Source organism: Grampus griseus (assembly GCF_964374135.1).
Source record: "Grampus griseus genome assembly, chromosome: 4".
NCBI classification, from domain to species: Eukaryota; Metazoa; Chordata; class Mammalia; order Artiodactyla; family Delphinidae; genus Grampus; species Grampus griseus.
The window spans coordinates 75061819-75297199 of NC_138997.1; the positions used below are offsets into that span (position 1 = coordinate 75061819).

Below are 235381 nucleotides of genomic sequence, written 5' to 3' on the forward strand. Positions count from 1 at the left end.
TTAAATAGGACCAAGGGTAGTGCTTTACATTCTACAAATTGTATATTAAAATATCTTTCAATTCTTTCAGAAAAAAATATAACTATTTGATTCACCAAGGTATTTTTTGATACTAATTGAACATATTCCCATAGGAGCTAGAAAGGTGCCTCCCAAATAGAAATTGTTTAAGGAAGGGATGTAAGAACCATCCTGTTATATGGCCCAATTTTTCTAAATTGCTGCTCAGATCCTATGTGCAACTCTGACTTAATTCAGAGGTTGGAAAACTTTTTGTCTTAAAGGGTCAGATAGAAATGTTTTAAGTTTTGCAGACCACATAGACTCTGTTGAACTACTCCATCTGCCACTGAAGCACAAAAGCAGCTCTTAGACAATACCTAAACAAATGGGCATGGCTATGACCCAGTAAACTTTTATATATGAAAACAGGTGGCAGGGCAGATTTGTGCAGCAGCTGATTAATTTACTGACCCCTGAGTCTTAATTGATTAGTTCAGATTGTGCTATAAATATATATATATATGTGCAAATATTAATTTCATTTTATATTTATAATATGTAAAATACATTTCTCTGAGCATACACTTGGATTTATAGGGATATGGGACAGATAAACAGTTCATTTGACTTAAGAGTTAGGAATAACTGATACAAAAAGAAAATTCCCATTTGTAATAAAATTCCTAGGGAAATTATTCTGTTAGTAGATAAGCAGAGTTTTCAAGATATAAGAATATATAAGAAATAAAAGGTATCTTATATTCCATCCACTACAACTCCTATATGGCAAAAATCCTTTTAGAATACTTATAGATCCCACATCCAGATAGTTCATATGGGGCTGCTAATTAGTCCTGCATTCAAACTAAATAAGGATAAATCACCCCATTCCAGGCAGAATATACTAAGGCCAGATAAGCTGGGATGATGAATTCTTGAAGACTGGAACCTAGGTATTCCACATTCTTTGATGTCTTATTCTTTGACGTAAGGAATCCACTGGCTTCCACCATTACCAAATGCTACTGGATGAGGAGAAACAGCTTTCCTCATTGTGAACCAATACACCATTATCTTTCTTATCGTTTCCTCTTGCTGGCCTGCCTTGGTTGAATTAATTCTCCCAGCCACTCCGCTTCCCCTCTCAGTCCCAACACTGTGTCCCTTCTCATTTTTCATAAATGCAGAGAGGCTGTGACCTGAAGTTCAGCTATTAGTTCTCCATAGACTCTTTATGAATGTGGCAACAATCCAAGTTACTGAACTGCAGATTTATGTATAAGGATATGAGATGCTAGTTTTGAAAGCAACATTTATACATCTAAACCTGTGTTTGTTACACATCTGTTTATCCCTTTATTTGTTTCAACAACTATCTCTGTCAGGCAGTGTACTAATTGCAGGGGGTACAACGTTAAGTAAAAATAAGCATGGCTCCTGAGCTCATGGAATATACAGCATGATTGCTTAATAGATTTTAACCAAATAGTGACACACAATCATATATCAATAAAAAAACTGAGACAAGTTCTCTAAGAGAAAGCACATATAACAAAGGAACCTAACAGAGACAAGTGGGGAGGCTATGTCAGAGAAGGCTTCTTGAGGAAAAGCTTCCTATTTTTTTTATATGAATATGAATTGGTGCAAATCAGGTGAGTGGAAGGGGTAAGAACTTTCCAGCAGAGGAGATAGGTACTACAGTGACCTATGGCAGGAGGAGAAATAGCAGTAGGAAGCCTGGTACATTCCAAGAACTGAAGAAGGCTGTGGTTGATGAAGCAAAGGAAACAATGGTTCAAGGCCAGGCAGGCGTCAAGGCATCTGGGACTAACTTTGGCCATGATAAGGATTTTGGTCCTGACCTTATGAGAAATAGGAAATATGTGAAGGAATTTAAGTTAGGCAGTGACATGAACAGATCTGTATTTTGGACAGACAACTCAGACTACTGCATGGAGACCAGGCTAGTGAGGGTCAAAATGGATCAGGGGAGAACAGATGAGCTACAGTGAACAACATATATGAACTCCTTGACACAGCCTTACATTCTTCTATTAACACTTACAGAGCATCTACAATATGAGAACTACAGTGAGTGATAAGAAGAGAGATAAATCGTAGTTTCTGGGTCTTTCAAGAGCTTATTCAAGACAAGTATATTTTTCTTCTCATGTTACATTGTTGCAATGGTTTGTACTTGAATGAAGTTGATTGGCTAAAAGAAATTTGAATCTAGAAATGTTTGCTCCTGTGAATTGTATAATGACAACAATAGAATTAAAGATCGTGACTAACTTGCCTTTTCTACCTGGTTGGAAATCTCTGCAAATGGCTTTAAAATTTTCTCACTATATTTAGGTCAGAGTCAATTTCTTTTGTTGATTCTTTATGTAGCAGACACAGAGACATATTCCTAACATGAATTCCTCATCAGGACCAGTTTTCCTATCCACCTCTCATTCACTTTAACATCTAACAGTTGTTGTCCCAGTCATCCTCTTTTTCTTATCCCTTCTCTTTTTGTCATTTTTCCATCCCATTTCTGGAACCTGACAGATGTTTCGGTTATCAGAGCTCCTGCTGGCACTCATTGAATACCATGCTCTGTCCTCATCAGCACCACATCCAGTGTCTGTATGCACCACATCCAGTGTCTGTGCTGCTGTGGGGCAGGACGAAGCAGAGGTTCAGAGAAACTGTTTGTCAGGAACCACCTTAGACTCTGTCTCAACCCCTCTGAGTGTTTAGGTGGAGAAAGAAAGCGAAGAACCGTTAAGAGATGGAAATAAAGAACAAGTGTTACCCCAAATCGAAGAAATCCATTGGTTCAGACTTCGGTAAGCAACTATTTATATGCTGTGATTTCAGGATGTTTAAGAAAGTCTCCCTGCCAGAAAATATTTTGTATGCCACTCCATCATTCAATATTTCATATTAAAAAGAAAACACAACAAACCCTCACACTGTTGATAGGAATGTAAATCGATACAGCCACTATGGAGAACAGTATGGAGGTTCCTTAAAAACTACCATATGACCCAGCAATCCGACTCCTGGACATATATCTGGAGGAAACCATGATTTGAAAAGATACATGCACCCCAATGTTCATTGCAGCACTATTTACAGTAGCCAGGACATGGAAGCAACCTAAATGTCCATAAACAGAGGAATGGATAAAGAAGATGTGGTACATATATACAATGGAATATTACTCAGCCATAACAAAGAACAAAATAATGCCATTTGCAGCAACATGGATGGACCTAGAGATTGTCATACTGAGTGAAGGAAGTCAGACACAGAAAGACAAATGTCACATGATATCGCTTATATGTGAAATTTAAAAAAAAAGGTACAAATGAACTTATTTACAAAATGGAAGTAGTCACAGATGTAAAAAACAAACTTATGGTTACCAGGGGATAAGGTGGGGGCGGGATAGATTGGGAGATTGGAATTGACATATACACACTACTGTATATAAAATAGATAACTAATAAGAACCTGCTGTATGGCACAAGGAACTCTACTCAATACTCTGTAACGGCCTATATGGGAAAAGGATCTAAAAAAAAGAGTGGATATATGTCTATGTACAACTGATTCACTTTGCTGTACACCTGAAACTAACACAACATTGTAAATCAACTATACTCCAATAAAAATTAAAAGAAAAAGAAAACACAACAAAACTTCCTTTTCTCTTCATCCTTCAGTGGTCAGGAGAGGCCAAGTTAAACACCATCCTAAATTTTAGAGGCTTAAAACAACAAATATTTATTTCTATTTCATTCTGTATGTCCATCTCAGGTCAGCTAGGAGCTCTGATCTTAGCTCAGAGGATGCCCTCCTCAAGGAACCACTAAGGTACCATTTGGAGCATCTCTGGCTACGACCAGATGACGGAGGAGACAGCAGGGTGAATGAACACAGGCTCACCCAGCCTCCATCTGGAAATGGCCTGTGTCCCTTCTGCTCAACTTTCATTGGTCAGAGAAAGTTCCATTGTCACCTCTAATTTCAAGGAAAGTAATGAAATTCTGTCTATTCATACATCTAGGCTGGAAACTGGCCCTATTTGCCAGACAGCATTAATGTCTGTCATAAGCCACTTTTACAATAGCTTCCCCAAAAAAATATTCTTTAAAGATAATTTGTTAACGCCTAACTCCTAACACAAAAATGTCTCTTACTTTTTTCTCTTCCAGCTGAGTAGCATGGGAATATTAGAGACCTGGAAGTCACAAAAAAGGAATAGCAACTTCTAATCATATTTTAATCTAGGGCATGGCTGGCAGAGTGGCTGAAAACTTCTACATTGATTAGTGTCTTTGGCTCTCTGGATGTTACAGATATGGGCCTCTTTTAAACAAATGATCCAACATGTGGCAATCTCTTTATTGCAGGAAAACCAGTAGCCAGTTCAAAAGAGAAAGTCACTTGACTTTTCTATTCAGTTCCTATAATGAATCACACAATGCACTTGAATAATTTAATAACATGGTTTATAGAGAGACCGACAGACAGAAACACAGACAGGGTTGCCCGTACCTTTGTAGCAGAGACACTCGCATTCCCACTGGACAAAATAGACACTTCCCTGCCTGTATGCACTCTTATAAACACACCTTCATCCATATGTTAGACAAGTGTGTGCACAAAAGCAGACTTATGCTATATATAAATATCAAGAAAGAGGGAGGAAAAGGGGACATTAGGGAACTAACAAAAGATGGAAATGCAGGCCGAGCTGGAATAAAAAGGAGGGCATGGTGTACTAAAAGGAGGACAGGGAAAAAAGAGCAGAAAAAAAAGAAAGAGAATGAGGGAAACCATGTATTCATAAGAACAAAAATAAGGCAACATAAGAGAATGTAGGTATATGAGGAGGGCTCTGCCTGATTATTCTGTGAAGGTGGGAACCTGAATGTTAGTGAGAAAAAGTGGATGGGAACATACAGTGGAAAGATAAGACTAAAAAATGCAATAAATTCAAAGGTGAGGAGTGTAACTTCATCTCACCTACTAAATGCCGAGGCAGTGAACTAAGGGCTTTCAAACATGTCAGTGATACCAGCAAACGCTGCAGTGTTGTCTGTGATCCAGTTGCTATTCTGTGCACGTGTGTCAACTCAGAGCACTCACACAAGACCTGTGAAGTTGGTTTTACAATTCTCCTTATTCTATAGGTAAGAAAACTAAAGCACAGTGAGGCTAAGGGATTTGTTCATGGTTGCATAGTGATTACGCCGTAGAACTAGGATTTGAACCGAAAGGCTTAGCACCAGAGTCTGAGCGCTTAACCACTACTCTCTTGCATCTCATTTCCTCTGAAGAAATATTGTCTTTCATATACATATGAAGGCACAGACGCTCATGTGTTCTTTTATTTATTCACCAGGTTGTTCATTCATTCACTGATTCATTCTTTCATAAATTCCTCAAGAATTTCCTGAAAGATTAGATATGCCTGGTTTTATGCTAGGCACCAGGAAGGTAAAGATGATTACGATGAGGCTCACAGGTGTGAGATAGAAAAGTTAATAAATAAGTTAAATGGGATATTCCAGGTTTCGTGTTAAATGCCTGTGCTAAGTTCAGCAGGCACACAAAAGGACAATATGAACAATTGTATCTAGACGGGTAAGAAATAGTTTATAGGGCTGAAGCGTGACGTGCTCACCAGGGAGATGATGTGAAGATGGCATTCCAGTTGAAGGGGCAATGATAACCAAAAGCATAGCGACATGAAACTACTGGCTGTTGAGAGAAACAGAAATGTAAACACTTTCCTTTGTAGGGAGTGTAGAGAACGGGATGATGTTGAGAAATTAATGCTAATTATGGATATGTGTGTGTGTGTGTGTGTGTGTGTGTGTGTGTGTGCGTGCCGGCATGTGCATGTGTGTGACAAGGTGTCTGTGGAAAGATCACAGTTGAGGCTGGAGATATAAACAGGGATCATACGTGATGTGTAAAAGTTTGCACCTTATACTTTTATCAACAAAAGATTTTAAATGATTGACAGACACTATCGAATTGGTTTTGGAAGACTCTTTTCTTGGTCCTGTAGAAAACAAACTGAAAAAAACTGAGATTGGAGGTAAAGAAACCAGTTGGCTACTATGTATTGGCATTGCAGTAGTCCAAATGAGGACAGAGCTCAGGAGATGGGACTGGTAATGGGTAGAATGGGTCAGATGATGGGGATAGATAGGAGGTATGTTCTCAGCAACAGTAAATGTGTGTGTGTTCGGGGAATCCATTTTTCAGAATTTTGGTGGGAGGATGGTGGTAAGATAGAGGACACCAGAGAAGAGACCTTTTGAGGAAAGAAGGTGACTTCCAGTGATGTATAGGGAGTGGTGAGAGATGGTGAGAGCTTCAAGATTTACCATATATCACAGCTGTGACTGCCAAAGGTCATGACATTTTAAACTCTGGAACCAAGGCTCCCACTTTGTGTTCCAAAGTGCTTAACTCTACAAAGAAATCAGCAGTTATTTACTGGGCATCTATGAGCAGGTCACTCTGGCAAATAAAAGAGGTCTCTAGAAAGTAGAAATGGTCTACATATTATTATTTAAAATTATTTGGTATCCATATTTAATTTGCCATGGTATTATTCATATTTTTCTTTGAAATAATTGGTTTCTATTTTCTCTTTCATGTCTCTCTGACTGACCATGAAATAATCATAGCCTGATTGTATTTCACTTATTTCTTCACAATATGTATATTCTCTCTTCCTCTCACGATGGAAGAGCTTTGATGCTAAAAATAATGATATTGGAATAATCCTTCGTTGAGACCAATATTATCCTACCTGAGATGTATGTACATAGGCTCAAATTAGGTCCTGGACTTCCTCTGTCCTCTGATTTTGTTGTTGTTATTGTTAGTGGTTTCTTCTGCATGATTTTTCCTGATGAGGTGCTATTATTCAGAAAATATCCCCATAAAATAGATTATTTTTTATTCTGGATATAAAATTTTCCTGGGCCTAGGGGCTTTTTTTTTTGTTTCATAGAAGGTACTTAATCATGTTCTTAATAATAAGAATCCATTTATTAATTGTTACATGGTAACATCTAGATTTGTAAATTATTAAAGGAAACACTCCCTATGTCGCATTCTTTTTCTTATGCTGTATGTTACCCTTAGTAAAAGTAGTATTGTTTTACAAACAAAGTTTTTAGAGTACATGTATAGGCTTCAGTCGTTAATTTGTTTATAATTAACAGCATACATTATTTTATGCCTTTTCAATTTGATATAAGCTCCCATGAGGGTAGGGACCATGCCTTAGTCATAATTATATCCTGAGTAGTGGTATCTAATGGGGTCTTGTACATACACAGCAGACACTAAATAAGACTTGTTAAATGAATATACGGCTGTTATTAACAGACTTACACTACTCAGACGACACCAAGACTTCAACAGTTAAATGTTTTGTCCAAAGTTTCAATGGTGAGACTACACATGAGAAGCTAAAATTTTGGCTGTCAAGGAATAATGTAGAGGTAATACAGAATAATAATTAAACGTGGAGACTGTGGAACCATATCGCTTGGGCTCTACTCCTGGCTTCCCAACTGGAATACCTGAGCTAGCTTAACCTTTCTGTGCCTCAAGTTTTGCATCAGCGAAATAGGAATAATAATAACCTCTTGCTTGTGAAGATTAATTAAATAAATTTGTGCAAAGTATTTAGAATGGGGTCTAAGCTTTTATACTAATGAAGACATTATAGGTCTACAGTTATTATTTTCATTACAATGATTATTATTTAGGGAACGTGCCTCACAGGCAAAAGCTGCCAATCATGTAGCAGCTTATCCTTCAATGAAATGCACAGTGTATTTTGCAATGAGGGAGTTTTTGGTTTGCATTACTGAAATGTTCTCTTTGTTTTAGGAAGCAACTGAATAACGTGAAAATATTCTGCCTATAATTTCACGAAGTAGGATAGCAAAAGGATTTCCTTTCAAATTACTTTGTATCTGTGTTTGATGTAAGTAGTTTTTAAAATCTTAGAAATCACTAGGATTTTAGTTTTTAAGCTTTTAATATCTTAGAAATGCACTAGAATGCATGATATATTTGATTTGCAAGTTGGATAAGGGTTTGTAAAATTATTTTATAAACAGAGAGTTATTCTGTTTGAAGAAGGTAATGTGCATTAGTGTATCCAAGTTAGTGTATGTGATATATTTAGCTGTAATGAAATGTGACCTAGATACATTAATGTAACAGAGTAGTTTTGGAATTATTTGTTTATAAGGCTAGTTACTCCCACTTTCCAGCTGTCTCTTCTTGCAAAATCTTGGAGTCTAGTGGACATATTAGAACTATCTATCTAAATTCAACTTACAGGGAAAAATGGAGCTTCACCAAGCCATGGTTTCCACTTGAGAATTAACAAATGGGTATTTGCTCCAGTTTTTTTCTTTTTTTGAATGATAATGTGGTGAATATGTGAGAACAGACTTGCACTCCAAGCATACTTTGAAATTAGTAAAGTATTCTGGGGAAAAGTACAGAATAATATTTAATTCTGTGAAAACAGGATAATCTATGCTTTAGTTTCTATTTTTTCACAAATATATATTCTCATTTGAATGAATGACTCATAAGAATGTAAAGTGTATATAAATTTATTATATGAAATATATGCCGATATTTAAAAATTTGTAAATATGGTGAGATGCTATTCTTGTTGAAGTAATTCTGGTACTTCTCTTCAAGGTATATAAACATCACTAAGACCAGTGATGACTGGACTCACTAAGACAGTGAGACTGAAAGCATTTTGTAGAAATGTATTATATAAATGCTATTCTCATTAAAATCCTTATGCCTATTTTATTAGTTCAGGTATCTGTCTTTCTACAGATAAATATCTGTATATCTGTATGCATGTATGTATGTATATAATATATATGTACATATATTATATATATCTATATACACATCTTATAGAACCTAAAGATTCATTAGGTCCCCTATATATAGATTATGGAGTAGTAGTTCCCTGGAGCAGTAGTGCCAAGTCTCAATATAACTGAGCCCTAAAAAAGGAAGCTCTACAAAATATCTGCTAAAAAACACGAACAGTTTTGTGAATTTTAAATTTTAAATGAATTTTAAAACTATACAATATTGTGAGATATCAGGAGACAAAATCATGATCTCCCAATTCTTCATTTTCTTTTTTTCTTCGTCCTCATGTGGAAATCTCCTTAGGGACTTGGTTGTTAGGGATGGGAACTATATAAGAAGTGACGCCCCCCTAAATCCAATTTGTGGGAGAGTAATTCAAACATGTTCAAACAGAAGGTTTTGCACTGCTTTAGCCTGGGCGGGATTGGATTTACTGGTAACCGACTAGTTGTCACTTCTTCTACAGGATTGGTTGCCTTAGGACCTGCTCCACAAGGAGTGGGTAGGAAGAGCTTAGTCATGACCTACGCAGGCTGGCTCTCAAATCACAGGCAGTTCGCTGCACTCCATCACAGAGAGGAAAGAAGGATATCAGGCTGGATTTTTCAGATATTTGTGGAAGCTGGACAATCCTAGAAGAAATTTGACTGGACTAGTAACACAGTGAAATATCAGTGAAGATATAGCAATAAAAGTAGAGGTCCGGTGCTTGCAATCGGCTTTTCTGATTTCCATTTCCTTTAATGTACTTTGAAGTTTAAATCACAGCTATCCGGCTTCAATAAAATTGCAAAGCATTTTGTGGGGAAGAACTAAAAATCATGGTTTTATAATGAATTTTTTGAATCTAGCTTTTACTGAGTCTCTCTCAAGTAAGTGTATATCCAAATCTATAGATTGTTCTAACATAGTTTTTTAAAAAGCAAACGGTGAAAATCATCCAAAACAGCTTGAACTTTGTGAACTTCCACATAAATGGGTCATATGGCAGTGAGATTACAAATTTATTAAGGGTGCTAATGGTAGAGGTTTTTTTTTGAGAACAAATTCCAATAAATACAAATTTTGAGATAAAACAATTAAAGCTACAATCCATAATTCGTCATTAGCACCCAAGGAAAAGACTATAGTGGTAAGAAAATAATCTATGAAGATATTTACAAAAATTGTACATCCATGAAGGAGAAATTTTGTAGCATAGCAATTAAGGTTGGGAAGAAACCATGGGCTGTTCAACTTTCATTATCAAAATATAAACAACTTAGTAGTAATATAAATGGTGAAGTGATAGAGATCTTAATAAAGATTGACTCATCGAAATGGAAAATAGGAAAATACAGTAGGAAGTGAAGTGTTCACACTAAGTAGAAGATGGTTAGATTCCCTAGTTGCAAGGTTTTAAATGGCATGCCTTTATCTTTGTGAATTTCAATTAGACTCTGCAGTGGGCAAGTCAGGAAGGGAATATTAATGATGGAGGAGAAAGCTGGGTGGTGTTCCATTCTTCACAGAGGCAGCTAAGTAGAGCAAATGTTTGTTTAGGTTGTAGCTTATTAAATGCTCATTTAGAAAGTGGTGATTAATAGGTTAAAAAGAACAGCTTGAAAAATTTGCAATGTAAAGGTTTTACTGTCCTCACATAATCTTCAAAGCAATGCTAAAATTTACCGGCGATTAGAAGTGCCTGTTGTTATGAAAACTGTACCATCTAGGAAAAATATCTGAATTTTGGGTTCATATCTAACAAAATTGAAGTGTTTGGCATATATTGACATATACCTGAAGGCAAAGGGACAGAAACATATCAGCATACTTTTTGTTTTTTCGTTTAAAATGTCTACCATTTATTACAACTTCTTGAAGAGACAAACACCCGTTCTGCTTTGCTTTAGAAGGATGTGCATAACGTTCTGTCTTACCTGCAGTACGAAGAGGAAAATGTCTCTCTTTTTGTTGTTGTTCAAGTTGCACGTTTGGATTTTATCGCCTCAGATAAAGTAGAAGAGAAATGAGACAAATTAAGCACAAGGCTGAAAGTGTACGATGGGACTGAAATTACAACAGGTCTCTACACCAGCAAAAACCCCTAAAGGGGAAAAACCTCAAAACATGTTACATACCCCGCCCCGCTGCGGAAAGAATTTGCAGAGGTAGTAGAAGCACAGCAGGTTCCTTTCTGCTGGGGGTGGAGGTGGGTAGGGTGGGGAGTACGTAAACTTTTTTGGAGCGGTTGATTGAGTTTGTCCTCCAGGTAGGGAGGACGTTTGTGAAAAGATATTGGGGAAAAGAATTGCTGAGAGTGAGCGGGTTTCCCAATAATTTGCAGATGACTTGACTGACCAGCTCCAGGGAAGTCTCCAGCCCTCAGAGCTTTGAAGAGAAATTGGTCCTGATTGCAGGAGTGTGAAGGAATGAGTGGTACAGCAGAAGGGCTCAGGAAATCTGAGAAACTTCCTGCTGTCTGATTCCACGCAACATGCCTCGAACTTGGTCCTGCGTGGATGCGCTGATGACCAAGTACAGGCGTGATGAGTCCCCTCGCCTTCCAGCGGGAGCTGTACCTCTCCTCGGCAGCCACGTCGCTCCGGAGCCAGGGCACGCTGGGGGGCGGGCGGCAGGGCGAGGTCCCGGGGATCTAGGGCCGCACAAACACACCGCGTCCCCGAAGCCGCACCAGCACCCACCAGCAGCCCCCTGGAACCTCGGGGCCTCCAGGGAGTCCCTGAGGGCGGCCGCGGGGCGCAGTCCCGGGCGGCGAGTGGGCTCCGCTCCTCCGGCGCGGCGTGGGCGCCGGGAGAGGCGCTCGCCGCCGCTTGGGGATGTGCCCTGGCAGGTGCCCGGCGGGCGGCGGGTGGTGGGCGGTTACCCGGTATCTGGGCGGGGGTAGGGGGGCGTCCCTGCGTTGCCGAGAACCTCGTTAGCCCTCCTTTCGGGCCTGGCTCCTCCTCCTCCAGGCGTGGGGCTCGTGCCCGCCGCTGCCTGCGCGCACCGCGCCTCTGCTCGCGTCCCCCCCGCACCCAGCCAGCTCCTGCCAACGCTTCCCCCTCCTCCTCTTCCTCCTCCTCCGCCCATCACCGCCACTACGGACGCCTTCGCCTCCTTCTACTCCTCGCGCCGCCGCCACTCCTCGCGCTCTCCTTCGGCTGCTACCAGCCCATCGCTCCCCGCTCGCCGGGCTGCTGCAGTCTGTCTGTCTGTCTGTCTCTCTCTCTCAAGTTTCCTATCTCCTCTAGATCAGGGCAAAGGGAGGAAAACACCCAATTCTGCTTGCCGTTTCAGGTAAGGTCGCACACGTTGGTCCCAACAGGGACCCTTGCTTTCCCATTTACCTTTGCCTCCCGTGCATGGCTCATCTCCCCCCATTCACTCTCCTATGGTCCCTGGAAACCGAAGCGGCTCAGGTCGCCCCCTCCTCCCCAGCATGTTTAAAAAATAATTTCGATACTCCTCACCAGAAGCCTATTTGCAACTACAATTAGATCCGAGACGCCCGCCCGGCAGCACGTTAGCCTGGCTCTTTTATAGTCTTTTAACTTTGCACGCTGTGATCGCCGCTGCCTGCCTGCCTCCGCTGGATCCCGGAGCCTTACGCTCCGGCTCGGATTGCGGTCCTCGGCTCCGGAACAGCTGTCAAACGCGTTGTTTCGCAGCAGTTAATCCGAACCCGGCTGCCTCCAAGACGTGGTCTTGGGCAACTGTGGTTGGGCAGGGAGGGACGTGATTTTATTTTATTTTAAAAGGACTGAAGTAGTGAAGACGTGAGGACTGCAGTTCATTGTAATGAAAGAAGAATAATCGAAAAAAGTGGGCTGGCAGCCCCTTGCTTTTCCCGCTGTGGTCGCGGAGGCGGTCTTGGTTGAGGGGATGTGGCACGAAATACCCGTTTCTCCTCCCCTTTTTCACTCTCCCCTCCAACCCATTCTTTTCTCTAGCTCAAATGTCAGTGCAGGGTCCCGTGTGTTCTTAATACGTGTGTGTGTCCACAAAACAGTGTTTGCTGACGATGTGGCTGAGGGAAGTTCCTGGCAGAGCAAAGTCTGATTATTTGGTCATCATTCTGTTAAGAGAAAAAAAAAAAAGAAGAAAAGAAAAGAAAAGACCCTCCTCCAGTCATCACACCCTACACACACTCCACTGGAATAATCTCTATATCTTTAACTCCAATTCCCAGTTGAAATGACATTCTTTTGGGCTATTTGGATGGTGGGACTGAATGTAATTTTAAGTGTATTTTGTTTTTCTTCCATGACTTTACAAAGAGTGGTGATGAAGATGAAACTGCACATCTGCAACATGCAGTTGCTGCTGCTTGTTTTCTTGGTGTGGGACCCAGCCAGGTGAGACAATTATTTACTGTATTTGCCATTTTAAATTCAGGGTGAAGGTGTGTTTCTTGAATGTTATCAATGCAGAGGTGGCTTTTCAGAAGCTGAAGTATTTTGAAGGATCATTTCTAATGAAAACATATTGTACCAAGAAACAGAACTATTAAATGACAGAGACTATTAAAAGTTCGCTGCTTCTTGTTTTTAGCGATAAAATATAAAAGTGAATACAAACATTTTCTAAAAAAATAAATCACAGAAGAAAAGAGTGCCCTTTAGATGGCATATTTTTGCAAAGAATTGAAGTGGTTGTTATATGCGATTATAATAACACCAAAGTTCAGTAAAGAAACCATTAGTTTTCCTTTAAGCCCAACAGAAAAGCATAAGCTAAAATGATTTGAGTGTTAATTTTTTTCTTTTCTTTTTCTTTCTGTCTTTCTTTCCTTTTGGTCTTGGCTCTTTCAGTCAACATAGAAAACCTAAATGATGTGTGGATCTGAAACCTCTAGGTGGAGGTACTATACAACTTCACAATCACAAACAAATAAAACAAAAGCTTGATTTATTAATCAACTTTTCATATTATTGATTTAGAAATTTTTACTTCTAAAATGGTACTGTCATAAAAAGTACTTACTTTGAAAATGTAACAAATTCTGTTTTGCCTGTATTCTACAAATATCAAATTTAATTTCTGTTGTTTTCAATAGCATCATCTTAATTGTAGTCTTTTCTGATTTTTTTTATCATCAATGGGCAGCTTTTATTAATTGCCTAAATTTAGGATATGGTTTTCAAAATGCCAGAGAACTTAAAATATGATTCATAATAATGTCCATGTAATTATTCCTTTAAAAAAATTACTGTTTTTGATTTTATGATACCTTTATTTCCCTCTAAAATTTTCATTTTCCTGTCTCAGTAATTGTCAAAGTTTGAAAATACTTTCTAGAACTGAGAAGAAATCTCTTTATGAAGTCTTATTTTTAATTGGAAAATAGCTCCTCATTTAATATCTTAATATTGAGTTTAGAAAGAAAATGTGACATGTGATTAAAAAACGCTTTCCAGTGAAAATCTCTAAGTGGAACTTCATGACGATCTTAGTGATTGGTTTTAAAGTTAGCTTAAGGCAACATAAAAACTTTTGAGGCTTGAGGTATGAACTAATTTGCTTACATAATTTTTTAAATGTTTATCTTTATATCAATATTTTAATATTTTCTCTTCTCCCAAGAGGATATTTGCTTGAAGTTGGTTACTGATTTTTCGATGTATTATGACTATTTTTAGCTACTAGCTGTGTAATCATTTAAATGCAAATGAATTCTGTCAATGATATTTCACACAGTACACCTTGATCAGAATGCAATTACATATAATCTTTGATTTTAGAGGAGTGAACAAACTGTGGTCCATTAATAATCATCAAAAATCCTCAGTACTTAACCATATTTTCTTCTACTAGTTTTCTGTTCTATATTTGACCAGTAATGCTCATGTCAGTATTTTATTCTATTATATAAATGATTCTTTTTCTGGACCAGTAATTTAAATCTCTGAATCATTCCGGGGAAAAAAATGGCAGCGAAAAGGGACATTCTGTTTTATACATCCAGTTGCTTCTGCACCAAATTGCTGGATGTCACAAAACCAGGTGTCTGGCTTTCTGATGGAGAAATAATGGAGAAAATCAGTGTTTCTAACCCTCTTCTGGTGATATTTTAAGACCACTTATTCTTTCCGCAAATTTATCACACACACACACACACACACACACACACACACACACACACACACACACAAAGTAGCTGGGCATTTTAATCTTTGGATGACCTCTATTGCTCTCCTCAGAGACCAATCAGGAGGGGTACTCCTCCAAGGCTCTCTGCAGCTGTGTCTGTGCTGCTGATGCTTTCAGAGCCCACCTCCACCTCCTGACTTCATTGGAGTCTGGAAAACAGCCAACGGAGTTTCCCTGTTGTCTATATTGCACTTGGCCATTGGGTGGAGGTATACCCAAAGTTAGAAAATCATCTTGGCTTAAAAGAGAAAAAGACATAAAAAGAAAAGACATTTCTGAGAAAGATGGAAAAATTCTGTGCCTCCAAGGAGGCAATTTATTTTCCAATTAATATTCAAATCACTGAAGAATTCTTTCAGTAGTCCCTTTGGTTTTTGTACCTTTCCAAATGCAGAACAACATTACTAATAGTATCTGCATGTGATAATCTACCATCATAATATATTCTAGGGAGTGCATTTTAGAAAAATTGAATAGGTCACACAAAATGCGAAGTGATAGAAATCTGAAATAATTTTGGGATCAAACTTTCTGATAAGCTAGTATTTATTATCTATTTCCAACAGCATGTTTACCTTCCCTATAGACATACTGGCATTTAAAGGAGTGGAAAAAAAAAAAAAAAGGAGGAAAATGGGTGACACTAATAGCTCAGGGAGCCTTAAAATTCAAATCAAGGAGGAAGAGCATGTTGGCACTTGCAAAACACACGTATGTATATATATCAGCTTGTAAAATTATCTGTTTAGGTTGGTGCTGGCTAACATCCAAGAAGATGAGGCTAAAAATAACATTACCATCTTTACAAGAATTCTAGACAGACTTCTGGATGGTTACGATAATCGGCTTAGACCAGGACTGGGAGGTAAAAATAGTTTTCCTTTTCTTAAATGCTCACAAAATAATGCCTTTAAAAGTTAAGGGTAATATTTATATTTTAATACATTTTACACATGAATGCATTGTCACATATTAAAAACCATAGGTAATAGAAAAAAAGGTATATGAAATAAACATTATCTCTGATTCCTTTTATACAGATATAATGTATTTACCATACCTTTTATAGACTACCTGAAGTCATATAGAGCCCAGACTTTGTGCATGAATAGTTTTTAAATTAGTTTATTTATAATGACTAAGTTTTTCAAACTTAGACTATGTGAAAGCGTGACATTATTGGGCAGATATGCTTGTATAGTATCTTTCGTTTCCTTCATTGAATTTTGCAGATGCCTACTTTCACACTAGTACAGATATATAGAAACGGGAAACATAAAAATATAAAAGAGTATCTGGGTTGAATTTTAGCAACCAGATAAATTTTAGCAATCATCACAGGATTCCGTGATGATATATCTTTACATGTGCATGTGACGTTTCTAAAATACAGCACCGGTTTGGCATTCTTGAAACTTTCAAAGACATTTTGGGTATACTTCAGCTGTAGGCCTAATTTATTGACCTGTGGCACAGTTTGATTTCAAATTTAAACATTCATTCTCAACTCAGAAAAACAGATCTATTTTTATCCATAAAGGTAAAAGAAACTAGGCTTGGCTAATGTGTTAAATTTTAATTATCCTTTAGCATAGATGGGTGATACTAAGGAGATTATGTACAAGTAAGGTAAGTGTGTAATTCCTGAAAGGATTCTGAGTCAAAATATTGTTACTCATTAATTCTAACATGAGATGTGTATATATATATATATATATATATATATATATATATATATATGTATATATCTGCATGCACACATTTATCAAATGTATGTTATACTAATTAGGATGTTCAGTTTAATAACTAATTCAAAGTTAAGATGAATTAGTTGAATGCTTGGTACTGACTGAAGGTTTATATAGTTAGCCTGATTATTACCAGGTTGGCAATATTAAATTGCTTGAAAAGATGTGTAGTGACTAAATGCCTGGATGTTTATGTCAATACTGTCTTTGAAAAATGTAGGTGGTTGTTAATTCTATACATATTTGGCAATTGTATGGTTTGCATTGCCCAGGAGTCAGAAAAGGTTGGAAAAGACCCAACTTGTTTTTAAATAATATGCCATTTAATTGATAGTGGTTTTGGACTTGAATCCTGAGTGGTACCTTGCATTTCAAGAGAGAAGTGATGGGGAAGAATAATGTTCAGAAGTATGATACATTGTATCTCTCAGAGATAATTCAATTGTTTAATATACACTTAGTCTACTAAAAGAAAAACTCTCAAGTTTATGAGTCTGTTTCCATTTTGTAAATAAGTTCTTTACTCCAATATAAAATAAAAAGTTAAAAGAAAAGTTAAAATAAGGAAAAACTAAAGGAAAAGAATATTTTCTTAGTAATTAACATTTCTAATGACCATGAATAGAAGGCATTACTGTCCATGTTAGCATATATAGCAAGGAGCTAATGTCAAACTCATACAACAGAAGTATGCCTAGCATGAGGCTGTCATAATTCATGATGGTGATTTGAGAGGTAGATTGCACTAAAGCAGATATTTTCCCAAGGCTTAGATTTTATTATTTTTTAATAAATCATGTGCTGTCAAAAAGACTTAAGGTATTTAAGCTAGATCTTGGATTTTGTCTATGAGATTTTAACAGAAATGTTTACACTGTGGGTGTATAGTTGGGAAGTAAAAACTACCTGTTAAAGGACATGGATATTACCATTTATCTCTTCATATTTCTTTAAAAATATCTCTTCCATTCTTTTTACTTTGGTCATCAGCATTCGAATATAGATCCTTGTCACTCATTCTGTAGGTTAATGCAATAGACAAAGTGGCTCTTCTTGCCTAGTGTCTTCCTTCCCCAATCCTTCTCTGATAGTGGACATGTGCTAATATTTCACAGTCAGATTGGTCTTCTTGTAGTCAATACTTTTCATATATTACTCTCTTGTCTTGATCAAATACCTTTGATAGCTCCCCATTGCTTTCTGTAGATGGTGATGAGGGGGTAGGGGGGAAAGGAATATAGGCCTTGCATGCAGATCGATCTAGATTAGAATTTCTTCTCCATCTACACACCCAAAACTGTGTCTTGGCCAGGTAATCGCTGTTTCATTTCATTTAAAATGGTCATGAAGGGGATTCCCTTGTGTGTTATTTGTTGCTTTTCCCTTGCTGCTTTTAATATTTTTTCTTTGTATTTAATTTTTGTTAGTTCAGTTAATATGTGTCTCAGCATGTTTCTCCTTGGGTTTATCCTGTATGGGACTCTTGTGCTTCCTGGACTTGGGTGACTATTTCCTTTCCCATGTAGGAGGGTACAAATGAACTTATCTACAAAACAGAAATAGAGTTACAGATATAGAAAATAAACTTACGGTTACCAGGGGGTAAATGGGGGATAAATTGGAATTGACATATACACACTACCATATATAAAATAGATAACTAACAAGGACCTACTGTATAGCACAGGGAACTCTACTCAGTACTCTCTAATAGTCTATATGGGAAAAGAATCTAAAAAAGAGTGGATATACCTATATGTACAACAGATTCACTTTGCTGTACACCTGAAACTAACACAACATTGTAAATCAACTATACCTTCCCAAAATTAAAAAAATAAATAAATTAAATGGCCATGATGTATTTCTACTTTATAGTGTTGTTGAGAGGATTACATAAACTACAGTGTACACGCAACATACTAGCAGTTAAACACAATCAATTCCTTCCCTCCTCCCATAGGTTCCGAACATGACAATCAAGGTTTTTACAATTTACTTCTCTGGCTTAATTTTTACTTTGCCACCCATCTATCCTGTACTTCAAACACATCTATTCATTTTCTCTTGATAATCCATTCACATCTTCTCCCTTGGCCTTTGAGGGGAAAATATTCCCCTCTCACTGGAATTATTCTTCCTCATTCTCTCTTTTCCTGTGAAGACCACCTCAATGTGGATCCTTTTCAGTAATAACCTTTCTTAACTGAATTGAAGCACCCAGATTCAATTTTCCCTCTGTTGAATTTCTTTGGCTGTTGTTGGCTTTGTATCTCATTTGGTACGTATTATGTGCTATCTTGGATTATTTATTACCCTTTTATGTGTCTCTTGTTACCTTAACAAGATCGTAAACTTATTGAGGCAAGGTATTGTATCTTAAATGCTCTGTACTGTCACTAACTAAATATTGATTTGCATATGGTGACTCTAAAAAAATATATTAATTACTTGATTAACTTTTCTATGACCAGTTAATCAGCTGGAAAATGGAGCTACTCACATCTGGCTGACCTTTCAGTTGGAAATGTTGAGGTGATACTTTGTGCATCCTGCTGCAGGAAGGTGGTGTGGCTGAGTGAAGAGAACCTAACTTTAGACTGTGGTGATTTAGGTAAAATTCTCGATGGAGTACTGAGCAGTCTTGTGGCCTTTCAGTACTTTACCTCTCTGGGGCTACATCTGTCATGGATTACTATTACTGTTCTTAGGGTTTTTGATGAATATTAAATACAGTGATATATGCAAAGGATTTAGCACAGTGACTGGCATATAGTAGAGAGTTAATACATAACAATGACTAGAAGACTTTGAAAACCTTTGTAAATACACTGTTGTAAGTTTCAGTTATTATTACGGTTTCTTCTCTGTCCAAAATTCTCAGCCTGAATGTTCATATGTCATTTCAAATAGAAAGTTCAGGGAAATTATTTGTATCATTATGTCCCAGAAATTAATAATAAGGGGAAAAATGAGTTTGATTCAATTTAATATATCAAACTGAACATCTCTATTGATGGATAATCTGAATAATTAATCTCAATTATTATTATTTCTCCTTTGTAACGTTAGTATAAATGAGTACATAGGAAAGAGCAATCAGTTTTGTATTAAGAGTTAGAAAAATTATTCTTTTCACCTGGCTCTTCAACTTACTAGCTCTTATCCCAGACAAGTTACTTAGACATTCTAAGCCTTGATATCTTCTTAGGGAAAATGGGAATATTAGCATTTTATTCTGAGAGGAGGAGGATAAATTGGGACTTCTATACATGAAAAGGATTGTACAATAGGTCGAATGATAAAATTTTAAGGTATTTAATAATTAATTATGGGTTTTCTTTTTTTCTTCCAGTTTTATTAAGGCATAATTGACCTATAGCACTGTAAACATTTAAGGTGTACAGAACTATGGGTCCTCTTTAAACTGAGGGCCTGATCACATTACTCAACTGCTCAAAATCCTGCAATGGTTTCTACTTCAGTCAGAATAAAACACAGATTTCTTTCAATGGTCTCCAAAGTCCTGCATAATCTGTTTTCCTATTCTTCTTTGGCCTCACTTCACACAACTCTCCTTCTTGCTAAGACTGCTGCAGTCACATTGGCTTCTTTTCTGTTCCATGAAGACATCACAATACACACACACTCCTTGGAGCTTTTCCCCAACTGTTCCCTCTTCCCTGGATACCCATTGAGCTCACCTTCTCAACGAGGCCTACCCTGACCAATGTGATAAATGCTATGTGTTCATCCTTTAGCAATACTGCTCCTTCTTATGCCTTATTTTCTGTTTTTACTTAGCACTTACTATTTTTTAATATACAAGATAATTTTTAAATCATTAGGTCAATTGCTTACTTTTGTCTCTTTTGCTAGAATGAAGGCTAATTGAGGTTAGGGATTTTTGTCTGTTTTGTTGTCTGATTCTCAAGCATCTGGAACAGTGCCTGGCACATAGTAAGCATGGAATTAAATATTTCTTGAATGAATTTTAGTTTATTCATTTATTTTATTTTATGTTATTTAGTATGCTCCCATGAAAAGAATCGACTATAGAACTTACCTTATCCTTAAAATCATCAGAGCAATTATCATTTAATTACTGTACTGGCCTTTCACTGTTAGCACCAGCGTATTAGGCTGACTTCTTGGTGAATGGAAACAATCACTACAATTATTCCAACTCCTGGCTTATGTTAGATGTGATTCTGCCTTGAACTAACTGTGATTTGGGGGATTTGGGGCGATTCATTTATCCCATCTGTGACGTCATTTACTTACCTGTGAAATTGGAGGGGAGGTTCTACTTACCCTGTCTGTCTCACAATAATATGGTATGGTTCAAATAAGAAAGCATAATGTGGCATGCATTGATAGGTATTAGGACCGTTAGGAATAGCAGAGGAGAGTACTTCAAGGAGAACATCATAAGGTAGTATCCTTGAAAACATGCCAAGAAAATACTGGTAGGTCTTGTGCATTTGGTTGGCTTAGTCCCTTGTAAGTCTGGAAATGTATCTACCAAGACCATATGTTCAGCTTAGCTAGAACTTATAACTGAATCAATTTTTCCTTTAGTCTTCCTTTTAGTCATTGGAGCTAACAACTCGGGTACCACCTATGGATTTTGACGTTCCATAAGAGGCTTTCAAATTGTTAACTGAATAAAAGGAGCCACATTTGCATTGCGGACTGTGTTTAGAAGGTCGTTGAAGAAAAGGAAAGTGTAGACAGGCCTCGTATATTTATAACAGCTAACATTCACAGTGCTCAACAATGACAACTATTAGACATGACAAGGCTTGGTATCTAAATTATAGATTCAGTCTGGAAAATCTAGATAGAGTACTGTGCTTAACTGCATTTTGAAAAGCTGTTTCAAGGAGCTTGTCTAGATAGAATTGGTACATAGTGCTCTTGTTTTGTCCTCTAAAACTTGAAGCAGCTGTATGCTTAAAGCCATGAAAAACATGATGCCAGGTTATAGACTTAGGGTCTGAGGGTCAGTTTCCAACTTCACTCTTGGATATTTCTCCTCAGGCTGTAGAGAGATGGATGATAACATGTTTCTATGAATTTTACTACTCTCAATTTTATAAAAATAAAGTATAGGATATTCGGTGGGCAAAAATTAGTACAAAAAATCTGGTCTCTCCCAGAACCTAAGAGGGAGCCTGATCTCAAAATAGCATCGTATTATTTTATAAAGAAGTGGTTAAGATCAGTGCCTCTGAATACCAGCATCTTTGAATTTGAATTCTGTTGCCATACTATATGAAGTACAAACTTTTCACTCAACCTCTCCTTGCTTTGGTTTCTTTATTTGTAAAACGGGGGGCTAAAAGTATGTGACTTATTGGTTTGTTAAGTATTTAATTTAAAAAAAAATTTTTGGAGCGTCCGGCAAACAGAGTAGGAACTCAATACTTGTAGACATTATTGCTGTTATTGTCGATTCTACTACTACTTCTACTATGAATGCAATAGAGTCCATCACTCAATGTTTTCTTTAATTTGTAAAAGCTGTGACTTCTAAAACAGGATAAATGTGTGGCACAGAGAAAAGATATATTTGTATGTTTCTCATGCTATTAGTTTCATTTTGTAGTACACTTTTGTATATGTACAGAATCTCTGGAAACAAAGCCAATCACAAAAGAAATATGTCAGATTATTGTAACATATAACAATTGGGCATCATCAGTTCATGATACTGAATTCGCCTATAAGAACAAAATCATATTTACAGAATGAAAACCTCACTATGAGATGCAGATGATGATTTTAGGGACATGAAACTGAGCGTGTCCACCATCCTAGCCTGGGATGTGCCAGGAACTTGAATGGCACGAGCTCTGGGTCTTGCAGCTACCGGGTGTGTGCCTGATGCTTGACAGCATCTTATGAGGTGAGGGGTGGTATAGGCATCAGGAAGGAGATAACACACTGAGAATGATCTGAAATCTCTATACGGAACTGAAAGGGGCAGGGGACAAGTGGGTTGCGCGCTGAGCAGAAAGGAAGCGGCTGAGCCCTTAAGAAGTTCTTGTCTCATGTGGAGGCGGGGTAAACTTCAGGTACTGGTCCTCCGCTTAACAGCTCTGATGTTCGGCATTCTCCTCATTCAGCAGCTGTGATTGGGGCTGATGCTCCTGAAGAGGCAGGAGGCAGCAGAGAATCTACTTTCCCTTCCCTCCTGACTAGGTCTTCTGAGGTCCCCCAGTGTGCCTGGAGTGGGATAACCTTCTTAGGCATAAGAAAATTTCAGAGCCTTTTTCACTCTCTGCCACCAGATCTTCTCCACCCACTTGCATTTGCGAAAAGGTCACAGGAAACACCGAGTTTGATTATTTCATGAGCGAGAAAATAAAAATAAATTGGGATGACTTCACAGAAGTGTGTAATTAGCTTTGGGTAAATATGTAAATAATGGATATCAAGTTTTTTTCATTTCCTCTTTATTGAAAATTATTTTGTGGGAGGCATGAAACAGAACACGGAAAGGTACTAGGTGCCTGAAGTGGGTTGCTGTTTGGGAGGCTGGAAACTCTGGACATGGGCTTCCTTCATAGTACGGGCTTCCTCACAGTGCATGCTAGCTAAAACGAGAAACACAGTCATGTTATGTGCAGACTTTTGGATTCTTTTTAGTATTACAAGCCGACTAAGAAACATCTTAGCGTTTCTGTACACCCTCACTCTAAAGCTGTGTGTTGCTTGCCTACCCTCTTAGGGAATGGTGCTAAGACCGGCTTCTTCAGAAATGGTTAGAGTGAGGTTTTGCAGAACTCTTTCTCAGTTTGATGTTTTAACTGTATATATAGCTTGTGATTATTTTATAGGAAAGGCAGACTGAGTGCGTACACGGCAGCAATGGGTTGCGTTAGACTGGATGGCGACATTTTCTCCCCAAACAGCATCTCCTGCAAAATTCAAGGGAGCATCACTGAAGTGAGTGACCCAGAGAATACTACCCATGTTTCAATGAACTAACGCTAAGGCTTTTTTTTTTCACCTTAAAACAGTTTTGGTAAATAGCAGCTTCTTCTCTCAACTATTGCTGCTAGAGAGGTATTGCCCTTAGTCATACTTTTGAGGGATTGTTATTTTTGCTCTTTTCGGGCACAAGCACACCCCACTCACTCTGTTGTTTTCCTGCCAGTTTTTAAGCTCAGGTGCAATGAACATTTTTCTTTTTTTCACTCCTTAATACACAGTGGATAAATTGGACCATAGGCATGACGGATCCATTTGTGTTAGTGTTATTTTTTGATTGATACATCTCCAATCATATTGTAGAAATCTATATTGGTAGTGGAGATGGCCAAGTGAACAGCTTGGCCAGCCAGCAATTCATTACTTTTTGATGTGTTAACCTGAAAAGAGTCAAATGAAGTTATTCTAGTAGTTTGTTCCCTAACACATGTGTATTGAAGACTTATGACATGCCAGACACTCTGCAGGATATAAAGATGTACAAGGTGTAGTGTTGGTCTCCAGGGGATGAGGCCCCTTGGAGGGCAGATAAGGTAGGTACACTGTGATTCTCAAAATGACTCGAAACAGTACAACACGTGTTCCATTATAAGAACATGCTATTGAAATAAAGAAAAGAAATCACTTTTACTTGCATCATACAACTGGAGTTAGCCAATTTCTGTCTCTATAAGCCTAGTTCATTCATTCCATTGTTTCTTTCTAAGGGCCAAGGATTTGCTGGGTCCTGCTGTAAATGCTGCAAATACTATGCCGAACAGGACTGAGTCTTTGCAGAGATTTATATCATATCATATTTTGGCTCTTTCTGCCTTTCAACTATAATTATTGTATGTTTTTCTTTATTGAAGTGTAAGTCTTTTCTCATAAAAAGAAGAGAGATTTCTGATATATTTACTGTCAGGCTGAGAACTGTGATATCTACAGAAGAGTATAACATCCAGAGGGCATGTCTTTCTGTGTCTGTAGCAGGGGTGTTGAAAGTATTTATGGTAAGAGTGGCATTCCTAGAGGTAGAAAGGGAAGTGTTTATTCCAGTCGAAACTTCTGGATACTCCTCAGTTCTCTTTCTAAGGAAAACTTATTTTCTGCCTCATCTTAATTTGTTTTGAGCTACAGATGAGTTAGATAATAACTAGACATGAACTGTGGAATAAAAAAATTAATGATATGAGTTGTAATATCATGAGGATTTAGTGTATTTCCTTTGACTTTTAATGTTTCTGACCCAACACAGAATTCTGAAAACTTGTTTCTAATTTGAAATACCCTCATTCCTCAAGGTTTAGATCTTCTCATTTAGGAGTAAGTTACCATAAGAATAAAATTAATGTTTAAATCTAAAGGGATTTCATATAGAAACTCATCAAATTAAGGATATCAACTTATAAGGTACATATAATCCCTTCAAATTCTCCATTGGGTTTTTGCATTTTAAGTAACTTACATTAAGGTAGATTTGATGTCTCTGTATGTTATTATTATACCTTTTAACAAATGAAAAAACTAGCATATGGAAAAGTATGACTCCATCTCCATCTTAATTTAATATGAATTAAGTTATGTCAATTTTTATTTTTTTTAATTTTTGTTTGTTTTAATATTTAAAACATGCACATTAAGAACATAAAAAATGGTTTTGCACAAAATTCAAAAATACAGTACTCTGTTATAAGAGCATTCTTTTTATAAATATCTTTGTTAAGATTCAGGATGGTAGCTCCTTTTTAGGGGAATAAATGCAAAATGTAGCACAAAGATTGTCCCAGTAGTATGTGTGGCATTATTCTTTCTGTATTAAAGTATTGCAGGATTCTTAAGAGGACATGTTCAGTCGCAATATTACTAAGTTGATTTAAAACATAATAAAAGAAAAGGTAAGGTTTTCTTCTTCTGACATAGTATCCAGAGGAAAAATATGTCAAAAAGAAGATACTGCTATCTTCAGCTATTTTGTGGAGATGGTTAATAATTCATAAATTCTGTGAATATTTGAGGAATATCATATATTGAGTAGTACAATTGGATCTTGTCTATTGAGCAGAGGAATAGAGTTATGCCACAAAGTTAAGGAAGGTTGAAGAGAGGATAAAAATTATAAATGCCTCCTAAGAGCATTCCCAAACCCATTGTTTAGGTTATGTTTTGTAGTGGTACATAAATATTTTAGTAAGTACTGGGAAGGCATTTGACTTCCATTAAGAACGTAAAAGGATCAGCTGCTTTTAGAATGGTGTATGTGTGTGTGTGTGTGCGTGCGTGCATGCGTGCGTGTGTGTGTGTGTGCGTGTGCGTGTGCGTGTGTGTGTGTGTGTTAAAAACTTCCCTGGACGAAGAGAGCTCCAGACTTAAACTGGAGGAGTGGTTTGGAGGAGGAAGACAAACGTCATGGAATGTTTTAGAAAAAGATGAGAGGCTTCCGTTTTACTCCTATTTACTGGTGAGAAGATTTTAGATTTTGAAGCTTTAAAAATGATGAGTTACTACTCATATATATAGGTTGGAGGGTCCACAGTTTTTCAATTATATGAATTTTTTGAAGCCTTTACAAGAGAAATAAGCAAATCAGCCATAGGCAGAGAATTAGGGTAAATGGAACAAATTCATTTTTGCTGCATGATTGCATAAACTCTGCAATTTCTCAAGAAAGGAAATAGTGAGCTAAAATGCTAGCCAGGTTTACAAGGAAGATTAAAGTTTTGGATACCAAGAGAGAGGAAGTCTTAATTAAAAGAAAATGGAATTGCGTGGCTGGTGTTCAGGTCAGGTAGAGGGGAATATGGGAGGGTAGATTTAATTAGTTATCTAGGGCATGTGAGAGGATAATCATCGAAGCAAAAAATGTGAAGCTGATGACTGTGCTTTGGAGAATAGCAAAGGAATCATCCAACAGCTATTAGAGGAAGAGAAACTCTAGAGTCTTAAGAGAGTGAATGGGTGGGTTTAGGTGGTGAAAATGTTATAATGGAATGGGGGTGAGTGTCCAGCGATTTTAAAGGGAGTTGCCATTAGAGCATTACTAAGAGAACAAAGTCCCTTGATAACTAAAAACTAAAACTGAGTATCCGTTTATCATTCTGAGTAGCTTTTGCTTTAGCAATGATTACAAAATTACAGGATCAAAGAGAACTAACAGGAAAGCTATACACTGAGCTCTATGATCAGTAGTGCTTATATTACAGTATATAGCCATTTAAAATAGATTAAATATCAAAAATTGACTTGTTAAGGGCTTCCCTGGTGGCGCAGTTGTTGAAAGTCCGCCTGCCGATGCAGGGGACACGGGTTCATGCCCCGGTCCGGGAAGATCCCATATGCCGTGGAGCGGCTGGGCCCGTGAGCCATGGCCGCTGAGCCTGCGCATCCAGAGCCTGTGCTCCACAACGGGAGAGGCCACAACACTGAGAGGCCCCCGTACCGCAAAAAAAAAAAAAAAAAAAAAATTGACTTGTTAAAACATATAAATCTGAATAATAGTGTCTGAATTCTTAAAGGAGAACACCAGGCAGATGAAGTAGTGAGGAGAATATCTCTGTAGCAGAATTCCTTTCCACTCTCATTCTTTCAAGATCCCCAGATAATCTGCAGAACTCCTGGAGGTGTTTTTGGCTGCCACCAAACTGATGATCTGACTCATAGCATTAGCAGGGAGGGTCGTTGAGCATTTCCATTATTATCTGTGAAATACGGGGCTGATGAGAAGTCACGTGGGGCCCAGTTGCTGATTCAGGATGGAGCTATTTATGTGTAGATGGAGGTCTGCTTGTTACACGGATGTTGCCTGCCTTTGTCACTCTCCTTTAGCTGCTGCCACACCCAATTTAGTCTTTGTCATTTCTGGTGACAGCTTCTAATACAAGCATTTCACTCTCAGGTATCTGACTGCGACCATTTGTAGGGGCAGCTGCAATCTTTGCCACTGTTGCCGCCGCTTTGGAACAGCTGGGAGGTTAAGCAAAATCTATCAGCAGATAAGGAAAAGTACTCAGGTTCATGTTTAAGTGAGTGGATATGAAGGTTAGTGGGGCGGAAAGTGACTCTTCATCAAATCCTTTCCCTTTAGGGAACAGTTTTGCAGCCTGTCATTTCTGTAATTTCCCCCACCCGCTCAGAGAGGGTGATGTGACACTTTACATACTTCTGTCTGAAGAAGACATTAGCAGAGGATATCATAATCCCCAGTGGCTTTTTATAGTGCAAATTTAATGCCAGTTGGAACAACATAACATTGGAATAAAATAATAAAATATAGATGAAAGAAGAACATCATGGTAGCTTTTTAAAAAATTTTTTTTAAATTAATTAATTTATTTATGGTTGTGTTGGGTCTTCGTTTCTGTGCGAGGGCTTTCTCTAATTGTGGCAAGCGGGGCCCACTCTTCATCGCAGTGCGCGGGCCTCTCACTATCGCGGCCTCTCTTGTTGCGGAGCACAGGCTCCAGACGCGCAGGCTCAGTAATTGTGGCTCATGGGCCCAGTTGCTCCGCGGCATGTGGGATCTTTCCAGACCAGGGCTCGAACCCGTGTCTCCTGCATTGGCAGGCAGATTCTCAACCACTGAGCCACCAGGGAAGCCCCCCCATGGTAGCTTTTATCAGTTAAGGATGCGTTTGTCTGAAAGCAACAGAAAAATCTATCTGCAGTGACTTCAGTGGGGAATCAGTTTTTCTCACAAGAAGTCTAGAGGTAGGTGGCTCCTAGTACTGAGTTCTTAAGTGATGGCATCAAGAACATCAAGAACTGAGACTTTTTTTATTTTTCCACTTCCTCTTCCTTAGTGTGACTTCAGTCCTTTATGTTGTTACCTTCTGATCCCAAGATGGCTGCTGCAGCTCCAGCTATCATATCCATGGTTAAGGCTGGAATGAAACGAAGGGATGGTGCCAGTTCCATTAGTTCCCTTTATCAGAAAAATAATCCTTTCCAGCACTTGCAGCCGATTTCTATATTTATCTCATAGTTATTTCAAGCTAGGAGAGTATCTGGGAAAATGAGTGCCCTACCTGGGGTTGGGCACATTTCTGCCCTTATAAAACTGAGGATTTATTAGAAAGAAGGAAGATGTGTTGGCTATTCAGTAGGCTACTGGCAATGCCTGCCACATTTACTAATGCTAATAAAAGTTACTTAATCGTTTTGTGCCTCAATTTTCTATTCTGTAAAATAGAAAATATTAATTCCAATGATGGGTCAATATACCTAAAGTACTTAAAACTTTAATTTGCATATGAATAACCTGGATGGTGACTGTTAAAATGCAGATTTTGATTCAATATATCTCTGTGGATCTCAAGATGTTGGGTTTCTAACAGGCCCTCAAGTGATGCCAATGCTGCTGGTCTTTGGGTCACATTTTCAGTAGCAAGAAAGTACTCAGCTAGGGCTGCCATGCTGTACAACCTCAGGGAGCATTCATACAGAATATAATGCAATGACAAGAAGGGCTAAGTGTTCACTTATTATTACTATCATTACTGCCTCTGGTTTACTCTGATAATTAGGAATTCATAATTTATGTTTCTAAAGGTTGCAGTGATAAATCTTATTTTTATCAGAGTATAATCATAGATAAATTTATTCCTTATGATACACTTTTACAAAATTGCCAGTAAATACTAGATTGACCATTAAAGTCTATGGTGTATGTTAAATACAATTTCTCTATCCAGCTATCAGTACACTCTAATTCTGTCACATTCTATATAAATAAGAACATATCCCTATCTCTATATATATTTAAAAAATTAAAGCTATGTTGTGATAACGCCATGATGATATTTGAACTCTGCTTCAAAAGATTTGTTGGATATTACAGTTAGCTAGTTGTGGGAAAGAAAATATTGACATGGAGCTTGTGAATTAATCCAGTATAAATAATTGATTATACAATTTGATTAATTGATTATAAAATAATTGATTATAAAACTGATTTAATTCTGAATATTGTATTGTGGTAAATAAAATTTTACCACATATGTAATCTTCAGGGCAGAAAAATAATAGAGCTCTCTCTTTAAATTATTTTATGTTCTATTTAAGTTGCTCCAAAATTTTCTTTTTGGACAGATGAAAATTGTAATTTCCTTTTAAAAATATTATACATGGTTTGTATGAGAGTGCCTGACAGAGACCAGATTATAAACCCGGAGGATCCAAGTTCTTAAATAACTGATTAAATTTTTATTTTAAAGACACGAAGAGGGGAAAGGGCCTTTGCTTTGATCAGAAGAGGCTGTGAGGGCAAAGCAGTGTACGAGAGCATTAAAAAAAACACTAGTTTATCTATGAAAAACCCCTTTCTTTTTATAAAAGGCCAATTATTATCTCTGTGCCTCAGTTTCCAAAACATGAAGGTAAGGAGGCTGTAGCAATGACTTGCAATGCCCTTTCCATCCAAAATTTCTCCCATCCTTTTGTGACTTGTTTCAAGGCAAATAGAGTAGAAAATAAGGTTCTTGGAACAGAAATCTGAAGCCAACTTTTTCTTCATTGTAGAAAAATAGAGTATGGGCCTGAATACAAGCTAGCAGAGTAAGGCTGCTAGGCCTCTATAAAGTATGGCCAGCTAAGAGAATAAAGGCTGTTTGGTCTTCCAACTCCTAGCAATTAGGAGTTTGTACAAAAGTAGGTACTCCTAGTGCACAAAAATGCCAATTAAGAGCTTCTCTTAAAGCCGAGCAAGGTTGATTAGGAAGTGGTTGGTACCAGTGAGGTAGTGATAAATGTGCCAAATTATAATTGCCCGTGTTCTAGACATTGCTGGACACTCTCTCTCTCTCTCTCTCTCTCTCTCTCTCTCTCTCTCTGTGATGTAAATGGCTACATCTCTTCGAAGCTCACCCTCTTTAGCTTCTCTGCTCTGTTTGGTAACATAGATCTACCACCTCTTTCCTGACTCTTGGTCTCTCCACATTTCTTCATCTGTTTCAGTCCTTGGTCCCTCTTTATTTTCTCTCTTCTTGAATATGGGTGCTCTCCAAGATCCTGTCCTTTTAATTCTTATTGCTTTTCACTTTCATGATTTTCCCAGAAGAATTTCATTCAATTCCATAGCCTCAAATGTTAACCTATATGTAGATTCTCTCTCATCCTGCCGCTGTTTTCTGATGTAAATTTGCTCGTTATTGCCCAGATGAACTCTCTTTATGACCACGCACTACTTTTAGGATCAAGTCCAGAGCATTTAACGTAGCAGACTTTACAGTCTCTGGCCTCTGTTCACTTTTCTGGCCTTATTGCTCACTATTTATCGCTATCTTGCATGAAGTGGCTTAGATTCACTGACCTTGTTTCAGTTTTTAAGGCATTTGGCTTTCTCTAGCCTCAGGGCCTTTATACAGGCTGTTGAGTCTACTGGGAACACATTCGCCTTTCTTTAGGTTCCAGCTTAGACGTCATACTTTCTAGTAACCTTACATGACTATCATCCCCTCACACACACACATCTCTGTTGAACAAATCACCCATTACTATACTTGGAATAAAATTAACATACTTTCTTGTAACTCCCATTTTACCTATTGGCATCTAAGGTCTCCTAAAGTCAGAGATTTATGACTCCTTGTCTGTTGTTCTAGCCCCTGTTCTATGTGTAATGCTTCTAGAAGGTAGATAGTAATCATAATATTTGTTGAATAGATGAATGGACTACTGATGAGTTATGCCTTTTCATATATACATTTCTCAAACTTCTAGAAACTGAATTCATAATTTTCTACCTGAAACTTCTTTTCTTCGTGTGGTTCTCTTTCACGGCTAATGGTAATCTACATTTGTCAAGCTACAAGAGCTAAAAATCCATCTGAGAATGAGTTTTCAAATTCTCTTTACTCTTTTCCAGTCTCCTGACTCCAATTCTGCGATCCTCAAATATACAGATATTAACCTGATTGTTTAACTTATTTTTGTTTTTAAATAAATAATTAGCTTAAAATATTTAAAAATTAGGAAATTTCCAATAAAAGCGTGGATTTCTTTCTGTTTCAAAAATGGCATATTTGGTGATCCTAGGCCAAAATTCTTGATGCCAGAAATTGAAATTGGGTTGATGACAGCAATTGAAACTAAGTAATGGCTTTCCCTGTTACAGGAGGTGTGTCCTCCACCTTTAGCCAGAGATCTCATTCAGCTCATGTCACTCAGTTAAGTTACCTACCTTGCAAGTAAATAATGTGCTGTCCCCCAAAACACTTGTGTATATAAATCTAGCCCTACCCTGTTCTCTATATTGATTTTTACTTTTTAACTAGATTTGGTTGTGTAATTCTTTTGCTCAATACTCTCCAATGGCTTTCTTTTTTCCCCACTTTCCAGAGCATAACCTCCAGTCTGTATAACATAGCTTCCAGAAACCAGAATAAGGGGACCCAAACCCTAATGCTTTTCTTGGGCAGGTCAGGTAAAAAATGGGTTGACATTATGACAACTGAAGAACTGGAGCAGGTACATTCCTTGTTTAAAGAGGGTTAAGTTTTATCTGATTATTGCTGTATAAGTGTTTGAGATTAGAGTTGCTAGATACTCCAATTATTTTTCACAAGTTGTTGGAAATATCAGTTTTCATGGGAAGTTTCTTAATTTTAAAGACCAACCAATTCTAATGCTAATCAAAACAAAATCTTGTGTAACGCAAACAACACACACCTGAGTATTATTAGTTTGCAGGCCCTAGTCCTAAACCAAGATTTCTCATGAAGGGTGTGAAGGAATCAGTTGGAGAATTTGTTAAATGCAAATTTAACACATTCTCAAAAATTCAGTCAGTTTTGGTTTGAGCCCAGAAATCTGCATTTCATCAAATGTTCTTGATTCTGATGCAGGAGGTCCCAGTGCTGGACTGAATTATTTATCTTTAAGTTTCTGGTTAAAAATGATGGTGTTTTCCTCTTTTCTCTCATAGGACTTTATTTGTAACCTTTTAATTAAAAAGGAAAAATAAATGTGTATAGTAAGATCAGTCTGTCACCAGATGAGTCTGGCTAGCATTTTCCTCAATAACTTCAAAGAGGAGCTTTTGTGCACCACTGTTCTGAGATGGCTGTCAATTTTATAGGGTCAGAGACCTACGTTTCCTTACTAAGGTATTAGTCTGAATTAACTGGCTTATGCTGCAGTAACAACTCTCAGTTTAAAATATGTTTTATTTCTCCCTTATTTATCTTGTTCATGACATAACACTGTCCACTGAGGTGCGACGGGTATGTAAGTGTTGGGCTCGCCTACCCATCATCATCCCTTAGGGTCTCAGGCTGATGGACCTCCACCCTCTAAAATATTGCTGGTCACCGGGTCAGGGAAAAGACATGTGATCAGGAGCAATTGTCACTTAAAGTTCTGCCCACATGTGACACAATGTCACTGCTCAGATTCTTTGCTCAAAGGAAGGCATATAGACATGCTTAACTTCAAGGGGGCAGAGAAGTACAACTCTACCATTAACTCAGGAGTAGAAGAATTGGAGATATTTGGCAGCGTAATGACTACCATTCCTAGCAGGAAGTACCCATTTCTCAGGGTGTAACTCATCTTCAGTAGTGACAAATAATATGCACTGCTTGGTGATACAGTCATATCTTATTTCAAGATATAATTCAGGAACTATGTTTTGTGGGTAACATGCTTAGTGTGTTTACAAGTTCATTGTTATGCTTTTTTGACAAATTGATATGATACACCATCAAAACCTTCTTCCCCAACTCCGAGGCATAAAGAGCTTTGCCGTTTGGGCTGGGAAGCCAGAGCTCAAATTGCAGGGATTTAAGAGGAGATAGTCTGAAGTGCTAGCCTGCAATCTCAAACCTCTGTGACAGTAATTGCCAGGAACAGTGGAATTAAATGCATGAGGAGCAGAGGCCATGTCTTTCTAGTTTGCTACTGTGTCCTCAGTGCCTGGCAGAATAAATAGAATTCATTATCTGTCAATTGACTATGTATGTGAATCCAATGCCCATATACATAAAAATACATAGACTTGTTGGTACTTTGGGTAGCTCCTTATTTGGGCTTCTCATATACATTTGAGGCATTTAACAATGAGTTTTACCTTTATTTTTTTATCAATGATTTAAAGATTTCAAATAATTGATAATTAGCCTTAATATTAAATAGTGTGATTGGAGGTAGTTTTTTTTTAATTTTTTAATTTTATTTTTTATTTTTTTATACAGCAGGTTCTTATTAGTCATCAATTTTATATACATCAGTGTATACATGTCAATCCCAATCTCTCAATTCATCGCACCATCACCTCCACCCCCCGCCGCTTTCCACCCTTGTGGTCCATATGTTTGTTCTCTACTTGTGTCTCAATTGCTGCCCTGCAAACCGGTTCATCTGTACCATTTTTCTAGGTTCCATATATATGTGTTAATATACGATATTTATTCTTCTGTTTCTGACTTACTTCACTCTGTATGACAGTCTCTAGATCCATCCACGTCTCAACAAATTACCCAATTTCATTCCTTTTTATGGCTGAGTAATATTCCATTGTATAGATGTACTACATCTTCTTTATCCACTCATCTGTCGATGGACATTTAGGTTGCTTCCATGACTTAGCTATTGTAAATAGTGCTGCAATGAACTCTGGGGTGCATGTGGCTTTTTGAATTGTGGTTATCTCTCTGGGTATATGCCCAGTAGTGGGATTGCTGGGTCATATGGTAAATCTATTTTTAGCTTTTAAGGAACCTCCATGCTGTTCTCCACAGTGGCTGTATCAATTTACATTCCCAGCAACAGTGCAAGAGGGTTCCCTTTTCTCCACACCCTCTCCAGCATTTACTGTTTGTAGATTTTATGATGGTTCCCATGCTAACTGGTGTGAGGTGATACCTCATTGTAGTTTTGATTTGCATTTCTCTAATGATTAGTGATGTTGAGCAGCTTTTCATGTGCTTCTTGGCCATCTGTATGTCTTCTTTGGAGAAATGTCTATTTAGGTCTTCTGCCGATTTTTGGATTCGGTTGTTTGTTTTTTTAATATTGAGCTGCATGAGCTGTTTATATATTTTGGAGATTAATCCTTTGTCTGTTGATTCATTTGCAAATATTTTCTCCCATTCTGAGGGTTGTCTTTTCATCTTGTTTATGGTTTCCTTTGCTGTGCAAAAGCTTTTAAGTTTCATTAGGTCCCATTTGTTTATTTTTGTTTTTATTTCCATTACTCTAGGAAGTGGATCAAATAAGATCTTGCTGTGATTTATGTCAAAGAGTGTTCTTCCTATGTTATCCTCTAAGAGTTTCATAGTGTCCAGTCTTACATTTAGGTCTCTAATCCATTTTGAGTTTATTTTTGTGTATGGTGTTAGCGAGTGTTCCAATTTCAGTCTTTTACATGTACCTGTCCAGTTTTCCCAGCACCACTTATTGAAAGAGACTGTCTTTTCTCCATTGTATATTCTTGCCTCCTTTGTCATAGATTACTTGACCATAGGTGCGTGGGTTTACCTCTGGGCTTTCTATCTTGTTCCATTGATCTATATTTCTGTTTTTGTGCCAGTACCATATTGTCTTGATTACTGTAGCTTTGTAGTATAGTCTGAAGTCAGGGAGTCTTATTCCTCCAGCTCCGTTTTTTCCCCCTCAAGGCTGCTTTGGCTTTTCGGGGTCTTTTGTGTCTCCGTACAAATTTTAAAATTTTTTGTTCTAGTTCTGTAAAAATGCCATTGGTAATTTGATAGGGATTGCATTGAATCTGTAGATTGCTTTGGGTAGTAGAGTCATTTTCACAATATTGATTCTTCCAATCCAAGAACATGGTATATCTCTCCATCTGTTGGTATCATCTTTAATTCCTTTCATCAGTATCTTATGGTTTTCTGCATACAGGTCTTTTGTCTCCTTAGGTAGGTTTATTCCTAGGTATTTTATTCTTTTTGTTGCAGTGGTAAATGGGAGTGTTTCCTTAATTTCTTTTTCAGATTTTTCATCATTAGTGTACAGGAATGCAAGAGATTTCTGTGCATTAATTTTGTATCCTGCAACTTTACCAAATTCATTGATTAGCTCTAGTAGTTTTCTGGTGGCATCTTTAGGGTTCTCTATGTATAGTATCATGTCATCTGCAAACAGTGACAGTTTTACTTCTTCTTTTGCAGTTTGTATTCCTTTTATTTCTTTTTCTTCTCTGATTGCCATGGCTAGGACTTCCAAAACTGTGTTGAGTAATAGTGGTGAGAGTGGACGTCCTTGTCTTGTTCCTGGTCTTAGAGGAAAGGCTTTCAATTTTTCACCATTGAGAATGATGTTTGCTGTGGGTTTGTCATATATGGCCTTTATTAGGTTGAGGTAGGTTCCCTCTATTCCCACTTTCTGGAGAGTTTTTATCATAAATCGGTGTTGAATTTTGTCAAAATCTTTTTCTGCATCTATTGAGATGTCATATGGTTTTTATTCTTCAATTTGTTAATATGGTGTATCACATTGATTGATTTGCGTATACTGAAGAATCCTTGCATCCCTGGGATAAATCCCACTTGATCATGGTGTATGATCCTTTTAATGTGCTGTTGGATTCTGTTTGCTAGTGTTTTGTTGAGGGTTTTTGCATCTATATTCAACAGTGATATTGGTCTGTAATTTTCTTTTTTTCTAGTATCTTTGTCTGGTTTTGGTATCAGGGTGATGGTGGCCTCATAGAATGAGTTTGGGAATGTTCCTTCCTCCGCAATTTTTTGGAAGAGTTTGAGAAGGATGGGTGTTAGCTCGTCTCCAAGTGTTTGATAGAATTCACCTATGAAGCCATCTGGTCCTGGACTTTTGTTTGTTGGAAGATTTTTAATCACAGTTTCAATTTCATTCCTTGTGATTGGTCTGTTCATATTTTCTATTTCTTCCTGGTTCAGTCTTGGAAGGTTATACCTTTCTAAGAATTTGTCCATTTCTTCCAGGTTGTCCATTTTATTGGCATAGAGTTGCTTGTAGTAGTCTCTTAGGATGCTTTGTATTTCTGCGGTGTCTGTTGTGACTTCTCCTTTTTCATTTCTAATTTTATTGATTTGAGTCCTCTCCCTCTTTTTCTTGATGAGTCTGGCTAATGGTTTATCAATTTTGTTTATCTTCTCAAATAACCAGCTTTTAGTTTTATTGATCTTTGCTATTGTTTTCTTTGTTTCTATTTCATTTATTTCTGCTCTGATCTTCATGATTTCTTTCCTTCTGCTAACTTTGGGGGGTTTTTTGTTCTTCTTTCTCTTATTCCTTTAGGTGTAAGATTAGATTGTTTATTTGAGATTTTTCTTATTTCTTGAGGTAGGTTTTTATAGTTATAAACTTCCCTCTTAGAACTGCTTTTGCTGCATCCCATAGGTTTTGGATTGTCGTATTTTCATTGTCATTTGTCTTTAGGTAATTTTTGATATCCTCTTTGATTTATTCAAATAAATATCTGGTTATTTAGTAACGTACTGTTTAGCCTCCATGTGTTTGTGTTTTTTACATTTTTTTCTCTGTAATTCATTTCTAATCTCGTAGCATTGTGGTCAGAAAAGATGCTTGATATGATTTCAATTTTCTAAAATTTACTGAGGCTTGATTTGTGACCCAAGATGTGATCTATCCTGGAGAATGTTCCGTGTGCACTTGAGAAGAAAGTGTAATCTGCTGTTTTTGGATGGAATATCCTATAAATATCAATTAAATCTATCTGGTCTATTGTGTCATTTAAAGCTTCTGTTTCCTTATTTATTTTCATATTGGATGATCTGTCCATTGGTGTAAGTGAGGTGTAAAGTCCCCCACTATTATTGTATTACTGTCTATTTCCTCTTTTATAGCTGTTACCAGTTGCCTTATGTATTGGGGTGCTCCTATGTTGGGTGCATATATATTTATAATTGTTATATCTTCTCTTGGTTTGATCCCTTGATTATTATATAGTGTCCTTCCTTGTCTCTTGTAACATTCTTTATTTTAAAGTCGATTTTATCTGATATGAGTATTGCTACTCCAGCTTTCTTTTGATTTCCATTTGCATGGAATATGTTTTTCCATCCCCTCACTTTCAGTCTGTATGTGGCCCTAGGTTTGCAGTGGGTCTCTTGTAGACAGAATATATATGGGTCTTGTTTTTGTATCCATTCAGCAAGCCTGTGTCTTTTGGTTGGAATGTTTAATCCATTCATGTTTAAGGTAATTATCAATATGTTTGTTCTTATTACCATTTTCTTAACTGTAATGGGTTTGTTTTTGTAGGTCCTTTTCTTCTCTGTGTTTCCCACTTAGAGAAGTTCCTTTAGCGTTTGTTGTAGAGCTGGTTTGGTGGTGCTGATTTCTCTTAGCTTTTGCTTGTCTGTAATACTTTTGATTTCTCTGTTGAATCTGAATGAGATCCTTGCTGGGTAGAGTAGTCTTCATTGTAGGTTCTTCCCTTTCATCACTTTAAGTATATCATGCCACTCCTTTCTGCCTTGTAGAGTTTCTGCTGAGAAATCAGCTGTTAACCTTATGGGAGTTCCTTTGTATGTTATTTGTCGTTTTTCCCTTGCTGCTTTCAATAATTTTTCTTTGTCTTTGATTTTTGCCAATTTGATTACACGTCTTGACATGTTTCTCCTTGGGTTTATCCTGTATGGGACTCACTGCACTTCCTGGACTTGGGTGGCTATTTCCTTTCCATGTTAGGGAAGTTTTCGACTCCAATCTCTTCAGACATTTTCTCTGGTCCTTTGTCTCTCTCTTCTCCTTTTGGGACCTCTATAATGTGAATGTTGTTATGTTTAATGTTGTCCCAGAGGTCTCTTAGGCTGTCTTTGTTTCTTTTCATTCTTTTTTCTTTATTCTGTTCCACAGCAGTGAATTCCACCATTCTGTCTTCCAGGTCACTTATCCGTTCTTCTGCCTCAGTTATCTGCTATTGATTCCTTCTAGTGTAGTTTTCATTTCAGTTATTGTATTGTTTATCTCTGTTTGTTTGTTCTTTAATTCTTCTAGGTCTTTGTTAAACATTTCTTGCATCTTCTCGATCTCTGCCTCCATTCTTTTTCCGAGGTCCTGGATCATCTTCACTATCATTATTCTGAATTCTTTTTCTGGAAGGTTGCCTATCTCCACTTCATTTAGTTGTTTTTCTGTGGTTTTATCTTTTTCCTTCATCTGGTACATAGCCCTCTGCCTTTTCATCTTGTCTATCTTTCTGTTAATGTGGTTTTTGTTCCACAGGCTGAAGGATTGTAGTTCTTCTTGCTTCTGCTGTCTACCCTCTGGTGGATAAGGCTATCTCGAGTTTTATCTTTAAATATTAGTGATTTTGACCTCCAGCATTTCTTCCAATGGGTCACTCTTCTTAGAAACACTGTTGATTGACATATAGGTTCAGTTGCTGTGCTGGACCTTAAATTCAATAGCACGTAGAATTAGAACTATTAGGATGAGCTTGGATTTAATATAGTAAAAGAACTAATTCTGTGGCCTTCACTGTTGCTGCATTGGGCGAACCATATGAGTGATGATTGTGAACCAAAGGCCCCATGGGTTCTGTTGTCTGTAGGGCACTCAGCACCGCATTCTAACTCCAAAATAGAAGCACTGGAAGAGCCACTAGTTTCATGTGATAGGAACAAAAACAAAACTACAAAAATATATTTCAAAAAACCGAGTAGCATAAGTCTAAATGTTTTTCCATGTTGAAATTATGCAGAACAATTATTAGTTTCATATGGATGATTGAAAATTTTCAGTTGTCTTGCAGAGGCTCTCTTATAAATCTACAGAGGCCTTGCAGTCATCCTGCAGAGGCTACATTATAAAATGATGCTGATCATAATAAATTAATAATAATAATATCCAACATGTTTTGAGTGTCAGGTAATATGCTAAGCAGTTCACCTATGATTTAATACTCATTATCAGTCCCACAAGGTAGTAATTTGATGATCTCCACTTTTTTCTCTCTTTAAGAATATGAGAGCAAGAGACCACTTATTTGCCCTTTATCACATAATTATGTTGTGATAGAATGTGCATTCTGACCCATGCATGTTTCTCCAGAGCTTTTGTCTGATAAATCAGGAATTAAGAACCCCCAAATGCAACAGAGATAGTGGATAGCAATGATTATATCCCTACTCTAGGGGCCTCTGGGTAAGTACCTCTGGAAGGTGAAGGATTGTTTGCAATCCCACTCATTTATCTGATTAGGGGGTCTCCTTATCACATTTCTTGGTCAGCCTTGACTTTGACATATACCCTGGACTTGGATCTGGGTTCAGATATGAAGGGACAGAAAGGACATTGATTAGTAGTACAATCTCTTAGGGTATTGCTGAATTAAAGCCAGAATCTTTGCCTCTCAGTCTGCTGGTTTTACTCCTTACTTGATGTGAATCACAGCTTTTGCTGTTATTATGCTCAAGAATAGCTAATGAGAAAGACACAAGAAGACCATGTCATTTAGGTAGATCATTTCAGCATTGCTCTATTAGTACTTAGATTATTTGTGGAATTAATAATGCAATGATGCAATCAGTCTTATAAATTTCAGCTTTGGTTGGCTTGTTGTAAATCACATTTGAAGAACATGGTACATGAAAGAAGGATAAGTCAATAAAAACCAAAGAAATGAAGGAATATTAAATGCAAGAACCCTGTCTCCTAGATGCATTTTCCTTTGTGCCCATTTGACCCATGTTAATCTTACCAGGTAGTATAGTGTACCCAGGAAAGAGATTAGGCTTTGGAGTCTGTTAAACCTAGGTTTGTATTCTGGCGTTAACACGTTCTAGTTATATGGCTTTTGCACATATTAGTTACCTTCCCTGAGCCTCAGGTTCTTCATAGGTAAAATAGGTATAAAATAACCAACATTCTTAAGAACGTTAAAAAGATTAAATGAAATTATGTGTGTAATGTAACCATAAAAGTACCTGGCATATGGTAGATGTTTATTAGTAGCCAGCTTCCCAATTGCCCTTTGATTCTTGCTAATATGTCATAATGTGGAGATTTGTTCACAGTTTAGGAAATAATGAGTTTAAATGAGAGTTCCTTTAAAAACAGGACATGAATAGTTATTTTTTTCTAAGAGAATTCATGGAATTGGATGATCTTTAACTACTTACCCTAGGGTTAACTATGATTAAAGTTTTCCTTTTGTGGGTGCCTTTCCAGTAGAAGCTTGTTGCAGAATCAAACTTCAGAAGTTTGTCAGAATCTGTGAATTGCATGGTGTTTTTCTGTCACACATTGGAATCAAATGAAAGTGAATTTCTGGTTTTCAACGTTACATTTATTGAAGTACAGAACAAAACAGGGGAATAAGGTGTCTCTGAGAAAGCATGAGTAGGCAAGTAAATGATAATCTACTTTCCTCTAGATTTTTTTTAACAATTCAAACTCCCATAAATATGTTGTATCTCCTGTGTGTAAATATAGCTAAACATTAATGATATAACAACTTTAGGGATTATATGAGGTTTCTAATCATAATTACTTATGATTTCTTCAAACTTTAAAAAAGATAAGTTTTTAAAATGATTGAAAGTGTTATACAGTAGACAATTATTAAGACTGTTGCCACATGCTGTGGTAGATAGAATTCTAAGATATCTCCCACGATTCCTGCTGTGTAATCCCTGGGACTGTGAATGCATCAATCCCACGATTAGGTTTTTGTTATATGGCACTTTGCCTTAAGGAAAGGAAGTTATCCAGGAGGGACTGACATAATTATATGAGTCCTTTAAATCTGGTTCTGGAGGTCGGAGATGGTCAGAAATAGAGAATTCAGGGAGATTTGAAACAGGAAAGGGATTTGACCTGGAGATTCTCCACTGCTGGAGAGGGCCATGTAGCAAGGAATGTTGACAGCCTCAAGGAGATGAGACAGGGCAGCCAGCAGGAAATGGGGACCTTAGTTTTACAGCTGCAAGGTCAACAGTTTGAACACGCTTGGAAGCTGATCCTTCCCCAGAGTCTCCAGAAGGGAACACAGCCCAGCTGACACCGTGATTTCTGCCTCAGATCCTGAGCAGAGAACCCACATATGCCAAACTGGACTTCCTAAATGGATGCTGTTTCAAGCTGTTAAGTTTGTAATAATTTGTTAAACAATATAAAACTAATAAAATTTCTATTACCAACTTAAAATATACCCTTTTTTTTTTTTTTACTATTTAGCCTGTGCCAAGCACAGTGCACTTTACAGACATCATTTCATTTCATTTTACAAGAACGTCGTCAGATGAGCATTCTGAGCCCCATCTGTAAGAAAACTGCAGCACAATTTAAGATGTGTGCACAGGGCTACAAGATTATTGGTATATAACTCAGATTTGAATTTAGATTTCTCTAATTCCAAGTTTTGGCATCTTACATGCCCCTTAATTGTGTAGGAATGAACATTTCACGGAGGTGATGACAAGCCATCTACAGGATGATATGACATTGATGTGACGCTTGGTCTACAGAATATCTTATGAACCCTTAGCAAGGGATAAAGAAATTTCATTTTAGTTTTTATGTGACAGATTACCAGCTGTGGGTGTTGTAGTTTTAAACCATTGTATGTGAACGCATTTTTTCCCTTACAGTTGTCCTGGAAAAGTTGAATTATATCCAACAATGCATTTTAGATGTCAGTTATGGCTCAAAATTGCCATTAATATAAATAAAATTATACATTCTAAAATGACTGACTTTTAAAGTGCATTATTAATACTTTCATAACATTTAATTTTATTTTTATCACCCTTGCCTATATTGAATAGATGTCTTTTAAAACCATTTTAGGGTTGTTAATGTTCTTGATATCTTTATTAAATGTCTTATGAAGTATTCTCAGAATACTAACTTTATAGCTGAAAGGCTAAACTATTACACATTAGAAATTCTATATAATAAAGTTAATTTTTTCTTTAAGCCTTTCATTGCTAAATTGTTCTTTAAATTAGTTTTATGTCATTATATATTCTCAAATAGGCCATTATCTTGTCATATTTTTTAGTTAGTATTTGTGTGTTTCTGCCTCTTTTCTCTCTGATGACCTCTTTTCTTTCTCCTTTAATACATGGAAATATTTCTTGCTTACATTTTCATTCCTGATGGCAGTCTCATCTTTCCCCAGGAGTTCAGCTGCCCTTGTGTGCATTTTTCTAAAGTCTTTTCTTAGATTAGAGACCTCATGCCCGCTCTACCTCTGTAGGTGTAAACATCTCCTAGCTCTGTCCATTAATGCTTACTGATTAGTTGTCTCCACTAATTCTTCTTTTTTAAGTGAAATATAGTTAATTTACAATGTTGTATTAGTTTCAAGTGTACGACAAAGTTATACATAAGTATATATATATATATATATTCTTTTTCAGATTCTTTTCAATTATAGGTTATTGTAAGATATTGAGTATAGTTCCCTGTGCTATACAGTAGATCCTTGTTGTTTATCTATTTTATATATAATAGTGTGTATCCACTACTTCTTTTTTTTTTTTTTTTTTTTTTTTTTTTTTAACATCTTTATTGGGGTATAATTGCTTTACAATGGTGTGTTAGTTTCTGCTTTATAACAAAGTGAATCAGTCATACATAAACATATGTTCCCATATGTCTTCCCTGTTGCGTCTCCCTCCCTCCCACCCTCCCCATCCCACCCCTCCAGGCTGTCACAAAGCACCGAGCCAATATCCCTGTGCCATGCGGCTGCTTCCCACTAGCTATCTACCTTACTGCGTTTGTTAGTGTGTATATGCCCATGACTCTCTCTCGCCCTGTCACAGCTCACCCTTCCCCCTCCCCATAACCTCAAGTCCGTTCTCTAGGAGGTCTGCATCTTTATTCCTGCTTTACCCCTAGGTTCTTCATGACATTTTTTTCTTAAATTCCATATATATGTGTTAGCATACGGTATTTGTCTTTTTCTTTCTGACTTACTTCACTCTGTATGACAGACTCTAGGTCTATCCACCTCATTACAAATAGCTCAATTTCGTTTCTTTTTATGGCTGAGTAATATTCCATTGTATATATGTGCCACATCTTCTTTATCCATTCATCCGATGACGGGCACTTAGGTTGTTTCCATCTCCGGGCTATTGTAAATAGAGCTGCAATGAACATTTTGGTACATGACTCTTTTTGAATTTTGGTTTTCTCAGGGTATATGCCCAGTAGTGGGATTGCTGGGTCATATGGTAGTTCTATTTGTAGTTTTTTAAGGAACCTCCATACTGTTCTCCATAGTGGCTGAACCAATTCACATTCCCACCAGCAGTGCAAGAGTGTTCCCTTTTCTCCACACCCTCTCCAGCATTTATTGTTTCTAGATTTTTTGATGATGGCCATTCTGACTGGTGTGAGATGATATCTCATTGTAGTTTTGATTTGCATTTCTCTAATGATTAGTGATGTTGAGCATTCTTTCATGTGTTTGTTGGCAGTCTGTATATCTTCTTTGGAGAAATGTCTATTTAGGTCTTCTGCCCATTTTTGGATTGGGTTGTTTGTTTTCTTGTTATTGAGCTGCATGAGCTGCTTGTAAATTTTGGAGATTAATCCTTTGTCGGTTGCTTCATTTGCAAATATTTTCTCCCATTCTGAGGGTTGTCTTTTGGTCTTGTTTATGGTTTCCTTTGCTGTGCAAAAGCTTTGAAGTTTCATTAGGTCCCATTTGTTTATTTTTGTTTTTATTTCCATTACTCTAGGAGGTGGGTCAGAAAGGATCTTGCTTTGATTTATGTCATAGAGTGTTCTGCCTATGTTTTCCTCTAAGAGTTTGATAGTTTCTGGCCTTACATTTAGGTCTTTAATCCATTTTGAGCTTATTTTTGTGTATGGTGTTAGGGAGTGATCTAATCTCATACTTTTACATGTACCTGTCCAGTTTTCCCAGCACCACTTATTGAAGAGGGTGTCCTTTCTCCATTGTACATTACTGCCACCTTTATCAAAGATAAGGTGTCCATATGTGCATGGGTTTATCTCTGGGCTTTCTATCCTGTTCCATTGATCTATCTTTCTGTTTTTGTGCCAGTACCATACTGTCTTGATGACTGTAGCTTTGTAGTATAGTCTGAAGTCAGGGAGCCTGATTCCTCCAGTTCCTTCTTTCGTTCTCAAGATTGCTTTGGCTATTCGGGGTCTTTTGTGTTTCCATACAAATTGTGAAAGTTTTTGTTCTAGTTCTGTGAAAAATGCCAGTGGTAGTTTGATAGGGATTGCATTGAATCTATAGATTGCTTTGGGTAGTAGAGTCATTTTCACAATGTTGATTCTTCCAATCCAAGAACATGGTATATCTCTCCATCTATTTATATCATCTTTAATTTCTTTCATCAGTGTCTTATAATTTTCTGCATACAGGTCTTTTGTCTCCTTAGGTAGGTTTATTCCTAGATATTTTATTCTTTTTGTTGCAATGGTAAATGGGAGTGTTTTCTTGATTTCACTTTCAGCTTTTTCATCATTAGTATATAGGAATGCCAGAGATTTCTGTGCATTAATTTTGTATCCTGCCACTTTACCAAATTCATTGATTAGCTCTAGTAGTTTTCTGGTAGCATCTTTAGGGTTCTCTATGTATAGGATCATGTCATCTGCAAACAGTGACAGCTTTACTTCTTCTTTTCCAATTTGGATTCCTTTTATTTCCTTTTCTTCTCTGATTGCTGTGGCTAAAACTTCCAAAACAATGTTGAATAAGAGTGGTGAGAGTGGGCAACCTTGTCTTGTTCCTGATCTTAGTGGAAATGCTTTCAGTTTTTCACCATTGAGGATGATGTTTGCTGTGGGCTTGTCATATATGGCCTTTATTATGTTGAGGAAAGTTCCCTCTATGCCTACTTTCTGCAGGGTTTTTATCATAAATGGGTGTTGAATTTTGTCAAAAGCTTTCTCTGCATCTATTGAGATGATCATATGGTTTTTCTCCTTCAATTTGTTAATATGGTTTATCACATTGATAGATTTGCGTATATTGAAGAATCCTTGCATTCCTGGAATAAACCCCACTTGATCATGGTGTATGATCCTTTTAATGTGCTGTTGAATTCTGTTTGCTAGTATTTTGTTGAGGATTTTTGCATCTATGTTCATCAGTGATATTGGCCTGTAGTTTTCTTTCTTTGTGACATCCTTGTCTGGTTTTGGTATCAAGGTGATGGTGGCCTCGTAGAAGGAGTTAGGGAGTGGTCCTCCCTCTGCTATATTTTGGAAGAGTTTGAGAAGGATAGGTGTTAGCTCTTCTCTAAATGTTTGATAGAATTCGCCTGTGAAGCCATCTGGTCCTGGGCTTTTCTTTGTTGGAAGATTTTTAATCACAGTTTCAATTTCAGTGCTTGTGATTGGTCTGTTCATATTTTCTATTTCTTCCTGATTCAGTCTTGGCAGGTTGTGCATTTCTAAGAATTTGTCCATTTCTTCCAGATTGTCCATTTTATTGGCATAGAGTTGCTTGTAGTAATCTCTCATGATCTCTTTTATCTCTGCAGTGTCAGTTGTTACCTCTCCTTTTTCATTTCTAATTCTATTGATTTGAGTCTTCTCCCTTTTTTTCTTGATGAGTCTGGCTAGTGGTTTATCTATTTTGTTTATCTTCTCAAAGAACCAGCTTTTAGTTTTATTGATCTTTACTATTGTTTCCTTCATTTCTTTTTCATTTATTTCTGATCTGATTTTTATGATTTCTTTCCTTCTGCTAGCTTTGGGGTTTTTTTGTTCTTCTTTCTCTAATTGCTTGAGGTGCAAGGTTAGGTTGTTTATTTGAGATGTTTCCTGCTTCTTAAGGTGGGCTTGTATTGCTATAAACTTCCCCCTTAGAACTGCTTTTGCTGCATCCCACAGGTTTTGGGTCGTTGTGTCTCCATTGTCATTTGTTTCTAGGTATTTTTTGATTTCCTCTTTGATTTCTTCAGTGATCTCTTCATTATTAAGTAGTGTATTGTTTAGCCTCCATGTGTTTGTATTTTTTACAGATCTTTTCCTGTAATTGATATCTAGTCTCATGGCGTTGTGGTCAGAAAAGATACTTGATACAATTTCAATTTTCTTAAATTTCCCAAGGCTTGATTTGTGACCTAAGATATGATCTATCCTGGAGAATGTTCCATGAGCACTTGAGAAAAATGTGTATTCTGTTGTTTTTGGATGGAGTGTCCTATAAATATCAATTAAGTCCATCTTGTTTAATGTATCATTTAAAGCTTGTGTTTCCTTATTTATTTTCATTTTGGATGATCTGTCCATGGGTGAAAGTGGGGTGTTTAAGTCCCCTACTATGAATGTGTTACTGTCGATTTCCCCTTTTATGGCTGTTAGTATTTGCCTTATGTATTGAGGTGCTCCTATGTTGGGTGCATAAATATTTACAATTGTTATATCTTCTTCTTGGATCGATCCCTTGATCATTATGTAGTGTCCTTCTTTGTCTCTTTTAATAGTCCTTATTTTAAAGTCTATTTTGTCTGATATGAGAATTGCTACTCCAGCTTTCTTTTGGCTTCCATTTGCATGGAATATCTTTTTCCATCCCCTTACTTTCAGTCTGTATGTGTCTCTAGGTCTGAAGTGGGTCTCTTGTAGACAGCATATATAAGGGTCTTGTTTTTGTATCCATTCAGCTAATCTGTGTCTTTTGGTGGGAGCATTTAGTCCATTTACATTTAAGGTAATTATCGATATGTATGTTCCTATTCCCATTTTCTAAATTGTTTTGGGTTCGTTATTATAGGTCTTTTCCTTCTCTTGTGTTTCTTGCCTAGAGAAGATCCTTTAGCATTTGTTGTAAAGCTGGTTTGGTGGTGCTGAACTCTCTCAGCTTTTGCTTGTCTGTAAAGGTTTTGATTTCTCCATCAAATCTGAAGGAGATCCTTGCTGGGTAGAGTAGTCTTGGCTGCATGTTTTTCTCCTTCATCACTTTCAGTATGTCCTGCCACTCCCTTCTGGCTTGTAGGGTTTCTGCTGAGAGATCAGCTGTTAACCTTATGGGGATTCCCTTATGTGTTATTTGTTGTTTTTCCCTTGCTGCTTTTAATATGCTTTCTTTGTATTTAATTTTTGACAGTTTGATTAATATGTGTCTTGGCGTATTTCTCCTTGTATTTATCTTGTATGGGACTCTCTGTGCTTCCTGGACTTGATTAACTATTTCCTTTCCCATATTAGGGAAGTTTTCAACTATAATCTCTTCAAATATTTTCTCAGTCCCTTTCTTTTTCTCTTCTTCTTCTGGAACCCCTATAATTCGAATGTTGGTGCGTTTAATGTTGTCCCAGAGGTCTCTGAGACTGTCCTCAGTTCTTTTCATTCTTTTTTCTTTATTCTGCTCTGCAGTAGTTATTTCCACTATTTTATCTTCCAGGTCACTTATCCGTTCTTCTGCCTCAGTTATTCTGCTATTGATCCCATCTAGAGTACTTTTAATTTCATTTATTGTGTTGTTCATCGTTGTTTGTTTCATCTTTAGTTCTTCTAGGTCCTTGTTAACTGATTCTTGCATTTTGTCCAATCTATTGTCCATTCTATCTCCAAGATTTCGGATCAACCTTACTATCATTATTCTGAATTCTCTTTCAGGTAGACTGCCTATTTCCTCTTCATTTGTTAGGTCTGGTGCATTTTTATCTTGCTCCTTTATCTGCTGTGTGTTTTTCTGTCTTCTCATTTTGCTTATCTTACTGTGTTTGGGGTCTCCTTTTTGCAGGCTGCAGGTTTGTGGTTCCTCCTGTTTTTGATGTCTGTCTCTAGTGGCTAAGGTTGGTTCAGTGGGTTGTGTAGGCTTCCTGGTGGAGGGGGCTAGTGCCTGTGTTGTGGTGGATGAGGCTGGATCTTGTCTCTCTAGTGGGCAGGTTCACGTCTGGTGGTGTGTTTGGGGGTGTCTGTGGCCTTATTATGATTTTAGGCAGCCTCTCTGCTAATGGGTGGGGTTGTGTTCCTGTTTTGCTAGTTGTTTGGCATAGGTTTTCCAGCACTGTGGCTTGCTGGTCGTTGAGTGAAGCTGGGTGCTGGTGTTAAGATGGAGGTCTCTGGGAGATTTTCGCCGTTTGATATTATGTGGAGCTGGGAGGTCTCTTGTTGATCAGTGTCCTGAAGTTGGCTCTCCTACCTCAGAGGCAGAGCCCTGCCTCCTGGCTGGAGCACCAAAAGCTTTTCATCCACAGGCTCAGGATAAAAGGGAGAAAAAGTAGAGGGAATTAGTAGAAGTATGAGGAAAGAAAGAAGGAAAGGAGGGTAGGAAGGAAGGAAGAAAGAAAGAAAGAAGCAAAGAAGGAAAGAAGGCAAGAAGGAAAGAAAGGAGGGAGGGAGGGAGGGAGGAAGGAAGGAAGAAGGGAAAGAAGGAAAAAAGACAGAAAGAAAGAAGATACAGTAAAAATAAAATACAGTATAATAAAGTTATTGAATTAAAAACTTCTTATTTAGAAAAAAAAAAAAAGGGACGGAAAGAACCTAGGACAAATGTTGGAAGCAAAGCTATACAGACAAAATCTTACACAGAAGCATACACATACACCCTCACTAAAAGAGGTAAATGGGGAAAAATCCTAAATCTTGCTGTCAGAGACCACCTCCTCAATTTGGGATGATTCGTTGTCTAAAGGAGGGAAGGAAGGACGGAAAGAAAGAAAGAAAGAACGAAGGTAAAGTATAATAAGATTATTAAAATTAATTATTAAGAAAAAAAATTTAAAAAAAAAACATGGACGGATAGAACCCTAGGACAAATGGTGGAAGCAAGACTATACAGACAAGATCTCACACAGAAGCATACACATACACATTCACAAAAAGAGGAAAGGGGAAAAAATCATAGATCTTGCTCCTAAAGTCCACTTCCTTAATTGGGGATGATTGGTTGTCTATTCAGGTATTCCACAGATGCAGGGTACATCAAGTTGATTGTGGAGCTTTAATCCGCTGCTTCTGAGGCTGCTGGGAGGGATTTCCCTTTCTCTTCTTTGTTCTCACAGCTCCCAGGGCTAAGCTTTGGATTTGGCCCTGCCACTGCGTGTAGATCGCTGGAGGGCGTCTGTTTTTTGCTCAGACAGGATGGGGTTAAAAGAGCCGCTGATTGGGGGCTCTGGCGCACTCAGGCCGGCGGGGACGGAAGGGCACAGAGTGCGGGGCGGGCCTGCGGTGGCAAAGGCCGGCGTGACTTTGCACCAGCCTGAGGCGCGCTGTGCGCTCTCCTGGGGAAGTTGTCCCTGGATCCCGGGAACCCGGCAGTGGCGGGCTGCACAGGCTCCGCGGACGAGGGGTGTGGAGAGTGACCTGTGCTCGCACACAGGCCCCTTGGTGGCGGCAGCAGCAGCCTTAACGTCTCCCGCCCGCCTCTGGGGTCCGCGCTTTTAGCCGCGGCTTGCGCCCGTCTCTGGAGTCCGCGCCCTCAGCCGCGGCTCGCGCCCGTCTCTGGATTCCGCGCTTTCAGCCGCGGCTCGCGCCCGTCTCTGGATTCCGCGCTTTCAGCCGCGGCTCGCGCCCGTCTCTGGATTCCGCGCTTTCAGCCGCGGCTCGCGCCCGTCTCTGGGGTCCGCGCTTTCAGCCGCGGCTCGCGCCCGTCTCTGGGGTTCGCGCTTTTAGCCGCGGCTCGTGCCCGTCTCTGGAGTTCCTTTAAGCAGCGTTCTTAAACCCCTCTCCTCACGCCCCAGGAAACAAAGAGGGAAGGAAAAGTCTCCTGCCTCTTCTGCTGGTGCAGGCTTTTCCCCTGACTCCCTCCCGGCTAGCTGTGGTGCACTAACCCCTTCAGGCTATGTTCAAGCCGCCAACCCCAGTCCTCTCCCTGCGCTCCGGCCTCAGCTCTCAGCCCCGCCCGCCCCGGCGGGTGAGCAGACAAGCCTCTCGGGCTGGTGAGTGCCGGTCGGCACCGATCCTCTGTGCGGGAATCTCCCCGCTTTGCCCTCCGCACCCGTTGCTGTGCACTCCGCAGCTTCGAAGCTCCCCCCTCCGCCTCCCGCAGTCTCCGCCCGCGAAGGGGCTTCCTAGAGTGTGGAAACTTTTCCTCCTTCACAGCTCCCTCCCACTGGTGCAGGTGCCGTCCCTATTCTTTTGTCTCTGTTTTTTCTTTTGCCCTACCCAGGTACGTGGGGAGTTTCTTGCCTTTTGGGAGGTCTGAGGTCTTCTGCCAGCCTTCAGTAGGTGTTCTGTAGGAGTTGTTCCACGTGTAGATGTATTTCTGGTGTATCTGTGGGGAGGAAGGTGATCTCCGCGTCTTACTCTTCCGCCATCTTCCGCCTTCTCCCTCCACTACTTCTTAATACTCCCCCTGCCACTTATCTCCTCTCTGTCTTGTTGAAATACTTTACTTTTCATTCCCTACATTTATTATCCATCCCTAATCATCTGCCTTATCTATTGCAGCTTTATTCATTTTTAAAAAACATCTGTTTTTCGATATGTCTTGCAGGTAGTGGAAATAAAACTTGTTAGACCAGATGAGGTGAGAGAAGACGAAAAATCAGGGATATCTCAAAGGTTTTTGACTTAGGCAAATGGTAAAAACTGCTCCATTTTACTTAAATAGGGATGATCTGAATTACCGTGACTTCTGTGCATGCCTTAGTTTCCTGAGTAGATTATGAATTTCTTGAATATAGGAACTAAGTCATCTTGATTGTTTAATCTGCACAGCACTTAACACAGCGTCCTGCATAGAGTGTCACTCAGTAAATGTTTAATAATCGAATAAACCAGTTTAACTTTATCATCTTTTGTCCTTTTGCAAACCATTGCTTTACTGCATGTAAGTCTGCTAAGGCTTATATTCTCTCCTCTTAATAATGACCAGCAACTATATGGCAGATGCTTACAACCAATCATTAAAATTTTAGAGACAATTCTAAATCTTTTACTTAGTAGTGTTTTATGGTTTATTATAATGATTTCATCTACATTTTAAAAAAATTCTAGTTCTGTTTCCAAACTGTGCTTTTCTTGTTGGATGGAATGTAAGTTAACCTGTACCATGCAAAGCAGTGTTTTTTTTTTAATGAAGTTTCTTTTTTCAAGCTTTAAGGAGTGTTGTCTTTATTATTTTTGGAGTTCCTGAACAAATCAGATTCCCAAGGAACCATAAGGCATTTTATCTGGTTTCACTGCTCCCAGAGCTAGTAGGACAGGAGAAGGGAATCTTCTTTTCATCAGAACATTGATGTTCTTCTTTCTGCCCCTCTCTTTTCAGGGATGTGAGTGAAGCTTCCACTGCTCTTATAGATCTTTCATGCTCTCATTTATCATTGTATTGTAATACAAAAATAAAAATCACTATATGAGGGGTCGTTCCTTGTTGAAAGTAATTATTTTTTTTAAAAAAATAGAGTTCTAAACAATTAGAGAACTTACCAAAAGTTTTTTTAAATATTACTTGGTACATTAAAAATATATTAGAAACAGGCAATTGTAGATGTGTTGTTTTAGCAACACATTACTGAGGAAAGAAAGGTATGACACCTTTCAATCATCTGATAATTGATGGGGCTGACAGTGCCATTTCTACAGTGATTGTCATGGATATCATGAGTGTCCACAATTGAAGGTGAGCCCTAAATTGTTAGAGAATGTTAAGTCCAATTAAGATTTATTTTAAGATTATCTCTTTAAATTTGGAGTGAGTGGTTTGCATTAGATTTTACAACAGTAGTAGAGAGAATATGCCTGAGAATGTCAAATCCCATAAGGATTTTGTTTCAGAATATCTCCTTAAATTTGCAGTGAGTGACTTTTATTAGACTTTACCACAAAAATGGGCAAATTTTGGTCAACTTTTGCAAACCAGTGTCTATAGTTTGATAGACTTTGTCAGGAGGAAAATATTTTAGTTAATGCCTTTACTCATTATTATCTTTATGACCCCATGTACACTATATTTAAATTCTCCGGGCTTTCATTTCCTGTTTCAAAATGAAGACAGAATTGCAGATCACAGCATTTGTAAATAAGAGACATGTTTTTTGATAGTTGAATGAATGTATTAAGACAAGGAGCTGTGTTTGAGAGTTATCCATTACCTGTGAAAACAATTCATCATCAGTCCTTATGTAGAGAACATTAATGTGGCTAAGATAAATGGATCTGTCACGTATTTTTAGGTAGGAATTAAAATGGACAATTCTAACAAGTAACGAAGCTAGTGCATAAGATCCTCGTAACTGGCATGGCATGCAGATGAAAGGGTTCTGTTAGAAGAGTGTGTAGAGAGTTCCCTCTGAGTTGAATCTAGATCAGTTGCGTTGCAGAAGGTGGTTACGCATGGACGTAGGGGCAGGAGCGTGCTAGTGTAGCCACATCTATACTAGAACCAACCCGGCAAGCATGCACACCTGGAATTCCTAATTAGCCAGTGTGTGAAACCGAGAAATGGTTAGAATATTCTTAAAGCAATGGCAGTTCTGTTTTGTCCACATTCTCGTCGACCTCACAGATGTATTTATTTAGCAGTGTCCTACTGCCACATTGAAGGCCATGAGACAATGTTTTCAGTGTTGTCTACCATAATCAAGTTGAAAGTATGATATGCAAAACATGTTTTAGTTGAACGTTGTGAAACAAAACACAGACAAAAATGAAACCCCTGTACTTTCAAAGTCAGAAAAATTCAATTCCTCCTGACATAGCATAACATATTAAATAACAGTATCGTCTAAGGAGCTAAGTGTAGGGTTTGAGAGTGGAGTTTAGAGATCAGAATTTATGACATTTTTTTTGGTGAGAATCATCAGTGCATCATGGGGTATCTTGAATGAAGCTCAGAGACAATCACAGAGAAAGAACTGCATTAATAGCAAGATTTAGAGTTGGCTTTGCTTCCCTAAATGCAGCAAAGATCATCACCATCATCATCATCACCATCACTTATTGAGTGCTTGCTAATTGATGAGTGCTTACTATGCTCTGGGTACCACTGTAAGTACATTTTGTATACCAACTCGTTTAATCCTTATACTGACCTCATGTTGTAGAACTCTTTCAATTTTACAGAATGAAAGCTCCATGAATGCATTTTATTCTGTTTGTGTGTGAGCACATTGTGTGTCCTCAGATCCTAGAATAGTATCTGGCACAGACCATGTGTTCATTTAATCTTAGTTGAGGGCTTCCCTGGTGGCGCAGTGGTTGAGAGTCCGCCTGCCGATGCAGGGAACGCGGGTTCGTGCCCCGGTCCGGGAAGATCCCACATGCCGTAGAGCGGCTGAGCCCGTGAGCCATGGCCGCTGAGCCTGCGCGTCCGGAGCCTGTGCTCCGCAACGGGAGAGGCCACGGGAATGAGAGGCCCGTGTACCGCAAAAAAAAAAAAAAAAAAAAAAAATCTTAGTTGAATCCACAACCGAGGAAACTGAGGCACTGAGAGATTAAATAACTTGCCTCATATTATAAAGATAGTAAATGACAGAATTCAGATTCAAATTGAGGGCTTTAAACTTCACACAGTCCTAATCAACTGAAACTCAACATTTTGGGTGAAAGACGTGTAATTCCTTCTCTTTAGCTGTTGAAGGTCTATGAGGCCAGTAATAAGACTCCTTTATTTCTCTCCTAAACTCACAGAAAACATAGACACAGGAAGCAGACCTATGGTGATTAGAATATCAGTTTTATTTCTTACCAAGCTGGATTGGAGAATGTGGCTTACACGTGTGATCATGGTCCGGCTTCCTAATACTTCACCCCAGGAATATTGGGGCCTGTAGATAGACACACAAACTCGTAGTCACTGTTTCATATGTATGGAACCCCAGTAGTGTAGCCAGAAAGGGACACTTTCAGCTCTGTCTCTGGATGAAAAGCTTATGCTTGATATTGCATGCTTATCACAGGAAGCAAGAACACAGGACACAGCACTCCTGGGGCAGGTAGATCTTAACCCAACAAAGTGTTCAGTTCCTTCTCCGAATCTCACTTGCCACAGTTCTCTTTCAGGGGAGGCATGAATGAGTGGGGAATGGGGCTGGAAGTGTTATTTCAATACTGTTCTCAGGAAAATGTGAGGACTGGGGAATAAGGGTTCCCCCTAACACTAGATCAAACCTCCACAGGGCGGCAGTTCCTTTTGCCTCCCTAGGAAAATAGAATACGCTAACTCTGAAACCATTAAATTTGTTCCTCATTGTCCTGTGACAATCTCTGCAGACCCAGGGCTTATGTGAGTCTCAGAAGTGATTTTGATATGCAGACTCTAGACTCCTCAAAGACTTACTTACTTGTGCCTGCCATGAATCCTGTAACTGCTTGATAAACTTCAAGGAGAGGAGCTGTTAGATGCCATAAATTTGGGAAGCTGGAAAGCAGTGGCCACTTTCTGCTCAGTGAGTTTGCCTCACCTCCTAAGTAATTGCCACTCTGATTCGTGCCTGGGCCAGAGTGTGAAGAGGTGGTGGCAAGTGGGTTCTTGAACGGGAGATTTCCAGAAAGTCAAAAAATCAACAAGTAGATTGACTTTGGCGAATCCATAGAGAGGGACTGGACAGGAGAATAAAATTAGAAGTCTTGGGAGAAGAGATTACAAGTGGATCAGTAGAAAGCTGATTTTGATTTTCTGAGAACTCCAGAATTATTAAGGTTTTCTGAGGCACACAGTAGAGCAGTGGTTGAAGAAGAGATTTTTGGAGTTTAAAGGATGAATTTGAGGGAAATGGTGTTCTTTCACGAGGCATGATGTGGGCGGGAGCATTGAGTGCCGTGATCCAGCTAACAATTAACAGGGATATGATCTTGGTCCCTGATGTGAAGCAAGAGATGTCACATTTCAGCAGATTCAATGAAGACAGAGATGAGGGCTCTTGACTCTTGGAACAGGTAATAATACATCACCATTATGAGAATAACGGAGGAGGAATGTAAACGAAACTATTTTAACCACATTTAGCTCCAGTGGTCTAATAAGCTGATGAAGTGTATATTTAGAAAGAGCTTGAAAGAGTCTTACAACTGAACTTCCATTCTAACTGACCTAGTCGTATTTGAAAGTAATGCAGAAAAATATAAATAAATAAAAACAAGACAGAAAACGTGTAGCATATTAGACTGTAATGTATTTTCTTCCAATCATGCTCTGGTAGTGCTGTGCCTAACACAGTCCTGATTATTTGAAGGTTCTTGTGCCCTGGGGGGAAACTTGGGCAATGAGAGTATCAGGAAACCTACACATTTAAATGAGCTATCCTGCAGGAAGTGCTAAAGTGAATGCTTTGTGCACATAAAAATTCTTCTCTTGTTTTCTTTGATTTAATAATGAGAAATTTGAGAATCCATTTAAAAAAAGTTATTTGCAGTTAAAAGGTCTACTGGGGGGAAAATGGAGCATCGCCTGACCCCAAAGGATATATTATCTTCACTGAGCTTGCGGAGAGAGGGACAACCGCTGTTTAAGGCACCATTTAGAAAAACAATCTGTTGGAGTATTTTTAAAGCATGATGGATGTTTAATTCTAAAAAATATTGTTCAGCACATCGAAATGCTAGGACTCTATTGATTACTACACATTCCCCCATGTTTATACTGTAAGAAGCGAACAATTGCATTTATAAGGACTATTCAGGTTAAGAGAATCCTGGCAAAAAACAAAATAAGAAATTGGGATTGAAGCATTTAATATAAATTCCCAGCACTGATATGACTCACCAGGCAAATGAGAAAGTGAAGTGTCGGTGTGGGTGGAGGGTGCCTCGCAAGGGAGTAGACTGGGATATTTTTATCAGAATGTGCATATTAGGAGTCTAGTCAGTTCGTGGCTGCCTGCACGGTGTGTATAAAACGAGTTAGTGTGTATAATTATATCCAGGCCTCATCCCAAAGAATTTTGGAATCTGAGGTACAGGTGGTGCCAAGTCTGACATACATGGGGCAAGACTAGATGACAGATTCATATCTGAAATAAGATAATGTGCACAAGAGTATACACTGGTGCCATGAGTGAGGGAAGTTAAAGGATTACCGTGCTTCACCAAGGTGGGACCAAGTGTCTTCATTCTTGAGGCCATAACTGAATTCAAGAGAAACCACTGAGAGCAGCTGCGGTTCCACTGGTTGGTTGCTTTGCATTATTCCAAACAAGCAGTTTGAATGATTTTTAAAAAGTCACCTAGTTTATTTGAAAATGCTGAATTTACCAAATGGTTTGGGTATTGTGTTAATCGAGGGTCCAGAAAAGAGTTCAAGCATTAGAGAAACTTAGGAGTAATTCCCAGGAAGAATTGAGAATCAGGATATGATGAAATGAAATAAAAGAACACATTAAAATTCACACGTTCCCTCTGTTTTTCTTTCCTTTTTCTATAGAAATTATGAACCAGTATCTTTGAAAATTTTTCTTAATTAAGATTAGACTCTGGAATAACAAAGCTCTTGACAATTACTTTCTGCTTGCCAATCTAGGAAGCTTAAATCCTTTCCTACACATAACAGAATTTAGGATTATGCAGAACTGTGTAGTGAAACAAGAGTTTACTTGCAACATGTCATGGTGGTTAATATTCCAAGTTTTAGTTGGACATGAGTTTCTATCCGGGCTCTGTCACTTTTTTAACCTTGGACAAGTAACACATTTTTTCCCAAATGTCAGCTTCTGCATTTGGCGTAATACCTAGCTCACAGTGTTTTACGAGAGAAGATAAGATAATATATGCAAAACACGTAGCAAAGTCCTGGCATGTAGTATACACGTGGTAAAAGCTGTTTTTATTCATTCTTTCCTAAATGTATTTATTTTTTAATAAGCATTCATTGAATGCCAAGTATGTGTCAACAATAGTTCTAATCTGTTGGAATATTATAAGTGTACAAAACAGATTCTTGCCCCTAAGTTTACATCTTTGTGAACAGAGCAAAAATAAATACACATAGTGAAGTACATTATGTAGTATGATAGTAAGTGATGAATGCTATGGAGAAAATAAAAATAAATAAATAAAAGTAGAGCAGGGAAGTGAGTATTGGGAAAACTGAAGGCAAGATGAGATGTTGACATTTCTATGAGGATTTAAAGAAGGAGTCACATATATGGATGGCTGGGAAAATAGCATTCTAGGATGGGGAGGGATGCAGTTAGTTCAACGGCTTTAAGGTGGGAGTATGTCTAGAAAAAGGAGGCCAAGTTGATAGAGAGAGATGAAGTGAGATATATAATAGAGAGGATGGCTTACATCACTTAAGGCGTTGTTGGCCATTATAGGAGCTTTAGTTTTACTCTGAGTGAAATGGGGAGTTTTTTCAGAATTCCAAGTGGTGGTATGGCATGATTCCGTTTTCTCATGTTTTATAAGACCCACTCTCAGTGATATAATGAAAACAGACTGTATGAGGGCAGAGGTGGAAGCTGGGAGACCACTGTTATCCAGGTGAGAGATGGTGGTGGCTTAGACCAAGGTGCTAGCAGCAAAGATCTTGACAGGTAGCAGGATTTTGGATATATTATAGAACCAACAGTTTTCCGTATGGATTGGATGTGGGTGTGAAAGAGAAAAGACAAAGATAATTACAAGGTTTTAGCCTAAGCACCAGCAAGCATTGTAATAAATGTAATGAGTATTATTATTTTACAATTTGTGGCTTTTTGTTTTATGCACTTAAAAAAGAACAGTGAACTCCCTTATGCTTCCTTGTAACCTCCACAGCACTGTGAAAATGATATGCACCCAGCTGGTGCTGAATAAGTGATTGTTGAACCTTTGAGGGCTATGGGGACAACGCTACTGGTCAAAGAAAATAGTAAGGCATGAAAACATAATATGACCTTTCAGAGAGAAACTTCTTTTACTTTACAGCTTGATCTAGGTCTGGCTCTGCCTATGCATTCCCCATTCAATTGTCTGATCCAGGCACTCTGCTCCAGCCATTCTCCAAAATCAGTACGGATGCCCACAGCCTTCTTGACTGCAGAAAATTGTCTCCCTTGTTAGGGAGCCTTAGTAGTGATCTGGCTTCATTGTTCTCTGGCCACACAGAGACAAGTACTGTACGGTCAATGGAAATGGACAATGGATGAAATTACCTGACTAAATAAGTCTAAAAAGTCTGTCTAGAATTTTTCTTACATGGGCAAAAGGCAGTCTCAGTTCTTCTCTTTCTGTGGTGATATATTCTTAAGGAACTAAAGAGAGCGGCCACAATATTTTCTGGAAATGATGTATTTCATTTCTGTATTAGGTTTATATTCTTGTGAACATTTACAGATGGGATTCATAAAGACATCCACACTGAGAAAAGAAGCAAACATTATTATTTCTGGGAGGACCAAAGGAAAAATCAATTACGTAGCTTACTTACTATTTCTGTTTTTTCATCATAATCGGTGAGTCACAAATAAAAGCAAACTACCGAGACCCAACAGTTCAGACACATAGTGTCAGCTCCCTACAAACAGGAGAGCTGGGGGTGAGACGTATTGGGCACAAGTGAAATACCTTGATTTAGCTATAACTGTTCCTGTGACTATAAACTGGATGTGTTTTTCCTGCATGAGGTATAAAGGCTCATTTATCAACGTTTCTCTGCCCTTATAGCAAAAGGCTGAGAGTTCTACGTTCTGAGCTCAGTGAAGGCAAACATGGGGTGAATCTCTTTGATCTATTAGCTGGGGTTGTACAACAGCTGCCTTTTAAAACTGCCTGGAGAGCTGAAACAGCAGTTTAAAAGACTACCAGGAATGGCAGGAACAAGTAAGGGTGGACAAAGTGGGAATCATTTTCTGGTAAAACCCCAAATGTATCAACCTACAAGTTTATATAACGAATACTGTTATAGGACGTGGTGCTGGAAACTGAATTTAGGACAGTGGGGAAAAATCAAATGCTCATAACACTGTATTAGAGCAGAGAAGGAAAAAGGATAAAATTTAAATGCATATCAAAAAAGGAATGAAGCAACGTGATTATTTGCATTGAAATATTTTATGGAAGATATACAATCAGAGCTGAGAAATTAAAAGTATACTATAGATTAATAAAGAGTAAATTTAACACCATTATAAAGCAATTATGCTATAATAAAGGTGTTAAAAAAAGAGTAAATTTAATTTTTTATTTCAAATATGGTCTGTAATCACTATCCTTGAAAGGACAGTTTTTTCATGCATAAGTCTTTAATGTTATTACATATATATATATATATATATCTTTTCAAATATTCTGACTAAAAATTTTGACTGTAAAAATTTTTTTCTCATATCTCTACTTCTTATATAGTAGTAAATGTCTAAAATAAAAATATTTTAATGTCCTGAAAAATATATAGACATAATTAGGATTCAGGAACAGATCTAGAACAAAGTAAAATAATGTTATGAATCACAAAGGAGACTGAGTTTGGGAACTTGCATTAAACTGAGTTTTCTGACCAGATCTAGGTGTAGCATCCAAAACAATTTTAAAAGACCACCAAAGAATTCTACTATCACTTTAATTTCACAGTTATCTTTTTTTTTTCAACCTTTCATTTATCTCCTGCATCTAGTGCATCTTTTCTAAGTTCCTTCTGCTGTGTTTCTGCCCTCACTTTGAGGTCCAAACCCTATGCTGTAATCTACTTTCTTAAGATTTCTCCCTAATTAGAAGTCTAGGTCTCCTAAAATTGCATCAAAGGGGCCTATCAGGGGCTTCCCTGTTGGCGCAGTGGTTGAGAGTCCGCCTGCCGATGCAGGGGACACGGGTTCGTGCCCCGGTCCAGGGGGATCCCACGTGCCGCGGAGCGGCTGGGCCCGTGAGCCATGGCTGCTGAGCCTGTGTGTCCGGAGCCTGTGCTCCGCAGTGGGAGAGGCCGCAACAGTGAGGGGCCCGCGTACCGCAAAAAAAAAAAAAAAGGGGGGGCCTATCATAAGAATTAATAATCATTACTGTTAATGGCTAGCTAGCTCCTTCTCCCTTCCTCCCTCCCTCCCTCCCTCTCTCTCTTTCTTTCTTTCTTTCAACTATGAGACCATGTAATCAAATGAGTTGAAATGATAGAAGGGAAAGGTTCTGAGAGCAAACTAAGACAACTTTTAAAATTTTAAAAAATTTAAAAAGAAGCATGCATTAAAGGATGGCTTGAGAAGCCTTCTCTGACACCCCAGTTTTGGTTCAGAGTCACTCCTCTTCTTACCATCAGCTACCTCCTACCTTCTGGCATCACCGCTTAGCATGATTGATTATTTTTACCATTTACACATGCTCTGTAGACAGTCATCTATTTACTTGTTTCTTTCCCCTCAAAGACCATGATGGCTACATACTATGTTCTTTATTTGTCTTTTATCTAAGTGTATTACGTAGTGTAACAATCAGTCCCTCAATTATCATGTTTTTGAAGGAAGAAAAACAAGAGGAAAGAAAGGAGGAAAGAAAGAAAATTTATTTATCCATTTATCAGTATCTTTCTACATGTAGCCCTCTTCAGAAGTTCCAGATTTAAGATAGACTGATATAAGGCTTTTGATTTTTTTGTTTGTTTGTTTTTTGTTTTTGTTTTTGTTTTTTTGCGGTACACGGTCCTCTCACTGTTGTGGCCTCTCCCGTTGCGGAGCACAGGCTCCGGACGCGCAGGCTCAGCGGCCATGACTCACGGGCCCAGCCGCTGCGCGACACGTGGGATCCTCCCGGACCGGGGCTCGAACCCGTGTCCCCTGCATCGGCAGGCGGACTCTCAACCACTGCGCCACCAGGGAAGCCTAAGGCTTTTGATTTAAATATGGGACAGTTCAACACCAAAATTTATATATTGGTATGCGTATACACATACACACAAATATATACATATAAATCACGTATTATTATATATATGTATACACACACAACAATATATAATACGTATATAAACAAACCATATACACACATACATATATATATTTAGGTATATCTAATACATACTAATATGTAACATATACATATTACATCAGGTATATGATGGAATGAAAAGTTGAAATGACATCATGTTTTATAAAACCAGCACCAACTATTTAACTGGGCTGTAGGTTTCTTTATTATCATTTCTATATTATTTTATCTCCTCAAATATATAACTTTAGACTGGTGCATGGCAAGTGTGTAATAAATATATATATGATGTGACTATACTGGCCCTAAAGATACCAAATAATCTTAAACTAAATGAAAAATTCTTCCAATGGTTGTGTTTTTGAATGACATTTTATTATTGAAATAGTTATTAGCATGGGATTTTTAAGTAACAAAAAATGTTTCAGTACAGCTCTCTAAGTAGCTGTTGAATTTGGATGAGATAAAATGAATATAATTATGCACAGTTCACAGGGTGATCATGAAATTATATATAAAAATTTAACCCAGTCCATGCATATAGTAAATGCTTAATAGGTAATAAGTTCCTTTTACTATCACACAATGGGAATTCAACAGATAAGACAAGTATTTAAGGGTTGCTACATAAAGTTTCTAAAAGTTCCTAATTACATGTTAGGTGTAAAATAATCATAACATTTTCCAATATACACACTGTCAGGAAACAGCATCCAGCGATGGGTGATAAAGTTAATTACTTTAGGAGATTTCTTTTTTCCTTTTATAGTAATTTGGGCCAAATTTATTTTTAAGAAGAAATTGATACTATCATCAAATTACAATATCAGTTAGCTCCATTTTATAAGTACAGAATTTCTTTTTGAAGCTGATCCAAGAGATTCAGGGAAAGATAGCAAAGATTTGTAATATTGCCAACAAGGCTCTTCATGCATTTACCTTTAGGATGTTGTAGATGAAAAATGTTGGATTGTTGAATATGAGAACTGAACTCTATTAGAAATAAAGGCAAATGATCTTATGCTTTTAGCATCTGAATCTAAAACCATGCCTTAAATTTTTTCCCTATATGTTTAATGTAATTCAGCAATTTACCATCATAATACTTTTTCTACATGTAATTTATTGCAGGTTATCCATAGGTGTAAAGATAATACTTTATCTCATATTTGAGTGTGACAGGATTGGTAGGGCCTTATCCTTGACCATAACCTTCTGTGATAATCTATGTCGCTCCATATTAGGCACATAGAACAAAGTCCTGGACACTGTTGAGTGGTGAGTAGAGTGGGGAAACACACAACCATTTAACAACTCCTCATGCATTAGAAGTTACAATATGATTTGATTATTTCATTTGAAGAAGTAAACATTTCTGGAACCAACAGAAAGACTAATTAAATACTCAGGGATGGCAAGGACAACTTCAAAGAGGAAGTGTTATTTGAACTTATTTTTTAAGAACAAGGATTAAATGAGAGGGCATTTTATGTAGAGGAAAGAGAAAGCACCGCCCCCCCGCCCCCGCCTGAAAAAGAATGAAGGAGAATAACATGGAGTTGGGTATGGCTAAGGTATACAGTGTGGGACAGTGCTGGATCAGGATGGAAAGGAGACAAAGATCATGAAGGGTCTGATGTGCTATGCTGTGATCTTCGAACTTGATCTTTAGGCAAAGGAGAGTCATTGAGAAAAATTTGATCAGAGAAGAGACATCACATGATTTACTATTAGTAGTGTCATGGAGGGTATATAGGAGTTGGTGAGACTAGAAACAGGAAAACTAAAAGAGGCCATTCCAGAGGTCATTGCCAGTGAGGATTGAGAGAGAAGGGAAAGTCAAGAACGATGTAGGAAATATAATCAACAGAACCCAGTCAACAATTAAAATGCTGGATATGAGTAAGAAGTTCAGCCTGAGACTAAAAGTTTGACAACTGACAAAATGATGGTGGCTTTTACCAAGACTAGAAATAGAGGAGGCAGAAATTTGAATATTTGAACCCATGGCCTATATGAGCTTTTGAAATTTAGTGTTTTCAATGTCTATGCTTCTATTACATTTAAATGCTTTCCTTCTACAAAATAGAAAAGAAAGAACTGAAGAATTATTTTGCAAAGTAAACGGAAATATTGCTGTCCACAGCAGTATTTTGTGAGGATGGTGAAAAGGTCATAAAAGAAAGAGTCAATTAGCAAGCTTTAACTTATGCACCTTTTTTATAAGAAAGAAAATTAATACAGTGGAATTTTTTCAATCCTTTGTATTAGTAATATATATGCACACACACACATATATATGTGAATTGTAGTTCTTAGCACATTAAGAATGCTCAATTTATGTTGATTTATAAAATAATTCATTATCTTAAAAAGGTAAAAGCTTATCATTATATATATTGGACATAAGAATCATTTTTTATTAATATGTATTTGGGGAGCAAAATGTAAATTTATATCAGCATAGTTTTTATTTTTAAATTCTCATAACTTAGTTGTTAAGCTGGTTTCTATCAGTACTTAGACAACAGCATAGGATTTCAGGTTGGTGATTAATAAGCTCCAAGTTTCTAACTAACCCAGGGATACTAGATATGTAATAGCCTGTGCTCAGACTAAACTTTGAACTCTTAGTGTTCTAGGGTATCCCATGTGCTCTGGATTCCATCTTTAACAACTTGAAATGGGATGGGGTCACTAGAATCTCCTCAAAAGAGAATCTAACCTGTGATAGTAAAAGTGAGATCTTTGAGAACGTCTTCATTCTTTCCCCTGTCAGAGTCCCACACTGAGCATGTAGCAAAGTCTTGATGAAACATTACCTTGAGGAACATAAATTGCTTCTGGCACCACTAACAGCTTCCCTTTGAAAACATTCTCTCCCTTGTCTGTCAGGCAGGGGATGTCTCTGGACAATACTTAATAAACTCTTAGCAGCTATTTGTTAATTGAACCAAACGGTCCCACTAAATCCATGGGAATCAATGTGCATTCAGTCTCCTCTTCAACTCCTCTTTCCTAGTTGATTTCCTTTACTAGTGCTTTGGGGAGAGAGGTGTGTCTTCAGCTTCCTCACCAGAGCAAGCTGAATCATTAGGTACTGAAGAAAGACATTTCAAAGAAAGAGAAGGCACTACAAATCTTCTACCTGGTGATGGTTCTAAGGGCCAGAACAGTCCCAAACCCTATTGGGGGATAGATAGACCCTCCAGTGATTTCAAAGTCACATTCATTTGTAACCCATAATCAGTGACTGTCATGATGGGGTATGTTTAGTTTATCCTTTGAGGACTTTATGTCCTGTCCATAAACATACAGCCATCGTGATTCTTGTTTCGGATCCCCAAATGTGCTATACTTTTTAAATCAATGCATTTTCATTAGTAGGAAAAATATCAAAGTAAATAAACAAAACTACAAGAACAAACAATATACAAAGATTCAAAAATTTAAAAGCACCAGGAGTCACACTGAGAGGAAATTTCATGTATTCAATATATGTTTATATTTCATGTTTCCAAATCATTGCAAAGAATCAAAGTCCAAAACTTAGAACTATCATGAAAAATGATTGTAAGAAAACACAATTCATATTGGTTTTATTATTGATCTTAACTCTTCCTGATTTTATGGGCACTATATTTATCAAACATGTGTTAAGTGTCTACTGGGAGGAAGATATTGGAAAAGCAGCAGCAATTCTTTTGTGGTGGAATGGTGACAAATTATATGATCAGATTCCAAGTTTTCAACTTTTAATAGGGAACACTAAGCGCCATATACACAAAAGTCGGTTAAGTATCTGTTGACTTTACTGAACTTGACTGATGACAAATGGCACATGTAGCTGTTAACAGAAATCATCCCAGGAAGCAAAATGTCTTTGTTGCTGCTGAGAGAGTAAAGTAAAACAGCAATGGCTAACTTGTCTTAAAATATGTGCACGACATCCTATTTATGATACATGGTGAGCAAAATTATTAGCATCCTCATCTTCTTGAAGGGATGTCATTTACAGTTTGATTTTACTCTCCATCTTATGAGTGTGTGCCCTTATTAGTATTAGTGTTATATCTAAATTACAGGGGTGAAGACGATATACCTTATTGCTTGGATGGTTAGCTGCAATTAATTAATGTCTTTTAACACAATTAATATCTTTCCTGACTCATTAATTATTATCTTTTTTTTCTTCTTAGAGTATGTGAATGATGTTTGTAGTTGGCTTTGGCTTCTCACAGAAGCAGACTCTAAGATACACAATCATCTGGGAAGGGATATCAGGCGCACTAGCTGAGGGAGGTCAAAGTGATACAGGGAAGGGAGGACAGCCAAAGCAGGGTACCATGGTGAGCAGGTTACTGCTGAGGACAGTTGTAGTTTCCTCCCTGAAGTCATCTGGGAAATGGTGTAGAGCATGCCTTAGAGTTGTCTCCACTGAGAGGGAGAGAAAGCTGAGTTCCTCCAACTCTCATCCATCGTTGGTTGATGGCTGTTCCCAGGAACACAAACTTTTCTGCAATTACACTCTGCCCTGCACAGCCAGGAAAAGCCCTCAGGCAGAGGATCACAGGAGCTTGCAGCAGAACATCCCAGCATGTAGAGCAGCGGTCCCCAACCTTTTTGGCACCAGGGACCGGTTTCATGGAAGACAGTTTTTCCATGGACTGGTGAGGGGTTGGTTCAGGAGGTAATGCGAGCAATGGGGAGCAATGGGGAGCAATGGGGAGCGGCAGATGAAGCTTCGCTCGCTCACCCGCCGTTCAACTCCTGCTGTGCGGCCTGGTTCCTAACAGGCTGCAGACTGGTACCGGTCCACGGCCCGGGGGTTGGGGACCCCTGATATAGAGGAATCATGATTGTCAAGGGGCTATGGACAAAGAACTGGCAGCAGATGCTACATTGGTCTTCTATGGATGTATACTATTGTAAATGTTATTAATATAATTATACTACCAAATGTTTTACTTGGAATCATCATCTATTATAATAAAAATAATGAACAGATATTTTGCACGTAACTCAGAATTTCTCTCCTCTCCAGGAACTTTCCTGCCACTAGACCTAAAAACCTACTTCCATTTATTTCAACATTCTGTCTTCTCGCCCAGATATAATTAAGGATATTCCCTCCTCCTTCTTCCCTCCATGTATATAATGTCAATCTTTTTTAATGAATGCACTACCTGCTTACTCAGGAATATTCCTCTTTCACTGATCTTGTCTCCTGAATATTCAGCAGCTCCCTTAGTCCCTTCCATCTGCATTGCCAGATCCTTAACTATCTTCCACCTTAAACAAGCAAACAAAAACTGTCTCTTTTCCCCCACCTTCCCTTGTTGCTGGAGTCCTGTTTCCCTTCACAGTCGAACTTCTCAAAGGTTGTTTAAAATCACTCTAGGCTCTTCCTCTTCTCTCACTTCCCTCACTTCAAGCTGGCCTCTGCACACATTACTTTACTAGTGGCTCCCAGGTCTCTAAATTCAGTAAATATTCCAGACTTCAGATTACTGGATCTCTCAACAGCAGTGACTGTACACAGCTCACTTCTTCGCAGTGGTGTAAGCTGCCTTTGTAACACTATAATCTCTAGCTTTAGGGACACTTTATTTTCCTCTACTTTTTCTGAACATGCATAGCAGGAGAATATTCCTTGAAATGCATACATTCTTTAACTGTGTTTATGACGTCCTTAAACTTTGAAATTATTTTCTTTAAGGTAACTTTGCCTATCTCTGTTCTGTCTTGAGGTGTTGCTCTTACTGTTTAGAGCTTTGAGGGTAATTTTATTTTTCTCCCTTTAGATTCTTAGTTGGCACCTCATGGCAGCCACTAGGATGATCACATTCTCCTTTACTCTTTACTTGCCATTTGGTGTGTAAGTGGATATTCTTCATGTCCTTAGCATGAATATATTCATGTATTTTTATCAACTCTCTTTTCTAACTTTACAACTCCAGATTAAGGAGAATAAATTCCATTTGCCTCTATTTGGGTGAAGACTACCATAACATTTTAATTTCTCTCTCTTGGAACATTTTAAACCAATATCTATAGTGACTAACATTTTATTCAATTGTTTATTGAATAAATGTGAGAGCACGATTGATTTTGTATGAGTAAGAGGAAAAAAACATATATAATCCAGGACCAGCTACATAATTTGTGAGGCCCAGTCCAGGATGAAAATGCACGTCCCTTTATGCAAAACATAATGAAGAATTTCAAGGAAGCAAAAACAGAACATTAGACCAGGCATGGGACTTTTCTGAGCACAGGGACCTATGTGACTGCACAAATTGTATAGCTATGAAGTAGACCCTGTGCAAGTGTTTGGGGGCAGGTGGCAGCTGAGAATTAACTTTAGAAATGAGTTTCAAATGAATTTTACAACAAAATTTCACGAATAACGTTTTTTTGGAATAAAATATTATATAAAATAACAATGTTGAAGGAATATATTTATTTGGAACACCATAAGTGTGCTTTTGGCACAGAGTATTGTGGTAAATAGAAATATGTAGTTGATAAGAAAATACTTTTAAATTTATTCTTGACTGTGGTGCAGTGCTTTGTTTACCCTGGGGGCTCAGGAGCCAGAGTGCTTAGTTCCTAAAACCTGGCTCTATCCACCCAACAGAGTGTGGGTCACGGGACACACTTCCTTAACATTCCGTACATCAGTGTACACATATATTGGGATGATAACAGAGAATCTATCTCATAGATTTCTCATGTAGATTATTACATTTCAAGTCCTTTTAAGAGTAAGCATTCAGTCGACTCTGTTATTTCAAAATCCTTTTACTTTTTATTTTTGCTTTAGTGGATACAATATTCCAGACTCAGTTTACTGTCTCTTTCATGGTTGTGAATTAATGTTCAGTATAATATTAAAATATTTCATGATATTGTTTGTGTAGAATTACACATTTGACACTTAGCAGTTAAGGCATTAAGTTCATGATGGTAGAAATTAATGATGTACTTTTTTCTTATAAGAACACTGAAAGGGTTTTAGTTTTAAATTTTTCCTTTGAGCTTTCCCCCCATTGCCATTTGGCTTATTTAAAATCAAAGATCTAAATCACCTGGTTAATAAAGCAATCCAGTTAATTGTGCTACACGTTATAAGTTACATAAATTTCAAATCTAATTCAATTTAATCTTTGCGGTTTAGGCATTCTTAGATACATGTAAAGGCAAGTTTGTTTGGAAGTAATCCTTGTGATTAATGAATGTTATTTGCTTTTATTTTTATGTTACTGAATGATAAAGCTTTTTATAAAATATGAATTGTGTTTATTTATAATGATTAACAATGTGTTTGTGCTTTATTGAGAAGATACACTAATTTACAAACTAAATCTCTACCAGCATGAAATACCATTTGAAATATTTGGTTTAATGGTCAATTACAGGACTGTATCAAACAGTAACCATACCAACTGTACCTTATTTTCCATACTGGTGGCACATTTAAGATAGTTTCTGAGAAACTATTCATTCTGAGCAGTGTGCTGAAAACAAAATGCTCTAGTCAGGTATAGTTTCCAAATAAGAATGTCATAATCCTTCTAAGCATTTAGCATTGTAAAACCCTATGAAGTAATTAAGTAATACAGCTATTTTTGTTGGTTGTGAACGTTGAAAAGAAAGTAAAAACGAAATATTCCCAAATATCACAGAACTTTCTAACCATGCCATGTACTTGACCCCTTCTCTCTCCTGTGGTTCTCATTATATAATGTCTATATTCAATCTCTTTTTCTTACACCAGACAGTATTACTGAAGTCTTCACTAACATCTATGTGACCAGTTTTGGCCCCGTCTCAGATACAGATATGGTGAGTTTTTCATTAAACAGTATTTTTACTTCATATAATGGGAAGTTTGGGGAGTAATTTAGAATAAACACGTATTTTTAGTGTTATAGATTCTGGATCTGTCTCATGTCTATTTAGTCTGCCCAAATACATGGAGAGTTAAGGCTGTTAATCTGCTTATATCTGGGTGCACCATTCTAACTTGAGTGTTCAGATTAACCCTTCATATTTTATATTATCTTCAAAATTTTCTACCCAGCTGCAGTGTGGCAAACAATTGTTTAAATAAAAATAATGATATTACTGAGAACCCGGTACGCGGGCCTCTCACCGTTGTGGCCTCTCCTGTTGCGGAGCACAGGCTCCGGACGTGCAGGTTCAGTGGCCATGGCTCATGGGCCCAGGCTGCGCCACCAGAGAAGCCCAAACCACTTTGTACAATTAAGGCCCCTACTTGACTTCCATACGTCTGGGGCAGTTTCATAGATAACTGCTTCTTACAGGTTGTGGTTACGGTCGGTGTTACAAATGGAAACCTTCTATTAACATTGAGTAAGGTGGATTTCTTGTCATCCTAGCTACATAAATACACCACATACACTCATACATATAAACTAATCTAAAGAAAACTAGAATCTTAACATTCTTGAATTCTATGGAACTGGTCTTTATTTTTCTTTAAAATGAGATCAGTAGACGAGGGAAATTAGTCTGTTGGGTTAGAAATCAGTGGACTAGATACATCATCGATAAATCCTTGGTTAAGCATAAGAATTTTAGTAATCCATCTTCCACTTCTACTGCTATCTACAGTGCTCTATTATAGACGTTGTTTCGTAAAAATTATTTTTCATCCACCTCCCTTATGGTCAGGGAATGAGAATTAGAGGAGATGCCCTTGTCCCTGCTTTGCCTGGCCTTTCTCCATCATGTCATCTCTTCCCAATTTCTTCCCTTTATCTGACACCCCAAGGGGAAGGATAAGTGTACAGGTTTTCCACCTGGATAAACACACAAAAACTAAAGGTTTTCCTTTTTTGCAGATGCTCATTAACAATATTAGCCAATTTTTTTTACTGAAGTATAGTTGATTTATAATATTGTATTAGTTTCAGGTGTACAGCATAGTGATTCAGTTATTTTGTTTTCAGATTATTTTCCATTACAGGTTATTACAAGATATTGAATACTGTTCCCTGTACTATACAGTAAATCTTTATAGCTTATCTATTTTATGTATAGTAGTTTGTATCTGTTAATCCCATATTCCTAATTTACCCCTCCTCCCCTGCCCCCCCCCACCTTTGGTGCCCTTAAGTTTGTTTTCTATGTCTGTGAGTCTATATCTGTTTTGTATATAGATTCATTTGTATTATTTTTTAGATTCCATATGTAAGTAATATCATACATTATTTGTTTTTCTCTGTCTCAGTTACTTCACTAAGTATAAAATTCTCTAGGTCCATCCATGTTGCTGTAAATGGCAATATTTCATTCTTTTTCACGGCTGAGTAATATTCCATTGTATACTTATATACCACATCTTCTTAAGCCAATTTTCTATTGACAGGCACTTGGGTTGTTTCCATGTCTTGGCTATTCTAAATAATGCTACTATAAACACTGGAGTGCATGTGTCTTTTAAAATTAGAGTTTTTGTTTTTTTCCAGTTATACACCCAGGAGTGGGATGGCTGTATCATATGGCAACTCTATTTTTAGTTTTTTGAAAACCTCCATGCTGTTTTCATTAGTGGCTGTACCAATTTACATTCCCATAATTATCCATTTTATTGGGACCTCCCTACCTTTCCTTTAGGGAGCAGATATGCTGGTTTTATCACTAAAAAATCAGTTTTTCTTCCACCCAGAGCCATTTCTCTGGGTTCTTTTTTACATTAAATTTGATGGCTGAAGATGTAAAGTGGAAGAGGGGTGATGACCCCCAATTTTGGGGAGGTGGTTGATACCAAACACTGCTGATCTTTGAAGTTCTTTCAAATTAGAATGTGAAGATTTAAGTGCTTTTGTTCCCCAACTTCTGGCATTAGCTACAATTCTGCAACAACAGGAAAAATCCCACTTTTCAACATAACTCTCCTCCTCCCTTGCAGTATCCTATATCATGACGTGAAATATTAATCCTCCTCTTTCCATAGGTTAATTTCAGTGTACACAAACTTGAAAAGATCACAGAGACATATTTTTAGTAAGAGTGTGTATCCCAAACATTACTGGTTGGCAGTAAAGATAATATTTCTGTGAAGCTTGTCTTAATAAATGCTCTCTATCTTAGAGACCATGAGAATGAGCACCTAACCTCTATGTGGAGTCAAGTGCAGAGAGTCAGAATTTTGTCAAGCACTACATTGAAAAATTAGCAGAATATTATATAAATTATGGTTCTTATATGGTAAGCTATGGTGTTTTATCACCAGCCAAAACAGAAAGGCAAATGATATAGGATCCCAAAATATCAAAGTTTTCAATGTTTTAGATTTTGTGTAGTGAATATTAATACTAACAGTTACTATGCTAAAGTTTTTTTGTTTGTTCATTTTGCAGAGTGAGTTCTTTTACCTGAAAAAATCAGAAGTAAACAAATCTTCATATAGGCTTTTTCTAGACATGCAATTGTTTGTTATTTGAGGGTTTTAGACAAACAGTTATATTTTTGGCAAAATATATGAAGAGGCTTTTTTCCACTGGTGATAATGGATTAAACTAATCCTCCTCTTCTTTGTTCTGACCATTCTTTGGGATCACTGAAAAATTTAGAAAGCTGGTAGCTTCAACTCAAAATGGATTAAAGACTTGAATGTAACACTTGAAACCATAAAACTCATAGAAGAAAATATAGGGAGTAAGCTCTTTGACATTGGTCTTGGCGATGATTTTTTAAAATTTGACACCAAAAGCAAAAATAAACCAGTAGGACTGACTATATCAAACTGAAAGCTTCTGCACAGCAAAAAACCATCAATAAAATGAAAAGGCAATCTACAGAATGGGAAAAAAATATTTGCAAATTATGTATCTGATAAGGGGGTAGCATCCAAAATATATAAAGAACTGGTACAACTCAATATTAAAAACAAAAACAAAAACCACAATCCAATTTAAATAAGGAATAAAAACTGAATAGACATTTCTTGAAAGAAAACATACAAATGACCAAGAGGTACATGAAAATATACTCAACATCAATAATCATAACAGAAAAGTAAATCAAAATCACAATGAGATCTCTCCTCACACCTGTTAGAATGGCTATCAACAAAAAGACAAGATATTCTTATGATATCACTTATCCACTTATATGTGAAATCTAGAAAATAAAATAAACTAGTGAATATAACAAAAAAGAAACAGACTCAGAGACAGAGCAAACAAACCAGTGGTTACTGGTGGGGAGAGGGAAGGGAGGAGGGGCAAGATAGGGGTACAAGAATAAGAAGTACAAACTACTATGTGTAAAATAAATAAACTACAAGGATATATTGTAGAGCACATCACAGGGATTATAGCCAATATTTTATAATAACTATAAATGGAGTATACCTTTAAAACTGTGAATCAGTATGTTGTATACCTGAAACATATAATATTGTACATCAACTACACCTCAATAAAAATAGTTTTAAAAAAAGGCAAGAGATAAATGTTGTCAATGATGTGGAGAAAAGGGGACCTTTGTGCAGTTAGCAGCCATGTAAATTGGTGTCATCAGTATAGAAAACAGTATGGAGGTTTCTCAAAAAATTAAAAATAGAACTATCATATTATTCAGTAATCTACTTCTGGTATGTATATTCAAAATGAAAATAGGATCCCCAAGAGAAATCTGCACTACTGTTTTTTTTTGTTGTTTTTGGCTGTGCTGCATAGCTTGTGGGATCTTTAGTTCCCCGACACAAGAGACTGAACCTGGACCCCCGAAGTGAAAGCACCGAGTCCTAACCACTGGACCGCCAGGGAATTCCCTGCACTCCTTTTTTTATTCACCATTTTCCACAATGCCAAGATATGGAAATATGATGTGATATATATATCACATGAGAAAGAGTGAAATCCCGGCATTTTTGACAACATGGATGGACCTCAAGGGTATTATGTTAAGTGAATAAACCAGACAAATATTGCATTGTATCACTGACATGTGGAATAAAAAAGTCATAAAGAGATGTTAGATAAGTGGTTGCCAGCTGCTGAAGGGTGGGGAAAATAGGGAAAGGTCGGTGAAAGGGTATAAACTTTCAGCTACAAGATGAATAAGGTCTGAGGATCTAATGTAAGACATGGTGACTATAGTTGATAACCCTGTATTGTATAATTGAAATTCACTAAGAGAGTAGAACTTAAATGTTCTTGCCAAAAACAAACAAATAATAAATAAATAGATATGAGGCAATGGATATGTTAATTAACTAGACAGAGGGAATCCTTTCACTATGTATATCAGATCACCACTATGATTGCTTCAAATACCTTAAAATTTTTTTCGTCAATTATACTTCAATAAAGCTGAATTTTTTTTAAAAAAAAGGAAAATAAAAAGAAACTGTGATCGTTTAGTTAGTGTTTCCATGTAGGAATTTCTTCCAGGCATTTGATGGGAAATTTATATATTTTTACAAATCCTAAATTCTGGGAAAAATCAAATAAGAAAATGGGAAAAAGCATTATAATTCTCCTGCAAGAATTAAAGCTTAGCATAAGGAATCCACGGATGTCAAGTTGCAGCCCAGAGCAGGGAATGCTGATGTGTGAAGCTGAACACTCAAGGTTAAGGACAACAAGTCCCAGAACTGGGACAGGACCGTGTCTGAGTGAAGCAGTCATGATCAGGTAATAATGTGTCTAGCAGTTGTGTGTCCTGTCTGCTGCTGTCATTTTGAAATAAATTTGAAATAAATATTAATAAGCTATATGCAAAAATAAATATATAAAAATAAAAAGGTGGGAGCTCATGTTAGGCGTATAGTCGTTGGCAATAGAGCAAATTTAAACTCATCTGTGAACTGAATTCAGAATGTTGGTGTCTTCAGTGACTTTAGCCCAAGAATTTAAAGAAATTTTAACAGGCTCAAGTTAGGCTTTCTTATTTTGGGGGACACTACCACACATTATATTAAATATGAAAATGCAGTCATATTCCAAACCATATAGGTTGCATTAAGTTGAGTAGAATTGTGTTTGACAACATTTAAATATTAAAAAATCACTTATTTTTATTTTTTTAGTTTTCTTTATGTATTTTGGATTATGTGTGTGTATGTATGTGAGCACATGCACTTGTATATTGAGAAATTCCCTAAAATGAAATACATATTTAACATCTCTTAGGCTCTTGAGATGCTTGAAGGCCCTAGACGTTTTTTCCTAATACACATTTTCTTTGAATCACCTAGCCTAACATAGTTCTATAGAATTCTCTTTGGTCATGTCAAATTTTCTACTTTGTTTCCATCTTTATGCACCTTGTTTACTCAGTCTTACCAATAGTTGGGTTGGGGGGAGTCTAATTAGTTGCAAGACCACTAACTGGGTTACTTACTCTATCATCAGAGTCCAGTTAGAGGAAAGGATCCATAACGGTAATCAGAACAGGGAAAATCTCATAGAATGAATTATAGATTAGTACAAGATGGTTAAATAAAAATGTAAAAGAAGACTCTAAGCAATATAGATTTAGCAGATGCAGAGGGCAGCATCTGCTTCTGGGCTGAAGCATCATGAACAAGGAAGGAACTCAGGACTTGTAAAGGAGTCCTTCCCCTAAGGCCAAGACTTAGAGCTCACTGGAGAGGACTTTGTGGTTAGAGGAGTATGCACCTCCTGCTGGTGAAGAAACATATGAGGGTACATGCTGAAGCTGGTCAGAGGAATAGCCTGCCTGCTGGCTGACAACTCGCAGCTCGGCAGTCCTTTGAAGCTGTGTCAGAGAATGACAGTGCGCCTGAACCAGGAAGAGAACCAGAAGGAAAAGCCCTCTTCCCTTGCTATGACATGGCAGTATCCCTCCAGCACCTTCTAATGGCAAAGCCTAATATTGTGTGAACTGGTGAAGGAGCACTGTTTACAGAGCCCTTCTCCTGTGTCACAAAGAAGGGGAAAGGAGGGTGGACTTGGAGCTGAGAGGCAATTCACTAATAATAGGTGTACATAATAATGTGTGATATGCGGAGGATTTTGAGGGAGAGTCAAGAGGTAGTTTGACCATGCAACAGCTGCTGTTTGATATGTGTCCAAATCTAGAGGAGAAAATGAAAGCTGAGTAATTCATATACACATGTAACACAGACACACACAAACACACACACTTACTCATATTATAAATATATCAGGGAAGACAGAGCTCAATTTAAAAACATGTATACATTTTGTGAAGAGAAATGACTTGGACCTCACGGTGCTCACATGGAGTGATTTCCAATCTTGATATTACTTTTGTTGGAAAGCAAAACAAATAATGAGGACGAGTTTGATATATGTTAGTATGGATGGCCAGGTCAAGAAATGAAACTTATATGTGCGACTCGAAAGAGAAAGAAATTTAGTATGACGCAGAGGTACAAGATACTCACATTATTATTACCTATACATAAAAGTGGATATGAAGATATCTAATTCATGTCTTACAGAAGAAATTCGTGAATGGGAAAACAGTAAAGAATAAATTTAATTTCACTTTTGGTAGCTTAGCTAATACCCTTATTTCTATGCAGTGTGCATACTCAGTAGCAAGACTTAAACTCCTAAGTCCTCCTGTGCAGGTCAGTGATATAGATGTGTTATGACATTAGCCTGAGAGGAAAAAGCAGCCTAGCAAAAAGAATTAAGAAGCAAAAGAGCAAACACACACACACACACACACACACTGCTGTCTCAGAATCATTATCTAGTGTAATTGTCCAAAGAAAGTTGCAGATCTAAATTATAATTAAAGATTGTAATTACAGCCAAATTAAGTACAGTTTTTTTTAAATTTTTTAAGCAATTAAGTACAGTTTTTTTTAAATTTCAAGATTTAAAAAAATTCATGAGTAAGAAGGTAAACTTGGGGATGTACTAGCAGCTAATTGACAAAGTTGGTAGTAGCTGACTGCATATTTAAGCAATTTACAGCTCTTCTGTGTGTATTTTTTACTTTTTTATTTGGTCTATATAGGGGGTCTTTTCCCATTCTAGTAAGCATTTTCACTGTGTGAGCATATTCTTCAGATATAAGTGGTATAGCCACCAACTATTGCACTGAAACCTAGACTAAGAACTCAGCCCAAATGGTTACCTCTTGCACTGCTAAGTGTTAGGGTTAGATCTTGAATGATGAACACTTTGAAGTCATCTCAAGATTTCTGATCTAGAGTTTACCATTAGGCTATTAAGAAACAGGCAGCCAGGTAAGTGGTGACCTTGGTTTATTGATCATATCAATCCCCTTAGTTAGTACTTGTCTATCTTATGAAAACACAGAGTGCATTAACTCTTAGAAACCCCAGAAGCTATTGGGATATTATGTAGTTCAGTAGTTAACATCATAGAGCGCTTTAGAGAATTATTAGATCTTGATATTTGGCCGAAAATTAACACTGGGTTTAAGCTGTCAACACTTATCAGAAGTTGCCATCTGTTAATGTTTCCTCACTTTCAAGTCAGAATGTAGAAGTTGATTACTGGACAGTTATTGATATTTTGGAAGGATAGGAATTAGACTTAGCTAATATTCAACCAATATTTTTCAGCATCCTCCTAGAATTTTTAATAATGTTCCTCAAAATGAGAATCATAGACACTTGTGTTGGGATCAGTTGGAGTATTTATTTAAAAAGTGGTTTTCTAGGTTCCTTCTACGATCTGTGGAATCATAATTGCTTGTTGTGGGGCATGACAGTCTGTCTTTTAACAGGGTTGAGGTATTTGACTTTATGCTGAGGGCAGCCAAAAACCATCATAGGATGGGTGGAGGACTGGGGTAATACAGAAGGAATGTGAAGAGTCAGATTTTCTGCAATCCAATAATTTATATTAGAGGACAAGGAAAGGAAAAAATTGTTTGAAAGCTGATATATGCCAGCCAAGAAATGATTGTAGACTGGGTCAGGGTAGAGGGACTACTACCCTGAAAGAAAGCACTGAAAAGATTTAAGAGATGTGACAGAAATGATAAGCCTTTGTGATCTGTTGGAAGTAGAGGTTGAAGGAGATGTATAGGATGAAGGCTTGGGGGCATTGGGTGGATGGTGGTACCATTCACTGGGATATGGAACACAGGAAGAAAAGTTTTGTTTGCTTTTGTTTTGGTGTCTAGGGGATGAGTATTTACATTTTGGATGTATTGAGTTGGGGTCTTTGTGAGAGATTTAATTGGAGATGTCTAGGTAGCAGGAATAGACCTGGAGCTCAAGAGAACTTAGAGTGCAGATGGCTTGGGAGCCATCTGATGGTAGTTGAAGGCATACATGAACTTGTGCAAGGAGAGAGATTAGGATGAGATGGTAATCATACCCTGACAGAAGCTCTAGACTAGAAGAGGATAAAAAAGATTGCAGAGGAATCTGAGAAGGAGCAACCATGGATGTCTGTCCAAATGGAGGTGCATTCCCTTCTCTGACTAGACTGTGCTCTGATCCTTAAGAACAAACATCAGAGACCACTGCCTTTCCCTCATCAGATGCAACAGTGTTCAGTAGTCAGGTGTCTGTATAATTTATGGCCCTCTGTCCAGGTAGGATTCTGTATCCTGAAGGAAGTATGATTCATTTAGTAATGGGATGAACCCATAGGTTTTGCCCACAGTGAAATCTCACCCAGGGAGTGGGGTAATAGTTCCATAAAAGAGTGCAGATAAAGGTAGTTGAACTAGTTTGACTCGATCCATTACCTTTCTGCAGGAGGGAGGCTTGTAGGAATTACATATATCTAGTCATAGCTCACTTGGCTGCCTCAGGGGAGGGCATTCCTTACACTCCTCCATTCTTTTGTAAAAACTAAATTAAAAACAGCTAGGATTTCTGAATATGAAGTGATTTTTAAAATAAAAATTGCAGAAGTTGCAAGTTCTTTCCCCAGGTTACAAGGGTGGGACCGTCTTTTGGGGAAAACTATGCAGAACTTGTATGTCTTGAGGAGGAATAATAGAAACCAACCACCGGTGTTACTCCCATACATTCTCCAGGAGATACCATTACGTGTAGATTATTGTCAGACACAGGAGGTCTCAGGTCCCATGATGAGCATTTTCCCGAGAGTTAACTACAACACCAGGAGACTGTGGGTTTAGTGCCAACGCAGGAGAGCATTACAAAAGTAGGGAGAAAACAATGGTGTCATATATTATGGTAAAGCCAAGAAAAGAATTTAAATGTGTCATTAGATTAGAACAAGGAGATATTTGTTGATCGTGGTAAAAGCAACCAGATTGCAGTGGGCTGAGGCATGTGGGAGGTGAGGAAATGGAGAAAGAGTGGAGGCAACATTTTTAAGCAGCGTGGTCGGGAAGAGAAGGCAAGGCGGGGGGCAGTAGCTGCAAGGCATTATAACTATCAGACAGGCTTTTATTTTTAAAGATTGCGTTGAACTTCTCACTGTTCTGGGAACCTGCCATCATCTTTAACAACTCTCTGGCCTTGCAGATGTTTTTGCCTGTTCTTGTTATGCCTACCCTCCTCCTTGGCCAACTGGAGAGCTTTCATTTATTCAAAGCCAAGCTCCATTTCATCTTCCCTGATGTTTTTCTAGGCTACTCCAAGTAGAGTCAGTCCTTCTTGTACCTGTGCTCCACCACATGTTTTTATGACTTTGCACGCTAGATTATAAAAATCTGAACGTGTTTTTCTTCTTTACTGCCGTCTGAGCTACTAGAAGGCATGCGTTGTGTTTGTTCTTTTCAACCAGATTTGCTAAGTACATACTCTGTCTGTCACAGTGTTAGGAGCTGAAATACTTAAGTATAACCCAGTTGCTGCCCTCATGTTGTTCACAGTGTAGTGGGGAACAGCTAAGATAAAAAAAAAAAAATCCACTTTAAAACAGTGTGGTCATGTTTTTATTGAAGTATTTATGGATTAATATGGTGGCAGAGGAGATGTGGGTAGAGGATATCTATATCTGAGAAGGTTTCTAGGAAAAGAAGATAGTGGAGGACAAACAAGGACTGGCTGGCTATGTAATGGGAAAAGTGTTTTAGCACAAAGTGAAAGAGCTTGTTGAATTTAGTAAAATGTAAAAGTTCAGTGTGACTGCAGCCCAGAATACTCTTAGAGGTTTTGGGGGAGATGAAGCTAGAAAATAACTTAGAATCAGATCATGAATCAGATGAAGCTAGAAAATAACTTAGAATCAGATCATGAATCAGATCAGATCATTGTAGCCAAATGCCCCAAAACACCATAAAGGCATCTCCAAATAAAACTTAAAACATAGATTTCTGTTACCATAGATCTTATTATAGCCTGACTTTTTAATATGTGTCAATATATTTTAAAAAGTAAATATCATATAAAAGCCTACTGTGATTAGTTTAATATAGTTACACAGACGCACACACACATAAACATACACACTTCACACTTGTGAATTTAAGGATTAGGGTATTGCATGCAGGGGACTGAGATAAGATATCTGAGAGCTTTTCTACCGTCTGCCTCTGCTGATGCCTTTCTCCTTGTGCACCATTTGAGCTGTTATGGCCCAGAATCCTTGTTACTATATTTAATTTCCAGTGGCTCCTCTCATTTGTTTATTCATGGACTAATTATTGCTTCTTTCCTATGTTCTGGGCAGATAGATACTGTTGATACATTGAAGAAGGTGGTCTTTGTACTTGTTCTCAATGTGGAGTAAAAGTTGCCAAATGTAGGGGTTGACAGGGAAGAGAGACTGCAAGGGAGATCAATGAGTTTGGGTAGTAAGGTGAAGCATGACACGTCAGAGGCCCTGCAGTATCACTATTGCTATAGGCAACATACATGGAGAATTGCTAAGCATGAGACTAGAGAAGTAAGGGAGGGAGGGGTCATTGCAGGGCTTTGGAGGCTGTGAGAAAGCATTTGGGCTTCATTCCAAGGCTTTAGAAATTCAACTGATCAAACTCAGCAGCACTTCACTCTTTGGATCTTCTTTTGCCGTATCATGGCAATATCTGGGGTGCATCTTGTAGCTTTCTGTTCACTTTCACACATCAAAGAGCCCAGTCCAGTCCAATTTTAACTTCAATCTCGTATGCCATTTAGAGCTTCTCTCCTTTTCTTAGCCGTGGTCACAGGTAAGGGGTGCACAGTTGGTGAGAGGCCATGATCTATGCTTCTTCTCCTCTTTCTGGGTCTTCCAGAGTTGAAGCAAGATAAAGGGAGATTATAAAAAGGGGGGGAAATTCCTTTTTACTTAGCTTATTCTGTTGGTGGTTCTCTCCTGGCAATCAATGACATTTGAATGGCCGGTAGATAAATACAGGACCTCTCATGGGGCACACTTGTGATTTCTTCTCAAAGACCTCTTTATTATCCAAAACACCAGACGCACAGCTGGCTTATTCTTTCATGGACCTCTTGTGGCATCCTACTTAGCTCCTGCCCCTGGCACTTTACTTTGTGCCCTTTTGCTTCTGGGTGTCCCTCTCTTGCCAGGCCACCTTCTTGAGTATGGGGAATGGGGGGAGAAGGACACTTTGAGGGTGATTCATACCAGGCTACCTTCTTTGATGTCCAAATTGTTTCTAAGAACTTTACATGTATTATACCACTTCATCCTTAAAGGAAGTAAGTTGTATAATTATCACCATTTTACAGATATGTCAGCTGAAATAAAGAGAGATTAAGTGACCTGCTAAAGGTCCAGCACCCTATTCTATCTGACTTAAGATTGAATGCACTTAACATCTATTTCACATTACTCAACTTATTATTATTGCTGTTATCCTTCAATCTTGTGTTTGAGTCAGTTTTAAATGTGGAAAGAAGACTTTGACAGAGATTCCAAAACTTCAGTCTCAGCCTGCAACTTTCCATAATACATGACTAGTGTCTATTTTTTAGTCTATAAAGAAGGAAATTTCCCTTTAATGTCCCACCTCCAAGGATTGTTTTTACATATGGTACAGTGAAAGAACATGATGTTGGGAAACATAAGGTTTGAGTTCAAATTTTGGCTTTCTCTCTTATTTTTTTTTGCGGTACGCGGGCCTCTCACTGCTGCGGCCTCTCCCGCTGTGGAGCACAGGCTCCAGACGCACAGGCTCAGCGGCCATGGCTCACGGGCCCAGCTGCTTCGCGGCATGTGGGATCTTCCCGGACCGGGGCACGAACCCGTATCCCCTGCATCGGCAGGCGGACCCTCAACCACTGCGCCACCAGGGAAGCCCTCTTTTTTTAAATGAATATGTGAAATGGGAATAGTTCTCTATATTTAATGAGGTTATTATGAATTTTAAATAATAAATTGTATCAAAGTGAATTGCAATTAACATATTCTATTAATCATCTTAAGTATTTTGATTAGATATATTTTAATAATTTACTGTTAGAATCTGAACCTTTAGTATCAGTTTCTAATTTGTTTGTAAACCTGCCAGGCATCTAGTTCCAAAGAGAAAGCCCAGGCATCTCGCCTGCACAATAGTCAGGAACATGCAGTAGATGTGGTGGTCTGCAGTGTGTTTGTGTGAGCGTCTTTGCATAATAAAATTTTATGAACTGCACTAATTGGGTTTACTGACACTGCTGATCTGTTTTTTGTTGTTGTTTTTTTTTTTTTTTTTTGCTGATCTGTTCTTAAGCTTTTCATTTTTTGCAATTTTTGCAATGCTAATACTGGGCTAAATTCCTGGTTCACACCCCTTTGAGTACCAACTGAAAGTGTTAGATCTTACCCATTCTTGTATAGTCTCAGGGTGTTATTTCTTCAGTTGCTACATACATGCTTCATAAACCACATTTTTCTTCGTTATTGAAGAAACACACTGATAGGAACTTACTCAGAGGAGACTAACCTTTAATAGCAAAAGGGTATAATGAAATAAATTCTGGTACTTTAAAATACACTCAGGAGGGAATTCCCTGGCAGTCCAGTGGTGAGGGCTCTGTGCTTTCACTGCTGAGGGCTCTGGTTCAATCCCTGGTCGGGGAACTAAGATCCCACAGGCCGCATGGCATAGTCAAAATTAAATTAAATTAAATTAAAAATTAAAAAAAATACACTCAGTAAATCAAAGTAAATGAGAAATCACTCCAAGAGCAGTCCTGCAATTTGGTTATGTTTTAGTGAGTAGATCTAATTCTTCAGAAATTGGCTACAAGCACTGACTTATAATTAATGTAGCCAGGCACTAAAAAATATGCTGTCTTCACTAAATTAATGTGTCCTTGAAATCATGTTTATTCAATAAACTGTGCAATAGAGAGTGATTTCCCTGTTAGCAATACATTTCATGGAAATAACACTTAGTGGTAGTAAAGACATTAGGCTGGAAATCACATCCTTGTCTGGGTTCTGCCCCTTACAAGCTTGGAAACAGGGCAGTCACTACATTTATCTATAATCCCATCTATAAGAAGAAGTTGGATTAAATTTCCCATAAAGAGTTTTTCAAATCTTGAAGTGTACGGATTCTTCAACTTTTCAGTCTCAGTTAACAGCCTCATGTGTCCTATACACAGGCCAGAGGATAGCTGCATGCTGATAGGTCCTTATGAATTTTTTTTGTTTCTTTCTAATTGTGCTCCTTAGTTGTTTGTGTATTCTCTGAGCGATTTTGTAGTTGATCTTGGTATTATTTATTTCTTTTAGAACCTTGGTTCAAGGGACTAGGTCTTATTTGTATGAAGAAGTTGCATTGTTTTGTACTTTCTGGCAATTTTCTTGTAATACACAAATCAAATAATTACTATATTAGTATATACTCATGACAGACTTGAGTTTTATTTTAAGAAACCTTTCAAAAATATTCTTTTCAAGTACTGAGAATGTGTGTTATATATGCATTTAAAAGAATCACATGCAAATAATCTGTCTGGAAATCCTGTAGTAACTTAGCGGATATAACATGAATATTATTTGATTGAAATGTCTCCTTTCCCTGTTATTTTAATCTTGAAAGCAAAACCATAAAAACTAGTGAATCAGCTGTATTTATTTGTTTATTTATTTATTTGTTTATTTATTTGTTTATGTATCTATATATCTGTATCTATATGCTTTTGTACTAATATATTGAGGTATTCTGAGAAGCACAAAAGCAGAAATTGGAATGAGATAAAGTTAAAATACATATTATTTTCAGGAATAATTATTGTGTCATTATTAAAATAGATTTAGTTTTACTCATACTTAAGATTTCTATTCCTGAGAATATTTTAGCATTTAATATGTTTAAATTGTGCTTTATTATTTCTAAATATGTTTCTTTAATATTTTATAATATAGCAATCAAAAGTCTGATTCTACCGTGGAGCGGCTGGGCCCATGAGCCATGGCCGCTGAGCCTGCATGTCCGGAGCCTGTGCTCTGCAACGGGAGAGGCCACAACAGTGAGAGGCCCGCGTACCGCAAAAAAAAAAAAAAAAAAGTCTGATTCTAAATTTATATTATTTTAATACTTGTCTCAGTAATTGCCATGGATGAAAAAGATATGCAAATTTAAGAAGTGCATCATTGGCTACGGATTACTGAACCATCATGCCAATTTTTAAAAAACCCATCTACCAAGTTTAGCTGTTCATCTGCATGTTCTGGATATTTGGTTTTCAAAACAACTTACTATTTACAACTTACTTTCAAAACAACTTACTATTTATAGTCCTTATGCTATCATTAACCAGTATTTCATGGCACAACACGTGCTTCAGATGAAGCTCATCATTAAATGTAGTGGGTATAAACCCATATTTTAAGTAGCCTTATTGAAAATTATGAATTTTCTTTTGCATATTTCTTTGTAGAGTTTATTAGTTCATCATTCTTTATGTGGCTAATGAAGAACTCATATTAGGCATAGAAGTGATATCCCCTTTTCTTATTTTTCACTTGTGCTTGTGTAATTATTAGTGTTTTCTTTGATCCATGGTGTCATTTAGCAATAATTTTTAAGCCAATTGGCTATTTTCACTAGTTAGTTTAATCAAAACTAGTTATTATAACTTGAAAATTCACCTGAGTACAAATCACAGTACACTGAATGCAAATGAATTCAGCATCACTTGACCATTCCCTGTTGTGGCTTCTTCTCTTCCCATAGCATGCCTTTCATGCATGACCATCATCTACTACTTATGGACATAGTGAGAGTGCCCATATCATTCCATATATTATTAGTAAAGCTTAATTTACTTCTTATATTTAGATAAGAATTCTATATAAACATAAAGATTCTAATATTTTCTTCCTACACCCAAATGGATGTACATACCCCACTTTGTAAGCTACTGCTCTAAGCTGATAATCTTGCTTCTGCTCACGGGCCCACACTTAATTGAGGTACAATACAGTTGATTACAGTTATACTTACTAACTTATAACCAACCTGCCCCCTGATATTAGACCCATGTAACTTTCATTGGCGTCACATGATGAAGTTTCAGATGTTCTCAAACATCTCATTTCATTCACAAAAATCTTTTATTTTTCTCTCACAGAGGGCTAGTGTGATAGGCTGCAATGCTGGCACCCATTCTTCACCCCTTTCAATATCAACATGTTTTTTCATTAACTTCGTAATGCCCTCCCACTGAGAGTGAGGTGACCTGCTAAAGTATTTGTCACTCAACTCAGTTATGTGACTTTCTCCGGCCAATGGGTTGTTAACAGACATCACACAAGCAATGGCTTGAAATGGGCTTGTGCATTGGGGGTTGTTCTTTTGTACTTCTGCCATCATCATGAGAAATGTAAGTGCAGGGTAGACCAGTGGTCCCTGGAGTAGGATGAGAGACACTTGGAGCAGAGCTGAGTTGCCCCAGTGTCTCTACACAATAACAGCTCAGGTCAGCCAATGGCCGCCTAACCCACAGATGCATGAACAAGAACAGCTGAGATCAACTGAGCCCAGGTGAGATCAGCTGACCTTCAGTCTTATGAGCTAATAATAAATGTTTGCTATTTTAAACTACTGCATTTTAGGTGTCTTTTAACACGGCAATAGCTAAATGGTATAAGTTAGTCTCTAGATTTTACTGGTTAAACTCTGATTTCCCTTAATGGCTTTTACAAAATCAGGAGTGGCAAAGAGTACCTTATACTTTACTTTTTCCCACTTGTATGCTCTGTTCACTCCTCAACCCATTGCATTTTGGTTTCTGAACTCTTTTTTTCCACTAAGCGTTCAAGATCTTTCACCACTATTTGACACTGTTAATCTCTATATACTTTTTAAAATTTCTTTTCTCTTAGTTTGATACTTTTCTCTCCCTCTACTCATTGTGTATGTGTGCATGTATCTGTGTTCTTTTATGATTCCTCTTCCATAATTTTCTAGAGTTCTTATTTATTTTAATCAGTTAATCATGAAACATCTAAATAAGTTATCCCATCTATCCTCATCATTTTGTCACTGCTAAAAACAATATAGCCTGGGGACATATCCAATATATTAGTAATCACATTAAATGCAAATGGACTGAATTGCCTTACCATTAAAAGATGGAAATGGTCAGGTTCAACAAAAATTTTTCTTAAGCTATTTTAAGTACATTGAAAATTATTGCTATCTTCAGAGCATAATCTCTTATCATAAAGCAGTAAAATTAAACATCAGTGACAAAAATATAAGTAAAAGAAACCGATATATTTGGAATCATAAAAACATACTTCACAATATCTCCCACATAAAGAAAAAAAAAGCCGTAATAGGAAGTATAAAATGTCTTCGACTGAAATATAAACAGAAAGAGATCCCTGCCTATATAAGCACTAGATACATGAAAGAAATGCCATTGCTGAGCTGTGGGGAAAGATAAGCCAGTCAATAAATGGTACCAGAAAGTTGTTTTCCATTTGAAAAAAAAATTTGGATCTGTGCCTCATATGATACACAGTAATTCCAGGACCTAAATGTTAAAAGCAGAACTTTGACATGTTTAAGAGAAACATACAGGGGTATATTTATGATCTTTTGTATACCTTTATGATCTTTATTATAATTCTTAGTGAGTTCTGTATTTTTCTAAAATATTTGTATATAGAAAATATGAAGAATTTCTATAACTCAATAAGAAAAGGACAACCCAAAAGGAAACTGAGAAAATGACATGAGCAAACAATCCATAAAAAAGTAGAGCATTTAATAAACATATGAAAATGTGTTAAATTTTACTAGTTAATAGAAAAAGCCAAATGGCAGCACTGTGAACCATTTCACGCCAACCATAATGGTTAAAATGAAATATTCTGTCTATACCAAGTTGTAGAGAACCTAGTGGGGATATAGATGTATACATCCCTTAGGATTTCAACTTGACAATATCTTGTTATTTTTGAAGATTTGACAGTATCTTGTTATTTATTGCAATGTATACACCTCTTACAATTTCATTTTGACAATATCTTGTTATTGATTGCACATATAATAAATTTTGTATCCCCACTTGTCCATTTACTCTAGAGCAGTGATGGATATACCATGATCCATGGGCAAAATCCTGTTGACCGCCTTTCCTTGTAAACACAGATTTATTGCAGTATAGCCACTCTGACTCATTGAAATGTTATCTGTGTCAGACTACAATAGAAGAGTTGAGTAGTTGTGATACTGACCGTATGGCCAGCAAAGCCTAGAACACTTACTAACTGGCCCCTCATGGAAAAAGTTTGCCGACCTCTGGTCTAAAGTAACTCTTACACCTGAAAGCATTGTTTGATAATGTTCATAACAGTATTGCTTACAATAGTGACAAAGGAAATAGAAAAAATATTAAAGAACATGGAAAAAGGAGGAATACTGTAAAACGTTCTTACAAGGTAATGCTAGGTAGCAATGAAAATGAACCAAAGTACTACATATATTGCTATGAATAAATCTCAACAATGTAACTAAAAAAAATCTGTCAGAAAAGTATACACAGTATGATCTCATTTATAGAAATGTTAAAAATGTGACACAGAACACATACATTTATATAGTAAATACATAAGCCCATGTATGGGAATGATAAACACCAAATTCAAGATGATTACTTCCTCATAGAGTAGGGGAATGTAATTGAGGAGGGATACACAGGAGAGAGAATGCTTCAATAATATTTGTGATTCTTGCTGGTGATGGTTACAAAGTGTTTGTAGTATTCTTTACACTCTCTTATGTCTCTGAAGACTAAGTAAAATAATGCACAATGAAATATTTGCTCCTATAGCAAGAGCTTTTGAAATATTTGCTCCTATAGCAAGAGCTTTTGAAAACAGATAAAACATCTCATAATTTTATAGAAATGGAAAAATTGAATTTGAAGTTTTACAGAAAGTTGTAAAATATATTCAGTGTGCCTGAACAAGCAAATGTCCAATGTGTTCACATCAGGCTTGGATTTGGGAGAACCACAGTTGGAAGAAACATTTGCATAAAAATTTGTCAGATAGCAAAAACTCATCTCTTAATCCAGCTTCTTTTTAAAAATTGAGTTACACTTATATAGAATTGAACTTAAAAACAATGACTAAACCACAGAGAGTGAGGGTGGATTAGACGATGATATTTTCTTCTAAGGGTTAGGAGCCCAGAGCCACTCTTTACTTCCTGTCCATATGTCATTACCTGTGGCCATTTCTTGTTATCTTCATCCATTCAACTTTTGAGCGATCCCTGGGAATCTTTTACTTTCATTTACTTGAGTAAGGTTTGTATAAATGATTTGTTATTGTCATAAGTATGTGGCCTTTTTAATGTCCTTTTTTAAACACATAATTTTAGTTGAGTGAAATTGCCAGTTGCTAAGTTGTTTATTTTCAAACATGTGATGGTTATGGCTTTATGCACAAAGGACAGTTTCTGAATTTCCAATCTCAGGTGCATAAATGAACATTTTAGTTATTTATCATGGAAATGTCTGCACAAACATACACTGACCAAAATTTTTAATACTGAAAAATTGTCAGTATCGATCATAATTGTGAATTGTATATCTCATCTAAAATGTATACATCCTCTTATCCTAAGACAGAGAGAAAATGAAAAAAGAGGGGAGGTGGGGAATGAGAAAAGAGAGAGAGAGAGGGTGAGAGACAGAGAGATTGAATAAACCAACTTTTAACGTATTGGAGGATGATAATAGGGGAATTGATCACTAGCTGGTCTGTATGAATATTTAAAAGTACATTTTAACCTGAGGGTGTTTGTTTGCAAAATATTCATATTTTAAGTATTCTAATACCTTTTCAAAGTATTTTATTACAATTTCATTAAATAAACTTTATTGAAATCATCTTCCCCAATACATTCTTGTTAACAGTATGACATCTCACCATTTTTTTAGGATTAAGAAAGCAATAAGATTTTTTTTATAGTTTCTTTGGCAACAGGAGATGTCATATAGATCCCACAGTGTGTGTATTTAATAGTTGTTTCTTTTCCTTTCTTCTTTTTTTTCTACTGAGAATCAGGCTGCCTGCTTGCCTCCTTACTCATTCTTGAGATGAATGATTTGGGACAATCCACCCAGACCCGGCCAAAGCATGCCCCCTTTCCGAGTGGTTCTAAACTATACAATGTAGTAAAGCAGTTTGCCTAAGACCTTGTTCAACTGAAAGACACCAGAGAAAGTAAATTTATTATTTTCTTTTCATAATAATATGTAGCTAATTGTGCAAATACACATGCTTTATCCCATTGTAAGTGGCAACATTTATTGATAAGATAAAGGAATGATCTTTCAAAATTCACTTCTCAAAATAGCTTTCTCTCTTTTTAAACTATTTATATTATTACTTTTGTTGAAATTTTATAGTGTCTTTGTATTTAAAACATTTATTATTTTCAAAATAATTCTATTTTGTATTTCAGGAATATACAATAGATGTTTTCTTTCGACAAAAATGGAAAGATGAACGGTTAAAATTTAAAGGTCCTATGAACATCCTTCGACTTAACAATTTAATGGCCAGCAAAATCTGGACACCAGATACCTTCTTCCACAACGGGAAAAAATCAGTAGCACATAATATGACAATGCCAAACAAGCTTCTTCGAATCCAGGATGATGGGACTCTGCTATACACAATGAGGTATGTGTTCAGGTTTGATATGTTGCCATTAAATACTGAGGAATCTGTGTATTAACCAACCAGCCAACTTAGCTGTCAAGTATTAGCAAGTTGAACATTTTCATAACAGATTATTGAGGTAACCAGAATATACTTTATAAATGCTTTGATATTTAAAAAATAAAGGTTATGAGTTTGACACTCATCTTAGAGTGTTAAGGCTTAAAAATTGCCTTAGCTGTTAAGAATTGATTTTTTTTTGGCAGTTTACTTTTCATACTATATTTTAGTTACATACAACTTTAATAGTATGATTTAAATTTTTCTTTATACAAGCACATAATTTTATTTTTAATATCTCATGAAATATCCCATCAAATTTTTAAGTGATTTTTAAGCAAGTTTCACTTAATTTAATATTTTAATCCTTCTTATGAAGGGAGAAAAATACTTTTATAACCTCAGTGATATCATGTGACATCAAGTTCAGATGATTCAATCTTAAAAAATTATCGAAAGAAATATACAGTTGTTGACTCTAATCACTGTTCCATTTGAACTCTTCTCATGAATTACTCTTTTTAAAATAAGTTACTTATATTATGTAACAAAGAAAACAATCACAAATCTAATAAAATGGTGTATAATCTAAAAGGTAAATGTTTGATAAAGACTTTAAAACATAGATAACTTTCATCAGCATTGTATATAGACAGATGTGTATTCGAAGCATTTGATGTATTATTTCATATGAAATGTTAAGTGTTGGATTTCAGTTGTGAAAGTTATTTAAGAAGGGACAATAATACAGTCTTGATCTTTAAAGAAGAAAACTCTTAAGTTCTCATTGCTAAATGACCATTGCCTAAAATGGAAGTTAGCTATTCTTTCTGCTTCTCTCTCTGAATCTTGCAATATTGATGCCGTATCCCCCTTGATTTTACACGCTAATTAGTCCTGTGAATTAAGACAATGATTGGAAATTTGGGGTTTGGAAAAATATTGTGTAGGGTTCTACTTAAATACTCTCTTGGAAGTATATAAGCTATAATTAAATTGTTGGTTACATTTGTTTTGCTCATTGTCAGAGATTCTTCTGTAAGTTCACTTTACTCCCTATTTTATATAATTTACCTTTGTCTGAAATGGAATAGTAGATAATTTTCTTTAAAACAAATTTGCTATGATTACTCTTTAATGTGATCACGTATATACAAAAAAATATTTCTTTAACATTCATAACCTGTGTCTGTAATTTGAATAGTCTAGTCTCAACAAGATATTTATAGGAGATATATCTACATATGTAACTATGTCTATATTTATATATATGTGTCTATATACAGTATATGATATTCATTTACAATTTACATAATTTTGAAGGGTGCTACTCTGAGGCATTATTGAATTCCTATATCAATTTTGCTATATGGTTATTGATGGAATGTTGGGAGAAAATAGCATTCTTTTTATGACAGAGGTTTGTTTTTCATTTTTTTTTTCAAGATTTCAAATGTTAATGCTGAAGTTAATGGGAAAATAACCTTCAAAAATGTGTACATAACTTCTTCTTAACTAACCATATAGTACAAAATGCTTAAAGTATATTTTTAAATAAATATTGTTACTTGAGCTCAGATTGTGTAGGTGCAAATGTCTTCTGAAGGATCGCCTAAATGGGAAAGAACAAAAGCATATTTAAATGTGAATTAGCCTAATCAGATGCCCTAATGAGGGTCCTACCTCATCATTAATTCTGTTGACCACAATAAGCAGTGATTTATCTTGACTTGCAAATTTACGTAAACAAAGAGTGGAATTTTGACTTTTAGGCTTACAGTTCAAGCTGAGTGTCCAATGCACTTGGAGGATTTTCCAATGGATGCCCACTCATGTCCTCTGAAATTTGGCAGCTGTAAGTATGGGGATGAAGGTACATGTTTTGGGTCAATAAAATCAGGGATAGGCAGCAGCACAACTTAATTGTATACTTTCTTCTCATATGATGGGATGCTTAATACTTGCCCAATAAGATGCAGAAATAAAAAACATACTGATTTCCCTCAAGTAATCAATTGGCTAGCCCTATTGTACTCTCAAATATCATATCTTAATCATTGTGTTTAATTGTCATTTGCTTTACTGCTAATAAAGAACACCCTGTGTTTTTATCAATGTGAAAAAGTAGACTGGGAGCTCCTTGAAGGTCAGGACTATGTCATTTACCTTCTTTTTCAAGTGCTAACCCATTAAAAATGCTAAATAAATGGCTTTTTTTTTCAACTAAGAATGAAATGTTAAGGATAGATTCTATTTGTTAAAGTAGTGATCAACCTGTTGCAAATGGCAACAGAGAATAGGTAAAAAAAAAAAGCTGGATCTCTAATTACCTTTCTACTCTCTAATAATGGAAGGAAAGTTTCTAAAATAAATTTGAAGGAGATGATGTAACTCGATTGCTACATGTGGGCACTTTCTGTGTACATAAAATATTTCAGAAAAGGCTCTGTGCGTTTGGCTGTTCTTTAGGTCACTGAGGTTGTATCTTATATGTCAAGCAGAAGCATTAGCTCTCCCAGAATAATTGAAAAGAGGGAAGGTCAAATCATCTCCCTAGGCCCACAAGGCATTCAGGGCAGGTTCAGGATAAATTCATGGACACAGCTAAGCAGCTTCTCTCTTTTGTGAGTGTGTTCCATAGCCTGACCTTTTCAGAAACCTTTGCTCTTTCTGGCACCTCCATCTTTGTCCATTCTGGGCAGTTTTGACTTTTCAGTCTCTTGCATAGAAATGCAGTTCTCTCACCTGATACACATATGTATGACTGAATAATATGCCTTCTCCCCACAGACTGTATCAAGTGAAAGAAAAGAGAAGAATGGTGGCTAATATGAATGCAAAACCCTCTAATTTTATTGATGGCCATAGTTTTGTGGAATGAGAAGTTCAATCTTGTTTGCTCTGTTCAATCTTACGAAAGGTGTCAGCTTTCTATTTTCTTTGAGAATCTGCCCTTTGTTTAACAATAAACCTTTTTTCTTTTCACGGAAACTATCACTTCGATACTGGCACTTTTTCGAAGATTATTTAAGATAGTCAATCTTGTTATACAAAGTAAACATGATGCTGGAAAAACTGCAGCAGATGCAGCACAGAAAAACTCATTTGCATTGCATAAATGGCATTAAATAGAAAACTGAAAAGACTTCATACCAAAGAAAGGATTTATTCAAGATGCAGTTATGGTCTAAGAAGGAAAGGCATTTTTCAGTGGACAAGTTAGGGCCATTAAGATACCAAATATAAATGACGTATGATGTCTCAATTCTGAATTTGAAATAAATACACCTGAAAATATTTTAAATGAAATTTTAAAATCCCTTAGAGTGCATCTTCAGAGTAGTGTAATATTGTACATTTGAGAATATGGTTTTCTGTATCTAGAAGTGTTGCAGGCAACACACAGAGCTTACTGTTAGGCATTTTCTATTGAAGTAATTATTTTTAGTTTTCTCCATATTTATTTTCTGACACATTGAGTAAAAAAGTTGTATATTCTTTTATTTATCCTTGCCAATAGTAGGTACTTGAGACATAGTGTTAACAGTATGGACACGAGCATGGTGTATAGACTAACAAGCCAACCTAAAACTTAAAATGCTGGCATAACAAATTTTAGCGGAAGCAGACATGACTTTTTCTTCATTTACTCCTCACTTATTTAAAAAACTCCCTTGTGTCCCCACAAATGATAGAATTTCTGGAACTTTTTATCATTGTTCTCAAATAAAAGAAGCATCTTTTCTACTAATTTAAATTTTGAATTCAGTTTCGTTTTGCGTTATTCCCATTGCCTCACATCTTTATATAATTCCTTGCTATTTAATTTGATTTAAAACTTCCTGAATGGAAATCTAAGAGTATTCTGGACATTATCCCAAAAGAAATTATAAATTTTCTTTTTGGATAAAAATGATTTGGGGATCGTTTTGGTTATCAAATATTAAGAATCGGTCAGTATGCATTTGATGTTTAATGCAGATTAGGACTCAAAATGGATTACTGCATAAAATTAAATAAAATTATTTAATGGAAACCTAATCTAGATATGGAATTTATAAAGAAATTTGTCTGTCTCTCCTTTTATACTTCACTGAAAAATCACAATGGTCTCCAAGTTTATATGTGTGTTGGTAGGCCAGGAAATGCCTCTAATCTGCATTACATAACTTTCTGCTCTCTCTTCTCTCATCAGACCCCCAATCTAAAAAACATTCCTGCCTAAAAAATGAAAGTAAATAATTGCTTTTTTATAAAAGACATGGGCAGGATCAGTCATTTTCTTTAACATATTCTTAGGCTTCTATCCAGATTTCCATCTTTCATAACAGTAAATAGCAGAATTAAAATATTATGAGTTTATTGATTAATCTAGCAAGAATGAAGTGAGAACATTTTCCTCGTGACAGGCATTGTGCCAGGTGCAAGACGTATAGATATGAGTAAGATAGAGTCCCTCCCATTAGTCTCTTACTAGTTTCTTTAAAATGTCACCTATGTTTGTAGAGTTTCATCTTCTCTTATTTAGGTTTAAAGGTAAATGTCAAAATTCAAAAGTAGAATTATTATAATTGCTTAAACTAAAACCTCATAATTTATTAAGATCCACAACTACTGAGTACTCTGAGGCCTTCTAATATGAACTGGAGCGTGTGATGTCTTTTTGGTTTATTAAATTCCGTGTCATTTGAAATTTTATTGAAGAGAAGGCCACTTGATGATCTGCAAATGCATTGCTAGTTATACACATTACTAATGTTACTTATTTATACGTAACAGCAGAATCATCAATGATTAACTAATTGAAATTAATTAATAAAAATTTAGACCTTAGGGTAACTGAATTCATTCATATGCAAGCTGTAGGAATAGATCTGCTATTAAAACAAATACATATATATATACATATAATGATATAAAGTATGTATAATGATATACATACATACATCCTTTTTTAGAATGCTATTTCAAAAATTGTTTCACATAATATAATTATTTGTGGATGTAGGTGTATACATGTATTTCACTGATATTAACATTTACTAGTAACATTCTGAAAACCAGACAACGCTGTAGTATGTCATTAAAAGATCACACAGTGAATAAGACACAGCATTCACTTTATTGTAACTAATGCTTAAGTGGGAATGGATTTGTGATCACAGACTTTAGATCAAGGTAAGTACCAGAACCACCCCGGAACAATGGTATTAACCTAGAAAAACCTATTAGATGGCAGGTAAATGAGCTTTTCCAGTGTCCTGGAGAGCTAGAGGCAGAGATATTGCTGGTTCTTTCTCTCCCTCAACTGAAAATGTGACTGTGATACTGAGTTTTGCTCAAGGACCAGGAGTAACTAATATTTCTAAACATTCCCTTGAGCAAAAGTGCGAAGAAGTTCTTTGAAAGGTCAGTAGTACAGCTGGAATTGTCTGGTTATTCAACTGTGGAAAGACTCTGCCCGCATGGAGAGGTCAGCTGTTCCCCCTACAGGCACAAGGGAAATGCCAGGGCCAGAGAAGTACTGAGACAAGATAGGCTGCCTGCCTTCCAGCGTTAGAGTCATCTCACTTCTGCTTAGTTCTGTATCCTTGGACAAATAAATCAGAAAATTATACTTGGTCCGTATGTGATTTGTCTCCTCCTGCCAATCCATAGCTTAATTAGGATGCTATGCAAGTATAGTTCAGTGAGATCTGTGTGCATTAATTAATTTTAAAATGAACAGGTTTTAAAAAGTGTTTTCAACTTGCGAAACTATAGCATTCTGAATTATTTTGCATATTCTGCAAAATTCTCATTCTTCTAATGAAATGCATTGTACTATGATAGTTAACTCACTTAATTCTTTTTGTTGTTGTTGTGGTACGCGGGCCTCTCACTGCTGTGGCCTCTCCCTTTGCGGAGCACAGGCTCCAGACGCGCAGGCTCAGCGGCCATGGCTCACGGGCCCAGCCGCTCCGCGGCATGTGGGATCTTCCCGGACCGGGGCACGAACCCGTGTCCCCTGCATCGGCAGGCGGACTCTCAACCACTGCGCCACCAGGGAAGCCCAAGTCACTTAATTCTTAACTAGGTGAACGTTTTGAAGAAAAACCTACAAAACTACAAAAATAATACCTAAAATAAACACGTCATCATTATTCTCACATGGACATAAGTTTTTCGTGAGTGATTATTATTTCTAAATTAACTGGTTAAATGGGGCTTGGGCATTCATAACCTGTTTACTGCAATGCCGTCATCTACTACCTTGCGAATATGGAGGCTGTTTTAACCATCTCAGGGCCCAGTGATTTTCGCAGGCTCTAAAGAGAAATTTGCTCTTCATCTCTCAAAGTGGTTACAGTGAAAATACTCTTGTGGTCATGGTTGTCTCTCTTGGTCTGCTTCACACCCTTCATACTGAAGTTGTAAATTTCAAAGGCACTTTTTTGCCCTAAAAAATATCAATTTTTATAGTAAACAATAATTCTATGAAATATGTGACCTTTGATGCTGGATGTTATTGATAGTTCTTACTAAAATGCTTAAAAAGATTTTTTTCCTGATTTCCTACAGATGCGTATACAACCTCGGAGGTCACTTACATTTGGACATACAATGCATCTGATTCTGTACAAGTTGCTCCTGATGGCTCTAGGTTAAATCAGTATGATCTGCTGGGCCAATCAATTGGGAAGGAGACAATTAAATCCAGTACAGGTTAGTAAAATGAGTCTAAAGAAAAGCTAGTTCCTGAGAAGATTAATGGGTGAATGTCATTGGAAATGTGTCAGTTTGCTTAAAACCTTTTGTGCCCTAAGAAGGAGCAGCAGACTGTGCTTGGGAGCTTTTTAGAAATTCAGAATCTCAGGCCTGACTCCTTACTAAGTCAGAATCTGCATTTTAACAAGATTTCAAGGAGATACCAAGGTGTGCGTTAAAATTTAAAAAACAGTAGTCTAACTTATGCTCCCAATTCAAAACATGTGTGTCTTTTGAGAGAAGCCAATTTTACCTTCACACAGTGTTACAATTCCCCTCACTTTCTAATTCTTTTCCCCCTATTCTGGATAAGCTATGACTATTCAACTCTTGATTATGGATAATTACTATTGGTCTGTGTGGGAAAGCTAAAGCCCTTTCGAAGAAAAAGCAGCTGTATGAACGAATGATCTCACATCTGGCAGATAAAAACCCAGAGAGCAGAAAGGAAGGTAGCTATGAGTATCAGATAGAACTGACTCCACTATATTAGAGCAGACATTAACACATAAATTCAGAATTGGTGACAAGATTAAAAGTAGAAAATCTGGGCCAGGAGATCAGTCTTGGAGATGTGGCCAGAGATCAATACTTTAAAGAGCCGGAGAGGACTGGACTGGAAACAGTCAAAACAGAGGCTTGAGGTTGGGACCAAAGGGGATGAGAACCTGAGCAAGTAAGATAATCCATGGTCAGAGCATTTATGAATCCTCTATCCCTTGGTCAGTAAGCATGACCTAGAGAGAAAAACAAATTCCACACGATACACATGCCATTCAAATTTTTTGGTCATATGAAAATTTTCTTTTAAATACTCTTGCTATGCTAAGTGGGCATTTTAATGTTATATACTTTCCATGTCATATATGGGGCAAATTCTTTCCTCTTTTAAATCAGGGACTGTTCTTTGCCTAATCCCTTCCATTTCCAAAATGTTCAAACTATTGACTATTACAGTTTCTTAAGCTTCTTAAATTTTTCTTCTAGGTGAATATACCGTAATGACAGCTCATTTCCACTTGAAAAGAAAAATTGGGTATTTTGTGATTCAGACATATCTGCCTTGCATCATGACTGTCATTCTCTCCCAAGTGTCATTCTGGCTTAATAGAGAATCTGTGCCTGCAAGAACTGTGTTTGGTGAGTGAATAACTACATACTTTGCTGCGCAGCACATTTTGTTTCATGGCTTTCTTTCAAAAGCATTATCTCTCTTGATCTTCACCCCAGTAGTTTCTGGTATGCAGAGCAGGGAGTATTCGTTTTGCCTTATAGATGAGGAAGCTGAGGCTCAGAGAGGTACAATACAGAGTCAGAGTCACACTCTTAAAAAGGAATGTAAGAAGTTCTCAAATCTTCTGAATTACATTGTCTTCTTTCTGTTAAATCATTTTGCTTATCAACGTTTCTTTTCATGTTAGTATAAGGAGAATATTCTTAGAGGTTTTAATGTAAAGCATAACAGTACCATATTTCTAAGCCATGTTTATTTTATTTTATTTTATTTCATTTCATTTCATTTATTTTTTTGTTTGGTTTTTAGATGAACAAAAATGACCTTAGTACTTTAAGTGAGAGAGAATAAGGGAGGAAGGGAAAGAGAGGGAGAAAAAGACTCCCTCATTCGCTACCAGTAGTGTGTTTAATAACAAAGTTAATTTTCTTGATTTAAACCATGCAGGGGAATTTGGTTACTGCTTTTTGGATATATGAACTAGGATGAGTACATTTTGTGACAAAGTAGATCACCTTTGTGTATTTGGTCCACTCATTCATCTAGGAAAGCTTTATTGAGAATCTACTAAGTTGGATATGGCATCAGGCCCTAAAGGTGAAAAAGCATATAAAATACAGTCCTTGCATTCAACTATCTCTGTACAGTGGAGGGCATCAGAATAAGCAGGAAAGATAATGGCAACACAAGATGAAATCATAAAAGAGGCACATATATACCTTTAAAAAAGACAGGAGCATGGATCCTCCCTAAAAGGACTGATTAAGTAGCTGAGTCAACATTCGAGCTAATTCTTGAAGGATAAGTAGGAGTTTCCCAGACAGATGATATGGGACAAGAATCCTAGCCAAAAAAGGATAAAGTATGCAGTGACATTGAAGGATGAAAGAACATAGTGTATTCAGTGACAGTGAGCTGTTTCAGTGTCAGTTGATATACATACAGATAGAAGTATAGCTTGAGGCCTAATGGGAAGTCCTTGTAGGCCATGCTAAGATAGTGTACCTTTATCTTATAGACTATAGTGTTTTGAGACCATAGACATGTGTAAGCTCTTAGAACAATGCCTGGCATTTAATATGTGCTATATAACTCTTGGTTATTCTTATTATCAATGGAGAAAACTCAATTTTATTCTCAATACTAGCAAAGAATGATTCGAAAAGAAATTTAAAAAATAATTTCATTTATAATGGTATCCAAGATAATAAAATACCTAGAAACAAATTTGACCACATAGGTGAAAGACTTGTCCACTAAAATCTACAAAACTTTGTTGAAAGAAATTAAAGAAGACCTAATTAAATGGAAAGACATCTCATGTTTTTTGAGAGGAAGACAATACTGTTAAGATAGAATTATCCCCAAAACAAGCTACAGATTGAATTCAATACCTGTAAAAAATCCAGTGGCTTTTTTTTTTTTTTGCAGAAATTCCAATCCTCAAATTCATATGAAATTGCAAGGGGCTCCAAATAGCCAAAACAATATTGAAAAAGAAAAAAAAAATTCGCTGGACTCATACTTCCCAGCTTCAAAACCTAGTACAAAGCTACATTATTCAAAACAGTGTGGTAGTGGCATAAGAATGGACATATAGACCAATGGAATAAAATTGAGAGTCCACAAACAAACAAACAACTATGGCCAATGGATTTTCAACAAGGGTGCCAAGACCATTCTGTGGGGAAATAGTAGTCTCTTCACCAAATGGTGCTGGGACAGCTCTATGACCACCATGTGCAAAGGAATGAAGCTGGACCCCTACCTCACTCCAGATACCACAATTAACTCAAATGGATACAAAGCATTAATGTAAAATCTAGAAGTATAAAACTATTAGAAGAAAATATAGGATAAATCTTTATGATTTTGGATCTAGCCATGTATTCTTAGGTTTGACATCAAAAGCATGAGTAACAAGGAAAAAATAGATAAATTGGATTTCACTAAAATGAAAACTTTTGTATCTCAAATAACATTATCAATAATGTCAAAAGACAACTTACGCATGGGAGAATATATTTGCAAATTATATATCTGATAAGGGTTTAATATCCTGAATAAATAAAGAACTCTTAAAACTCAAAGACAGAAAGACCAAAAACCTGATTTTAAAAAATGGGCAAAGAACTTGAATGGACTTTTTTCTAAAGAAAATATACAAATAGCAACAAGCACAAGAAATGATGTATATCATTGTACATTAAGGAAACACACATCAAAACCACAATAAAGTACATTGTATGCATACTAGGATGGCCAAAATAATTAACAAAACAAAAGGACATAAATATTGGTGAGAATATGGAGAAATAGAAACATTCATATTGCTGGGGGAATATAAAATGGTACAGCTTCTGTGGACACCAGTTCCTCAAAAGGTTAAACATAGAATTACCATATCATCCAACAATTCCATTTCTAGGTATTACCTAAGATTAATGAAAACACATGTTTACGTGGAAACTTGTACACAGGTATTTATGGCAGCATCATTTCTAATAGTCAAAAGATGGAAACAACCCAAATATCCTTCTGTGGATGAATGGATAACCAAAATGTAGTATATACTTACAGTAGAATATTATTCATCTATAGAAAGGATTAAATACTGATAACATGCTACAACATGTATGAATCTCGAAAACGTCATTCTAAGTAAAAGAAGGCAGATGAAAAGGGTCACATATTGTATGATTCCTTTCATATGAATTATCCAGAATAGGCAAATCCAGAGAGACAGGCAGCAGTTTAATGGTTGCCAGTAGATGGATGCAGGGGAAAATGGGAAGTGATTTTGTAGTAAGAACAGGGTGTTTTAGGGTGATTAAAATGTTTTGAAACTAGAGAGAGATGATGGTTGCAGAACACTGTGAATGCATAAATGCCACTGAATTGTACACTTTAAAATAATTCATTGCATATGATGTGAATTTCATCTCCGTAAAATAATTTTTAAGTCACGAGTTTAAAAAAAAAATTGATGAGCACACCAAGGATTTCCCAGGATTTAGGAATCTTCTCAGATATCTATTTCAAAATTTGCAAATTATTGAATCAAAGACAAAAAAAACTGACATGGCTAAAAATATGACAAAACTTCCATTCAAATGACTTGAAAAATAAGGTTACATGATTTTCAGAGCACAAATAATACAGAAAATAAAGTTTCAGGGAAAAGTACATAATAATTAATAACAGAAAGGAAATGATTAGGACAGAGTTGATATTCCAGAAAGATCTAAATTTATATATAAATATATAGCATATCAGATAAAATTAAATGATGAAGTATTTGCTTAATAAAGATTGTAAGGAAAACAAAATATTGCATTGAGGTAAATAAAGACAGATTTTATAGCATAAATCATAGAGGGGAATATGTTTTCAAAAAAAACCAATAGAAGACTACCTAAGTATAAGGAGAGATAAATAGATGGATAAATATTTAACAGTGAATCAACAGAATGTGTTAGTATCTAGGCTGCTAGGTTCAACTATAACAAATGTACAAAAGTTTCTAAAGACTGATTATAAAAATAACACATACAAAGTTAAAAATCCAGGCTATACGTGGATGTGTAAATTCATTTGTGTATGAATGATTCACAATACAGGTTTAAGGACCCAAAAGTCATATTGTCATGTAAATATAAACAGTTAGGTGGTAAAGGCATTCTTAGTATTATCTCTACAAGTTATTCTGTGTAACGTTTGTAATAAATATAATTCCATGTGAGTGTATGTGTATATGTGTGTGAAAGTAAAAGCTAAAAATCCTACATCCCGTGTGGAATGAGATTTGAAACATGCCCAGCCTCTTTATTCTCCACCCCCATTCTATCTTTCACTGTTTTCTGCCTCCTTAACATCATTCTCTGACCGATGCACAGCAGTTACCTAAGCAAAGTGTCTACCCTCTCCAAACTTCTCTCCCTGAATCCACAGTCAGGTCTACAAGCTGATTACCATTAAATCAGGTCTACAATATATCATTAAATCATCTGCCCTCCTCCTGCCTCAGAGGCTTTCTGTGGTGGGTAACCCCCCAAGTTAAAACAACAACAACAACTATTACAGTTAAGAAATTAATATGCCCTGGGACACAGATGCCAAATTTCTCAGCGTTTGAGGTCTGACTTTATGCTGTCAATAGAATAAGAAAACAGAGCAAATAAGACAGCAGGCAGAGGAGTTGAAATTAGAATGTGCACCCTTTTGATATTAGAAACTTTGTTCCATTGTGTTAGGTTTTATCTATTCAGTTTTTTTTATATTGCATTTATTTTGTGGTTGTAGGGGCAGCTTGATATTTCAAAGATATATCTTCAAAGGGGCTGCCTACGTATCTTGCAATGATAGATGAGGAAAACCTCCTTTGACTTTCTCTGAGTGCTCACATCCAGTTCATTCAACACCAACAAATACTTACTGAGCACCTACTTATCACATGGTTCTAGATACTTGGGGTATGTCCTTGAATAAAACCAAACACCCTTACAATGAGGTAGTTGCTCTCTGTTGCCAACGGTACAAGAAAGCACTTGGGAAACTTCTAACCTTAAACTTCAGGTTTTATGCTTTCAAGCCTCCTGTGACTAAACAATGTATTTGCAATGTACAAACCTCATTTTGTGTTTGTATAAACATATAGCTTATTTTGTGAAATTGTGGCTTATGGTTTTTTTAGTTGCTTAACATCCTTCAGAACTTCCTATAAATAAGAATAGTGATAACGAGTTTGCCAATTATTGTTTGTATATTTGAAGCCAAATCATTTTTCAAATTTATGAGTAAGTTTATCTATGAATATATTACTACACATTAATATATGAACATATGAGTATATGAATAAAGTTTATATATAAGAAATATGTACTGGTATTTCTGTCTTAATATTATATTCATTATGGAATAGAGAGTTTTTTTCTATTAAGAACTAAAACCAAGTAACAAACATCTGTTAGGGTGTATGTTTGTCTGGTAAAAGAGTACAGGGAGTTCAAATGCCTTATACTGCAAAGTTTGTACATACAAAGTACATTGCATTTGCAAGTGACTTACCTGCTTGTCTTATATTTTTGGAGTAACTAAAACTCCATAAAGGATATTTTTGGATTGCTCATTTTTCTACTTAGATCACAGATTTCCATGATTCAGTTTGACTGCTTATGTCAGGGAATCCAAAAGATAGTGGCTTGATTATATGAGGTGTTTCTTTTTTCTCATGTGAAAAAAATCCTCAAGTAGATCCTCCAAGACTAATATGATAATATCATGGGCATCAGGCAGTCTGTCTCTTTTCATCTTTCTTCTTTTATATCCCTAGCATGGAGTTTTGCTTCATTGTCCAAAATGGCTGTTGGTGCTCCAGGCATCACATTCATATCCAGGAACAGGAAGGAGTAAGCAAAAGGGCAAAAGACCTGTTCCAGCTCTGTGTTTGCCATTAATGAACTTTCCCAGAAGTCCCTTCAAGCAATCTCTATTTATATATTATTAGCCTAACTTGGTCTCATAACCAGAGAGTCTGAGAAATTGCCACCCTGAATAAATTCAGTGTTCCAATATTATGATTGACTAAATATTGGATTGGGAGCTAGTGGTTTCTACTACAATAAGAAAAAAAAAAAAAGAAAAAATAGCAGTTTGCTATGAAGGTCATGAAATGATTAGGAGCACATATTCTGGAATCAGAGCACAGACATACCTCGTTTTACTGTACTTTATTGCACTTTGCAGATGTTGCATTTTTTACAAATTGAAGGTTTGTGGCAACCTTGCATCAAGCAAGTCTATTGGTGACATTTTTCCAACAGCATTTGCTCACTTCATGTCTCTGTGTCACATTTTGGTAATTCTCACCATATTTCAAACTTTTTTATTATTATTATATTTGTTTTGGTGATCTGTGACTAGTGACCTTTGATGTTACTATTATAAAAGGATTATAATTTACTGAGGGCTCAGATGATGCTTAGCATTTTTTAAGCAATAAAGTATTTTTTAATTAAGACAATACTATTTCTCACTTAATACACTATAGTATAGTGTAAACATAACTTTTATATGCACTGGGAAACCAAAAATTCCATGTGACTTGCTTTATTGTGATATTCACTTTATTGTGCTGGTCTGGAGCCAAACCTGTAATATGTCCAAGGTATGTTTGTATCTTGGTTCAAAATCTGGCTCTTCTATGATCAAATTAGGTAAGCTATGGAAAGTCTTTTTAAACCTCTTTGTACCTTAGTTTCATCCCTCTGTAAAACTGGGATTATAATATCTACCTCATTAGGTATTTTAGGGAATCAACACACACACATACATTCATAGACACATGGAACACTTAGAACAATTCTGGCACATAGTAAATTCTATGTAATCGTTTGCTATTATTATTACTATTTATTATCTAATACTTAATTCTCTCCTTCTTATCAATAAATAGGTAAAGAGTGGTCAGATCTTGTTTTAGTTTAGGTTGGATATCCCAAGATGGCATATTTTGGGAGTTATGAACTCTATACACCTCTAGGTAAGACGTACCTGGGCAGTTATCCAACTTCTTTGATATTCATATCATCAGTGTTCAATTGTTTGAAGGGAATTTCAGAATTTTTGATATTCCTGTATTTAAGTGAAATACGCCAGTGTGTGTTCAGTTTTTAATCGAGTCTCCTTTGTTATGTCAAATGAAGCTCAAGTCCAGCGGACTTAAGCCTCTTTGTTAATTTTATTCTTAATTAATCATGAGCTTGTATAGATATCCATAAGAAACAACATCTTAGATGTGCATCCCATCTCAAAGTCCCCTAATTGAGTCTTATTGGTTAGACATGGGTCACATTCTTATCCCTGATACAATCATCATGGACAGGTTCACACCCCTCCTATGACCTTCCTTCCCCTAGCATCCACTCAGGTCTCTTTCTTATTTCATGAATATACTAGCCATTCACCTCTAAGGTTTGTCTCTTCCCTTTGCTTGGGTTTCTCTTTTCCCAGATATCTGTGTGGCTAACTCCTTCATTTCCTTCAGGCTTTTCTAAAATGTCATCTTCTTGAAGAGACCTACCTGACAATCTAACTTAAAATCGTGAACTGCTTCCCAATCCTGAATCTTCTGCTCCCGCTGGCCCTATTCTATGTTTTTTTTTCCATTGCACATATCATCTTCCAATATTTTATAGAAAAAATATATACTTTTGTTTAATCTGCCTCCCCGACAAGAATTTAAATTTCAAGAGGGCAGTTATTTTTACCTCTTTTTAAGCTGATGGCCAATTAAGTAGGTTAAGCTGAGGCAATAAGTAAATGGAAAATGATTTTAGATAGATGATAGATAGATAGATAGATAGTATAGATAAGCACATTTGTGAGTTCAACGAGAGTTAGGTTAGCAAAATTATAGAGACTAAAAGTGTCAAGTGGGGTACTTTCCTAATTTTTAAAATTAGGGAATCAGAGTGCTGTTTCCAAAAGAGGGTTGCATGGATACAGGGAAAAACAATAAGCAAATAAAACTTATTCATTGCAATAGGTTAGCCAACTGTGAAGTTTAGAAGGAACACAGGGCAGAGGGCTGCATTCACTCTGACACTAACTGTAAGTTCAGGGAGTTCACGAAACCACTTTCAGAGTTGTTAATTCACTAAAAGAACTCACAGAACACAGTGAAAGCTGTTACACTCACAGGTATGGTTTATTACAGGGAAAAGATACAGATTAAAGCCAGCCACGGGAAGAAGCACATAGAGTCGAGTCCAGGCAAAGTACCAAATGCAGAGCTTTCATTGGCCTCTCCCCATGGAGTCAGGGACAGCAGTACTTTCCTGGCACTGATATATGACAGCACATATTGCCAAGCAGGAAACTAACCTGCACCTTGGTGTCCAGAGGCTTTACTGGGGCTCTGTCACATGGGCATGGTTGATTGGTCTTGTGGCTGATCTGTTTCCAGCTGCTCAGGAGGTAGAGCTGATATGGCATGTTCCCAAACTCCCACCCTAAATTCAACTGTCACTATTGAGCTGCACCGAAGCCCCCAGGCAAAGCCACTCTTATCAAGTGTGACATTCCAGGCCTAGAAATCACATCCCAGAAGCTGAGAGCAAAGGCTTGACCTCTCTTTGGGTGTGGTTAAAATTCTATATTATGTAAACTGTACACATTATAAAACCAAATATCAAATATCTAATTATTAGACTATCATTTTGAGTTACCAATATATCTGCTTTCTTCATACCTTTCTCAATATTGCCACTAGTCTTCCTCCCTTCCCTCATGCTTACCTTCCCTTTATCCTGTTGCCCTCATCATTGTCTAGTTCCCTATAGGTCTCAACATTAGTCCTCCTCTGGAGCATTTCTCCCCTCCACCAGCATGTCCGACAAGTTATTTAATATTAGAAATATCTTTTTTACAGTGGAATTGGTGAGTGAAAAACAGGCTTCTTCATTTAGTTCAGGAAAGCTATATAATAAGTGGGCTCTGTGTACCCGTTACATGAAACACATACTATAGGTGATCATAAAAATGGCAGATAAGAAGAACATTCCACTTCAACTTTTGAGAAACCAGTCACCTACTGGGCAGAAAGTCCCTTAATAATGAGGTTATTGTAGTTTAATAAAGAGATAATCAAGATCTGAAGTAACAAATATAATAATAATAAAACAACTAATAATAATAAATAAAATTATTAAATAAAACAGCAAATAATGTTGAGCACTTAACTACATGTTTGAAAGAATATTGCAACAAGAATGAAGAGAGCTTCTGTTAGGTTCTGATTCCACTTCTAGATTAAGCAAGCATGTAACCTCTGTAAAGTCTACATTTTCTCCACTATGAATAGACGTAAAACTTATGCTGTCTACCTCATTGGGATGCTAAGAGGATCCCTGAAACAATATGTGTACAGGTTTTATTAAATCTTAAAGTAAACATACATTTTTACTGTCTTATATATTCAACAAATAGCAAGCCTGTTTTTTTTCTGAGAACCAAGGATACTGTAGAATGTTCTGTGAATCCAAGTGGTCTATGGCTGAAGGCATGAAGAGATAGGAAAGAGCACTGCATAAGAATTAAGCAAAAATTCCAAGCAAAGAGAAAGTTGAACTCATAGAAACAGAGAATAGAATCTCGGTTGCCAGGGGCTGGGTGTGAGGCATTAGGGAGAGGCTGATAAAAGGGTTCAAATTTTCAGTTATAAGACGGATAAGGTCTGAGGATCTAATGTATAACATGGTAACTATAGTTGATAATGCTGTACTGTGTAATTGAAATTTGCTAAGGGAATAGAACTTGTGTCTTCACCAAAAAGAAAGAAAAAAGGTAAATATGTGAGATGAGGTTAAGTAACTCTATGGTGGGGATCCTTTCATAATGTATATCAATTCATCACACTGTACACTTTAAATATATTACAATTTTATTTGCCAATTATACCACAATCAAGCTGAAAAGAACTTTAAAAAGAGAGAGAAAATCAGAAAATCACCTGGATACAGCTTCAGCCTATCTAGGCGAAAGAATTGGGGCAGCCTTAGAAGGAGACATGGACGTTTTAATTGGAAAGTATGGAGAAAGTGCCAGCAGGAGTAGAATGTCTGGGTGGTAGCAGGATATGAAAGCAATGAACAGAAAGCCTGTGCAGGGCAAAAGCAGTCTCTGCAAACCTCGTTCCAAATCCCTGTCTTCCACAAGGCATGGGCTGCAGAGCGCTAACAGGCTGCACACCTGGCATCCCAGAATTGACTTTGGCACAAGGCAGCACACGCTAATCAGCAAGCTGCCAGCCCACCAGCCACACTCCTCCCTGCTGGTAGACTCATCCCAGTCAGCCACTGCCAATTAGGAAAGGGACTGAAGCAAGATACGTTAATAAGCCATGGCAAGGAAGATTAGAAAGCTTTGCTGGTCCAAGTCTAGGGGCAGGTTTAGAAGTTGTTTCAGGAATATAGGTGCTTAAGCTTGATTGAGGAGAATAGATTAGTAAGGGCACAGGAAGAGAATTAAAAGTGTATGCTGTTATTTTGTCAGTGAATTTTTTTTCTTTTTAAGATTCTTTTCAGGACATGCCAATGTCACTTCAATACAGTTATAACCATTCAAGTTATGAGGGCAGATTATCCAATCCCATTTCCTACACTGAAATCTATGTGGTCATAGTGATGAGAAAAAAAATGTAAAGCGTGTTTCGGAGCACCTCTATGGGTTATATACTGTGTTAGAAACTTCAAATTTAATCACTATTTAATTCTGAAAAAAATATATCCCCAGTTAGGAAAGTAATTATTTCCCCTTTTCAGACAAGAATTTTGAAGTCCAAAAGTATCAAGAGACTACTCCATTATCAGACAGCAGGTCAGTAACAAAGAAAGAATTTGACCTCACGCTCTCTGACTCTAATCTTTTCACTTTTTCTACGGCACCATTATGCCATCAAACTACTTTTCCCTTTCTTTTTGGTTTTGTTTTCTTTTCTTTTAGAGCTTGAAATCAGAAATCTCCTGGGTGATTGCTTCAAACATAGGTAATTTCTGTTTGAGAGTCAGGCTTACTAAACATAGATCAGAACTAGAGGTGAATGTTCAGACTTGAACAATAGTTAACTTTTGGCATTAGCAGCTGCTTATTGAAGTATTTCAGATTGCTTGCCCTATTTCCTGCCCAGAAGTTGATACTGTCACATCATGGTATAGTAACTAATGCATTAAATGACTTTTCAAAGTTCTCTTCTGTCCTGGTGTCATATTCTGCATTTTTAAGCAAAATTAACCTAGTTAATCCAGGTCTTTAAAAGTATAGGTACTTATAATAGGTTCACCTTAGTCATTAGAAACTTCTGTTTAATTTTAATCTGAGGTGGAGAATTCTATGACTGCTTTTGACTGCATTCTGTAAAACCATTTCTTATAATGTACTTTGTCTTGGAACTCATCTGTGAAAGCTTGATAACCTTATAGAATATATAAGGGAGATTTTAGGTGTTTCAAGAGAAGGATTTTTTGTTACTGTCGTTGTTTCGTTTTGATTTTTTTTTTTAGTTTTTGTTTTTAGTTGTTTTCTTTTTTCTTCACTTATGCCTTGAAATAACAAAGTGGAAAATAATAGATTTTTCTACTCTGATTATTTTACTATTTAAACGGGTTTAGATCATTAAATATTTATTTTCACTATAGCAAAATTTTGAGTGCATATTTATTCTTAGTGTTTTTTTTGTTTGTTTTTTGTTTTTTGTTTTTGCGGTACATGGGCCTCTCACTGTTGTGGCCTCTCCCATTGCGGAGCACAGGCTCTGGACGCACAGGCTCAGCAGCCATGTCTCACGGGCCCAGTCGCTCCGCGGCATGTGGGATCTTCCCGGACCGGGGCACAAACTCGCGTCCCCTGCATCGGCAGGCGGACTCTCAACCACTGCGCCACCAGGGAAGCCTTATTCTTAGTTTTTAAACTCTCAAAAAAATTAAAACTATTGTTTATTTTCAAATACCTACTAGTCTTTCAAGGAAATGATTTCTACTTGGGTGACTTTTTCTGATAAAAATTATTTAATAATGCATTATTTATCACAAACAACATAATATCTCCCTAGTTAGATCACCTCAGGGAGCTATAAGATACCACCATACCACCAAAACTATTAATATTTGAACAGTCACCTTGCATTTTATGACAATACAATTACAAGATTGAAATAATAAAAAGATTTGATAACAGTGGGGAGTTTATACAAGATAGTGTTTTCTGTGGTCTGTTCTTTTATTGCCTTATTGTCATCATACTGAATATATTATTTTCTTTTAAACTTATGAAATCAGAATATTACTGTTTTAGTTTAAGCTACTTTAACACAGTATCATAGATTCAGTGGTTAATAGACAACAGAAATTTCTTTCTCACAGTTTTGGAGGCTGAAAGTTGGATATCAGGACACCTGCATGGTGGGGTTCTGGTGAGAGGCCTCTCCTTCATTATAGGTTGCTGACTTTGTGTCCTCACGTGGCAGAAAGAGAGTGAGCTAACTCTCTGGCCTCTTCTTATAAGGGCATTAATCTCATTAATGAGGGCCCCAACTTCATGACCACATGACCTTTCAAAGTCCCCACCTCCATCACATCAAGGATTAGATTTCAACATATGAATCTGGGGGGAACACAAACATGCAGTTAGTTCATAACAATCACTGTGGTATTTAGCAGTTACGCTGGATTGAACTTCCCTGGGTAATGGAGCAGAGGTGCAGGGATCCCAGAAAGGCTGTTTTCAACCATTTTTAGATCTAGCCTTACCTTAACCAGGACTTCCACCTCATTCCTGATATCATTTGAGATTAGATGTAAACCATATGCTAGACTTCTTGGAAGTCACCTCTCAAATGTAATAGATTTTGACTGATGGGTGTTCTTGCGAGAGATTGGTCTTAAGTCATAACGACACTGCTGAATCCATATGATAGCATTAGGCTATCAAATCATGCCTAACTGAGAAGCTGAATCACATCCTTTTAGAAATCTAGGAATAGAGTAGTTCAGCAATGAAGATAATGAGTTTAACAAGACCGGAAATCTGTGGATCCATTCTGAAAAGATTTTGGACATTCTTGGAACAATGGAAGAACAAAGGAGAATCCAGTTCAAGGCTTTCCTTTCTCTTTCCCTGTGAGCCACATTAGATTATTTCTCAAGGTGGGAAATGAATAAAACAAAATAGCCCAAGGCTTTCTAGGCGACCATTTAAGCAGTATAATCCTTAGGTGTCTTGATTTTTTTCTTAAATCACCACTAGATGGGGCTCTTGCATCCTTGGTTTGGATTCTTAGCTGCTTTATCTACATATTGGGGGCCTAAACAACTCAGAAATAACAGGGAAGCTATAGCACTTTTTATTTGACAGGTTCCAAATGGGACATTTGCATGTATCATTTAATGTTCAAGTATATAAAATACTATATTATAATATATCATAATTCCCATTTTAGAGATAAAGTCACTGAGGCTGAGAGAGAGAAGGTGGCAGGGAGAGGGAGAGAGAAAGGAGGATAATTTAACATTTGTTGGACAATTCTATGTACCAGGCATACATGCTCATACTCTATCCTCTCAACAATCCCCCTCCCACCAAAAAAAAATCATTTACATTTTACAGATGGAAATGAAGCTTAGCAAGGTCACAGAGCTGCTGTGGCAGAAGCAGAATCCAAGTCTGTGCCTGATTTTACTGCACATTGTCTCTATGTATAAGCCATTTCTCAAGCAATCGAAACATTTTAATACACGATATAACTTTAAAAGGTATAAAGAGCTTAGGGGCTGAAGTGTTAGATTCATGATTTTGAAAAAGACACTCTATGGACATATAATTGGCTTTGAAAGAGAAGACCATTTATAGACTAGGCAGTACAATTTTTTTTTTTTTTTTTTTTTTTTGCAGTATGCGGGCTTCTCACTGCTGTGGCCTCTCCCGTTGTGGAGCACAGGCTCCGGACGCACAGGCTCAGCGGCCATGGCTCACGGGCCCAGCCGCTCCGCAGCACGTGGGATCTTCCCGGACCGGGGCACGAACCCATGTCCCCTGCATCGGCAGGCAGACTCTCAACCACTATGCCACCAGGGAAGCCCTAGGCAGTACAATTTAGTGAAGAGTGTGGACTTCTGAGGCAGACTGCCTGGGTTTGCATTCCACCTCTACTACTTGCTAACAGTGTGATCTTTAGTAAGGTAGTCAGCCTCACTTAGCCTCAGTTTCCTCAACTGTAAATGAGGATGATAATAATACCGAACTCACAGGGTTGTTATGAGAATTAAACAAATTAATACATGAAAAGTTCTTATAATAAGATGTGGCATACAGTAGGTGCTCCTAAATGATACTTTTTAATTCTATCTGGAGTAATGTAAGAATATGCGATTTAAGTGGAAAAGGCATCAATTTACACTATCTTTATATTCCATTTATATTAGTGTTGTGATTAAACCTCTGTTTCATTCTAAAGCTTATTAGCTTCTTAACCTGTATGTTCCTTCTTATAGAATTTGTGAATATGGTCTCCCAGTGTTACTGTTCACAGATTTTTAAATTAATTATTTCATTTGATGAATCAACAAACAATAAGGATTTACTCTTGCCAGAATCTGAATGAGGTGGTAGCATTTCCACGTGCCTATAGGCTGCTCAGAGTATGGAGGAGTGAGAGAGACATGTAAATAAATAAGTGGTATAGAGGATCATAGGGGCTGGGAGAGAAATATTCCAAAATAAGGTAAGAGCAAAAAGAAGGAAGCAGTTAAATCTGAGGAAGTCAGAGAAACCCCAAGGGAAGAAGAATCGACTCAAGCCTTGCAAATTAGCATAATGGAAAAGGCCATATTCTAAGCAGAGGGTGCGCAATTATCAAAAGCAACATGGAGCATATGAAGAACAGCAGATTACTGCTCGGTGTATCTCAGGCATGGGATTCATTTGTTTGTAAGGATGGTTAGACAGAGGCCAGTTCGTGTACAGCCTTACATTCCACGCTAAAGCCATGGAAACTGCTTGAAGGGTATTTTACTGAGGGAGTAAACTGGAGGCATTTGAGTGTAGGGGAAGACTATTATGGGGAATATTGTATACATAGATTGAAATGGTATTAGTGATGGCGGGTGACTAGTTAAGAGACAATTGATATTATCTGGGTGAGAAATAATGAAGGCCTGAATAGGACAATGAATATTGGTGGAGAAAGAGTTATAGATCTGAGAGAAGCTAGGGAGGAAGAATATGCAGGACATGGTGAATCTGAAGGGGAGAGAAATTAGGCATTGCAGAATACTCCTAGATTTCTACTTGAGTGACTAGATAAACGTAACGTCATTCCCTACAATAGAGAATTATGGGAGATGTGGTAGGTTTTGGCTTAGACTATAGATTCAGTTGTGAAGGTTTAAAACTTGAGATTTCTATGGGACTTAACAGTGTGGGATTATTATAAAAGGTTTCTCTGATCTCTCTGTCCTTAGTCTTACTATTCTTCATTCCATTCTACACAGTGTGGCAAGAGTGATCTTTCTAAAACTCAAATCTAGTCACATAACCCTCTCCTGCATGAAACTTTTCCATGACTGTGCATTACAGCCATTGACTGAAACACTTACCATGTTTATGTGGCCTTCATGGGCCTCCCCAACCTAACCTGTTGTGAGGGTACCTTTTGCTACACTGACTTACATTAGACCCAGGAACATGTTTTTTCTTCATTGAACATATTCCTCAGACTCTTCAAATTTCCTTTTATATATCACTTCCTGTAGGAAGCCTTCTCCGATCCCAAAATCTTGGACAGGTACTTTTTAGGCAGTTTCAGAGCACCCCATATTTTCTCTGTTATTTATTACACCATCTGCAAAATTTGCCTATTGATTATCTGCATCTTCCAGTAGACTGTATTCTCCCTGAGCATATAATTCATATTTTTGTATACTCATGTATAACAAAGTGCAGACATGTAGTAGATTGGATAGATTTTTAATTAAAAAACTAGGGTTTCCCTGGTGGCACAGTGGTTGAGAGTCTGCCTACCAATGCAGGGGACACAGGTTCATGCCCCGGTCCGGGAAGATCCTGCATACCACGGAGTGGCTGGGCCCGTGCGTCCGGAGCCTGTGCTCCACAATGGGAGAGGCCACAACAGTGAGAGGCCCGCATACCGCAAAAAAAAACAAAAACTAATATCGGGCTTCCCTGGTGGCGCAGTGATTTAAGAATCCGCCTGCTAATGCAGGGGACACAGGTTGGAGCCCTGGTCCAGGAAGATCCCACATGCCGTGGAGCAACTAAGCCCATGCTCCACAACTACTGAGCCTGCACTCTAGAGCCCGTGAGCCACAACTACTGAGCCTGCATGCCACAACTACTGAAGCCCGTGTGCCTAGAGCCCGTGATCTGCCACCAGCCCAAGAGAAGCCACCGCAATGAGAAGCCTGCGTACTGCAGCAAAGAGTAGCCCCTGCTTGCCACAACTAGAGAAAGCCCACGCACAGCAATGAAGACCCATCACAGCCAAAGATAAAAATAAATAAATTAATTAATTTTTTAAAATCTAAAAAAAAAAAAAATGTCATATAGGATGCTCAATAAACTTTTATTGAGCCCATTAAAGATATCCAGAAGATGGCCAGAGTGAGATATTTGGCACTGGAGTTCATAAGATACATCCTTAAAGATATTTGTCATGTAGGAACAGGTTAGGAAATGAGAGTAAATTATATTGCCCAGAGAGAACAGTAAAGTAAGAGGAGTAGAAGAGCAATTATGTTACCTTGTGGAATCTGAACAATCGAGCTACGAGTGGTAATGAACGGCCTACAGAGAGAACTGAAGAAGAGAGTGGTCAAAAGACGGAATGTGCATGGAAATAGTAGGTCTAGAATCTCTATTTCGATAGGACCAAACTATTGGGAAGTGGGCCTTGGGACTGTCTCAAAGCTGCATTTGAAAATCAAGCCCACTGGAATAACTTGCAGGAGGCCAGTGTACATAGGTATGTAGAGTTTTGCTTTAGTAGGTAGTTTGATACGTTAGAGCGTTAATATAAAACACTCCTTTCTTCCTTTCCCAATTTTTCAGATAATTTATATAGTCTGTGCCTAAAGCATCACAGGCCTCCATCTGTCAGAGGTGACTAGTTATTCCCTAATAACTTACAGAACATTAGAAGTCTCAATTCTAGCTGTGTACATCAAGTGAACACTACACTGACTTGATGTACACACCCACTCATTTCCCTGCCTCCTTTACTGCTAGATGTGGCCATACGACTAAGTTCTCAAAGACATGTGTACCTGATTTATTCAATCAGCTTGCCTAATATTTGTTCCCCCACTAACTGGCTTGATTATATTTTTGGCAAAAATATTACTTGTAAAATCTGGCCAAATTATTTAATGCTTCACTACAAGTATAAGCAAAATCATATTTTAAGATTGAAAGTAAGAAGAAAATTCATACAATAATGTTACTGACCCTAATTTAACATCTATGCACACTAGTTGTTAAATTAATAAGATGTTAAGAACCTAAATATTTTATGTGCCCCTCCTTCTCCCTCCCCTCTTGTTTGCTGGAATGCAGGCCAAGTGCTGGCAAGCCCTCTTCAACCTCAAGGACATGGGCACTACCTTAAAAATGGCAGAGAAACAAGAAAGAGGAAGCCTAGGTCTCTGATACCACAACAATCATACCCTTGGATGTCTTCCACCACAATTGTTAAATGAGAGAGAGGATGAGGTGGTACTTTCATTTTATCTTGTCTGCTTTCCTACTTGCTCACTCCAGAGAACAGTCTTTAGTTGGTGCTTAACTTAATAACTTTTCTAAGAACTAACCATAACATTAGTATATTTATGTAATTTTACATATGTATATATTACATGTATAACTATATATGTTATATATACATTATATATTAGTATATAGTACACCATATACTATGTACACACTATTTTGTGTGTGTGTATATATATATATATATAAAAAATGTTACATATATAATATTTTGATTATACTTATGGAGCACATAAAATATTTACTTAAAACTGTTTAAATGATTGGACATCTCTTAATCCCAAATCTTCCAAGGTATCCACTTCCCTAGTCATTGAATTCTGGGAAAAAAATAGCTAGTATCAGACTGTTTCTGTGTATTTATGTATTTAACCCCAAACACACACAAACATACCCACTCATTTATAATATATGTCTATATCCACACAAATAGGTGTATTTGCTTCAAAACTATATTTATTAATCCATTCAGTTAGAAAATATGTGCCAGACACTTTGCTAGACCTTAGCAACACAAGGTAAACAAAAAAGATGTTATTCCTACACTCAAAGAGGTTACAGTCTGTTTGAGGAGAAGGGAAGGTAAACAATGGTTTATATTATGATATATTATGTTCTGGGAATATTCAGGGTGCTCTCTGATAACCTGGAAGGGGCACTCAACACAGACTTGGTATATTAATTGATCCTCATAGCTTGAGGCTCCACCACTGATGCCCCAGAGTTCCTGAATATTCATATGCATGTATGTATATGTACTTTCACATACACTGATTGCAAATAAATTGCAGTCTGTACCCATGAAGTTTCTAAATATCTTATTAATTTAACAACTAGTGTGCATAGATGTTAAATTAGGGTCAGTAACATTATTGTTTGAATTTTCTTCTTACTTTCAATCTTAAAATATGATTTTGCTTATGTTTGTAGTGAAGCATTAAATAAATTGGCCAGATTTTACAAGTAATATTTTTGCCAAAAATATAATCAAGCCAGTTAGTGGGGGAACAAATATTAGGCAAGCTGATTGAATAAATCAGGTACATATGATTAAAAATTTGGTTGATTTCTTGAATTTTCCTGTTTTTAACAAGTTATTTTTAAATGATGTCAATATAGTGATATAAAAATACTCTGACCTTATAATTCATTTTAATTCATTTTTATATGTCTTCAAATTTCTTTTTTTAAGATGCAGTTAGCAGGAACACAGGGAACTGTTAGAGCATCTGTTTCAAATTTAATTGTGCTGGCCAAATGCAGAGATTCATGAATTTGCCTTGTTGACTATCAGTCATCTGCTGATATCAGTTCATTCTTTACTTCCAGAAGGTTGTCTATATTATATTGATTCATTACCTTGCTAAATATTACCTAGCTTTTCTGATTAACTGTCAAACTTAACTACCCAGACACAACCAGAAACCCAGAAAAGAAAAAATATACATATGACTAATAACATGGGAAGTTATAAAAAATCATGTATTAAAATCAAGGCGCTGAGCTTCAGGTTTCAGCACTGACATGTGAAGAGCTTGCAAGCTGTCACTCCCATCCTTACAATACGAAAAAGCTAAACAAATGAAAATTAAGGGCTTTTACTGCATTCGTACAAGAATCAAGGTGACAGGCAAACTGCCATCCCAAATTGTGAAGAGGCAGACACACTGAGAGACACAGCTAAGATTTTCTTTTTACCTGAAAGAGATGCTGCTTAAGCATCTGGTAGAGGCACTTGAATGGTCATAGTCATGAATTGTTAGAAACTGAGCGTGTACTCATGTGAAAGTAAGAAACTCCTAAGGCCACAATCTTATGGGGGATTCCCACATATTCATGGGTTTTACCTCCCCGGAACCCCACTAGAGTCTCAAGGGAAAGATCTGAGAAATATCCATTCTTGACAATGGCAGAGGAAAGGGTAAGGGAGAAGAAGCTTTTTGAAATATACCCAGAGCCTTCTCCATAGCCAAAGCCTGTGTCCAGGGGAGGGGACTTGGCCAGAGCCTCATCCCAGCTGACAGAAGGCCAGTCTTACTCTCTCACCTAAGGAGGTTTGAGGAAATGAAATACTATCAACAGAGATCAGAGCATCAAGGAAATAGATTGGGCATGCTACAGCCACTGCAAGGAGTAAGCAGAATGGGGAAGAAAGCTGTACAAGTGGAGGAACACTTGGGAAGCTACAGTCTGAGACACGGGCTGCCTAAAAGCCTGAGATCTAATCAGAAGATTGTAGACCAGTCTCCCTCCCGTACACCTTACCGCCACGCCAAGGTGACGCCCGTAGAAGAGCAGCAGCTTACAGCAGAAAGAGCTGAAGACAAAGACTCCCTGGGAGGAGGAGTAGCTAGGGAAGTCCAAAGTCAAAGGGGAAGCCAAAACAAGAACACAAAAAAACCCTTGAATCCTGTGGCACCTATAATGACAGCAAACATTAAACACAGCCAACCTCTAGCCAAGTTAACATAAATCCTACCCTTAAGGTCTATTTATCTCCGTTCCTATTACCCAAATCAACATGATCAGCTTTCAACAAAAATTTATCAGTGATGCATGCCAATTATATCTTAATAAAACTTGGGGAAAAATTGTGAAGGCATGCCAAAAGGAAAAATAAAAAACAAAACACAGTCGGAAAAGAAAAAGCAAACAACAGAGCCAGACTCAGACATGCCAGGGATGTTGGAATTATTAGGCAAGGAATTTAAAATAACTGTGATTGATATGTTACTGTCTCTAATGGAAAAAGGAAACAACATCCAAGAAGAAATCAGTTATATAATTAGAGAGATGGAAACTCTAAGAATCAAAAGGAATGATAGAAATTTAAAAAAAAAAACAATAACAGAAATGCCTTTACTGGGCTCATCAATCAACTCAATAAGGCTGAGCTTGTCTGTAGATCATTAGAAACCTCACAGACTGAAATTCAAACAGGAAAAGAAAATTGAATAAACAACAACAAAAACAAAACAACAAAGCATTCAGGAACTGTGCTACCATTTTAACAGGTATAACATAGTCATAATTGGAATATCAGAAGAAGAAGACAGTAAGAACAGAAGAAATATTTGACATTAACAGGCTGAAACTTGCCAAATATTAATGACCAAACCATAGGTCCAAAAGCTCAGAGAACACCAAGAAGGATAAATACAAAACAAATCAAAACAAACAATAAACATACCTAGTCATATCGTATTCAAACTATATTAAACAAAAGGCAAACAGAAAATGCTGAAGAAAAATAAAGAAAATAGCAACCACCTTAACTATAGAGGAACAATAGCCAGAGTAATATTTTAAACAAGAAATACTGACCATGTCACTAACCAGTTCAAAATGGACTCTGTAAAGCTTTCCCATTGCTCTTGAAAAGAATTTATATCACCTGAACACCATCAAACAGGCCCTGGATAGTCTGGCTCTTGCCTCCCCCTCTCTCTTCTTCACGAAACCCTTCTCTTCTTCCTTCCCACCTTGCAGGATTCTCTCCATGCCTCGCAATGCCGTGTTTCCCCATGTCTCTGGGTTGGGTCCTGTGCATATTCTTTCCTCAGTCTAGTATTATCTTCCATTGTCTGGTGGCCATTTTAATTTATCCCTTCATTTCCTTGGGGAAGTCTAACCCAAATTCCCGTCTAGGTCGGTCACCCCGTTACAGTTCATCATAGACCCTGCCCACTTGTGATGTTATGTTACTTTGTGCTCTTTTGAGAAAATGTCTCGTAGAGAGCTGATTTGGTTTGGCTCGCATTCCATTCACAGCGCCACAGAGCCCAGCACAGAACGGGAACTCAATGCCTACTTGCTTTATAAAAGAAGGAAGAGATTTCTTGCCATTATCTTAATAAATAAAGGCTTATCAATTACAGATCATTGGGGGAGTAGTTTCAATTAAAAAACTATTTAACGACCTCCTGCACTCTGCTATGCACTATTTATTTAAAAACTATTTAATTTAAAAACTACTTAATGCTCTCCTACCCTCTGTTGTGCACACTTTTACATTTCGGGGAGAAGAAGACAAACAAACTGTAATCCATATAGTTTATTGGGGATATACAGTCATGTAAGCCAACAGAAAATTTTAAAAGGACACGACCTATGGAGGTATGCATAGGACCAGGTCATAGGTGCCTACTTTTTTCCTTTATGGATGAAATCCTGCAGAAAGAACAAGTTGAGCTGTGTGTACTGCAGCATTAGTCCAATGTGCATTCTTTAGGTGCAGGAATCTCTTCTATTTTGTTCATTGGTATGTTCCCAGTGCCTACAAAAAGTACTGCAGTAAGTAGGTACTCAATAATTTAAGAGAAGAAATAGGATTTAACTAGGTAAAAAAGAAGGATGTGTGACAAGGAAAAGATTCTAGGGAGAGGAAACCATGTGTTGCCCAAACTGACAGAATATGAAAATGAGTTCATTCTGATCGCAGAGGCCTTTCATTGAGAAAGGGACATCAAGATACAAAGGGTTTGGGGAAAGGGATATGAGCTTTGATTTATTAAATCCATGATGTATTCAGGTAATCATAAAGAAAACTTTGTAATCCCTCACAGTGTTGTCTACATTATAATTAACCTTTCGATCATGTTCTTCTAGATTATAATCAATAGTTCACAAATTTTAAATTAGTGGAATTTGAGATAATTAGGTTTTAGGGCAATGATATGGTATCCAAGTTCTAATTTCTGTCTCTAACACATAGAAGTTTCAACTTTTTTGTTATTCAGATGTAGTACAGTTATGCATTAAAATTTCAACCTGAGAAATAAACTAAAATTACAACCTTTCATACTGCACTTATACTGTATTTGTAAATGTTATTATTATCATTTTTCGGGGGAAGGGGTGATTATTGCTTTGTCCATTGGGCTGAAGGGGCAGGCAGGGGTGGGGTGGGGAATCCACCATTTTGTTTCCAGGATGTCTGTTGTTTCTGCCATTTCTAGCAGTAGCCAGCAGGTGGTATCAAACAATCTTACATTTCTGTTCTATTGCAGTTTTTGTGCCTGTTTGGTTTCTGACACTTCTTCCTAACTTCCTAACTTCCCACACCCTAACCACAAACAAGCATTTGATGGGGATAAAGGTCTCAAGGAGTATTTTATTTTATTTTTCTGATTTAAATATGTCCTGACTTTGCTTTCAGAGTGATGTTTTTTTTCTCACACACACTGAGGTGTCTTTTTTATAACAGAGGCATTGCTTTACATGCAGTAACTCATTTGGTTGCTATAACAACAGGATGGGAAAACACTATACCTAATCCCCACTTTACAAATGAGGAAATTGTGGAACGAAGAGGCTAGGAAATTTCCCTAAGGTCACAAAATTAGAATTCAGGCATCTGGCCTTGGAGCCCACAGTCTCAGTCTCTGTGCTGAAATCATTTCCCCTGATTTGATTTTCTCCTTTCAATGTATATTTTCACTCAATACTTAGCATTTCTTTACTTTGACACCATTTTCTCAGCTACTATGAGTTGAGGTTTTCGGCACCTACACCTTGAAATAAATATTACACAGAATAAAATCAGAATATAAAATAGCTATACATTAGATATTGTCTGTGTATGGGAAATGGTCGCATAGTTTTCACATATATGCATAGAATTTTAGGGCTGAAAGCACTTTAAAATACCTACCTTTTATTTTACTGAAAAAGCAACTTAGGCTTCCCAAAGAAGCATTGGGATTTGGTGGTCACACAGAGGTGATAAGGGAAGACACAAGTCTGTTAAAGTAATGTTGTGGGAACATTCATTTGTAGAGGCCCTACTAGGTATAGAAGAATGCCCATTGTTGGGAGATGGGCTTGTGGAAGGTTTGTGAGGTTTCTTTCTAGCTAAGTGCAGCTCTTTAATTCTTAGCTCTTCTATCTACAGTGTAATGGGACCAGGCTAGACTCAACTAGCAGCCAGAAAAGCTGACATATGAGAATCTTACCCCTCCAGTAAAAGGAAAAAAGGGAAGGAAGGGAGGGAAGGAGGAAGGAGCTTATAGTCCATGTTAACAATTTTAATGTCAAGTTTCCACAATCAGACGAAAGAAAATAAAATTTAGATATAGGGAAGATTTGAATATGGTGAAAAAGAGCCTCATAGTAGATTCATATTGAAATTGCTATAACATTTTATTGGCTTGAATGACTAGACTCAAATCTAATTTTAAGCTAGCAGTATAGACTTAGAATCATAGTTAAATTTATAGTTGGCCATAATTTGAACATGCATTTTTTTGTAGATTTTCTTTAAGTTAGTCAACACTAATGTATATATCAGTCGTTCCCAGGAATTCACACTTGAATTAGAAAAGATTAAAAGTCATTAAGTATCTCTTGTTTAAATCAAAAATTTTGTATTTTTTCTTATCACAGAAGCAAAGCAGTTTCACTCCAGGAAAAATTTTTAAGAATGACTTTCCTTCAATGTTAATTCCCCAAAGTAACTAATATTATTGTCTTAGATTGTATCCTTAGAGATTTTGTCCTTTTATATTTACCTGATCAAATACCAAAAAAAGTAAAAGAATGAAAAATCAGTCACAAGTCCAGTTCTGTTTCATCATTCCAAACCATGTGCTATCTTCTCTCCTAAAGTTACCAAAGTGGTAACTTAAGATGAGTGTCTTTTCTGATTTTTTTTTTTACTAAGTTCATGCAGTATATCTATATTGATGCACAAATCCATTTGTGTATATTTTCATGAATCTTGAATCATGAAACATTTTTAAGCAAAATGTATTGTAGATTTTTTGCCATCAATGTATAGCCCAACTTTATTCTTTTCAATATTGTATTGGTATTACTAATGTAGGTATTCAATAATTTATTAAACTATTTACCAAACACTGACTATGCCACTTTTGCCACTTTCTTACTTTTATAAGCAGTATTCATGTAAAGGGCCTTGTGTATCATTTACCTTTAAATATTTTTCTGCTATCATTTAAGTAAAGTAGATTTCTGATAGACGTAATAGTAATAACAACGAGAGAAGTAAAATAAGTAACATTTAATGAATTCCTACAATGTTCTAGGCTTTGTGGTAAATGCATACTTAACCTTCACAACGTTCTTCTGAAGTAGATATAGTCTAAAATTCTATTTTGAAGATGAACATAATGAGAATAGTTGAGAAACTTGCTCAAAATCACACAGGCAGCAAGTAATGGAGCCAGAATTCAAACCCAAGCCATCTGATGATGAGGCCTTCTGAGGAAATATCTATACTGTTATCCAGTATTTTATACTGCCCTGGCTTATCTAGAAAGATAACTCCTAGGTCTCAGGGTAGACCCTCAAAACGTTAGAAGTGACATCACCAAAAACTGTGGAATAAGAAATACTAAAATCCCACATCTTCATAAAAGCAATAAGAAACTGGTAAAACTGTTAAAATCAGCTTTTTCAGAACTTTGGAAACTAGCCAACAGCTTGCAACCCTGAGTACATGTATTCAAGAAAAATGGTAGAATCTTGGTAAAGAATAGTAATCTTTATGGTGTTGCAACTTACACTAGTCCCATACCCAACTCCCTACCTAAGTGGTAGTCTTGAAAATAAAGCCTGAATTCCTGGTACCAGAAGGAGGAAAATGGAGCTCATCCAAAAAGAATTGTCATTACTTCATCTGTATTATGCCTCCCTGGAATATCTTCTCAAAAAGCTTGTTTTTATTTCATTTGACTCAGAATTCCCCCAGTGCCAAAGCTACCACCTGAAGGATGCATACTGAAAGCATTTCCAGGCAAATATTTTAGCTGCTTCTGCCTGAGGCAGTGGATAACATCTGGGGCAAACAATGGGCTGACCAAAAGGTTTGAGAGGAAAAGCTGGTGAATGAATTGTACATAAGTGATTTGAAAAGCACTGACATATTTCCTGGAATCTAGAAGGCCACATGCATACATAGAGCTATGTGAATACACAAAAAAAGACTGAGAAAGCCCAAAGCTCTCCCCTCTTGTTGACCTTGAGCCTCTATACAAGCAGGAAGTGGATGCGAAGGCAAAGTTGTAAACTGCCTGGTTGAATGATGAAGACATATCCCAACCTGCACACAGAATCACCTGACAAAGACTGAGAGTTTTTTTGGTTTCAAGTGTTTCAGCAAAAATCTATGCAATCATTAGATGACTACTAAGCTAAGAAAACAGAGACTTAAGTGATCCCAAATGAAAAGAATACAGACTTTACAGAATTAGTTAAGAAAAGTCACTAAACAAACAGAGACAATAAATACAAGCAGCAATTGACAAAAGACCCTGGAGAGGGCAAGAATATGATTTCCAGAATTGCCACATTACAGTATTCAAAGTCCAGTTTATGGGCTTCCCTGGTGGCTCAGTGGTTGAGAGTCCACCTGCCGATGCAGAGGACACGGGTTCGTGCCCCGGTCCGGGAAGATCCCACATGCCGCGGAGTGGCTGGGCCCGTGAGCCATGGCCACTGAGCCTATACGTCCGGAGCCTGTGCTCCACAACGGGAGAGGCCACAACAGTGAGAGGCCCACGTACTGGAAACAAAAACAAAAACAAAAACAAAAGAAGTCCAGTTTACAACAAAAATATAAGTTCTGCAAATTAAAAAAAAAAGTATAGACCATTTACCAAAAAAAAAGATTCATTAGAAACTGTACCTAAGGAAGCCCAGGTGTTGGGCTAAGTAGACAAAGACTTTAAATAAGCTACATTAGTTAAAATAGAAGAGCTAAAGGAAACCATGTCTGAAGAATGAAAGAAGAGTATAATAATGATGTCTCACCAGAGAATATCACATCAATAGATAGAAATTATAAAAAGTAAACAGGTAGAAATTCTGTAATTCAAAAGTACCATAACTGAAAAGAAAAATTTACTAGAAGAACTTAACATTAGATTTAAGCAGTCAGAAGAAGGAATCACTGAATTCAGAGATAGGTCAATTAAGATTCTTAAGTATGAGGAACAGAAAGGAAAAAAATAAGGAAAAATAATCAGTGCCCAAGACACCTCAGGCATATTATCAAGCATGTCAGTATATGTATAATGGTAGTCACAGAAGGAAAGGAGAGAGATAAAGGTTTTAAAAATATTTGAAGAAATAGTGACTAAAAACTTTCAAATTTAATGAAAAACACAAATCAACACATTCAAGAAGCTCAGTAAATCAGCAATAGAATAAATTTAAAGAGACCCATGAATAGATACATCAGAATCAAACTGGAAAAAAAGAGAATCTTGAAACCACTTAGAGAAAAGTGATGCCTCATGTAAAGAGAACTCTCAATATGATTAACAGCTAACGAATCATCAGAAAGCATGGAGGCTGGGAGACAGTAAGATATCATATTCAAAGTGTCAAAAGAAAAAGTTTCTCAAACAAGAACTCTATATCCATCAAAACTACACTTCAAAAATTAAGATATTCCCAGATAAACAAAAAATGAGTGAGTTTTGTCAATGGCAGAACTGTCACACAAGAAATGCTAAAGAAAACCATTAAGGCTGAAATGAAAGGATAGTAACTCAAATCCACAGAAAGAAATAGATAATAACAGGTGAATATAAAAGACAGTATAAATATGTATTTTTTTGTTTGTAAGTCCTTATTTCTGATTTGAAAGACAACTGCACAAAGCAAGAATTGTACGTCTATATTGATGGGCACACAATGTAAAAATGTAATTTGTGATAATAACAGCATAAAGAGGGGTATGGAGCTATAAAGGAGCAATTTTTAGTATACTCTTGATATTTAGCTGGTATTAATTCAAATTAGACATTTTAATCCCCAAGGGCAAACACTAAGAGAGTAACTCAAACACAAATAGTAAAAGAAATAGCAAGGGAATTAAAATGGTACATTAAAAAATATCTAACACAAGATAAGGAAGTAATGAAGGAACTAAGAAATAAAAATATAAAATACCTATAGAAAATAAATAGAAAATGGCAGAAGTAACTTTTCTCTTACCAGAAATTATGCTATATGTGAATAGATTAAATCCATCAGTTAAAATGCAGAAATTGGCTGAATGGATAAATAACAAAAAATAAAACATGATCCTACTATATGCTGTCTACAAGAGACTAACTTTAAATTCAAAGATACAAATAAGGGTAAAATAAAAGGATGGAAATAGTATATAACCAAAAAAAGAGCTTGACTGTCCACACTGGTAACAGACAAAATGGATTTTGAAACAATAAACTTTCCCAGAGGCAAATAAGAATATAAAATAATGATAAAAGAGTCAATCAAGAAGTTATAACAATTATAAATGTATATGCACCCAACAAAAAAGCCTAAAAATACATGACTATAACGACAAAATTGAAGGGAGAAATTAACAGTACAAAAATGATAGTTGAAGAGTTCAATGCCCCACTTTCAATAGTGGCTAGAACTAGAAGATAGAAGACTTGAATGTCAGTATAAGCCAGCCATATCTAGCAGACATCTATAGAATACTCCACCCAAAAAAAGCAGAATGTACATTCTTCTTAAGTGTACATGGAACATTCTTCAGGAAGACAATGCATTAGTCCACAAACAATTCTCAGTAAATTTAAAGATTGAAATCATACAGTGCATGTTCTCTGACCACAATGGAATGAAATTAGAAATCAATAATAGATAAAAATTTGAAAATTTACAAATATGTAGAAATTAAATAAGAAACTTCTAAATAACCATTGGGTCAAAGAAGAAATCACAAGAGATGGTAGAAAATACTTTAGAATGGATGGAAATAAAAATACAACATACTGTAACTTGTGGGATACAACAAAGGCATTTCTCAAAGAGAATTTTATGGTTGTAAACATCTACATTATTTTTTTTTAGATCTCAAATTAATATTCTGACTTTCCACCTTAAAAACTAAAAAAAAAAAAAAAGTGCATATGCAACCCAAAGTAAGAAGGAGGGAATTAATAAAAATTAGAACAGAGATAAATGGAATAGAGAAAGGAAATAACAATAGAGAAAATCAACATAGAACCATAAGTTGGTTTTTGAAAATGTCAACAAAATTGTCAAGTCTTTACTTTAGCTAGACTGATCAAGATAAAAAAGAGAGAAGACTCAAAATTTTAAAATCAGAAAATAAGAGGGCACATTACAACTGACCTTGTAGAAATAAAAAGAATTATAAGGGAACCTGTGAACAACTGTATGCCAAAAAATTATATAACCTGGATGAATTCCTCAAATCAGAAATTTACCAAAGTTGACTGAAGAGTCTGAATAAATCTATAACAAGTAAAGCCATGAAGTGGGTAATCAAAAAAATCTATAAAAGCCTAAGGTCGATGGCTTTCCTGGTTAATTCTACCAAATATTGAAAGAACTAACACCATTCTTTCTCAAACTCTTTGAAAAAATAGATGAGGGAACTTCTTGACTCATTCTATAGAGCCATTTTGCCAAGATACCAAAACCAGACAAAGAAATCACAAGGGAAATAAAAAACCCTGCAGATCAACATCCCTTATGAATATAGATGTTAATGTCCTCAACAAGAAACTAACAAACTGAAACCAGCCACACATACAAAGGATTGCGCACTGTGACCAAGTAGAGTTTACCTCAGGAATGTAAGGTTGGTTCAACATACAAAAAGCAATCAATGTAATACCAAACATATTTATGAAATATGAAAAAACACAAAATCATCTCAGTAGATTCTGAAAAACAAAATGAAACACATTTCATGATAAAAACAGTCAACAAACTGGCACTAGAAAAGGACTTTTTAACCCAACAAAGAGGATCAAAGAAAAGCTAACATCACACTTAGAGGTGAAAGATTAAAAGTTTTTGCTCTAACTTCAGGAACAAGACAAGGATGTCTGCTTTCACTAATTCTATTCAACATCATACTTCAGGCTTTAGTTAGGGCAGTTAGGCAAGAAAAACAAATAAAAGGCATCCAATTTGGAAAGGAAGAAGTAAAACTCTATTTGCAGATCACATGATCACATGTTCTTATACATAGAAAACTTTTATTAAGCCACATAAAAACTATTAGAGCTAATACATTCAGCAAAGTTTCGGGGTACAAGCTCAACATTAAAAAAATCAGTTTTGTTTGTATATACTAGCAATGAACAATCTGAAAAGGAAATTAAGAAGAGGCTATTTTTAGTTATGTAACAGCCAAATGAATAAAATGCCTATAAATAAATTTAAGTTTAAAGATGAAAAACTTGTATACTGAGAACTATAAAATGTTGCGAGGGCTTCCCTGGTGGCGCAGTGGTTGAGAGTCCGCCTGCCGATGCAGGGGACACGGGTTCGTGCCCTGGTCTGGGAGGATCCCACATGCCGCGGAGCGGCTGGGCCCATGAGCCATGGCCGCTGAGCCTGCGCGTCCGGAGCCTGTGCTCCACAACGGGAGAGACCACGCAGTGAGAGGCCCGCGTAACGCAAAAAAAAAAAAAAAAAAAATGTTGCCGAAAGAAATTAAAGTTCTAAATAAATGGAGATGATATATGTATATGTGATTAAAATGGATAGATACGTACCCCATGTTTGGGAATTGGAAGACTTAATGTAGTTAAGATGGTAATACTTCCCCAAACAAGGGATTCAATGCACTACCTATCAAAACTCCAGTGACCATTTTTGAAAAAATGAGCAACTGGCCATAAAATCATAGGAAAGTGTAAAACCCTGAAAAGCTAAAGCAATCTTTAAAAAGAATAAGAAATTTGGAGAACTCCTGCTTCCCAATTTCAGCACTTACTCTAAAGCTCTAAGTTATCAAAACTGTGAAGTTTGCATAAGGACAGACATGTAGATTAATGGAATAGAATTGAAAGTCCAGAGTAAACCCATATATCTATGATCAATTGATTTCATCAACAGTGCTAAGATCATTTAATGGGGAAAGAAAAGTCTTTTCAGCAAATGTTGCTGGGTCCACTGGCTATCCACATGAGAAAGAATGAATTTGGACATCTACCATACACAAAAATCACCTCAAAAAGGACCAAAGACCTAAATGTAAGAACTAAAACTATAAAACTCAAAAGAAAATATAGGCCTAAATCTTTATGACCTCAGATTAGGCAACAGTCTCTTAGATATTTGTAATCCCTATTAAAGAGAATGTCAATTGCCCCACATCCTCTTCAATGCCAGGATAGTATCAATCTTTTAAAGTTTTGCTAACATTTTGCTGTTAATATTGTTTTGAAAAGGTATCTCATTATTGCTTTTTTTTTCCTTGACTGCTGGTGAAGTTAAATATAGTTTCATATATTGATTCATCATTTGCATTGCCATGTATATATATGTGTGTGTGTGTATGTGTGTGTACAGGTGGATATGGTTGTGTTTGTGGGTATGTGTAGGTGTATCTGGCATGTGTTCTATTTAATTATTCTCCTCTACCAAATTCTCGAAAGAAGACACCATCTAAAACCTTTCACAGTTTGATGCATGCAAACACAATGTATTTCTGTAAATGTGTTTTTTAATATTGACTCAGCAGCAGGTGAGATAAATTTATTTTTCTACTTTTTATCCCTACTACTACCATCATATTCCCAGATGAATTCACTCATGATTAAATAGAATTATTGCTATTTTGAACTTCTAACTCTATGGTAAGTGAGAAAAAAGGCTGTTTTATTTATCCTAAGGGAAAGTAAAAAATAAAATATAAAAAATTTCAGTATATGAATGAACATTTCTTTAACATTTCAATTGTCTTTTAATTTAATGTATCCCCTATGTATATAATTAATCCTCTCTTGAATCTCTGATAAAACAGGTAATTGTAGACATTTTGACCTGCTGATACTGTGACTGGCTTCTGAGTTATTGCTTTCTTTTTACTTAACCACTGTGACTTCCCAGACTATAGGCAGAAAAGCTTTATGATGCAAGGAACGAAATTATTTATTAAACCAACAAAGGTATATAATATACCTTTTTAGTGATTTAAATTTTATAAGGTTTGGGATTTAGTTGCTTGTTTTATTTTCTGAAGATTCTAAGCTGCATTATGAAAGAAATTATGTCCTCACAATGCTAGGCAATCCAGAATTAATTTCATCCTTAGGTAGCTATACTTAGAATGAAGAACTTCTTAATCACAGTTCTATTGTGACTACTAGTGTGGATGATTGGTCGTCTGCTTAGAATGATTCAAATAAATGATGAACAAATTAATGTGAGGCTTTGTGAAAGATTTTTTTTTAATTAATGTTAATGGACAATTGGTCAATTTCAAGTCCTTCTTTCCTCATAGGAAATTCTATTTCAGTTTCACCAGGCTTTCTAACCTCAACGGTATTTAAGAGAAAAAGGAGATTCATACAAACAAAAATGGAAAATGAAAGCATTTCAGAGTCATCACTTCAAAAAGTATAATAACCATTTACAATAATTAACTTTGCACTGTTTTCTTTCTGAAGATTTTTGTTTGCTTTTTTAATGGCTAGAGGTGGCACTGAAAGTACCTTTGGGAAAGAAAAAAAAAAGTATTTCCAATGCTGTCCTGCTGGTATTTGTTGATGTTTTTGCTTCCTATCTTTCTGCAGGAGTAACAACTGTTCTAACAATGACAACTCTAAGCATCAGTGCTCGGAATTCTCTCCCCAAAGTGGCTTATGCAACTGCCATGGACTGGTTTATTGCTGTTTGTTATGCATTTGTGTTCTCTGCCCTAATTGAATTTGCAACTGTTAATTACTTCACCAAAAGAGGATGGGCTTGGGATGGAAAGAGTGTAGTAAATGACAAGGTAAGTGAGAACTTCCTTCTCACCGTGATTAAGAGAATCCTCCAACAGATTTAGCTTGCAACAGATACTGTTCCTCAAAACTGACATTAAGAACATTCAAACATAAAAGATTTCTTTCAAAGTACGCTCTTGCCTGAAATCCTTTAGGAGTGCTGGTAGTATTACTTCTGTTAAAACCACTTCCTAGCATCTTTTGAGCTCTGTGTGTCAGGCACTGTGCTAAGTTTTTTAGATATGTTCTCTCATGTAATCTTTACAACTTTATAACTAGGGTTTCTTTTTAATTCTCATTTTTTTCTGATGAAGAAGCTATGGATGGCTTAGTGAGGTTATTTACGTGCTCAAGCTCACACAAGTTAATAAGTATACTTAAACCCAGATCTGCCTGACCATTAAATTCATGCTCTTAACCACGCTGGTTTATAGGAAAAAGATTTGGAAAAGAAAAGTGGGCATTAACTTTCCCAGTTATAGAATTTTAGGCCCTATCAGGTGGGCTGAGTTACTCTTCACCTACCCCCATCTCTGTTGCTTGGATGTAAAAGACTGGCAGCATCGTAATCTCTCCCGTGTTGTATGGAATAAGTAACTAGGTAGAAATGCCTAGACATTTTAAGTTGCTCCTGAAGTCTATAAGAGAAAAAGTATTTGTTTTGAAGATTAACTTCTTTGGTAATTATTTCAGGTGTCTATTTTTAGGTTTCAAGTACTGAAGGAAGTGGGAGTTTTGTGCATTGATAAATAGCCATTTCCTTTCTTAGTCTATAGATTATTATTCATCTGTCTTAAGAGGAGATTTTGTATATGTCACAATGAGATATAATGTAGTCTTAATAATAGTAAAAAGTTCTACTTGGAGGGCTCCTTTTTAATAAAATATCTACTTGAATACCCTTCCATTAAATTTGGAATAACATACTTGCTGATTTTCCTTTTCAGTTATTTGAATACAAATTTTTTTTTCAAATTTCTATGACAATATTGCAGTTAAAGCGTACAAACAGTTGATGTTATAGTTTAAAAGTCTTGCTCTTTTTCCCTAATTTTGTAAACTGTAAAAGTTCTCATAAGACTGCTGGTTTATTTCATTTTATAAGCTATGTTTTGTATACTAATAGCCAATGAGTAAATATTAAAGGGAATCTGATTAATTTTCCATGCTTAACTTCTAGGTTATTTTACCATTTCCATTGCATTTTACTGTTGATTGATGTTTTCATTCCCCATAAAATATACTGCCTTTTCCATTGCTATCTATGCAATTACTTCTTTTTATATTAGTTACACATGCACTTTCATACTAACTTTTTTTGAAGATAAAATGCTTTGTAAATATGTCACAAAAGATAAATAGTGGTTTGTAGTATAAATGCCCTGTGTAGAAATATACTGATATATTATTTTTAATGCAATGAGGGTGTCAATCGAATTGATATTGTGATTTGGCATATCAAATAATATGCCTTCTCACCCCCTGAACTTGGAAAAGAGAAGTACCTATAAATGCGAAAAACACATTCTTGATAATGCATTCTAAAAGCAATAACCTACTACTGATGAATACTGGATTTAACTCCACCCATATAGCAGATCACACATAGTGAAGCTAAATCTAGGTTGAAATCATTTATGTTCCAACCTAATTTGCAGGAAAACAACTAACAAATTTGTATTATTTCAGTAATAAGTGGTTCAAGTTCAGTGGATAAGTTAAAGGGAACATTATATCAGGCACCTTGCTTGTTCTTAATCACTTTTCCACAGCTAGAGTGCCAAGCACAGTGCCTGTCACTTAGTAGGCACTTCAGAAAGTTTCGTTGAATAAAAGAATAAATAAGTTTCTGATGTTAAATCTGGCAATGTAATACCAATGAGAAGACTTCTTTGCTTTCATGGAAGGACTTTTAAAACTTTACAGTGGTGAATTTATCAATGGGTACTCAATCCATTTTCATGATTGAAATGAATCTGGGGAGGTATTTCCTAAACCTACCTTGGAAGTAACCAGGTCCTTAGAACTAAAAGGAAATCTAGTATAGTGCCCCAAACTAGCACGTATGCCTAAAAAAAATATTTCAGCGCAATTTACCTCTGCTTTAGTTATCCTTAGATTTAATTAAGTGGAGAACAATAATTTTCCTGAAATACAAAGTTTTTATCCATCAGCCAAATTGGCATCCTTTCAGTTTAACCAGACTGGAGGAAGTCCTCTTTTTTGAAGTTAGTAAACAGGAGTAAATGCACTTAAATTATCTGTCAATCCAAAGAGTATATAAAAAGTTATTAAAGGTTTGTTAACTGGCAAGTATTAATTTGTCTCATAAGAATAATCACTCAGAGATTCATATTAATATTATATGTTTGAAAGAAAGAGATATGTATTTAACATACAGTTTTCATGTAGGTTGTGCTCTGTTGATCTTTAAAGTTAGTTTTTGCAAATAAATCCACTCACTTCCTATTCAAGACACATTTGAGCCCTCTATTAGAAGACAAAGCCTACCTTGCTCTGTGATCTTGCACAAGTGTATACACTATACCTTTAGCCTCAGGTGTGAAATTAGTCAACAAAATTTTATCATTCTAAAAATGTAGTGGTGGATCAAATAATCCAACTTATATGGAAGGGCAAATATTTATGCCCTTCCATATAAGAAAATATCTACTTATGCAACCTCCCAAGTTCTTCTGGAACCTTCTCTTACACCCAGTGTTCTTCCACTTCCTCAAGACTTCCACCCCATCTCTTGATTCTTTTCTTCTTGTCCCTTTTTCAATCTTGAAGTATCAGTTATTATTTTCTTCTCTCACTTCTTCAAAGCTATCTTCTCCTTTTCAACTGTCTCCTTGCTTTAAGTTTCTGAAGATGCTTAATATGTTTAATTTACCATAAAGGCAAAACCAAAACTCTCTCCAGATTGTATGTCACCCATTCCCCCATTATCAGATTCCACCCTCTTTTTCTCCATTCAAGCTTTTTGAAAACATTGCTTATAATGTGTATGTTCTCACTTCTAGTTTAATTCTCAGCTCACTGTAATTCTTTCCATTCATTGTCCTATAACTGAAGGACAGCAACGACCTCTACATTTTCAGATAAGATAATTTTCCATTCTTAAGGGATCCCCATTGAATCCATTGAATACTGTTATAGTCCAAGATTCCATTTCAGGCCCAAGTCAGCAACTTTTTCTCTTCTGTTAGGCCTTTAAAACAGGCCTTAGAATATCAACTTCCTTCCTCAAATCTTGGCAGCTACCACTATTCATTCTGTTCTTTGAGATTCTTTGCCTGAGTTCAGAGTAGATCCAATCTCCTTAGCATCTGCTGTTGTTTATCCCCAAAGATAGTCATTTACATTTATTTTATGTTTTTGTTTTTACTATTCATATGTGATTCTCACTTTAAGGATTTTACTGACAATACTTGTAGGAATGTCAGCAACACTGTTCATTATTTATTATATCCAAACAGGTAAAACCCATGTGCTTAACTTCAGCACATATACCAATGCTCAGGAAATTTCTGAACAGTTGCTCCCCACACCCCTGAATAATTGGATCACTTTATAAGTGTGTATAGTATCCTGCTCTTTTGCATTTAATTCTTTACCACAGTTTGTAACTGCACGCTTATATACTACCTCCTTCACTGATCATGATAACAATGACCATGTTTATTTTAATAAATCATTTATCCTTGTCCCTTCGCACAGGGCCTAGTATATATTAGTTGCTCAATAAATATGGTATGAATTAATGAAGTATAACCAAATCACAACTACAGCCAACACCTTTATCTTACCTTCCACAGTTATTATCTACAGCTATACTCCATACCTTTCTTTTAACTTCCAAGCTCATATATCCAACCTGTTCCTTAGGCATTTCTACATGAATATGACATTTCAGTCTTTACATATCTCTTTTAAAAGGTGAAAGAAACAACAAACAAAAAATCTCCTAAATGCCTACATTTTTTTTTCATATATACCTTAGTTCATGGCAAAACCTAATCTCAGAAACCAACAACTTGGAAGTTACCCTTAAGACCTAATCAGTCATTGAATGGTGTCCATTCTCCTACCTATATGTCATAGACCATGCCCTTGCCAGCTCTCATTATTTTGAGACTCTTTATTCCTCATTATCTCTAAATCATGTCTCCCTTTAATCCATCCTCTATAGTAGTGCCAGAGTTATCTTTCTAAAACAGAAATCTGTTCATTTAATTTTTCAGCTCTTTAATGAATTTTTGAAAGCAATTCTTCAAGCAGCTCAGCTAATATGGTCCAAATATATATCCTTCTCATATATTTGTTTACATGATGAATAATAAGAAATTTTGTGTGTGTGGTATTTATTGTGCACCTACTACTATGTGCCTGGGAATATCTCCATGTTAGAAATGAGGAAATATAAGATTGGTCAAGTAAAGTTACTTGCTCAGGATCACACATCTAATAAGTGGTGAATCCAAGATTGAACACAAATCTAAAGTCCATGCTCATATGCTTCCTCTAGCCATTAAAAACATCTCCCAATTCCATGCCCCTACACATCTCCATGGCATTAGATGTGCTCAGCCCTTTTGCTAAAATGCCCTCTCCTTTCTTTTCTAACTGATGAACTACTTATTCCTTCAAATCTATCCAATTGTATCTAATTGCCATCCTCCCATTATCCTTCTACAGTACCTGGCATGAATTTCTTTTATGTAACCTCATTAAATTATACTTTTATTATAAACAAATCTGTTTCTAACAGTAGGTTACCTGATCTAAGAGGATAATAGTTTTGTCTTATTCATTATTTCTCTGCCAATACCTGACATAGCATTTAGCACATAGTTTATTTGAATTAAATTTTTAAAAATACCTTTTGTCTCGAGATTGTTTTTATTTCTAAATCTGAGTCAGTTGTTCTACGCTGGCCAAGAAAAGCATATTCTCTGGAAATACACTATATATTAAATTACTTGAAATATAGGCATAGTACCATAATATCCAAACTAACATGAAATGTGCCATTGTTTTGTGACTCACTCCATGCAATTCATAGAAAACATTGTATTTCAGGTGTTTTTATTCATTTATACGCATTTTTAAACATCATGCCTTGTTCCAAAAGCATTTCAGGCAGCTTACCAAAAGAATGCATTACTTAAATTATTATAATAAGATATAAATAGAAGTAGAAAATCAGGATGAAGGAAAATAGACTGCAAATATGTCCACCATTTGGGCCAGAACATTAACTGTAGTTCATAGCTAGATTATGCTGAGATTCAAATCTTGAGCTTCTTGGCTATGAGAGTAAACCATGGGGGAAACTTATCTTTCTTAAACCAAAAAATTGATGTATAAATTTCCTCAGAAAGAACGATTGTCCTATACTAAAAATCTCTTTTTTAAACAATATCATATGGGTTTTATATTAGGGAAAGTTGGATGCTATTGCAAGTAATGTCAACATTTTCCCAGTAAAAGCAGTAATGAATTTTATATTGATGTTTCTTGTAGTCCCCTTCAATAAAAGCTGAAGGCATTACATTAATATACAACTCAGTGAAGGCAATTCTTCAAGGAGCTAAGCTAATATGGTCCAAGTATATAGCTTTCTCATGGCCCAGTTTAATCCAAGGAAAGACTTTAGAGTACTTAGAGAAGTGGATGGACTGTATAACCTTCAAACAATCTTCTGTAAGTATCACTTTTCTCAGTCAGGATGGTTAGCAGACAGTTAACAATAGCATCTGACAAGGGAGCATGTTGTTGTTTTACAAGTAATGGGCTTTCTAGTAGCCACAATGACTGTAAAAAAGCAACATGGTATGTAGAAAGAGCATAAGTTTGCCACTTTGTAAACCTGGGGTTTTCTCCAAAGACTGTTGTATTTAGTGTTGTATTTATGAGAGCTTCATTTCCTTATTCTAAGCTCCATTTCCTTATTCAGTCTCTGAGATTCTTTCCAACTCTGAAACTATGTGATTGTTATTTTCATTTATATCCTAGGTCACTTCACTACTAGGTGTCTATATTTTAGCTAGAGCATTTGCTCAATTTACTAACACTTCATTTTATCTAATACTCCAAGAAAGCCAAAACTGGTTTGCCACGATGATGTAAGATGTTTTGATTTCTGTAATCAGGAATTTTCCAGACTTAACATTTTAATTATATATTTGGACACTCTAATAAAGTAATAACCTCAGAATATTCTGATTCTTATAAAACGTCATTTAAAAAATAGAAAGTTTAGGGCTTCCCTGGTGGCGCAGTGGTTGAGAGTCCGCCTGGCAATGCAGGGGACACGGGTTCGTGCCCCAGTCCGGGAGGAACCCACATGCCGCGGAGCGGCTGGGCCCGTGAGCCATGGCCGCTGAGCCTGCGCGTCCGGAGCCTGTGCTCCACAACGGGAGAGGCCACAACTGTGAGAGGCCCACGTACCGCAAAAAAAAAAAAAAGAAAGTTTAATTAGTATGGGTTATCTTCCCTTTTCATTTCACTTAAGTAACAGCATCCACTGATTCTAAAGCAGCATAATTTACTTTTTTTCCCCAGATAATGTATAAAAATAAATCATTTGTTGTTTTAGTGTATAGTCATATTTTCCCACTTCCCTCTTATATGTCTCAATCACAAGTGAAACAGTTTCCACAAACGTGGAAATTCCACAGCATTGTTTTTCAGTTGAGCTTATTTTATTATTTCTCAGTCTCCTACATCTATAGATGTTGAAATTGAGGACTTTTGGGATAATTACATAATAGAATTGCAGAACACACTATTAGAATCTATTTCTATTAATCTAATAAATGGTTATTGTATTCTATAAAATACATTATATGCTTATATACATTATATATATATATAATCGCAGTAATCATTCTAGTAGATGTCATTCATTTATCATGAAGCAAACATTTTCTGAGCCTGCCCTGTGCCAGGAACTTTGCTAGGAATTCTGCATTGCCCAATCTCTGCAATTCGATATCAGTTTAAGTGATGTTTAGGTATAATTGAAATAATAACAGTATAAACACTATATGTCAGAACTTTATGGGTTAAAAAGTCCTTTTAGAAGGTTGACCTAGTAATATAAACTTCAGTTCGAAAATCTTGAGAAAAAGATACTCACAAGCTTCCTCAGAGGTAGTCACGAGGCATGCTCCAAGCAGAGGTTTGGAAGCCACATACATTTGAGTTTGTGTGCTTTTTTAGCCACTTAGTAGACAGGAGACCTGGTCATGTCACAAAACCTCTTTAGCTTCTGTTTCTGATTTTGTAACCTGGGGTTACAACATAGAACTTACTTCTTATCCAGTAGTGAATTTTGTCAGCAATGACACCCTTAGGCTTAACACTCAACCTGACACGTCCTAGGGCTCACAGGGTGTTAGTTATCATTGCTACCAGTTAGATGCTTGAGGATTACCCTCCATGTGTAACATGAGAAAAGCTGTTTTATAGCTTTCATAAAGCTACAAATGGTAATCCCTTACCCCTTTTCCTTTTTTGCTCCAGCCAGTTCTGGAAGAATGCCTTATCAGCAAGGGAAAGAGGTGAGGGAGAAACCCAGTGTCAGTGAAGGACAGGAAACTTGGGCCTGTTTACAGATCCTCCTGGGCTTTCAGAGGCCCTTTGTTATCTTATTTTACTTGGACATTGTGAGATACTGATACTTGAAATTCTGTTCTAGGTCAGTTGGTCCTATAAATCTGTTGATTTACACTATTCACTATTTTGGATAATTCATTGCTGGCTCAAATTTGTTTGCATTTAGCTAACTAGCAATGAGTTTGTATTAATACAGAAGTGCAGTTAAATAGTTTTCCAGGTTTCATTAAATATTATTATTTAATGTTGAGTAAATATTTTCAGGTTTCATTAATTTGGTTACATATTACCTTTCTACTTCATGGAAGGAATCATGCTAAGGTTATAATGGTGAACAAGACAGAAATAGCACCATCCTTCATTGAACTTAGATTCTAATAGGAAAGGAAGATGTCAGTCAAATAATCACACAACTAAAGAAAGAATTTACTCATTTTGAAAAATGACATGATGGAAGTAAACTGGGTGCTCTAAAAGAGTATAGATGGGGAGCCAGGATGACATTAGATAGAGTGGTTAGGAAGTACTTTCTGAGGAAATGACACTTCAACCAAGACCACAATATGAGAGGGTATTGATCATGTGGAAAATGGGATGCAGGGAAGCCATTCCAGGATGAGGAAGTGAAACCACTAGGTGGCATTTCAGGGGACTCCGAGCTCCGGTTCTTTATGTCTCAGTGCAGAAAGAATTAAGTGAGAGACAAAGAGATAGATAAGACGTGATATATTAGAATAGGATGCTTGTGAGGCTTACAAGCAGGCAGGCCAGAGGGTGCTGTGCCCCAAGAACTTAGCAGGCTACAGTTTTATAATCAAAGGAACAGTGGGAGGGGGAAAAAACCCCTTCTTCCTCATTCTTGAGTAGATGTCATACTTCTATCATCAATTCCTCCTCCATGTCAGGCAGGGGAGTTTTCTTGTCCCTACATGGTCAAGCTGGGACTGTCATGCCTCAATGGAAATGAGCGAAAAGGCAGTAACTTATGCTAAAAATGTGAAATCATCTCAGGTTTTAGTATGTCACCTTTCCTTATATTTTTGTTTTTAGTGTGCACATAGGAACGTGTCCTAGGAAACATTAATTTACTGAGCTCACTGGGCAGGATGTGGGTCTCATGCCACCATCGTTTTATTGTTTTGGGGCATGTCTCGTGCTTCTGTTTCATGGTTTTGTTGCTAAGCAAGCCTGCTTGGTTTTGTGGCTAAGCAAACCTACTTTCTAGAGTGTTCATTAACTTACAGAAGTCTCCCATAATTTTTTCTTTACTTACAGTCCCCTAGTGGGATTAACTATTTAATTACCTACTTTGTCCCTTTACTCTGGCCCTATCACAAGTAGCATAGCCAAAGGCATCAAACAAAGAAGTCCTCCAAATGCAAGTTATTTCAGTGAGACTGGTATTTAATGAACAAAAAAAGACACCATGGCAGGAAGTGTTGATTTTATTCTAAGTTCCATGAGATGGTATTTAAGAGATTTAAGCAGACAGGTGACCCCATCCAATTTATGTCTTTAAAAAGTCCCCATGGGGGTTGTAGTTTGACTAATGATTGGATGAAGTCAAGCCAAGTGGAAGAGTACAAAGGAATGCTGCTTGGTCCAGGCAGGAGAAAACTGTGACCCAGACTAAAGTGGGTGAGAACTGAACTGGAGAGAAACATGTGGATGAGCTAGGCAGAAATCCAGAAGTTTGTATTTCATCTTCCTTCTATGTTCTTAGTATTTATTACACTAACATCTGTATATGGATACAATTTCCTACCATCTGAGTAAAACATTACTGTATGATTTTGACATGAAGGGGAGAAATCCTGTTATCAAGTTAAAGAAATTAAATTATTAATTCAAAATTTGAGCTCATTCACTGTAGATGATCATTTCTCATGTTAAATTATGTCTACATTTCATTTATTCATTCACACATTCATTCAACAAATATTTGAGTGACTTGTAAGAGTCAAAAATGTGTCATTTGTTAAAGTTGTATTTTTGATTGTCAGTGTTCCATGTAAACAACAAGAAAATGGTTCTCCAGGAAAATGATATCATTGATTTACTCTGGGGGTTTCCTCTCCCTCATGGTTTTAGGACTTAATAAACTACATTTATTTCCCTAAATTCCTTCTTTCTAATGGATAATGATGCTTATCAAGATACTTTTCTTCAGAATTTGAACTGGAGTTTGGAAAATATTAAGAAGCAGTCTCAACCCACATTCTGTTAATTCTTGTATTTTTCAATAGAAAAAAGAAAAAGCCTCTGTCATGATACAGAACAATGCTTATGCAGTGGCAGTTGCCAATTATGCCCCGAATCTTTCAAAAGACCCAGTTCTCTCCACCATCTCCAAGAGTGCAACCACGCCAGAGCCCAACAAGAAGCCGGAAAACAAGCCAGCTGAAGCCAAGAAAACCTTCAACAGTGTTAGCAAAATTGACAGAATGTCTAGAATAGTTTTCCCAGTTTTGTTTGGTACATTTAATTTAGTTTACTGGGCTACATACTTAAACAGAGAACCTGTATTAGGGGTCAGTCCTTGAATCTAGACACAGGTTGTCTTTGGGATGTATAGCAACATTAAACCTGGTTTGTTTTGCCATGTACAGTCTGACTAATAGCTGCTAATTTGTGAACCAACATGTACAGTATGTATATAGCAACATAGCTTATAGACCTCTAATAGAGACACGCATTTGCTAACTTGTGGTACTGCAGGCAGAAAGCACCCCATGCCCAAAAAGCCATTGCCTTTTTAAAAGATTTACCCTAGGAACTGGTTTAAAGTGGATTTCAGATGACCTGATTTATTTTCTCTTTTCCTAACAGCGATGAAAATGGAGATCCTACACCACATTTTATGGACCCTTTTGATTTAGGTCTTACATAGGAGTATTTTCTACTGTTGCCTAACTATAACGTAAGGTAACATTGTCGTTCCAAGATGAATTCCTCTAAATAACAGAACCTCATATCTGCAACATCAGTTCCCTTCCCAAGTGCTCAGAATCCCTGCTAGTATAATTGGAAGCTTAGTACACATCAGAAGAGAAACTAGAGATTTGAAATCAGCTTTTAATTACCCTGTAGAGTGTCCATAGCCATGTACATATTACAGCATGACAAATTCAAATAATTATGAGTCACCCTGACAAGATGTTCATTATGCCTAGAATTTAATAACTATTGGAATGTCGTGGATATGACATTTTTAGCATTAGAGTTTATTTGAAAGTAATAATTGAAATCCTACAGATTATTTTAATCATTGGAAACTACCTTAAATTAAAAAGAAAAAGACAATAAATAGGTCTTACTCTTTCCAGTATGTGTTGTATTGAAATTGATCAGCTAAATTTTCTTGGTGCTGGAAACTGGAAAAAACATCCAGTTTGGCTGCTGTGGAACAACATTCATACTGGATTAGAAAATTGTGCCAAAAACTCCCATCAATGAGAATTCATAGGAGTCACAGAATATATATAAGCACTTCTATGATTCTCTCCTTTCCTGTTTACTGCAAATTCTGCCTTAAGGCTTCTTTTCATCAGGACTCAGAAGCCACTAATTACAAAGGAAAGGGCAGTTAATTGGCACATTTTTCTGTCTTGAAAGCAGCTCTTTCAGATAAGAATTAATGTAAATCTGCTTTTGTAAATTGCAACTTTAAATTTCTCTGACTCAAATTTGCAGCTTTGTATACCTGAAGAGGTTTTGGTAAGAGTTGAACATTTTTAAACTGAAACTTTAAAGCATCACCAACAGATTGCGGATTAGTTCACATACACAGACATCACACACACACACACACGCACACACACAATTAGCTCAATTAGGATACACACACAAACATGTAGCTAAATTAGAAACCACAATTTTCAATTTTATATAATTACTAATTATTAATGAGTAAAATTCATTTTCCTTTCAGTATTTAAAAAATACTCTTTATGTCCCTGAAATATGTTAATAGAAATTAATAGTTGTGTCTCATGCCTAGATTCAACATTTTGGGCAAACTTAAAATCCTTTTGACTCACATATACATTAGCAGTTATTAGTTGACTTTTACTAATAGATACACCTATATGATGGTGTTTTTGTAGAAACGTAAGTAGTCAAATAGTGGCATTTCTTGCAGTTTTGTACAGTATTTCAGTATAGTGCATAAATAGGTATGTTCATAAAATCAATAAAAGGAGTATCTTATGGAAATAAGCAAAATCACAACAAAAACTGCTATTTCTTTGCCTCGTTTAAATTTTATTTTTTTTCATTTTCTTTTGTTTGAGTGTGATTCTGTTATGTGCTTTGCATGATTGTATTAATACCAAGGTCACAAATGCATCTTATTAACAGAATTTGCGGTGAAGACAGCCTTGACATTAAAAATGCCCTCACGAAAAGTAATCCATAATCCTTAATAAAATAAATTTGTTACATGAGCCAATTAATGTATTTCTTTAATTCCCTTCCAAAAGCATCTTCTTTGTCATCTAAATTGTTTTTAAAAGTGCACTTTATTCATACACTGGAATGGAAGATAACCTATTTTCTTACACATTTAAATATATCATAGCTCTTCTGGGCTGTTTGGGGAAGGGTATGGTAGTCTAAGACAGTACACAATGCCTGAAGACAAGCAATAAAAAATGCTTTGTATGATATGTATTGTTTGACACTTTAAATATTGTTCTTATAAGTTCTGCATTTCCCCCTTAATGTGTGACTATACATTATAAATTTATAAATATGTACATATGTAAAAGTATTTGTGAATAGCAGTTTCTGTAGGACAACAGAAAAGACTCATCTGTACCTTTGGCAAAAGGCTGCACCTGCATTGATGGTACCTGTTTTATTAAAATTTATGGTAGATTGACCAGAAAAGTTATCATTATTGTTATTTTTATTTTTACTTCCAACTGTTAAAATCTAATTTGAGCCTAATGATATCCTGACGGTTGAGATATTCCAATAATGTGGATCAGGATTTTCTATTATTTCTCTTACTTTCGTGGAATTTTTTCTTACACACTTCTTAATCTTTTAAAGTTTATATAAATTGAAAGGGGCTTTTAGTCTTGCTGGAGAGAGGGAGGATGCTCCATGGAAAAGGATTTTAAATTATAGAAGCAGAGTCTTTACAATTATTCTCCCTTCCATAAATCATTTTAAAAACACAAAAAAGTTACATGGATTTATTAAAATAAGATTAATTTTTTGGGAAACATTTTTAATAAACTAACAATTGTCTCTTTGGCTCATAATATTATGACTATTTTATGCAGCTGTATATTGACATAAAGAGTTATGGTATGTACAAAATGTAGATAAATACATGTACATATATAGAGATATAATCTCATTATTGTATAGTTACTGCTCTGATTAAGGTAATGTTTGTTCAACAAAAATTTTTTACCTCCTACTATTAGCCATGCCATCTGGATGGTGTCACTACCACTCACATCACATCCACAGAATTCAGTTGAAAATCAAAGTGCATCTCATTCTTATAAAGACTTGAAATAAAAGACCAAATGTAATATATAACTTAATTTAGCACTGAGAGTTGTTTATTGAGCTATGAGATCACGAGTGTGGTAAGATGGTGACTGTTTTGCTCTTTTCTTCTATTTATGTTTCTATTTGTTTGAATATAAAATGGAACTAATATAGAACCATCTAATAATTTTTTTTAAACTTCAGTGATTTTTAAAGTGCCAATCTTCATGTTTAGCAGTCTTTTCAGGGATCTCTCTATTTCGAATTTATCTCAGGTTTGGATAAATGATCCCCCTGAGCCACATTTCCAGTTTTTTTGAATAGTTCATAGTTTGTTTAAAAAGAGCACAAAAGCTATTACTTCACTCACAGTTTTTGGTATATATACATATATATATGTGTGTATATATATATATATATATACATATATATATATATATATATATATAAAGTTTTTATGATGTGGCTCTTTTCATATTGCTGGTTGAAGGAACTCAACTCTGCCATAATATCATAGGTTCTAAAAGGGCAGAGAAGCTCTATGGAGCCTATGGATGTTGTACTTTGACACAGCCTGTCATCATCCCAATGGGAGGATAAGGGAAGTAGCTCAGGTCCACCTTCTGCAAAGTCATGGCTCTTCATTATCTATTAAGAATTTTTTTTCAAATGCTTCATATTTGTTACCCTCAGACAATGCCTGTGAAACATCAACATTTTTATGACTTATTTTGAAATTTGGGACCATATTAATAGCTTTATTATACTGGTGTTCTTGTTATTAGTCTTCTGGCATTCCTATATCCATCTGCATATGTTTGAAGTAATTCTCAGATTTTTTTCCTATAAAAAGATTCAGAATTTCAAGAGAATTATGAGTTGACTGATTGCTACCCTGTAGTGCACTTATTTTCTTTTTAATTGAGGTCTTATGGGAACCTTGGGCTTACCTTTTCTTAATCCAAAGTATCCAGAAGCATAAAATTAAAACTGGGGTGGGGTGTGGTTATTTTTAACACTTGCATGCTTAGGAACCAGAGACACTGAATCAAAATCATAACAGTGTGGACAAGACAAATTATGATATTTTTCTCTATTGAATTCATGCTTTAAGAAATGAAATTCAGCATTTAATAAAATTCTTAATATCCATAATCTTGTGTTATCAACATTTATATGAAAGATACTAATCTTTTCCATTAATATTTATGCACTCATATTTTCATCAAACTCAAAAACAAATTCAAGACTTCAAAAACGGGGAAAAAAATCAAAGAGAAAAACCCACTTGAAAAATGTCTGTTGCTAGTTAAACCTAATGAGGCATTTCTCCTTTTTAATTTCTAAGAAAGGTGAGAAATTATACATACATAAGTATATACAGAGATATTTAACAGTCATGATTCTATCAAGGTAAGCATCATGATTAAAATACTAAGATAGATTAAGTTCATGTGAAAGGCATTTGGGAAAGGTAATGAAAATCTATTTCTTATAAGAATTTTATATCGTTTTTCTCAAAAATTCTTAATTATCCAACATATTTAGACCACAGTTTTCAACCTTATTTAGGTAAAATATTGTATTTTTGCCTGTTTTTATGATGAACTTTTTTTAATACATGTAATTATATACCCCATTTCAAACCACTTTACGTTGAAGTTAATACATAATATCAGTTAATATTGCCAGTAGGGAAGAACAAAGAACAGGTTTGTGTGTCAGTTTAAAGTAATACTTTCAAAGAACCTTTAATAAGGTCTTAGCTTTGATTAGAAGTAGGGGTGTGTGTGTGTGTGTGTGTGTGTGTGTGTGTGTGTGTGTGTGTGTGTGTGTGTATCTGTGTGTATTTTCCAGGTATAAAAGAATATTTTGAGAAATTTATGAAATCTAAACAATTTATTTTATAATGGATCTAATTCCAAACATAGCTCTTATTAAACTAGTGATTAATTTAGTCAATAGAATAGTTTTTTTTCAATAGATCCAACCAATTTATTCATTGGAATTTAGTCTTGAGCCCTACATATTCTTAAAAATATCCTTCCTACAAGGGTGTCAACATTTTTCTGATGTATTTCTGGTTGGCTCTTTTGAGCCATTAAATTCAAAATGATATCACAATTGTGCTGATAAGGTAAGATAGAAAAATCTTTGAATTCCAAGTTTCTCAATGGAGGTTTGTTAAAGCCTCCATTAAATTTAATATCCTGTTGATCACTTGTAAATACCAAGTCATCTACTGTATTTGTCTCTGGTTAATTTTATATCTTTTTGAATTGTACAGCAACAAAGAATCCCTTTTTGTAAAACTAGCTATTCACTAATATTGTTTACAATTTAGTTTCTGGGAATATATTACATTTTTCTTCTTTGGTCCATAGGTATAATAATGTATAAAAAATGATTACAGTTGATTAGCACACAAAATAATAAGCACTTCCCTCTTTATTTTATTTTTCTTCTTTTTTTAAAAAAATTTTTGACAGTTTTGTGTTAGGGGTTGGAGAGATTTTGTTTTTATTTGCCATATTGTTGGTTTTATAACTTTTAAAACATGAACTTCAAGGATTATGTATTGATTTCATTAGTTTGTTGCAAATTACTGTTTATAGAAAGAAGTCTAATCTGACACCATATAAATACCAGTATTGGCACTGTAAGTGTTAAATTAGCTTAGTTGGTATAAAAATTAGCTTAGTTGGTATAAAAATTTGTTTTTCATGCTTTGTTTTAGAAGACTTATTTTACTACAACAAGTTGCCAAATGCAAGCCTGTATTATTGGATAGATAAGTGTAACTCCAACAAAATTGATTTATGAAAACAAATGGTATTAGGAAAGCAAAACAAAAGTGTTAGACAGAATTACATTAGGGATAATGGCTTAAAGATTTGTTCCCAATTACTTATTTTTAAATATTCAACACAGTAGTTGAAGCAGTTGGCTGTGTTTTAAACCCAGCATAATATGTGAACAAGTTTAATGTATGATTGGAAAGGCCTAAATGAAACTGAACTTTGAGTTACAGTTTTCATGAATTAAACATTACCATCCATGGATAAGTCCTTGATTGTTGATCTTGGGTGCCTGCTCCATAATGGATTTCAGATTTATTGGTATCTCATTTTTTTCAAGATTCTCTTGAGCAGATACAAATTCAGGTTTTAGGGTGCTCCAAATAGAGGAATGTGACCTTTCATGAAATATTCCCTTTAGAGGTCACATGCATGGGAACTTAAGAAAGCTTCATACTTGTTGCTAAATTAGAAAAGTAAAAAACAAAAAGGAAAGGAATGTTTTCCTCTTGCTACACATTAATAATACAATCACATGCATAGATAATGCATGATAAAGCTCCAAAACTAAACTTTGAGTATTCATTAATTTTAAATTTTCAGGGTGACAGTACGCTTGTATGGTAAGTTTTCTTGTTTGAAAAAATCATTCTGAAGCTAATTATATTTGTAATTTGTGACCTTGCTGTAATTGGGAAAAGTCATTTTTTATGTATGTAAGATAACTTGACCCTTATTGAATGTGTCAGTATGCTTGCTGTTTAAACATTCTTAATTAATCACATGCAGATTAATGCTAAACATTATCTTTTTGTACTTATTAAAATTAATTTAAATATATTTGATCTGAAAATTGTGTTTTTTATACTCTAATCATTCATTACGTGTTTGCTTACAAGAATTGAATTTATTGTAAATGTGACTTTTTTTATATTGGGATATAACACTAATATTTTGTAATAGTGATTTTAAATTTTATTGGTTTCTTAAATTTCTTTTTAAAATAAAAAGGTTATAGGGTGAGAGGAAAAGTCCAAACCTACCCTGAAATTTTAGGGGGGGTATCACAAATTGTTAATGTTGATCTCTTTAACACTTTAAGAGAGTGGTGCTATGGAAAATATTAAAGTTCACCCAGAAAATTAGCTCCCTTCTATCATAAAAAGGGTCACATTTACATGAAACTTCTAAATAAAATAAATAAGATTTTCTTTTTTTTAGATAGACTCAAGTTCATCATTCTATTTATTAAGCAGAAATCTTGCAGTTTTCTTGTTGGATCTATTCTCTTAATTTAACGCAATATAGTTGACATGAGTTCCTTTGCTATTATTGCTAATATCACTGAAATTAAATGCTTTTGGATGTCAAAAAGGTATAATAACAAGGCAATTTTTTATCAACATGGTAAGTTCTCATACAGTATTTTTCAACCCTAGACACAGTTTATAATTACCTAAGGACTTTTCAAAAACATTCGTCCAAAAAAAAAAGAAAAAAAACATTCGTCCTACCCCAGTCAGAATCTTGAGAGAGGAGGGGTTATGAGAAATTTTTTAAACTCCCCCAATAATTCTACTCTACAGCCATGTGCCAACATGTTTTCATTTTATAAACCTATCATGGACTCTATCTAATCTGTTTCTTTCTTGGAGACTTCTGCTTGCTTTTCCTATAGCTCTTAGTTTAGTCTATAGTTTAGTCTTAGTAAAGAAAAAAAGAAACAAACATAAAGTTAAATGAATGTAACAACTTAGTTTTTTACAAAATATAGTGAATTTAAGTGAAGCTATCAAATTTATGTAATAAAGTATGCATTCTTGAAATTTTACTATTTAATCAATTAATTAAAGTTACTCTTACTCTTAATTTTTACCCCATAGACCTGCAGTTAATTATGAACAATGTGAGTATACGTATTAAAAATGTACACTCTAATTGTCATTTTCAGCCTACACTTTTTAATCAAATATTTAAAAAATTATGTATTCTAACATTTTTTAAACTATTTGCCTGGAGGGAAGTATATTCCACTTAAATAATGAGGTGAATATTTATCACTTCAAATTCACATCTCAGTTAAATTATAGCCACAAAGCCACATTCTTCAACATCATTCAGCTAGTTTCCCCAATATCAATTTATACTCCAGGCATTGTCAAATTCATGTAAATAAAAGCATTCTATAAATGGAAGCATTTATGTCATCTTTGCTCTGAAGAATTCAGAAAGGGAGGAATGGAGGTTTCAAATGGTTTTCTACGGCATTAGAAGTTTTGCCTCATCTTTAAATTGTAAAACCAAAGAAACTGCTGAGAAAGCAGCAAGACTCAAAAATGGTAATTCTTGAAGACTGTTGCACTGCCAAATGGAAAAGGTTTTATATTCTTGGGCCAATATTAACTCTTGGAAGTTCTCAGATACAGATAGAAAACTAGAAAAATGGGAAGCCAGATGCAAGTAGTAAAAATAGCACTAAATCCCTCAATTGCCTCTTCAGAAAATGTTGAATTATATCCAGTGTTCTGGTTTAAGAAATCAGGGAAATGGGTATTTTTAAAATTTAATTAAAAATTGGAGCTTAATTACTTAGGGTTCATTTACCTGGAAAATTCACTCCTGTGGAACAGCTTATTCCATAAGTGGCTTGAAATGTTATAACATTTCTTCCATGAATCAATAAAAATAATCTTATGGAGAATTTCTAAATCATGTCTTAAGATGTAGAATAATGAAAAAATGTAAACTAATAATTGAAGCATATCAGTTTTGAATAGCTCTTGAACTTACTGTTTGAAAGCTAGTTTTACTTTCTAACTAAAATACACATGGAATGCCAGATAAATAGAAAAATGAAAGAGTTTATCAATATTTTAAAGTCATTATGCTTGTCCCCTAAACCAGCTTACAGGAAGATTTCACAATGAGTGTGTATAGGGTCACCCTAAGGCTTCTCTCAAAGTCCAATCCATTCCAGACAACTGAATTTGTACCAGAGGAGAAAAATGTTTATAATTCTCTAATTTTTAAAAACTTTACCTCATACTGATCATTGCATTCCTCTTTTTCATTTTCTGGTATCCTATCCCGTAATTATATTGAACTTTTTTTAGATAAGTTTAGGTAGTTTCAAAGTTCAGATAGAGTATTTTACTGAAAATCGTATCTTGCTTACTGACAGTCAGTATCTTAGCCACAATTTCTTTGACTAAGAACACGAGCAACTTCCAACTAGTCTGAGCACAAAAGGAACTCAGGGAAAGGATATAAGATGTCCCATAGTGAGCAATAAAGCCCCTGAACTCAGGGAAGTTAGGACTGGCTTTTGGATTTTACCAATGTGCTGGAGTAACAAGACTCACTGCCTATGTAGTTTAATTCAAATTCTTGAGTAAAATAATTTGATAGGATCAGTTTCATTCAATCAGTTATATGATCTAGAGTAAAAAAGATAATAAGCACATTTGCTGGGCCCATCTCTCTGCAGGAAGAGAGGCTGTGCCCATTGAAGAGAGGCAAAGCTTCAGCATATACCTCAAAACATTGGCTATTACATTTAAGCAATTTTTTTTTTTTACTTTGAAAATCTCCAAAAATGAAAATAAAATTTAAAAATATATAAAAAAGAGGGGAAAAAAGACTATCACACTCAATACTCATGTAAGTGACTGTATTTTCCACTTGATAGAATTCAACTACTAAAGGATGATATAATTTATAATTGAACTGTTAGTATTTATAGGTCTGCATAGTGTATATTACATAAAAATACAAACTAACATGTAGAAGCCCAAAGAGCACATGTATTTCATATATTTTGCTATATACATCTTTATCATCAAAGTTACTCATGTCTAGTTTACACTGAGCTGACAGGCCATCTTCTTTACTACATTCGCAATTGCCTCATCAGCACAGTGTCTCAATAAGTATGGAGGTAATTTGATTGGTGGCTCAGGTAAATGCGTCATGACTGACAAGTTGGGTCCTCCTAGAGGACAAAATGTTTTTTTTATCACCAAAGGAATTTATTAGAATTTATATTCTGATAGAAAAAGTGCTTCTTATTAGAAAAGTGAAAACAAAGTATGTCTTTATCACAAGATGTAGGAGAGGAATATTCCATAAGTGTCCGTTTTTTCCTCGTTTTTTGTCGTAAAATATACATAACATAAAATTTACTATCTTAACCACTTTTAAATGTACAGTTGAGTGGTATTAAGTATATTCACACTGTTGTGCAGTCGTCACCACCATCCATCTCCAGAACTCCTTTCATCTTGCAAAACTGAAACTCTGGATCCATTAAACAATAACTCCCCATGACCCCTTGCCCCTCACCCCTGGCAACCATCACTCTTATTTGTCTTACCTCCCCTTTTCCACCATGTCCCAGCCTCTGGTAACCCCTATTCTATTCTCTATTACCATAAGTTCAGCTTTTAAATTTTTATTTTACTTTTTTTAGATTCCAAATATAAGACAATTTTTACATCACCTTTGCTCTAACAGATTCAGAAATGGAGGAACTGAGGTTTCAAAGGATGTTCTATGGAGTTAGAAGCTTTACTTTCTCTGTTTCCTATCTTAAATGATCCAGGACTGGAAGGAGACTGAGGATTAATGTCAAACAGAAATCATTCTGGCAAATAATATTCCAGGACAATTACAAACAATCAACAGATTCAAAATTGTAGGAACAAGATCAAAACAAAAGGGTGAAGAGATGAGCAGAACTGATGTGGAATTGGAACATGTGTTATAAATGATGGAAATCAAGTCCCTGTTGATGACCAAGAATGGAACTAGAATATCTTCCTATCTTCATTACCCGTTATGCTCATAATGCATGCTGGGTAACAGTAGTGATAGGTATAATAGACAAAAATGAAATAAAGTTGGAATTTGAGAAAAGATAAGTAGCAATCAAGATTTGAAGACTTGGTCTTCCCTGTTTCCACAAACTAGGACTTGCCATTTACCCTTAATATAAATTTTACAGCTAAATGTGTATTTGGTATATTACTGCTTCTTTATTCAAAGATTATAATTAGGGTGCTTTTTATACCATATAAGAAATTTTGATACAGGAATAGTGATCACATCCTACATGTTTAATATAAGCTTAATTTATCTGATTAGCGTATTTCAAGGTAGTACAGTACTAATTTCTGAAAGAATGATTTTATAATTTCACTTTCTGCACAGAAGAATGAAGTTCTATTTATACAGGATGTCACTATTAATGACTTGTTATTGAACATACATTATTATAATTTCTATAATATTGAACTTCAGTACTTTAAATTTGATGGAGTTATAGCTAATTTTGTAATAACAATAGAACTGAACACTAGATAATAATTTATTATTTGATTTGAGCAAAGCATAGACAAACTTTGATAACACTTTGTAAACATATATTGAGCAAAATTAGGCTCCACATCATTTCTTGTTTGCCTTTCTCAGCTATCCCACTAATAGGCATTGCACTGGAGGAGAGAAGTCCTGTTTCATACCCAACTCTTTATCTAGTGAAGCTAGTACTATTTCCACATCCTTCCCACCGACCTAGACTCTGAATGAAAATCCGAGTCACCTTTGTAGAAAACCTGTACCTGATTGCATGTGCTGTGCTCATCACTGGGCTCCTATGTGACTCAGGATTACTCAATATTTGTTTTCCCCTTTAGTCTATAATATTCTTACTTATGGGGATTATGCCCGTCTTTTTCACAGCTTTGACTGAAATTCAGTGAGATTTGTCAAATCTGTGGATTGTTTCTTTTATCAGTGCTGAAAACTTTTCAATCATTCTCTCTTTAAATAACATTCTTTCTCTTCTATTCTCTTTCCCCTCTTGGTCTGGAGCGTCCATTAGACATATGTTAGAGTTTCCCACTTTATCCTCCATGTTCTTTAGCCTCCCTTTTATGTTTTCCATGCCTTTAACTCTCTGTGCTGCATTCTGGATAATTTCTTTTGGGCTAAGGCTAAATAACTTTCCTAAAACCGTATTTATAATATTTTGAATTTCAAATTCCATAGTCTTTTCATTAAATTCTATAATTATCTTGCCTTGAAAGGAATTAATATGAGTATAAGTTACTTAGATATTTAGTAAAACTTTACAAAAATCATGTGTTAATCCACTGGGAAGTTCCAGGATGAAACTCCATGCTCTGTGGCAGAGCAGTAGGGAAGGAACCCCAGGAATCTGAGTCGAGTAGATGCCTTCAGATCCTACCCCTGAGGTTTTGTTTGATTAATTTTCTGCATGTGGTCTCAGTCATATAAAACAGCATGGGCAAGTGAGTGTCACCATTTCAAAATAATGTTCTGGTAATTGCTTTTCCTGTGCTCTATTGCAGACTTCAGTTCTCTGTATACACTAAATGTTCAATACATGTATAACAGATTTCCTGACTGAATGAGTTTCTAAAAAGAAAATCTGGCAATTGACTTCAGCCAAATTTTACTTGAAAGCTCAAAGGGGAATGACTTCATCTTGATAATGTGGTGACAATATTCAATCTTCCATCATTGTCCGTGATAATTGTATCTTCTATTATTCAACTGAATAATAAAACAGAATCACCTTATTAAAGAGATAAGTGCCTAGAAAACATCTTAAGATTGCATACATCAAGATGCAGCTGTGGCCATCGTATTAGTATTTGCTATTAAAAAAATTATTTGTAATTAACTACTTATGGAAAAACTGCAAGTGTCTCTGTAAACATTGTGCACACTTCTGAAATAAGAAACTATTAAAAAAAAATCCAGTGCCTGCATAATACAGTAACTCAAAGCAGTCAAATGTAAATGGATTGATTTTGATTTTAGGTCCGAAGGAATTAGAATGACTACAGATTACTTTAAAAGAAAATATACAGGAACTTGAAGGAATTTATCTTATATGAGTCGTGCTCACAATTTATAGGGCATTAAAGCTGTCTACTTCATTAAAAATAATTATTTTTATAGAGTAAACCTATGGTACTATATCAATCAGATTTCAGTTGCAGAAAACAGCCCACTATACCCATGTTAAGCAGGAAATAATTTATTACAGAGTTTTAAAAAGAGCCTACAGAATTGTTAGGAAGGTTAATAAAATAGAATATGGGATGAATTTACAGGAAAATATCTTCACTGTGGACCAGGCCAGCAAGGCTGTTCTCTTCTATAATTAAGGAATGACTGGTCCAAGATCTGTAACACCACAACCACATGGAGATCAGCCCAGTGCTTTGTGACCACCTAGAGGGGTGGGATAGGGAGGGTGGGAGGGAGACGCAAGAGGGAGGAGATATGTATAGTTGATTCACTTTGTTATAAAGAAGAAACTAACACACCATTTTAAAGCAATTATACTCCAATAAAGATGTTAAAAAAAAAAAAAAGAAGACCCCCAATCAGGAAGCTAGTTTGATGTTCCTCAGTCCCGAACCACATTGTGCCACATACAGTCTTTAATGGAAGATTCATGCTGTGTCCTTCTTCTTAATATCTATGAGGTTAGTGACTGGAATATCTGCTAATGCTGCCAAAGTAAAATCAATTGCCATTACCACCCTTACCAGCAGAAACAGCTGAAGCAACAGAAGCACAGTCTTCAGATTGCATCAGTCTTCAAATCTCAAAGAATAGCATCTGATTGGTCAAACATAAATCAGCCAGAAATTGAATTATATAATATTTATCTTTCAAACTTCCAAAATATAGGAAGTCACCCTACTGTCAGTTTACCCATTTGACTACTCTATTTCCACAAGTACCCTTCTTTCCATACTTAAATTTACAAAAAAAAAAAAAAAATCCCACAACAGAAATAACAATAAGCTAATATTAAACATAATTAAACCATCACTGAACAGTAAAAATATTTTCAGCAACTCTCCAAAAGGAAAAAAAAACCAAAAACAAATTCTAGCAGTCATAGAATCTTTCTCTGGGAGGTGTTCAGTCTCAATATTCATTAGTATAATCACAATTCTGTGTTGACATTCTATGATGACATAAAGCCTATGCCTACAACCATAGGCTATGTGAAGTAGGGACAAAAGGAAGAGAAAAAAAGCAAAAAAGTCCATATATAATAGGGCAAGGGAGAAATTATGAGTAAATACTTCTGTCCTTTGTTTTCCAACTGATGATGAAGCTATGTTTCATAATTATATCTTTTCTCCTCCTCTAACAATTTCATGTTTTTCCTCTTCTCAGCCACAGTGGAAGCATTGCAACCTGTGCCCCTCAATTTATGTAGGTCCCAGTTGGAGGGCCCTGATAATTGCAAATAACACTTTCTTTTCAAAGGGAACAAATGTGCTTCAGGACTATAATTCTTGCATGGAAACCAGACACTAACTTCCTTTCCTGCTTGAAACATGGTGAATTGCACTTTAGAGACTTTCAAGTATTTAAGGAACCATTGCCAGTAGATCATTTAGCCCTCAGATTATAGAGCTCTTTCCAAAATAAGGTTATCCTTGATTATTCAGGGGGACTTCCTGGAGGGATAACTGACTCATTATTTATAGATATCCTGAGGACAGTTTATCCGTATAATGGGAGTCCAATTAGAAAGGGTGGTAGGAAATTTTTTTCCTGACTTTATCTGAAATGGTAAATGACACTGCCTTGACCCATGAAGACATTCAGATAATCTTTAACTCACTGGCCAGAGATGTTAGGAATGATAGAACCATCCTAGATTTCCTCCTTGAGGGCTAGGCCATTGTCTGTGATTGTTAATACACTCTGTTTTACATAGATTAATGGCTCAGGACAAGGGGAAACGTTAGTACAAAGATTTACAGAGAAAAATTCCTGGCTTCTTAAGTTAGGCCTTGGTGTTTTATGGGATTTGTTCAGCTGGATATGTGTGAGGGCCTCGGAGACCATGGTTATGGTCAATAGTGCAGTTTGTTTCATCCTCCGTCTTGGAGTAGGAATTGATGATAGCCCTAGTTAAATGATGTACGAGACAAGCTGAACAGATATAATCCAAGCCTCGATCAGTCAGATTTATTAGAAGAATCAATAAAGTGGCATATACTCATGGAAAAATTCACCAGAAGCCAAGATGGTGTAGAAATAAGAGGTAGATCTTTTTGAAACAATTCTCCATGAGTTGCTCAAATTTCTGTACATCTCATCAGCAGAGGCACTGGCTGCCTTTGTCCCAGACTCTTTTCAAATACATTTGTATAACAAACAGCCTTGGAAGATAAAGACAGTAGCAAAGTCTAGTTGTTTACAATCCAGTATGATAATGATAATGTCTTTCACTGAGGCATAAGTCAGGGAGTTTTATTGCCCATTATAAAAAATTCAGGTTCTCTAAGCTTGAAGTTCCTCTCTTATAATGTAACCCATCAAGCAGGTGTTCTTTGAAACTCTTTTTGTTGTTCTGTAGGAATTGGGGCTCAAGAAATATATGCAAACATCATGATATGCTGGCTATTGCTATGGCTTTGAGTAAAAAAGCTGTCTCTGACCCAGGAATCTCATGTCTCCTGCCAGTATTCAGAAAACCTGGCTGGCTAACTTGTTAGCTTACATGTAGGGTATAATCTTAGACTTCACAGTTCTTGACAAATAACAACTACCAAAAATGATAGTAATGATAATACTTACAAATAACAAAAAAGCACTCCCTTTCAGACATCTTTCTAGGCACTTTAGATATATATATATAATCTTCATACAAAGTTTTAAGTTAGTACTATCATACAGATGAGGAAATTGATGCAGATAAATTAAATAACTTGCGAAAGACCACACGGCTAATTGTATGGTAGAACCTGAATTCAATCATAAGCCATAAATCTCTAAAGTCTATGACCTCAACCAATCTCGTATACTCTCTCTCATAATTCAAGTAACCCATTTAACATTGCATGTCATAGACTACCCATAGCCCATCTCATGTTAGTAGAAACATTGCTAACTTAAAACTAAACCAGGTCACCTAATCAACTCCAATTTTTCATTCTCTTAAGAATCCATTACTTTCAAACAATCTTGCCATCAGTTATTTTAAAAATCATCGTCAAGATGCAGACCAAAGAAAACAAGAATGGATTTCTTATAGCATATGAATTGTATAGAGACTCATTGGAAGACTGCAGAAAGAAGCTCTAGGTTAGGAAATTCTCTCAAAGATGTGTTGCAGAACAGCTGTCAAGGGAGTTGTTACCTCTTGTATAATCAGAGTTACTGGTGCCAGAACTAACACCACTGCCACAATCAACCATCATAACCAAGTAATTGCCATTATCATTAATTATCACTATCATTATCATTATCAGGAAAATACCTGTGCCCTGCTTTCAAGTCCTGTGGAGATGGAAGAGTGGGACTACTGCTAATATTACTGTAGAAATCTCCACATCTCCTAGACTGTGCTTCACAGCCAGAAGATGCCTTTCATTCTTTTGTTTTTCACTTTTCAATTCTTGTGTGAGTTTATCTGTTTGTCTGAATCTAAATCAAATCTAGAACTCTAGCTGCAGGTGAGTCTGAAATTGAAGATGCTCAGAAGATAGTAGAGTAGCTGTTGAGAACCATTACACCGAATTCTTGATAAAGCATTAATTTTTAATATAGTATAAAGTCTGCTCCAAATAAAACACGACATTAAAAAAATCACAGGGGCTTCCCTGGTGGCGCAGTGGTTGAGAGTCTGCCTGCCGATGCAGGGGATGTGGGTTCGTGCCCCAGTCCGGGAGGATCCCACATGCCGCGGAGTGGCTGGGCCCGTGAGCCATGGCCGCTGAGCCTGCGTGTCCAGAGCCTGTGCTCCACAACGGGAGAGGCCACAACAGTGAGAGGCCCGTGTACCGCAAAACAGACCAAAAAAAATCACAATTACATGCAAATAGGTCTTTTTTTTAATTAAAAGCTGTTAAGCAGCAGAAAAAGGATTTCACTTACATCTCTACTCATTTCCTGGTGCCTTCCTGCTACTCCTAATGCAGATGGGTGAATTTGGTATTGCCTTTTGAGCTCTTTAATGTAAACTGGTATAAAAAAGAAAGTGATTTGAGATGATGTATGCTAATTCTTTAAGGTAGGGACAAGAACTTTTATCTGCCACTGTGTGGAAAGACTAGGAAAGAAAGGATAATAGCAGGAAGTGGAATCTATCTGGTGAAAAAAAAGTAATTTACTGGATATTAAAATATGACAATGTCAGGAATCAATAGTATTTCAAATTGGCTTTGTCATTAGCAGTTATGTAGATCTAGAATAAAGAGGGAATTGGGAGCTCTGGGCTAGTTTTCTTAAAAAATATAAATTGTCTATACACAGACCATGGTTGAATTTCTATAAAACTCTTGAAATTGTAGACATGTTTGTAGAATTGAGTTATGAAGTACTTTAGAAAAGTACACTGGGAAAATGTGGGGAAAAAAGCTCAAAAAACATCAGCAATGAAATGCTGTACATACAAGATAAATTTCCAGCACTGTTACGTGATGATTTTGTGGGTAGTGAAGAGAGAAATCAAGGGCATGGTACAATCTGTCCCTTAGAAGATGCACTGTGAAGTGCTCTCATGAGAATGAAAAGGGAATAATGAATTCATGAGAAGGGAGTAGCTTGTGAATCAAAATATTGATGAATAAAGAATGGACAACTCTTGGGAAAAGAAACAAAGCCATGGAAGACAGGTGATTTTTAAATCTCACGTTGTTTCTTATTGAAATATAGGAGAGAATAAATATGAAGCAACTCTTAAATTATAATTATTGGGACCTCTATAACAATCACTCTTGCAAACACCTCTAAAAATGACAGTGGGAAATATTTTTAAACAAATAATTTTCAGGTCTATTGAAAAGATAATGAAGTGTGTAGTTCTCTCTTGGCACAGACAACAGCTCACTCAGTCCAGAAAATTATAGGGCAAGCAATACAGAACACTTGGGTTTCATTAAGAAGAGCAGAGCACTCTGCTGACTGGAAAACAAGAAGCTACTGGAACAGAAAGCCCGGAAAGGCATCCGCATCCTGCCTATTTGCCATTTCATTCAAATCTTGTTGTAAATGTTTAAAATTATTCTCACATCTCATTCTGGGTGGAAGAAAGAGAAAGTTCTGTTCTTGTAATGAATCCAGCTGTTCATGCAGGTTAAGAATAATGGGATGAATGGATATGCATATTTAAAGCTAATGTACAAAGAAAGAGAAGTTATTTATGGTATAACAATTGTAGACTGAAAGTCAAGATAAATGGGATTTGTCTTGCTAAGCTTCTAAGGAAGCAGATCACAGCTGCATGTGTTTTCACTTTTTATGTGATTGCAATTATTATTCTTAGGCTATTCTAAGAATTGCATAGTAAACTCACATATGGCACAATAAACTTCTCAGTTGAAAGGCATATCACTAGTTAGATGATTGACTTAATATTCTATTTTAGGTCCAGATTTTTTTGCATCAAAAATTTAAAAACTCAATTAGGTATGTATGCCAACTTCTTAGATACTAGAAATCAAAGAATTAAATTTTCTCTCTGAGAATTAAACCCTAAAGTCAAAAAGGAGGTTTCAAGTTCATATTTAGCAGACAAAATATCTTCCAGATCATATGGACAAGATTATAACTTGATTACAAGTTTTAACATTTCAAAATAACAGATGTCAATCAGAGTGTTGTTGGCTGGCCACAGAAGCCTAACAAAAGTAGATCCTTAAAGCAAGCCCTACAGTGTCCATCCTAGTTCTGCCCCAGAACAGAGAGACTTAGCAAATACATCAGAATACCCTGGTTCTTGAGTATGGACAAAATCATCCCTACTGTCAGATCGTTGCATCAGGCAAAGTAAGCCTAATTTAGATTAATATTCAATTTATCATATCCCTTTGTTCTGATTATTTACTAAATTGGGTGTTTTGGTACCAGTTCCAAATTGTGTGTTAGCGGTGGCATGGTTTCACCACACACCCTCAAGCAATGCTTGGTACACCAGCCGGTGTCCTATAATTCAACTCAATTCTGACACTATTTACCCAGAGATAGTTTCAGATTCCCCAGATTAAGTGCTCAGTCCTACAAGACTACCCCCTCACCCAGTCCCCATATTTCAGATGCCAATCACAAGCTCTGGTTATCTCTTGTACTTCTGGCAGACCAGCTATAGATTGGAGTTTCCAATGACCCCCTCCTTGGACTTCAGAGGCCAGTTCTAAGTCCATTTTTTATCTGCACTTCTGATCAACTGACTATAAACCAAAGGTTCCCATGACCTCCTCCACATAGTCCATTCATTTGCTAGAACAGCTCAAAGAACTCAAAGAAACATTTTACTTACTAGATTATCAGTTTTATTATAAAGGAATATAACTCAGGAACATCCAGATATAAGAGATGCACAAGGCAAGTTATGAGGAAAGGGCAGGGACCTTCCATGCTCTCTCCTAGGGCATCACTCTCCCCAAATCTCCATGTGTTCACCAAGCCTGAAGCTCTCTGAACCTTCTCCTTTGGGGTTTTTTTGGAGGCTTCATTACACAGGCATTACTGATTACAGCTTTGGCCATTGGCAATCAATTCACTCTCTGGCCCACTTTCCCCTCCAGGAGCTCAGGGAGGTAAGACTGAAAGTTCCAACCCTCTAATCACAGGGTTGGCTCCCCTGGCAATCAGCCCCCATCCTTAGGTCACCTCATTAACATAACAAAAGACACATTTGTCGCGCACAGCACTAAGGAAATTCTAAGGGTTTTGGGTTGTGAGTCAGGAACCATAGGAAAAGACCAAATATATGTGAGAAATATATTTTGGTCATCTGAAGACCAAACATATATTTTTCTTATACATCACAATATCACACTTACACACTGAGCTAACTCTTCATCAGTATTTGGCTTCTCATTTAGGTCTGCCTACAGTGAGACAATGTGCTGGGTGTATAGACTAGGAATGTTCTTGTCTCTATAAATAGTTTCTGTTGTTACAGATTAGCATCATGGCTGTTCTGATTTTATAAATCACTTTCACATTTAGATTACTATGAGTCTGTCACCAAGAGAAGAACTTTCAATGATTTGCTGAAATGTCTTATTTCTGAATCAGACATTGGATATAGGTAAATTACAAAGTTTGTATGTGGAAATTCTGAGTCCTTTCTGGAGGAAAGCCCACTGGACTTCTCCCACCTCTATATCACTGTATCAGGAAGAGAACAGTCACACATTTATTTTCTCCCAGGTTGAGATTAACCACAATACCATTACTTCTTCCTTGTACTTCCTCAGTACATTTAATCAAGTTTATATTCATTACCATATACTCCCTGAATTAGGTAACATACAGTGCCCAGTACATATTGACTGCTCAATAAATGTTAGAAATCACTGGCATTGTTATGGTTATCGTTATTATTTTAAATCCAATCACCAGAAGGGACAGTTACAACAGGTCTTTTTCTCTTCATCCACAACAGTTAAGTTTTGGGAATTAAGTTTTTCAAGGTGCAATGTACAAGTGTCATTTCCATTTCCCAGTTTCCAACCAACTTTCTGGGGAGTTCCTCTACAGACAGATAATATTGGTATAGACTTTCTATCTCTAAGTCAGAGGAGATATCAGTGGTAGAGGAGAAAATGGTCTTGCTTTCAGGTGGCAGGCAGACTTGTATAAATGGTCCATGTTCTATTTTAAAATAAAGTTCTATCATCCTTGCAATTAGCAAAAATGCCTTTTAAAGACTAGCAACAGGTTAATTGTTAGACTTTTTTCTATTGTGATAAAATTTACTTATTTATTTATTTTGTACTGTGTGTAAATGTGTTGATATCCAAATTGAAAAGTGAAGAACTGTGTCAGACCATGCAAATCACAACCATGTGTAACAGAAGTGAGGCGTCTACTGCTGACCTGGCTCATGCTCATAGGGAAATCTCTATCTGATCATCTCTAGTCCTACTTCGATCACAGGATGAAGTTGATCCAATGTACCATGATCCTCTACCAGGATCATGCACTGATCAGAAGTGTTTGGGGGTATCTTCCATCATCACATGGTTGGCTATCCACAGGATCTGATTTCCAGGCTCTGGTTTGGTAATGAGTTCCTCAAGCAACTGGCCCTGAGTAGACTTCCTCTTCTGCTCTCAGGTAGTATTGATGGAGAGGTCTTCCTGGTCTAATAGGAAGTTATCCATTCCATTATTTGCTTTTTAGGCTATCTCATTTTCTCTTCCTTTCTATTGAAGTAGTTCAATACTTATCAACAGTAGCTAACATTTATTGAGCTAGATTCACTCTGGCAGTCACTTACACAAAGAATTTTCCATGAATGTACTCATTTGATTATCACAGAAAATATGAGGCAAGTAGTAATATTATGCCCACTTTACCAGTAGGAAGCCTGAGGCACAGTGAAGTTAAATAGCTTCCCAGTGTCACACGACCAGGAAGAGGTAAAGGGACCTCAGCACCAGCTCTACCATCGTGCAGCACTGACTGATTATTTTCTGTACACAGATTTCTGTACACATGGATTTCAATCTTTGTGACTGCATATGAAGTGAATACATAAACTCTACTAATATATAAAGGGTACAAGGGAAAATGCCTGAGAGGAAGGATGTACAGAAAACACCAGGATAAATACTTCAAGTTAAAACTCAATCACAACTTAATATACTAGATTCTTACAACCACATATTGTACTAAATTCTTTATTGAATAATTTTAATATATAAAATATTCTGATTTTTACTGATTTGCCTCAGTTCCTGATCAATGTATAATCTTTGTTGTGTCTTCCTTTTTAATAAATATTTAACAAAGTGCTCCTGTTTGATGGGACTAACTCATTTAGCTGTACACTGGAAGTTGTTTTAAAAATGTAGTGATCTGGAGCCTGTGCTCCGCAACGGGAGAGGCCACAACAGTGAGAGGCCCATGTACCGCAAAAAAAAAAGTAGTGATGTTATTAAAATGCTTTTCCTCTTAGAAAAAGCATTTTAGTAGACTCTCAAGATTTATTTGCACACATTTATGGAGGTTAAGGAAACCTGGGAACAAATGCAAATATGATGATCTAATTTTGTGTTTTATATTCATGAATATCATCTTACAGTATAAAGAGAGAAAAATTTCCAGTACACAATAAAAATCATTTTTAAGTTACAGAGACACAATTGCTTATAAAGCAATGACTAATAAGCTAAGGGTATTTGTGGTTCCCTTGAGGTGTATGATTCACCCATTAGACATCTCCTTCTCAAGGGATATTTGCATTACTCTGTAGCACTATCATTTTGGTAATTTCCAGAGTTCACGTAATGGGTGAAGATCATAAAATAATGAGCTGATTTGTGGTTTTGTGAAGATGGTGGCAATAATTGATCTGACATCTTGATTTTGGATTAGTGAACTTTGATATGGATTACATGAGGTACCTTATTTACAAATCAACCCAAAAATGTCCACCTCCAGCGTGGTCACTAATAAATGCCAGGTGAATAGTGCCAAACTCACTGAGGAGAAACATTTCAGAAGGCTGTTGGTTCTTTCATAAGTATATGCACCTTAGTAGTCTCTGGACGATGTAGTCTGTATAACTTATGTGATCAATCCCCAATATTTTATATCCAGGTGAGTGTTTTAGAAATAATTTTGTTAATAAAGTAATAGTGGTAGAGTTTAGAGGGAAAATCATATATATTAAAGTTCTCTATATTTATAGCCAATGTCTCCATTTAACAAAATAGATTTGCCTGAACAACATATGATTGACTGCCAGGGTTTGCCAGTGAACGTAAAGTGATTTTTGTATTCACTCTATTTCTCCCCAATTAGTTTTATTGTTCTGTTTTGTCTCATTTTGTTATCTGTTAAGAAGCCATTTCAAAGAGAATGGCATCTGAAAGCCTCTGTGGAAACATATGCATTAACACCTTCACGTCCAGGAAAATTCTTATACTCACCACCATACAAATACCTGTGTGGTACCACCCATCCACTCAGAAAGGTATCTGAGGTACTGATCTACTGACAGTCTGGGAGGCCGCACCCACACTACTGGTCAAAAGGGAATGCTTATAGTCACTGTTGTTTCTGTTTTATTTCCCCACCCTCATGTTCAAACCTTCATCAGTTCTTGTCAACAAAAAATACCCTGGGTCCAGTTGAAAGAAATTGTTGCTTCTTTGCTGAAGTGCCCCTTGGACCTTCCCCTTTCTTCACCCTTAATGCTGCTGCCTTCCCTTAGGCCTCGCCTTCCTTTGTCTCTTGAACAAATTTCATGCCTTGTCTCTCTCCATTCCTATTCACACTCCATCTCCTCAGCAGAGGTTTCTTTCCAAAATCCAAATCTAATCACATCAGCGTACTGTTCAGTAGCTAACCATTTCAAGGAAAAATTGAAAAGCATAGAAGGTCCTTCATAATATGACCATATCCTAAATTACAGACCCTATTTTTTTTTACTATTTTTCTTTGCTCTTTCCTTTAAGCACTTTATCCTTTGTCTGTAGTGGAGTATTTCCTGACCCCGAAATGGGTTGTATGTACTCCTTCTTTGCGACTTTGTATGTGATTCCTTTTCCCCTGCCACACGCCCTATCTTCCATCCATCTATGCCTATTGAAACCCTTTTCAGACTTCAAGACACAGTTTTGCCTGTAGCCTCTTCTGTGAATTATTTTTACATTTTCCCAGAGTTACTTTTGTCTTTGAGTCTCATTAGAACTTTAAATTAAATGTCATTATGTTTAAAAAGCATAGAACTATGCCTACTGATGTGAAGTATATTCATTTTGTGTCTGAATACAGTTTACCTTTTTTTTTTTAAACATCTTTATTGGAGTAAAATTGCTTTACAATGGTATGTTAGTTTCTTCTTTATAACAAAGTGAATCAGCTATACATATACATATATCCCCATATAGCCTCCCTCTTGCGTCTCCCTTTCACCCTCCCTATCCCACCACTCTAGGTGGTCACAAAGCGCTGAGCTGATCTCCCTGTGCTATGTGGCTGCTGCCCACTAGCTATCTATTTTACGTTTGGTAACATATATATGTCCATGCCACTCTCTCACTTTGTCACAGCTTACCCTGCCCCCTCCCCATATCCTCAAGTCCATTCTCTATGTCTGCATCTTTATTCAAGTCCTGCCCCTAGGTTCTCCAGAACCATTTGTTTTTGTTTTTTTAGATTCCACATATATGTGATAGCATATGGTATTTGTTTTCCTGTTTCTGACTTACTTCACTCTGTATGACAGACTGTAAGTCCATCCACCTAACTACAAATAACTCAATTTCGTTTCCTTTTATGGCTAAGTAATATTCCGTTGTATATATGTGCCATATCTTCTTTATCCATTCATCTGTTGGTGGACACTTAGGTTGCTTCCATGTCCTGGCTATTGTAAATAGAGTTGTAATGAACATTGTGGTACATGACTCCTTTTGAATTATGGTTTTCTCAGGGTATATGCCCAGTAGTGGGATTGCTGGGTCATATGGTAGTTCTATTTTTAGTTTTTTAAGGAATCTCCAAACTGTTCTCCATAGTGGCTGTATCAATTTACATTCCCACCAACAGTGCAAGAGGGTTCCCTTTTCTCCACACCCTCTCCAGCATTTATTGTTTGTAGATGTTTTGATGATGGCCATTCTTATTGATCACTGTGAGGTGATACCTCATTGTAGTTTTGATTTGCATTTCTCTAATGATTAGTGATGTTGGGCATTCCTTCATGTGTTTGTTGGCTATCTATATATCTTCTTCGGAGAAATGTCTATTTAAGTCTTCTGCCCATTTTTGGATTGGGTTGTTTCTTTTTTTGGTATTGAGCTGCATGAACTGCTTGTAGATTTTGGAGATTAATCCTTTGTCAGTTGCTTCATTTGCAAATATTTTCTCCCATTCTGAGGGTTGTCTTCTCGTCTTGTTTGTGGTTTCCTTTGCTGTGCAAAAGCTTTTAAGTTTCATTAGGTCCCATTTGTTTATTTTTGTTTTTATTTCCATTTCTCTAGGAGGTGGGTCAAAAAGGATCTTGCTGTGATTTATGTCATAGAGTGTTCTGTGTATGTTTTCCTCTAAGTTTTATAGTGTCTGGCCTTACATTTAGGTCTTTAATCCATTTTGAGTTTATTTTTGTGTATGGTGTTATGATGTGTTCTAATTTCATTCTTTTACATGTAGCTGTCCAGTTTTCCCAGCACTACTTATTTAAGAGGCTGTCTTTCTGCATTGTGTATTCTTGCCTCCTTTATCAAAAATAAGGTGACCATATGTGCATGGATTTATCTCTGGGCTTTCTATCCTGTTCCACTGATTTATATTTCTGTTTTTGTGCCAGTACCATACTGTCTTGATTACTTTAGCTTTGCAGTATAGTCTGAAGACAGGGAGGCTGATTCCTCCAGCTCCACTTTTCTTTCTCAAGATTGCCTTGGCTATTCAGGGTCTTTTGTGTTTCCATACAAATTGTGAAATGTTTTGGTCTAGTTCTGTGAAAAATGCCATTGGTAGTTTGATAGGAGTTGCATTGAATCTGTAGATTTCTTTGGGTAGTATAGTCATTTTCACAATGTTGAATCTTCCAATCCAAGAACATGGTATATCTCTCCGTCTGCTTGTATCATCTTTATTTTCTTTCATCAGTGTCTTATAGTTTTCTGCATACAGGTCTTTTGTCTCCTAGGGTAGGTTTATTCCTAGGTATTTTATTCTTTTTGTTGCAGTGGTAAATGGGAGTGTTTCCTTAATTTCTCTTTCAGATTTTTCATCATTACTGTATAGGTATGCAAGAGATTTCTGTGCATTCATTTTGTATCCTGCTACTTTACCAAATTCATTGATTAGCTCTAGTAGTTTTCTGGTAGAGTCTTTAGGATTCTCTATGTATAGTATCATGTCATCTGCAAACAGTGACAGCTTTACTTCTTCTTTCCTGATTTGGATTCCTTTTATTTCTTTTTCTTCTCTGACTGCTGTGGCTAAAACTTCCAAAACTATGTTGAATAATGGTGGTGAGAGTGGGCAACCTTGTCTTGTTCCTGATCTTAATGGAAATTGTTTCAGTTTTTCACCATGGAGAACAATGTTGGCTGTGGGTTTGTTATATATGGCCTTTATTATGTTGAGGTAAGTTCCCTCTATGCCTACTTTCTGGAGGGTTTTTATCATAAATGGGTGTTGAATTTTGTCAAAAGCTTTTTCTGCATCTATTGAAATGATCATGTGGTTTTTCTCCTTCAGTTTGTTAATATGGTATACCACAGTGATTGATTTGCATATATTGAAGAATCCTTTTGCATTCCTGGGATAAATTCCACTTGATCATGGCGTTATGATCCTTTTAATGTGCTGTTGGATTCTGTTTGCTAGTATTTTGTTGAGGATTTTTGCATCTATGTTCATCAGTGATAATGGCCTGTGGTTTATATTTTAGGCTCTGTCTAATGTGTCTGAGGCTAAGAGCCTATGGATGCCTGTGATTTCTGTAGTTCATTTTAAATCATGCCTTTAATAAATTCTTAAAATCCATAATTCTTCATGATCTATACATTATACTGATATGGCTTTTTTTTAAACTTCTCTTTTTAATGGAAATAACACAAGGTTAAAGCTTATGTCTGTTTCAAGAATCTTGATTCCACTTGGAATGAAATTAACTCCCACAGTCATATATTACAATTTATGATCTTCCTTTGCCAACTTTCAACCCTCTGAAATTATGCTCATTATAACCTTTCCAATTTAAATCACTGGTAATGCTAGTGGACCCCACCTGGGAAATACAAAAGAAACCCGTTAATAGTAGCAACTCAGCCAAGCCTGACCACCTCTGCACGTTGAACACCACTCTTTGAATATGACTTCTGACATATGTGGGTATTTGAAATCTGATGAGCTGTTTTGCATGAAAAAATTTCAGAAACTGATTTTCTATGTATTTTTAATGTTTTTTTTTCAAGATTGCCTTTTTAAAAAAACCCTAATGAAGGATATAAGTGAAATGGCTTAAAAATTTTTGAGGAGGTAGAAAAATTTTAAGACTGAAGCCGGCAGGATATCACTGAATTAATCAGGTATAAGAAATGGAGTGGTGACAAAAAACTGTGGAGAACAATGTTAAAATCTTTTATAAAGTTTATTAATAATACAGTACAAAATATTTGGAATAAAAACTTTAGATTGAAGATTGAAAGACAAATGTAACATATATACCTAAGTGGATTCCCTTACTACGAGGATATATTTGGCTTCCCATTTCAAATATCAAGGAGAGTTCAAGTAGTAAGAATTTAGATGGTAAGGGATATGGTTTTCTCCACAAGAATCTGAAAAAGTACATTGAAATCTAGTTCACCTAATGAGAGTTTGGATAATGAGAATGCCTATATTTTTATTAGCATTTTGTATGTTCATACTAATTTCTAGGATAATTCTTAGGGCACGAATGGTTCTATACCTCATGAAGAACTTATATATAGCCATTGGAAATGGGGTTCTCTGAAGACCATTTTCTTTTTTTTTTTTTTAATGTTTAAAATTTTCTCATTAAACAACATTGCCTTTACCTGTAACTGCATAAGGCAATTTTTCCCAACTTTCATCCAGTCCTGTTTTTACCAGTTACAGTGGAGAAAAAAGGTCTTTGAACTGAACATTTGGAGAGAAGTTAGAACATTTTGAGTGAAATAATTTCACTCTCAGACAATGAGCTTCAAAACTTCCATATCTCTTCCTGAGTTATCTACAAAATTCTTAAAATGCATTAAGATCCATCATTTCCTCACTTTTCACTTATTTTTCCTTTTGACTGATCTAGGTCCTGTGCCCCATTTATTATAATAAATATCTGTCAAACACCTTCAACCTTTTGCCTTAATACTTTCCTGGCAACACCCATACTGGTTCTTTCCAACTATCACCCTTCTCTGTACTTCAACCCAAACATTTGAAACATCTTGGAGAAAAGTTATACTACTTGGCAAATTGGTACAATTCTAAATCACTGTCACCACTACCAGGGTGGCAATACTAACTTGTTTCCTGATATGTTTATTTTCTGAAATGATTATTTATCCTCTCTGATCACAACTTCAACTTCATCCTCCCAACCCAATTAATTATCAATTAATGATTCACCTTATTTTAATTGAAAAAGAAATAGAAGGTATTTCATGTGAGAGTCTTTTCCTCCTGCAAAATTCTATCTTTTTCAGCAAATTAGCAATGACTAGAAATAAAGGTGGCTCAAGTGAGATAGAAATATATTAATTTACTTCTGTTTAGGTCTGAAGGCAGGTAGATCAGCACAGATATAAGGGCTTTGCTCCCCAAGTCTATAGGCATTATCCCCTTCTAGCTCATTATTCACTCCTCTGTCTCCACTCCCAAAAGCACTTCACGGACTAAGAAGTCTCCTTCATCCCCAGCCATCAAGTTTCCATCCAGCCCAAGGAAGGCAAAAAGGAGAAAGAAAAAGGATGTGGCTCGTGCCTTATAAGGAAGATTCCGCTTTCGTCTAATTGCTCAGAACTTAATCACATGGGCAAAACTAGCTGCCAGAGACGTTGAAAAATGTAGCAGTTATTCTAGGCAACCAAGTCCCGAGCCAGTAATGAGGATTCTAATACGATAGAAATCTAACTGGGAGTTTTCTAATTTTATTAATATTTTATAAGAACAAATAGCTTTTGGTTTTGGAGAAGATATCTCTTTATATGCATATACCTACAGTTGTCCCTCCATATCTGGGGTTCCACATCTGCTGAAACTGGAGGGTCTACAATATTTCTTTTTTTGTTGTTAATTTCTGTATTAACTTCATTATTTTTTCCAGTGATTCTCAGGTTTTATTCTTTTGTTCTTTTGCTACCTTCTTCATTTAAACACTGGACTTTTTAATTTTAAGGTTTTCCACTCTTTTAATATAAACATTGATGGTCATATATTACCTTAAAAATATCGCTTTTACTGAAGTCCACAAACTTTCTGTATAATAATTTTATTATTCCATTATAATTAATTTTAAATTTCCTTTAGGATGATTTCTTTCTTTACTCATAATTACTAAGAAGGATACTTTTTAAAAATTTACAAAATAATGGGGAATGGTTTCTAACAAGTTAAGGAAAGATATATTATGTTTAATACAGATTTCTTTTAAATTTGTTGATACTTGCTTTATGACTTAGTGTGTAAGCAGAATGTTTGTTATTTAAATACTGGGTGGGGAGTTCAACCTTTTCAAACAAAACTGTTACTTGTATTATTCAAAATTTATAAATATTTATAAAAATTTTCTCTGCCTGATCTAAGAATAAGTGAGAAAATTATCACTGTGCATTTACAATTTTTCCCTTTAGTTTTATCATTTTTTCTCTCTGTAATTGAGATTATTTTATTAGAGGCACATGGATTTAGAATTATTGTATCTTCTTGGTAAAATAAACATAACTTTGTAATGATCCTATTTATCCCTAATAAAGGTTATTTTTAAATATGTTACCTGAATTTAATATAATTTTGTGTAAATAGTTTTCCTGATTTAACTTTTTTCTTCTTTTTACTTTATACTTTAAACTATCCTTATGTTTTAAATAAGTTGCTTTTAAACAGCAGGTATCTGGATATTTTAAATCTGTTTTGTCAATTCGTTCTTAAATATTAAACTTAATTCATTTTTGTTTATTGAGAGTTTTAAAAATATATTTGGAGTTATTTCTATGTGAATTCTTTTGATTCCTATTTGTCCTTCCCTTTTTATGCTTTTTTTTTTCTTTTCTGCCCTTTTCTTTTTTGGGGGCAATACCTGAAGTTTTCTTTTTTCATATATTTTTTCTTTTTTATATGTTTAGAGGTTATACCTTTTATTTTCTTACACATTCTATTTTTATTCTTTTAGTGGATATCTATCCTTTCTATCTATGTATCTCCCATCTTCTCCTCCAAATTTATTTCCTCTTTTTCTACATTTTGTAGAATGTCTTTTCATATATTTCTGTTGGTAGTAACTTTCCCAAAAGTATACATATATCACCTTTACTCTAATAGTATATTTTTTTTCCTTAAAAGAAGTTTCTCAAACCCTTTATAATCTTTCCTATGTTCTCTGGCTTACACTCTTTCTGGTAAGAAGTCTGACTTCAGTATTACTTATTTCTCCAGGATCAACTCTTTGTACTTAATGTTCTATAGTTTATACAGGTTTTTTATGTTTTTTTTTTCACCCTGTTTAGAATATCTTGCACTATGTCTGTGGATTCTTATCCTTCACCATCAGTAGAGTTTACTCAGTTATTTTCTCTTTAAATATCAGATTTCTCCCATTTTCTCTACTCTCCTTTCTAATAGGCTGATTAGATATACATTAGAATACAACACTCTATTCTTTATATTGATTCTTTTATTTTCCCTTCATAATTTCCTCTCTTAACCTCTGTGCATTGCATTCTGGGTAATTTCCTCAGATCTTTCAGTTCACTAAATCCTTCTTCAACTGTATCAGTTTAACTCACCTATTAATATTTTTATATCAATATTTATGGGTTATGTTTTTCAAATTCTCATTTCATTTTTATATCTCTGGGAATTTTTTATACTTACTAGTTTCCTACTTTTTGTGTGATTTTTATCTTTTATTTTTAAAATATTTTCTATATAATTATTTTTATTACCTATTTTATATTCTGTTACCTGAAGTGTTATAGAAGATGTAAATTAATTAGGAATATTCCTTCAATTTGTTTCTCTGACCCTGATAGTTCCATGTTCTCTTATATGTTTGGTGATCTTGTTTATGAGTTCAACAATTTTCATTTTAATCTGTGGAAATCCAGAGAACCCATGTTGGGTATCCTTTTTTCCAGAGAAAATTTGTATTTGGTCCTGCAGGCCTCCAAGTGTACTACTTTCTTGCGATAACCTTGGTCCTATTAAAGAGGCTAAATAGAGGATACATAGGTTCAATGTCATCACTTTAACTAAGCTTCAAGTTGAATCTCTGAGTTTGTATTTCTTCTAGGCTACCTCACCTTTTAGCTTACTGGTTTTTGTTTATTTGTGTTTGCTTTTCAAGTAGGGAAGATGTCACATAGGGATTTTCTTCCCTCTTGGGAGCCCAGGCACACATTAAAAAAATATTTTATGTAAGATCTAGTTATATTAAGATTCCCTTCAGATTTCCTAGCCTATCATATTCCCAGGCAACTTTGTCCCATATTGAATTAGTTGTCTTTTGTGAATGATTTCTTTTTTAAAGTCCTTATTCCTATTTGAGCAAAGTTTGTAGTTTTAGCATATAGAAACATTCAACAATAACTTAAAATATATTACAGTCTATAGTGGTATAAATCGTATATATACATAAATAACTTCCTGTGTACAGTGCAGAATATTGAACATTGGTTGCTTACTTATTAAATTATGAATGACAGTTTAATACTGGAACAACGTGTACTTTAATACTCATTGACAGTGAGAATGACATTTGAATCTTCATATCACAAAGAATTGTTTTTAACTAGGGAAATTGAATTTAAAGTGAATCTTTCACTGAGAAGATAAACTTTCAGGCTGCTATGACTCATAGTATGATTAATTAATGTTTTATAATATAAATATTGAAATATTTAATAATACAAATGATTATATCAATGTGCATGTGTAAAGCTCTGCAAAATGTATTACCTCATTTAATCTTCACAGCAAATTTGTATAAACAGTTAATGTGATTTTATAGATAAGGATACTTATGTTCAGAATATTTAAGTAATCTGCCAAAGCTCAAACACATGCTGTGCCCAAATTTATATTTCTCTTCCAAGTTAAGTGGACTTCCCACTGAATCTCCAGAAAGCACTTCATTTTTAGTTCATAAAATATTAATTTGTTTGAACAACACCAATCAAAGTAGGTAATTAACTTTCATTTTCTTGTATTGTTTGTATTGCCTGTATTGTTTAGTTCTTTTATAATTTTTCAGACAGTCTTACATAAGAATGAGGAAATTATCTGAAGTCATTTTTAATTTTTTTCTGAGTCAATAACATGCCAAATGAAGGAAGACATTGGAGTATTGTTGCTGATTTAAAATTAATAATCCTTTTTCATATTTGTCCATATCAGTATCAACTGGGATTTGATGAAATAATTTAAATTGGGCATGATTTTGGTAAATTGCCCAAATGCCATGCAATCTTAGATAGCTAGATTAGATGACAAGAGTCATTTCTTGATGAAGGTTAATTTTAATTATCTCAAAAACTATTTCTATCTAAATATCTCAGATTGCAAGTGATATATTTCCTTTCTATCCTTAAGGAGCAAATGTAATTGGTCTATCCAATAAAGGTAAGAAAATGTAATTGTTTTTATTTCTAACTTACTATAACTTATTCAAAGAATGTAAATTTTTTGATATAGTTCAGCAAAATTTAAATAATATAAACATTGCAAGAATAAATTTGAAAATGAAGCTATATGAAATAGTTTAAAAATGTATAAGAAGTCAGTATTGTATGAAGAAACACATATATGTGCTATTTGGCTATATTTGAAAATATTATATCCCTCTTTTTATTTTCTATTTTTACAAAAGTCACAAGGTAACTTCTGCTTCTGTTGAAACTGGAGTAGCAGGGATGTGATTTGCTCCCATATCTGAAAGGTCCAAAAAAAAAATCAGACAAAAATACATAAAGCAACATTTTTTAAAACACATTAGACATTAGGCAATGGAGGACGGTAATCCCTGAGAAACGGGAAGCAAATGAGGTGACCTCTATAGCTTTGAGAGAGTTTACAGGCCATAGTACAGGAGGCACCACTAAAGCTGAGCCTGGAGGATTCTGTGAATTGAGGAGAAAGAGCTGAGCTTCCAGAGAAACTAAGCTAACTATAGTTCATCGGATAGACTGCCAGAAATGAGAGAGCTGCACAGAGGGAGAGGATTCTGGAAATCTGCAGAGGGTAGTCTGGTGTATTCTGAGAATTACTCATCAGAGTAAATGTATGAGGAATCTACTCAAGTCTAGGGACAGAACCATTCAAATAGACAGAGGGAACACTTCCCAGCTTTCACACAGGGATGATCTCAATGTCTATTCTCAGGAGCTGGACTAGAGAAACTCGTAATTCAAAGAACATTGAATAGAGAACTCAGGAAGGTCTTGGCTCAGTACTTGGCGATAATTAGCCATAGGCTGATCTCTGCTCAGGACCTACCTAACAAATCATAGAAGCGAAACCTGAAATGATTAAACTGTTTCCAAATAAATTAACTACAACCCAGAACAAAGCTTAAGATTTATAGGAATATAAAAAAATCCGGCACTCTACAAAGTAAAATTTAGACAGATTGAAATCATAATGGAGTAATCATAGTTCGGGCATACAAAATGGAGTTGGATGGCCGTTGAGCATCTGGTCTCAGACATGTCCCTGCACCACTGAGAACTCCAACTTTCTGTGAACTGTACCAAACTCAAGGACACTACCAACCGTTTTTAAAAGAACATCTGCTAGCTTCGACCTTGTGGCCTCAAGGTTGTTGCTTCTTATAACTATGCAACCATTTAAGCCCCAACCAATCCTTGCTTAACAAGCACTCTTACTTCTTGCTAGTTCCAATTACAATTCTTTATAAACAACTCAAGTAACTAAGTGTGACCTTAGGGTGTTTGCCTTTATAAGTTTTCTCCATTTTGTAGTCCAGCAGAACATAATTCAAGTGTTTCTTGAATCCGTGTCTCCCAGGCTGTAGTCCTTACAAACCCCAAATAAATGTTTCTTTATTTTGATCAGGTCTTTGATTCTGAAATTTTGATTAACAACTTCATAAAGTCTGGCATTCAATCAAATATTACTCAAGGCAATAAAACACAGCCTACAATGAGGAGAATAATCAACCAATAAAAACTGAAATGAATTTTAGATCAGCAGAAAGGGACATTATAACTATGTTACATACTGTCAAATTGTTAAACAGGGACACAGAAGGTATAAATAAAATCCAAATCAAACTTCTAGATATAAAAACTCCAATGACTGAGATGAAAGATACACTGAATGGGATTAAGGGCATTAATGGATAACAGGGATTAATTAGGCATGGCAGAAGAAAAGCTTAGCAAAATTAAAGACATAGCAGTAGAAACTATGCAAAATAAAACATACAGAGAAAAAAGAATTTAAAAATTAAAAGAGAAGAGCTGTGGGATAACTTCAAACAGAGAGGGTCTGAAAAAAAAACTGAAGACACAATGACTGAAAACTTTCCAAATTTGATGAAAATTGTAAATTCACAGGTCCCAAATCTCAGGATATATTTTGAAGGTACAGCTAAAGTAGATTTCCTGATAGGTTGGTTGTGGGATTTGAGAGAAATGGAGTTAAGGACCATATGATCCAGCAATTCCACTTCTTTCTGGGTTTTTATACAAAAGAATCAAAATCAAGATTTCAAAGAAATATTAACTTTTCCATGGCCATTGCAGCACTATTCACAATATCCAAGATGTGGAAAAAACCTAAATGTCCATCGACAGCTGAATGAAGAAAATGTGATATTTACATACAATGGAATGTATACATTCATCCTTAAAAAGGAGATTCTGCAATTACTGACAATCCGGATGAATTTTGAGGATGTTTTGCTAATTGAAATAAGCTAGTCACAGGAATAAATACTGGCATTATTCCTGAGATTTTTTAGATGAAAAATCTAACCTGAGATTAGGAAAAAAAAAAAAAAATCTCAGGGTCAGATTAATTCCATTCTTTAAAAATTTTTTTGGTATTTGTTTTATTATGTTAAGAACACAACATAAGATTTACTCTGAGTGTATTTTATCAGTGTATTTATTGTTAACTATACTTACAATGTTGTGCAGCAAATGTCTGGAGCTCATTATGCTTAACTGAAACTTTATGCCTATTTATTAGTAATTTCCAATTTCCCTCTTCTCTCAGCCCCTAGGAACCTTCATTCTACTCTTTGATTCTATAAATTTAACTATTTTTGATACTTCATCTAACCCTGAGATTTTTTTATCTGAGCAACTGAAGGATATAATTCCTCTAACCTGATATGGAAATTAAGGAAGGTATCACTGTTTTTGAGTTGTAGGTATGTTGAGTTTGAAAAGCCATGAGATATCTCAGTAAAGATAATGAAGTTTTATATGATCTGGCATCCAGGGGAGAGGTCTAGACTGGAAATATTAAGTTGGGTGTTGTCAGCATATAAATGATGAGGGTAGATGGGATATCCAAGGGACTGAATTTAGATAGAAAAGACAATGCTCCCAAACTAAGCCCTGGGGCATTCAACCATTAAGTGAGTGATAAGAAGGAGAACGAACAACAAAAGAGAATTAGAAGAAATAATGTTGGGGGCAGTAGAAAAATCAAGAGTGTGATGTATCCTGAAAGCCAAGTCTGTATAGAAAATTCATGTAGAAAAGGAGTACCTTTCTCTTTTAAATGCTACAGATTGGTCTAATATGGCGACGACTGGAACTTTACCACTGAATTTAGCCAAGTAAAGGTCATGGTCAACCTGAATAAGAGTAGTTTCTGAAGAGTGGAAAAGTCAGAGCTGGATAAATAAATTTAAGAGAGAAACATTAAAGAAGAAATTGGATACAAAGAGTATCTTCAGAGTTTGGTTTCAAAAAAAGTACCAATAAATGAGGCATCAACTAATCGAAATGATGGGAGAAATTTCATCATTTTATATGTTGATAGGAATGTGTTCAGTTGCACAAGTTAAGGAGTAGAGCAGGTGGAGGGTTGGATTTAACTAAGCTGTGGATTCCCAAGTAAGTGTGTCAAAGTAACGACAGAAAAGAGGGACATTCTTTAAAACTGTATTTTTTTCCTTTATAAACTTCCCTAATTTGGAATTGTCAATCTACCATAGTAATTTAGATCTTTTATTCAGACAGTTCTTGGTTTGAATCTACGCTTACTGCTAAAGTCGTCTAATGTTGAACAAATTCATTAACCTCTCTGTTCCTCAGATTCCTCCTCTACAAAATAGGGTTGATAATGATATCTATCTTCATGGGATTATTGGAAGAATTAAATGAAGTAATGTTTGTAAAGCATAATGCACAGTACTCCAGCATAGCATATGCCAAAAATTTCAATTTTTGCTGGCTATTTTACATATTAAATATATTTCTGATGCATTAGTCATTCTTTACATAACTATATTGTTCTTACTAATCTGAATGACACATTTATGATTTAAAAATTGACCTTTTGCCTGCTACTTGTGTTCTAAATATTTCTTCCTGGTTTATTCTGTTTTAAAATTTTTATCCCTTTTTTGGGCTTCCCTGGTGGCGCAGTGGTTGAGAGTCCGCCTGCTGATGCAGGGGACACGGGTTTGTGCCCCGGTCCGGGAAGATCCCACATGCTGCGGAGCGGCTGGGCCCGTGAGCCATGGCCGCTGAGCCTGCGCGTCCGGAGCCTGCGCTCCGCAACGGGAGGGGCCACAGCAGTGAGAGACCCGTGTACCGCAAGAAAAAAAAAAAAAAAGTTACTTCCCACATTCATGGCACTAGTAAATATTGAAGTTGGAATTTAAACCAATCTGGCAAATAATAGCTAGAACTTAACATCTCTGCCTTTATATATATATACATATATATATATGTATATATATATATATTTCCTCAAGTAATTCAGCCTTAATGATATTTGATTCACTTTAAATAATCATATAAGTGTTCTATTACCTGGTATGTTGAAAAAAATGGTGACTCCTCTTTAGCAAAATCGTACTTTATGATAAAACTGAATTCAAGTTGCAGAAAGATTTTTCTGTTCTTTAGCTATATTCAATTTACAGTAAATTTAGGCAGTCATTTTAATCACTTTGCAATAGCCCTCTAAGGCAAATTGTGTACTGAACTTTCCCACTCTGCTCTCGTACCACTGACTTTGGTGTGGATGATGGAGAACAATATTCAGGAAAGGGCTCCTAGAGGCAAGGACATTGGAGTAGGGCGTAGGTTGGAAGGGAAAGATAATGATGAGTTTGGTCTTATTGAGTTTGAGGTCTGTGAGGGTCTGAAGGATCTTAGTTAGAGATAGAGGTTTGGAAATAATCAGAAAATGGATGTTCCCTGAAGCAGTAGATGTGGATGACATCAGAAGATATGTCAGAGACAGAAGTGAATTCTCAAGTTCTAACATGGGGAAACACTGTTATTTACAAAAGGGACATAAATATAGATGCCTCCTAATAACAACAACAACAAAAACCAGACTGAGAGTGGTCACTAAGTCTTTTACAAATGTATTGTTGATAGAAAAATCTTAAGATAGTAAAGTTATTCCACTTCCCCAACATTCTTGAGTTGACATTTCCCCCTAGGTGGATGGATTGGTTCTAGAATTATACTACTCAAACATGTTAATTTTGCTAGTCTCAGGAAGACAGACAGAAAATGGAATTTATATGTTGGATTCAACTCCAAAGAACCTAGATCTAGGACAATTTTAGAACACAAGAGTCCCATTAGTTTGAAATTACAAATTGGTTTGGTGCCCTGATACATGAGAATCAAGGCAGTCAAATTTCTGTATTTTAAGCTCAAATGAGTTTCAATCTGAAGATATCTGAACGACAATTACATTTGGTGGTAAATACTTCAAGGAAAAATGATGTATTGTATGGATGTTACATATATGTAAAGATTTCTCATTATTCAAAATCTTCAGAAACTTCAGAGCCCCAAAGCTAATTCTTGCTTTTGTTTCTCTCATTTAGAAATGACACTAGCTATAGTTTTAGAAATTTAAAGGGATAAGTAGTGTTGTGGTTCTTAGCTTATATTTATTCATTCATTTATTCATTCACTTATTTGAATTTTTAAAAACAACAGAGCCTGATTTTCAGTTGTATCTGTCTGTTATATATCAAAAATGTATATTTGTGAATATTTGGTTATCCTCTTATTTCTCTTGCAAAAAATGAATATTTAAATGAGGTTTTAGATGAAATTTGGTATAATTCTCCCTCTTTGCCATTAGTGTAAGTAACCAACAAATGATTAGATATATAAAAGTTTTGAAATATCTAGAAATGTATTTTTCTTTAGTTGAAAAAATATTATTGTAGAACAAGTAAATACTATGCTTTGAATTCTTACCATTCTTTGGCTCTCTCCAATCATATCTTTTACAACAACTGTAACTATCAGTAAAGAAAATAATTGGAAGATCAAATGACATTTTCAACTATCTTTTTCTAATATGAAATAAGTTTAATCCTTGTGATTACAAGTCATTGCTTAAATTTTATTTTAATCCAGTCTCACAGTGCTTGTAAATCTTAACCTGAGTTACATCTATCTTTTTGGTTAAATGTAAAAATAAATCTTGCTGTGGTAGAGAAACTGTCAGGAATATAATATGTCATGTTTTATTTGTGCAATAGATTTCATTCTTTTAAAGATCTCATACTGTTGTGCTTTTCTGTTGCTTTGTTGAGCAGGAGCATGAAATAAAATGTGACATGTGAGGGTGGGATGATTCATTTTGTCTCTCTACCTGTAATCTACCAACTCCTTGAATGTTGGTTGTTCTACCCTTGTCAAGTGACTGTAGGCTATAAAAAACAAGCCCCACTCAGGTATCAAAGCAAACAGAATGAGTAAAGGAAGCATACTTATTGGGAGTTTTGTATGTACGTGCTGGAACATGCCTCTAATTACATCATTGGATCCCTGAAACAACACTTTAAGGTGCGAATAATGTGCCCATTTTACAAATTAGGAAATTGAAGCCCAAAAGGCTTATATTATAGCCTAAAGTCTCACAGGTGTAAAGGAGGTAGGATTCAGAACCTTCCTGGTTCCAAGACCACATTACTCTGATTTTCTTTTACTTTGGAATTTCACAGCTAATATTTTTACATGGAATTTCAGGACCATTTAATAATAATTATAATATTAATATAATAATCAATACACACCGGTGTTTATTATGTGCCAAGCACTAAGTAACTTACATAAATCAACTCACAACAGCCCTATCAAATAGATCCTATTATTATTTCCATTTCTTATGTAAGGAAGAAAGTTTAAATAATCTGTCAAAGGTCATCAGCTAATAAAGAGCAAAACTGACATTCAATCCAAGTATGTTATGTCAGGATCATGGACCTCTTTAATAATACATTTACTACAACATAATAATGCCATTTGCAGCAACATGGTTGGACCTAGAGATGGTCATACGGAATGAAGTAAGTCAGACAAAGACAAATATCATATGATATCGCTTATATGTGGAATCTAAAAAAAGTTGTACAAAGGAACTTATTTACAAAACAGAAATAGAGTCACAGATGTAGAAAACAAACTTATGGTTACCAGGGGGGAATGAAGGGGGTAAGGGATAAACTGGGAGATTGGGATTGGCATATACACGCTACTACATATAAAATAGATAACTAATAAGGATCTACTATATATCATGGGGAACTCTTCTCAATGCTCTGTAATGACCTATAATAGGAAAAGAATCTAAAAAAGAGTGGATATATGTATTTGTATAACTGATACATTTTGCTGTACAGCAGAAACTAACACAACACTGTAAATCAACTATACTCAAATAAAAAATTTAAAAAATAATACATTTACTACAGTATTTTGGAAACAATTCTAGGAGTTCTTAGATCTTTGAAGTTTGCACAGAACTAAATCCCCACAGGAGTTAATCGATCCTGGGGTTGGAAGATAGGTCTTAAACAAACCTTAAAAGAAAGTAATAAATACATTTATGGCAAAATTTAAATTATATTATAGATTTTTGTTTAATATAAAGGATTATAAAAAAGCAATGAAATGGAGAAAGGAAGCAAAAAAGAAAAATGGCATTTTAAAACTACAACTGACGTAAGCAGTTTTCAGGACAAATGCAAAGTGTTCTTTCCTTTTAAATTAAATGTACTTGTGTTTAAGCAAAATACTTTGATGCACCCAATTTGGCCTAAAAGGAGAGACAAGTGGGGCCAGAAGTGATGAGAAGAAAAACAGTTCCTCTCCTCAGTCTGCAGCAGGCAGCCAGGCATCCTGAAGATAAAAGAAGGGTCTTGGATGTCCAACTGAGTGGATGAAGAGATATTAATTTTATTTGAATTATAAAGGAAAAGTAATGTCAGCAGTTTCGAAGACTTGGGTCATTTCAACTGACATTTGTGTTTTCATCATCAGCTATAATATAGACATTCTAATTCAGAGACAGTGCACCTTGTCAGAGGTCTCCCTCTAGTTTGAACATCACTGGCAGCCAGCCAAATAGTCTGGATAATGTAGAGGAGTAGTCTTACTTCTTGTCACATGTATTTAAGGATTTAACTGTTCAATTTCTCTTCAGTCATGATGCATGATTCTTTACAATCCCCCAGGGCAAAGAAAATTAATTCTACACATATCATGAATAATATAGCATCACTGAATAAGATGTCAGAACAAGCCCTTTAACAGTCAAGGACAGCCTCTTCAATAAGTGGTGCTGGGAAAACTGGACAGGTACATGTAAAAGTATGAGATTAGATCATTCCCTAACACCATACACAAAAATAAGCTCAAAATGGATTAAAGGCCTAAATGTAAGGCCAGAAACTATCAAACTCTTAGAGGAAAACATAGGCAGAACACTCTATGACATAAATCACAGTAAGATCCTTTTTGACCCACCTCCTAGAGAAATGGAAATAAAAACAAAAATAAACAAATGGGACCTAATGAAACTTAAAAGCTTTTGCACAGCAAAGGAAACCATAAACAAAACCAAAAGACAACCCTCAGAATGGGAGAAAATATTTGCAAATGAAGCAACTGACAAAGGATTAATCTCCAAAATGTATAAGCAGCTCATGCAGCTCAATAACAAAAAAACAAACAACCCAATCCAAAAATGGGCAGAAGACCTAAATAGACATTTCTCCAAAGAAGATATACAGACTGCCAATAAACACATGAAAGAATGCTCAACATCATTAATCATTAGAGAATGCAAATCAAAACTACAATGAGATATCATCTCACACCAGTCAGAATGGCCATCATCAAAAAATCTAGAAACAATAAATGCTGGAGAGGGTGTGGAGAAAAGGGAACCCTCTTGCACTGCTGGTGGGAATGTAAATTGATACAACCACTGTGGAGAACAGTATGGAGGTTCCTTAAAAAACTACAAATAGAACTACCATATGACCCAGCAATCCCACTACTGGGCATATACCCTGAGAAAACCATAATTCAAAAAGAGTCATGTGGGCTTCCCGGGTGGCGCAGTGGTTGAGAGTCCGCCTGCCAATGCAGGGGACACGGGTTCGTGCCCCGGTCCGGGAGGATCCCACGTGCCGCGGAGCAGCTGGGCCTGTGAGCCATGGCCGCTGAGCCTGCACGTCTGGAGCCTGTGCTCCGCGACGGGAGAGGCCACAGCAGTGAGAGGCCCGCGTACCAAAAACAAAAACCAAAAACCAAAAAAAAAGAGTCATGTACCAAAATGTTCATTGAAGCTCTATTTACGATAGCCTGGAGATGGAGTCAACCTAAGTGTCCATGATCGGCTGAATGGATAAAGAAGATGTGGCACATATATACAATGGAATATTACTCAGCCATAAAAAGAAACGAAAGTGAGCTATTTGTAATGAGGTGGATAGACCTAGAGTCTGTCATACAGAGTGAAGTAAGTCAGAAAGAGAAAGACAAATACCGTATGCTAACACATATATATGGAATTTAAGAAAAAAAAAATGTCATGAAGAACCTAGGGGTAAGACAGGAATAAAGACAGAGACCTACTGAAGAACGGACTTGAGGATATGGGGAGGGTGAAGGGTGAGATGTGACAAAGCGAGAGAGAGGCGTGGACATATATACACTACCAAACATAAGGTAGATAGCTAGTGGGAAGCAGCTGCATAGCAAAGGGATATCAGCTCGGTGCTTTGTGACCGCCTGGAGGGGTGGGATAGGGAGGGTGGGAGGGAGGGAGACGCAAGAGGGAAGAGATATGGGAACATATGTATATGTATAACTGATTCACTTTGTTATAAAGCAGAAACTAACACACCATTATAAAGCAATTATACCCCAATAAAGATGTTAAAAAAAAAAAAAACAGTCAAGCAATTTCTAAGCTGTAACACCTTGGAGAAGTTTTACAATTATTTGTTAAAAGTTTGAAATAGAAGATTGTACAACAGAACTCTGATTTCCAAATGTCAAAATACTGATTTGTCAAGATTCATTCCACTATTTACAATAGATTTGTTTACTGAGTATATTTTAAATCATACATGAAGTTTTTCATGGTTTTTAAGAGTATTCATTAAATATATATCTTTAACTTTTAAAAACTATTTTAAAAATCAGAGCTGTGAGAGTTAAGTCTAATATGTTCAATACTCAAATATGAGTAGATAAAGTAATTGTAGTATTATAATGTATATGTTTTGTACATATAGCAAATATATACAAAATACATACGTAGCAGTATATAGATTGAGAATAACAGTACATAGCAATATATAGATCGAGAATAACAAAATTACATCCTATACTATGGATAAATACATACGATTTCATTAGTTAAAACCTGATTAAACTAACCCATTATGCTAAAAGTATTTACACTTGTGAGATTATAAATTAGAAAGGATATGAAGAATCTGATAGTCTTCTCTGTGGCTTAGCTACTGGTCACATAGATGTATTTAACTTGTGAAAATTTATTGAGTTGTACACTTGCGATTTGTGCTTTTTTGTATGTATATTCTTCTTCAGAAAAAAAACTACATTAAAGAAATATACATATACATATTCAACATCTTGGATGTATGGATCTTATTTTAAAGATAGGTAAAAATGATAAAATTGATGAGTTTTGAGAAATATGCTTTCCCATTAGTCAGTAATGAATGCTCACCAAAGCTAAAATCACTGGTAGGCTGTTTTATTTTAATAAATATTCTAATACTAAGCACTAGTTAATTTTCAAAACATAATCACTTCCAGGTCTATTATTTGTTCTAGAAACGAAAAAAATATGCATGGCTATATTTTAGTGGAAAGACATTTGATAATCTATGCTCTAGAGCCTGTAACAAAAATATCTGTGAAATATTTAACATGTGAATATTTGTGATACATTAAAATGTATTCAAATTCTATCATTTTAGATTATTTTTCCAAAGACTATTTTTTAAAAATATTACTACACAATATGTATTTTAAGAGTTCCATAAATCCTTTTTTTGGTATAAAACTAAACAAATCTACAGAGTTATGAAATTACATGGATACAAGACTGAAATTTTACTCAGTTTGTTTCCTAGATTATTAAGATCTAGGAAAGTTTCATTTTGGAATCACCTCCTGTACCTAGTATAATGCTCTATGCTTAATAGGTTTTAATGAATCATTGACAGTGAATGGAAGGACACTCTTGATCCTTCATCGTTTGTAGACATATATCCTGATAAAAATCAAGGTTCCATGCTTACTGTGATATTCCTGTTCTACAGCAATTATATGGAAGCATCTCAGCAAAGTTACAAAGGAAATATAGAGCAGAAAGTGTGCCTGATCTGAAAATGCTGACTCACCAGTTCTTACTTAATGAACAGCCTTAGCACCTGTTTCTCTTACTTCCACAAATGTAAAAATACTTTCAAATTATTTTCTCTTTCCTCAGCAACTTTTGGCTTGGCTGAAGAAAGGCGTCTAGGATTTTTATGTTCTAATCTGATTAATATCTAATTTCATACCCTAAGGGATAGAAATTAACCTTGTTTTGGTTTCATTTCTAGTCCATTCTATTAGCTAAAGTCTGTAGCCTGGAGAGTCCAAGAGAAAACAAAGTATATATCCAGATAACTCATGAAAATAGGAAATCAAAATATCCATACACTAATACAGTTTACAGTTTTCTGGTATATTTTAGGACAAAACATATTTTTGGTCTAAAACAATCTCCTAAACGTTAGAATCTTCTTTTTCACTCTCCTAACAGATACATGATTGATAGCACTTTAAAAGCATGTAAATTAAGAAACTAGTTTACTTTCTGTTATTATTATAGGTGTTATGGGTTGACTTGTGCTCCTCAAAATGATATGGTGAGGTCCTAATTCTCAGTTTTTCAGAGAGTGATATTATTTGGAGAAAGAGTCTTTGCAGATGTAATTAGTTAAGATGAGGTCATAAGGAACTGAGGTGGGCCCTTAATCCAATAGACTAGTGTCCTTATAAGAAGAGAAGAAAGAAATACACAAAGAGAACACCATATGAAGAAGCAGGTACAGAAGGAAGACAGCCATGTAAAGACTGAGGCAGTTTGGAGTTATGCTGCTATAAGGCAATGAATGCCTAAGGCTACCAGGAGCTAGAAGAGGCAAGAAAGGATCCCCCATCCCCAAGAGGCTTCAAGGGAGCACAGCCCCACCAAACAGCTTGATTTCAGACTTCTACCCTCCAAAACCTTGAGAGAAAAACATATCTATTGCTCTAAGACATCCAGTTTGCGGTACCTTGTTCTGGCAGCCCTAGGAAACTAGTACAAAGGGTATGTTAAAAATCATCATCAACAATCTGACCAAAACAAATAATAATAAGACATATGTCAAATATATTAGCGCTTATTTCTAGTCAGAGGGTTTAGAGGTGGACAGTGAGATTTCTGGTTACTGGGATTATGGAGAACAGTTGTGTGGTGTGTTGGTTAAAAGCTTACACTTGAAAATTATTTAAATTTATTTGGATACTAGCTTTGTGATTTTGTTCAATGTACTTCACCTTTCTTGAGCCTTAGTTTTCTCATTGATGCAAAGTGAATACTATTTGTATTGAATACCTTTTAAAGATTAAATGAATTAAACATGGGAAATTCTTTAAAAGGAACCTGGTAATTTGAAAACGTTCAACAAGGATTCATTGCCATTATTGTATTGTATTTTTATGTACTCCCCATCTTGTATGAAGTTTTCTGTATTACTTTGTAATTAGAAAAAAAAGAATAATAAAGATTATTTAGAAAATATGTTTAACATTTATTGAGAGCTTGCAACGTGCCAAATGTTGTGTGATGTATCATGCAGGCATTTTATCTGTTAAATCTCACAGGTATTATATGTATCATTTCTAGTCAATATTACATATGAGGTTAGTAAAATCCAAAGATGTGAAATAAATTGTTAAAGGACAGAATAAATCTAGACCATTCAAATTTCAAAACTTTGTTAATAACTATGCTATGCTCTGTTACCTCACCAATCCTTCTCCTAAATAAAATAATACAATCTTGTGTCAATCGATTATGCTCTTTGTGGTGTGAATAGAGTTGATGTAGTGGAATTACTGTTTAATTAAATTTTAATTTAATTTTCTATTTTTTGAAATTGTGACATGCTAGTTAGAAAAGAAGAACCATATTACATCTGTATATTTGCCAGAAAGCCTGATTTGGAGTCTATGGTTCTAATCCCCTTGTAACCCTCATTCTTTTTATTGATTTTTTATGTTATTCCATTGCCTTTATATAAGATATCAGTTTTTAGATAGAAGTGTGTGTGGCTGTAAATTAAGACTAAATTTCAATACAGAGGCCAAATACGTAAGCACTTATATAATGCGCTCCACTGAATATCACAAACACCCCTTGCAAAGCCTATAATATCACATGCAATATTTTTATTGAATATAATTAGAGATAAACATGACTTAAACTCCTCTTATTATCCCAAAATGTAAAATCATGGTTCCATGAATTTAGACATAGGTTAAAAGCAAAACATATATATTTTTTTAGTTAATGTGAACATATTTCTCTTATTTAGTCAAACAAATGTTATTAATAATTTTATTTTACTTTTCTGATAACCCAATTTCATCTGTTCTTGTTAAATCTGTCAACAATCAGTGGCCTGATAATTATAAGATGGCTTTCCAGCAAGTGTGGAAGATTTGTTATTCCTAAAGGAAGGCTTTCATTGAAAGATTATGTGTCTGATATGTTAGATGTTTCAAATCCTCTTAGAAATACTTTCTGATTTTGTTTACACCACTTCATTTGATGCTGCAGAAAAGTGTTAACTTCTCCATATCTTCTTTTTCTGAATTAAAATACTTGTTGTTTCCCTAAGGTAACAATAACTGTCAAGACCAATGTATCAGAAAATAGCTCAGACACAAGAGAAACATGTTTCTGACTCACATGAAGCTCCAGACCAGCAATGGCTCTCCATGAGATGATTTGGGGTCGAGGCTTTTTCACCTGTGGCTGCACCATCTTCAATACATGGCTTTCAGGTCTGCAGTGCTTGCCTTCATCAATCTGACATTTGCAACAGTGTGGCCAGCTGCACATAGGAGATGTTTATAGGTCAGTTCAGAAAGTGATAGACACCACTTTTGCTTACATTCCATGACTACCAATATGTGAAACTGCCAACTCTATCTGCAAGGTAAACTAGGAAAGATAGTCTACAAGTATGCAAGGAAAGAGAAGTAAGACTGCCAATCACTCTCACATTCTTGAACTCAAATTACAGTGTAAACTGTCAAGGGCAAAGAATTAGAATAGGATTAGTCCATGCTTTCCTACTATAACTAGAGGAAGAAAACTTATCCACATACAGCAAGCCTCATTTCATTAATGAGAGATTAGCAGCAGTCAAAATGTGGTTCAAATGAGTTAGAGCCCCAGCATCTACTGCTGGCAAACACCATTGTAGGGCATGATGTTCTTTCCTCAAGAGGCTCTTGCCTTGGGAGATTGGGGAAACTGTGGGGAGGGGAAGAATCAGTCTGCTATTGCCTTGTTTTCCCCCAACATTTCAATGAATAGTCCCTTGCCTTAGTGCTATGATACTTAGTGCTTATGTTGAATGACACATCTGAATGGATCATAAAATAGAGAATAAGAGATGGTATTCTATACCCATATTCTTCTGTTTTTTCCTGGGGCATTCCAGGTAAATCTATCTTTCTTAAAGAGTTAAATTTAAGATTTAGTACTTGTTAAAGGAAACATTTTAAATCCCTAACATAGGAGGAGACAGTATAATATATTATTTTTAATATTATATTTATTGTACAAATATGAGGTTCTTTTTTTAAAAAATAATTTCATTTTTATTTTATATTGGAGTATACTTGATCATGGGATTCTTAGAAAAACAATAAAATTTCTTCTTTTAGACTCAAAATAAGCCATTAACCTACAAAATTAGTTTAAGAGGGATCACCAGCTACTTATTTATTGAATTTTAAAATAATACATGCTTAGAATAAAGTGTAAGCAGTGCAAAATATCTGACATCTTTAAACTAGTTATAGTAGCAGTTAAAAAGCAAAGTCTGAGATTCAAACAAATGCATATGGTTGTACTTGATTTGAGTCCTGTCCCTACAGCATTGCTGATCAGAGCCAGTGTGGAATTCCCCAGCTGCTAGTTACCATCACTGACAGGCAAACTCTTCCCAAAGCTGCTCAGAAACAAAGGAAAATGTACCTGTAGGCCTGACCAATTCCATAAGGCTGTGCAGAATCTGGGCATTGTTTACTGCTACAATCTCACTGTATACCATTCTCAGTCTCATTCACTACACTGCTTATGGTATTCCCTTCTGCTTGCAAGGTTCTTTGTCCCTGATCTGTTCATGCATTTTTCCTTTCTGTCATACAGATCTCATCTCCAATATCATTGCATTAGAGAGATCTTTCCTGACCATCCTATGTAATATTTTGCTTTTCATCCCTGCCCGAGTCACTCTCTATCAAATTATGGTTTATTAATTTATCTGTTTGGTTTTTTTCCCTTCATGGTACTTAAACTATCTGAAATGATCTTATTTACATATTTGTTTTTTCTCCTCCCTGTATTCTACGCTTGACAAGGAAAGTGAGCTTGTCTGTCTTGCTCATTTATTGATGTGTTTCCAGACCCAACAACAATGACTGGAATATGGTAAGTATACAGTCAATATATGTTGAATGAAAAAGACAGTGGGTAATGATATGTGGGTGAGAGAAGCTGATATTTGTCCTTCTTAGTATGTAAGCTAGTTCTGAAATTGATCAATGAACTCAACATTTCCCCTGAAATACCCTTTGGATGGAAGACAGTGGATCTTCTCAACAAAGCTAAAAAAATATGTAAGGCACCTATGTGGCTCACCAAGGAAACTGCTCTCTCTCTAATATCTAGTTGATCCTGGTAGAATTATGTTTATATCCCTGGCATCTCTAATGATTTTGATTATGCTCGTTCAGAGAATCACCTAGTCAGCATAATGAAAGTTATTCTACATAAGTATCATTATGTTACATAAAATAATTAGGCTTTGCAGTTATTAAAGATAGCAATAATTTATTGTTATCGACAATCTAATTAATAATGAATAGCAATCATTATTGGTTCAATGAACTTTGTAAACAAAGTGCTATATTTCCTCTTCTACACATAATTAACACTGAGCTTCAGTACTCTGTAGAAGGTAATAAATTCAAGAATGATGAGGCCAGTTTTTCACTACAAATTTTACTGATGCTAAAGTTTGTGCACCTTAACCATTTTACCTAATTGTCATCAGCAGCAAATGTTTACTGAGTTTTGTTACGTTACACAGAACTTGAATAGGAGCCCAGAGAGTCTGGTTTCAGAGACCGTGCTTATAACCCATACTCTAAGCAACATCCTCTCTGGTTTTAAATGTTTACTCTAGTCCTCAATAGAAATATATCACTCTTTTAAAAAGTTATTTCATCTTGCATTATATATTTTTAAGGATAAATCAAACATGGTTGTCTAGTCAGGAAGTCTCTTAAATGCATTAAAATAAATTTTGAAAGTGTATAACAGTTATAATTTAGGGATTATAAATCTCATACATGCTTATTGTAGTAAAATGAAGATGAGAAAAATAAAAAATCATTTATAATCCCTTCTTTTCTGAGATAACTACTGTCAAGAAACCTTTGGATCACAAAACAAAATTGCACTTAATGGTAAGAGAGAAGAAAGTTTAGAGAGTATAAAACCTTTAAGCTCTCAAAAACAATCAAAAGGTGTTTTGATCATCAGAAGAACCATTGAAGCCCCTTCGTCTTCACGTGGTGTTATAGATAGAAATCACCAAACTATGTGCAGAAAACGACATATAGCAAGGTCATTTAACCTTTTGGCACCTCAGATCCTCCTTTGAAATATAAAAATAATAAGCCCTAGCTTACTTGCCTCAGGGACGTTTAAGGATAAAATTAGATTATAAATGTGAAAGCTCTTTGAAATATCTTCTCTCTTGCTGAGCACTTCCCCACAACTATATTCTGTTACTCTGCCCTCTGACCTTTCTTCTCACTTGAGAATCACTGTGTCTCTTTGTCTTCTTCTTCAACACAGCATGGAAATCACCGGACTACATACTCTCTAGGCTACTTTCTGATTCGGTGCTATGATTTCTGGGAAGAAATTAATGACGTTGTTAGGGGAAAAAAGGCATACAGGAAGATGCTGGAAAATAGTTTAAAGATATTGTCTTCTGATGGTTTAGTGTGTCATTGGTCTAATCTCTCCAAGTCTTGTGAATTTCCCCTGAGTAGTAAGATTGATTGCCCAATGATGAAGCACTGAATTACAGTTGACCTTTGAACAATACCAGTTTCAACAGCATGAGTCCACTTATATGTGGATTTTGTTTAATAAAAATATTGGAAAAATTTTGGAGATTTGTAACAATTTAAAAAAACTTACAGATGAACCAAGTAGCCTAGAAATATAGAAAAATTAAGAAAAAGTTGGTTATGCCATGAATGCATAAAATATATGTAGATACTAGTCTATCTTATCATTGACTACTATAAAATACACACAAATCTATTATAAAAAAGTTAAATTGATCAAAACTTACAAACACAGACCATACATGTCACAGTTGAGAGAAAGGTAAACAAATATAAAGATGCAGTATTAAATCATAATTGCATAAAATTAACTGTAGTACATATTGTATTACTGTAATAGTTTTGTAGCCACCTCCTGTTGCTATTGTGGTGAACGCAAGTGCTGTGTGTATCTGCTTAAAACGTCATGTAATCATCTCTGCCTGAGCAGTTTCTCTCTAGTAAATCGCATATCAAGGTAAAACGTCATCTCTCGAGGTTTTCCCGTGTTTTTCACCACGTTTAGTGCAACTTTGTAAATCTTGAATGACACCAGGGGACCCATACGAAGTGCCACTAGTGATGCTGGAAGTGCTCCCAAGAAGCAGAGAAAAGTCACAACATTACAAGAAGAAGTCAAGTTGCTTGATATGTACCGTAAATTCAGGTCTGTAGCTGTGGTTATCTGCTGTTTCAAGATCAATGAATCCAGTGTAAGGACCATTGTAAAAAAAGAAAAGGAAATTCAAGAAGCCATCACTGCAGCTATGCCAGCAGGTGCAATAGCCTTGCACATTTTTTTCAAATACCTTTTTATCTCACAATGAAAATGAAGCTTTTATATGGGTGCACGATTGCTATAACAAAGGCATACCTATAGACTCTAATATTATTTGAAAAAAAGCAAAGTCATTATAAGACAACTTAAAGCAAAAGGAAAGTTAAGGATCTAAAGCTGGAGAATTTAATGTCAGCAAAGGATGGTTTGATAATTTCAGAAAGAAATTTGGCTTAAAAAATGTCAGCGTTAACAGGAAAAGCAGCTTCTCCAGACCAAGAGACAGCAGGCAAGTTCCCAGATGCCATTAAGAAAATCATTGAAGAGAAAGGATATCTGTCTGAACAGGTTTTTTAATGCAGACAAAAGTTCTCTACTCTAGAAAAAAGTGCCACGAAGGACACTTATTAGAAAGGAAGAGAAGCAACCATCAGGATCTGAGGCAGGAAGGGATAGGCTAACTCTACTGTTTTGTGCAAATGCAGTCGGGTTCATGATCAGGACTGCCCTTATCTATAAAGCTGCTAAGCCCCGAGCTTTGAAGAGAAAAGATAAACACCAGTTGCTAGTCTTTTGGTTGTACAACGAGAAGCCTTGGACAACCAGAACCCTTTTTCTACATTGGTTCCATTGATGCTTTGCCCCTGAAGTCAGGAAGTACTTTGTCAGTAAGGGACTACCTTTTGAAGTTCTTTTGGTGTTGGACAACACCCCTGGCCACCCAGAACCCCATGCATTCAACCCTGTAGACACTGAACTGATCTACTTGCCCCCAATCACAATGTCTCTAATTCTGCTTCTAGATGAGGGGCTGATAACACATAGGAATATTTTTAGAGAAATAAAAAAGTGAAAAAAATCCAGACAGAAATTATGATGTATTTCAGTAACGTTACACTGAGTGTGCCTGCCTCTCCTGCCTCCCCTTCAATCTCTTCCGCCCCCTCCACCTCCTCCACCCCTGACACAGCAAGACCAACCCCTCCTCTTTCCCCTCCTCCTTAGCCTACACAATGTGAAGATGACAACGAGGATGAAGACTTTTATGATGATCCACTTTCAGCTAATGAAGAGTAAATTGTCCTCATGCTCTACAGTTAATAAACTTATCTGTTGTGTCGTATGTGTTTTTGTGTGAAAATCTAATAACTGTACAGCAAGAACTGTATGAGACGTTTTGGTGTCATCATCATCATTATCATCAAAGTATTTACCATGTAGACCATCGTGTGCAAGACTCATGTTGAAGTGGAGAGCCTATCCTTACATAGGCATGAGGTGAGTGATATTTAATATAAAATTAATAAAGTGTAAGTTTTCTTACTGTTTTATAACTCTGCTTTCAAAGAATTACATTACTGTACAGTATGTGTCTCTGTCTTGTAATTAGAGAAAATGCATATCAGTCTATCATCAAAATAAGTATTTTTATAAAAATGTAATGTTTCTAATACTCTATTATGAATATGACTGTGATACTGTATGCCATAAAAATTTTATAATGACCTATTTATTAGTGTATAGGCTAGGCTACAGTGAAGCAATCACATCAATTATACTAGGCAGGCATGAAGTAATCATATTGCTGCCTCATTATATTGTAAATGCATGAATTGTTATACTTGTAAATAAATATTAATTTATTTTTCACATTGTCTTTTAATTTTTAATGTCTAGTGTTAGTAATATGCATAACATCTACAGTGTTTTGTATCATATAAGACAATATTGATGTAGGTATTGACAGGTGATTCATCTTGTAAACAGATGACATAAACTTACTGTAATGATAAAGACAGTACAGTACTGTAAATGTATTTTCTCTTTCTTATTATTTTCTTAATACTTTTTCTCTAGCTTATTTTACTGTAAGAATAATTACATGTAAATATAACATACAAAATATGGGTCAATCACTATTTATGTTATTAGTAAGGCTTCTGGTCAATGGTAGGCTATTAGTAGTTAAGTTTTAGGGGAATCAAAAGTTACAAGTGGATTTTTTTTTTTTTTTTTTTTTTTTTTTTTTTTGCGGTACGCGGGCCTCTCACTGTTGTGGCCTCTCCGGTTGTGGAGCGCAGGCTCAGGGGCCATGGCTCATGGACCCAGCCGCTCTGCGGCATGTGGGATCTTCCCGGACAGGGGCACGAACCCGTGTCTCTTGCATAGGCAGGAGGACTCTCAACCACTGCGCCACCAGGGAAGCCCGTGGATTTTTTTTTTTTTTAAACAGATGAGGTTTTTAAAAAATATTTATTTACTTGGCTGCGTCGTATCTTAGTCGCGGCATGCAGGATCTTTCATTGTGGCACATGAGCTCTTCGTCGCGGTGCAAGGGCTTCCTCTAACTGTGGCACAGGGGCTCTAGAGCACACAGGCTTAGTTGCCCCGCAGCATGTGGGATCTTAGTTCCCCGACCAGGGGCCGAACCAACATCCCCTGCATTGGAAGGTGGCTTCTTAACCACAGGACCACCAGCGAAGTCCCACAAGGCGATTTTTGACTGTGCAAAGGGTTAACATCCTTAAACCCCAAGTTGTTCGAGGGTCAACTGTATTTTCATACCCACTACTTTCTTCATTCTTGGAGCTCTCATTATATCATTTCCTACTTTCTTTTATGTTCAAACTCTTTAAATTTCTGTATCTTTTCTAACAGCATTAAATATCTCATAAAGAAAACCCTCAATTTCTCATTTCTATCTTATTATTGCCTTATTGCCTTATCTAATATCTTCTTTTCACAGTCTCCTCACACTGTTGTCCATAGGCACTGACTCTAGTTACTTTCCTCTTCAAGTATGTTTTCTTAAAATCCATTATGAAAGTAATATATGCAATGATAAACATTTCAAACAGGTTAAAATAATTTTTAAGTATAGCTCAGAGTCTCAGTCCCATTTCCCAAAGTAAAATTTTCAGTCTTAGGTCCTGGAAGCTGCCCATTGTCCCTGCCACATGGCTCTCTCCCAAGTCCTCTCACAACCTGAGAGCTTAATTCTTCAAGGTGAGAAGGAGAATTTTTGCTGCTTTGTGTCTCTTTTGTTCAGGGAAAGTCTGTATCTTTTATAAAAGAGCTCACCTTTAAAATCAGGACAGGTTCATTTCCCTTTTGATTAATGAAAGTCAGTCATCTAGGACCTTAATTACACCTGTAACATTAATTCACCTTGGCTACATTCTACTGGTTAAAAGCAAGTCACAAATTCCACTCACACTTAAGGGGTGGGAATTATACAACTGTGTGGTTATCAGGAGCAGGGAATCATGGGAGCCATCTCAGAATTCTGTTTACCCAGGATTCATCAGTGTAATGTTTGCATTTGAGTCTGTTCACGAAGGTTTTTCTAAAGATATACTAATATATTAGGTAAACTCAATTTTCTCAATCTTTTGGATTTGTGCCTTGTTTAATAAAGCTTTCCTGATTCTAATAATATGAAAACAATATATATGGTTAGTGTATTTTTTTCAAGTGCTTTTACAGATTTATTTCCTGTATTTTTTTTTCTTTTTGCCTTTTGTGCATTAATTCTTTGACACATCTAAATATTTGTGTTTTGTTTGTTTGTTTTTTGCGGTACGCGGGCTTCTCACTGTTGCAGCCTCTCCCGATGCGAAGCACAGGCTCCGGATGCGCAGGCTCAGTGGCCATGGCTCACGGGCCTAGGCCGTGAGGCCCGCGTACTGCAATAAAAAAAAAAAAGAAATATCTCTTGAGATTAACTTCTGCCTACTGATTTTATATATCTAATTGCTTAATGTATGCTCATATTTAATATTATTCTGGTTTTGTGGGTTTTTTATTTTCCAATTTCTTGAGTTAGATGTTTAGCTCATATAATATTAATATATTAATATATAATATTATATTAATAATATATTAATTCATAATAATTACATTATTACTTCATCATAGTATTACTGTTTTATAATTTTATTAAGATATACTTTACATATAAAATTCACAATTTCAAGTGTAAAAATTCAACAATTATTGATTTGACCATATTGTGCATTCATCACCATAAATCAATTTTAGAATATTTCAAAATTCCAATATAATATTACTTTTTGATAAAAAATAGGTTGTTTTTTTTTTTACAGATTTTCCACTGTCCTCTTTAGCCTTATCATACAATTTTGCTTCTTAATGTTTTGTTAGTACATTATTCTGCAGTTATTCTGTAGTTATTCTGCAGTTTTAGGGATCTTATTTTGACCAAAGTTTTTCTTTTTTTAAATTAAGAAAGAAGATATATCTAACACCTTCATATTATGTACTTTAGATTTTATTTAATATTTACTAAATTAACTCCTATTTTTACTGTATTGTGTTGTATTTCTCAGGCTTCCAGAACATCACAGTCTTCTAGTTTATCATTTTCCTTTCTTTGCATTATTCTTAGGCTCCTCTGATCTTCTTTTACATAATTGTTTCCTGATGAATTTATTATTTTTCCTATTTTCATTCTTTCTCTCTCTCTGCCTCTCTCTTAGTATATTTTTCCTAGGTATTACTCAACCACATGGCTTAATTTCTATCCTTTTGTTAATAGCCTCATATCTACAAATCCACCGTACAACCCCTTGCCAAGCTACACACTTATCCAACTGTGTAGGAACACATCCCTTGGAATAATGCACAATGTTCAGAATAAAGTTAATTCCTCCACACTCTTATCTCCTAACACTCCTTTGCCCTTTTGCCTATTCATTGCCAAATAAATTACAAGATACTAGCTCTGTTACCTGCCTTATAAAGAAAACCTCTTGTGCCGTACCTGGGGCATATTGATATGTACTGTGCTCTGCCCTACTTTCTCTCCTCATTCATTTTCCTGTTCCTGCTTCTCCATTGTCAACTCCATTCATTTACATAACTTACAGAAAACATTTCAGTGTATGGTTAAAGGCATGGAGGACTCTGGCACAAGACTGCCTTCTTTCAAATCTGATTCAGTCATGTGGCAGTGTGACTTTGAGTCTCTCTGTGAACTTAACCTCTCTGCCTCATAAAGTAGTACAGGTACATCCATTATAAGACTGTAACAATGATTCAATCATAAACATATAAAGCAATGGTGCCTGGCAAAAAGTAAGAACCTGATAAATGTTTGCTCTTATTTTTGGTCCAAAATTATCTATTTCCTATTACAAAATACAAAAAGCTCTGGAAACAAAGAGTTTTGGAATTTATTTGGCAAGAAAATCAACCCTAACCCTGTGCTTATCTGAATACAAGGTATGACTTGAACTAAAGTGATACTATTATGTTGTTTACAAAATTAAAGTGTATATTTTCATTTCTCTGCTGAAATATAAATATTTTGAATACTGGTGTGCTACCCCAAATCTCACTAGAGATGTTACATAATATATTAAGTATGCACCATATTATCTTTCTAAAATGTGAAAAATTCTGAAGTCAGAAATGCATCTGGTTACAGGATTTCAGAAAAGGGATCATGAACTGTACTACAGTTTAAACCTTAGCTTCAATATTTCCCTCTTGTCAAAGCCTTTCCTGTATTCCAAAACTGATTAGAAATATCTCTTGTGTGCTGCAGTTGTGCCTTACATTTACCCCATCATAATAATTTTGAACTATTTTATTTGCTTGTAAAACGTGTGCTCTTTTATTCAACATAGTACCTGGCACCTGGTAGGCATTCAGCAGGTATTTATTACAGATTCTCTGAATGAATGTATCGGATAGAACATCCCTACACCAAAATAAACAGCCACATTAACATTTATTTAATGCCTTGCTGAGCATTAAATTTGTTGCATAAATTCATTGATGTAACAATGAATGAGACACAGAATCTGACTTTGAATCAGTTGTAACATAGTGGTTAAAACAAGAATATTGACATGGATTCACTTTAAAGAGATTTATGCTCTGATAGTGAAATCCACAGGGTGTTAATAGTGCTTTGAGGAAGCACCTTTGGGATTCTGGCAACACTTCCCAGAAAAAAAAAGACATTTGAGCTGAGGGTTGAAGGAGGAGAAGCTGTTAGCTCTACAAAAAGAGAGCACTGAGAAGACAGAGCTAATGAGCAAAGGCATGAAAGCCGGAAACTGCTAGATGAGTGTGAGGAATCGGAAGCAGTATGATCACCTGGTGACAAGCTGGGTAGGAGAGGAGATTAATAAGAGTCAGAGTCAATTGATGTACCTCCTGGAGATTAATTAATAATCATTGTTTTTCATTTGTAAATGAGAACTCCAAAGAGCAAGGGAAACTGTGCTTGAGAGGAATAAACTCTTCATCCATATTAACTGACTGACTCTTCCAACGGATTGCACCATAACCTGAGATTTTCTTTAAATTTAACATTTAACTAACCATAGTTATTTGATGATTGGGTTCTATAAACTCTGGTTTCCTCATCTGAAAATTCTACTGCTCAATTTCTGCCTCTTACAAGGATAAGGGAGGAAGTACAAAATTATTTTTGTCTCAATAGGTGACTATAAAATTCCAGGGTACAATAAATGTCTAAGTCAAAATCAAGATGACTGAAGATCAGAACATCATGCTTTGCAATAATTTCATTAGCAATATTTTGAAAGAGTATTAAAAGAATTCAAAATACTGCCCTGAGAAAGGTTAAGATTAGGATTTACTAGACAATCTTCAGCATGAATAGCTGGATTAGTAATCTTTATTGCAATATGAAAGAGGAAAACATGATCACATCTAGATCTCTGGAGAAATTCTCTATGTTGCTGGCTTTTACAAACTCTGTATATACTGTTCAACCTTATTCTATTTAAAATATAGCTATGTTGTGCACCAGTAATTAACATAATATTATAGGTCAATTATATTTCAAAAACAAACTCATAGAAAGAGATTTGTGGTTGTCATGGGCAGGGAGTAGTGGGAGGGGGTGTTGGATAAAGGTAGTCAAAATGTAAAAATTTCCAGTTATAAGATAAATCAGTACTAAATCATGATAAATATAATATAAATATAATCATCATAATAAATATAATGAACACTGCTGGATGTTATATTTGAAAGTTGTTAAAAGAGTAAATCCTGATAGCTATCAGAAGTATTTTGTGATAGTATTTTTCTTTATATATATATATATATATATATATATATATATATGGTGATGAATGTTCACTAAACTTACTGTGGTAATCATTTCTTGATGTATGTAAGTCAAATCATTATCCTACAGACCTTAAACTTTTACAGTGTCAATTATTTCTCCATAAAACAGGAAAAAAATGAAACCAAAAATTAAAACTTATATATAGGTATTTTCACAATATTGATAACGAGCTATTGAGTTAAAGTAGAGGAAAGAAGTGACAAATACAGGGCCTGCAAATTGGACCCTATTGTATCTTCTGGCCTCAGACTTCTATTCTAAAATTATAGACCTGTGGTTCATTACTTCAAATTGTGCATTGAAAATATGAATTATTGGGTTGGCCAAAAAGTTCGTTCGGGTTCGCCATACCATCTTACGGAAAAACCCAAACGAAAGCTTTGGCCAACCCAATATTTTTTTTCTTGAATATGAAAGTATGAATTATTTTTTCTTGAATGTTTGGAAACTTATTCTTCTTGTAAAGACCACAGTGAATTGTGTTTTGCTATTTGACTTCTAGGCGCAATGCTGGCTTTTAGGATTTAAAGAATCACAGCAAGTCAGAGGCCATGTCCCAGTGATAGCAATAATAACCAACAGAAAACTAGTTGTGTTGAGCCATAAGAAGAAAAAACTATAGACAAAAACAGAAACTTTTCTTGTCTATATCTTTTTAACCATAACTCCATTGGATACTTGATTTTTCAAGATTAAAATGAAGTTATATCTATAAAATTCGGAAAGGCTGAAGATAATATGGTACTTATTTCATTGAACAACAGAGGAAGGGTTATTTATTTGGACATTACCTTCAAAAATTAGTATCAAAAGTGGGGGTGAAAACCATAAAATCAAAAGTTTCCCAAGCAAGTTTTCTTTCTTTTTAAGTGTTATGGAGTCAGTTGAATACAAGTTCCACAAGAGCAGTTATCTTGTATGTGTGTTATTGCACAAGCAATTCCCAGGGCCTGCACAGTACCTGGCAACTGGCATGTGCTTAAAAAAAAAAATGCAATGTGGAATGAATGAATTAATAATGGCCATAAAATGGGACCTTTATTGAAGGAAGACAGTACTTATATGCTTTTAGTAATTACCTTATTTAATCCTCTCAATAAGTCAGGAAGGTAGGTATTAATATCTTCATTTTATAAATGAGAAAATGAAAGCATAGCTAGAAAATATCTCACCCAAAGTACGTATGTATTTATATACATATATTATATTCAAATTATATCTGTGTATATAATATATATATATATATATATATACATGAAACGTGTGTGCATACACATATATCTGTCATCTATCTTATTTCTTACCTACTTGGCCACATGCCTATCATCATGTCTAGAAGAGCGTGGAAGCTCATTAGATGTTAATCTCCTTTTCCTCCTATTAAGGGTCTTATATTTAACATGCAGATTAAATAAAATCTTGGAATGAACTAATATTTAGCTTTGTATAATACTATAAACTCGTAAGGTGAGATAAAAAGCAAAACTTTCTCTGTTTTCTCTCTCTCTCTCTCCCTCTCCTTTTCTCTCATTTATATAATTGATTTGTCTAGCTTTCTTCCCAATGACTTAGAAAAATACTTTTTTTTTTTTTTTTTCCGGTACGCGGGCCTCTCACTGTTGTGGCTTCTCCTGTTGCGGAACACAGGCTCCGGACGCGCCGGCTCAGCGGGCATGGCTACGGGCCTAGCCGCTCTGCGGCATGTGGGATCTTCCCAGACCGGGGCACGAACCCGCGTCCCCTGCATCAGCAGACGGACTCTCAACCACTGTGCCACCAGGGAAGCCCCGAAAAAGACTTTTATGTCTCAAAAATTATAGCCATCTCACTTGTTCAGAACTTTATTCATTTCCATGAAAAACCTGGCATTGCTCTGTATTTCACACAAATTACAATGTAATATATTTTCCACATTATTTGAATTTGTGTCTAGGGATGTCAAAAGGCCAAGAGCTTAAAAGACAGATACAGTGAATCGGAGAGCTAAGGAGATACAAAATTTAAAGTAATATATTCATTTTGATTGTGCTAACCTTTCCCCACAGACTTTGAATAAAATTACTTTTGGAAAGGAATGGGTGTTCAGAGATTTTAGAATGTTAAGAAAATGAGGTCACTACGTAAATGGTAGTTAAACAAATCCATAAAAATGATGACTTGAAATTCAGGGGTACTTGGAGGAAGTATTTATCAAGTCATATAGAAGATGTTCTTCTAAAATTTATGCATCTTAACATTGTCCATTACTTAGTAAGACATATGGAAATATCTCAATATATCATTTTTAGAACTCATTCTTTATAAATAATTCAAATACTTCATTGTGATTCATGTTCATCTGAAAGAGATTGTAGTTTTTTTTTTTTTTTTTTTTTTGGCTAAATACTGGGCCAAAAGTGAAAACTAATTCATCTTTAGTTTTTCAATAGTGAAAATATTACAGATCTTTCAGAATAGAGATGAATCCATTAGATTAAAAGTGTTTCTCAGCCTGATTACAAACAATTTACTATTACGTTGCTAGCTAGAAAACATAGAAATTTAAGTTTTTATGTAAATAAATGTGAATAAATAAATGTAAATCTCCTTCCAAGTTTGAGGTGGCTGTGTGCATTGATCTGGCTAACAGGATGTATTTTTTCTGACAGGAAACTTTAAAATCCAGTGTGTGGTTCCACGTATTTTATTTCTCCTGCTACAGTAACCTTGAGAACAAGTCTAGGTGGAGTCTTTGTCAACCCAGGTCTCTGACTAAAATGAGCAGAGCTCCTCTGCTGATCTTTATTGCACTTGGAACACACCTGATAAATGTACCTGTTATCCAATTCTGTTTTTGTTTGTTTCTGCAATATAATTTAGCCTCTTATGACTGATACATTATTATTTGGAATAATATTGTTTATGTATACAAATGGTATGCATGTATATTTGAAACCACAGAGAAAGTCACACATTAAAATAATAAAATAGTTTTATCTAAAAAAAAGCTAGACACATATGTTGCATTGTGCTACAGTACCTAGGAATAAATAATTACTTGTTGTGAATTATGACTATGTTAATTAAAATCTAGTTCACAGTCACTGAGAGAATTCAACCTGACAATAATTATACATCTAGTACAGTATAGGGGCATAGTAGGCACTCTATAGATAGTTTTCTTTTTTCTTTAGCTTTTAACTGGTAAGGCTATTAACTAGTTTATTTTAAGCAAGAATTCAGAATTTGACTAAAATCAGTATTAGTCATGCAAACTTGAAATTCTGAATTCTCAGATTATTGCATTAATAAAAATTCAGGGTTATAGTTTTTAACCAAAGCATAAAGCCCCAAATAATCAGTGATCTACTTTCTCTACTATAAAATAATCATACTAAATGGGTTTGTATGTATTGGTCAGTCACAACTTAATATAAATCCTGAAACATATGTGTATATGTGTCATAGAATGTTGGTATGACAGTGTTGATATGTGATATAGGCCATGTTTCCCAATATTTACATGCTTATACATATGATGTTTAACATGTATTCACTGAGTGCCTAATAAAGTACCACATATTGTGATCAGATAGAGTTGTTACTCTTCTGGAAATGCCTTTTTTTTTTTCCCTCTACATTCCAATTTTCTGAATTTGTAAAAGAGGTTTCATTAAAAATGTTGTATATTTTAATGTTCAAAATAGGGTCTGACACATAGAAATGGCAGAAAGAAGCAAGTGAACCTGATTGGGTTTAACATTTGCATAGTATACATTTTCCTGTGGTGAAAGTGGCCATTTATATCCAGGAAATACCCAAAATCTGACAAATTGTTACCACATTTCCTCCAGCCACCGTTTTAATTTTGCCCTTTATCATTTCACAGAAATGACCACCACAACTTTTAACTGGCTTATTGCATCTAGTCCTCCTTCCTTCTATTAATTCTGCATTAAATCACTAGAGTAAGCCTCCTGTCTCTACTCTGTACAAATAAAACAAAACAATCATAATAATACCAGGAGTCAGCACTCTTAAATCTCCTTCATATTTCTATATCCAAGTATTATGAGCCAAACATCCCTATCTCACTAGAGCAGTCAGTTGCTGACCAGTATTTCAGCAAGTGCTTGTCTCTCCAAAGGCAGATTAAGTTCCATTTTAAGCAATTTGTTCCCACACTAAACCCTTGAATAACTTTTATCCCATAAACCTCATTTGGTATTTATTATTGATTTCATAGTATTGTAAATTCCTTTGTATTATGCCCACATGTTGTTTCTGTAATTAAATTTTAAATTCGTGGAGAATACTCATGTTTTGTTTTCTCCCAAAATATCTATGACATTTAATGGATATTTATCAGTTTGATTCTAAAAATGTTTACACTTAATTTACTTTTTTAAAAAAGAGCATTGAAAATTGTCACCTTAGTAAGGATTTATATGAGAATTAACCTCGGGCTTCCCTGGTGGCACAGTGGTTGAGAGTCCGCCTGCCGATGCAGGGGACACGGGTTCGTGCCCCGGTCCGGGAAGATTCCACATGCCGCGGAGCGGCTGGGCCCGTGAGCCGTGGCCACTGAGCCTGCGCATCCGGAGCCTGTGCTCCGCAACGGGAGAGGCCACAGCAGTGAAAAAGATAAAGTGGTGAAAGATTGCATTTGTCAGTGAGCAAATGGAACTTTCGTGTTAATGAAACATTGAGAGATGTAGTTGCAAACTTAGACAAAAAAAAAAAATATTGAAAAAGACAAGAGGAATTCATAAAATTCAAGGAACATAAACAGAATTTCAAGTCAAAGTTTTGCCAGTGTGTGGGGAGTTAAAAATCACACAATGGGTTATAGAGAGCTGGGAACAGAAAACAGCAGAGTTAAGAATTATAAAGTCCAAAATGTTTTATGAGCAGAAAGTCAGTTTCTTCACTTCTCTAAGAATCTGGGAGACCAGTGGAAAGAAGAAAGATAATTATCTTGCTTCAGTACTAGAGATTAAAAGGTGACTCCTACAAATGGCCTCATAGCTCCTTTCTTTCTTCCAGATCACCTTTAAGAAATAATCATTTCAGACTTTTTGATGACTTTTTGTGGAGAAAATGGAACCCTTCTACACTGTTGGTGGGAATGTAAATTGGTACAACCACTGCGGAGAACAGTATGGAAGTTCCTTAAAAAGCTAAACATAGAGCTACCATATGATCCAGCAATCCCACTCCTGGACATGTATTTGGAGAAAACTATAATCCAAAAAGATACATGCACTCCAATGTTCATTGCAGCACTATTTATAATAGCCAAGACATGGAAGAAACCTAAATGTCCATCGACAGAGGAATGCATAAAGAAGATGTGGTACATATATACAATGGAATATTAGCCGTAAAAAAGAATAAAATAATGCCATTTGCAGCAACTTGGATGGACCTAGAGATTATCATACTAAGTGAAGTAAGTCAGACAAAGACAAATATCATATGATATCACTCATATGTGGAATCTAATTTTAAAAATGATACAAATGAACTTATTTACAAAACAGAAACAGACTTACGGATATGGAAAACAAACTTATGGTTACCAAAGGGGAAATATTGCGGGGAGAGATAAATCAGGAGCTTGGGATGAACATACACACACTACTACATGTAAGATAGATAACCAGCAAGGACCTACTGTATAGCACAGGAAACTCTACTCAATATTCTGTGATAACCTATATGAGAAAAGAATCTGAAAAAGAATGAATATATGTATATGTATAACTGAATCACTTTGTTGCACACATGAAACTAATACAACACTATAAATCAACTGTACTCCAAGAAAATTTTAAAAAGAAAGGAAGAAAAAATCATTTCAGATTAGTATTTGTGAATGTTTGGTACCAGGAAGATCTGATTTTGAGACTTTTGGAGGGATAACACAAACAAATTTGGTTTCTTAAAAAAAACAAAACCAAAACCAAAAAACTTCGAACTAAATCTAACACATAGTAAATGCATTCCGAGAGGGATTATAAGGCAATTCTATCATCTCCCTTTCTGCTGGCTTTAACCAAGGAGAGGATTCACCTCTGGTGAATCTTGGTGATGATCAGCTAAAGGCCCAACTTAGTTTCAGGTGTACAACATAATGATTTGACATTTGTATACATTGCAAAGTTATCCCCACAACAAATCTAGTTACCATCTGTCACCATACAATATTACAACTTGTTCTTGTGATGAGAACTTTGAAGATTTACCTTCTTAGCAACTTTCATATTTGCAATGACTTATTTAAAAAAAATTCTTTAACTCTTTATACACTCTGCTACTAATGCATTCCATATATTCAATTATTTTCTTATAGTCTATCATTTTTTTGAAGTTTAACATTAAGTTTACAAGTATTCACACATTTATATTACAAAGATTTTCCATTCCACAATATGAAATATTCTAAATTTATTCTAGTTGTCTTTTATATCCGTAATTAAAGTGTCAGCATAACTTTATATGGATTCGACACATTTATAAGTTTTATTCCTAGATTTTCTATAACTTTGTTGCTTTTTTTTTTGGTTTAATTTTCTCTATGTTGTATAAGAAGGTTATCAACATTTATACATCATTATTTTGTCTGGCTACTTTAATACTTATGTATTAAGTACCCACTATATGCAAGGCAATTTCTAGCCTCTGAGGACAAAATAGTCCTTGCTTTCATGGAGTTTACATATCCAGCTTATATGATGCATTTAAAGACAGTTACAACTCTTCCTTTTTAAAAGATATAATGTGTGAGTGTTTATCAAAATACTTCCAGTTTCCCCTCAATTTAGTGTGAAACTTAAATTACTCTAAAAAAGTAAAGTCAATAAAAAAATGACTAGTACAGTACTGAGTAATAACATCATTCTTGTCCAGTCCTTGACCATAATAGAAAATGTATCTAATCTTTCACCATTAACTTTGAAGTTTTTGATAGATTTCTGATAGATATATATGAACTAAAAATTTGTTGTAAAATATAAATTTGTTATTCTTTCTTTGTAATCACAAATGCATGTTAAACTTTCTAGAATGCTTTTTCATTATCAATCAAGATTATGGTGGAATTTTTCACCTTATTCAATAAGGGTAATTGATCCTACAATTTGTTCATGTAATTAATCATATTGTCATAGTATACTATCACTTTAATCAGTTCTAGACCTTATAATTATCAACTTTTTTTAAAGAATTAGATGAGATAATACGTGTGATGCATTTATTTATTCTTTTTAATTTTTTTATTTTTTAACATCTTTATTGGAGTGTAATTGCTTTACAATGGCGTGCTAGTCTCTGTTTTATAACAAAGTGAATCAGTTATACATATACATATGTCCCCATATCTCTTCTCTCTTGCATCTCCCTCCCTCCCACCCTCCCTATCCCACCCCTCTAGGGGGTCACAAAGCACCGAGCTGATCTCCCTGTGCTATGCGGCTGCTGCCCACTAGCTATCTATTTTACGTTTGGTAGTGTATATATGTTCATGCCTCTCTCTCACTTTGTCCCAGCTTACCCTTCCCCCTCGCCGTATCTTCAAGTCCATTCTCTAGTAGGTTTGCATCTTTATTCCCGTCTTGCCCCTAGGTTCTTCTAAACATTTTTTCTTTCTTTCTTTTTTTTTTTTTTTTAGATTCCATATATATATGTTAGAATACAGCATTTGTTTTTCTCTTTATGACTTACTTCACTCTGTATGAAAGTCTCTAGGTCCATCCACCTCATTACAAATAACTCAGTTTCGTTCCTTTTTATGGCTGAGTAATATTCCATTGTATATATGTGCCACATCTTCTTTACCCATTCATCTGTTGATGGACACTTAGGTTGCTTCCATATCCTGGTTATTGTAAATAGAGCTGCAGTGAACATTTTGGTACATGACACTTTCTGAATTATGGTTTTCTCAGCGTATATGCCCAGTAGTGGGATTGTCGGGTCATAAGGTCATTCTATTTTTAGTTATTTAAGGAACCTCCATACTGTTCTCCATAGTGGCTATATCAATTTACATTCCCACCAACAGTGCAAGAGGGTTCCCTTTTCTCCACACCCTCTCCAGCATTTATTGTTTCTAGATTTTTTTTTTTTTTTTTTTTCCGGTATGCAGGCCTCTCACTGTTGTGGCCTCTCCCGTTGAGGAGCACAGGCTCTGGACGTGCAGGCTCAGTGGCCATGGCTCATGGGCCCAGCTGCTCCACGGCATGTGGGATCTTCCCGGACTGGGGCACGAACCTATGTCCCCTGCATTGGCAGGCAGACTCTCAACCACTGTGCCACCAGAGAAGCCCTAGCTGTTTTCATGATGGCCATTCTAAATGGTGTGAGATGATATCTCATTGTAGTTTTGATTTGTATTTCTCTAATGATTAATGATGTTGAGCATTCTTTCAAGTGTTTATTGGCAATCTGTATATCTACTTTGGAGAAATGTCTACTCAGGTCTTCTGTCCATTTTTGGATTGGGTTGTTTGTTTTTTGATATTGAGCTGCATGAGCTGCCTGTATGTTTTTGAGATTAATCCTTTGTCAGTCGCTTCATTTGCAAATATTTTCTCCCATTCTGAGGGTTGTCTTTTCGTCTTATTTATGTTTTATTTTGCTGTGCAAAAGTTTTCAGCTTCATTAGGTCCCATTTGTTTATTTTTGTTTTTATTTCCATTTCTCTAGGAGGTGGGTTAAAAAGGATCTTGCTGTGATTTATGTCATAGAGTGTTCTACCTATGTTTTCCTCTAAGAGGTTGATGGTGTCTTGCCTTAAACTCAGGTCTTTAATCCATTTTGAGTTTATTTTTGTGTATGGTGTTAGGGAGTGTTCTAATTTCATTCCTTTGCATGTAGCTGTCCAGTTTTCCAAGCACCACTTATTGAAGAGGCTCTCCTTTCTCCACTGTATATTCTTGCCTCCTTTATCAAAGATAAGTTGACCGTGGGATTATCTCTGGGCTTTCTATCATCTTCTATTGATCTATATTTCTGTTTTTGTGCCAGTACTATACTGTCTTGATTACTGTAGCTTTGTAGTATAGTCTGAAGTCAGGGAGCCTGATTCCTCCAGGTCCGTTTTTCTTTCTCAAGATTGCTTTGGCTATTCAGGGCCTATTGTGTTTCCATACAAATTGTGAAATTTTTTGTTCTAGTTCTGTGAAAAATGCCAGTGGTAGTTTGATAGGGGTTGCATTGAATCTGTAGATTGCTTTGGGTAGTAGAGTCATTTTCACGATCCACAACCCAAGAACATGGTATATCTCTCCATCTATTTGTATCATCTTTAATTTCTTTCATCAGTGTCTTATAATTTTCTGCATATAGGTCTTTTGTCTCCTTAGGTAAGTTTATTCCTACATATTTTATTCTTTTTGTTGCAATGGTAAATGGGAGTGCTTTCTTAATTTCACTTTCAGATTTTTCATCATTAGTGTAGAGGAATACAAGAGATTTCTGTGCATTCATTTTGTATCCTGCTACTTTACCAAATTCATTGATTAGCTCTAGTAGTTTTCTGGTGGCAACTTTAGGTTTCTCTATGTATAGTATCATGTCATCTGCAAACAGTGACAGCTTTACTTCTTCTTTTCCAATTTGGATTCCTTTTATTTCATTTCCTTCTGATTGCTGTGGCTAAAGCTTCCAAAACTACATTGAATAATAGTGGTAAGAGTGGGCAACCTTTTCCTGTTCCTGACCTTAGTGGAAATTGCTTCAGTTTTTCACCATTGAGGATGATATTGGCTGTGGGTTTGTCATATATGGCCTTTATTATGTTGAGGAAAGTTCCCTCTATGCCTACTTTCTGGAGAGTTTGTACCATAAATGAGTGTTGAATTTTGTCGAAAGCTTTCTATGCATCTATTGAGATGGCCATATGGTTTTTCTCCTTTAATTTGTTAATATGGTGTTTCACGTTGATTGATTTGCGTATATTGAAGAATCCTTGCATTCCTGGGATAAACCCCACTTGATCATGGTGTATGATCCTTTTAATGTGCTGTTGGATTCTGTTTACTAGTATTTTGTTGAGGATTTTTGCCTCTATGTTCCTCAAGGATATTGGCTTGTAGTTTTTTTTTGAACATCTTTGTCTGGTTTTGGTATCAGGGTGATGGTGGCCTCGTAGAATGAGTTTGGGAGTGTTCCTCCCTCTGCTATATTTTGGAAGAGTTTGAGAAGGATAGGTGTTAGCTCTTCTCTAAATGTTTGATAGAATTCTCCTGTGAAGTCATCTGGTCCTGGGCTTTTGTTTGTTGGAAGATTTTTAATCACAGTTTCAATTTCAGTGCTTGTGATTGGTCTGTTCATATTTTTTATTTCTTCCTGGTTCAGTCTCGGCAGTTGTGCATTTCTAAGAATTTGTCCATTTCTTCCAGTTGTCCATTTTATTGCCATATAGTTGCTTGCAGTAATCTGTCATGATCCTTTTTATTTCTGCAGTGTCAGTTGTTACTTCTCCTTTTTCATTTCTATTGATTTGGGTCTTCTCCCTTTTTTTCTTGATATGTCTGGCTAATGGTTTATCAATTTTGTTTATCTTCTCAAAGAAGCAGCTTTTAGTTTTATTGATCTTTGCTATCGTTTCCTTCATTTCTTTTTCATTTATTTCTGATCTGATCTTTATGATTTCTTTCCTTCTGCTAACTTTGGGGGAGTTTTTGTTCTTCTTTCTCTAATTGCTTTAGGTTTAAGGTTAGGTTGTTTATTTGAGATGTTTCTTGTTTCTTAGGTAGGATTGTAGTGCTATAAACTTCCCTCTTAGAACTGCTTTTGCTGCATCCCATAGGTTTTAGGTCGTTGTGTGTTCAGTGTCATTTGTTTCTAGGTATTTTTTGTTTTCCTCTTTGATTTCTTCAGTGATCTCTTGGTTATTAAGTAGTGTCTTGTTTAGCCTCTATGTGTGTGTATTTCTTACAGATTTTTTCCTGTAATTGATATCTAGTCTCATAGCGTTGTGGTCAGAAAAGATACTTGATACGATTTCAATTTTCTTAAATTTACCAAGGCTTGATTTGTGTCCCAAGATATGATCTATCCTGGAGAATGTTCCATGAGCACTTGAGAAGAATGTGTATTTTGTTGTTTGGGGATGGAATGTCCTATAAATATCAATTAAGTCCATCTTGTTTAATGTATCATTTAAAGCTTGTGTTTCCTTATTTATTTTCATTTTGGATGATCTGTCCATTGGTGAAAGTGGGGTGTTAATGTCCCCTACTATGATTGTGTTAATGTCGATTTCCTATTTTATGGCTGTTAGTATTTGCCTTATGTATTCAGTTGCTCCTATGTTGGGTGCATAAATATTTCCAATTGCTATATCTTCTTCTTGGATCGATCCCTTGATCATTACGTAGTGTTCTTCTTTGTCTCTTGTAATAGTCTTTGTTTTAAAGTCTATTTTGTCTGATATGAGCATTGGTACTCCAGCTTTCTTTTGATTTCCATTTGCATGGAATATCTTTTTCCATACCCTCACTTTCAGTCTGTATGTGTCCCTAGGTCTGTTGGAACTGTTGTAGAGAGCATATATATGGGTCTTGTTTTTTTTATCCATTCAGCCAGTCTATGTCTTTTGGTTGGAGCATTTAATCCATTTACATTTAAGGTAATTATCGATATGTATGTTCCTATTACCATTTTCTTAATTGTTTTGGGTTTATTATTGTAGGTCTTTTCCTTCTCTTGTGTTTCCTGCCTAGAGAAGTTCCTTTAGCATTTGTTGTAAAGCTGGTTTGGTGGTGCTGAATTCTCTTAGCTTTTGCTTGTCTGTAAAGCTGTTAATTTGTCTTTTAAATCTGAATGAGATCCTTGCTGGGTAGAGCAATCTTGGTTTTAGGTTTTTCTCCTTCAACACTTTAAATATGTCCTGCCACTCCCTTTTGGCTTGCAGAGTTTCTACTGAAAGATCTGCTTTTCACCTTATGGGAATTCCCTTATGTGTTATTTGTTGTTTTTCCCTTGCTACTTTTAATATTTGTTCTTTGTATTTAATTTTTGATAGTTTGATTAATATGTGTGTTGGCGTGTTTCTCCTTGGATTTATCCTGTATGTGACTCTCTGTGCTTCCTAGACTTGATTAACTGTTTCCTTTCCCATATTAGGGAAGTTTTCAACTATAATCTCCTCAAATATTTTCTCAGTCCCTTTCTTTTTCTCTTCTTCTTCTTGGACCCCTATAAATTGAATGTTGGTGTGTTTAATGTTGTCCCAGAGGTCTCTGAGACTGTCCTCAATTCTTTTCATCTTTTTTCTTTATTCTGCTCTGCAGTAGTTATTTCCACTATTTTATCTTCCAGTTCACTTATCCGTTCTTCTGCCTCAGTTATTCTGCTATTGATCCCTTCTAGAGAATTTTTAATTTCATTTATTTTGTTGTTCATCATTGTTTGTTTGCTCTTTAGTTCTTCTAGATCCTTGTTAAACATTTCTTTTATTTTCTCTGTTCTATTTCCAAGATTTTGGATCATCTTTACTATCATTATTCTGAATTCTTTTTCAGGTAGACTGCCTATTTCCTCCTCATTTGTTAGGTCAGGTGGGTTTTTGCCTTGCTCCTTTGTCTGCTGTGTGTTTTCCTGTCTTCTCATTTTGCTTAACTTACTGTGTTTGGGGTCTCCTTTTTGCAGGCTGCAAGTTCGTAGTTTCCTTTGTTTTTGGTGTCTGTCCCCAGTGGCTAAGGTTGGTTCAGTGGGTTGTGTAGGCTTCCTGGTGGAGGGGACTAGTGCCTGTGTTCTGGTGGATGAGGCTGGATCTTGTCTTTCTGGTGGGAAGGTCCACACCTGGTGGTGTGTTTTAGGGGGTCTGTGGCATTATGATTTTAGGCAGTCTCTGTGCTAATGGATGCGGCTGTGCTCCTGTCTTGCTAGTTGTTTGGCATAGGGTGTCCTGCACTGTAGCTTGCTGGTCGTTGAGTGGAGCTGGGTATTGGCGTTGAGATGGAGATGTCTGGGAGATTTTCGCTGTTTGATATTACGTGGAGCTGGGAGGTCTCTTGTGGACAAGTGTCCTGAACTTGGCTCTCCCACCTCAGTGGCACAGCCCTGATGCCTGGCTGGAGCACCAAGAGCCTGTCCTCCACATGGCTCAGAATAAAAGGGAGAAAAAAAAAAAGAAAGAAAAAAAGAAGATAAAATAAAATAAAGAAGTTATTAAAATAAAAAATAATTAAGAAAAAAAATTTTTAAGTAATAAAAAAAAAAAGACAGACCCCTAGGACAAATGGTAAAAGCAAAGCTATACAAACAAAATCACACACAGAAGCATACACATACACACTCACAAAAAGAGAAAAAGGGAAAAAAAAATATATCATTGCTCCCAAAGCCCACCTCTCCCCAATTAGGGATGATTCATTGTCTATTCAGGTATTCCACGGATGCAGGGTACATCAAGTTGATTGTGGAGATTTAATCCGCTGCTCCTGAGGCTGCTGGGAGAAATTTCCCTTTCTCTTCTTTGTTCGCACAGCTCCCGGGGTTCAGCTTTGGATTTGGCCCAGCCTCTGCGTATAGGTCGCCTGAGGGCGTCTGTTCTGGCTCAGACAGGTCGGGGTTAAAGGAGCAGCTGCTTCGGGGTCTCTGGCTCACTCAGGCGGGGGGGAGGGAGGGGTTACGGAGTGCAAGGCGAGCCTGTGGCAGCAGAGGCCGGCATGACATTGCACCAGCCTGAGGCGTGCCATGCGTTCTCCCGGGGAAGTTGTCCCTGGATCACGAGACCCTGGCAGTGGCGGGCTGCACAAGCTCCTGGGTGGGGAGGTGTGGATAGTGACCTGTGCTTGCCCACAGGCTTCTTGGTGGCGGCAGCAGCAGCCTTAGCATCTCATGCCCACCTCTGGGGTCTGCACTGATAGCCGTGGCTTGCGCCCGTCTCTGGAGCTCCTTTAAGCAGCACCCTTAATCTCCTCTCCTCGCGCACCAGGAAACAAAGAGGCAAGAAAAAGTCTCTTGCCTCTTCGGCAGCTGAAGACTTTTACCCGGACTCCCTCCCGGCTAGCTGTGGTGCACTAGCCCCCTTCAGGCTGTGTTCACGCAGCCAACCTAGTCCTCTCCCTGGGATCCGACCAAAGCCGGAGCCTCAGCTCCCAGCCCCCGCCTGTCCCCGCGGGTAAGCAGACAAGCCTCTGGGGCTGGTGAGTGCTGGTCGGCACCGATCCTCTGTGCGGGAATCTCTCTGCTTTGCCCTCCGCAACCCTGTTGATATGCTCTCCTCCGCGGCTCCGAAGCTTCCCCATCCACCACCCGCAGTCTCCGTCCGCGAAGGGGCTTCCTAGTGTGTGGAAACCTGTCCTCTTTCACAGCTCCCTCCTTTTTTTTTTTTTTTTTTTGCCCTACCCAGGTACGTGGGGAGTTTCTTGCCTTTTGGGAGGTCTGAGGTCTTCTGCCAGCATTCAGTAGGTGTTCTGTAGGTGTTGTTCCACATGTAGATGTATTTCTGATGTATTTGTGGGGAGGAAGGTGATCTCCTTGTTTTACTCTTCCACCATCTTGAAGCTCCTCTCAGCTTTTTAAAAATACAAACTGTGATCCATAGCTTAATGTCTTTCAGTATGCATAAAAAATAATTTAGATTTTAAATATCACTTTAACCATTTTATTTTGTAGCTAATGTTTATTGTATTCTCTCTCTTTATTTAAATACATTTGTAAAAAAAATTCTGCCTTACATTCTTATAAAATTCTTTCAAAACTCTCCAAATGACAAACTGACCAAGTACCAGTTATTATTTGGTGAGTAATTTTTGACTAAAAATATATCTGTTTCATTTTCCAGATTTTAATTATTAATGCGAATATAACTCTGAGTTGAAAATAAATTTCATTCAGAAATTTAAAGAAATTATTATGTTTCTAGTGTCCAATATTGAAAAGGAGAAATTTAATGCAAATTTTATTATTCCTTTAAAGTTACTATTTTCTTTCCCTCTTGAAGCTTTTAAATTTTATTTTATCTTAAGATTTCTATAATTTTACTAGCTTATTGATAGGTCAAAGTTAAGGAAAGAATGAACTGTTTCTCAGCATTTGATAGATGCAATCTAAGGACTAGTTTTAGACAAATTATCCTCTTAAAAATCCTAACAAGGACAACAAGCAGAAGCAACAACAAAAGCAACAAACATTTCTCCTATTCCATTTTCTTTGTTCTCATCTTAAGGAAAACACATTAGACAGAGTTCTAAAAATCTCCTTTAGACTGATCCTCTAGGTACTGGAAGATTTCTCTGATTTTCCCTTTTAGACAATGAATTTTGCTTTTAGCCAAATTCAAACTTACTTAGCTTGTATTTAAAAATTACAAGTGTGTTTTGCTGTTTAATATTTTCTCCTCTTTCACAACAGGCTTTTTTTTCAGGATTAATTTTTCCCAAAAACTGCTCTTAGCATTTCTAATACTCAGAATTTTCTTTTTCTAATTAATTTTTATTGGAGTATAGTTGCTTTACAATGTTGTGTTAATTTCTGCTGTACAGCAAAGTGAATCAGTTATACGTATACATATATCCCCTCTTTTTTAGATTTCCTTCTGATTTAGGTCACCACAGAGCACTGATAGAGTTCCCTGTGCTATACAGTAGGTTCTCATTAATTATCTATTTATACATAGTAGTGTATATATGTCAATCCCAATCTCCCAGTTCATCCCATTCTCCCTTCCCCCCTTGGTATCCGTAAGTTTGTTCTCTACATCTGTGTCTCTATTTCTGCTTTGCAAATAAGTTCATCTGTACCAATCTTCTAGGTCCCACAAATATTTGTTTTTCTCTTCCTGACTTACTTCACTCTGTATGACAGTCTTGGAATTTTCTCTGACTCATTCTGTTTCTTTTGGGTTCAGTTATTTTGGTCACTCACTTTGGTCCTTTTCCTTAGGTCTGTTACTTATCCCCCCCCAATTATAGAAAATTCATTGTATTACCGAATGAAAATGCAGATTTATTTATATAGGTACATGGTTTAGCATCCCCCCACACGTACTATTATAAACCTATTTAGACAGTTGTGCTATTGTAATAAATTTAACTTCAGGGGAAGGTGCATTATTAATCAAATATTAACTCTGAGAATTGACTAAGAAGTCCCTCTTGATTACTTATTTCTTGACGCTAATTTAGGAATATCATGGAATTACAATAACCTTTCAGTGACTTGCTCTTATATGTATTTTACATTGTGATGGGCTTTCTTCAATCTTCTTTCTTCCTCATTGTAATTCTAGTCTATCTCCTAGAAGTTTTTCAAAATACATGGCCTATTTATGGTGCAGTTTTGGTTTCCAGGGCTATTGGTTTTCCTTTAACAAAAATAGCATTTATGCCACATTATGATGGATAGGTTTGGAGGAGAGAAATAGATTTTCTTGATCCTCTGTCATGATCCAATTTTAAAAATAACCAATCTCAATCTGTAAAATAATTCACAATCTTAACACAAAAAGTAGTATTTGTGGTTGTTGGATTTAGTAGATTGGCCCACTTGAATCCCTATTCCAATCTCCTTCTAGCATGCTGAAACTGTTTCCCAGATTTCTTAGGAGCTAGGATCTTGGAGTTAATGAATTAGTATAAGATTTGAATTTGGAAATGAGTTAAGTGGAGTGAGAAGTGTTCAAATTATTATTATTTTCTACTGCTGAGGGATTAGTGATATGATTCTGAATCCAACATTCTGGAGGGGGAATTCCTAGTTCCTGATTATAACTGCAAGCCAATGTGCTCTTGTAGCTAAAAATTGCAGAGGCAGCTTTCTGATCCTTCAATTTCCTGATGTGACAGGTTCAGGGAGTCATTTCCAAGGGGCTTAGCCATGAGTCTGTTCCTAAATTCTTTTCTGTTTAACATCTTTAATATTAGAACAGAGACTGGCATAAGTTAAACACTCGAGAAACTTAGGGTATTATTATTAATGGAATTTTTGCTTTTTGCTTACTATATACATAGCCTGCATAAAAGCAAGGGCTTGTGTTTGGCTTGATCTTCTACACAAACATTCTCTTGCAGAATACATAAGCACAAAAGGAATATATGAATCCTAGTCAAAATAATTGTTTTTATCTACAAGTGTAAATTATAAAACCTATGATGGGTTTAAATTGTGGGTTTGAAGCATACAACAGAGAATTTATTCTATTTCCTTGGCAGTGAATAACTTCGGAAGAATTTTTATCTTGCATTTTCATAAAAGTTAGACAATATTTTAAACTATATTAATCAGGAAATATTATTAGTATAAAGGGCACTGATGGAGACAAGCGAAATATGTATGATCACATCAAGGCAAGATTACAAAGTAATTATCAAATTACTTTGATATTTACAAAGTAAAACACAACCTATATACCATTTTAAATTATGATAAACCTGTTATAGCAATTTTAAAATAAGTTTTCATTTATATTTCAAACATGTAATTAATAGAAAATATTTACTATATAATTTTGTACTCATTAAATTCATGAGTATGGCAATAATTTAGATTAAGGAAATTATTTTCACAAAGCAGCTGAGGAGTAAAATATGGAATTCAAAATGAATCACACTTGAGGAAGAATCCTTAATACTGAATCACCTTTCTTGTTTTATATACTTCTTTAGCAATTACAGCTAGATTAGATATTAAAAAGAAGATATATTAAAAGGAGTCATACAGAATTGTAAGAACAAGCACAAATGATCATTTTAATTGTTTATATAGGAAAACCTTGACTCAATCATAGCAAGGCAGGCATGGCAAGAGCAGGGTATGGTGATAGCATGTTATCTTTTTTTTTTTTTTTCACTTTGAAAAAAACCCGTATATTAATTGAGCAAAGAACACTAGTTTATATAAATAATAAACAGCATTTTGGAAGTAAAAAATAGTTTTTACAAAAAAAGTTGAAATAATAGCATGTTATCTTAACTATACAACACTATTTTATTATTTTTATATATTTTATTTTTATATTTTTATTTTATTTATTTATATTTTTCTATTTTATTTATTTATACTTCTATTTTATTATGTTATATATTTTATTTATATATGATGTATACTTATATATTTTATTATTTACACATACACACATTTTATATATATAGTGCTTTTTATACCTACTCATTGCTTGAAGATCACATAGTAGAATGCTGGTTTTCAAACTCTACTCTTTCCAACTCTTACTGAGGAGACTGATTAAGGATTGCTGTTGTTGGATGGTATGGGATAAGAGCAAACAGCAGTAGAAGGAGCAAGCAGGGCTCTATAACCTGTGCCCCTGATTTATCCAGTTCAGTTCTTTTTTAAGTTTTTTTGTATATTGGGATTTGTGGTAAGTTTTTAATCTGAGAACAGGACTATAAATAAAATCAAAACCAAACCAAAACCAAACCAAATATTTAAAAACAAGTGATCTAGTTCAAGGTTTGCATTGTTAGATGAAGGAACTCAATCCTTTAAACATCCTTTGATTAATGCCAAAGTCACCATTTAAGACCACTTCCTAATCCACATGCCAGTCCTCTTTAGGCAATGACACATTGCTTCTTTTATCCTAGTCTTTATTCATTCTACTTAATTCAGTTTATTTCAATAAACATATTATGCCCCTCCTGTATTCCATGCATATATTAGGCACTGGAGACATGAAGATGGATAATTCATGATTTCCTTCCCTCCAAAATCTCAGCTTACTTAGGAGACAAAGAGTACATACAGATTTCAGAATACAGGAGTAAATGCTACTACGAGGTGTATCATACCCAAATAAAATTAAGGCTCATTAATGCAGGATTGTTTGAGAAAGGGGTTTTATTCCTGATTTTGTTCATTCTGGGTACCAAAATCTTAATTCTAATATTCAGAAAATATTCACATGTTTCATATATCAGTATGAAACAATATTAAAGTGTTTTCATTTAACTCAGAAATTTTTGAAGTCGACAAAAGGATTTATTGAGCATAAGTAAATCTACACTCATTTATGAAAACTATGTAGAATTTCCTAAACTATACTTATACACAATGAATTCCAAAGGAGAGTGGCTTTTATTATTAATTTCTAGTTTCTCTTCATTAAGTAACAGGTAATAATATTTAACCTTTTTATAAAAGAGAAGCTGTGATCCAGTTTGTGTTTTTTCCTGGCATTCACCATATTGTTCTTTTCCACATCTTCTGGTCAATTCTGGGATGTTTATATTTCACTTCAGTGAAATATAAACTGAAGTTTTTTTTCTCTGCGTTACTAAAGTTTTTTCTCCACCTCCCCTCCCCACCCCAACTGCAACGACTCACCTCCATCTCCAGTCTGAGTAATGGTGTCTCTGGAGTCTACATTGAATCCATGTGTTCCCAAAGTATCAATGGCCTTCTGCCTGGTAACTAGAGACAGGTTGTATTTTAAGTTTCTTTGGCTACAAACCTTCCTCTGTTCAACTTAAAACAAAGCCTCCATTTGCACTGATGACACATACAGTGAATCATCATCAACAATAGCTCAGGACCTAACTCTTTACTTATTTACTTGTCAATATCACATGGTCATGCATGAGATGAAGCTCAGTTGTGAAGCTTAAAGTATCAGACTTTGCTGCAGACTTCACTGTAAACAATGTCTTACCAGGAAATGATATCATAAGTTGACAGAACTCTTCTCTGATTTGTGTTATACATAATGCTAGCTTTAAATATATTTGGGATACTAACAAACATCTATTTTATTACCAGAGACTAACTTTAAACTTCAGAGATCATGGGTCCTATTGCTTATATGAATGATTTTTACTTTCTAGTATTTCTCTGTAGTCACCTTTACTGCTTGTACTTCTATATCTGATAAATTATGTTTACTTCTATAACATCATGATTATTTAATCTTGTCTTTGAGTAAGCTTACGATCTCTTTAATGAGAGGCTATAACAAAGACACTTGAGCTGAGGCTTCTGAGACTGATTTCTTCATTAATAGGTTCTGATACCCTGAGTTTAATTTATAATCATAAATTACTGTCAATAAACCCATGCATCTACTAAATTAAGATGAAAAGAAAAACTGAGAAGATATCTTTAAATTTAGGTGGAAAAAGTCACTTTAGTTATTTTAGATATTCAAGTCCCAAGTTTCTTTTATGATTAAAGAAATCAATGCTTTTTTACCATTGGTATCCAATTTGCAATTCCCTTCTTTGATGTTTTGCTAGCATCATGTTAGCTAAATGAAGCAATTACGCTCTTAGCTTTAAGTAGCTACTTAAATTCTTTTGAAGTATAGTGGAAAGCAGCAGGGTTTTGGAGTTAGGAAGATCTGGGATGTAAATACCAGCTCTGCCATTTAGTAGCTGTGTAACCCTGGGCAAGTTATTTAACTTCTCTGAGTTTTCATTACTCTACCTATAAAATAAGTATAATAATATAAAGTGGAAGATTTCTTCCAGGGATTAAATGAAATACTAAATATATGCAAAACACAACACAGATCCTACTAAAAAGTAATTATTCATTTAATGGCAGCTATTACCAATTTTATATGCTGATGTATTTCTCAATTTTAACAGATTACTTTGCATATGCAAATATTTTAGAATAATATACTTAATTTGAACTGATTTTTATTTAGAATATTGTAGAAGCTTTCACCCAAGACCAACTGAAGTCATAAAGAGGAGCTTGGCTGCCATGAGGAGGAAGAGAATAAACGCAGAGAAAGTCCTATTCCCAAGTCTGATAACACCAGGTTAGTCTCTGACTGAGGTTGGACCAGGGCAAGAGCGAACCACTATCTCCACATCCCACTTAGTTCAAGCAACAAGTAACAGGCAGCAATAGCCTGGCATTAGGAAGGGCGAGGTCATATAGAAAGAGCCTATCCGTGGTTGCAGGTGTGCAAAAATAACTAAAGTTGAAAGAGGAGGAGGGCCACTAAAAAATGTCTATTTCTCTACTCCCTATTTTCTACACAAGGAAACAACAGCCCATTACTAGAAGAATTTGAAGAATATGTATCAGTATGAGTCAGGTTCTTTAGAGAAATAAAACCAATAGGATATATACATACAGACGTGTAGAGAAAGATTTATTATAAGGGGTTGTCTCATGTTATCAGGGAGGCTGAGAAGTCCCATGATTAGCCATCTCTAACTGGAAGCCCAGGAAAGCTGGTGTAGTTCCTGTCCAAACCCAGATGACTGAGAACCAGGAGGCCAGACATATGAGTTCCAGTCTGAGTCCAAAAACCCAGGAACCAGAAGCCCTGCTGTCCTAGGCAGGAGAAGATGGATATCACCATTCAAGAAGAGCAAGTAGATTTGCCCTTCCTATGCCTCTTTCTTCTAATCAGGCCCTCAACAGATTGAATGATGAACTGGTGAGGGCAATCTTCATTACTAAATCTACCAATTCAAATGCTAATCTCTTCTGGAAATACCCTCACAGACAAACAAGCTATTTTTACCAGCTATCTTGGTATCCCTTAGTCTAGTCAAGATGACACAGAAAATTAACCATCATAGTATCCTGAAGATAATAATAGCAATAACAAAACCCAAATAGAGTTCGACTACAAACTAAATTAGCTCATCCCCCTACACTAACAGCATAAAAAAAGAGGCATGACCATTTACGAGCATAAACACTATTTACTTCAGTCTTTATTATTTTACATACAATTCCTGATACTCAAGAAAATTATGAGACATTGAAAAATGTAAGGCAAAAAATTAAAATTATTGTCAAGAGATAAAGCAATCAACAAAATCAGACTCAGAGATGGCCCTGGTCTTGGATTATGAGATAGGGACATTTACATAACTAAAATTAATATGTTAGAGGATCTACTGGAAAAAGTGGACAACATACATGTGTGAGGAAAGTTTAGTAAAATGATAGATAACATAAGAAGGTAAAATAAGAATACTAGCATTCTAAAAATGCTACCAGATATAAAGAATTCCTTTAATGGATTTATTAGTAGATGGACATAAAAGAGAGAAAGAAGAAGAAAGAGAGAATCCAAGAGCAGAGAAAAAACATGGAACAGTCAAGTATATGTGAAATTGGGGTCCCAGAAGGAGAAGAGAAAATTTGGGTGCAGAAGAAATATTTGAAGAGATAATGATCAAAATGCCCATAGAATCTTAATCAGTATATATACAAAGAGAAACAAACAGATAAAAAAACTACCCACTTAGATACATCATAGTCAAAATGTGTGGGGGGAAGAAGATTTTCAAAATTTTGTATGCAATCAGAGAAGAAAAGAAAACATTACACACCAAGAAAAAATAAAAATAATCTTATTGATCAGAAATTATGCAAGCCAGAATACAAGATTTTTACATCTTCAAAGGACTGGGCAAAAAATAAAAACAAAGTGGAATTGTACATCCAAAGAATATATCTTACAGAAAACTAGGATGAAATAAAGAACATTTTTAACTGACAGCATGCCATGTTAAGAAAATTTTCAGACCATGTTAAGTAATATGATACCAGATAGAAACTTCAATCTAGGCAAAGAAAAAAGAATGTGGGAAATAATACACACAAAAAAGATGTAAATAGAAATTACATATTTTCTTATTTTTAATACTTTAGAACATATTTGATTCTCTAAAGCAAAAATGTGAAAATATAATGTGGACCTTACAGCATATATAAAAGTAAAATTATGAAAACAATAGTAGAATGGATGGGAGTGCATAATTGGAATTATACTGTTATAATTTTCTTAAACTCTTTGTGAATTGGTATAATGTTATTTGAATGTAAAATGTGATAAGTTAAAGAAGAATATTGTAAGCCCTATGGCTATTACTAAGGAAAAGAAATATGAGTAACATACATGCAAATTGTATTAAAGACTTGAACATAAGACCTAAAATCATAAAACTCCTACAATAAAATATAAGAAGTAAGCATCCTGACATAGGTCTTGGCAATGACTTTTACAATCTGACACCAAAAGCAAGAGCAACAAAAGCAAAAATAAACAAGTAGAACTACATCAAACTAAAAACTTCTGTATAGCAAAGGGAACCATCAACAAAATGAAAAGGCAACCCAATGAATGGGAGAAAATATTGGCAAATCATATATGTGATAAGAAGCTTATATCCCAAATATATAAAGAACACATACAACTCAATAACAAAACAATCAGATTAAAAAATGGGCAGAAGATCTGAATAGACATTTTTCCAAAGAAGACATACAGATGTCCAACAGTTACATGAAAAGATGTTCTACATCATTAATCTTCAAGTAAATACAAATCAAAACCTCAATGAGATACCACCCCACACCCGTTAGAATGGCTGTTACAAAAAAACAACAAGTGCTGGTGAGGATGTGAGAAAAGGGAACTTGAGTACATTGTTGATGGAAATGTGAATTGGTGCAGTCACTCTGGAAAACAGTATGGAAGTTCCCTAAAAATGTTAAAAATGTAACTAGCATATGATCCAGCAAATCCACTTATACAAAGAAATAAAAATACTAACTCAAAAAGACATATACAACTACATGTTCATTGCAGCATTGTTTACAATAGCCAAGATATGAAAACGATTTAAGTGTTCATCGATGGACGAATGGATAAAGAAATTGTGATACGAATTGTAAGTATATTACTCAGGCATAAAAAAAAAAAAATCCTACCATTTGTGACAACATAGATGGACCTAGACAGTATTACGCCAAGTGAAATAAGCCAGAGAAAGACAAATACTGTATGATCTCTCTTTTACGTGGAATCTAAAAAAAAAGAAAACAAAAAGCAAAACCAAACTCATAGACACAGCGAACATACTGGTGGTTGCTAGAGGTGAGGAATGGCATTGTGGGAGAAATGGGTGAAAAAAAAATAACCTGTGCCTCCTGATATAATGCTTGGAGAAGGACACAAAATTTTTTCATTTGTGTTCTTGCCAAAATCATGTAACCTAAATCTAGTCAGAGGAAATGTCGGAAAACTCCAGACAGAGGAACATTCTACAAAATAACTCGTCTACTCTCTTAGAAAATATCAAGGGTAAAATAGACAAAGATAGATTCACTGTAAACAACATTATTGGAACAAATGTCAAAATATGAATAATGTCTATAAATTATATAGTAGTATTGTAAAAATCTTAAATTCCTAATTTGGATCATTGTTCCTAGGAAATACACACAAAAGTATTTAGAGTTGAGAGGCAGCATGTCTACAACTTACCCTCAAATGGTTCAATAATAATGATAATGATTCGTAACAATATTATGAAGAAGAATATGTATATACGGAAAAAATAATCAAAGTTGTGGGGAAATTTTTACAGTTGGGACTATCACAGAAGGGTGTCCCTATATTTCTTTTTATCATTATTTTCTGTGAGTCTGAAATTATTTCAAACTAAATATTTACTAAATAAACTTCAAAAAGAGGTATAAGCAGTAGTGAAAATAAATGAAATCATGAAAATAATTAATACAAAAAGACATGAAAAAGGATGAAAAAAGTACAAAGAATAGATGGAACAAACAGAGAATAAGGATTAATATAATAGATTGACTAATCATATCCCAGATCAACTTAAACTGAAATGGTCTAAACACCCCAGATAAAATGAAGGGCTTATCAGATTGGATAAAAAACAAGACTGAGCTACGTATGACCTATAAAGAAACTACTTTATTTATAAAGGTATATATAGATTAAAACTAAAAAAAGAAGGAAAGAAGAAGTAAAAAAATAAAGATAAGAACAGAAATCATTTAAATTAAAAACAGAAAGACACTAAAGAACACCAATGAAGCAAAAAAGGTGGTTCTTTGAACAGATCAATACAATTAATAATCCTCGGGCTTCCCTGGTGGCGCAGTGGTTGGGAGTCCGCCTGACGATGCAGGGGACGCAGGTTCGTGCGCCGGTCCGAGAGGATCCCACATGCCGCGGAGCGGCTGGGCCCGTGAGCCATGGCCGCTGAGCCTGCGCTTCCGGAGCCTGTGCTCCGCAACGGGAAAGGCCCGCGTACCGCAAAAAAAAAAAAAAAAAAAAAAAAATAATCCTCAGCCTGATTGATCACAAAATTGATTAAAAAAAAACAACACGAATTACCAAAATCAGCAATGAAAGAAGTGACATCTCTAGATACTACAGACATCATAGCAAGTATTGGTAATTTCTTTTCTTTATATGGACCAAAAATAAATACTTCAGAATTTCCATGCCACAATACAGCCTCTGTAGCATATTCTTGTTTGTTTGACTCTCTTTGTGACAGTTTAAAAATGTAAAAAACATTTTCACTTCGTGGGGTGTACAAAAACAGGGCCAGATTTGGCTCTCAGGCTATAGTTTGCCAAACCCCAGTTAAAAGGACATTAAGGCAAAATTATGAACAATTTTAAGTCACTAAATTAGTAATTTAAATAAAATGTACAATTTCCTCAAAATATAGAAACTTCCAATGTTCACTCAGGAAGAAACAGATAACAGGGCTGATTACATGTCTATTAAAGGAATTGAGTTTCTAGTTAAAAACCTCCAAACAAAGAGAACTCCATGCCCAGATAACTTCACTGGCAAATACTAACAAACATTAAAGGAAGAATGTACCAGTTATACACAAATTCTTCCAGGAAATAGAAGAAAGTTGAGAATTTCCAACTCATTTTATGAGGGGGAAGACAAATCCTACTAAATATCCCTCAAGAATATTGTATTAGTTTCTTCTAGTTGCTATAACAAATTACTACAAATCTGGTGGATTAAAACAAAAGAAATTTATTCTCTCACATTTCTGGAGGCCAAAAGCCTGAAATCAGTATAAGTGGGTGTAAATCATGAGTTGGCAAAGCTACACTCTCTCCAGAGGCTTTTAGGAACACTTCATTCCTTGTCTTTTCCAAAAAGAATTTGACATTTATGATAAAAACTGTCAGCAAAGGAGGAATAAAAGGGAACATTCTCAACCTGGTTAAAGGCACTTACCAAAAAAAAAAAAGCAGCTGATATCATATATGTATATTCATATGTGTACAGTAATATTGACAAATGCATTCCTGCTAAGATGGAGAGTAAGGCAGTGATGTCCTCTCTAACCATTATTACTCATATCATAACAAAAGTCTTAACCAGTAAAATAAGGCAAAAAAAAAAAAAAACCAAAACACTAAAAGTATAGAGATGAGAAAGAAATAACTAAAATTTATTTTATTCATACTTTGATATAATTGTCTACATAGAAAAATCCCAAAGAATTTACAAATTTTCTCTAGTACCAATGAATGTATTTAGTAGGGTTGCAGGATACAAGGCCTACTAAAATCATTTTTTATATATACCAGTGATAAAAAATCTCTTAATTTAAATTTTAAGAGACTATTTAAAACAGTATGAAAAATGACATCTATAGGCATAATTTTAACAAAATATAGTCAATTTAAAAAATAAAAACTAAATAAATGGGGAAATAAAAATTATACTTGCAGTAAACAACTGAAAATCAAAATTTTAAAAATTTTATTTATAATAGGATCAAAAAATGTGGAGCACTTAGGGAAAAATCTAACAAAGTCTGTATAAGATGAATATGATGAAAACTAACACATCAATGAGAGAAATCAAAGAAAATTTAACTAAATGAAAAGTTTATTTGGAAGACTCAATATTATTAAAATATCAATTATTCCCAAATTGATTTGTGCATCCAAAGTAATTTCAGACACACTCCCAGCCATTTTTTTTTTTTTTTTGCTTTTTGTTTTGTTATAGATTAATAAGTTTATTTGAAAGTATTTATGGGCATGTAAAGAACCTAAAGTAGTCAAAACAATTTTGAAAACAAAGAATAAAGTATGAGAACTCCCAATTTCTGATTTCAAGGCTTACAACAAGTCTATACTAATCCAGATAGTGTGATATTGGCCTAAGGATCATTGGACCAGAATAGATTCCAAAAATAGGCTTATATATATAACAGTAATTAATTTTCAACAGAAGTTGACAAGGTAATACAATGGAGAAAGAATAGTCTTCTCAACAAATGGTGATGCACCATTTGGATATCTACATGAACAAAAGGAGACTTTGATGTATACTTTGCACAATACATAAAAATCAACACTAATTGGATCATAGAATTAAACACAAAACATACAACTACAAAACTTTAGAAGAAGTCGTAAGAGAAAATCTTTCCAAGCTTGGATTAGGAAAAATGCTTTTAGATCATCCCAAGCACAAACCATGAAAGAAACCAAATTGATACCTGTACTTCATCAAAATTAAAAACCTTCTAACCAAGAGAATGAAGACATATGTCCACAAAAGACTGTATACAAAGGTTTATAGCAGCAACTGGAAGCAAGAAAAAGATACGTCAACTGGTGAATGGATAAATAAATCTTGGTACATCCATACAATTAAATATTGTTCCCAATAAAAGGAACATAATATTGATAACATCTAATAGAGCAGAATCTTAAATTTATTATGCTAAATGAAAGACACAAGAACACAAAATTGCATACTTTATGATTCTGTTTATATCATGTTCTGGAAAAGGCAAAGAACAGAGATAGATATCAAGACAGTGATTGCCAGGACTAAGTATGAGATGGATTGACTACAAAGAAGTATGTTGAAAATTTTCGGATAGTAGAAATATTCTGTATCTTCATAGTGACAAGTGTCAAAACCTATGGAATAGTATTCCTAAACAGGGTAAATTTTACCAATTGTAAATTATATCTCAATAATCATGGGATGTAAGCAATGTTGTTTACACTCATTCCTGTTAGGTTTTATCTGTGTCAAGATTTCCCAAAGCTAAATTCTGTCACCCAGCATATAAGTAAGCTTTCTCTTCTAGCTTCCTATTTTTCAGTCTTGCAAAAAATGCCTTTTAATTTTCTTTCAAGGTGACATTGATCAACTAAATCTATTCTGTCCTTGTTTGGTTGACTAACCAACTTTAAATCCACACAGACTACAGCTACTAAACAGACTGAAACAACATGGACCCCAAGGACTTCAAAGCTATGATCCTCCACCATGTCTGTTGGCAGCAAGTTCCTGCAATGTAGTCAACTGAGAGGGTTGATTAAGTTATCTCAAAGCAAAAATATCTGTCTTGAATTCCAAGATGAAAAAAATTAAACCTCTGAGGCTATTCCACATGTATATTAATGTGGAAAAATGACATTATTTGGCTTCTTTTTTTCTGATCACACGTCTTCCTTTTTATTCTAAGGGTATATAGATTCTTGATAATTGCACTTTGCTTAAAATTTAAATGATGTTAGTTGTGAGCCTGGAGGAAAGAGCGTGAATGCAAATCAACAACAATATGAGTAATTTAGGGCAATAGTTCTTAACCTTTGGGGGAGAGAAGAAAGAATCCCTTATAGATAGTCAAATATTTGCTGAATCAATGAGAATGAGATGAAGCTTCTTCTCAGAAAAAAACATGTATATTATTCATGTAAAATGGAGGTCAAAGACTATGAATCCAATTCATCTTTTCCTTAAGAGGTCATCAAACCCTAAGAGAAGGATCACCATTATGTTGTCTTATAAATACTTGTAAAGTTCTTGGAAGTATTTTAACATTCTTTGGAATGTGATACGTTTAGCAAAGCTGCAAAGCTGGTCACATATATTCAGTGAGCAAATATGTATTGACTGCATTTTGCCGTTGTATATGGTATCAGTGGTTTCAATGGAAGTCTATATATCATTTGTTTAAGCATCTCCTGAGAAGCTTGTTAAAAATACAAATTTCAGGATTTTACCTACTGAAACTCTGAATAAGGTTGTATTTTTAAAGGCTCCACTAGGCCTTTCTGTTCAATAGCCTGGTTTGGAAATATGGTTCAAAAATTACTAAGTCCTGGACTACTTTTCAATGTTTATAGAGACATGAAATTATCTAACATGTTCTTTAAGTTAAACTTCTTCTCAATGAAAACAAATTACTGATGATAAATTTATTCCTAAAGACCATAGCAGTTAATTCCATGCCTTCATAACCATTTCAAACATTTGTTCTGGGCAGAATAATTTATGGATGTTTTTAGCAATAATGAAGGAACCATTACGAAGTGAACTACTGACTTTGAAGAAATAATACTGTAATTCTAAAATAAAATCCAGTTTTCAGAGAATAGCACACTGATGTTCATAATTCTTCTGATGGGAAAATATGACAGAAGTTAATATTGTAAAGACTTTTAAGAATCAGCTCTACTAATCAAATACTTAGTATTGGGGAATTACAATATTATGCATATGTGTTGTGTAAATTTGTAGATGCTTTCTCCTCTCCATCTATTCCACTTGTAAAATATTTTAATATGAATTTGACGTTGTTTTTATATTCCTCACTTCTCTGCCTCATAATTTGTTTCAAAGATTAATTGTCCATACTCCTGTTCTACCCTGGATATCCGGACAAATATATTCCTCTCTTTTACCCATGAGATATGACATAATTTACCTGATTAACTTTATAAGTCTTGTTTTGATCAGCAAATATTAACTTGCAACAGATCCTTGCACCATCTCAATTTCTGCTGAGAAACCTCTCCCCATATTAACTCTGACATCCCATCCTGTGTACCCAAATTTGTGACAAGTCTTCAATTCTTGATTATGTTTTCATGACTTAAATGCTGGTCTTATTTCTATAGCTAGTTATCTAAATAGATAAACAGACAGACTGACTGACAGATAATTCACAAATTCACTCTTTTTCATCCAACAATTACAGTGTACCTACTATAGCTAGGTATTATTAGGGACACAAAGACAAAAGAGAGAGTCCCAGCTACAGAGAGTATGCCATATGGTGTTATGACAAACACCATAATATAAAATACTTACTGCTATAAATTGAACACATATACAGTGTAGAAATACAGAAAAATAGATGTCAATATCTGATGATGATTGTGTATATGTAGAATCTGTCCACAAAGATTTAATGTAAAAATACATTTTACATTGTGAATCGACATATTAGGCAATATTTATTCCCCCAAATTTAGACACTAATATTCTTGGAGACTTTGTAATTTGGACTTTTCTCAGACCACCCTTTTGTTCAAAATGAGTCAGACTTCTATAGAATTTCATGGGTGGTGGTTGGTGATAAATGGCTATAGGTCAGCAGGGGTAGCAGTTGTGGAGGAAAGCTGTCTGTGAAGGGAGAGAGAGCAAGGAAAAACTAGAAACTGGGGTGTTTCTCACAACCTCCAATCTTGACAACTCAGGTAATTTTCAGAAGAAAATGGCATCCATGGAAGGGTCCAATTCAATCCACCTGCTATCAGGAGGCTAATTAATGCCCTTGTGCAATGGTATCATATTTGGAGCTAAGTGTTAGTATCTGTTATTGACTGGCCGGAAATTTGCCAAGTCAGACCATACTTGGTGAATCTATATTACTGACTCTATGTATAACATTCATCACTTCGTGTAAAAGGACAGTCTATAAGGACATGGGTGGCTGGAGAAAGAGGGTAACTGATAGTCACACAGCACATCATCTTGTTCACTTGAACACAAAGGTCTTGTTCTGGTGAGGCTATCTTTGGTGAGAATCATAGATGGAATGAAAAATATGTCGACATTCTGTGTTTCTTCAGAGAGGTCTATTCAAATATCTCTTCCCCATTCTCTTGCAACCAATTTTCCAAGTGTGTCTCTTCCAAGTCTCTGACCTTTAGACACAGACTATAAATCAATGAAGATTCTACTTCTGACAATCTCTCATTAAAAAAAAAAAATTCAACAAAACAGTTATACTACTCAAAGTTCTGCCTACTGGGAGTTTTCTTCACTTTATTCTGGAGTTCCTGGAGTAAGCTGAAGTTGTCTACTTTTGTCTACAGAATCATTTGTAAATAAGGCCTGATTTGTTTCTTCATCTTGTTAACTACTCATAGGAAATTCCTAATGAGACTCTAGGGGAAGACTGAGAGAGATGGGCAAAGGAGCTAGAGTAAGGGCCATAGGCATTTTAGCTATTTGTTTGTGTGTCTCAGTCTATGCCTCACTCAAGCCTGATCGCTTATGTGTTGCTATCATTTGACTATGGACTTCTGCCCATGCCAACAATACCAGTTCATGAAGGGTAACTCAGGTTGTATGGTAACTTGGTGGCTCACGTGAAGTGTTCAGTCTCTACTAGAGACCTGTAGCAAGCCAGAATCTATTTCTTAAAAGGAGAATAATAATCTGAAGAGGATGGCACAGCTTTGCTCTAAAATTTTAAAAGTCTTCTTTGTGATTCATTAACAGGAGTCTGTTCATAAGTGCCATACAGCACCCCTATATGCTACAATCATTTCAAACATAATTGGATTAGTATTCTCTTTTGGCCCAAGTGGTAGAGGCTCTTATGCCGTAGTCTAAACCTATTGCACAGTTTTTTTCTTTTTCTGAGGCCTAATAAAAATAATAAAAGCCCTAATAAAAAACAGACTTTAAGGTTACTCAGTAAATAGGTTGGAGTAATAAACCTAAATAAAGGATATGTTGTTTCTACAATCCAAAGAGACATTATGATCCTTCTTTAATGATAGGAAGGACCCGATGCATCAAATTTTCCTTCACCTTCACAGGAATATCTCCACACCCAGGTCACTGAACCCCTAGTAATTTCATCAATGTGTAAACAAGGCCCTGAATTTTTGTGGAATGCTTTCCCCACATTTTGGTATGCGTGTGTCTTACCAAGGTGTCTAGAGTAGTTTCTTCTTCCTGTCCACCAGATCCAATCAGAATGGTGTCATCAACTTAATGGAAAAGCATGATGTCTCACAAAATAAAAAGACAGTCAAGGTCCATTTAGACTAGACTATGTCACTGGCTGGATGTTTGATTTAGCCCTGAGGTAAGTCAGCAACAGTGTATTCTGACCCTCTCCTCTGAAAGTAAACTTCTAATGAGTTTCACCACTGAAATGTTTGCTACGCATCAGGTATCAAGAGACTCTGGAAACTCCAGTAATAAAAACAAATTTGGGATAACAGCTGCAATTGGAATCATTACCTAATTAAATTTTTGATAATCTACTCTTATTCTCTTATACCCATCTGCATTGTGTATAAGCCAAATAGACAAACTAAATGTATCTTTAGTAAGAAGTACCACTCCTTCATCTTTTACGTCATTGATGTGGTAGAGATGTAGCATTACATTTTGTTTATTATATTGGTAGGTAAAGAGAGTCCTGGGGCTTTTCTTGGGTTTTTTCCCACAGGTCAAAGAATTAATTTGGTATTCTACAAGTTGCTGAGTATGTCCCTCACAGCTATGCATTGTATACCTGGGATAAAATCACATGATGGGTTCAGGTGCACATAGGCCTACCTTGGAATTACCCCAAACCATAAATCATCTCATCTCTATAGATGTCTACTATGGCTACACTGGACAACAGTGGCATTTTGGATCTCCAGGAATTGCTGTAAGTTAAAACCAGGGCCTTATAATCTCAAAGAGTCTGGTTATTCAGCTTCTACAGTCACTCTGAAAAATGGTGGCAGGACTTCTGGGAGGAAGAATAGGACATAAATTTACAGAATAAATTTTTGTCTGTGTAGCTACAATCTTCCTTAAGCAAAACCCATCTCCCCTTCATTAAGAGGCTCTAGACTCAAGACTAGAAACTGGTTTGAGGGGCTTGAACTCTTTTGTGATAATTCAAATCACATCTTTCTTCACCAGACCTAATGCTTTACTGACTATACACATCACTAAGGTTCTATAGGCTGATCATCTACTTCAGTTCCAAGGACACCATTATCATTTAACAAACACCAAAGATCTCTGCAGCTCAGACTATGCTGATTACTGTGTTGCCTCTGGTGTACATTTCTGTACCCATGCCCATCTTTACTCTGGTGATTAAGTGCCACCACCTGACCCCTGATATTCTAGGATTTTATCATGCCCATTGAATACAGAGAATCCCTGAGATCCCATTATCTCCATTGGATTTGGGAATCCAGTTTGATGGCAGCATTTCCCACTATCATCTCTGGCCTAGAGACAATAGTCACCCAAGAGCTCTTCAAGGCTGCTGGAGCTCCCCTGATGAATACATTAAGGGAGTGTGCTTGGACAAATTTAGGGGCATAGATTGGATTTGGTGAACAGGACAAATCCATGCTAACATCTATTTATTCTTAAAACTTCGGATACCTACTTTTCAGTATCATGGATGTTTTAACTTCATAACTTGCTACTTTGGGGTAAAGGATCAGTCAGTCATTAAAGCAAACTGCTAGAAATACTCTTGATTAAACATATTGAATCCAGAATCTTCACTTAGTGGAATGTACCCATTTCAAAGCATTTTGACCCACCCAGCATTATAATCCTTCTACCCTGATCCAATATACTTAAAATTTATTTTCATAAAGGCTCCCCAGATTTCTGTCAATAAGGACAATTCTTTTGGTGTTCATGGCACCTCCTTGTGGTCTAAAAGGAGACTTGAGGACTATAAATGCTTTTCTGGTACATACATGTTGTCACTGCATACTTTGCTGGACGAAGAGCTATTGTAAGACAAATTAGGGAGGAAATATGCAAGTAGAAGGACGTTCTCTCTCTGTGGAGCTTAAATGGCCACGGGAAACTATATTATTCTTTAGCTGCTAGTCAAAACCATATAAATAGACATACTGCAGGCTATTAACTAGATAAGTAGGGAGTTAGTTACTAGATAGGACCCATTCAAAGATGCCCTTGGGGCTGGGGCATTTCAATGCCAGTCCTGCTAGTGAGACTTCTTAAAAATAAAATATATTAGGCCATATACAAGGTGAATGAGTAATTGATATAAAGCTCCATCAAGATCTTTAAGGTTTTCATTAAATGTCAGGCTTTGATATATCTCCAAGTGCTGTACCTTTTCCTGTAAGTGTCTCATATTCTGAACAGGACTGTATTCCTTTGAATCACGGCTGCTAAAGGGTCATTCTTCAAAAACTCTTTCCCACCTTTGACATTTTTATGGGATGGCCCTTTAAAGTAAAATATGGAAGGTTTTCATGACAGTGATGCCCTGGTATGTAGTCACTAAAATAACAGTGTTGGTTAACTTGAGGTTGGAAAAGGTGTCCTGGGCAGAAATATAAATTATCTTCTTTAAAGCAGAGATCATGACTCATCTGTCATCGTAAAGACAACATCACGCAGCAGCTCAAACATGGGCTCTGAAAATTGACTCCCTAGATTCAAATCCCAGCTCTGCCATTGACTTGCTGTGTGACCTGGGAAAGTTACTAAATCTACTAGATCAATTTCCTCATCTATAAAATAGATGTGCTGGAAAAGAAATGCTAGAAAAGAAAGCATGAAACATACAAGAAAGAACAGCGATAACCAGTGGCAAAAGGTCAGATTCAGAAACTACTATACAGAAACCCAAAAATGGGATGGACTTAGATGTTTTAGATCCATAGCTGCCTGCCACCAATGATCAGTGCTCCCTCTCTTTGCTGTACTCTAGAGGCCAGGTACAGGATTAAGGAGATTGAACAAAGAAAGGGTGTGTGTCTTCAGTTTTCTGAAATCTCTTTGAGCTGGCCCTCTCTTCTGTTTGATTTAAATAATAATCTTATTGCATAAATTAAAGTGCTTGGGTTTGTTAATTTTTATCATGGCAATATGTAAATAGGAAAAATAGTTAATTTCCATGGTGTGATAAGAAGGAATAAGTCAAGCAACAAGGTCTGGATTTTGTCTAATTAGAGATGGGCACTTGGAATCTATGCTGTTGAAAGAGATCCCTTAATGGCTGCAGAATTATATAAAACGAATAAAGCTATGCACGTGTTTATTTATTTAATTATACACTGAATACTTATTCATTCTACAGATATTTATCGAGTACCTATTACTAGCTAGCCATTGCTTTGGACAAAAGGGGTGAGTGGATGAAAACAAATGAAATCCTTGACTTCACAGAGCTAAATTATAGGGAGAGAAAGGTATTGACCAAATGTACACATAATATTAAATACAGATAAGCTATAATAACATTAAATATATACATAACAATACCAGGTTTGATAAGTACTATAAATTTTTAATATATAAAATTTTAAAACACAGAACTGATAATTTGGGTAGAAATACAGATACTTTTAAAAAATGTGTTATGTTCTATGATACAACTATGAAATGGTTGCTTTAAGTGGAGAGAGTATTACATGCACCTATAATGTAGAACCATTAAGAATAATGCCTGGTAACACATAGAACTCAATAAATATTAACTATTATTATAGGACAGACTGTACCACAGACTAGCATGCAGTGAACAAGCAATAAAGGCTCCTTGGGGGAAAAAAATGACACCTAAACTTAATCAGAAAGAATGAAGAAAGACGAGGCGGATGGAGAAGAGGGAAGGGCCTTCTAAACTGAAGGAATAGCATATGACAGGACAAAACAAACAAACACACAAAAGTATGATATTGAGTGATAAGTTTAGGAACCTACAATTGTGATTTTGACTGAAGTATAGAGTTTGTGGCCATCAGAAGAAAAGTGTACCAGGAGAACTGGAAAATGACTCCAAATGTCCTCTTGCTCTGGAGAAGTCAGGTTTCAGGACAATGTTGAGGGTGGGGTGAGAACATCAGTGTCTCCTAATCTTCTCCATTCTCCCTGTTAGACTGTACATTCTAGAAATTACTACTCTGTGCCAGAGCCTGTAACCAAGCGCTGGAGTGAATGAATTAGATTTGAAACCTACTCTCAACAAGTAAACAACAGTGACAAATAACATTTTTTGAGTAATCTCTATTATCCATGTACTGTTTAAGGCAATCCCCATGTCTTCATGCCTTTGATGCTTAAAACAACTCAGTAAACTAAAAATTCTTATAACCTTTCTATAGATGAAGAAAGCAAGGCAAAAAGTGGTAAGCCTTGGGGCTTCCCTGGTGGCGCAGTGGTTGAGGGTCCGCCTGCCGATGCAGGGGACGCAGGTTCGTGCCCCAGTCCAGGAAGACCCACATGCTGCGGAGCGGCTGGGCCCATGAGCCATGGCCACTGAGCCTGCACGTCCAGAGCCTGTCCTCCGCAATGGGAGAGGCCACAACAGTGAGAGGTCTGTGTACCGCAAAAAAAAAAAAAAAAAAAAAGTGGTAAGTCTTGTTCACCATTGTATTCTCAGTGCCTGGTACAGTGTCTGACATCATAATTTATTCATAAATATTTGAATGAATACATTAATAATGGACAAGTGAATCATATGGAAATCTAGCTTTGCTAGGCCAGGGTTGCACATTCATAATCAGGTCACTGTCTCACTGGTCATTTTGTGGGACAATTATAGGACAATGGTTTTCAAATGTTTGATGCATGAGAACCTCCAGAGGTTCTTGCTAAAGATTCTAATTCATTTGGTCTGGGGAGAAGCCCATGTCTTTGCATTTTTAGTAGATACTCCAAGCATTTTATTCTAAGGTGATACTTGGATACATTTTGAAAAAAATGCTGTGAAATATGAGTTGATAATCATCACAACTAGGTATGAAATTAATGAATAATGGTTATGGCTTAGCCTGTCAAAGGAAGGAGAAGGGGTATGGTGACTTCAATGACAATATGAAGAAATCATCAGCTGCAATGGAATCATTCTACTGATCCTTTTCATCCGTATGGCAGGGCTTCTCATTTTGGGCACTATTGAGGGTTCGGACTCGATAATTCTTAGTAGTGGGATGGCTTTCTTTTGCATTTTAGAATGTGTAGCAGCAACTCTGGACTCTACTTACTAGATGCCAGTAGCTCGTCCATCCTCCAAGTTGTGACAACTGAAAATATGACAACTGAAAATATCTCCAGACATTGAAAAATGTCTCATGAGGTCAAATTGCCTAGAATTGGAAACCACTGCCATAGTGGAAGACAGGGAGCTGTCTCCAGACACTTTCCTACAGCAACTTCTGGCCTTCTAATCTAGATTTGTATACAGTATAAGACACCTGATCTGTTTCTCCATAAGTGTTCCTCTGTGAGACACTATGGTTTGTTTGATGAGCACAGTGTACCTTCTTGGCTTTTTTTCAGAGCTCACACTATGTGTCACCCCCCCTCCCACCATACACAAACACATACACACACACACACACACACACACACACACACACACACACACACAACTGATTTAGCAAATCAAATGAGACAGACTGTCAGCGTCAAGACATGGCTGATATACAAAATCATCATTCCTTCTTCAGGTTCCAGAGGGCTCAGATCCTTTTAACATAGTTTACAGGGAATTATAGTTAATTTTGACAGCAGAATAGGATCAGTTTCCCAGAAGACAAATATTATAAGAAGGAAAAATAAATCAAAGGAAGAGACAGAGAAATAAAAAGTCAGATAAAATTTCTTGAAAGAAAGAATTTAAATAAGTTCGAAAAATTTCAGCCCCAAATTGGCAAAAACATATATTTCAGAAAATACAGAAACTTTCCCAGTTTGGAAATTACTCCAGTCCTTTATTTTTACAAGAATAAACAGACAATGTGTAACTGCCTAAGGATATATCCTTCACCTTTTCTCTTCATTAATTTCTCTTAACAGTTCTCAGCATCTTTCAGTTATGTATGAGAACAATAAAAGTAAAACCTTGTTAAGAATTTTTGATGAGAAAACTATAAACTACTGTTGTATAAAAATACGCAATACCATATTGCCACTGATTATATGCAGAAAACTTACCTAATCTTAGCAAAATGCAAAGAGTACCTAGACGAGTATTTGTTATTCACTACATACGTCTAGTGAATTCATTCCTAGTTCACTGGCTAATCAGAATGGTGATTTAGTGTGTGCACACAATGAAACAGTTAAATAGCTATGCAAAGCATATTCTTAATTGGCCAGGAAAAAAAAATAACTACCCAGATTCATATTGAAATCAACTTTAAATTTATTCACTTCAAAATCTATTATAATGAAACTTTATTGTTATACAAATTATTTGGTATGAGCTACCTTGACTAACATACTTTGTGGAAGAGAATAATGCTTCCTAATTAACAAGTAGTAGAAGAAAAACAAGGAAGTCAATACCTATTTTCAGAGAAGACTAGAAAGATGGAGAATCAAAGAGAGGGGAGAAAAGCCCAGCACTGCACCATCTGTTATTCTGGGCAAGAGAATACCTGTAACCTTGTTACCTCCATCCAGTTCCTTTAAGTGATTTCAGACGGCAGGGTAGC

At 35.8% G+C, this 235381-nt stretch overlaps 1 protein-coding gene across 2 annotated transcripts; it reads left to right on the forward strand.

Annotated features, from left to right (window-relative positions):
- Positions 1 to 13200: 13200 nt before the first annotated feature.
- Positions 13201 to 139794, forward strand: GABRA2 (gamma-aminobutyric acid type A receptor subunit alpha2; the record flags this gene model as incomplete). Of its 2 annotated transcripts, XM_082653175.1 has the most annotated exons (10): positions 13222 to 13292; positions 15837 to 15952; positions 69280 to 69347; positions 89310 to 89530; positions 91342 to 91424; positions 96131 to 96274; positions 97304 to 97456; positions 129431 to 129633; positions 135155 to 135334; positions 139498 to 139794. In XM_082653175.1, the coding sequence occupies 10 exons, from the start codon at positions 13222 to 13224 to the stop codon at positions 139792 to 139794; spliced, it is 1536 nt and encodes a 511-aa protein (XP_082509301.1). The 2 variants fall into 2 exon arrangements, with proteins under 2 accessions (XP_082509302.1, XP_082509301.1); XM_082653176.1 differs by lacking the exon at positions 135155 to 135334 and having other exon boundaries at positions 13201 to 13292.
- Positions 139795 to 235381: the final 95587 nt, after the last annotated feature.